The sequence below is a fragment of the Myotis yumanensis genome, unplaced genomic scaffold, assembly GCF_028538775.1.
Source record: "Myotis yumanensis isolate MYYU_CA2020_CCGP unplaced genomic scaffold, mMyoYum1.0.hap1 SCAF_7, whole genome shotgun sequence".
In the NCBI taxonomy this organism is placed as follows: domain Eukaryota; kingdom Metazoa; phylum Chordata; class Mammalia; order Chiroptera; family Vespertilionidae; genus Myotis; species Myotis yumanensis.
In genome coordinates this window covers 87867986-88156343 of record NW_027223758.1, presented here as the reverse complement: position 1 = coordinate 88156343, position 288358 = coordinate 87867986, and the positions used below count along the sequence as shown (strand labels likewise).

General features: G+C 42.0%; 2 protein-coding genes across 2 annotated transcripts in view; one reads left to right on the top strand and one right to left on the bottom strand.

Moving 5' to 3' along the window:
• CCDC178 (coiled-coil domain containing 178) overlaps positions 1 to 16051 on the bottom strand; it is a 231522-nt gene extending 215471 nt beyond the window's left edge. The window contains exons 1-5 of the mRNA XM_070419519.1: positions 15988 to 16051; positions 14944 to 15015; positions 13296 to 13385; positions 8430 to 8569; positions 248 to 270 (exon numbers count right to left, since the gene is read on the bottom strand). Coding sequence (XP_070275620.1) covers positions 248 to 270; positions 8430 to 8569; positions 13296 to 13385; positions 14944 to 15015; positions 15988 to 16051 — 389 coding nt within the window. The remainder of the gene's footprint in view (positions 1 to 247; positions 271 to 8429; positions 8570 to 13295; positions 13386 to 14943; positions 15016 to 15987) is intronic.
• A 103420-nt stretch (positions 16052 to 119471) lies between these two features.
• Positions 119472 to 287171, top strand: ASXL3 (ASXL transcriptional regulator 3). The gene is given in 13 exon segments (XM_070421632.1): positions 119472 to 119546; positions 152870 to 152952; positions 189286 to 189394; positions 190881 to 190989; positions 208289 to 208410; positions 218412 to 218529; positions 219465 to 219584; positions 231723 to 231886; positions 271155 to 271251; positions 273684 to 273789; positions 278799 to 280758; positions 283448 to 286476; positions 286478 to 287171. Coding segments are annotated over 13 exon segments (6765 nt in total). The 5' UTR covers positions 119472 to 119492.
• Positions 287172 to 288358: the final 1187 nt, after the last annotated feature.

The following is a 288358-nucleotide window of genomic DNA, read 5'->3' as shown; positions in this document are numbered from 1 at the left end:
AAGTTGATTCTGACCAATTTTTAGCAAATTTATAGTTGCTTAGTGGTGGTACGGAGCCCTGGAGATCCCTATTCTGTCATTTTCCATGATATCCTAATTCTTACTTTTTTAAAAAATTATATTTTAGTATCTAATATGAAAAAATCTGCTTTCAATTTTCTGTTCCTTTTGAAATAAAACTCCTCTAAGCAGATTAAGCATCTAAATGTGAACACGAACAAATAAAAGAAGCATGATAGGTTCTTACCATTCTTCCAAAGAAGTTTCAAACTGTCAAAATAAAAGATCTCAATAAAAATCAAATTTTAGACATCTCAGAGAACAATAGCAAACTTAACTTATACTTGAACTCACTGGTAAAATTGTAACTACTCCACTTCACATATCCCATTATATTTCTGTCAAATTATATACTCTGTTGTTTCCCAAACAGTAATAACTTCCACTGCCTACTCTGTACTTTCCTTATTACTCCCGCCTGACTGTTCTCACCTTTCATCATCTGTGTTTCTAAATCTTACACTTTTATCAGGACCAGTTCAAATGCCCCTTATTCCTAAATGACTTTCCACACAATCTGAATCCATGACATCCTTTGAACTTTAATATATCACAAAAGAGTGGAAAACACATAATTTCATGAGTTCACAAACACTCAGTTTTCCATAATATTATCCTTGTCTTTTCTCTCTCCTGGACTATACACTCTTTGGAAGGAGTCTTTTTCTATGATACACTCTAAAAGAACCATGAGCTTTAAGGGGCATAAGTTACTAAAAACACAAGGAATATATATTCTGAATGTTATGGGTTTTGTAGATAACCTCCAATTCAAGATGTTAGATTGGGCATAATCATTACTTCTCTTCAATTCCCATTTCATACCAACATTTCTGGAGAAAAATATATATATATGTCTGTCAATAAAATTATTGGGACATATAATTTAAAAGAACACCCAGAAATAGAAAGTAACCTGATGAGACTGAGAGTGAAGACAGAGCAAAGAAATGTATAGCTCAGAAGACAAGTGGAGGTCCTTTCAGGGGAGATGAGAGGTTTCTCTGGAGAACTCTTGCAGAATTCCCAGGCTGTGAGAATAAACAGGCGGTAGACAGCCAGGCTAATAATAGAAGGGTGGCCTGTGGTGAGATGAGCCGGTATGACTGCTTCCCCCTCAAGAATCCAGACTAGGTGGCTGAGAAGTTGCCTCCTACTTGTTGTTATGAGGACTCTCTCACCACACTGGAGATCTGCCTAAGATGGAAATGTTGTCGAATAAATATGAAAGTTATGGTTCTAGAGAGAAACAAAACAGAGCCCACGGAACTAGCAAATTCTCCCGGAAAACACAAACAGGTGGGAAGGAAAACAAAGGCAGATTTCACCAATAGTGAAGATATCCCAAGATGCTACAAATTCAAATGTAAGCTTATTACATTGAGGTCCTTTACTATGTTATAATCTTACTAGAGGCTCGGTGCACGAAATTCGTGCAAGAGTAGGCCTTCCTTCCTCCGGCTGCCAGCACTGGCTTCCCTCCAGCACCCGGTACCTGTCTTCCCTCTGGCCGCCGCAGGCACCCGGGGCCCAGGCTTCCCTTGCAGCCCCAGCTTTGTCCGGAAGGTTGTCCGGAAGGATGTCTGGTCTAATTAGCATATTACACTTTTATTATTATAGACTAGTGGCCCGGTGCACAAAATTCGTGCATGGGAGGGGGGGTGTGCCTCAGCCTGGCCTGCACTCTCTCCAATCTGGGACCACTTGGGGGATGTATCAGAAATTTGGTCAAGAGGGTCAGATGATTAAGTAGTAGGTTTCAAAATTAAAAACAAATATGAAATGTATAATCAAAGCAAAATTTTCCAATTAGAATTCTGAGCATTTTGACAATCATGTGTTTTGGTCCTTCTCACTGACATCTCAGGGACAGATGTCATAGCACAGTGATAAACAGGCTGGTCTTAGATCTCAGACACACCTGCCTGGAGGATGGTTTTGCCATTGACCGTGAGACCTTGGGGAAAATCAACCTCTGAGGTCATTTCCCTCTCTGCATTTCCTTACAAAGTTTCAATAAAAAGCCAACAAAAGCATGCATATTAAGCCTATGATATAGTATAGTAAGCACTTAATAAAGTTTTATTGTCATTGCTATTGATGATAAGGTTATTTTTGTAAAATATATTATTTATATTTTAAAGAATGATTTCTAAATACAGACAGTCCCCCGACTTAGGATGGTTTGACTTAGTAAATTTTGACTTTATGATGGTACAAAAGTGATACACATTCAGTAGAAACTGTACTTTGAATTTTTCATTTAAATCTTTCTTGGATTAGCCCTAGCTGGTTTGGCTCAGTAGATAGTGCATCGGCCTGCGAACTGAAGAGTCCCAAGTTCAATTCTGGTCTAGGGCACATGCCCGGGTTGCGGGCTCGATCCCCAGTTGGGGGGGATGCAGGAGGCAGCCAATTAATGATTCTCTCTCATCATGGGTGTTTCTCCCTCTCCCTCTCCCTTCCTCTCTGAAATCAATAAAAATATATTTTAAAATAAGTAAGTAAATAAATCTTTTCCTGGATTAGTGATATATGGTAAGAGACTCTCTTGTGGCACAGCGAGCCACAGCTACACAGTCAAGGGGGTAAACAACCAATACTCTACAGCACACCCAGCGTGTTAGAGGACTTTGCCCAACTGTAGTCTAGTATAAGTGTTCTGCACACGTCGAAGGCAGGCTTGGCTAAGCTATAATGTTCAGCAAGGCAGGTGTATTAAATGCATTTATCAGGACGTAACCCCATCAGAGGTCAAGGAGCATCTGTGCTTTCTCTCTATGCCATTCCTTTAAATCATGGCTGCATCTTACTGACTTGAATTGATTAAATAAAAAGTTTCAATTCAGTGGAGATCATTTCAAATTAAATAAAAGTATCTCAAGTCTAATAAAATAAGGTGGCAGAAAAATAAAAGAAAGCCTTCATTTGTATGGGAAGTTATACAGGCTATTATTTCCATCATTTTGGAGTGTTTTCTCATTCTTTGCAAAAATAAATATAGAGAAACATTGTCTGTAGTAACTACTCCGAAGAATTCTCTTTTCAAGATTCAGAACTGCAGTGAAAATGCTATGAGTGGATGCACAAGCGTATGGCAGATGCATTTCTGCTAATCAAGGGCTCTACAGCATTTATCCTGACAGAAAGGAGTCCGCTGTGGCATCAGGAGCAAACAAACTATAATGGTTGATCCAAAAAAGATGGATCTTTCACTCCTATAATGTATTTCATACCCAAAGTAGATGGCCACTTTTAATTACTTACAGCTTTATCTAATAAAAGATTAAAATTACCCTTATTAAAAATACGCAAGCATGATACCAAGAGGAGACACCATATCCATCAGCAGTCGCCCAGCCCTAGAAAACCATCCACCTGTCTTCTGTCTCTACAGACCGGCCTATTTGTGACATTTCTATTAATGGGATCATATAATGTAAGGTCTTTTGTGATTATAGCAATGGTTACACTGCTCTGAAAAATACACTAAAGGCCATTGAATTGTGCACTTTAAAAGGCAAACTTTACAGCATGTAAATTATCTCAATAAAGTAGTGTTTTAAAAATCAAGGGTCTGTAGAGAAACATAACAGACAATTTTGACAAAAGTGAAACTGTTGCAAATTAAATGAAGAGGAAAAGCTGCTTGGCCTTGGGAGGGCATTGCTTTCTCCCTGCCCTTAACCCCACCCCGTCCTATCAAAACTGCACTCATCGAGCCCCCAGGAAAAGCCTAACCTCACCACAGGAAACATCACTGTGGACTGAACAAAGTAAAAGGCGAGAACCTGGGACTTTCAGACTTGGGGGCCTTAGCAGGAGATTTAAATAAACCTGCACTTGGGCAAACACCCCCTTCCCTGTGCTGCCTGCTGGATGCTTCAGGGACCAGTCTGTCTTCCTCGCTGCACAAACTTTCCAAGAGTTGGAGTATGAAAACATGAGGTTTAAAGAATAGAAAGAGATAATTAAACCCATTGCTTGCTTTGACTCCTCACTATAAAATCCACAGTAATCAGATGATCTGCCACTCAAAATAAGGATTATTTGATGGCCCTAGCCAGTTGGGCTCAGAATGTGACCATATTTGGAGACAGAGTCTGTACAGATAATTAAGTGAGTAAGAGGTCACTAGAGTGGGCCCTAATCCAATAGGACTGGTGTCCTTATAAGAAGACATTTAGACAGACAGACAGACACACACACACACACACACACACACCCCATGTGGAGACACAGGGAGAAGGCGGCCACCCGCAAGCCCAGGAAACAGGCCTCCGGAGAAATCAACCCTGCCAACACCTTGATAGCGGGTGCATTTCTAGCCTCAGAACCATGAGAAAAATGTTTCTGTTGCATAAGCCGCCCCTCCTGTGGCCCTTGTTACTGCAGACCTCGCACACTAAGACACAGTAGGTCAGCCCTACTCGGTGTATCTCTGCGGTTAGAGCTTCAGCGGAGGATTGAAGGGTGGAGGGTTCCGTTCTGGTCAAGGACAGGCACCTAGGTTGCAGGCTCAATCCCTGGCCCCAGTCAGTGCAGGCAGCCAATTGATGTGTCTCTCTCATAGTCATGTTTCTCTCTCTGTCTCTCCTCCTCCTGTTCACTCTCTCTAAAACAGTGGTTCTCAACCTTCCTAATGCGCGACCCTTTAATACAGTTCCTCATGTTGTGGTGACCCCTAATTTCATTGGTACAAATTGAACATAATTAAAGCATAGTGATTAATCACAAAAACAGTATGTAATTATATATGTATTTTCCGATGGTCTTAGGCGACCCCAGTGAAAGAGTCGTTCGATCCCCAAAGGGGTCGCGACCCACAGGTTGAGAACCGCAGCTCTAAAAGAATCAATGGAAAATATCTTCGGATGAGGATTAACAACAACAAAAAGAATTATTTTGTGCAGCTCCTGATGGGGGGTACAATGGGAGTTGGGGCCAGGGCTCTGGCTGGACATCACCAGTTGTTTTCCTCGGCCTTGCTTTGCCTCTGCACATGCAGTCCCACTGGAACGTGGAGAAGGAGGGAGCCCCTGTCCCCCAGCACTCAGCAGGGACAAGGCAGTGCCTGGGGTTGTAGGCAATGAATGAATAAAATGAAAAAGGTTAATCTCCTCTGCAAGGTACTCTCTGTTGACAACTTTAATTGGGTAGATGTTTTCAAGTGATAAAAAATGTTGAGGAGAAATGCCTTTTCCCTGCATTTCATTCAGGCATTCTGGGATCACTAAAATGTGCCCAGACACACACAGAACTTCAGTATTTCCTGCAGGATAATTATTCATTTTAAACATTTCTTACACAAGTCATCTATTTTACTTGAAATTAGGAATAGGCTCAGGTTAGCTGATTTTGAGTCATTATCTATAGGAAAATGCACATTAGAATTCCATAAGAATTCATGTGTTTGCCTTTTTGGAAATAAAGCTTTTATTTATCAAAAATTCACAAGCTATTTTTTAAATATTTCTTTCAAGCCCGGTTTCCTTCATTTACTTTAATTTAAAATTCTCAAGAAAGGATATGAATGTAAAGTTGTCTAACTAATATTACCAAAATTTCATTTCTGCAAAAAATAATGGGAACTTCTTTTCTCATTGTAGTAGGTTAGTCAGAAAAAACATCATCTTTAAAGAAGATAGGTAGCTACCAGTTCATCCTCAAAATATAGATAACTAAACATCTAATCAATAGTTGTGGTGACCTAAACAAGAATCTATAATAATAAAAGCATAATATGCTAATTAGAACGGACAGCCAAATGACCTTCTGGACGAAGCCGGGCTGTGAGGGCCGAGGCAAGCTGCCATGGCTGCAAGGGACAAGGCCCTTTCACGAATTTCGTGCATCGGGCCATTAGTATAGCATAAGAAACTTAAGTAAACTTACTCTATTGACATCAGCAAATCTACCAAATATAGAGTCAATAATAAAACAAACTATTTTTAAATTAAAAAAATAGAAAGTCTATAATAGGTCGTAAAATTTTGAAAAGATTATGAGCATTTACTTCACAATAAGTTACATGCAGTTTAGATGTATATCATATTTTCTACTTGTAGACACATTACGTTATTATCACAGTTTTTGTCTAGAAGTGTGTTTTTCTGACATTATTATTCTGTGTATTTCATGTTGTCAAAATGCCAACTGACACTCTATGTTTATGAGAATTAAGACCTTTTTCAGCCCTTTTGGGTCATAAAACAGAGGCTGAAATGGGCTTCGGAGTCAGATGGAACTCAGTGCAAATTTCAACTCTAATGCTTACTACCTGTGACGTGACATATAAATTACTTGATTTGTCTAATTCTTAGAATTTTCACCAGTAAAGTAGGATTCCTATAAAGGATAAACACAAAAATATACATATTTACTAAGTGCCTAAAGAATAGCCGATATTTGGTAAATGGTAGCTCTTACTATAGCAGATAGATGGGTGCCTCAGGTGTGTCTAGAAAAGAAAGGCTCTGCTTCAGGTCCCCATTTATTTTTTTCATTCAAAAGACATGTACTGGGTGCCTGCTCTCTATTAGGCTCTTGGGTGGACAAATGAAGGCAGCACTAACAAAGAAGCAGCAGAAATCATGTAACACTGATGCAGGGTGATATAAATAGTACTACAGAAATAACAATAGCTAATGCATATTGGATGCATGTTGTATGCTGGCACTTTTAACACAGCCTCTCCATTTCCCTGAAGGTCACAGCATGTCCTATCCTAATAGAGGCAATATGCAAATTGACCATCACTCCAACACACAAGATGGCCACCCCCATGTGGACACAAGATGGCCGACAGGGGAGGGCAATTGTGGGCAATCAGGCCAGCAGGGGAGGGCAGTTGGGGGGGACCCAGGCTTTCAGGGTAGGGAAGTTGGGGGGGACCCAGGCCTTCAGGGTAGGGAAGTTTGGGGGGACCAGGCCTGCAGGGGAGGGCAGTTGGGGGCAACCAGGCTGGCAGGGGAGGGCAGTTAGGAGTGATCAGGCTTGCAGGGGAGGACAGCTGGGGGTGACCAGGCCTGCAGGGGAGGGAAGCTAGGGGTGACCAGGCCGGCAGGGGACGGGAGTTAGGGGCAACCAGGCCTGCAGGGGAGGGCAGTTGGGGGTGACCAGGCCTGCAGGGGAGGGCAGTTGGGGGTGACCAGGCTTGCAGGGGAGGGCAGTTAGGGGGGACCAGGCCTGCAGGGGAGAGAAGTTGGGGACAACCAGGCCTGCAGGGAACCAGGCCTGCAGGGGAGGACAGTTATGGGTGACCAGGCCAGCAGGGGAGGGCAGTTAGGGGCAATTGGGCCAGCAGGGGAGCAGTTAGGCATCAATCAGGCTGGCAGGGGAGTGGTTAGGGGGTGATCAGGCTGGCAGGCAGAAGTGGTTAGGGGCAATCAGGCAGGCATGCAGGCGAGAGGTTGGGAGCCAGCATCCCTGGATTGTGAGAGGGATGTACAACTGTCCACCAGGATCGGGCCTAAATGGGCAGTTGGAGATCACTCGGGTGGTCCCAGATTGGAGAGGGTGCAGGCTGGGCTGAGGGACACCCCCCACCCCGTGCACGAATTTTGTGCACCGGGCCTCTAGTGTAGTTATAAAGCCTGAGATTTTAACAAATGCACTATAATGCTTTTCTTGCAGGCAACCAAACCCTAGACCGAGCATCACAGGTGGCCGACCAGAACCTTCTCAGAGCGATCCTGTAACAGCGGTGAAGGAAGAGAGGAAGCACAGGTCTCTGCTCTCTGGCAAACTTACCCTCCCAGGTGAACACACTACTTATGCATTAATTGCTTAGAAATATAATCTTTAGAAGAGTGTGAGAATGTTTTTATCATTTCTAAATCACCCTTTGAAAATAATTGAATGTTCAGCAGTTTCAAGACTGAACTCCCTTCAGAATAATAAAGGCAAACTAACAGGTTAAAAAGACAAAGAAGGAATAATTATATTCTGTTTAACAGACCTATTAGGTATTTCTTTAGAACAAAATAACTCATTAAAAAGGGCACACTGTCCTTTCATACACCAGTGTCCTCGTCTAATCATCTAATCAGTTTAGTGTCCCCCAAAAAAGAATGTAAATACTATTTAATTTACTAGTCAAGTTGGCTTATGGAAATTACTACTTAGCATGATTGCCTTCGGATAAAGAAGAAACAGGTAGGGGGAGGAATCTATTTAATGAGGTTGTTTCACCCATCTGAAGTGAGACTATCAAAATCATGTCCAGATTAGAAAATTAGACCGCTAAGCGAAGGTTCTAGAAACTATTTCAACTTTCATAAAAAACAACTCCTTGGGTTCTTTAGCTAACATACCTTTGTATGCTTTACAGCACTTGCAACAGTGTTAGCACTTTAAATGTCACTTACCTGTTTCAAATGTCCCTCTATTTTAGACTCCACATCTTCAATGTGTGAAATCATTTTGTTGACACATGGTGATGGAATATTTACTAAAGAACAGCTGTGACGCCGAGATGGGTAACCAAAGTAAATGCCTTCGTACACCCCTAAAGATAAAGCAGGCAGTGGAAGTTACTCATCAGTTATACACAGTGTAGTAACCTTGATGTTGAGAACATGCAAAAATATTCAGCTTTATTAAAACTAATACTCAAAGCTTTAACAACTAGGTAGATAAATATGTCACAATTACAGAATGAACCTCCTAAAATTTTGAAATCTAAAAAAAATCATATATGACTTAAAATGTAAGAAATAAAAAGGATTCTAAGAAGCGAGAATACATTTTCAAACTTAAGTTTAAGTGTTTCATAGCATTATGAACTAACTATGGTGGGGGAGGGGGGGCGAAGTAAAGAAAAAAAGGCAGAAAACAGTAATTCATTTGTTTCTAAATAAATTCTAAATCAATTTTAAAAATGACTTTGAAATACATTTTAAATTCTCCCTTCAAAGTGATTCCACTTCTTCCAATGCAAATAATATCCATCCACTCATATATTGAAGGACTTCTTCCTTAAATCCAGCATTAGTTTTTCTTGCTGCAAAAAATAAAACAAAGTCCCCTTCATCCTCATAATAACCTCATTTTCTACCTTCCATTTCTGAAAACTGGAGTCTCTTACAGAGAGTGACTGCTGTCCTCGCCAGAGCATGCAAGTTGTGCTCATCATCAAATCCGCTCAGTCTCATATGCCTCAGTGCCTCTAATCCTGGCATGTCCGGCATCATGTGAAGGCTGCAGAAGCACAGCAAAGCTGTCCATGAAACTCCACCAAAGTGCTTACTTGCAGTCCTTTTGTGCTTAAGGACTCTACTAGGCTGGATTATAGCTGCTCATCTTAAAGGATTATAGTTACTGATCTTAAATGCAAGACACAAAATAGGGTCGGTGCCTCAATGAGAAGCGTGTGATGACCTCATTTCAATTGACCTTGAGAAACACAGAGGTAATGCTACTGCCTACTGACTGTGCCTTTTGTTTCAATGCCAGCCTACAGAGTTGTCCATAATTTAGGTATCTCCATTGCAACTGCAGTCTTTTAAACGCAGTCTCCTAATCTCCTCCTCCAAAAGGACAACTTCTATGGACATATATACATTTCCTTGATTTCATAAGCGAGGGAACTAAGGCTGAGAGAAGTTATAAAACATGTCAAATTCCACACAACTGACAGGCGGGAGAGCTGGTACCTGAACTCTATCTCCCTGGCTATGGAATATAAGCTCTACTACGAGGGCTGTTTTCTTATTTTTAAAAATGTGGCAAAGAGAAGCAGTCCTATAAACATATTTCAGGGCATCTCAAATGCTTCACATCTCACTTGTTTTTGAATGTTCCTTCAAGATACCAGTTTACTTTGGCATACTGAACACATATACTTGCTGTGACTATTTCCCACGTGTTCTATTACATATTTCCTCTTTAGTTCATACACAGAGAAATGTATACTTTCATCTCTGTAATAGTCAAAGGACCAAGTATCTGGATAAGGGCATGTTGCCCTTCCTTCTAGAAATAAGAAGATTTTAATAGACATTTAACAACTAGGCAGTTGTCCTTACACTCAAAACATTTGCTTTGCTTTATTAAATGGGGGGAAAACAAGGATGGTAATGACTCATTTAACATTTTTCTGCAGGTGCCACTTTCAACCCATTGTGTGATTACTAATTGATTTCCATAGCACCCTTATGGCTTGGTGTTAACATCGTACATGTAGTACAGTGTGGAGTGTAAGATACTATGAGTTACATTTTGCATTGAAATTCTGGGAAAGACTTGGCATCATAAGCAGCACGAGACAGAACCAGGATTCTAGAGTTCTTCTGACTGGTTTTATCCTAACGTATGCATGGCATTGGTTAAACCTCTGCTCGGCTTTGCTTTTTCATTTTTCCCACCTTAAAGAGGCGCCTCCATCACTGAACTAGGTGTCCACGTTCATTTTTTTCCACTTGACTGATAATTAACTCTGCTTCCTAAGCTAAAACTACTCAATCTCTAACCCGAGATTTCTCATTTAATAAGTGAATGGGTTGGTAGGGTGCCATATAAAATATTTTTCACCTAAAATCCCATGATGCAAAGAGAATTAATGGTCTTAGTCAAACGTTAATTGACAGAGCTGCTCCTGGTGAAGGCCGTGCACAGGTGGCCAGGGTGGTCAAAGAACTCGGCTCAAGCAGGACCCTCATCCTCTCTAACCATCTGCCCAACCCCAATGTTCGTGCTCAGCGTCAGTGTATAAGCGGACAGATCCTCCTGGATCTGGGCCAGAGCTGAGGTTTGTGGAGACTCTGCAACAAGAAACTTCCATTTGAGAGAAAATATGGACTGGCTGGTTGCGTTGTAAAAATACTATGTTCATGAACTGTCAACTCTCCTTGCTCAGTGACATGGGTGTGTACATGATTTATTCACCCAGCCATAATAACTACCATGCATCTGGAATTTTAGAATGGTAAAACTCAAACCCTATAAGTGGATATGGGGAATGGGTAGAATGAGACTCACTACAGAGGGCATGAATGAACTTTCTGGAAAAATGGAAGACTCTAGCCAGGCCCGTGTGGCTCAGGGATTGAGCGTCGACCTATAAACCAGGTGGACAGGGTTCCATTCCTGGTTAGGGCACATGCCCGGGTTGGGTTGCAGGCTCGATCCTCAGTGTGGGGTGTGCAGGAGGCAGCCAATTAATGATTCTCTCTCATCACTGATGTTTCTCTCTCTCTTCCTTTCCCTTCCTCTCTGAAATCAATAAAAATATATTTTAAAAAATGGAAGATTCCATATCCTGTTTAAGATAACGGTAAAATAAATCTGTATATTTGTCAAAAGTCACTGACTTGCAGACTTGAAATGAGTGAACTATATTGTACTTAAAATTTACCTCAATAAATTTGTTTTATAACAAAAAAAAATCACTCACCAGATCTTAGTAACACCATCCAATAACCTCCTATCATTCCCCATCTCTTTTAACTCTTTATACTCCAGAACAGAGTAGACACACTTCCCTGAAATGCTCTTCTTCGATCGCTTTCTCTCACTTCATTGCCTATTTCTCCTCGTAGGCATGAGTCTTGGTAAGAAATAACTTTCTCTCTTAGTTCTCTCCTCTAAGTGCTTAACCCCCAACTAAACATCTTTAGACTTATCTTTACCCTGAACTCCATGTCAAAATGTACATATCCTTCCTAGAGCCTGACCCTACACTGAGTGGAGAAAAGGAAAGGTGGGACCTGCGGGATCCTTTGCAGGATGGGAGGATGACGTTAGAATTAGAATGTACCCATGGAGTTGCTATACCACAAATAAGGAAATACAGAAATTCATGACAACAGTAAACTGCATGCCAAAGCCAGAAAGGCTACAGAGGAAAAGAAACACATTGATATCCTCAGACATAGAGCTGGACAAGATAAGGGATTCATGCAGAGAGCTCTGCCGGAGGGGCCTGGTACATCCCAAGCAGAGAGAATGGTACCCGACTCAGAGCAGATAATCAGGAATGATTTGGCAAGTAAAGCTATGATGAGAGACTAAAGATATACCAAGATGAAACTTTTGATGACAGGTCTACCTCCACTCTACTTGGTATTAAACATTTGGACTTTTTCAAGGCCAACAAGCCAAAGGGTGTTGTGAAGAGACAAACCCATTTGCAAAGCCGGTATTTCTGAAACTAAACTCATTTTCATGCCACTCAACCTCATTTCCTTTCTTGCATCTCTGTTCCCATTATCAAAGTGTGTAATAGTTAAATCATTGCGGAATCCTCTTTTCATTCAAGTTCCTATGTTATTATCAAATCTTGTTCCTTTATAATGTCTCTTTAATCCCCAGCTTTCATAGCCATTGATCCTTCATAAATGAAGCCTTATTACCTTAAGCCTGGACTGTAATGAAAAGGTAATCAGTCTCCTCATATCCTCCTATAACCGAATCATTCTGCAAAGCAGACTAATATTTCCAAGCATAGTTATGTAACGCCTCTACTTAAACATATCTAGGCCTAGAGACTGAGAAATAAAGTTCACGCTCTTGAGCCTGAAACTCAAATGCTTCTTGACTGTACCTCAATCATTTCTAGCTTTATTTTAAGGGATTACTTTTACACTTCTCAATCTTCCTGATGCTGTAGTCAAAGTAATATATTTGTTCCATATTTTGTAGGTAAAGAATCAAAATGGCAACTTATTCCATTTTATCCTGTCAAACTGAAGATGTCCAGAGCAGACATTTACTAATCAAGATTGAAAGTTTTTGATATCAAGTTCTCCACCAGACTGACCGAAGATATAATTATGAACCCCTGTACATCAAATGTGCACATTCATCATTACTTTCCACATATCAGCAACACTTTCAGAGATGTTTTATGGATTCCCACTGAACAATTTTTAATTCTGGATTTCACACCTTGAAAACATCAGTCCTCATTCTTCTTCTAAAAGACATATCCTCATTAAACTGGAAGTTTCTAGCACCTGCCAGTCATGGCACAAGCAATAAAGAAAATGTTTAATTTAAAAATTCATACATTTGTGAAATTATAAACAATTAATATAAATAAGTTTGCAATTAACAATATGTAATTAATAAAATAAATTATAATATTGTATTCTTAATATTGTATATAATTAATTTGTTAACTATTAATTGATACTTAGGGTTTATTGCTCAATAAAACATAATATTGATATCAAAAACTAATCAGTGACTATAAATATAGTTTACATAGATTACAATTTACATTCAGTCCTCACCTTCAGTATTTGTCCTTTTATCTTCATGACAAATCTCAACAGCTTCCTTAGGGGCACCAAATGGAACCAATGCTTGTGATGTGGCATTATCTTTTTGAAAGGAAAGAAAAAGTTCAGAGAGCAGTTAATATACATTTTTAAAATAATTAAATACTATTAAGAAAGTGAAACTACAACTGTCACTATAGGCAAAAACATTTGCACATCATATCTATATATATAAAAGCCTAAGCAACCATTCGACCAGTAGCTATGACGCTCACTGACCACCAAGGGGCAGACACTCAATGCATAGGCATGGAAACATGGAACAGACTGATGAATCTCAGAGAGGAGGGGGGACGAGGGAGGGTGGGAAGAGATTAACCAAAGATCTTATATGCATACTACAGGCCCGGTGCACAGATTCGTGCATGGGTGGGGTCTCTCTGCCTGGCCTGCGGGGACTGGGCCAGAACCGGCTCTCCAACATCCCCACGAGGGGTCCCAGATTGTGAGAGGGTGCAGGCCAGGCTGAGGGAGCCCACCAGTTCACAAATCCATGCACTGGGCCTCTAGTATTTCATAAAAGCCTGAAGTTTCTGGAACATATAAAGAATTCTTACAACTGAACAATAAAAAAGACAAATAACTCAATTTTAAGATAGGCAAAAGATGTGAATATACATTTCTCAAAAGATATACAAATGGCTAGTGAGTACATTTAAATATCCCCATCATGGACAGACCTTGAGAATATCATGTCAAGCCAAATAAGTCAGACAGAAAAAGTTAAGAACCCTTTGATCTCATCCACATGTGGGATATAAAACGGAAAGTAACAAATGAACAAACAAGAAAAACAAGAACTCACAGGCACAGACAACGGGATGGTGGTCGCCAGGCAGGAAGGGAGGGGTTGTGGAGGGTAAAATGATCAAATATGTGTCGATGGAAGATGATTTGACTTTGGGTTATGGGTGCACAATGCAATATAAAGGTCATGTATCATAGGAATGTACACTTGAAATCTATATATTTGTGTTAAGCCATGTCAGCCCAACAAATTTAATAAGAAGAAAAATAAAAGATTCTTATCATCATTAGTAATTAGGGAAATGCAAATCAAAGCCACAATGAGATGCCACCTCCCACCCACTAAGATGGCCATCATGTTATTTTCAAAAGGCGAAAACAGAATTTAACAAGTGTTGCCAAGGATGTGGAAAAACTAGAATCCTCAGATATTGCTATTTGGAATGTAAACTATTGCAGATGCTTTGAGAAAAATTTGGCAACTACAAAGTTAAACATCAAGTTACGAAACGACCCAGCAATTCCCGTCCTGAGTGTATACCTAGCAGAAATGAAAACAGATGCCCACATAAGAAGCTGTGGATTTTCATAACTTGGATTTTCATAATGTTATGCCTAACAGCCCTAAAATGGAAATGACCCAAACATCCACCTATCGATGAATGTAGACACAACACGTAGACTATTTGTGCAAAGGAATAGTATTCATCCACGTAAAGGCACCTTGACAAAATTCTAGTTTAAAAGAAGACGGGCACACAAAGCCAACCGCTTTGTGAATTCATTTATATGAAATGTCCCAACTGGTGCCCCATCCTGCCTCGCACACCTGCCGCCAGGGCACTTCTGTTACCTCTGAAATGTTGAAATAAATATGGAAAGAAGCGGCATCGGTGTCTATGCTGAGCGATGGCACAGAGAGGACCTCAGACACCTGCCAGGTGGGCATCCCTGTCTGGGCAGTGTCACGAGGTTTGAGCCGAGGGCAAGACTTTGTAGCTGTGGCTGCGGTGGGCCAAGTGGGCTGCTGCCCTGCTGCCCCACTCCTGCCCTGCTGCCCTCCTGCCCTGCTGCCCTCCTGCCCCCCTCCTGCCCTGCTGCCCTCCTGCCCCCCTCCTGCCCTGCTGCCCTCCGGCCCTGCTGCCCTCCTGCCCCCCTCCTGCCCTGCTGCCCTCCTTCCCCCTCCTGCCCTCCTGCCCTGCACCCCTCCTGCCCTGCTGCCCTCCTGCCCTGCACCCCTCCTGCCCTCCTGCTCCCCTCTTGCCCTCCTGCCTTGCCCCCCTCCTGCCCTCCTGCCCTGCCCCCCTCCTGCTCTCCTTCCCCCTCCTGCCCTCCTGCCCTGCCCCCCTCCTGCTCTCCTTCCCCCTCCTGCCCTCCTGCCCTGCCCCCCTCCTGCTCTCCTTCCCCCTCCTGCCCTGCCCCCCTCCTGCTCTCCTTCCCCCTCCTGCCCTCCTGCCCTGCTGCCCTCCTGCCCTGCTGCCCTCCTGCCCTGCCCCCCTCCTGCTCTCCTTCCCCCTCCTGCCCTCCTGCCCTGCTCCCCTCCTGCCCTCCTGCCCTGCACCCCTCCTGCCCTGCTCCCCTCCTGCCCTCCTGCCCTGCACCCCTCCTGCCCTGCTGCCCTCCTGCCCTGATGCCCTCCTGCCCTGCTGCCCTCCTGCCCTGCTCCCCTCCTGCCCTCCTGCCCTGCACCCCTCCTGCCCTGCACCCCTCCTGCCCTGCTGCCCTGCACCCCTCCTGCCCTCCTGCCCTGCTCCCCTCCTGCCCTCCTGCCCTGCACCCCTCCTGCCCTCCTGCCCTGCACCCCTCCTGCCCTCCTGCCCTGCACCCCTCCTGCCCTGATGCCCTCCTGCCCTGATGCCCTCCTGCCCTCCTGCCCCGGGCGGTGCCGCCTTCAGACCTGCAGGCTCCGCAGTCCCTGCTGCGGCCTGTCCTGGCGGCCGGTGGTCCGGTCCTCCGGGCATAGTCCGCCAGCATCAGCCCCAGGGAGGCCTGAAGGTCCCGGTGGGCCCTGGGGCCGCAGTGGCGCCCAAGGGCAGGTCCGCCCTCCCCGCACACATGGGGTGCGGGCCCTGCACCCCCGCCAGGCAGGTGGGCCCCACAGTCGGTGCGGGCGGCCGGGCTCGCGTGGCGGGGCCACGGGCAGATCGGGAGCCACTGCCACGTGCGCAGCGTCACCGCAGGGAGGTCTCCGCGCATGCGCGCTGGCAGGACAGGCTCTTCCGCACAGCGCCCCCCCCCCCAGCCCCCCCCCCCCCCGCCCCAGGCCTTCCTGCCGCTGCCCCCAAAACCAGGCCCTGTGGGCCCGGCCACGTGCACTCAGGCTTCCAGGCCAGGTTGCGGCCCGAGGCTCCTTGTGCGCATGTGCTGGTTGGTCCGCCCGCTCCCCGCTGGGGGTCCGCCCGCTCCCCGCTGGTTGGTCCGCCCGCTCCCCGCTGGGGGTCCGCCCGCTCCCCGCTGGTTGGTCCGCCCGCTCCCCGCTGGGGGTCCGCCCGCTCCCCGCTGGTTGGTCCGCCCGCTCCCCGCTGGGGGTCCGCCCGCTCCCCGCTGGTTGGTCCGCCCGCTCCCGCTGGTTGGTCCGCCCGCTCCCCGCTGGTTGGTCCGCCCGCTCCCCGCTGGGGGTCCGCCCGCTCCCCGCTGGTTGGTCCGCCCGCTCCCCGCTGGGGGTCCGCCCGCTCCCCGCTGGTTGGTCCGCCCGCTCCCCGCTGGGGGTCCGCCCGCTCCCCGCTGGTTGGTCCGCCCGCTCCCCGCTGGGGGTCCGCCCGCTCCCCGCTGGTTGGTCCGCCCCGCTCCCCGCTGGTGGGTCCGCCCGCTCCCCGCTGGTGGGGTCCGCCCGCTCCCCGCTGGTGGGTCCGCCCGCTCCCCGCTGGTGGGTCCGCCCGCTCCCCGCTGGGGGTCCGCCCGCTCCCCGCTGGGGGTCCGCCCGCTCCCCGCTGGTGGGTCCGCCCGCTCCCCGCTGGTGGGTCCGCCCGCTCCCCGCTGGTGGGTCCGCCCGCTCCCCGCTGGTGGGTCCGCCCGCTCCCCGCTGGTGGGTCCGCCCGCTCCCCGCTGGTGGGTCCGCCCGCTCCCCGCTGGTGGGTCCCGCCCGCTCCCCGCTGGTGGGTCCGCCCGCTCCCCGCTGGTGGGTCCGCCCGCTCCCCGCTGGTGGGTCCGCCCGCTCCCCGCCCGCTCCCCGCTGGTGGGTCCGCCCGCTCCCCGCCCGCTCCCCGCTGGTGGGTCCGCCCGCTCCCCCGCCCGCTCCCCGCTGGTGGGTCCGCCCGCTCCCCGCTGGTGGGTCCGCCCGCTCCCCGCTGGTGGGTCCGCCCGCTCCCCGCTGGGGGGTCCGCCCGCTCCCCGCTGGGGGGTCCGCCCGCTCCCCGCTGGTGGGTCCGCCCCGCTCCCCGCTGGTGGGTCCGCCCGCTCCCCGCTGGTGGGTCCGCCCGCTCCCCGCTGGGGGGTCCGCCCGCTCCCCGCTGGTGGGTCCGTCCGCTCCCCGCTGGGGGTCCGTAGGAGCTGCTGGTGGGGCTTCTCCATAGACATGCAGGTGAGGCCGCCAGCAGGGCTCCGGGCGCAGCTGCCCGCACCGGTGCCGAGGTGCTTGTCCTTCCCCTGGAGGAGCCCGCACCAGGGGCTCCACCCGCCCTGGCCCATGACTCAGCCCCTGCACAGCCTGGGCGGCGGCTGGGTTCTTGGCCTCCGGGCTGCTCCGAGGCCAGGGCTTACTGACTTGCACACCTGCGAGCTGGGAGCCAGCCAGAGGGCAAAAGGTTTGCGCCAGGAGCTGGTCTGTGTCCACCGGGCCCATGATCTATCCACAAACAGGTATATTTGGGGTTACCGGGGCACCGTGGTGGACGGAGAATGGAGGTGACTGCTAATGTTCTAGGGCAGCGGTTCTCAACCTGTGGGTTGCGACCACTTTGGGGGTCGAAAGACCCTTTCACGAGGGTCGCCTAAGACCTTCGGAAAACACATATATAATTACATATTGTTTTTGTGATTCATCACTATGCTTTGATTATGTTCGATTTGTAACAATGAAAATACATCCTGCATATCAGATATTTGCATGATGATTCATAACAGTAGCAAAATTATAGTGATGAAGTAGTAATGAAAATAATTTTATGGTTGGGGGTCACCACCACATGAGGAACTGTATTAAAGGGTTACGGCATTAGGCAGGTTGAGAACCACTGTTATAGGTTCTTTGGGGGGTTATGAAAGTGTTCTGGAATTAGATGGTGGTGATGGTCGCACAATACTGTGCTTATACTAAAAACGTTGGATTGTATACTCGAGAGAGGTAAGTTTTTATGGTGTGTGAATTAAAGTTAAACACAGCAGTGCTTATAAGTGCTTTATTGTAAAGCTTCATACTGAGTAAATCTCTACTTCATTTAAGTGTGATATGACAGTCCAATTCTTTATTTAATTATTATTATTTACCTGATATGTCAAGGGAAATTTGTATCTTTAAATAATTATATTTGAAAATTAAAAAACGCTAAAAAAAATTAGTGATCTGAGCATCCTAATTAAGAATACCTGTGTCTGGGGCGGGTGGGCGGGGACCAAAAGAAAGTAGAAGAGGTAATCATACCTGAAGTTAATGAAATAGAAAGTAAACCAACAAAAAAAAAACTCAAGATACTTAAAAAGGTCATAAATTATTACTTTGAAAAAGTGAACACAAATGAACACGTCTGGCAAAATTGATCAAGAGAAAAGAATAGAAATGGAAGAAACAAATCCAATGTCATGAATGTAAAGGAGGAATAGCTGCATATAGAGAGATATAACTAAGACACTATTAGTACTAATACATTTAAAATGTAACCAAGTGACCGAAGTTTTAAATTAAAAAAATGAATAACTTGCCAATAGTGAATTAAGAATAAGTGGAAAGTCTAAATAGTCCTATAACCACTGAATATTTTATATCAATAGTTTAACATGTCCCTAAAAATTAAAACATAAATTCAGCCAAACGTTCAAGAAAAATAATTAAAATATTATATTATTTTTCTCAGAGAATAGAAAATGAACAAACATTCTCTACTTCAATTGTGAACATCTGGTAAGAACAAACTAAGAAAACTTACGGGCCAATTACTTATAGTATAATAAGTATTTTGATATGACCACAATAGCTTCATGATGATTGACACAACCAAGGAAAGAATTTAATGTTGATGTTGAGAAAAATATTATGTTAAATCATATCTGGTAGAAATGAATAAATAAGACCTCACGCAGTGTGTTTGTGACATTAATGACAGAGTTAATGACAAACGTATCTGAAGGGTGGTGGGTAACTAGGTTCAGTACCTCAGCCAGCAGTGATTGCTTTGGGCACAAAAGCTTAAAATCCGCCAAGACATAGCAACAAACACTGAGGCCTGATCATAGACATCTCAGTGCTTTGCTTGATGAACTGAACGCTCTCTTTAGAGGTCGGTTGTTTTGCATGGAGGATGGGGAGCTTAATGGAGGACTGATGCCAAAGAGACAGAAATTAGTTTTAACTGATGATCACTATTTGTGCCAGCATTCCAAATATTGGATCTCATGTCATCGAAATACAAATATCCTCAACTTACTAGCTAATCCGGACAGTGGGTTTTTCTTAAACCAACGCACTCCTTCTGCTCCCCTCACCTTCCTGCCCCTGCAAGTTTGGGTTTGTGACCCCTGAGCCTGGAGAAGACGTCTTACTGCCTTTGGAGCTGCTTCCTTCTGTGACCGACTGAATTGCACTTAACAGTGATGGCGAACCTATGACACGCGTGTCAGAGGTGACACGCGAACTCATTTTTTTTGGTTGATTTTTCTTTGTTAAATGGCATTTAAATATATAAAATAAATATCAAAAATATAAGTCTTTGTTTTACTATGGTTGCAAATATCAAAAAATTTCTCTATGTGTCACGGTACCAGAGTTAAGTTAGGGTTTTTCAAAATGCTGACACGCCGAGCTCAAAAGGTTCACCATCACTGACCTATGACCTGGTTTCAAAGAAAATCGCTTACGGATAACTTTACCTTTCTTGGTTTGATCATCTCCAGGGGGAGAAGAGGAAGCTGTCTTGTTTTCAGGCATGGCTACTTGCAGTATTTCGAGACCTAATTAGGAAGAAAAATATTTACATATCATAAATCAATATTCATGTATATTTAATTTCAGTAAAAATGGTCAGTTCAAAAACTGATAGGGTAAGGCTTCTCGTATTATTGTGTGTGTGTGTGTGTATGTGTGTGTGTATATATATATATATATATATATATGTAAAAATCAATACTAAGTTACGTTTAAAATGTAAGGAAATCCAACAATATACTCTTTCTTCTACCAAGACTATTCTGATCCTACGTAGGAACACCAAATATGAAAATCCTCATTAAAGAGGGTTCTTTGGTCCCCTGGTTTGCTGTTACAATTTTATAATAGAACTAATAGTAGCTACCTTTTCAAATTTGTAGACCTAAAGCATTATAGAGCTTGGAGATTAGAAATAATTTAGTTCATTTTTTTTTTATTTTACAACTCGAAAATCCTGACTGAAATTAGTAAATTCATTCAGTGTAAAAAGACTACTTAGGGAAGAGTGCAACGAAAGAACACCATGAATCCAAGTACAGTGCTTTTTGAATAAATCAATTTACTCCATCAAGACCAACTTATTAAAGGAAAGGAAGCTGTAGGAAAGTACATAATTAAGTTCTATTTTATATAAACATTCAATTTTTTAATTTGATGAAAATTGTAGTTGAAACATATATTCCTATTTCCTCTTTTACACAAAATTACTAGAAAAAATATAATAAAAAAGAAGAAAATGAATTGTTTCAAAAATGTGGAACTGGGTAACACTTCTATGCTTTCAGATATTTTTAATAAAAAATGCTAATAAAATCTGGTGAAAACATATTTTTTAAATCTTCATAAAAGCATCTGAGAATTAACAAGGTGATAATGAATAGCTAGTTCAAGATCTGATAGAAGGCAGAATCCAGAGAGGTGAGACCAACATGTAAAGCCACTCTTACCAGGGCAACACCTGACTTGTAGGAGGCAGCTGAGAGCCTGGGCAGTACTTGTAATAGACATACAAAATTTTGGAAACAAAGGAAGGAGTCCAATCTCTGCCAAGCATAAGTGCCCTGGAAAATTAACCCAGTCCTAGGAGACCCCAGAAGTCTGTATCTTGAGGAACAGAATAAAACAGAAATTAAGTGTATGTGAAGACTGCCCCAGACAGAAGCCCAGCCTCAAATCATCTAGGCCAGTGGTCGGCAAACTGCGGCTCGCGAGCCACATGCGGCTCTTTGGCCCCTTGAGTGTGGCTCTTCTACAAAATACCGACTTCTGCGCATGGGCCAGGAAGTTTCAATCACACTGTACGTGCACGCCTGCACATGGTATTTTATGGAAGAGCCACAATCAAGGGGCCAAAGAGCCACATGTGGCTCGCGAGCCGCAGTTTTCCGACCACGGATCTAGGCAATTCAAAATCTCACCCAATGGCACTGGTCCTGTTCTTGAGTTTTCTATTAGAATTATTTTTTTACTTGTTTCCATACTTGAAAGCATCTTACACAGAGAATTCCTTTTGTTAAACCACTCTTAGGTTGGCATCTCAGCAAGTCACCATATTCCTCAAATTTTGTTTGCTTCCTCATTGCTTAAACAAAACTTCTGAGCTGTCAATGTTTCTAAAAAGAAGGAAACCCTCTTTTACCCATTTTTCTCTCATGATTTTATTTATAACTAGAGGCCCGGTTCATAAAATTCATGCAAGGGGCTCGGCCCTCCCAGCCCCTGCCTTCATCCAGATGGTCATCAGACGGTCGTTCCGCTGTCTGGTCTAATTAGCAAATTAGCTCTTTATTATATAGGATTGTTTGTTTTAGGTATTCTTATTGTGAAACATTGCATAGCAATATAAAAACATAATCTTCATTCTTACAATGCAGCCTAAGAAATCAGTGGCTAATGAAAACATTCAAATTCCAGTGTATTCCTCAGTGGTCACATTTCCCTTCCTCCCTCCCCAGAAATTACAAGCATCCAAAATATAATCCCCATGGTGTCAGTTTATTTTTATTACCTATGTACCTCAAAACAATATGCTGTATTTATTAGTTTAGAGTTGACCGCTTTATATGAATGATATCATACTCCACACATCATTCTACAACTTCTTTTTTCTCTGGTACATTTTTGAGGTTTAGCTGTGTTGTTACACACAGCTGCATTTCATTCTTTTTCATGCAGAGGTTCTCCTATCCATGAACATTTCAGTTGTTTAGAGATGTTTCCCTCTTGTAGTTAAGTTGGCTATAAAAACGTATATTCTTGTATACTTTTCTATATTATATGAGAGTATCTCCAGGGTATACATATGGGAGAAAACATGCTGGGTTATGCTTGTTGTTTTTATTCTCTAACAGTTCTAGATATAGTCTTCTGTTATTAGTATGAATTACAAAGACTTTTCTCCCAGTTTACTCCAATTTATTTTTAAACTATTTTATTTTTAATGGATATAAGCATATATATGTATACTAGAGTCCCAGTGCACAAATTCGTGCACCAGTGGAGTCCCTCGGCCTGGCCTTCGAGATCAGGCCAAAACCAACTCTCCAACATCCCCCAAGGGGTCCCGGATTTCGAGAGGGGGCAGGCCAGGCTAAGGGAGAGCTTCAGGGTATGTCTGGCCCATCTCGCTCAGTCCCAATTGACCGGACCCCAGCAGCAAGCTAACCTACCAGTTGGAGCATCTTCCCCCTGGTGGTCAGTGCACATCATAGCCAGCGGTTGAGCGGCCTTAGCATATCATTAGCATATTACGCTTTGATTGATTGAACGGCCCACTGGACACTTAGCCTATTAGGCTTTAATTATATAGAATATGTGTGTGTGTGTGTGTGTGTGTGTGTGTGTGTGTGTAAATTTGGGTCACCAATTGCACAGATCCACAAACTATCAAAAGTCTGTGGTTAGACAACTCAGAAAACTTATCCCAACACCCTCAAATGTTAAAGCCTTTCACTCAATGATAGTAAGTTCCATCTACTCTTCTAAAACTTCATAGATCTTATCTTTGTAAGATGCTACTTCTTTTTACCCATGTTACTAATGGATTTCTTAAGGCTGTGAAATCAATGCCCCCTCCCATTCTTTCATATTCTCGTGACAATATTAAGCAACTTTAGACCTAGTCTCACGTCATCTCAGCAGGCATGAGTCCCTCACACATGCTTCCTAGTAAACTTGCAAACGTCCTGATGTTCTTCCAGTAATTATGAAAAACATTTATTTGTTAACTCTTGCTGTTTTTAACAGTAGTTCAGCTGATTTACTTTATCCAAGTCTAAATGTGCCCAATAATAATTAGAAATCTGCCAAAACCGGTTTTGCTCAGTGGATAGAGCGTCGGCCTGCAGACTGAAAGGTCCCAGGTTCAATTCCAGTCAAGGGCATGTACCTTGGTTGGTTGCGGGCACATCCCCAGTAGGAGATGTGCAGGAGGCAGCTGATCGATGTTTCTCTCTCATCGATGTTTCTAACTCTCTCTCTCCCTTCCTCTCTGTAAAAAAATCAATAAAATATATTTTAAAAAAATAATTAGAAATCTACACTGTTTTCACAAAGAGGCTTTAAAAAAAAGTCTGGCATTGGGAAATACTTCATGAACTGTTAGAGTACTAAAAAAGGAATTAATTTTTCCAACTTTTCACCCCATAGCATGGCTGAGATTTTTAAACACATTTCTTTAAATTTATGGTTCAATCAAAAACTATGTCACATGTTCTATTTATATAACTCCTAAGCCCCTAAACCAGTTAAATCCAGCTGATAAACACAGAATACAAATGCAGACCATCAAGCAAGGCAGCGGACAGGAATCAGAATCAGAATCCTGGCCAAAGTCAGTGATCATAGATTTGGGTCTTGACTAAGCAGAGGAATGACCAACCACTGCTGAGACTGACGATCTAAAAGGTATAAGTCAGATTGCCAAGTATATTGGTGCTATAGTTGCAGATAACAGAAACTCAGTTTAAACAAAAACAAATGCAGAACACACACACAATAAGAATAGCTGTGACATAAAAAGGACTGTCTGTGGAAAAGATACTGGTTAATTGATGCTAAATATCAGCAGTCCGTCCATAAAAGAAGCAGGAATACGGGGACTCGCATGTCATCAGCATTCACTTCCCCTCAGCCTCAGAGACGCTTTTCATATTCATTCTAGTTTTCTTTCTACAACTTGACTTTTTATATATTTCAGAAATTGGGGCTGTTGACGCCTCCTGAGTTTCATATTGTAGAAGATCAGCCACCAGAAATGCTGGCTGTTTCTCAGATATGATTCCAATGAAATCTGAGAGGATTTTAATTAGCCTCACTTAGGACAAGTGCCTATATATTTAACCCAGTCAATTGTTGCTGGGAAGTCAGGATACTATTATTACACCAGCTTAAGTCTGCACTCTATTTCTGGGCACAAGTATAGTTAGGGGTGAGGTCGCTGTACTGGCAGAGCCTGGCATCGCTCTAATGTTGGGGATGGTGGGACTGGGGACCAGAGACTGTAGCCTAGAGGCTCTGTTCCAGAAATGGCTGGCAGACAAACAGAATATTTCGGCAATCTTTCAGGAATGTTTGTGACTACCTGGGTTTTTCTAACTGCAAACAAATCTATGTAAAAGCATTACATTACTAAAAGTTATTATGGAGAAGCTACAAAATCATTTACTAAGTGTTTATATAGGAAGGATTCAGGGGATGTCTGTGACTGGACTCCATTACTTTCTAAGATCCACTTCACTTTAATACTCAGCGTGCTTGATTCATTTCATTTTAACTATTCATTGATTCTTGTAGCAATTTATAACTTGCATCTTGTTTATGTCACTGTGCTACTTGTTTAAGGTACAGAGACAAAGAAGACATAATCTGTGCCCTTAAGGTACTCGCCAATTTATTTTTTTAAATATATTTTATTGATTTTTTTAGAGAGGAAAGGAGAGGGATAGAGAGTTAGAAACATCGATGAGAGAGAAACATCGATCAGCTGCCTCCTGCACACCCCCTACTGGGGATGTGCCCGCAACCAAGGTACATGCCCTTGACTGGAATCGAACCTGGGACCCTTCAGTCCACAGGGCGATGCTCTATCCACTGAGCCAAACCAGTTAGGGCCCAATTTATATTATATACATTTTAGTAACAACAAAGGACTTTAAGACAGGGCCTATACGTTACATGTTTGTGAGACAATGAATATATTTCTTTGTATATCCCTGCCACTCCTTGCCTCTTTACCACACGTTCACCAGCCATCCATCAAAATAAGCCATATGACTCCATTTTTCCAATCCCTTCTACACAGATCTTTTCACTCCACCTTTTCTTGGGTCTCTAATATAATGTCTCCTTTTCTGACTATAAAAATAATTTACTTACTCCTTCACCCTGTACTTTCTTATCACTTCAGTATCCTATTGCACTGATTATATATAGTTTCCTAAATAATTGTGCACATGTGTGTTTTTCCATTGAATTATGAGACCTGACAGGACAAGGATTTTGTCTTACTTATTTTTTTATTATCAAATCCCAACAGAGTGAAAACTCAAAAACAATGATTGTTCATAAAGGGAAATAGCATAACCTCTTGCCTTAAACATTAAAAAGGTTCATATTTATAATAGACTACAGGTCATAATATTGGCATAATATTATGCCAATCACAGATTCTGGGGGAAACACTTCAATTTTCAACATGTAATTGTTATGATTGATTCATGATAACCATTTTCAAAGTTATTTCAAGAAACAGTGAAGAAAAATGATTATCAAATAAATATTAAAAGCAGATGGTGCAACCAAACATGCATCTATCAAATATTGTCTTTCATTTTAACCTGAGTTCCAAACTTTTAAAAATCCTAAATTAGAAAGTTCATAATACCACAATAGTAATAGAATAAATCATAAAGCCTTCTTTGAGTGTTGTTTTCACAAAGAACATCTTTTCAACCTTTAAGGCATTGTACAATAGTAGAGAAAATTGCAAAAAGACAAGGTATTTTCCCTCATATTTCCTATAAGTATCTATAATAATTTCTTTTCTAAATCTTTAAACTCTATTCCTTTGATTCTTAACCTCTCTTCCTTTAATATTCTATTGACTTTATATTATATCTGTATTACATCCAATAGACTAGAGTTAAGATGCATTAAATTAATATTTCATGGTCTTACTAAAACCAGGCACAACTTCAGAAAGATTAAATATCATTTTCTCTGCAAATCAAATTAGAACTTAAAATTTCAATTTCTACACATATATTCAGAAAGCTATATCATTCTGTATTCTGAATTTGAGTAAAGAGATGAGCTTTTCACCTTCTGGTAATTATTTGAAACATAAAGAATGGCAAGCAATTCAAATCAGCTTTCATGATATTAAATTATTTCACAGATCAATATCTGGTATTAAGTTATTATTTTAACTCTGAGTTACATCAATGATTTTATAGTGAGCATACTGAGAAATATTTACATTTGCTGACAATATGTAAAGTACTTAAATTGTTCATGTTCAACAACTGTCTTAAATGCAAAATAACAAATTCTTATAAATTTGAAGTTTCAAATTGTTATGGAAAAAATACTTTTTTAATTAGGAAATACTATGCCATTTTCCTAAAAGATACCTTTTGCTCCTGAAGAAATATGCCTTTCGATGTTATTTTTTTAAAAGAAAATCAATAACTATTTATCGACCATTTCTGTCTATTTCTGATAGCTATTTTGTGAAATATAAGAGGATGATTAAGACACAACCCCAGCCCGCCAAAAGTTTTAATTTAGTTGGGGAAGTTGCTAACTCATGAAATAGCTAGGGGAGTCTTGACCCAAGGAAAACAAAAATGATACCTTGCACTTAAGACATGCCCCATGTTTATGCCTCTGCTCCTCAACAGCCTGTGGCGGAGCTACCATGACTCCCCTGTTTTGCAAAAGAGATCCTGCAGCACTAAGAGGCTCAGCACTCGCAGGTCACTCTCTCGTTGCTGTGCAGTGCAGACCCGGGGTTAGCCCTGGAGTCTGTGACCTTGCTATTCTGACCATGCTATCATCCTGCTAAAAGGAGACCAGTGTCCTAGGGTGAAACAAAGGTAAGAAAAGGGTTCTCAGAACCCTATTATGTGCTATATGTGCAGTAACTCTTCAAAATAGGAATTGCCCGGCCAGCGTGGCTCAGTGGTTGAGCATCGACCTATGAACCAGGAGGTCACGGTTCGATTCCTGGTCAGGGCGCAGGCCTGAGTTGTGGGCTCAGTCACTAGTGTGGGGCATGCAAGAGGCAGCTGATCAATGATTCCCTCTCATCATTGCTGTTTTTATCCCTCCCTCTCCCTTCCTGCCTGAAATCAATAAAAATGTATCTTAAAAAATAATAATGCAAAAATAAAAGAAGAATAAAATGTTCAGTATTTCCCAGTCATTTAAAAAATGTAAACCTGGTTTAAACAGAATCAGGGGAAATGATTACGAAGTGCCTGGGAACTGCAGAATTCGTCTCAAAACCAAATAGATTAAAAGCTCAGATGTAAAAGAAAAACAAACAGCTAGAGGAAACTGTTTATATAAAAATAAGATTAGAAAGGCTTCTTTGAGCATAACACCAAAACACATAAAGTTCTAGAGATATGACTCCATAAAAATGTAAAGCTTCCAGCTACACAAATATCACTCAAGTCAGGAAGAAATAGTTGAAATGTGGTAACAAAGAGTTTCTGACATATATAAATAGCTGGAAAAAATTGGCAAGAAAAAATGAAATATCCAAGCAGAAAAAAAATGAACAAAGGACCTGGAACTGGCAATCCCCAGACGTACATGCAAACACATGCACACACATGCACACACACACACACACGGGGGCTGGGGGGGGGGGTGAGGCGTGAACAAATTAATATAGGAAAAGTGTTTAATCTGCCGTAATAAAAATATTAAACTGTTTTTGCTGAAGTTATAATACAGTAAAGTAATAGAAGAATCAAGTTATCACATAACAAAAGGTAATATAGACATGCAAACTGCAAAAGAATATCACATAAAGCATTAGCATGTTTATGAATGGATATATTACCTGAATCCTATCAGGGAGAGAAAATAATATATAGTGGTACATGTTTATTTTGAGAAAGGTAACCATTAAAATCTCTAAAAAGCCTTTTAAAATTCAGGAATCATACTTAATGAAATAGAAAATATAAAGAGAAATCAGGTTCACCTAGAAATTATTTTTATCTAGGTAATCAGGTTACAAATCACTTATCTACATTAGTCAGGCAAACTAGATGATGTAGACTATTTGTCCATAGAGTCCAACAAAGAACCTACTTGTTAACAAAAGCAAGCTTAAGCCTGAGAGTACCTCACAGGTAGAGGTGGGTTATATATGCTGTGTTTCCCAGTCATTCTGTGTAGAATGCTAAGCATCTTCTTGTGGCATTATTTTCTCTCTCACCTAAAATGGGAACCTTTTCCTTTTTGACATTTTTGTATGCGTAACCAAATCATACTCTCTCCTCCCCTAATAACACCATGCTTGTTAAATATTATGCTGTCGGATAAACGTATTGAAATACTAATGTGTCTGTTCTCCCCATATGTTCCCCCAACCCACCCACTCTCATCTTAATATCATAACAAGATGTTCTAGTTCTTTGTCTCCAGGATTTGGGCTTGGAGAAGAGCAAAGGCGGCCTGAAGCACGTTTGATCTTTAGTGCATGGACTGTCCCAGAGGGGAAGGTAGGATCAGTGAATTGGGTAGAAGTATTCCCAAGACCTGGTGATGCAGGAGGTCTGGGCATCCAAGGAGGATGTGGCTGCAGCCAAGGAGGTGACCAGAACTGGGGAGGGGGGGTGGTGCACTTAGAGAGACTATTTCATATGCATTAGGGCTTCCAACTGCACCCGACTTCCATACTCCTGGGGCATCACCCCAGCAGAGCTCTGAAATCTAAGAGGCCCGTGAAAAGATGGGGACACCCTGTGGAACCGATGACACATGGAAGGAGGGTGCTGGGATAGTTACCATACTTCCGCATGCTCACGCACATCCAGAGACCCCAAATACTTAGCACAAATGGTTTGGATGGATGTAGGGAGGGGGGTAGAGGTGAAACCAAGAATGAATGATGGCACATTTTCTGCTGAACTGACGGGATGGGGCCACCAAGTTTGAATTTAGTTGATTTAAGAAAAAAAAACATTTAAGAGTGGGGTTCTTTACTGCGTTCAGTTTGTAAACTGAGACCCATGCTTTCTCCACCAATAGAAGTATATTATTGCTAGTAGGAGCTAACTCTCTTTCCGCAGTGTTTCTAATGGACCTATAACTTTCACTTAAGGATGGCAGTAATATAGTTCTCCAGCCCAAATCAAATGTTAGCAATGTTAGCATTAACCCATCATGCTCTCTCCCTATACAGCACGTGCACACACACACACACACACACACACACACACACACACACCAATACTTCTACGTGCACATGCCAATAAAGGCTCTTCTCATCTTACACACTCTGGCCCTCCAACAGTGAAGAAACAGATCTCTTTTGAAAAATGCCTCTTGTAACTTATGTAAAGAAGGACTGAACCTAGCAATGGAGAAAGCGTTATCTCCATGCTGTTTCTAGCTGCACTTCATTTATGATGCACTAGTAAATTGCATGCTTTTGACCATTGATTTAAGTACTTGCTTAAAGGTATCAACAAGCAGATTTTACAATTTTGTCAATCTCTTGTCTACTAGGGAACTAAATGTTGACAGTTACGTGGACTGGTGTGGTATTAAGGTACGTAAGATATGATCTTTCCAGAGGTGTACTTATTGCCTTTATAAGAAAGACTTGGATTGTCAACTATCTGAGGTCACATTTGAATAATGGAGAAACTAGCCACTGTTTGTTAATAGTAGTTTGGGAATTTTAACAACATTCACCAATATATGTTTGTTCTTCGAATGTAGCACTGTTCGTTCTGACTTGTTTTTTAAATAAACCTTGTAGGTCTTAAAGGTTGGATAAAGGTTGCTTTAAAGGTTGGATCTGAGTGGATTCCAGAGTTTTCCCATAAGCGATATTTCTAAAATTAAATTGAGAATTGATACCTAGTGTGATTTTTCTGCTTCTGCAAGAAGGATATCCATACATTAGCATGGAGCCCCCAGAGTGTATCCAATTTTTATTCACCCAGATTCCCTAAATGATCTTTCCCAATATGCAAGCTACTGAATTAATGCAAAGCATATGTTACTAAACAAGAAAGGATCCTAGTTCATATGAGCTACCAAATTAAAATTTAATAAAAATGGAAAGACTAACTCTCCCTTGAATATGACCTCGGCAAAGGTCATTTTTCTCCTCCGATGGTTCTTCAAACACTAATTGAAAACAGGTAACGCACTGCAGCCATTCACCCGTCACCCACTCTTCACTCAGCGTTCCTCCTCTATGTTCTTTCCCAGAGCCCAGTAAGTTATCCAAAGGGAAGGAAAATATGAGATGAAAACCAAAAAGAACATAAAGAAGTATAGAGTGAAGTTTGACAATAAAGCTCTATTTCCCTGTGACTACAGCTTTAGGCTGTTACTTGAGAAAATTTAATAAAATACTGAGGTTTCCTATTGCATGATTCATTCTGAACAGCAATGCACCTTAATAGATTCTCATTCCATGATTGGACAATAATTCAACAGGAATAAGTTCTTTGTATGGAAAGGTATACTTTAAAAAAAATCAAAATGGATGTTACTATGAGGGAATCATTATACATAAGGGAAAAAATAAGTAATGCTTTCATTAATGATTCTATTTTTGAAAGATTTTAATGCATACACGTTTGGATTTTTTAAAATTACTATGACTTAGTAAAGATCTCAATACCAGCAATAAATTAGTATATTTTCTAGGAGTTGTATCATTTTCACTACTAAATTATTTGAATTATTGATGTGCAGTAGAGAGATCAAAATTCATCCAGTGGCAAAGCTCTTGAGAAATATTAAATCACACTGGAAAATCAAGCTTTCCTCTGATTTCATCTTGTCCTTATGTTACCAGTTAAGAGAAATAATTTTTATTTACTTCAAGACAAAACAAAGATATAAATGAAAATAAATCAATAATAGCACCCAGTAAGAAATCTGTACATAGAGAAACAACACAATTAGAGTGCAAATGTGTAGCCATCTGGAGTATAAGAAAATCAAAAGTAATAATCAGCATTCGGAATTTATTATAAAGGAATTATGCCAAGAGCTTCTTATGGCAGTTTTCTGTGGAAATGCTCAAATTAGTGGGTAAAGAAATACATCATCTACTACATATATGGGCCCTACTGATATCATTTTATACATGATCTCATGGCATAATATTTGCTAACCGGTCTAAGTTAATGTGGCTATAAATACTGTCATACTGATTGAAAACTTGATATCATGCCACAAACAGCCAGTTATAGTGAATGACACAGCTTCTTGGAATTGTCTAGAGCTAGAGGGATATGATATTGGGTCGTCTTTGATGTTATATATGCCGAGAAATTTTAAAAATCTGAAAGCAATGAGATATCAAGCAGATGCAAAATAGTAGCTTGAAAAGGGATAATACATAACAAAAACTAAGTGAGTCAAATAAGCCAGCAAATTTCAGCATCACGTTACTTCAGCAGAGGTATGCAGGCATATGAAATTGTCCTCATCATCACAAGTATAATTCCGACAATTCCACTGCCTGCACTACTTCAGGAAATAGATGTGGGAGAGGAAGGGGGAAAGAGGGAAAAGTAACTTAAAATGTTCTTTCCCGTGGTCTTACCTCTTCAAAATGTCCCCCAAATTTCAATATTTCAGAGATAAATTCCATGACCAGGTAGGTAGCATTTTTCTGCTACATCTCTGAATGCACAAACTATGTGCTTAATTTTTCTTTTAATCCACAGTGCCTGGCAAATGTTGAGTGCTTAGAAATACTTCTTAACTGTAATTATATAATTTCGTGTGAGAGAACATCTCTAGAATTTTCGTCGAAAGTGGTAATAGTTTGTGGAACAGAATAGAAAACTCCTTTTAGTTCATTTCACTTAAGAGTTCATTTCACATGGTTTTTATACAGCCATTTCTGGATCTATTTTCTAGAGCTGTGTTGTCCTATACTATAGGCACTAGCCATATGGAAATTTAAAATTAAAACTTCAGTTTCTTGACCACACTAGCCCCCTTCAAAAACTCAACAGCCACAGATAACTAGTGGTCACTGCATTGAACAACTGTTCCATTATTTCAGAAAAGTCTTTTAGACAATATTGTTCTCAAGCAAGTCGATACCATGTTACCATTTTCCATACATATTTTCTAAACTCTGCATTCATTTATTCACTGAAAAATATTTATTGGATCTACATGATATGCTAGGCACTGATGATACAAAAATAAACAAGACCTCTTTTTTAACACTTAGGATCTTTTGCAGGAAGACATCAATGAAAAGGTCATCAAAATGCAGTGCCATGCGCTAGGGTGTTTACTGGAAGAGGTGAAATGATCAACAGGAAGACTACTGAAGTAATCAAGGTAAGTTTGTGTTTGTTTGTTTTTAATTAAGCTAGAGGAAGTGGAAAGGAGAGGAAAAGAAAAAACAAAAATGTATTTCAGGAGCTCAAATAGCAGGATTTTGTGAGAAATTGGATGTGTCAGGAAACAGAGAGGGATAAATCTAGAATGACTCCCATGTTTCTAGCATACCTGAGTGAGTAGATGGCCCTGCCATTGTCCTAAATTGGGTCTGTGTGTAGAGGGTGCTTCTTAATGTTTGTAACGTATGTGCGTCCAATATTCCTGAGGAAGTTTGAGACTGGAGCTAGAGGTTTGGGTATTACCCTTATGAAGCTGGTAGTTGGATAAGACCACACACACACACACAAAAGGAATGTTGACAGTGCAAAGCCAAGAAAATGAACATTAACAATCTCTAGAAAAGTTGCAGGGAAAACAGAAACTGGAATGAACGGGAGCATAGAAACCTAGAGCAGTGGTTCTCAACCTTCCTAATGCCGCAACCCTTTAATACAGTTCCTCATGTTGTGGTGACCCCCAACCATAAAATTATTTTCGTTGCTGCTTCATCACTGTAATTTTGCTACTGTTATGAATCGTCATGTAAATATCTGATATGCAAGATGTATTTTCATTGTTACAAATTGAACATAATTAAAGCATAGTGATTAATCACAAAAACAATATGTAATTATATATGTGTTTTCCGATGGTCTTAGGCGACCCCTGTGAAAGGGTCGTTCGACCCCCAGAGGGGTCACGACCCACAGGTTGAGAACCGCTGACCTAGAGAAAGGCGTTTCAGAAGGAGCCCAAAGAGCTTCAGAAAAGGTGACATAAGATAAAAGCGGTAGGTCATGGGTGACCTTAACATGAGTGTTTACCTTAGGTCATGGTAGCAGAATTTAGGTAGCAAGAAACTCAGGAGTGAAGGAATAGGGGGAAAGAAAGGCATGGCCGACCACACTTGTTGGGGTGGAAAGAGCTCCACATGAAGTGACATGTAGATGCCAAGAGGACGTGTATTTGTGTGCTAGTTCTGTGTGGAAAAGGCTGGAACATTTGGTTTGGAAGTTGCTGTGTCCACAGGCTGTGCACACACTGGGTTCATCTTAGCCGGTTTGGATTAATTGCACTTATCTCTAGAGCTGCTGACCCTGGGCTAATGCTATGGAACGCATTAACTAAAGATAAATGATGTTTTGAAATCGCGGGTCTGTAAATGATTTAAGAGCAGGATGTATCCACCGGCCAGCACTGTTTAGTAGTGCTCATAAGTGGATTTATATTTGCACCTAATTTCGGTAGAGCCTGGGGGAGGAGGGCTTTGAAAGTCTGGTAACGTAGCTAGAATATGTCTATCTGAGGAGCTCGTTGTAAGAGGTCTCAACTGTGAACAGACTTGGGTTTCGTGCTATAGAGGTGGACCAGTAGTGTTTACAGACCTGTACAGACCAAGAGCATCTGTATGACCCAAAGGTGAGGGAATAAAGAAACCTGTGCCTGAGCGCTCTGGACACTTTCCCAACCATATTTTTCTTTCGTTGTGTCTGTGCTATACCCTCTGCCTGGATGGAATAAAGTTGCTCTAGGAACACAAACTGGGTTCCATGAGCATGGGACACAGGAGGTGATTGACGCATAACTAGCCCTGGCTAACTATTTTATTAGCAAAAATACTCAGTGTTTTTAGTCTCTCAATGAATTTGTCACAAGTGTAATTTGGGGGCCCAACAATTACAATTCTTGAGGGTAGGTTTTTTCCCTCAAGGAAACATATTAGAAGTAAAGTCTCATTTTCAAAAAACATTTAAAAGAAAGAAAAACTAATTGTCCAGTTTGTCCATGAGGCATCTTACCATCAGCACAGGAGTATTGAACAACTGGTTTCCCAGGCAAACTATCTGAGCAGTTCATTGAGAGAAGCAACCCATGTTAGATCCATGTTATCAGACCCTCTTGGTTGTATTCTTTCACTGTTTTTTTTTTCAACCATGTCATTACCCCCTCCACCTTCACTATGTGACTTCCCATGCCCAGGCATCTCATCCATTTCATTGGTTTGTGGTTAATCCAAAGCTTTTTCAGCATTCTAAAGGTAGGTTGAATTCCTTCAGTTCACAGAGCAAGATCTTTTCTTTTTTTTTTAATCCTCACCTGCGGATATATTTTCTTTTTAGAGAGAGTGGCAGGGAAAGGGAGAGACGGGGAGAGAGAGAGAGAGAGAGAAAGAGAGAGAGAGAGAGAGGTGAGAGAGACGTTGATTGGTTTCCTCCAGCATGCACCCAGACGACTGGGGCTGGCGATCAAGCCTGCCACAGAGGTATGCACATGCCCTTGACCGGAATCGAACCTAGGACCCTTCGATCCACAGGCCGATCCACTTAACCAAACTGGCCAGGGCAAAGCAAGGTCTTTTTGTTACCTTTGTTCACACAAACATCCTGTAGATACCCAGGAAAGGAGGCCAGATGGTAACACTCATAGATTCGAACTAAGGTGAAATACAGTGATACAGTGATCAAAGTAGGAGATGATCAGACAGTTTAATCAAGTGCCAAAGAACAGAGCTTTAAAGTCAGAGGTGGGATTCAATTCCAGATGGCCGCCTTCCTAGCAATATGACCTGGAGAAGTGCGCTTATTGTATTTGAACACCAGTCTCCTCCTCCGAAAAAAATGGTGAAAACAGTAATGCTTCACTCTGTGACTGTGAGCATTAATATAATGACCAGCATATAATAAGTGCTTAATAAGTGCTAATGGTTTAAAGTCAATGAATGAAGGTTCATTAACAAATTAAATGTTCATGAATTCAATACTTAACCTGTCCACATAGCTCCATATCTTGGTTTTCTAAAATAACGGTAAAGTTAAATGTAACCTAACTGAATTTTTATGAGCCTTGAGAGACTGAATAAACTAGCACAAATTGACAATAGCCAGCCTATATATAAAAATATAATTCTAGCCCACAACCTCTGAGCCCACCAGTCCAGGAAGCCAAACCACAACCTCTACTTTAATCAGCCCAGAACAATCAGGACTTTGTCAATGACTGCCAGCTTGCCTAATATTCGCCTGCGCTTCTAACACAGGACTGACCAGAGGAAGCCAAATGAGCTCCCAAACCAGTCACCGAGGATGCCCCCACCGCTAGTCAGCCCCCCTCCAGCGTCCCCATGTCAACAGCCTCCAGTCAGAGCACACCTGAAGCCTTCCCTTTTCCACTGTAAAACCTTCCCACTCCCCCGCTCGCCTTCGAGTGTCTGCCAAACACCAGTGATGCCGGCTGACTCCCTTGCTTCAGCGAGCTCTGAATAAGTTGCCGCTGTTTGTCTTCATTTGGGTGGTCTTTGTTTCCACAGCATTAGAACTGAGGTTAAATGTTCAACACCAATTTTAAAATGCCTTCTATATTTATTAGTGGTATTATTGTGCAGAAAACAGACAGCATGATCATTAAGGCTCACCCATGCAACCATCTGCTTGTGGGTGTACACCTTGTCATCCAGGCACCTAATCCAAAGGCTTCTGATCAGTCCAGTTCTCTCCCTCCATCCTTACCACAGCACAGATTCCTCTACTCTGAGCATTCCAGCTTAATCTCTATGCTTGTCCTTTCTTATCATACAGCCTCTTTCCATGTTGTCTGGACACCAGTGTCCAGCATCTTCGCAATCCTGTAGCCAGCAGTCCCATGAAGCTTCAGCGTCATATGCCTGGATACACTCTAGACCAGTGATTCTTCACCTTCCTAATGCCGCGACCCTTTAATACAGTTCCTCATGTGGTGACCCCCAACCATAAAATTATTTCCGTTGCTACTTCATAACTGTAATTTTGCTACTGTTATGAATCGTCATGTAAATATCTGATATGCAGGATGTATTTTCATTGTTACAAATTGAACATAATTAAAGCATAGTGATTAATCACAAAAACAATATGTGATTATATATGTGTTTTCCGATGGTCTTAGGTGACTCCTGTGAAGGGGTCGCGACCCACAGGTTGAGAACCACTGCTCTAGACAGACAACTATTGTTGCTGACTCTCCTTCCTTTAAAAGAAAGAGGGCGCCTTTCTTTTGAGAAATGGTTTTCCCACTCTTTTCAAACAAGGTTTGATGGATTGCTGTCAATCCTCGTAGCCCTATCCCAACATGAAGATTCTAGGGACAGGCAGGTGCACTGAATGAGGTTAAGGAGTGTCGGTCCCAGGACCTTTCTGGATTTTCTTGTTGGGTGGAGGGTCGGGAATTGTGTGTCCAGAGCTCTTGGCAGTTATGGTTCTGCCTGGTGGAATAAACCAGTGGGAAAACGAAGTCCATATTCAAAAGGAAAGAGAATCATGAATGCAGATATCACTCACTGGGATAGGGAGCAGGGCAGGAAGAACAAACTGAGGATTAGTGACAGGTTCGGTGAGTCTGCGGCAAGAACAGAGAGAAGGCCGGGTGTGGAAAGAGCTCTGGCAGTTCCCAACATAATGGGGCTCCTTCACCCATGGAGAATGAGTGGGTTGACTCATATATTTTTATAGTTCTGGTAATTACCAGGATATGTTACTAATAAAGCCTATAACAATAAAATGAGAAGCATGATGTATTCAAGGTAAAAAATGCACGACCCTTCCATGTAAATGTTTAGCTAATAATTCAGTGTAAACTAACAACTTAAAATCCTTCAGACTGTTGGGTGTGTCTCACAATTAGTCAACCGTTCACCTCTGAGTTCTTCCCTTCGGTAGTTGGGGTCCTAAAACCTGTTGTCATAGTGTAACCAGGAAACAGTGATCAGGGAGGGGGTGGTCTCCAGAATGCTACATTTGGGTCAAGATATCCAGGCTGATCATGCGATCGTAACTAGGCCTGGGAAGCAACCAAGTCAATTCCCAAATTATTGAACAGCCAATGAATGCCAGGAAAGAAATAACAGCAAATGCTTTGACTTGGGAGTCAGGAGACGTTAATGTCCCGACTGAAGCTGGGTCACGTGTCAGCTCTGAGCCTCAGTTTCCCCATCTGCCGCAGGGAGGCGCTGTGGGTCAGTCCTCTCACCTGGGTGCTAGAAAGCCAACCAAGACACACAATCCCCAGCCTCTCCCGCGAGGAGGCGGGCAGTACTGATGGGCAGATACTTGAAAAAAGAAATATCAGGAAGAAGAATTAAAGTAGCAATTCAAACGAATAGCGCGCCAGTCACCACAGGAGGCCTTATGGGCAACATAAATGGTAAGACTAACTGTTTTAAAAGGCAGGACCTTCAGGTGCCATTCTAGACGGTGGAGTCCAGCTGGGCAGCCGGAGGAGGGCGGCTTCCCATCCCTGCCCCTGCCCAGGCCGGGGTTACCCCCAAACTCCCCCAGGGGCGCCCGCCCAGCCCGCCTGCAGGGACTGTGAACTGATGGCTTGATCGCAAGGGGGTGTAGACCTGGGAGGCCACCCGGGATGCTGAGGTCTGGATGCTGCCCACGGAACCCTGCTGGCGGCCAGAGGGCACCCTGACTCACCGGCTCCCCGGTCTCCCCACAGCGCCTGCCCACCCTGTGGGCTCGCCGGAGGCCCAGCGGCTGCCCTGGGGTCGGTTACCGGGTGTCCAGGCAACAGCGCTGCCCCCCAAGCCCCCGGCGCGCGCTCCCCTGGCCTCCCAGGGTCCTGCCGCCCCGCCCCGTGTTCTGCCCAGCCCAGGGCATCCCCAAGCCGCCACCTCCCTGCCCCCTTTTCTTTCTTTCTAACCAAGATGACCTGCCAAAGCGGTTCTGCTCTTTACAGGACTGGGGATCCAGTCTACATCCTTCCCACAGTTGTCAGGGTTAGAGTAGGTAGGACACAGGCTTATCTGGACGCAGGATAGGGGGACCTCATCTCTGTGTCCTGGTAGGCTTTCTGATGCCCAGCCATCATCACTCCTCTCAGGAGGGCGCCTTCATGCCTGTTTCTGCCTCTCTGAGCAGTCCGGGGACTCCAGGGGTCAGCTCCCTTGGGTTTGGTTGTGGTTCTAAGGTGCCGGATTGAGAAATCTGGGAAGCCATCCAGGAGTAAAGGAAGCCTTTTCTGTGTGTCTGGGGGTTGAGGTGGGGAAAGTGATGCATTCAGGCCTTTGGGCTGAGGGTCTAAAGAAACACATTTTGGACGCCTGATCTATCTCAGGAAATAGTAAGTGATACACAACATCTTCCCAAACTTCCCAAACTTTGCTTCCTCTTCAATGATATAAGCCATGACCTGAAACAGGCTTCAAAGAAAGACACGCCACTGTTCTCACCACCTGCCTTTTGGATGAATTCAAACCCAAGGACGGATGTGGATCAGGCTCTCACACAGACGGGCCACACTTCCAGGCAACACGGGGCCTGCCCAGGTTAAGTCAGCAGAATGGATGACCTTCACAGGCAGTGCCATTAGTCACTCTTTCTAATGGGGGGAAATCGGCAAGGCCGTACCTGGAATAGGATCCTAATTTCAGCCAAAGATGTAAAAGAGGGAGCAGTTACAAGCAAACTGGATAGAGGTCTTGATCTTAAATGAATATCTGCAGAAGCAGAACTCTCTTTGTGATTGAAAAATAGATTCCAGAATGCACTCTCCACTTTCCCTTCTCTCTCCATTAATTATTTAAATTCGACATGTGAGCAATACAGTGTTAAAATGTAAACCGAATGAAAAGTCTGCATACTGTAAATATGTAGTATATTCCTTTTATTTTTGGAACCTTCTGGTATAGCTCCCTTTCCCTATTTTTTTTTTTAATTCTGTCCTGTCTCCTTATATTGACTATTGTAATAGTTCCGTTTATCTCTACCTGTATCTCCAGGTGGCTGTTCCTGAAACACTGCGTTCAGGATTCTCACCCAGCTTTGTCACTTTTTGCTTTTGCCTCTTGCCTGTCTCTGACAATTTTTAGTGTTTCATCAGTCATCCTTCTCGATGTTTCTTTTCTTTTTACTTCTGGCATTGTCTTCTCTCATTCTTCTCTTATAATATTTCTCCTTGCTGTCCACAGTTCTGCTGGCTCTCGGTCAATTAAATTTAATGTGCAAATCTGTTCTCTATGTGGACTTTAAATCCATCGAGAATGTTATTTATGTTATGTTTGGGCACTTCAATTATTTTAGTGCTCTTCCGCTTTAACTCTAATGTTTGATACTAACAGTTCATGGCCGGTACCACAATCTGCTCCTGGTCTTGTCTTGGCAGAGAAAAAACATCTTCTCCAGCTCCTGCTTCCAATTACACAGTCTATTTAATTTCTGTATTGGCCATCTGGTGATCTCCACGTATACAGTTGTCTGCTCGGTTGTTTGAAGCGTGTATTGTGCTGAACAAGTTTTTGGCCTCACAGAGATTCCAGATCCTGCTTCATTCTTGACCCCGAGTTCAGATTTCCCGATGACACCTGCTTGTATTCCCAGTTGCTATGGATGGACAGTGAAGAAGGTTGATGGGACAAAGAAATGATTCATTTGACGGGCAGTATTGCTGGAAAGCTCTACAGATACGCTGGGCCATCAGAAAGAGGAACAAATGGGCCCTAGAGCAGAGTCAAGCTAAGACATTGCTGAAGGCAAAAATGAAAAAATGGAAGCTGTTCTACTTCAGGCGCATGATGAGAAAACACCGTCCTATGGAAAAGACAATGTTGCTAAGAAAAATAGAAGAGAGCGGGAGAAAAGGAAGACAAAATAAAGGTAGATAGACTCCCTGAGGGAAGTCATAGACAAGCGTCTACAGGAGTTGAGCAGGGCCCCTGAGGACAGGACATAGTGGCCATCACTCATTTTTAGGGTTAGCCAGAGCCAAAGCCAAGGGCATGTAACACACACACATATATACTGTTCATGGGAGTTCAAAATATCTGAGTGAAGATACTAAAACAATGGCTAGATTCTTCTCTCAAAACAAAATTTTAACTACTAAATATTTCATTATTCAACAATTTTCTCTGAATTAATTAGAACTCATTGATAATTTCTATACACCTGTTGTGGTAGGCAGAATTCTAAGATGAACCCCAAAGACTCTACTCCCCGGTAAACATGCCTAATCCTCTGGACTTGGAATATGATGGATTTTATTCTTGTGATTAACCTGTTATGTGATACAATTGACTTTCAAAAGGGATATTATCCAAGGTGAGTTGGACCTAATTGGGTGAACCATTAAAAGGGACATGCCTCGCCCTAGCAGGGTTGGCTTAGTGGCTAGAGCATCAGCCTGTGGACTGAAGGGTCCCAGGTTTGATTCTCGTCAAGGGCTCATGCCAAGGTTGTGGGCTAGATCCCCAGTGGGGGGCATGTAGGAGGCAGCCGATCAATGATTCTCTCTCATCATTGATGTCTCTATCTCTCTCTCCCTTGCACTCTAAAATCAATAAAAATATATTTTTTTAAAAGGGACATGCCTCTTCTGGGAGTTAGAGAATTGAAGCATCAGAGGAATATGACACCAGGGATATTCTCCATGGTCAGCTTTGAAGGTTGAGGGACCATGTGGCAAGCAATGTAGGCAGACTCTAGGAGATGAGAATGGCCCCACCTGACAGCCAACAAGGTGATGGGGATCTTAGCCCTACAATCTCAAGGAACTGAGTTCTACCAACAATTGGAATGATCTTGGAAGAGAACACTGTACCCCATATGAGTACACATCCTGATAGCACTTTGATTTCAGCTCTGTGAGACCCAGAACAGACAACCCAGTCAACCTGACCTGACCTGACCCACAGAACTGTGAGCTAGTGAAGGGGTGTTGTTTTAAGCTGCTACGTTTGTGGTAATTGATGTGGCAATAGAAAAATAATACACCTATTAACTTCAAATAAACAAAAGTGAGATCGTTTGGGTAAAGATACATGGGTATCTCAGGAAACCCAGGGCAGGATTGTAGCTGAAACTCAATTAGAACAGATATCAGATACTGCAAAATTAAAGCAATACTAGATCTATTGTTATAAACAAAAGCACAGTAGATAGGTCATCTTATTAGCAAATAGAAAATCTGATTTTTTATAAAAATAGAACAAATAGAAATAGGTTTTTTTCTATAGCAATAATAAAAGTCAAAGAGAATGAAATATTAATAGTAAATAAAATAATGATTAAATAAAAATACATTCACTGCGAAACTATCATTCAAAAGGAAGACCTCCAAAAACATTTTGAAAGAACAAAAAGTAAGTTAACCATTAGCAGAGCCATACTGAACTATGTATTTTTAGGAAGAAAGAAAATAGTAGATATTAGAAAGATGGGTGGTTAAATCTAAACAACCTTTCACTGTAGAAAAACGTAGCAGCCTTCTCCTGGTGTTTCAGTTGTTCTTGGCTTTCTCTTCCTAATCATCCCTATCCAATTAGTCCTCACGACCTGTGCATATGACAGTTTTAATATATTTCCTGACAGTGCTAGGCCATTTCAGGAATTAGACTTAACGATGGAATATTCTGGGCTCCTCTTTTACTTACACCAGAATTCTTTAGAGCCGCTTTAAATGAACTAAATGTATACCACACCTGCCATAGAGAATTAGCTGAATTCTCTCATTTATTGATCGTAATGTTTTATTAAGATGGACCAGAAGGGTCCTCAGTAGACAATTGGAACTGGTATCTAATTATATCTGAAAGAGTGGCATGACATCAATTTCTCTAAATTAAAAATTATTGTCTTTGGCAGGCATTCTCCTAAATTCAATTTGCTCACATCAAATTGCTTCTTACAGCAACTTAATTCATTTTTATATTGTAAGAAATTCATACCGATGTACAGTGAAAAAGTAAGAAGTTCCAGAAGAGCATTACTGTTGTTTTTCTATAATGACATATGATTTAAAATATTCCAAGATCAGAACCGTTTTGCTCTAACTTAATGGTATGGAGTTTGAAGATAATCTTCTGCCTTCTCATGTGCTAAAGTTTATTAAGGCAGCTTTCTAAAGAATATTTTAAATGATCCTCAGTAGTAAAGTTCTTACAGATATCCCTACTGCCATCTTCTGTAAGTTGTAGTCATTATACAGGCAAGTGCCGCTGAGTGTTCATCATAAGATTCCATTCATTCATCTTCTTGTCATAAAGTGTATGGATATGCTTTCAGTCCACATGCTTTAGAGAATACCCACAGCCCTGGACGGTGTTCTAAGTGGTTAGAGCATCAGCTGTGCACTGAAGGGTCGTGTGTTCGATTCCCCGTCAAGGGCATGTACCGAGGTTGCAGGTTCAAGCACTGGCCCAGGTCAGGATGCATGCAGAAGGCAACCAATCAATGTGTCTCTCTCACATTGATGTTCTCTCTTCCTCTCTGTTTTCCTCTCCCTCCCTCTCTCCCTCCCTGCCTCCCTTCCACTTTCTTTCAAAATCAATGGAAAAAAATCCTCAGGTGAGGATTAACAAAAACAGCAAAAAAGGATACCTACAATTTAATATTTCATCATAGTACAAACCTCAAACTCTCTCTCTCTGGGCTGTTTTCTCAAAAGGAAATAGATGGAACACTCAAGTGAGGACACCGAGGAAAACGTAAGGAAGGCGCTATTGACACAGCGCACTACCCAGGAAGCAGCACGGGATATGGGAAAGTAGACTTAGATTAGTCATAGCTTACACCGCAAAGTCTATGGCAACCCCTGAAAAAATTTTAATTAGTATGTTTGATATCATAAAAGAGAAGAGAAAATGAAATCATACCAAATGATCAATTAACCACCTCCCCAAAAACACCCTGGCAGAAACAAAGGGGAAGGTTAAAAAAAAGAAAGAAACAAAGAACAGATTGAAAACTGACACTATCTAACTTCAAGACTGATTATAAACTTGCAATAATCAAGACAATGTGGTATTAGTGAAAGATCAGACAAATAAATCAATGGAGCAGAACAGAGAGGCCAGACATAGACCAAAACAAAATGTAGTCAGTTAATCTTTGACACAGGAGCAAAGCAATTCAGTGGAGAAAGATAGTCTTTTCAACAAACGGTCCTGGCACTTCCAGAAATAGACATGCAAAAAAATGAAACTCTAAACCAACCTTGGGCTTTTGGCACAATAAAATGGGCTCAAAATTGATCCTAGGCCTAAATGTAAAATGCAAATCTATAAGACTTCTGGAAAGTAACAGAAAAAAAAATCTAGGTTTGGTGACAACTTTTTAAATATAACACCAAAGGCATGATCCACAAAAGAAAAAAAAATGTTGTTGGACGTCATTAAAATGAAGAGTGTCTGCTCTTTGAAAGATGCTATTAAGAGGAAGAGAAATCAAGCCACAGACTGGGAGAAATTATTTTCAAAACACAGATCTGATAAAGGACTTATATCCAAAATATACAAAGAACTTTTAAAACCCAACAATAAGAAAACAATTCAATATACATATATTTATTTTATGACCAAAAGATTTGAACAGCCCCTTATGAGAGAGGAGAGTGGTGAGATGAGCCCCCGGCTGCGGTGCAGCTCTGAGAAGGTCTCAGACAAGCCAGTGGGGCAACAGTGGTCCAGTTTAGCGGTTCCATGTGGGGCAGCAATGGCCTGGTTCTAGAATCACTGCCATGAATCCGCTGTTGTGCTCTGTCAATGGCCAGGAGGAGGCTTGGGAGAGCATGGCTGAGTGAATGCTATGAGGCATCCCTAAGCTGCCTTGACTAGGGGCTGCCAGGTAATTACACTAAGTAAGTCCCCTTACGGCTTAGAAACTTCACGGTGTGGCCAGTCCCTTTCTCTCAGGGATATCTGAGTTGGGCACATTCCATAATTGCTTGGTGTCCTGGTTCAGATGTTCAGTAATCAGGAAATGCCATTCAAATAGATAATAGTTGTCAGCAGAATTGATCCTGACATTTCACAAAATGCCATATGACTTCTCGTGCCAAGTCTCCGAGAGAAGTCTCTAAAACTAACACGGTGTGATAACAGTAGATTGGAAACTGTGACAAAGTAATTTCATGCAGAGATCATCTGAGAAAGTGCAAATAAAAATGTCCTATGCTCTCTACCCTCTTTGAAAGGGTTATGGGAAGTCTGAGGTGGCTGGGGATTGAAAGAGTCCTTCACTCAGTGACAGGAATCCGCAAGCCACCCCGTAAAGGCCACAATAGGACGAACATATCCTTAGATGGCAGTGGGACTAAATGCTGATACCGAAGACCTAATTCCAACAATATATTTTATCCCAATCCCCCACTGGGCTAATCAGCACCATTCAGTTTAAACTGTGCAAGTTTTCTCTTTGACAAACATATTTCGATAACTCAGTATCATTTTTAAAAAGTATGTTCAAAGCAGCAAGGATATTTACAGTTACTTTTATTTGAATCTGAGACTAATTCTAATTGATTGTACTTAAAGTGTATACATTTTGCAAAAGGAATAGCACACTTACCCCTAATGAAGCCCCTGTGGTGTGTAGTCCCACCAGAAACTATTTCCAATGTCTTATTTGGCCTTCAAATCCCCTCTGCCACGCCATGCTACTGCTAAGTTAATTATAACCTAGAATCCCCACTAAGTGTATGTGCATGTGTTGCCTTGCGGTCTTCAAAATTTAATCCTAACTTTTAAAACAAAAAATTTAAACTTAAAAAAATGTACTTTCCATTAGAGTTTAATGAATTATAAAAACAAAACTAATATTTTTATTGCTTTTCAAAGTATAACAATAAGCATTTCTAACTAATGGAAAGCGATTTGTGCTTCAAATGAAAACAACACACGGGCCACGCTTTAGCCCGAAGTTAATGTTTATGACCAACGCAGGAGATCCTGGAAAGAAATGTTCAGAGTAGAAATGTCACTTCTTAATATACACACAGTCGTTTCAAGGCCTTTGTTACATTAATTATTTTTGTTAATAATTTGGAGGGTCAAAAATTTTTCTTGATTCTAGACATGACTTTTATCTTTTATATCTTACTGTCTATTTTTCGTCGTAAGATTTCTGCACCTCGCTAAAAATACACACCGACAAAAGAAGCACTTCTCAGGCTACTTGGCCTAATGGCTGTCTTAGGAAACAGCTACACTGCAAAGATGCTGTTCTTCTCTATTTATTATTTAAAACATGAGTTATCTCCGTTGACTTATTTAATAACTGGTTTGTATTTAGCTGTTGCTCTTTCTGGCATTCTTAAAGTCTTTGCTCCTCACCCCCTTGATCTGTAAGATCGTTGAGGAGGAAGAATGAAATCTGGCAACCACTTTTTACATGTAATGAATACATATTAGAGATCAGACACTGTTCTAAGTGCTTTACATTTATTTAACCATCACAACAGTGCTGGCTAGTTACTCTGATAGGTGAATAACCAAAGGCTTTCTTCCCCAAGGTATCACAACCAGGAGGTGGTGAAGAAAGCAGTCCAATCCAGGGGTGGGCAAACTTTTTGACTCAAGAGCCACAATGGGTTCTTAAACTGGACCGGAGCATGGATGGAGTGTTTGTGTGAACTAATATAAATTCAAAGTAAACATCATTACATAAAAGGGTACGGTCTTTTTTTTTTTTTTTTAGTTTTATTCATTTCAAATGGGCCGGATCCGGCCCGAAGGCCGTAGTTTGCCCACGGCTGGTCCAATCCAAGCTGCTGAAATATAGTTACACCCTTAGCCTCTCTGCTGCACCACCTGCTATCTGAGAAAACATAGGAAAATACAGAATGTCTCCTCTATTATTATGGTCTTCTGATTGTTAAGTACAATTTACGTAATTAAGTCCTATGACCTCTCTCACCTATCTCTACTTTTTTTCTACTTTAAACGTCCATGCATCCCCACTCCCACCCACATTCCTTAGAGGTCCTTGAGCTCAAGGAATGTGTGAGTAGATGAGTAAATGCCAGGATAACTCCAGTTTTTCTTGGTGAGGGTCAAACCTGTTCCCCATAGAGTTTTGAACTATGGGAAATGAGAGCCCACTATTCCATTTAACACATGAAGAATAAGGAAGATGAATGATGAGTTAACTAAAATAGGTTGTGAAATCCAATCTTGAAAGAAACCAATAACCAAAGAGATTAAATGTTTGCATCATCTAGTACTGATTCTTAAAATATCTCATTGGAAAATAATGTATGTAAGTAAATAAATTTGTGAGTATTATTGCACTCAATTTTTTCTGATTTAAAAATCTGGCAGGCCTACGATGGCATAGAGCTTTAATTTACTCTCTTAAAATTATTAACGACAACATTAAGCATCCCAAGGCAAATTTTTTTAGTTAAAAGAATTTTAGTAATTATATTTAAGTTACTGGTTTATAGCTAAATGTATTGACTCATGAAATTACTTTCACTCAGGATTAAAATAATTTCTTTTATTTAACATGTAGTTGAAAATGAGAATTTTTTTTCCCAATATAGTCTGTATCAAAAACTATTTGTGGAGCCCAGCTGGCATGGATCAGTGGTTAAGCATCAACCTATGAACCATGAGGTCATGGTTCGATTCCAGGTCAGGGCACATGCCTGGGTTTCAGGCTCAGTCCCCAGTGGTGGGCATGCAGTAGGCAGCCAATCAATGATTCTCATCATTGATGTTTCTATCTCTTTCTCCCTCTCCCTTCCTCACTGAATTCAATAAAAATATATGTTAAAAAACTATTTGTAGAAAAAAAGTGTCTATATAAGAGGAAACTGTCCACACATTGTCATCATTTTATTAATTCAATAAATGTTTATTAAGCATTTAGCTACTTGACGAATGTTTTTACTGCAGTGAACAAAACATACAAAGATTCTGCCCTGATGGAGCTTGCATTCCAGTGTGGGAAACAGACTATTAATCCAAACACAAATGAATATATAATGTCAGATGCTAAGAAGGAAGTAAAGAGGGGTTAATGGGCTAGGGCAGTGGTTGGCGAACTCATTAGTCAACGGAGCCAAATATCAACAGTACTTCTTTAAAATAGACTCGCCCAGGCAGAAAACCGACTTCTGCGCATGGGCCACGAAGTTTTAATCACACTGTACCTGCGCCTGCACGTGGTATTTTGTGGAAGAGCCACACTCAAGGGGCCAAAGAGCCGCATGTGGCTCGCGAGCCACAGTTTGCCGACTGCAGGCCTAGAGTGACGAAGAGTGGGTGTTATTTTTTTAATATTTTTAAAACTGATTTCAGAGAGGAAGAGAGAGGGAGGGAGAGATAGAAATATCAAGATGAGAGAGAATAATTGATTGGCTGCCTCCTGCACACCCCGCACTGGGAATCGAGCCCGAAACCCAGGCATGTACCCTGACCTGTAATTGAACCATCACCTCCTGGTTCATAGGTCAATGCTCAACCACTGAGCCACACCGGCTGGGTGGTGGGTGTTATTTTAAATGTGTTGGGTAAGGAGGTGTCTTGGGGAAGTTGTCATTTGAAGAGAGGCTGAGTTCACTCCATTGAGTATCTATCTGGGAGTATTATTTACCGAATAAACCACAGATGCCAAGGCCCAGCAGAAGCAGGATAAGGTGTGCCTGCTACTTTTAAACATTGATACTAGTTAGAGGATAAAACTACGTTCTGCAAAATATGGCCTTAAAGGGGAATTAATAATAAGAGAATATCATGCAAAATCCGTGTAACTGTGGAACCAGAGAATGTAAACAGTCATGGATACCACAAACAGGGTCACCCACATAGGTAACTAAGCATGACTGGAGGCCACCACAGGGAATGTTCAAAGTGCCCCAAAGCAATCGATTGGAAATCAGTTGGCAATGCTTAATATCGAAATAACTGAGAGAGTTTAGAAGGGAATGAAGTTTTAAGAGCAGGGGGCAGCAGTGATGTGGGCTTCAAAGACACTCCAACCATTGATTGGCTGCCTCCTGCACGCCCCCTACTGGGGAGCTGAGAGCTGCACAAGGCTGCGGACACCTGGCTGAGGGGAGATGCTGGCACAGAAGACTTCTTTCTTACAGTGGGTTTTTATCCCAAGTGCAGCAGGTGAACGAAGTAAAACTTCCTCTCCTTCTGAAGCAGTTACACATTCTTCTTGATATTTTGGCTCTCTTAGGAAAAAATGACTGATAGACCCAGTGCAAGTTTGTATTGTGCTGTCATCATTGCTCTGTTCATGGAATAGAAGCTAATCTGTATTGTGAAAACATGGAGAGAAAGACAAAACTTGATATGCTTATGGGAGAAAAATTAGGGCAGTGTTTCTGGAAGTCAGTGAATGGACAAGAACTGGAAGAAACATATAAGTAGTTGAGTAGCCAGGACCAAATCCTTTAGAGTGTAGGTAAGGTGGCCACGGCCAGATCACACAGATGTGAGGACTCTGGATTTTTGTGTGTGATAAGAAGCGGTTGAAAGGCCAGAAGAAGAGGACTAAAGTGATCCATCTTCCATTTCAGAAGAAACATTCTGGCAGTTGTGTGGAGATAGGATCTAGGGATCAAGAAAGGAAACTAAAAATAAGTAGCTGTTCAGATACAAAATTATGGTAGATTAAACATCATTGAACCATATCATTTTAATACTAGTAAATGGCCAGATTATGAGTTTTTTAAAGAGAGAACCAACAGGATTTTCTGATGGACTAGATGTGATTTCTGAGAAATAGAAGTCAAAGATGACAACAAGGTGGTGATTGTTGTGCTCGCTCTCTCTCTCTCTCTCTCTCTCTCTCTTGATTGAGTCAACTGAATATAGATGCCATTTACTAAGATGAGAGACACTGGGGAAGGAGTAATTTTAATAGGGATTCAGAAAGGAACCAACAGCACCACGGTGAGCGTATGTATTAACATTGAAATGACAAATAGAAATTCAACAGGGGGCATGGGGTCCTGCGTGAAGAAGGGTTGGGCTGGAACTGTGCATCGCTGCACCAGGAGCATCTGGATGGCATCTGAAAATATGGGGCTGGACTAGAGAGGAAGTGTAACTACGGAAGGTGTCTGAGTCTGATTCCTGGGCAAATAGATGTTAACATGATCAATAAGTTGGACAGGGGTGCAGAAAAAGAGCTGGGAATGACTAAAAAGTGAGCCAAGGACAAGCAGGAGAGTGTGGGTGTCACTAAATTGAAGTAAAGAAAATGTTTTATGAAGGAAGAAGTGACCAGCTGTGTCAGAGGGTCTCAATATGCCATGTGAGGTGAGGACTAAGAAACAATAGGTGAACTGGGATGTGAGGTCACCGCGATCTTGACCTGCATGGTTTCACTGAGGACAGAAAGGAGGCGAAGAGATGGAGTTGGCCAGTACAGACAATCATTGTGAGCTGGGTGACGTAAAGCAGAATAAGCATGCAAGCCACTAGCTGGAGGGAGATGTGAGGTGAAGGAGGGCGTTCAGTAAGAGGGGCAATGTTACATGTGTCTGTGACAGTGGAAATAGTCCAGCATAGAGGGCACTCGATGATGCGAGAGGGAGATCAATGTGGGTGGGAAAGAAGTGAGAGTAAAGAATGAGGGTAAAATGCATGATGTATTTACTGTGAAAATACTACTAGGATATAACAAGAGAAAAGTTTAAAAACATAGCAGGCCTCACAAACAAGTAAATATTTCTAGTAGGTGAAAAAGCAAAAATGCAAAATGGTTTTAGGAACCAGTGTTATAAGGTTCCTGGGCTCCAGAAACCAACTAAAGCACCTAGAAATTAAGTATATTCAATAATAGGAAGTAAAATTGTTTTTTAAGAGTCAGTGACCAGCCCAGCTGGCATGGCTCAGTGGTTGAGTGTCACGGTTCGATTTCTAGTCAGGGCACATGCCTGGGTTGTGGGCTCAAACCCCAGTGTGGGGTGTGCAGGAGGCCGCTGATCAATGATTCTCTCTCATCATATATGCTTCTATCTCTCTCTCCCTAATCAATAAAAAAAATATTTTTAAAAATCTGAAAATCAAAAATACATAAGGAAATATAATAAACAACAAAATCAACAATTAGAATGGGCAGGGCAAAATACTTCAAGTAAGTATATTGATCTTAAATCCTAACTGAAATTGAACAAATATCTATGAAATGCCTATTTGGTGTCAAACACAATTCTAGGTACTGGGAATAGAGCCTATAAAACAAGACGCACAAAAACCATTGCCTTCGGGGAGCTTAAATTTCAGTGGGCAAGATCATTGGAGAAATTAATCCATAAAAGTTTGCAAGAAACTCTGAAACGAAACATAAAAAATGAGTCTGTATGAAATTGATCAGTTGAAATGCTTGAAATAAGGAGTCATTGAATTTTTTAAATGCAAAAAAATAACTCTAGATTGGAAATTTAAAAAGGATTGGAAAACCAAGAGCATGTACAAAAATGCAACATCATTAAAAATATGAAGAATTAGTTAATATATTTATAGTAACTGTTGTATAAACACACATCGAATACGTGTCCTAGAACAGAGGTTAGCAAACTTTTTCTGTAAAGAGACAGATGGTAAATATTTTAGGTTTTGCAGAGGCCAATCTCCACTCTGATACTGTAGTGCAAAACCAGCTTAGAGGGTTAAAAGCAAACTAGAGGCCCAATGCACGAAATTCGTGCAAGGGGCTCAGCCCTCACAGCCGCAGCAGCTTGCCTTGGCCCTCCCATCCCCGGCTTTGTCTGGAAGGTTGTCTGGAAGGATTTCCAGAAGGTCGTTCAGCTGTCTGGCCTAATTAGTGTATTACGCTTTTATTATTATAGATAGGTGGCTAGTACAAAAATAGACAATAGACTAGTTTGGCCCTTGGACTTAATTTGCCTATATCTCTTTTAGAAGAAAAAGAGAGGAACTGGTAAGGATGCAATATTTTGAGAAGTAAAAGTATATAATTTTGCAGGAATAAGGAAACTTATTAGTACTCCATTCAAAAGAATTCTCTGAGAGCTAAGCAGGTGTAATAAAAATAAATCAGCTCATGTAAACATTATAGTGTAACTGCAAAATATCAAAGATAAAGAGAAGAATCTGAAAAGCCAGCTGAGGAAAAAAACTGATGACTTACAAAGGAACAATAATTATACCAACAGCATTCTTCTTATCAGCTCAATCATGCTGGGAGAAAATAGAATAATATCTGCAAATTGTCAGTTTTTTGTTACCTTTACCCATATTATACAAGAAGGGCAAATCAAATCATTTTATGGTAAAATAGATGAAGATAACTTGCCAGTATCAGACACACACTAAAATCTAAAAAGCATGAACTTCAGCCAGGAAATCCAGTACAAAGTGAGGGAATGGGATAAAAAAGATACGTACATGTTGATTCTGATTTACAGTAGCTCTGACCTATAAAGTCAGTATAGACAGTCAAAGCCAGAATTCTGAGCCGTTCTCTTAGGAGAGATATACATATACCTCATCCTATCTAATGAAGATGGAATATGCAAATTGACCATCATTTCGAGACAAAGATGGTGGCACCCACAGCCAATAAGGAGGGAATATGCAAATTGATGCAACAAAGATGGCGGTGGCTGGGCCAGGACACTTGGTGGTCGCCATGGTGATGATGCAGGTGTTCCACCTGCCCGGCTGCTCCGGGCCTCTGGGCAGTGTGCGAAGGTGAAAAGGCGGCTCTGGCCAGAGCGAAGGCATTGCCGGCAGCCAGGGGAAGGAAGGCCTATTCTTGCATAAATCTTCATGCGTCAGGTTCTAGTATAGATTATAATCTTAAATCTTAAAAATAGCTCATTCAAGTAGATTCTGCTTGCTTTGTTTTACAAAAAAGAAAACAAGGTTCAGAAGTATTCAGTGACTTGCCTGAAGCCACCCCACTAAGAGCTGCCAAAGTTGGGACTCAAACCCCATCTGCCTTGGCCAGAACATCCTGCCTGCACTGCATTGCCCCCTACTGCCTGGTCCTCTGGTCATCTCTTCATGAGAACTGACACATATAAGGACACATATGTAATACCTTAATCAATAAAGAAACACACACACACAAAAAGAAGGCAGAGACTGGCCTTGTTTGACTTCAGCTACAAATACGTGCTGGTGGCCCTAGGTGGTTTTGCTCAGTGGATAGAGTGTCAGCCTGTGGACCAGGGGTCCTCAAACTTTTTAAACAGGGGCCCAGTTCACTGTCCCTCAGACCGTTGGAGGGCCGGACTATAGTTTAAAAAAAACCTAGTCGGCTGCTAAGCAACAGGCAGTGGCGGCCAAAAACACCCGGCGGGCCGGATAAATGTTTTCGGCGGGCCGCATGTGGCCCGTGGGCCGTAGTTTGAGGACCCCTGCAGTGTGGACTAAAGGGTCCTGCAGTCAGTTCCAGTCAAGGGCACATGCCCAGATTGCTGGCTCGATCCCCAGTAGGGGGCATGCAGGAGTCAGCCGATCAATGATTCTGTCTCATCATTGATGTTTCTATCTCTCTCTCCCTCTCCTTTCCTCTCTGAAATCAATAAAAAATATATTTTAAAAAAAAAACCCACAAATATGTGCCGGTGGACTCAAATTTCCCACCACTAAGCACATGTCCATAAATGACCATGAAGGCTGAGGGTGTGGAATGAGGGCTACAAATAAATTTTAGCACATAGGTGAATTCACAATGTGAAATCTGGAAATAATAAGGGTGGACTGTATATTTATCTATCTATGTATAGTCAATAATATCAGTATATCTTATTTGTGTTTGCAAAACAAATATGTGATTTATTTTGTTCTTTAAAAACAAACTTAAAATTTTAGGCAGAGAAACAAGATAGAGGAGCATTGTTCGTGAAATAGGTAGATTGTGTTTTGTGTCGCATTGGGGAGTAAATTAGAGCTATCCAATTATGCAGAAAAGAGCTAACATGGTAAGCCTGGGACTGCTGTTCTTCGGTACGAGCAAGGGTGACCGTTGGCTGATGTCTGGGAACTAACATTTTAGGAGGGTTCCTACCACTCCCCGCATGATCCCGTAGCTCAGGGAGCCCAGAGTGTGTGTGCAAGCAGCGAGGTGTGTGCGGAACTCCTTTTCTCCTTCTGGGACTCTGAAGCTTCGATACATGCTAGGCAGGGGGTACTGAGTCTGAAAACCCTGGGCACTGGGTTTCTAACGAGCCTCCCTGGGAGGCAACATCTCACTCATGTTGTCACAGCTCGCTGCTGCGGGGACCGACTGGTCCTGTGGGCCTGCACCGGGAGATCTGGTGAAGCCTGGGGCCTGGTCTCCTGTGGCCTGTGGCCCACCTGCCTGTTCCCTGTGCGGATTCTGCTTTGCATCCTTTTGCTGTAGTGTCAGGCAGTCGGAGCCATGACTTAGGGCGAGTCTTCCTGGTCAGCGGGCAGATCGGCAGGTGGCCTTGGGGACCACTGCGCACAGTGAATGTGTGTACTTAAGGAATGTTTATTTGTTCACGTTTTACAGCCTTAGGGGGAGTTGCTTTCAGTCATGGTGGCATAGCTACTAAAGGTTGCCTTCCCACCAGAAAGAACTATAAACTAGACAAAATATATGAGGCATCTCGCCTGGCCGGTGTGGCTCAGTGGTTGGGCATCGACTTTTAAAGCAGGAGGTCACAGTTTGATCCCCAGTCAGGGCACATGCCCGGTTTCGGGCTTGATCCTCAGTGTGGGTCGTGCAGGAGGCAGACGATCAATGATTCTCTCTCATTATTGATGTTTCACTCTCTCTCTCCCTTCTGCTCTGAAACCAATAAAACATATATTTTAAAATATATGTATATAAGGCATCTCACTCTTTGAGCATTATAAAATAGGCCAAGCAAAATCATATTCCATAAGAGAAGGAAAACATGTGAGGTGAGGTGCACATTTGCCCAGTTCTCAGCCTACGAGATCTTTCCCTCCTGTTCCACGGGGACCCAAAGCCCAAGTATGGAGGCCAGAACTTGGACGAGGCTACTGAAGTCATTAAATGTGTGGGTCAAGGTGGTAGAAAAAGCAGAGCTGCAAGGAGTGGGCAGAAGTCTGTACTTCCGCCAGGGGACCATAGGTTTTGGAGATAGTGGGAAAATCCAGAAAGGGAGGTTATTATGATGTAATGGACCATGACGACTCATTGCCAAACACAAAAGTCATTATTCAGAGTTCATAGGTTAGAGATATGCATGGTCCCAAAGCAGTAAGGAATTAGCCAGGCAGAACCAGAAAAGTATAGGGTGGAAGCAAGAGATACAGAATGAACCCTGATATGCCTGATAGAAACTCTCCAGATATTGAAAATGCCTATTTTTAATAACAAGTAATAACTGACATGAGAGAAAGGCCTGCAGTTGACCGATGGGGAAGCCAGTATATTAAAAAGCGCCATCCTTTGATTCCATTTCTATATGACTCGCGGCCTGACACTGAAATTTCTGTCTAATATTTCATGGTATTTCCTTTATTGTCTGTTTCCTTTATTATCAGCATCCATCTATCCGACATATTATATTAAAATTTGTTGAAAACATACCAGTTTATGAAGTTTAGTGAAGCCGCTCTCCTCCTACCCTGTCCCCCAGCCCCGCTCTTGAACTCAGATCCTAAGTGTCTAATACTCTGCACAAACTGTTAGGTTGAATATATTCAAAACACATTAAGTATCTTCCCGAAACCTGATATCCTCTGCTTCCCTTTGTAATTAATACAAGTTAATCTTCATAGCACCTGCAGCTCAATACCTTGGAGCCCCATTTGAAGACTCCAAAAAAGTCAAAATCCAAAAGGCTTGGAGCCACCTTTGAAGACTTCTTGCTTCACCACCTCCCATCTCACCCTGCTCAGTATCCAATCGGTTGCCAAGTAACGTAAATGCCACTCTGTACTCCACAATCCTGGCAGATTAATGCTCGTACAGCACAGCTCTAACCACATCATTTCCCTGCTCCCAACACACTGTTCACCTCGCGCACATCACTTTAATTGAAGAGGAGCCATGAAAAAAGCAGCAGCCCCGTAGAGTAAATTTATCGTCTTAAAAGATAGCCAGGGCAGTAATGTTGCAAGAACCTTGAATCATCACAGCACTTCAGGTTCAGGAAAGCAGTGTGTACTGTAAAGTCACTAATGAAGTACAGTAGACACATTCAGTTACATCCCAAAATGGCAGTAGTGTAAATAGCAGCAGCCTGTTTAAGATCTACATAGTAAATTTTGCCCCAGGCAGACTATGGTTTCTATTTGTCGATTCCGAAAGTCATCAAAGATACATTCACATTATATGTGTGTGTATGCATGTGTGTATGGAGAAAAGGCGATAATTTCATTTATTTTTAGTAATCTGTTTGTTTGTTTTTCACCACAATGCCCATTGGCAGTAATACTTTGATTTAAGAATACAAAGCATATATCACCAGGCAAATCCGTTGGCGATAAAAGGATTGCTCTATGTATAATTAAAAATTTAATTCAACAGAAATACAGTATATGTTCTTAATATTATTATTATAAAGTCGTACTGCACTAGTGTTCCATGCTAAAGAGAAGGAGAGGGAGAGGAAAATGTGATAGGAAAAAAAGGCTACATTTCTATTGAATTTTTTTAGAATAATGTAAAGAAATAGAAGTCTCTTTAAGAGCAAATAATATTAGGATTGGCGCTAATTTAGTACATCATCATGTTCATGTCAGCTGAGCACTATACACCACCCAGCAATAATTGTATTTATCCTTTCCCATGCACGTCACCACTACTCACCTAAAGCTACCTCCATAAACTATAATCCCTTAACTTCTTTTCTAATTAATTGAAAAAAGGTGAGATTTCCAGCACAAACATCTTCACCTTTCTGCCACCCTTTCTCCAGAAAATTACCCACTCCCTTCTCTTCTTCTTTCCTACATATGAGCATGAGGTAATGTTCCTGAGATCAAGCCTTCCTCTTGAGTTTTTCTTTTATTTTTATAAATAATTTCATTGTTGTGGAAAAAGAAACATATAAATGTTAAAATAAAAAAATTAAACTACACTGTAAATATAACACCCACGTACAGCACATAACCAACCATAAGATCCACTATTCAATCAATACATTTAAAAAGGGTCACACATTTTTGTGCTTTGAAAACCTGTCTTCCTGCCCATTTTCCCATTACCTCCAATCAGTCAAAACCATAGTTATTCTGTGTGCTTCTTCTGTACTTCACAATTTTTCTGCCATAAAAAAAATATTGCCATTGAAACATCTTTTAATAAAATTATATAGAATTTATGGATAAATTGTGAGTCTGTGAAAATGTCAAGAAGTGATTAGATGCAGAGATAAAGAACTCATTAAATATAGATATCCTATATAATAAAAGCCTAATATGCAAATCAACTGAATGGCAGAATGACCAGTGGAACGACCGGTAGCTATGACTCACACTGACACCCAGGGGGCAGACGCTCAATGCAGGAGCTGCCCCAGCCCGCAGGACCCAGGCCAGCCAAGGCGGGGTCCTCCAATCACCCGCTGGTCACCCCATAGATTGGCCCTGATCGCCAGCCAGGCCTAGGGACTCTACCAGTCCACAAATTTCATGCACCAGGCCTCTAGTATATCTATATTGTAAGAGAAAGAGAGAGATATTTAATGAAAAGCGTTTTTCCTGTATATATGCATACAGAGTATAGAGGTGTGTATGTGTGTGTGTGTGTATATCTATAGATATATATCTATGTATCTATGTATATATAGATATATACCCACTAGAGGCCCTATGCACGAAATTCGTGCAAGGGTAGGCCTTCGCAGTCCCAGCTGCCTCGGCCCTCAGCCCCGACTGCCTAAGAGCCCCGCCCCCCACCCACTGGTCATTCTGGAAGGTTGTTCTGGAAGGTTGTTCCACCATCCAGTCTAATTAGCATATTAGCTCTTTATTATATAGGATACAGAGTTTTTATGCATGTGTACATATATGTATTTTTAAAATATATGTTTTTATTGATTTTAGAGAGAGTGGAAGAGAGAGAGCAATAGAAACAGCAATGATGAGAGAGAACCATTGATTGGCTGCCTCCTGCATGCCCCCTACTGGGGATGGAGCCTGGGCATGTGCCCTAATGGGGAATAGAACTGTGACCTCCAGGTTCATGGGCCGGCGCTCAACCACTGAGCAACACTGGCCGAGCACATATACACATTTATACAGGGTAGCTTTACAGTTATTCATATGGAAAATAATATAATTATCCTATATAATAAAAACCTAATATGCTAAGTGTCTGATCATCTGGTTGGCCATTCAACCAATCAAAGCATAATATGCTAATGATATGCTAAGGCTGCTCAACCGTTTGCTATGATGTGCACTGATCACTAGGGGGCAGACAGTCAACTGGTTGACCAGTTGCTATGATGTACACTAACCACCAGGGGGCAGACAGTCGACCAGTCAGTATGATGTGCACTGACCACCAGGGGGAAGACGCTCCCACGGGTAAGTGAGCTTGCTGCTGGGGTCCAGCCTATTGGGACTGAGTGAAATGGGCTGGACATGCCCTGGAGCCCTCCCTTGGTCCCTCCCTGGCTTACTAACCTACTGCATCCCTCCCTGCCCTGATTGTGCCGAGGGACCCCACTGGTGCATGAAATTGTGCACCAGGCCTCTAGTTAATAAATAATAATATAAGAATAAAATCTGTATTTTGCATACTCACAACTATAAAACTATCTTCACCCCACCCTGTAGAAAGAAAAATAGTTTCTTATTAAATATACATTTAATATCTATAAAAATATATAAGTACAAATATATTTCATATATATTTCAATTTTTTGACATAATTAAAACTTTTGAAATAATTTCTTTAATTTAAGACTTTCTGTTTTGTATTAAAACCAAAATGAATTTTCACTCCCAAGATTTTATTTCCATAGTTACCAAAATTATGATCTCACAATTATTTTTATACTCACATGAAGTATCTGTGATCTTTTTTCATTCAGATCTAACACTACTATTTCTTTTTATTTTTCCTACTCCCTTGTACTTACCAGTTGAGCTTCTCTTATTAATTAGCTAATTGCATTTGGAATTAGTTCATAAGAATGTATTTTTTCTTTCACTATAGAAAAAAAGACACTGACACTTCCTATGTGAGCTAAGATTTGATGTGGGAAACAAAGAAATATACAAAAAAATTAGAATGCAGAGAAATACATATGATAGATGAGAGAGATATGTCCACTTAACTAGGGCTGGATAGACAGTAATTCCAGAAAAGAAAAGGAAGGGATACTAAGAAGGGTGATCTCTGATGTGATCTTTACAATTTTAAGCAAAATATATGCTGGGCCCATTATAATAAAGAGAACTGTCAATATCATTTTGTATTGAAAGCTGCTAATGTGTAATAGTCTAAAATTCAACTTAAAGGGAAATGTCAGTTGAATTGCACTTCTAGCTTCTCTAAACATAAGTACTAAAGTGTAGGTGCTTTGCTTAGCAAGCTATGACCAATATAAGGCGATGAAAGTTTTTCAAACTTTATGATTTGCTTGTTTTGAATATGCCAAAACACTTAAATATTTCAGTCTTAGATTCCTAGTTTATGGAATGATGACTACATTTGTAACTGCCTGTTGAAATTTACTTGGAATGTTGATACTATAATTTGGTTTCCGCTTAGAGCCCAGTTTGTTAAGATAGCATTTAAGTAGAAGGATAAGAAAGAACTGGATTTATTTCCTACATCTACAGAAAAAAAATAAAAGTTTTTTTTTACAGCCAAATCACCAAGAGACTACTTAGATTACAAAAACAATTCTTATGTTTAGGACAGAAAATATTGTTTTGTAGGTTTTTTTGTTTAACTTTCTCTTAACTTCCTCCACATATGTTGAGTAAGAAATACGGAATCTAAAATATGATCTGAGGTGAAGCATGTAGAGTGTAATTTAATTGTTGAATGCTTTCACTGGGGGAAATTAATGATTGGGATACAAGGAGGCATTTTTATTCTCGGATGTTGCTCTTTTGCCTACATTCTACAGATGATTGCAAACATATCTCAAAGGAGCTTAGATCTGTATCAACAGAACCTTTAATGGGAGGAAGAAAATCCACTTGACTGGCTCAAATGTGTCAGAACTCTGTCATTTGAACTCTGGACGATGGCATAACTTAGGAAGAACCCACAGAAAAAGCTTAGCACAAACTATAAATTGTGTTGAGATAAACCTTTAAATGTGGTTGGCACATTTGCCCATCTGTTTACCTTCCTTAAAAATGTTTTTGTAAGGTGAGTGTGACCTTGATGAATTAGATCTTAAAAATCATAAGTTGTGAAGTTTTCCTCTTACACAGCAATTTTCATATTAACACAAGTGTGACCTATTGAAAGAGGAATAAATGACTAAGGAGAAGAAGACTATAGTGCAAATAAATTACCTAAAATCTTTAGTTAAAAACAAACTTTAGGAAATACCCTCAGTAACTCTTAAAGATGAAGCAATTTCTTCTTTTTTCAACTGTGTTCCCATATCCAGGGGGTAAAACATGATGCTGAACCACAATTCATCAGATAAACAAGGACCACATTTTAAATAGAAGCTTGTCCAGTACAGTAATTTGGAGATACCTACCCCAAAATATGAATAATTGTTTATCTAAAATTCTAATTTAATGAGTGTCCTTCATTGAGCAACTCTATTTTTAGGGAATTAAAAAAAAAAAACCCATAACCTCCTTTATTTTGGTGGTATATGTACTTAAATTATTAAATTATTTCCATATTTTCTGCTAGTCACTGGCCACAGAAAGATGTTACATATTCAACTAAGTGAGCATTCTTTTGGAATAGTTGTCACAAATGACTCAAAGCCTTGGCCCAACCTTGGGGCTTTCAGGTGAAGTATGAATCCCACTCTTCTTAAAAGTGGGAGCTTGCTTGATCAACAAAGCAATACTTCCTTGAACCTCCTCACATAACCAAGTATTAGGCTCTGCATCTACACATATCATCATAAGAATCACTCTTAAATCATGCAAATGGGTAACAACAACAAAAAAGAAAACAAAGCAAAAAACAAAAATATAAAGCCCTGACAGATAGTTAAGAATGTGTACAAAAAAATGTCATTTCTTCAGTTTTGCTTTATATTTCGAACTAAATTCAACCTATGGGTTGGAGGAAGGATGTGGAGGATCTGAAATTGCTCTTTTGTTCTTTTCAACTGAGAGTCTTCATATGTGAAGGTTTTCCCTGTAGTCTCCTTGCCTGGACTGAGAGCATGTTTGTTACTACTACAGGTACTGGAACGCAGTCACTTCCTTCCTGAATTTCTTACTCTTCTCTTTGTCCTGTGGTCTCTGTCCCTTTACCGCCTTTGCTCCTATCTATTTAGAAACATAATTTTTTAAAAAAATATTTTTATTGATTTCAGAGAGGAAGGGAGAGGGAGAAAGAGATAGAAATATCAATGATGGGGGAGAATCATTGATTGGCTGCCTCCTGCACCCTCCCCCAATGAGGACGGAGCCCGAAACCTGGGCATGTGCCCAACAGGGAATCAAACCATGACCTCCTGGTTCATAGGTCGATGCCCAGCCACTGAGCCCCACCAGTCAGGCTGGAAACATGATTTTTATAGTAGACCACCAGCATGGGGGAGGCTTTGACTTCTGTGAGTAATGCTTCCATTACACATTAGAGATTCTATATTATGAAGAGGGGCAGCTCCTTGACTATCTCTTTGATTATCATGGTGCATACATTTAACTCCTTTGTTTTGGCAACAATGACATAATGTTAACATTGCCTTGGAATTTGCCTCCTTTGAGAAGGAAGAAACAAACCAAAAAAAAAAAAAGGTGTCACTCCCTAAGCACACATATTGGCTTATTATCCATTAAATAGTCTACTCTTGTCTGAAGAATGTTCCATGATTAGATAAAACATCAGGTACATCTCAAACACTTACTAGAAATTTTAATGATCACAACTGTGACTTTTTTTAGCAAATGCATGAACAATGCATTTCACAACAACAAAACAAGAAAGATAATAAATATGACGAATTCTGCTGTTTGTGACCTTGAGTTTTGGCACCAGATATAAACAGAGCCCCATGAATTTCATGTTAGAATTATAATGGGAAAGAAGCAAGACCTAACATGTTTATATTGATCTTACAGATTCATAGCAACTTATATAGATCAAGTTAGGAATGAGATGTTACATCAATTAAACGATGAGGTCATTGGTTACAGTGCCTACAGTCCCTTAGTAGCCCATGTAAGCAAACCAAAGCCTAAGCCTGTAATTCCTCAAGGTTAAGAAATGAAATACTAAGGACAGCTTATCACAAAGAGCCACGAAGGCTTTCCCACATAATGTGATTGGTTAAGCTGCAGCCAAGCAATTAATTTCCTTGCTATTCTCCCACCTCTTCCCATAAAAGTCTTTCTCCCAGCTCCTCTCCATGGAGGGCTTCCGAACACTTCCGGTCTGGTGCTGCCTGATTCCAACAGACCTTTAAACAAGTAAACCCGTAAAATGTTAATATGCCTCAGTTTATCTTTTAACAGGGAGAACTGGTTGTAATCCTTTAAGTCCCCAGAAGTGGGACTACAGCCTTCTTAATGGCAGCAGTAGTAACTGCCACAGGGCAGGCAAATTCTAAAGGTGGAGTGAGCTCCAAGGACACTCAAATTCAAAGCAGGCTCTGACCACCAGAGAGCAGGGGGGCAGCTCAGGTTTGTGCTCTGAGTTTGCATTCAGCTTGGCCAGAGGCTGCTGAATTGGCCAAATTATACAACCTCTCAGACCCTCAGGTTCCTTACCTGTAAAGTGGGGTAATTATAGTATCCCTTTGATAGGGTTGTGAGCAATAAACGATTGAATACACACAGGAAACTTAAAATAGTCTTAGCGGATAGTGTTTTACAAGGGTTAGCTCTTATATTTAGTTATCATTTTTATTCTTACTTCTCTCCCCCCCTATTTCTCCCTTTCTCTTCCAACAGAGTTACTCACATGTTATGTCTGGCTCTCCTCTTCCTAACTATTGTCTCCATAAACCCTGATCCACCGACACTAGTGCAGACCTGAGTGGGAGACAGTCCGAGTGGGGGCGTGTCACCAGGTAAACAGAGACCATCCGACTAGTCCAAGCATTCCCAGCAGGCCATCACCAACCAGCCCAGTAGCTGATGAATCTGGTCCCGCAGCCAATCACCTCCTGGGAGATGTTGCTTTCCCAGCATGGGGCAGAGAGAGTTCACGGTATTTTGCCTTTGAAATCCTACCCCAACCCCTCCTCCTCCCTCCTGAACTTCATGCCAACATCCTACCTAGACTCCCTGCCGGATCAAATTCTCTGCTTGGCAAGAACATTTTTCACTCCGTGGTCAGTGTTTGGTCTCTAATAGTTTTTATATTTTCTTTAACGGTCTGAGTAATAATACCAGATCCTTTGATTTATTGGACTTATTTTCCTTCTAGAAGGCTGTATTCGATTGGACTTGCTATCCTAAAAAATGCCCACAAGCAGAGTGGTTTCAAACAGCACACATGTATTTGCTTACGGTTCTGGAGGCTAGGCGTCTGAATCAGATTCACAGCCCAGAGTCCTCAGGCCGGTTCCTTTGGGAGGCTCTGAGGGGGAGTCTGTTCTTTGCCTGTTTCAGCTTTTCGTAACCGCCTCTATGTCTTATCTCGTGGACCCTTCCATCGTCCAAGCACATCACTCCGCCTCCATCCGTACATTATCTTCTCCAGCTCTGACTACTGCCTGCCTCTAGAACAGTGGTTCTCAACCTTGGCTGCACATTAGAATCACCCGGGAATCTTTTTAAAATCCTGATTTCTGGGCCTCACCCTCCGGAAATTCTGTTTCTTTGTTACTAATGTTGTGGCCCCACCCCATAACAAAGAAGCAGAATTTCCGGAGGATGAGGCCCAGAAATCAGGATTTTAAAAAGATTCCCGGGTGATTCTAATGTGCAGCCAAGGTTGAGAACCACTGCTCTAGAAGGACCTTTATGATTAAAGTGGGCCCAGCTGGAGAATCCAGAATCATCTCTCCATCCCATGGATCTTAATGTAATGACACCAAAAGTCCCTTTTGCCATATAAGGGGACATTCACAGGTTTCAGGGAACAGGAGGTGGACATACCAGTATTTAGGTAGTTGTTATTCAGCTTACTATAAAGGTACCTCACCAGAAAAAAATGAAAGTAAGAAAAGAAGGGAGGGAGGGAAGGAGGGAGGGAGGGAGAGAAAGAAAGAGAGGAAGGAAACAATAAGGAAGATTTTGTATCATATGGATCAAAGCACATCAGGCACAGTCCTCCTTTGATAAAGCATTAAGCAGCAGCCCATCATCATAACCAGATGGATTCCATGCTTGAAAGGATGTGACCTGCTGACATTAAAAAAAAAAGAAAGGGTAGGAAGTACCTCAATTGGAAAAGCACCACAATCAAGAAGAGTATGAATGACTTAGGGACGAATTTGGGAAGGACACCACCGCAGAGGGTCAGGGTGAAGGCGTATATAACAAATCCCCTATTGCTGCACCTCCGGTGAAATCATGAATGGGAACAGCCCTGTATGTAGTCCTTGTCTGTCCAGACTTGCGTCTGGTATGCCTCTGATGGATCTCATTGGAGAGTTTAGTGGGGGAGAGTGCCACCACCTATTTGAATTCAGCAATAACAAGTCCAACCGGAGGTGGCCGAGGAGAATCCTGTTTATTCTCTGCCAGCTCTGACCATGCTGGGTTGTTTGATAACAGCCACTTTTAAGAGCCATAAAGGGATATCAATCAGTATGTAGGTTCACAATCTGGGGGTAATTTTCTTATAAGAGACTCATTCCTTCCTACATGGTCAGGCAGAGAAAAACATAGACGTTCCACGGAAGTAATTACAGCATCTACTCTAAATCCTGGCTAGAAATTATTTTTTGTTAAGCTTGTGTTTTTAATAGAGCAACAGTGTTAATTATTTATAATACCTAGGTGTCTGACTTGCGCTATCTTGTCATGTCATTAAAGTAATCATGAATCTGTATCTGCGACACACATTTCCACCGTCTCTCGTGATTTCCAGATGCTTCTGCAAGTGCCTCTAGTACAGTCTTTCATTAACATCACCGAGCTAAATGCATGTGCAAATTAGAAGTCTTAAAAATAACATGAGATGTAAGTAAAATAACTTAATTTTAAAAGAACATTTTTTATATTTTTATTAATTGGCGAGAGAGGAAGGGAGAGGGAGAGAGAGGCAGAGACATAGAAAAGGAAGAAACATCAATCGGCTGCCTCCTGCGCGCCCCCTACTGGGGATCGAGCCCACAACCTGGACATGTGCCCTGATTGGGAATCAAACCCGTGACCTCCTTCCTGGTCATGGGCCGATGCTCAACCAACTGAGCCACACAGGCCAGGCACTAAACTAAATTTTAACATGGAAGTCTGTCTAATGAGGATTATGAGAAATATATTCATGAAGTACAAAATGAGATTATTATTCAAATAAAGCATAAAGAGCTTCTAATTCTGTTTGCAGAAATTTGCCCCCCCCCCAAGGAAATATTTGAAAGAGGAAAATAAAACTACTTCAAGTTTTTCTTCTCAACATAAGCAATAGTATAAGTTCTAGGAAATTAGACAAGTTGTTCCCATTTAGTGCAAGTAATAGTCACAATTGTTAATAAGATGAAAGTGGGAACCAAGTAGTTAGAATTCACACACACGCACACAGTGCTACAAATTTCAGTTAGTAACACTATTTGAAAAATGGACAAGAACGATTAATTGGAATGTACATTAGACTAGCTCACCCTAATGTAGAGTATTTGGTTTTGATAACATGTCATTCATGTAAATTTATTTCCAGGAGCCAAAAAGAAGGGGAGGGCACAAAATAGAGATGACATCTTTCACAATATTTTATGAATGCAAATCTGAAAGTATGAGATATCTATACCTTGGTTTTCTCCATTCCTCAGCCCAGTATTTATGGGAAACCCGTTCTATGAATAGTTACTGGATGAGCTACTCTGTGAGGTTCCGCTCAGTGCAATCGTACAGTGCACCCTGCGAAAACTGTCTCCCTTGGGTCATCTTAAGGCAAAACCACAAAACACGTGACATTAAACTGTGATAAGTGGTGTCTCTAAGGACCCAGATACCCAAATCCTGGGCTCTCCTCACCCCATCCCCCACTCAGGTCAGGCCACAGGCTCAGGAACTTCCCTGGAGGCCCTTCGCAAACCCAGAATTTCTAAATTTGTTCCATTTTCTCAGGGTCTTCCTATGTCACCGGCTAGTTAACCGGGAAGATTAATTCCAGCTGTGAGGTGGTAAGGACAGATCATACTATGCTTGTTAAATTGCAGTCTGGGTTGCGGGGGCAGGCAAAGCCACAGGACAAATATGGAGCATTCGCATTGATGTTAAGTGCTCTCAAAATACTTTCATATTCATCATCGCAATCTTTGCCCCAGGAAAATCTTCTTAAAGACTGTGATATATCTCCTTCTGGAAAACCTGAATTCAAAGTATATTACCTTTAATGCAACGCATTGATACTTGTCTTAGAAATAGTTAGGTACTATAGACTGAGATCCAAAATTATTTCAAGGAGTTATAAAATTATTATTTAGTATAAAATTCTTATTATTTAAAAAATAAGAAGTTATGTGATGAGGTACCTATGAACTGTGAAAAAAGATGTGTTTCTTCTAAGAACATCAGGAATGATTGCTGAATTTTATCCTAGAGGAAGCCATCAGTTGGATGGTGCATCAAAACCCCAGGCAGAACAAAAGCCTACTGAAAAATAAGAATGTTCAATAAAGATTGATAAATAATTGAAAAAGAGAATAATTTCTGCTTCATGAATATTTTTGGTAGACTTATGCTCTGAGAGTACAGATAGTTTAAAGTTTTTCAGGGAAAAGAATAGACAACTTTCCCCCACGTTCTAACGAGAAGAGAGCTAAGATCCAAATGTGGACAGTCCGGGGCCGTTTTAATGGTCCCTCCAATCCCGCCTGCTTCGTTAGGTAGATAGACTGTGCCATGGCAAGAAGGGCCTAGAAGCTAAGTCAACTGAAAAGCAGCTGATTGGCTGGTGCGGCCAGGCACAGCCTTAGAAGGTACAGTCATTTCCCAGATTTTTATAGGGCTGTTTCATTTAATAGAACTTCGTTAATCCAAATACATAAAAATTTTACTAAAACTTAAATTGTGCATTATTTATGAGGAAAGGGCAAGCTAGTCAAATTCACAGGTGAAGATCCTAGGAATGTTTAATCTATGTGCAACTGTAGTACTAACCCTTTGTGCAGGGCAATTCACCTGCTAATTCCAATAGAATTCTGCTCCTTGGAGTGGAGTCAGCAAGGCTCTGCCTGGCAGGGCTTTCCACTTCGTTTAAAGAATTGAATGTACTTAGAAAAAATACTGCTTTTCCTTTCTTCCTTCCTTCCTCCCTTCCTTCCTTCCTTCCTTCCTTCCTTCCTTCCTTCCTTCCTTCCTTCCTTCCTTCCTCTCTCTCTCTCTCTCTCTCTCTCTCTCTCTCTCTTTCTTTTGTCTTTTTTTAGCAAATGAGAAAAAATAGCAATTTCATATGGCTGATTATTCCCCAGGTTGGGTATCTCACTCATCAAACTCACCCGGTGAAACAGCAGCTGCCTAGCACAGAGCCTGGTGGCACTATAAGTAATTTATAAAAACCTGATGTAATTCCTACTCTCTTATTCCTCAGTCTCATTTTAAAAAAGAGTCTCATATGATTTATAATGCAAATGTATGCCAATTCCCTAATGGGCTAAAGTTTACCAAGCTTCACTATATGAAGGGAAAATTGGGTCTGTGGAATGATTGCCCACAATCACTCTGTTCACCTTGGCCTTTTTCACTTAAAATTCCTATTTTCACCCGACCAGTGTGGCTCGGTGGTTGAGCATTGACCTATGAACCAGGAGGTCATGGTTTGATTCCCTGTCTGGACGCACTCCCATGTTTCGGGCTTGAGCCCCAGCAAGGGGCGTGCAGGAGGCAGCCAATCCATGATTCTCTGTCATCATTGATGTTTCTATCTCTCCCTTCCTTTCTGAAATCAATAATTCAAATTCACCTCTTTATATTTCCTAACAGAAAACCAGCAACTTCTCTATTCCCCATTCTGTCCTAGCACTCACTACATTATATGGAGATTTGTGCCTATAATTGTGCCTGCTGCTCATCACTTGTAAAGCTCTGATTAAGTACTAGTATATCTGTATTAATTCAGCATCAGCCAAAATTTCCTTCTACCCTTTAATTGAACACCATCAAAATCCGCATATATAAAACAATAATCACCAGCCTTGTTTAATTCATCTTTAATTGTACAACTAATATATAACCCCAATTTCCCTTTAGATTTTCAAGGTTAGCCCTAAAATTTTATTTATTTAATTTTTCTTAGCCCTAAATTTTTAAAACTTTGACCATTATCCCTAATATTAGTATCCTCTCTTATTTCCCCTAAGGTAATAATATTGTCTTTGGTGCAAATTTCCAATATTTTAACCTTTTTTAGTATGTATGTGTGTTATTTTAAATTGTTTTATACATTTGTTTTTATTTTCTATGTACTGAGCAATTTGTGACTTTTAGAGTAATCTGTTTTGACACTTGTGGGTTGTATATTTTAATTCATAGGTAATATTCCATAAAATGTACATTCCATGTTTGATTTAACCTTCATTAAGTTTGTTTTCAATGTTTTGATAATTCAAATAATGCTGTAGTGAACATTATTTTGTTCTCAAGCAAAATATCTAGAAATAGAATTGCAAGGTCACAGACTCAGAGAATTTTTTTTTAATTATACTTCCAAATTTCTGCCAAAACTCAGTAAATCAATGTACTCATAACTTAAAAATAGCTTGGGAAGGGACCTGTTTTCAACGTTTTTACTGACACATTATTCTCAGCCTCTTTTTTTTTCAGAAAATAATTTTATTTTTATTTTTATATACATTTCTCTGATTAAACTAATTTAGGGAGAGCCGATATTCTACTAATATTGAATATTGCCATTTATTAAGGTAGTCCAGTTCTCTGTTTATTTTGATTATTTAAATCATGGAGTAAAGGTTTATTATTTTCTCTATGAACATCTTGCATTTTATTAGGTTTTTTTTAATTCAGGCATTGTATGTTTGTAAGCTGTTGTAAACAGGTTCTTATTATCTAAATTAATTTTTAATTTCTCACTGATGAAAAATAAAAAATATTTTTTTCCCATGGGGAATTTTATCCAACCAACTTGCTAAGTTCTTTTATTAGTTTTGTTTTTATTAGTTGATTCTCTTAAATGTTCTAGGAAGATCTCCATTTCTCCAATCTCTGAACCATTTTTTTCTTTGACTGTTTTAGCTTTAGTCTTTAGGATATTGATCAGTGATAATAGATATTTTGTTATTTTTATATTACTGAGCACGTTTCTAATATCTCATTATGAAATATGTTTGCATATTTTTATCAGATAGTTCTTAATGAATTAAGAAAGTATCTTTCTACTTCTTATTTTTTAAGTTGTTATCATGAATGCATGTTAGAATTTATACAATTCTTAGTCAGCATTCATAAAATAATCACATAATTTTCCCCTTTTCTCTGATAACAAAGAGAATTACCTTGATAGAATTTATCATATTGATCCATCTTGACAATATGTGACAAACCTTCTTTCTGGAACTTCAGTTGCTGTCTGTGGGCGCCGGGCCAGCCCTTTCCTGCCTCTGCCCCTCCTACTAGTCTCTATGTGGTCTCCACTTCCAGTCCTCGGTATCTCCAGTGAGTCTTCCATTGATTATTCAGGAAGTTTTTCTGGATTTTAGTAATTCCAGTTTGTTCCTAGGCGCGTGTCTGTGCTACATCCACTTACTCTGCCACCATTTTTAATCTTTGATAACCCTTGAAGTGCATTCAGAGAGGCCTGACAATCATGGATTAAACACAGGAGTGTTTATTGTTCTGAAATAATCAAGTGTCGAGTAGAGCAGTTACTGGCATTTGCTCAGCAATTTAAGGATGTAAGGGGAAAGTATCTGGCTTCTCTTGTTTTTTCCTCTTAGTCCCAAGACTACCACTAGCTATGCAGGCATCATCTCTTCATTAGATACTGGAAAAATGAAAAAAAAAAAAATGTAGGATGATAATGGGTTCCCAGAAGTTCTAACTCACAGTGTTTTCTTGCATTTCATTAGCCATCCAACCTCAAAAAAGATGGAAAGGAATGTAATTTTTAAGCTGCTCATATTAGCAACTAGATTAAAATTCGTTGTGTTTGTTGTTGTTGTTTTGTTTTGTTGATCTTCACACAAGGATATTTTTTTCCATTGATTTGGTTGCTTCCCGCATGTGCCCTGACTGGGGATTGAACCCACAACCTCGGTCTGTGTTTTGACCCAGAATCAAACCCGAAACCTCTTGGTGTTCCAGATAATGCTCCAACCAAATGAGGTACCTGGCCAGGGCGAAAATGAGGGGTTTGTTAGCAGGAAGTATAAAGCTGAGTATTTAGTAGGTAACTGAGTATCCTTGCCACAGCCATTCATAAAGCATTGTTCTTTCTTTGCATTGCTTGATTTGGATGGCTGGTATTTTATTTCTACTTCTGCATTGTCATCACTGATACAACCCACAGAGTTTATTCAGATTTCACCAGTTTTATGTGTACTCATGTGTGTTTGGAAGGTAGGAAGTATGGCTCTGTGCAATCCTATCACTTGCGTATCTTAACACTTGGGTTGTGGGAAACGAGTTAAGTCGGCTCGTGTGAATTGCGCGTACTCGGCGGGAGCCGTCTTAACTCGGTTCATATAGATTTGCGGTGGAGTGCGGGAAACGTGTAAATTCGGGCCGATTGTAACTGCGTATTACCAAATATTTGTTTCAAAGATACCTACCTGCGTATGCGAACCGTTTCATACCCATTTCAATCGAACCCATACTTCAAAAGATATAGGCATTTTAAACTAACTCTGATTTTGCGCGGGAAACCTAAATAATTGCCCGCGCCAGCTTATATTTTGGCGGGAAATTCACCCGACACCAGAGTGTTAAGTAACCACTACCAAAATCGAGATACTCAATTGTATCATCTCTACAAGATGCCTCCATGCTACTTCTTATGGCCATACTAACTCCAACTCCCCATCCTAACCCTGAGCAATTGCTAGTCTGTTTTCCATCTATGCAATTATGTTATTTCACAAATGTTATAGGAATGGAATCATGCCGCAAGACTAGTATATAATCCTTTTGATATTAGCTTTTCCTCTCAGTATAATTTCCTTTAGGTTCTGTAAGTTTTTGCAAGTTTCAATGGCTTGTTCCTCTTTTCGTTCCTGAGTAGTATTCTATGGCACAGATGCATCAGATGTTATTACCCATTCATCCACTGAAGGACATTTGGATAATTTCTAGTTTGGGGCCACTGTACTAATGTGGCTAAGAATATTCACATATAAGGTTCTGCATGAAAAGCAGTTTTCAATTCTTTGGCATATATACACAAGAGTAAAATTCTAGGTAGTACAGTAAGTCCAGTTTTACGTTTAAAAGGAACTATCAGACTATTTTCCAGAGAGCCTGTAACGTTTTATATTCCCACAGGCCAGGGAGAGATTGGTTTTCCACATCTTCACCAACATTTGGTATTATCACCATTTTTTATTTGGCTATTCTGATAGTTGTGTAGTGATATTCCACTGTGGTTTCAATTTGCATTTATCTAGTGGCTGGTGATGTTGAACCTATTTTATATGCTTATTTTCCATCTGTACATTCTCTTTAGTAAAATATCAGTTCAAGTCTCTTGCCAACTTTCAACTTTGATTTTTTTTAATATTGAAATTTGAGAGTTTTTTATATATTCCAGATATAAGTCCTTTGTCAGATTCATAATTTGCAAGTATTTTCTCATATCATAAATGTTTTTAATATGTTTTTGTTTTTGAGAAAGGAAGGAAGAGGGAGAGAGAGATGGAAACATCAATGATGCATGCCCCCTACTGGGCATCGAACATGCAACCCTGAATCAAACTGTGGCCTCCTGGTTCATGGGTCAATGCTCAACCACTGAGCCACACCAGCCAGGCCCATAAATGTTTTTGATGCTTGAATGTTTTTTTAAAAAATCTATAGCATTTATGTGTATGTGAATAATTTTTGTAAGTAAATACCAATGAAGTCAAACTCACTTATGATGTCTAAAACTTCCAGAGTTTTACTTCATGTCTATTAATCTGACAAAGATATTTTAAAATCTTTCAGTATGACTGGATTTGTCATTTTTTCATTGAATTTTATGAGTCTAGTTATTTTGTAAGGATCATGGCATATTATTTTGAAAAGGGTTTCTTTTATATATAAAAAAAGTGTCTTCAGCCCTTTTAATGCTTTGTGCCTTGAATTCTTAATGTTGATAGAGTTCAACTATTTTTTTTTTTTTGGTTAGGATTTGCTAGAATATTTTTTTCTGTTTCTTTATTTTCCAGCATCCTATGTCACTTTGTCTTAAATATGTGTCTAGTATATAAAATATAGCTATATTTGTAATACAAAGAGCTAACATACTTTACCCAAACTCTATTCATTGTTATTGTTAATTTATTTTAACTTATTCCTGTCATCTTATTTCATGTTTAATATTTATGATATTTTTTAAAAGCATTTCTATATTGGCTTGGTTACATTTTCATGGTTCCGTTTACTTCTCTATGCACATGGAAGTTTTGCAGTCTACTTGAAGAATAGTGATTTGCTTTAAATTTTTAATACACATTCAGGATCAGATTTTTTAATACCATGGAGATTTAATCTGTTATTAGTCTCCTCATATCCTTAGCCTGCCATCTTGAAGCCAGATGTCTTTCCCAAATATGAGGCTATACTTCACTGAACTTTCTGGGAGATACATTTTATTCATATGTCAGCAATCATTTATGCCTTTAAACTTTCTCTTCTCCAAATCTGCATTTCAGTTTCCAATGCTTTGCTGAGTTCATGTTTTGGTTCCTGACTTAGTCAGAATGGCAATGAGATAAGAGAGAAATTTCTCACTAACCTACTGAGATAGGTACTCAGAGCCAGACGTGGCAGTTCGACGGGTTGAAGAAAAAGGTAGATGTCTTATCTCTAAGGAATGGATTCCCCAGGGAGAATATGAAAGTACATCTAGTCCCACACTCCGTAACTCCCTCCCATAACAAATTTGTGCTCATCTGAGTTACTGAAGGTACTTTTTAAAAAATACATATTTTATTGATTTTTTACAGAGAGGAAGGGAAAGGGATAGAGAGTTAGAAACATCAATAAGATAGAAACATCGATCAGCTGCCTCCTGCACCCCCCCCCCCCCCCACTGGGGATGTGCCCGCAACCAAGGTACATGCCCTTGACCGGAATCAAACCTGGGACCCTTCAGTCTCCAGGCTGACGCTCTATCCACTGAGCCAAACCAGTCAGGGCCTGAAGGTACTTTTTGTTAATCCTCACCTGAGGATATTTTTTTTCTATTGATTTTGAGAGAGAGTGGGAGGAAGGGGAGAGACAGAGAGAGAGAAACATCAGTGTGATCCAGACACATCGATTAGTTGCCTCCCGCTGAGGCCTGACCAGGGCCAGGTATGGAGCCTGCAACCGAGGAACATGCCCTTGACCAGAATTGAACCCACGACCCTTCAGTCCACAGACACTCTAACCACTGAGCCAAACTGACTAGGGCCTGAAGGTACTTTTTTCACTAGTGAAGCTGCTTGCACCGGGCCAAAACTTGCTAGATGTAAGTTGTTTGGAAATGTTTAGACAGAAAAACTTTCAAATAAATGACTGAAAACAGAAATGAACATCACACTAGTTGAAAGAGTATCACTTTAGCAAATCAGTGAACATGAAATGCTGACAGGCGGGCCATGCCTTGCATTGATAAAAAAATCTGCTTCCCGAGTGGGATTATGAAAAGCAGTGGAAAGAGGAATTATATATTCGTCAACATGAGCAGTTAATTAAACTAGTGTCATTAGCAAATAATTAAACCAGGAAAACTAACGTTCATTAATCATTTTAAATTAATTATGACAATGATGTTAATAACAAATTAGCATTTACATTTTTATGAACATGTTAGAAAAGAAATATGTATTTTTCAGGAGCCCTAGCTGGTTTTGCTCATTGGATAGAGCATCTGCCTCCAGACCAAAGGGTCCCAGTTTCAATTCTGGTCAAGGGCACATGCCCCTGTTGTGGGCTCAATCACCAGTAGGGGGCCTGCAGAAGGCAGCCCTTTAATGATTCTCATTATTGATGTTTCTATCTCTCCCTCTCCCTTCCTTTCTGAAATCAATAAAAATATATATTTTTTTAAAAAGAAGTAACATGAATTAGAATCTCATCAGGAGGGGAAACTAATTAAAAATGTAAATTATTGGGTCCGCCCCCATCCCAGACATTTAAATTCATTAGATGTGAAAAGGGTCCATGACCTGCATTTAACAACCTCCCCCATCACACACACACAGAAATGGCCATGCTAATGCAGGTGATTGGGTAGATAACACTTCAAAAACATTCCTCAGGCCCAGCCACGGTTGCTCACTGGTTGAACATCAACCTATGAACCAGGAGGTCACGGTTCAATTCCTGGTCAGGGCACATGCCCAAGTTGGGGGCTCCATCCCCAGTGTGGGGTGTGTAGGAGGCAGCCGATCAATGATTCTCTCTCTCATCAGTGATGTTTCTATCTCTCTCTCCCTCTCCCTTCCTTTCTGAAATCATTAAAAAATACATATTAAAAGAAACATTGCTCAGGAAGTAAAGCATTGATAAAAATAAAAATTGTCCTGTTATCTACTTTTTTATTTAATGATTTTATTGGGGTGACATTAGTTAACAAAATTATATAGGTTTCAGGTATACAGTTCTACAGTACATTATCTGTATATTGTATTGTATACTTACCACCTGCCAAGTCTCCTTCCATCACCATTTATCTCCATTTTACCTTCTTCTACCTCCCCCACTCCCTCTTCCCTCTGGCAGTCACCACACTGTTGTCTGTCCATGAGTCCTCCTTTTTTTGTATTTGCTTAATCCCTTCACCTTCTCACCAAGCTCCCCTATGAGAACTGTCAGTCTGCTCTCTGTATCCATGAGTCTGTCTCCACTTTGTTAGTTTATTTAGTTCATTAGATCCCATATATAAGTGAAATCATATGGCACTTGTCCTTCTCTGACTGGCTTACTTCACTTAGCATAATATTCTCCAGGGCAATGCATGTTTTTGCAAAAGGTAAGATTTCCTTCTTTTTTAAGGCTGAGTAGTATTGCATTGTATAAAAGTACCACAGCTTTTTTATCCACTCATCTACTGATGGGCACTTGGGCTACTTCCAAATTTGGCTTTCATCTATTATGAGTCAATATTTAAAGTACTTATTTCATTGTTAGGTGCTGGGGCTCCTCACACAGGGCACCACCTTGCCAGGGCTGACCAGCAGCCCCTAAGCGAAGGATGAATGAATTACTCTAACACAACATTTGCTGGGAAAGAGAGGCTAAGGGACAGCCTGGCCAAAGGGACCAGGCAGCCTTGATTGCTGCCTCATTAGCCTTTTATTGTAGCAGCAGTTTGAGATAAAGTTTATCTTTTAGATACAATCAATAGGGTGAGTAACCTTGGGAAGACACATGTTTACATTGTCCTCTAGGGAAGGGCATCCAGGGATTAAGCATAAGGATTCCAGTAAATACCCGGGGGTCTGCACATGCACAGACTTACTTGGAAAGGTCAAGGAATAATTAGGGAGGACCACCTTCGACACTCCCCTAAGACTCCCCTAAGTCGGAATTCCAATAAACGGGGCAGGCGGCCTTCCACACACTTCCCTTTTCTCAGAATGTCCTCCTTACAAACTTTCCAACCAAGTCTCATGTGCTCCCCAACAGTTAGGTAATGAGGTTTAATTATCTATAGATAGTAATATGAGTAAATCTATAAACTGTTAACATTATTACAAAAATAAACTAATGTAGTTAACTTAAGAGGAGTTCTAGATCTGTTTTCTAGTTAGATGCTAAAATGGTATGATAGTTGTCTCCCTCCTCCAAGAGTAATCATGAAGAAATGATAGGGAAATACCAAGAAAACAAGAAAAATGTAATACTGCTTTGGGGCATTTTACTGATTTGGGGGAGTTGGTGCTATGGGTTGAGACGCCTGGCTTGGCCGGAGAGAGGACCTCTGCATGGAAAGCTGATCTGTCAGCCAGCACAGAGGATTGAGGATACCAAGGTGGAAAATTGTGGGGTCTCAGACACATACATCACTTCATTTTAAACATTTCCATAATTCTGAAGTGCTTCAATGCATGAAACTAAAATGTTAGGTCAAAAGTCTCTTAAAGGATCACAGCATGTATGTCATTTTGCAATGCTGAGCGGATGAAAACTCACTTAGTGGAAGGGCCCCAGTGGGCACAACCACACCATCATTGAAAAGCCCCAGAAAGCCAGACTTTAGTGATAGGACAAACCCGAGGTAGTCTGAGCCTGATTAAAATGTTGAAACCAAGCACCAGCTCCTCCTGCCCAGCATTAACAAGGGAAACACTCTTGGGCATGGTAACATCACCAGAAATAGTCCATAAAAAAGTGGTTGGCTGTGCCAAGAGACAAGACAATATGTCCAAGCTAAGGAGGAATAAATAGACAATAATAAATGAATCAAATCCAGTCCAGATATTGGAATGAGTAGCTAAAGACTTTAAAAGAATTACATTTAACCCATTCAGGAGAGTAGAGGAAAAAGTTGTAGAAAACACATAAAAATATTGAGAGTTCTGCCAGACAATTAGACTGGACTATACAAAGAAAAGATATGTAACTGAGATTCTAGAACTTAAAATATGATATTTGAAACTAGAAATTAATCTAATAGTTTTAACATCAAGTTAGAAATAGCAGAAGATAGGATAATTTAACTGAAGGATGATCAATGGAAACCAAAACTAAAGCATAAAGAGAAATGTGTCGTTAAGAATCTCAGAAAAAAATGAAGAGAGAATGGACCATAAGTAATACTTGAAAAACTCATAGATGAGCATCTTTAAAAGTTCTAGGAATCCCTAGGGATAAATAAGAAAATAACCTTTCTGAGGCATCCTATATAATAAAAGGCTAATATGCAAATTATCCCCTGGACCAGGAGTTTGACCAGGGGGTGGGGCCGCCAGGCCAACCTCCTACACCCCCTTCCCCTGGTGAGCCTGTGGGATTGGTGCGGGTGGACCAGACCCCACCTGTGCATGAATTTGTGCACTGGGCCTCTAGTGTCACAGTGAAACTGCTGGACAACAGTGATGAAGAGAGAATCCTAAAAACAACAAGAGGGGGAAACAAATACATCATCTTCAAAGGAGGAACAATAAGACTTATGGTGGAAAGTGGGATACAATGCAATGACACAATTGAGGAACCAAAAAGGAAAACAGCCAACTGAGAATTCTTTACCCAGTAAAAATATTCTTCAGGACATGCTCTATGAAGGTAAAATAAAGATGTTTTCAGATAGAGAAACGACAAGAATATGTTGCCTAGAAACTTACACTAAAAATATAAAGCAATTAAAATTCTAGAGCTCTGTTATGTAAAAAGCTTAGAAGTTATCCATTCTGTCCTTACAATAAAACACAAGCAGAACATACTAAAAACCATGACTTTCCTTAGACTCATAAAAAAAAATGGGGTCACAAGGGCACACCCCCATCATGGAATCTGGAGAGAGAAGTTAACATAGAGTTTCAGTTAAAATCTGCTTCCTTACAGTGGTTCTCAACCTTCTGGCCCTTTAAATACAGTTCCTCATGTTGTGACCCAACCATAAAATTATTTTCGTTGCTACTTCATAACTGTAATGTTGCTATTGTTATGAATCGTAATGTAAATACCGGATATGCAGGATGGTCTTAGGCGACCCCTGTGAAAGGGTCATTTGACTGCCAAAGGGGTCGCGACCCACAGGTTGAGAACCTCTGCTTTAGCAGAAGCTGCTGGAGCCATAATCTGGTGGAAATACTTAAATGGCAATTTTGATGAGGTGTTGGAGGCTGAAGGTGGACTAGTTCAGAGGGAGAAATGCTTGAGGACCCTATACTTTCATGGGCTTTTCCTCTAGGAATTTTGCCAAGTTCTAATGGTAAAGATTGAAGAAAAATCCCCTCCGGTTTCCATTTGGAAATATACCTAGATAATTCTGCATAAAAGCTTTCCAAGGGAAAATACTTTGCCAGTCTTTTCTGACCTGGGAAAATGGCAATTAGCCAACCCCAACCCTCTAGCCTTCCTGTCTCACTGGAGGGATGGAGGGAGCTAAGAAACATTTTTAAAGTTATAGCCCAGGGACTCAGTCCCACTAAAAGACTGATTTTTTTTTTTTAAATATATTTTATTGATTTTCCACAGAGAGGAAGGGAGAGAGATAGAGAGTTAGAAACATCGATGAGAGAGAAACATCGATCAGCCACCTCCAGCACATCTCCTACTGGGGATGTGCCCGCAACCCAGGTACATGCCCTTGACCGGAATCGAACCTGGGACCCCTCAGTCCGCAGGCCGACGCTCTATCCACTGAGCCAAACCGGTTTCGGCTAAAAGACTGATTTTAATCAAAAACTTATAGAGAGCTTCCCTTCCTCCTCCCCTTACCACTACATCAACAGTGCATTGCAGTTGAAATAGCTTGAAGACACAGGATCTGTTCATGAAAGAGTTCTTAAACAACAGGGCAGAGAAAAGGACACTAGAAAAAAATTGAAGCGTCTACGCCTACAGATGCAACAAACACAAAACAAGCTCAACTTGGATCAACAAAAATTCTCACACTGAAGGCCTAATTACCTCAGATCTTACTATCCAATTACCACATCCAACTTCCATCAAAAAGTATAAAATATGCCAAAAAGGAAAAAAAAAAAAAACACACGTGTGAAGATATAAAGCAAGCATCAGAACCAGACTCAGATACCAATTTTGAAAATTTTAGACAGGGAATTTAAGATGTCTATGATTAATATGCTAAGGGCTTTATGAAAAAAGTAGACAACATTTAAGAGTAGATGGATAATTTAATCAGAAAGATGGAAACTCTAAGAGTCAAAAGGTATACTACAGACATAACATGCTATAAAAGCGTGAAGAATGCCTTCGATGTGCTCATCAGTAGACTGAACAAGAAGGAAACCACCAGTGACTTTGAAGATACTTCAATAGAAACTTGCCAAAGTGAAATGCAAAGAAAAATAATAACAAAAAGAGAATTATGAGATTGTGGTTCATTTACAACAGGTATAACATACATGTAATTGGAATACCAGAGGCAGAAGAGAACAAAGCAGAATAAACATGTGGCTGTGAATTTTCCAAAATTAGTGACAGACTCCAAACTACAATTCCAGGAATCGCAGAGAACACCAGTCAGGATAACTAACAAATATAAAACCTACGCATATCATATTTAAGGTTCAGAAAGACAAAGACAAAGAAAAGCTTGAAGAAAAGCTGGGGAGTGAGGGGATACCTTACTGATAAAGGAAAAAACATAATATTTATATTATATCCCTTACCAGATGCAACGAGGGGAAGAAAAGAGTGGAGTGGCATATTTAAAGTATTGGAAGGAAACAAGAAAATACCAACCTAATATTCTATATCCAGCAAAAGTGTCCTTCAAAATTTAAGAGAAATAATGATTTTCTCAGATAAATAAAAATGAGCAAATTCATTACCAGTAGAATTTTTCTGCAAGGAAGGTTAGAGAAGTTCCTCCAAAAGAAAAGAAATGATTTGGGTCAGAAAGCCAGATTTACATTTTTTTAAAATGTCACAGGAGTAAGTGAAAGAAAAATAAAACCATTTATTTCTCCTATTCTTAATTTACCTATTAGATAACTGTTGAAAGTAATAATAGTAACAATGTCTTGAGTGATTACAGTTTATTATATTTGATATGAGGGAGAAATTGTGACTACTCATATATATATATAATGTGTATACATATACATATATGTATACAAATATATGCATTATATATACATTATACCATATATGTATTATTAGAGTATTCAAGTGTTCTGGGATCTATTATAAAGTACCTGCACTGCCCATGAACTGAAAGTTGCAAACTCTAGGGCAGCAACTAAAATTTTTTTAAGTATAAAAGAGGCTAGAAAAGGAAAAATTAAAAATACTCAATTAAGACCAATATAAATGAACAAACAGAAATAGACTCATGGATACAGAGAACAGAATGACGGTAGCCAGAGGAGAGGGGTGTTGGGAGACATGGTGAAAAAGGTTAAGGGATTGAGAAGTACCAATTGCTAATTACAAAATAGTCATGGGATGTCAAGTACAGCGTAGGGAATATAGTCAATAATATTGTAATAACTATGTATGATGGGTACTGGAAATACCAGGGGGACCACTTTGTAAAGTATATGATTGTACATCTGAAACTAATGCAAAATAGTATTAAATCTACACTGTAATTTTAAAAAATATTTTAAAAATACTCAATTTAAGCCAGAGAATGAAGAACATGAGGGGAAGATTTTATAGAAAGAAGAATGATAATGAATAAGAAATTCTTAGAAACATGGTGCATATTAGTGCAGCTATATCAAGGATAACTTTAAATGTGAGTGGACAAAATATGTCAAATAGAAGACAGAGACAGTCAGAATGGGGAAGGAAAGAAAAGGAATACCCGGCTACATGTTGTCTACATATATCTACATTAATATGAAGACACAGATGGGTTAAAAGTAAATGAATGGAGAAAGATATTCCATGCTAACAATGATAAAAAATGTGGGATCGTCGCACAAAGCAGACTTCAGAAAAAGGAAAACTACCAGAGATAATGAGAAACATGACATAACGATAAAGGGGGCATTTGACAATGATAAGGAGACGATCCATCAGAGAGACAGAGAGAGTCTAAGTCCATGTGTACACTATTACATATTTGAAAATATGTCAAGCAAAACCTGGAAAAAAAATTGGTGGCCTAAACATCAATAATTTCATCCAAAGATGTTAATGCACCTCCTTCAATAGCTAATAGAACAACCTAAAGAGTCATCTCTCTTAATTTGGTTTCTACCCAAAAGACAAAATTTGAAACTCTCATGAGAAGTGAGATGAAGGGTGATGGTGGGTGTCCGGACCTCTGTAATCACAGACCATATCTGTGCTCCTTCCTGGGAGAGCACAGTGCTTTACAACCTGAGACCTGACCTGCCATTCTTCGTACCTGGCGGGTGACTGATACCTCCCCAGGAAATATCTTCCACAGAATGACATAACAAGATATCTAAAGAAACTATATTTTTAAAAGGAATGCACTGCATAAAGTCATTCAGAAATAGAAGCATTAGAACAAACAAATCACATATTATAACTAAATCTAATAAACAAACTAAAGTATATTAAAAGATAAACACAGCATTTTAAATGTGAACCAGAATAAGAACACATTAAAAGAACAAAGAGCAACAATGATTTGAAAAGTAAGGCAGTTGATATATAGGCCACAATATTTATACTGATATACATTGATACTAGTATAACAGGGAGGAATTAGTATTTGCAAGACCCACTTGTAAAAACTAAAGAAAAAGAAAATATTTGCCCTGTTTGAGGAAAGCATCTAGGAGAATGGTTTCCAACCTTTCTTTGGCCATGCCCCCCCTAAGCATCTCTAAAATCCTGATGCCTCCCTGTGACATATAATTCTTATTATTCAAAAAGTGAACTCTTATTCACATGGAGGAAGCATAAAAGGCCATTAACTTGCTCTAAACAAGTTTCCAAAGAACATGGCACCCATGAAAGAGAAAAATAAAACAAGGAAAAGAGAATTGAAGTACTGAGGAAGAAACCACTAATACATTGTTAAAAATAATAATAATAATATGAAGTGATATGAAAAAAATAGCAAATAAAGTTTCAAAACATATAATAAAGAGCTAAAATGCATAAATATGTCACAATATATATTTATATACTGTATATGAGGTCCTTAGAACCATAAGAAATGCAAAAAATTCACTGTTAATAACTCATTCTGAATTACCCCGCCTTAAAAATTAAATTTCACACACCCCACCTTGGGAACCACTGGTCTAGGAGGTTTGGAAAATGAGAGTTTAAGGAGTGAAATAATAGCCATTATGCCACTAGAAAAAGAAAGAAAGAAAATATTTATTAAATGTTAAGATATATAGAAAGTAGATTTTTTTAAAAAATACAGATAATGGAAACCCCTAAAGGAAAGCATAATAGAAACTCAAAAGAGGGAATATTTTTAAAAATAATAGAAAAACAGCCCTGGTCAGTGTTGCTCAGTTGGTTGATCATCATCCCATGCACAGAGAAATCACTGGTTCAGTTCCCAATCAGGGCTCATGCCTGGGTTGTGGGCTTCATCCCCTGTAGGGGGTATGCAGGAGGCAGACCATTGATGTTTCTCTCTCCCTCTCCCTTCTTCTTTTCCTCCTCCTCCTCCTCCTCCTCCTTCTCCTCCTCTTCCTCCTCCTCCTCCTCCTCCTTCTCCTCCTCTTCCTCCTCCTCCTCCTTCTCCTTCTTCTCCTCTCTTTCTCTCTCTCTCACTCTCTCTCTCTCTCTCAATTAATTTAAAAAATAATAATAGAAAAACATTTCCTGGAATTAAAAAATAAATAAATAATTCATATTGTAAGAGTTCATAGATTGTTGAAGGGGATAAATTAGTATGTGTGTGGGAGGGGAAATACCTGGGAAGTAAAGAATATATCCAAGACATTAAGAAACTGCTAAAAGCTTTAGAAAGAAAGAGCAGATCAAGGAAAACTATCAGATCAACAACTCATTTTTCAACAACATCACTGGAGCAACATGAAGATGAAACAGTGTTGGGGTCCAGCCCCAGCAGGTCCAAGGGTTCCCAAAGGTGTGGACGGAGTCAGCGAAGAAGGAATGACATGGAGACAGCATTCAGTTGATCAGCATAGCCAGGTTCTCCAGCCAGGTTCTCTCTTTATTCTCCTGTTACATCTGTATTTATACCATTTGATTTTATTCCTATCCATTCTATTCCAAAGGTTAGGGCATTTGTTATCTCCATTCCAAGGTCACTACTCTACTGTTCTGTTAAGCTACAAGGAAGTAACTGAAGGAGATTATCCTAAGTAAAGATTATCCTAAGTAGCTTAAGCGTGATTGTTCATAGTTATGGTGATTAACTACCCGCCTGGCACTTAGTTAAGGGGTTTTACTGATTTATTCCCTTTCTTAGTCCTGTTAATCCCTAACTCCAGGGAAAAATCCCCACCTGGGGAAACAACCTTTCTTGGAGAGGTGACCATGGTTAAAACACATAGCGCTAAGAAGTGGAGCAAATATATTAAGAACAGTATGCCACATACGCGAGGTCCCTTGAAACATATGCTGTGCAGATGTTTCTTCTCTGCAGCGACTGTAGCAAGCAGCAAGGATGGACCGGCTTCCAGCAGAACAGTATTGCAAGAGAATGGAAAGAAAGAAATTTGATCATGGATGCTTAGACTCAACCAAACTAATTTGAACATTAAAACATGATAAAAAGAAATACTCACATGAGTGCCAAACCTTAAGCTTTTCTCAAAAAAGACTCTTTGAAAATAAGTTTGGATGTTTATAAAATAGCATTTTAAATAACATTTTTCTGTTTCGACTAGAGGCCTGGTGCACGAATTCGTGCACTGGTGGGGTCCAGCTGGCCCCCGCCTGATGGGGGCCACCAGGGGGTGGGCCAGCTGGGGTGAGGGGCTGCAAGTGGTTTGCCAGCTGGTTCCACCCCCAATTGGAGTAGGGGTGTCTGCTCGGGGGCAGGGCTGGCTGGGGAGAGGGGCCATGGTCATTCTGGTCATTTTGCCTTTCAGTCAATTTGCATATTACCCTTTTATTATATAGGATAAGTCTATGAGATGCTACAGAAATAGTAAGAAAACATTAGATATGTCAGTAAAGTTTGTTTTCTTAAAAATACAGTGAGCATCAGAGAAAAGAAATTCCCCAGAATTAAAATCTGTATAACATCAAATAAAAAGGGAGGGAGGGTGATAGAGGGATGAGCCAGGGTATCATCTTGTTAGAGATGAGAGCTATAGATAACAGTGGAAGACAAGAAGTAAAACAAGTGTTAAAGTGGACATGAAAAACATGTAGTGAGATAAAAATCCAAACCTTAGAACTAGATACAAATATATTAGGAAATAATGTAAATGTACATTTTCTAAACTCAAAATTTAAGACACATATTCTGATGGGATTTTCAAAGAACAAAAATCAAAGTATGGGCTGTTTATAAGAGAAAGATCTAAAGAATAAACACATGCAAAGATGGAAATTTTTTGAGAAGTGGAAGCATTTTATCAGACAAATAGCCAAAAGAAATCTGGTTTGGATAAACCACTCTTGGGAAACCTACTAATACGTACTAACAAAGTACAATCTATTTTGCTGTGTCCCGCTGTCTCCCCAGCTTTTTGCCTGAAGACCTTTCTGATTTGCAACACGGGGAAGGGGGCCCAAGCCCCTGGTGTCTTATAGAGAGAGACATCCGCGATCCAGGAGGCATTATAATGAAGAAGAGGAACCATGCTTGGAAAGGGCTCCAGAAATCATCAAGTCCATTCACCGAACGGCCCAGAAAGTGCAAATGGAATATTCCACAGAACTCACACAGAGCTGCACAATGTGTATTTCAATCAGCTGGAGAGAGGACCTGTGGAGAACACCTGAGAATAGAGCAGCAGAAGGCGCGTGCATTAGTAGGAAGCTCAAGAAAGAAGAAAAAGCATATAAATGCACCATAAAAGTTTTAAAAACAAGCATATAATGGAAAAAGAAAATAGAAAATCTGAATAGTTATATGTCTCTTTAAAACATAGAACTTATATGTAAAAAGCTTTCACAGAAAGACCCTGTCCCAGATGGCTTCAGTGATAAATTCTATGAACTATTTCATAAGAAATAATGCCATTCCTGCACAACATGTTTCAGAAAATAGAAGAAGGGGGAGGGAATATGTGCCAACTTAATGAGAAAAACTATGTTAGAAAACAGGAAAGGTACAAGCTAAGTGCCTTGATTGATATTTAAAGGACACTACCCCACCTGGGTGGTGTTGCTCAGTGGTTGAGCGTCGACCCATGAACCAAGAGGTCGCTGGTTCGATTCCTGGTCAGGGCACATGCCTGGGTTGAGGGTTCCATCTCCACTAGGGGGTATGCAGGAGGCAGCTGATCCATGATTCCCTCTCATCACTGATGTTTCTACCTTTCTCTCCCTTCCTATCTGAAATCAATAAAAATATATGTAAAAATAAAGGACACACTCCCCACCCCACCCTCCCAAAAACACAACAAACAAACATTATTTTGTATTGTCCCTTGTTAAATACCCAGATCTGATGACCTCGTGGCATTGCACCATAGTGAGATTCTGGACAGGTGAGAGGCAGGTGACAAAGAAGAGTCTACATGATTTTAGGAAATGGTATATGTGGAAGCTCATGGTCAGGAAGTTGATATCCTTACAATTTGTGTTGCCTGTAATGGACTAAATATGCAATCCCCAACCGGGTCGCTGGTAATATTGCACAAGTATTTTCCCTGTTGCCTGGCGGGCTTTACAGATTCTCTAGAAAGGAGATGGAGGCTGCTTGGACTCTGTTCTGCTTTGCCTTTTCCTTATTTATTCACCTTTCATTTCAACTGGATCATTTTTTCTCACCAACACAATGAGCACAGAGATCACTTCACTTCAGAAAATGTTTATGTGATAATTTTATCTTGAAATATTTATTATAGTTGTTACTGTTAGTTCATTTAGGCATGTGAATCCTGTTCCCCATCTGACGAGATGATTATCTGATCATGATGTTGGAATATTGCAGCATCTGCCTCCAATAAAAGTTTCATGCAAAGTACTTATCACAATTCCTTGAGGATCAAGAAGTGGGACTTCCCCAAGTCCAAAAGAATAGTTCGTACTCTTACCCTTTGCCGGCCAATGAATATTTAATTGTGGCAGAAGTTGTCTGAAGACGTGCATTTATTAAAACTTACAACCTGGTAGAGAGCTTGTGGGGAGGTGCCTAAAGCTCCCTCTCAGCCCTACCTTGCATTGTTGAAAAATGTCACAATTGGAGATGGACAAATGGACGTGGTTCAACTCAAGTGACAACAGTCACTCTTAAGGGAGAAGTAAGGTGTTCCTCCTTCCTCATGGCTGACCTTACTGATGGTTTCTTACTCCTCTCTGCGCCCCTGGATTCCTTCCCCTTTCTTTCCATGAAACAGATATGCCACTGTAGGCCTATAGATATTCCCATGTACTTAATACCTATTAAGTCATTTCTTAATGGTTATTTCTGGCTTTAAACAGCCTTCTAAAACATACAGCATTTAGATCATTCATAGCTATTTCATTTTAAATAATTAAGTTTAGAGATATTTAAGCAGTAATTAAAATCAATGTTAAAATGTTGATTAATGGCATTGATTTTCAGTACCTCATACCTAGTAATTCTGCTCTTTCAAGTAGAAATCTTGAACATTTCTTTACACAAAAACACATACGACATCTATTTCTTTCAAACAGCAACCTCTGCTGCCAGCAGACATTCCTTGGGGATTTTAAAAACATCAATCAATTTCACAGCTGGAGAGAAAGTATTTTCTTAGAGAACAATTTTAGCTAAAAGAAGAACAAGCTTTGTCATTTCTGAAGGCACATTAGGAGTTAAATTTAAGAAATTGCCAGAAACAGCTTTCACTCACAACTGACTTAATTGGAAGAGAATAAAAATAGAGTAAGCGAAGTGAGGAAACACTTCACATCCTAGTTATGTTGCAGACGGTGGTGATGGCCGCTGAGCAGGCTGGGCAGGAGACATGGCCACTCCAGTCCTACGGAGAGGCCTGGAGGCAGCAGAGCTAAGGCGGAAGCAGCTATGACTCCTGCTTCTCCCTGAGTGGAAGGGGATTTCAGCCTCGGGTCCGAATCTTGACCGACAAGGAAATCTAAAATCTCAAGGGACAGCACTGCCCTTTACTTAGTCCACAGCTTGTGTTTTATTTTCCCCTCACTTGATCTAGACTATTTTAATTCAGAAATAGGATACAGAGAGGTAACTTCATAAAGAGTTCTCCATTATAATGCTATCTTCAAGTATTTATTATAGTTACTGTCAGTTCATTTGGGCCGAATTCATTGTATCTTCTTGGCATTGTAAAGGAATATATTCTTTGGTAAAGGATAATTGTCTGGCATATCTAATAAATCTTGGTTCAGAGTAACTTTGTTATTACCAGTATTTTAAATAGGATAATCTCTTTCCCTATGTCATTGTCATAATATTTTGATGAATATGTTGAGGAATCAAGGGGATACTTTTAGTCAATTAAAATTAATGTAAAAAATGTACTATTGAATAAAACATTCATTTTTTATTGGCTCATACAAATGAAAGACAACTACCATGCTATTTAACAATTGAGCTAATAATGCTCTTTTAAAAGTTTATAAATCTTATGAGCCAAAGTGCATTAATCTATGTGACTAAAACATCAAATAATAATTTGGTAATTAAAATTTAATTTTACCAAGAGAATTGGTTTAAATAAACCATTGAAGTTTCCCTCAGAAAAATCTATCAAGCTTAGAGGCAAAGAATACCTAATTTCTTTTGTAACTTTAACTTGCTTATATGTCTGAAGTGGGGGAAAATATAGCCAATTGTAAGGATGGATTAATGTTAATAAAATCATTTGAAACCCTAATTTACATGTTTATTGTGCAAATATAAATTTATGACTAGCAAGGACTCAAGTGTACTGTGCAAGAACAACTTGAGACTTTCAGTTCTTTACCGCAGATGTTTGTTCACATTATTTGTCTCGTGATATTTGTTCTGACTCGCTCTAGTCTTTGAAATTATCCACTTCATCCAGAATTTATTTGCCAGAATTTCCTTTAAAATTCTGATGTGCTATTATTTTGCTATTATTTGTTTCAATGGTTTAGTTTTTTCATTAACAAAAAAGTATAGTCTGAACTGGAATAAAATAGCCTGATAATGAGCGAGGCCCCGTGGAGAGGACAGGAGGAGCAGCTAGCATTGGAAAGAGAAAGCATCAGTTGAACATCTATATGAAATGATTCTAGGCCCTTTATATTTAACTAGAGGCCCGATGCACAAAATTCATGCAAGAGTAGGCCTTCCTCCCCCTGGCTGTGGGCACCAGCTTCCCTCTGGCACCCGGGACCCGGGCTTCCCTCACAGCCCCGGCTTCGTCTGGAAGGTTGTCCAGAAGGACATCTGGACTAATTAGCATGTTATACTTTTATTATTATAGATGCTCACAAATATGTTTTCAGGTAATTATAATTTTCCAGTTTTTATAAATAAGGGAACTGGGAATCAAGAAGTTTAGGTAACTTGCCTCAGATCAATTAATAAATACAGAACTATGACATGCAAGGCCAGATCCAGTTGAACCCAAGGCCTATGAGATAACTAAATGCAATATTTTGATCCTATAAAGGTGAGCTAGGACCTTCTCCTTTAAAAACTTTGAAATGGTCCAGCTGTGGTGGCTCAGTGGTTGAGCATTAACCTGTGAACCAGGAGGTCACAGTTTGATTCCTGGTCAGGGCACATGCCGGGGTTGAGGGCTCCATCCCCAGTGGAGGGTGTGCAGGAGGCAGCCAACCAATGATTCTCCCTCATCATTGATGTTTCTGTCTCTCTCTCCCTCTCCCTTCCTCTCTGAAATTAATAAAAAAATATATTTGAATGATCAATAATAATAATAATTTAAAAAACAAAGAAACAAAAAACTGTGAAGTGGACACAACTTTGATTTAGCATCTCCAAGCTTTTCAAATGTCTCTTTTCCTATACCATGCCCCAATGTGAACACGTCCACTCTCATGAGCACCACCTGAGTTCAGTCATGCCTACCCTCTCCCACCCATTTCTTCCTGTCCTGTCCTTCACTAGTCATTCATTGTCCATTCATTCATGTATGCATTCATTCACCAAATATTGAGTGTTTACTATGCTAGACACTGTTTTGGCACTGAGGCTACAAATGTAAACTAGAAGAACCCCATCCTTGCTTTCATGGAATTGCCATCTAATAGGCTCACCCTGTTGCAAGTAATTCCTTTCCAACAGCCTTTACTTCCAAAAACTATGTTCCCCCTTCCAACAGCCTCTACTTCCATAGGGTGTGCTACCCTTTCCTACAGCCTTTATTTCCTGCACTAGACCAGTGCGCCCCTCATTTTTGGCCTTGTATTTGGTCTCTTGCATCTAGCCTCCTGCTCAAGCATTGCTCAGGACAGAATTCCGTTCTCCTCCTTGGGCCTCAGTGCTCTCTAGTCAGGGCTTGAGCTCGCCCTTTGGTTCTTCCTGCTCTTGGTTGCTTTGGAAAACCATAAAGTGTAACCCAATCCCTAACCCTAGAACTGTGTTTCAGCCCGCGTGACCTGATACTGTGCTCAGGCCTACAGTAACTCCTCAGAAAGAGTTCTACTCACATGCCTAGACCTCTTTGAATGTCCTGCCTGTGTGGGTGCACAGCTTGAATTTTGAATTTAAGTTGGATTCCACTGCTGGATTCTCTCACTGTGGATTAAGCACATCTCTGCTGTCGGACTCAGATGCTCACTTTTCCATCTTGCTCCCTTTCTCTCTTGAGGTTTGTCTTGACTGAGGTCAGCTTGAGAACAGGTGTTTGGCTTTTTCTCAGAATTTTTTACCACCATGAACCTTCTGCTTTTTAAACTCTATGCCTTAACATCCTGGAAAAATATCTGGAAAACCAATTGACTTTCTAATTAGATGGAGTGCAGTTGGCCAAAATAGGATTTCCTATACCTAAGAATTTCTAACTTTCCTCACCTACCTAGAAGTATTCAAGAAAATGTCAAATCATCTAGGACAACACCATCTCCTAGATCTTGGGAATTTAACCTGACCCTCCCAGGAAAAAATTAGCCAAAAATAAATGTAGAGTAGGTTCTACCATTTTAGAGGAATATGAAGTTTGGCCCTAGGAAAGTACCTGATCTAGAGGAATGCAAGCAGCTGGTGCGGGCTCTTCTCTCGGAAGGAAGCCTGTGATTCTCGGGTCACAAAGGACATAGCAACTTTGCTACTTAGACACTGGAAGAACATTTCAAGTCATTAAAATAAGATGCAATATAGGAAAAAAAATAATAAACATAAAAAGGACATAGCAGAAATACTAGAGATTATCTTCTGCATGACTCTTGGTGAGTTGAATATCGGCCTGAATCCTCCCGCCTCTCCCTTCTCTCCTGGAAATGGAAAAGAATCCACACAGTTCAGCTTTTATTTGTTTCAGTGAGACTAGTACAAATTTATCAAGGTGCAAATAGGTCTTCTAGTTCAAATTGGCACCAGGATTGAGGTATTTGCAGTCTTAGGTACCTGGAGGAATTTAGCAATTAAAGATATACTTGCTTAAACAAACAAACAAAAAACAGATGCAGCTAAGTTTATCCAAGAGAATCTTTTACTCTTTTATTTTAAATTCTGAAAAATCTTTGTACCAATGTACAAGTTACCATTGCTTCACTACATATCCAAATATATATAGTGCCCCCCCCCAATTCCACACACTTTGAATAATTATAAAGACAGTGTTTATTAAAATACATTTCATTTTCAACATTGAGCTACCAGCTGTTAAAGTGTGTGTACATTTGGGGGAGACACCCCATGTATTTCTTTATTGCCTAAGAGAATATTGTGCTTTTTCCCCATCGAATAAATGCATATTTAGTTGTGTTTATAGAAGAATAGAAGAACATTTGGGCAGAAAAAAAAGGAGGGTATTCAAGGGTAAGCGTGACTTTCTGACCTGAGATTTATGGTCTCTCCTTGATGTGGAGACAGTTCTGCCCGTAAATCTTTGTGCCCTAAGAAGGGAATCCGTTCCCTGTGTTCTTGTTCGGTGGGGACAACGGGGAGGGGAGCTCAGCAAGAACAGATGTGACCATTCGCTCAGTTACCCAATGAAAACAAGTAATTTCCATGGCAACTAGAGAACATCATGTGGGACACAGACTGATCTCGAAGGCTCAGCGTGCTTTATGCTATAGGAATCTCGGATAGGTACTAGCTTGTCATGTAGATTTCCTTCCATTGGGAGAACACTGTACTGTCCAGATATTTTGTTCCTTTCTCCCTCTCATACCCTCTAGTTTTATTTTGATCAAAAATAGGACAGACCAGAAAGAATGCATAGTCTTTGATGTCAGAACTACAGCATTACTATTAAAAGGAGTAAATAAAAGATGAAAACATGAAAGCACTCCTCCTTGCAAACAGCTCAGGGAATAAAAAGCTCAGTCTGTGCCTGAGAGCAACTCAGCTGCCCTTCCAAATGACTGTACACCGACCCAAAGCTGTGGTCCCCGTTCTCTTTGTTTAATCTCTGTTCACACCAGAGGCTCTTTCAGGTGGGAAAGTCGCAATGAAGCTGAATGGGTAAATTGATTCCATAACAAATGGATGTGCGTGTCTAACATAGACTAAAGGTAAGAGTGAGTTATTAAGTATTTACAATGTTTAGTGCTTTTCCACTCACAGGAATCTGTTGTAAGGATGCGACTCAAACAGGATAATGACAGTGTAAGGTCTCTGGGGTTAACATTCTCCAGGCCATGAGCAATATCCACAACTTAGCGTGGGCACTTGAAACCTGGGATTAGTTCAGCCTTTACGAGAGACCGTCTGTCAGTGTGAGAACAGTTTTCTAGGAGATGAAATAGGTGGAACTTCTGCAACTGCATTAGATTCATTTCCCTCCCTGCCACCTGCTGAGTGGAGTCACCAGCCAAGAGCAGCCCAACCCTTCTCTGCAAACAGCGGAATTAACCATTTCTGACCCTTCAGCCTCCCTCCCCCATTGGAAAGAATGTTGGTGTTGTCTAAGATCTGAGCACTGACTCTCCAGTGTCACCCATTTCCAGAAGGAAAGGAAAATGCTCGTTAAGAATACCACTGACTTTAACTCTGAAGAGGAAGATACATCTATTTGTTCTTGGAGATGCTTTGATTGTGGTTCAATGGAATCTGACCCGAACTAGGAATACATAGACATTGATTCCGGTTGTGTATTTCCCATGAATACTGGGTCATTAGCCACAGCATGCTCTGGACTTTCATTCCATCATGTGTAAAGTGAGAAAAAAAGATGATCTCTAAGGGTACTTTCGGTGCTATAACAGCAATTTTGTGAAATTAGTCTTTAATCAGTCACATATCTTGTAAGAATTTAAAGCTCACTGATGTCACTCATCAGAGAAGCATAATAATTATAATGTATTCCCAATGAGGTCCTTCTTTCAAATATATTTTTTTCTAAAAAAGTATTACTATACTTCTCAACCTGAATGTTAAGTTGTAATTATAAGTCAAGAAAAATTGAACAAGGATTATTGATATTATACTTTCATGGTCAATCGGAGGAGACATTATAATCTACACTTTAATAATTAAAAACATTTTATAAATATGAAAATACCATGATCCAAGATAAAAATAAGCAACATATTAACAGATATCTGCAACCTACTAAACAAAGGTACTATTTACATTTAGGATATATAAAGAATTCCTCTAGATAAATAAGGAAAAGATGTAATAAAACAAATAAAGGATATGAATAGGGGAATTCAAAGGACAAAGTCTGAGTATCAAAAAAAGCGCAACTAATGTTTAATGTCTGACATCATTACATATTAGCTGATAAGGAAACTGAAGCTTCATTCACAGCTGGTGGGAGTGTGTATTGATATAACCTTGTTGTTGAACACTTTAACAAAATCTAGCAACAATGAAAATATCCCAGCCCTGCAACCCAACCATTTTCAGATAGCTACCGGGACAGAAGAATACCTCCCACTTGGTCATAAAGAGATAGATACAAAATTGTTCACTGCAAAATTGTTTATAACAACAATAACATTGCTGTCTGTATAGAAATCTGTGAACAATATAGAAGATTAGCAGAATGGAATAAAGTCAGAATTTTAAAAAGTCTGTACATAGGTAAGGATAAATTCTTTTTTAAAGCCCATAGCATAATGACTAAATAATATACCACCTATATATATAAAAACCCAAGCGACCATCTGACCATCTGACCCGTAGCTATGACACACACTGACCACCAGGGGGAGACACTCAATGCAGGAGCTGCCAAGTGACAGCAACTTTGCAGAGTGCCCTCTTGCACTCCGGGACCCTTCAGAAGATGTCGGAGAGCCGGTTTCAGCCTGATCCCCGCAGGCCAGGCCGAGGGACCCCACCTGCAGGAGGGACCTCGCTCACTCTGCAGACGCTCTTCGAGCCACAGCGCCACCCCAGGTGTGGCTGGCTGGGGAAGGACCATGGGAGGTTGGCTCCAGGCGTGTCGGGCCTGTCTCACCCAGTCCCGCCCTGCCGGCCGGCCACCTTCTAATTCATTTCCTTTCAATGTGCATGAATCAGTGCACCAGGCCTCTAGTTTATATAAAAAATTTTAGCCCTAGCTGGTTTGGCTCAGTATATGGAATATCAGCCTATGGACTGCAGGGTCCCAGGTTTCATTCCTGGTCAGGACACATGCCTGGGTTGCGGGTTCAGTCCCCAGGAGGGGGTGTGCAGGAGGCAGCCAATCAATGATTCTCTCTCATCATTGATGTTTCTATCTCTCTCCATCTTCTTTGCTCTCTGAAATCAATAAATTTATATTTAAAAAAATTTTAAACACATAAAAATTATATGTTCCACATATATTTTATGTGAAAATATAAATAATTGATATATCTCAGATCAAATTCATAATAATAAAGAGTGGGAAAGATAGGAATGGTGGACAATGGAATTTGTTTTTACAATGGAAAATTTAACTGTACTTATAATTTTTCTTTTATTAAAATTTATGAACCAACTAACACAGTATGCTAATGTTTATTCATTCTAGTATGTAGCACATGTAATTGTTTATGGTATTTCTGTGTATTTTTCTCTTTTTTTACACATACACTGAAGTACTTCTACCCTTCAAAATAAGTATAAATATTTAGGAATCTAAAACATATTTAATAGAGTCATTCAGAGGAGCTGTAATTAAATTCTCATGTATTCATTGATACTATTATTTTCTGATCATACAAGTGACAGCAAAAACTAAAATGAACACACTGCCTCCTTACTTAATTTAATGTAGAATAAAATGACTTCATTCAGCAAAAGTGATGGGAATTAAGTATAATCTAAAGAATGCCAAGAAAGTGTCAGAGTTCTCAACTCCACTGACATGAGAGACGAGCCATGGGATAATCTTCCACATACCGAGTGGGACAAAAGTAGGTTTACAGTTGTTCACATGGAAAACTACTTTTGCCCCAACCTATCTGCACATTAGAAGAAATGCTTAAAATCGGAAGGACCATTCCCAGCCAGTTTGGCTCAGTGGCTAGAGGATAGGCCTTCGGACTGAAAGGCCCCAGTTTGATTCTGACAAAGGGCACATACCTCAGTTGCAGGCTCAATTCCCGGCCCTGATCGGACAAAATGATGTTTCTCTCTTTCTGTCTCTCCCCCTCCCTTCCACTCTCTCTAAAAATCAATGGGGGGATATCCTCCAGTGAGGATTAACACAACAAAGAAACAAACAAGCAGAAACACTTATGAAGGACCACAGAATTCGTGGCCTGAAAAATGAATATTTCATATTACATTATTTCAAACTCAAAGAACTGATACATTAAGACACTGGTTTGCTTAAAATAACTGTAAAGTTCTCAGTTAAGAACATTTAAAAACTTCTATGTCACCCAGTGAGTGAGATTGCAGATTGATCGGCCCACTCCTTCCTTGTAATTCCTCAGCTAAAGGAAAAGCTAAGTTCTGTGAACTTCAAGTACAGCACAAAAGAATCTCTAGGGCAGTGGTTCTCAACCTGTGGGTCGCGACCCCTTTGGTGGTCGAACGACCCTTTCACAGGGGTCGCCTAAGACCATCCTGCATATCAGATATTTACATTATGATTCATAACAGTTACAACATTACAGTTATGAAGTAACAACGAAAATAATTTTATGGTTGGGTCACAACATGAGGAACTGTATTTAAAGGGCCAGAAGGTTGAGAACCACTGCTCTAGGGGTATGTGACATTTACATTGCCTAAGGAAATACAGAGAGAAATATTGGGATTGTGTGTACAGCATTCAAATACTAAAATAGCACATGTAAAACGTTTTAATTTAGTTATTAAAACACTTCAAATTATAGCATTTGGGGGGGGATGGTATGCCCTTCAAAATAATCCAAATAGTGTGTTAAAGAAGCAAGGGGAAAAATTACCTTTACTTTGTCAAGAATGGTAAACAAAAGTGATGAGAGGTGAGTGAGAGCCCATTAGAGGATAGTGTTAAAGCTTTCTGGGTTGGAGAACTTACCCTCATAAAGTTACAAGCAAAGGGGAAAAAGGGCTAGCAGATGGAATTGTCAGTAGGGCAAAGTTTTTCTTTTCCTCATTATCTGCAACCAGGACCAAAAATCTCATTATTTTTAACGTAAGTGTCTCTCTGAGTAGGATTAGTCCATTTATAAAAATTGTACTTATTTGTGAAGAAACCTATTTTCCAATAAGGATCTTAAAAAGAGTAAATATAAGGTTTCCCTAAGTGGAACCAGCCAGTATATGACAAAGGAACCAGGAAAACACTAGGAGAGCAAAATGGAGTAGGCCAGAAAAAGAGGGAATGGGGAAATAGCAATTAAAGTGGGATAAAACGGACAGAGGTGGTTTGGGAAAGAATCTAATCAGGGAAGAAAGAAGAAACTTCCCTGGGAAAAGAGAAAGGAGGTAAGGCCTGTTCACGTACCTGGGAACTAGCAAGGTATACCACATTCTGAATAACCGGGAAGAAGGGATGTCACTGTTCATTTCAGGACTTAAATTTAGCCGTGAGGACCCCTCACAAAAACAGTGGTAGGCCAGACTCAAGCAGAAATTTCTGAAGGGATTCCCCGCACCCATTCTTAACGACAAAATAAACACCCCTCTAAGTGCTCCAGAATTCAAATCTACTTGTGCTGTGTTTGATGTAGGGTTCCATGTGGTGGAAGTGGTTTGGCAGCGTTAGAGGATTTAGGTAATTTTTGTCAGTGGGATGAGTTTATTTTGGAAGTGTTTGATTACAGAAGTGTCGATGTAAGAACGTCCAGACTTGCAAGGCATTTCCATAAGATTTGATTTGAGCCAAAACTGAGGCCAGTTGCTGGGAAACAAGGTCTCAAGTTCTCCAGAAAACGGCAGTTTGGCATCTTTTTTTTATACCTTTGGAATGAAGGCAGGAACATAAGGAAGATTATGGGAAGATGGGAGGAAACAAGGTTCAGCATAGTTAACAAGATAGTGTGCCCCCTTAAGGCGGTGACGCCGTCCAGAGGCCCAGAAAGGAGGATTTCTCCTGCTTTGTGTGTTAACCTACATGCACAAGAAGGATGGACCAGGCTTGCTGAAGGCACAGGTCAACCTTTTTCTGAAGAAGCTCTGCCTGGGGCATAACCCACCATGCCCCACCCAGTTGTCCACAGAAGTTAGCAGCTAAGCATTAAGTAATTTGTTGAAGTTTACATAGACAGTTGGTAAGTGACAGAACCAAGATTTAAATCCATGTATGTCTGACTTCATAAACCACAATCCTAACTTCTTTACTTATGCTATTAAACATTCAGTTATGACAACCCCCTAACCTCCACTCCCCCCCAAAGAAAAGCTAGCAGCTAAAAAGTGGATAGCATTTGAAGATTTTCATTAATATATAACAGGAAAAAAATATTTCCAGATTTGGTACATTACTGTCTTATTCCTAAATTTGATCCAATAGACCAATGGGGGAAAACAACCATAAGAAACAAAAGTCCTTCCACATTAAAGATTATTGTTTGAAGGCTTGAGTCTGCATCGGCATGACCTGGAGACCTTATTAAAACACTAGAGACCCGGTGCATGAAATTTGTGCACTCAGGGGGCGGTCCCTCAGCCCAGCCTGCACCCTCTCTCAGCCTGAGAGCCCTTGGGGAATGTCCGACTGATGGCTTAGGCCCGCTCTCCAGCAGTCGGACATCCTTAGAGCTGCCTCGGAGGCAGGAGAGGCTCCCACCCGTTGTGCTCGCCAGCTGTGAGCCCAGCTCTGGCTTAGTGGTGCTCCCCCTGTGGGAGTGCACTGACCACCAGGGGGCAGTTCCTGCCTTAAGCGTCTGCCCCCTGGTGGTCAGTGTGTGTCATAGCGACTGGTCATTCTAATGTTCAGTCGATTTGCATATTAAGGTTTTATTATATAGGTTAGACTCCTGGGTCCCACTTCTAGAATTGCTAGTTCAGTAGATCAGTAGATGTCGGATGGGGCTGAGAATTGTTTCCATGTGCTGCTGCTTTAGCTTCAGGGACCTTACTTTGAAAACCATTGAAGAATGAGATTCACATAATTAAACATTGCCAATTTTTTCATGGAAATGTTAAGAATTTTACCTAGAGAGTTCAAAAGCATTTTGACTTTTCTGTTTCCAGCCCTCACTTTTTGGTGGTGGTGGTACAGGGTACCAGAGGGATGCCCAGACAGAAAGGACTGTGATATCAGAAGAGAAGGGTAACTTCTCTTCTCTGATGGATATTATAATATTTCTACACAAAACAGCCCTCAAAAGTCAAGGGCAGCCTGGTTGGCATGGCTCAATGGTTGATCATTGACCTATGAACCAGGAGGTCACGGTTCGATTCCCGGTCAGGGCACATGCCCAGATTGCGGGCTCGATCCCCAATGGTGTCGTACAGGAGGCAGCTGAGCAATGATTCTCTCTCATCATTGATGTTTCTATCTTTCTCTCCCTCTCCCTTCCTCTCTGAAATCAATATATATAGATAGATAGATGATAGATAGATAGATAGATAGATAGATAGATAGAGTCAAGTGCATTTCCTCTTAGAGAAGATTTACTAATCCAGGAAGATCTTCATCAGAAAGCCATTATTAATTGCTATGGATTAGCATCACGCGTGGTCATCCAGGCCTGGCAGAGCCAGTTTACAAGGAGAATGTGTAAGCTTAAGGAGACAGTTTTAGTTCACAGAGTTGAGTCATAATACAGAAACAACATTTGAGACCTCTCTGACATTAGTTTAAATAAAACATGTTGAAAATATCAACTCAAGAGAAAAATCTTAAATTATTCTCTATTCCCACCAGCCCAAATTATTTATTGATCTGTGTCAAAAGAAAGAACAATAACATGAGACCTCAAAAATGGATGTCAAGCGAGTAAGCTGTTAGAAGTCTATTATATCAAAGCTATACTTCAAAGCCTGCTCTTAAGACATGCATTATTTGTTGCTTGTGTTTGGGTCCTTTGTCCTGTTAGATCCGTAAAGAACAAAGAGCATGCCTAATTTGTCTCATGTTTTTCCATGACCATAACTAAGTTCTGATTTTTGAAAGGGAAACCCTATTTGCAGAATAAAGGGAAGATCTCTTTTACTCATTCAATCTCAGATAGTACAGAGGACCTTGGTCCGTGTGTCATATTTTTCGTAGCACAGCGTTGACTAGATTCTCGCCTGACTGATCACTTCAGAACTCCACTTCTGCCAGTTTTCCGGTAAAATGGGGGGTAGGAAGTATTCATCTCTGCAGTTGTACACTCCTCCGGCCTTACATTGGTTATGGAGGAGGTGAAAATAGCAAGTGACCCAGGCGAGATAGACAAGCTAATGTAAATCCAAAGCTATCTCCTCCACTCCTCCTCCTCCAGATGCTTTTTCAGACCCTGGGAGACTTCCTCCCAGTGATGTGCTGGGGCCCAATCACAGGGGCCCACCAGAGCGGATTGTTTACACCTCTTCCCAACTCTGCATCAGTGACAGCCACGTGGGAAGTCTGAGATCCTCCGGGGCGGGGCTATTTACAGAACAGAGTTGGCAAGCCCTGCAGATCAGGACTTCTGGTTTTCTGGAGAGCCGATTGTTAAACATTGGCCAGCGCTCAGCTCCTTCCAACTCAGCACAAAAGTACAGCATGTGTTCATGGCAAGTCAGCAAGTTTCTGGTCTGATTATCCAGTGTATCACTGTTTCTTATCTGTGCTCAGAAGAGTTCATAATATTCAGTGAAAGTCCCTACGCACGCCAACTAACGCACGGCTGAGGCCTACCCAGGCAGAGAACTTGAAGGAACAACAGGGAAATTCTCCCTGAAAGCATCTGTTGATTCCACAAAGGGATGGTGGCCTATCTAATTTAAAGAGGCCAGTATCAGGCAGCAACAGTCTATCCCCAGACCATTTAATGAAAAAACTTTATTTTACATGTAAGCACTTTATTTTATTGGAAAAGCTCAGCGATACCAGCAATATGATCTTATGCCCTTCGGCCTACTCTTAGATTATTTGTTTTCTTATCTTTAAAACAAAAGAAAATCTTTTTTTGTTTATCCCACGATTGTTGTAAGAGTGCTATGTAAACTTTAAATCAACATGCAAATGTTTAATGTGAGAGGCATACTTAGAAGTAGGACAGGTAGCCATGCAATTCCTCTTATTTCTAAATCACTTTTTTAAAAATATATTTTTTATTGATTTTAGAGAGGAAGGGAAAGGGAGAGAGAGAGATGGAACATCAATGATGAGAGAGAATCATTCATCGGCTGTCCTACACAGCCCCCATCAGGGATTGAGCCCGCAACCCAGGCATGTGTCCTGACCAGGAATCGAACTGTGACCTCCTGGTTCCTAGGTGGACGCTCAACCGCTGAGCCATGCTGACCGGGCTCTAACCACATTTGAAGATAGCACATGTATTTCCATAAATAAGTTAAAAATGCAGCCTTTTCTACTTTAGGATACTATTTGGATACATCCATTATTAAGGTTACATAGCAATTTTGTACACTATATAAGATTTAAGAAATTAGTGAAATCATCTTGGGTCATAATAGCAATAGATAGATTTATCGGTCTAATATTCTAGGAGATAAGGCAGAGAAGGAGGTGATTAATGACAGCACTCTACATCTTCACTTGAAGGATTACAACATACTTGGTAAACAACAAAATTACACCGTACACTATTTATTGTGTTCATTCTCTTCCAACCTGCCTCACTTAATGAAATAAGCCACTTACTTAGCTTCCTAGTGCACTTCATTAAATTAACTCTAAAATGTCTTGTTAGAGGTAATTTAGCCAAGAAAAGCTCAATATTGTATTCATTAACATCCATTTAGTCAAAGAGACTGTGGTGGATTTACCCAAAGACTAGTTCAGAATGTGTTGTAGAACTTCAGACAGAACAGTAAATTGATTAGGGAATGAGGCAGAGAAATTTGGTTTTAAAAACCTGAATTACCTGGCCAAATAACATAAAGTCAGGCTGTGGATATGACTTTTGTGATCAAAGGCTTCTCTATTCAATTTGCCAAAAGACAATGTTGCCTATTATGTATTTACAGCTACACTCAGGTGTAATTCAAATAATGGAAATGCACGTTTTCTTTAAAACTCCCATATGGATGATTCTAAATGAAAGACATAATTATGACAAGGACGGTTCAGAAATAAAATGAGCCCGGCCTGCGTGACTCAGTGGTTGAGCCATGACTTATGAACCAGGAGGTCATGGTTTGATTCCTAGTTGGCACCTGCCCTCTGGTTGCGGGCTCGATCCCCAGTGAGGGGTGTGCAGGAGGCATTCTCTCTCATCATTGATATTTCTGTCTGTCTTTCCCTCTCCCTTCCTCTCTGAAATCAATAAAAATATATTTAAAAAAAAGAAAATGAATAATTGCTCTAACACTTCAGGACAGTCACTATGGAGCCATCCACAGTTTTTTATACGTTAGGGTTACTAGCCCTTCGGCTGTGCTAAAAATGGTAATTTTTCTCCAGTTTGTCATTTGCTTTTAGACCTGCTTCATTGTGTTTTGTCATACAAATGTTTTGCTTTTTTCAGATAGTAGAAGTTACCACGTTCTCAATGTTACATCTGGATTTTTTAGTCATTTTCATAAAGCTTTTTGTACACCCAGATCATTGAGGAACTTACTCATACTGACTTTTACTACTTGTGTGCGTTATTTTTTATATTTTGGCCCCTGATCCATTGGGATATTTTTTTCTTATGTACGATGTGTGACATTGATTTTCATCTTTATCTTTTTCAAAATGGCTAGCCAGCTATCTTGGCACCGTTTATTTTCGAAAAAGCCTATCTCTGCCCCGGGATAGGTGACACCATCTTTATTGTATATTTAATTTCCATATGTGCTCTGGTCTGTTTCTGAGATTCCTATTATCCACTGGTTTATCTGTTTATGAGCAAATGCTACACTGTTTTCATTATGGAGACTATCTCATATGTCTTACTATCTTGTGAGGCTAGTCCCTTATAATTCCTCTTTCTCATTGCTATTCCAATTCTTCTTACATGATTATTTTTCCACATGAAATTTAGTATCAAGTTTTCTAGTTGCATATTGAATTGCATAAAGTTTACATATTGCCTTTGGGAGAACTGACATCTTTATGAGGTTGACTTGTTCAATTGAAGAATAGGGATGTGTTTCCTTAGTACAAGCTCACATGTGTGTCTCAGAAATATTTCAAGCTTCTCTTCCTATTGCTTTTGGTCATTTTCTGTTAAACTTACTTCTAATATTTAAATTTCTTTAAAGATTGAAAATGGGGTTTCACTAACATTTAACCTTCTAGCTAATTACTTATATTAGATGAACAATATTGATTTGTGTATGTCATTTGTGTATCCTGCTACCTTACTTGGTTATTGTTTGAAAATAGAATAACTTATTATCTCCGGTTTTCTAGGCATACTGTTATATCTTCTGCTAATAGAGTATCTTTTACTTCTTATCTAACTGATAGGTCTCTACTTGGTTTATTTTATCTAATTGCATTAGACAATACCTCTGGTGCAGTGTGAAATAATGGAAGGAAAAGTAGGAATAGTTCCGTTTTCCTTATCATATGTGGTGTGTATATAAGTGCATCTATGAAATTGTGTGTGAGAGAGAGAGGAACGGATAACCAACCTTGCATTCCTGAAATACCCCTTAGTTGTCATTACACAGTGGGCTTATCTTCATGAATATTTTAGTTTTTGGTTCATAAACTTCTTTCTGTGTTATCTTTATTTGGTTTAATTGTTGATTTTAAACTAGCTTTAAAAAATTTGGGCTTTTTTCTTTATTTACTCCTCTCAAAACATTTTACATAACATTGCGAGTATCTGTTCTTTAGAGATTTGGTTGGTTTCTCCTGGGAATATAACTGGGCCTGATTCTTCATTGCAGGTGGTTTCATAATAACTTTTAAGATTTCTTCTACAAAAATTAATGTGTTTAAATGAAGTTTTCATCTTTTTTTTTTAAATGTATTTTATTGATTTTTACAGAGAGGAAGGGAGAGAGATAGAGAGTTAGAAACATCGATGAGAGAGACATCGATCAGCTGCCTCCTGCACATCTCCCACTGGGGATGCGCCCGCAACCCAGGCACATGCCCTTGACCGGAATCGAACCCGGGACCCTTCAGTCCGCAGGCCGACGCTCCATCCACTGAGCCAAACCGGTTTCGGCGAAGTTTTCATCTTGAATGGGATCAATTTTGGTAAAAGTGACTTTGCTTTATTTATTAATTTAAACCCAGTTTTCAAATTTATTTGCATATAGGTTTTCAAAGTGGCCTCTTTCAATATTTTTTTAAATAGTTCTTCTGCTTCAATGTCATGATCTTCATGCCATTTCTTACTCTGTATGTCTGTGTTTTCTCCATTTTCTTTATTAAATTAGCTAGAAGTTTGAGTATTTTGTTGTTTTACAAAGAAGCAGTATATTTATTTATGTTAGAGCGATCACTTTTATGCTTTATCTCATTAATTTCCTCTCCTGAAACCACTTTTATTGAGGGATGATTAACAAACCAAAGGCTGCACACATTTAACACATACAACTTGATGAGTTTGGGGATACATATTCACCATGAAACCATCACAGTCTACGCCATAAACACATCCATCACCAATAAAACTTTCCTCCCACCCTCTGTTTATTATTATCGTTATTATTTCCTCTGTCCTCTCCATTCTTCTGTTTAGCCCATCCACTGAATTTTTTATTTCAGTTATATATTTTAGATCCAACATCTCCATTTGGTTCTTATTTATGTTTTCTGTCCTTTGCTGAGACATTCTACTTTTTCATTTGTTCCAAGTGTTTTCATAATTGCTTGTGGGAGCATTTTTATGATGACAGCTTGAAAACCTTTGCCAGACAATGCTCACGTATGTGTTACCTCAGCGTTGACATCTACTGATTGCATTTCCTTATTCAAGCTGAGTCCTCTGACTGTCTTTTGTTCTGGCACCAGTTTCTTTAGCCTTTTAGAAAGAAAGACACAGAGGCCGAAAAAGTGAGCCAGCTGGGCTGCGTGGGCTCAGGAAATAACTTACAGAGGCAGCAGAAGAGCCCTCAGAGTGTAGGAGAAAGAAAGACAAAGCTACACCAGAGGAAAGAAGCGGGAAGGCACGAGAGTGCTCTAGAGAGAGTGGGCCCACCCTGAGTCTTTGTATGAGTGATTTTTTTTTTTATGAATACCTGAACCTTTTGGGTATTATGTTAGGAGACTCTGGATCTTATTTAAATCTATTTTGATACATCTCCTCTGAAACTGCTCTCATGGGGCAAAGGAGGACTCAGCCTCCTATTGCCGAATGGTAGTGGAAGCTCTAGGTTCTCCACTCAGCCTCTGGAACGCCTGGGTGTGTGGGAGGGGCTCTTTGTTACTGCAGGACAGGGTGGGAGTTCAGGTTCTCCATGTGCCTCCACCATGAGGGCGTGGCTGTTACCTCTGAGCCCTGGGGACAGTTTTAATTCTCGGAGACCTCTGACACCTGGCTGGAAGGGAAGGGGAGGAGAGGAGGGGATGAAAGGGGAAGGAGGGGAGGGGAGGGGAGAAAAGGAGGGATACTTTGAGGCTGAAGATCCAGGCTCCCCACTAGTCTCTGTTAACACTGCAGAAGTACCAGTAGGGAACCTCTTTAATACCTGGCATGGATGAAAGTTCCAGGTCATGACTCAACCTTTTCTGACACAAACGTGGCTTGGGGCAGTGGAGTTAGGGGATGAGGGTGCTTGGGCACCTCATTCCAATCAGGGGAGAGGGAAGTATAGGCTCTCCACACTGCCTTTGCTGGCCTGGGTGGGTGCAGCCACAGTTCTTTTCCGGGGTATTTGGCTGGAACAGCATAGTGATGGTGTAAAAGTCTTCTGTCTTAGCAGGTTGCCCGTTTCCTATGCCTGTAGCAAAGCAGCCTTTGGTTGTTTATTTTTTCCTGCACCCTTGGTGTTTCTGAGCAGTCTACTCCTCCAGTGCCCCATTTGGAATATGTGAGGCAAAAATCATCATCTGGGGACTTAAGTCCAAAGTTTCTAGCCAATATTCCTCCTCTCTCCATCTTACAGAGACTTCTTGTATTTGCTTATATACAGGGCGAGGCAAAAGTAGGTTTATGGTTGGAAGTGTGAAAAACACAGAATTTAATCTTATATTATTGCTTATTAATTAATGTATTATTTTCCACATGAACAACTGTAATCCCACTGTTGCCCATCCCTGTGGAGTACCAGGGTGTTTCCACTGTCCGTAACAAGGGGAATAGGAAGAAGTATATCAACTATATTCTATCTTCCTCAAATCTGCTGTCCAAGGAACTGCCCCCTTTGTTTTAGAAACAAGTCAGCATAAGCCTATTAGGTTCATATTTATAACATTTTCTGAAAAAAGGAAAAAAAAATACACCCTGTCTTATTTTTAATGCAGAGTGTGACTGAGATGTCTGTCATGAAGAGAATACTAGGTATGTGAAGGAAGAGAAGCAAAGAGGCCATGCGACACACAGGGCCTGAGAGTGGCTCTCGAAATCATCGATTCAGTTTTGAGTCCTTCAGTGTCTGTGAAGCCACGGCTGATGCAACATGTGGCTTCCCTAGGAGAAACTTGGGGAACCTTGTAAAGAACTCAGGCGACCATGAAACCTCTGTGCCATGCAAGACTTTGAAGACTGTTCAATTGCGAAATCCTTAAAAGTCGTTGCGCTTAAAGATGTTACAGATTTTTTTAAGCAAAATTACATTTGTTCCAATTTTGCAGAACTTTTATATCATAATACATGGCTGTCAACAGTATGCTACCTGCAGAGATTAAAGTATAAAAAATGAAATATACTTAGCTATGGCTTTAGAAGAGATACAGTTTTAACAATAAATGAGAAAACTGATCCTTTTTCAAAAGAATTTCATACAATAAAAGAGAACGTTGAGAATAGATGTTTGGCATGTTGCAGTCATTAAGTGAATTTTGTTGTTGAAATGATACTATTTCAACTCTAAAAGAAAAGATGTTCATGTTTGGGCAAATTAAAAAAAAAATAAAAACAAACAAACTTGGAAACAGAATTTTCTAACTTGTTAATCTTCCAAATGAAGAACTACAGGAATTTATGTTTAATGAGTTTTCTGCTATAATTAAAATCCAACATCTTCCAATTAGCTTGCTAAAGCAACCAATTGGCATTGGGAACATGGAAATATCTTAACCGAACTTCAACAGAAACATTTTCATTATTGGAGACTGTGGTTGAGCAATGTGCATCACCATTTAGTAAATAGAGCCAAGGAAACGTTTCTCATCAGTTTTTGTAGCTCTGTGAGGTATCTTTTTCAGTTACATGGCCATTAGAAACAGTACTTAAAGTAAACCTAATTTAGAACTAAACTAACTTTATTTCTAATTTAGTTAATCAGTCAATTTAAAATTAAGCTAGCTTTTTTAAAATAATAAGATATTTTTTTCATTATAGAGTTCTCACTGAAAACTAATATTGATTATTTGATATTTGAGAGCAAAAATATTGTTTCATTGATTAACTAAATGAAACAATAACAAATATGTCTAATTTAATATTTTAATTTTGTAGTAACATATAAATTTACTACTTTACTAATATAATATATAGTAGGATAGGAGCACAAGTAGTGGATTTTTATATTTTTTAACTCTTTGGTATGTATGCTTAGAAAAATATGTTGCAAAACCACTACACTTGACCATGTAGGTACCTTGTAGGTCTTTCCTGAGGCTAATTGTACCCTAGGATTCCATGTCCACATGAACCAGAGACAAGAAGAGAGCTCTCATCACATACTCACAAATTTATAGTTAAAGCTTTTTACACATAAAGATCTGAACACACACAGAGCAAGTGCTAAAGTAATAATAATTTTTGTCCTAATCGGTTTGGCTCAGTGGCTAGAGCGTTGGCCTGTGGATTGAAGAGTCCCAGGTTTGATTCCTGTCAAGGGCATGTACCTTGGTTGCAGGCACATCCCCAGTAGGGGGTGTGCAGGAGGCAGCTGATTGATGTTTCTCTCTCATTGATGTTTCTATCTCTCTATCCCTCTCCCTTCCTCTCTGTAAAAATCAATAAAATATATTTAAAAAATAAAAAAGTAATAATAATTTTTTAAATCTAAGTGGACAATATATGTGTTCATTCATTCAAATATTTTTTAAATATATTTTTTAAAACCTTTTAAAATTTTTTAAATTGATTTCAGAGAAGAAGGGAGAGGGAGAGAGAGAGAAAGATAGAAACATTAATGATGAGAGAGAATCACTGATTGGCTGCCTCCTGCACACCTCCTACACTGAGGACCGTGCCCACAACCCAGACCTGTGCACTGACCAGGCATCGAACCCTGACCTCCTGGTTCATAGGTCGATGCTCAACCATTGAGCCATGCTTGCGGGACTGTTTAAACATTTTTAAAGTAAAAAGTTTCAAAAATAAAGCTCTTTATACATATATCTAGTATGAAAAAAGTTAATTTTTCATTACTCATATCACTTCTATTCAACAAGTAAGTACTTTTGTTATATGAAGACACTTATTTAAAAAGAATTTTTTCTGCTATTTGCCTTAATTTCCTACTTCAATCTGTGTGTATGTGTATATATATATATATATATATATATATATATATATTTATATATATATATATATATATATATATATATATATATATATATATCTTGGTTTTAATTACAGATGGATTGGACTATTCGCTGAGTAAGAAATGTCCAGAGTATTTCTGCCCCCCATTTCCAGAAACCAGTTCTAAGACATGATGTATTCTTGGCAGAATGCACTCTGCATCTGCTATTTATAGTCATTCCATTTTAATATTTTCTTTATCAATATGTAAATGGGGGACCAGATGACAAAGATGAAAAACTGGAGAGGGTTGATGTTGCCCGATGAAAGGTGATGAATTCTCATCAGGGTGGGAGCCGTCCCGACAACAAAAATGGACACAGGTCTCCAGAGCAGCCTTCCCGATCCTCATGCAGGAATGCTGAGTAGCACAGGTTTCTCCCTCCTGCATATGTACAAACAGAATAGAAGCCATTCCCTGGAGGGAGGCTTCCAGACATGTATCAGAGGGTGCTGATGACAACAGAATGAAGCCGGGGCAGTTTCTGATTGATGGCTTTGGAATCTCAAGACGTTCACTTTCTGTTGTAAAATATGAATGAAACAGCTGACAAGCCAACAAAATGCCCAAGGAGCACATTCTGCAGGCAGCCCCTCGGTGGACATTGATTTGACTCTGAGGTGGGTTTTATGAACTCCCCTTATGAGCGGGCCTCCTATTCCATGTGGGTTGATTGTGTTTTCAAGGCAGAGACGCTGCGCTTTCAGAGACACGTCATCCTAGCACCTTTCATTGTCAGGGCCAGACAATCAAAGCTAGCGGGCCAGGCAGAGCTTGGGCTGGGGTGATTTCATTTGCTTTCAAATAGAAGTGACTTATCTTGCAAAATGAATGTAAGTACGTTTCTGTTGTTTTGCTAGCAGGCATGCGTGGTTTTAAATTTTTATTGCTGCAACGATTCCAAAGCATGGTGCTTTTTATTAGGAAGAAAGAAATACCTGACGATGATCAGAAACACTTTCCTCCATTGGGGGAAGGGATGCAGCAGTGTTAGTTGCTGTGACCACAAGATTAGGGCAAGAGGTGGAGTCATACCAGTTGGTATCGGAAAAGTGCTGGGATAAGACTTCCCAGCAGCAGAGTAGACGTATGTAGTTTTTCCCTTCAGTTCTTCACGACACCCTTCCCTCTAGCTCAGGGGCTACGCCGAGGAACGGCAGTGACAAGCCTGCAATTCTACTGCATGCGGGGACGAACCACTGGCTTCCAAAGGGTTTAATGTTGATCAGGCTACTAGTCTAGCACCTTTTAACCCATCTCCTGGCTACTTTTGTTTTGTTTTATACCAACAGGGCAATAGAGACCCATCAGTTTCACCACATACGTTGTTTTAGTGCTGGGTTTTAATTGAGTAAGCTATTTGGAATATCTTCTCTCTTTATAGGCAAGGATGTACATGTGCAAATCAGTAGGCAGCGTTAGAGTAGAAGACTGGAGAACAACCAGCACGCAAAGGCACATATGTCCACGAACATTTTGCCTGTGTGAATCCAAATTGCTTGAATAAGATTTAACTTCAATATTGACTCAATAGCACCTTCTTTAAACAACCGAGTTAACTACCTGCACATCTTACATAGTTGTGCCTGAAGACAAAATTTCAACCATTGAACTTACATGCGTATATGCAGAACCCAGAGTCACAGACAATAGGGTGGTGAAGGCTTGGGCGGGGGGAGGGCAATGGGGGACAAAGGAGAACATATGTAATACTTTCAACAATAAAGATTTATTTTAAAAAAACAAATAACATCCAAAATATTTCAAAATATTTCAATGGAGAAAGGATAGTCTTTTCAATAAATAATGCTGGAACAATTGGTCATCCATATATAAAATAATGAACCTAGATATAGACCTTATACCTTTCACAAAAACTAACACAAAGTGGATTATAGATCAAAGTGTAAAATGCAGTCGTTTAGAGAAAAAGACCCACATAATGGAAAATCTGTGTGACCTTGGATTTGTTGGTGAATTTTTAATTACAATAACCCCTCCCTCCCCCCTCTCCCCAAAAATCACAATCTGTGAAAGAAAAAAATTAGTGAATTTAATCTAAGGAAATATATTACACATGTGCTTTGAGAAAGACTCTGTGATACAGATCATGTATCAAAGAAATCTATACTTGAAACCTATAGAATCTTATTCACTAAAGTCACCCCAATAAATTTAATAAAAAGTAAAATAAAATTCTGGAAAAAATAAGAATCTGAAACTGTTCTAAAATATAATGTTCATTTAAAAGTAAAGTCTTGAAAGCCCTACGGAAGTTAAGCGCATGTTGGTTATGTCTTTCTAAAAGAACAGACACACGCACACAAACATGAAGAAAACAGGGAGGCACATGCTTCTTTACAAATACATGTGGATAAATGATGTCAATAATTTAATGGGCTCAGTATCTTTCTTTTTTTAAATATATTTTTATTGATTTCAGAGAGGAAGGGAGAGGGAGACGGAGAGAGAGATAGAAACATCAATGATGAGAATCATTGATTGGCTGCCTCCTGCACGCCCCCTACTAGGGATCGAGCCCACAACCCTGGGCAGGTGCCCTTGACCGGAATCGAACCTAGGACTCTTTGGTCTGCAGGCCGACGCTCTATCCACTGAGCCAAACCAGCTAGGGCTCAGTATCTTTCTTTGTGGCATATTTTTTCAGCAGAATCCTAGATATAATAAAATTATAAATGCAGCCTTATGTACACTTTCAACAAAAAGGGAATTTATTTTATACTAGAAAAATGTACACTATAATGCTGAGGTGTGCTAGTTGGAAGAGGTAAAAGTAAGAAATCTTGACTAGATAGCCTAAAGTTTTATCTCAGTTCTGTCATTTGTAAGTTGTGCAAACGTTTGCAGTTTACTTAATCTGTCTGCAATCTAGCTCTCTTATCTGTAAAAGAGTATAATAATCATATATAACTTACAATGCTCTTGCAAATAACAGGACAAATCCTTATAATAGCCCCTGTGGCATAATAAATACTCGATAAATGTTGGCTGCTGTTACCATTGGCTTAAACCCAAGAACCACCCATTTGCACATATGTATTATCCTTTACATGGTCTAATACTTGAAATAAATGTAAGTCAATAAAATTTCTTTAAGTGCAGCCTTGTAGGTGTGAAGATCAGGAAATTCCATACTGATCATTAAAGCATTGAAAAGGGGAGTCCATTTTTTTAACTGAATTTATTGGGGAGACCCTGGTTGATTCCCCCTTCCCCTCCTTTCTCTCTCAACTTTTTTGCTTTCTTTTTCCTACTCCTTTCAAATGCAGGAGGAGCAGTGAAAAGAAATACAAGTAAAAATGGAGAAGGCATATTAGAATATCCTGGCCTGAGATGGTTGGACTTAATTAAGCAAACCTAAGAATTATATTAATTTAAACTGGTGGTGTATAATTGCTTAATGATGTCTAGCAATGTAGACACACTGCTTAATCAAAATGAATAAGTAGGACAAATACTTTGTTGCTTGGAAATTCATGCGTTAGTTCATTCGGATATTGGCTAAATAATATGCACTAAGTCCCAGAATAATCATGGTGTACCATGCTGGCAGTAAAGATACCATTCCTTTCCTAGAAATAGCCAGTTAGTAGGGAGGGTGGTGAGGGTTAAATACTAAACAGAAAAGCCACTTGAAGATAGAATGGCTGGAATATTTACAAATTTGTTGAAAACTATACATTTGGATGCAAGAAGCTCAGTGGACCCCATAAATAAGAAACAGGAAGCAGGCTACACCAAGGAACTTAATAATAAAATCACTCAAAGCCACTAAGACATTTAAAATTTTTTTAAGTAGCCAGAGGACAAAAAACACTCCTTATGAATAGAGGAACAACGATGAGCGCTACTGCAGATTTCTCACCAAAAACAATGCGAGTGTGAACACAGTGGGTCGCTGACAGCAGCCTCTTCCTTCTGTGTCAGAAATTGATCCTCTGATTCTAACACTTATGTGAAATTTGAGGAAGCTTGAGTAGCTGAAACAACTTCAAAAAAGGAGAACAGCCCTAGTAGCTGGTTTGGCTCAGTGGATAGAGCATCAGCCCTCAGACTAAAGGGTCCCGAGTTCAAGTCCCGGCCAAGAGAACATACCTCGGTTGCAGACTCGATCCTTGGCCCTGGTCGGTATGCACGCAGGAGGCAACCAATCCGTGTGTTTCTCTCCCATTGATGTTTTTCTCTCTGTGTCTCGCCCTCCCCCTCCCTTCTGCCGTCTCTAAAAAATCAGTGGGAAAATGTCCTTAGGTATAATAATAACATTGTGATATTGGTGCGAGCACATACATACATAAGTGCAACCTATCAGACAACCAAAAAAATGCCTATATCATTATGCTCAATTGATTTTCAGATGTAACAAGACATTTCAATGAGGGAATTAATAAGTAGATTTTAATACGTTACAGAAATTGGATTTGCTGTCACAAGTGTTTACACACACACACATACACACACAATTATAGCTACATTTCCAGAGGGTTTCAGCAATAAATTGCACTAAACATTTAGGGAGGAAATAATACTAACCCAGGAACAGTTCTGTCAGTATTTTGACATACAAAGGGGAAATAAACTTTCCAAGTCATGTTATGAATTCATCAATACCATGATATTAAGATATCTCAAAAATACTAAAAGAAAATTGAAGACCAATATTCCTCATGAGCATAAAGACAAAAATCATTAACAAAATACTAGGAAAATGAATCCAGCAACATATAAAAGTATAATGAAAAAAGTCAAGTGGGATTTACTGTAGAACTGCAAGCTGAGTTTAATATTAGAAAATCAATCAATGTAACACACAATATATTAACAAAATAATAGAAAAGATCTTATCATTGCCTAAGTAGATGCAGAAAAGTTTTTGATAAAATTTAAAACTCACCCACAGAGGGGGAAGGGAGGAACTGTTAGAGCAATTCCTCAGTCAGATGAAGCACATCTACAAAAATCATACAGCTAACATGATACCTACATGAAACATGAATCTCTTCACTCAAAGTCTGGGAACAGGGTAAGTGCGTTTATTCTTACCATCTATATTCAGAATTTTTCCAGAGGTTTTAGCCAGTGCAATAAAGCAAGAAAAAAATAAAATGCATTACATCAGAAGAGAAGTAAAATCTCTATTATTTGTAAACAACATAATTATAGACACAGAAACTGTACTTGAAACTATAGTAACACCAATAAGGGAATTCCGCAAGGTCACAGTATACAAGATCAACATTCTAAAATCAATGTTATTTCTATTTTTCATCAGCAAGTAATCCAACAATAACATTTAAGTACTATTTCCAAATGCAGAAAAAATATCAAAACTTGGGAATAAAAGATAGGAGACTCTCTTCTTGAATTTGAAGTAGGCAACAATTCCTTGTTTAATTCTCAAAAGCCCTATTCCTAAGAGAAAAAAATATAAATTGGACCTCATTGGATACACCAGACACCATTACAAAAATGAATAGACAAGCCACAGGCAGGGAAAAATATATAGTCCATTAATAGGCCAAACTCATCTATCGTGATTAAGGTCTGAAAACAGCTATTTTTTGTGAGGGGTGGGGAATGACTGCAAATAGAATAAGGAAACATTCTGGGGTTGATGGAAATGTTCCCTGTTTTGTAAATGTTACTGGGGCCTGTACATAATCAAATGCCATTGAAGGTAACATGTGAGACCTGTGCATTTTATTTGTTGTTAATTATACCTTAAATTTTTAAAAGAATAGAAATTTGAAAAAGAAAAGTTAAAAAAATGTTACCAAAGCAAAACAGTTCTTGCCTGGGTAGAGAACTCTGCAATGAACCCACAAATAGAAAGAAGGAATTCGGGTTTTTTGCTTTTTAAAAAAATATATATATGTTTTTATTGATTTTTGAGAGCGGGGAAGGGAGGGGAATGGAGAGAGAGAAACATCGATAAAAGAGAAGCATTGATCAACTGCCTCCTGCACGCCTCCTATTGGGGATCCACCTGGAAACCTGACATGTGCCCTGACCGAATCAAACCAGTGACCTCCTGGCTCAACGCTCAACCACTGAACCACACCGGCCTGGCAAGAATTCGTTTTATGAAATGGAAATTAAATAAATAATTGTAGGTTAGGCAGAAGAATTGTGGTCTAGACATAATGGATCTGCTACAGATTTAATCACCTCTTGGCCTAAAAAGGGGAAAATCTCCCAAGAAAAGAATTTTCTACTAAGAAATGCACATTGATTAAAATTCTTACCAGAAACTCAATCCAGGGATTGTTAGAATGCATGATTCATTATTTTGACATCCAAATGTCATAACTATCTTGATCCTTTTCCTTGGGGATACCTTGCCTAAATGTGATGATGGAGGGGTGGGAAGTCAGGGGGAGTAGGTGAGCAAGCATCTCGTTCCCTGGATCTCTCTATTCTTGCACAAAAGGTGAATATGCTTAGCTCCACCCCCACCCCAAGCCTCACTGGGGCCCTGACAGTCCTGGGCAGAATTCAGACACTCCAGGGACATTGTTCTCCTCTCGGAAATGCAGGGCTGCTGCTTTCTTGGCTGCCAGGTGGGTCTCTGAGTAGAGGTGGCAATTCCTGCATACCCACACACCGCCACTTCTTTTCTCTCATCCCGTAAACCAGTAGACAATCGGTTGGCATTTCCTTGGCTACAGCGGGCTCCTAAGAGATCTTCCAGTTATTCAGGCATTTTAGCAGGTCAGTCGTGTTACCCCGTGGTTGCTGGAAGTGTGTTGGCTGAGAGGGTCAGCCGTGTCCGCTGCAATAAACTCAACGGGAAAGCAATGGGAATTCTTCAGTCACAAAAGGAGTCCTATCTCCCCATCCCTTCAATCCATCCTTGTAAAAGTCACAGGGTGGCCTTATGTCTTCCTTTGAGCTTTTGTTGCTATGCAAGGAATGGAGAGGACATTCCATGGCTAGATGAATGCCTACAGGGTGTACGCCATACACCTTACTGTGTAACTAAAAATAGCAGGTGGGTGAAAGGGACTGGAGTAACTTACTTATTAATGGTTCCTTGAGGCGTTTTTATTGGAGGGTGGGGGGTAGTGAGAGAAGCTCTCAATCACAAAAGTTACCCTTATGGTAAATACAGAAACTGAGGCAAGAAGAATATCAGTAGCATGGCCGGCATTCCTTTGCCTTCCAGAGCCCGCCACAGACGTCGTAATCGGAATTCTAGTCTTCTCTTTTGTGCTCGAAGAACATTCTTTCCACACAAAGATGAATTTAGCAGCGTGTAATTTTCCTTCTTAGCCACTAAATGTGAATTAGAGTTTACCTAGAGAAATCTAATTTGTGGTTTTGAAAATAAGCAAAAAGCTGTTAGACTGTTCTGTTGATATTCTGATCACATTACATATGCACAAGGAGACAGTATCAAGCAAAGCTTTATTTACATTTGCTAAGTGTTTTTTTTTTTTTTTTCATTCTGTATAAACTTAATGAGTGGTGCTGTTAGGGAATCTGTGTCTCCCTCTTTGTGTAATGGATTAAGTGCGAGTCCTGTTCAACGCGAGGCCATAAATCAGACTGTGTTCTCTATGCCCAATTAAGGGTTTAAAGGGGGAAAAGGTAAATTCTTGAATGAAGGGCTCTACTCAGAAGCAGAGTTTGTTATTTCCAAAAGGAAGTACTTAGATAAAGCAGGAAAAAAAAGAGCGGTTTAGGAAAGTGAAAAAGAGGAAAATAGTTTTGCCACCTTCTTCTATTCCTCCTCAGGGTTAAGAAAGCTTTAGATGCTACAGGGTCTGGCTGTAACAGGAAAAAACTGATTTTTTTAATTAGTGTCCTGAAATGAGATAGTCATACAAGTTGACCGGAGAATTGAAACATGAGCAGTCTTACAAGTTGACCACTTAGCTCTAATCAGCTCCAACAAGAAAGCTATATGCTTTGACAATGCCAGTAAAATCAGCTACAGGAAAAGTTTTGAAAATAATGTGTAAGATGTTTTCTTTTATTTTTTCCTATTTATCTCTACAATCATAGTACACCGAAATCTTAACATTTCAAACTCTTGTAGAATTCAAGTGAAAAACAAAGTTATCACAACTAACCCGCTCCTTCCCTAGTGGGAAGATTGTCAGGAGTTTAGGAACAATTAGTCTTGGATAATATGACTAAAGCCCTTCTGTATGCTCCTGAAGTGCAGCTAATATTTATATTCACAGTGTAAACTGACTTTAAGAGACTATATTGAGAGACGTGAAAAATGAGTAACAGTGTCTACATAGGAAGAGAATAAGAGGGACAAGGCCAACCCTATGAGCAGTTAGGAGCGTCACTCACGAATATCTGACTATAATAATTAACACCGATGCTTGGCTTCGTTTAACTTCACTAGCTATTCCTCCTGAATTGCTCAGTGAAATATAGGAGAGGATGAAAAAACAACCAAAACATTTTGCTATTAGGAGCGGGGGGGGGGGGGGGGGGGAGGAAATATATCTTGATTGAACTTTTATTGCATTTACAATAAGAGGATCATATTACTACGTTTCCAATCATTTATTTTTTATTCAGTGATTATTTACTATAGCCTAGATTATGAAAAGTCATTTGCTTAGTGCTGGGAATTCAGTGAGTTGGGTACCGGACAAAGGAGACAAGGTGACCATCTTTGTGGAATTCCCTAATTGATCTGGAGAAGTAAGATTATTAAACGTTCCTATTTGTAGAATTCATAGATCCCCAGTTTGTGCATAATAAATATATTTCAGAAATAAAACTCATGTTGCATGGTCATGAAGACCCCCTCAGACCTCTCCCATCTCCCCTGCAGCCTTGCCTTTCTTCTCCCCCTTCCACTTTTATTACTCCCTGCTCACCCCACCTTCTGCTCAGAGTTGGGCCTGCTGGTAGGCGTGTGTGGGGGAGGGGTGGAGGAAACATCCATTCATTCCAGACTTCCATGGGGTGTGTGGGATGGCAATAAAAGCAGTCCCAGGCCCTTACTCCTGCCTAAACGTTCCCATATTTGGTCAACACTTTGATTACATTTTCCAACAGACCATGACACAACAACTTCTGCCCCCTAATTCTTAAATCTCTCTTTCTCAGGGTCGGAGTCTCCTATGAATGTTAACCCGTTTCCAAAATGCACCCTCACCTCTGTTTTGTCTTATATCCATGGACATTTATCGCTGTTGGGGTTTGCTCTGTATGGAGTGTCTATCCATCGTTAAACATCTCGTAATCTAAAACTAAGTAACATTCCAGGCCATGCAAAGATCTGCTGGAATTGATGAAGGAGACCTGCACAACAGGAATTGTTGAATTCCAAACCTAGGAGCCAGCAAGGGAGAAAGGCAGCCTGGGAATTCAGAGAAGGTGCTGTTGGTTTCATGTCGGTTGAACTCTGGGGCGCCCCCAGTGCTGTGCAGTTGGGGTGGGGACCTCACCAAAGGAAGTGGAGGGCAGTTTTAGCTGAAACGTGCGCTCCTTGAGTAAGTCCTCTCTTCTCGCTTAAAGGAAGGCTTCGAGAAATGCACTTGCTCTGATGTGAACTTTAAAGGCAGGCTAGCAGCACTTGGTCGGTGTCACCGATGCATTTGAGTATTCCCCTAGCCCTCAATTGTCCTGACTTAGGCTGCACTTCTAGTGAGAATGTTTCTCTCCATTCCTACAAATTCAGATGTTCAAATCTTACCATCTTTCAGATCCTTACCATCTTTCAGATCCCACTTGAAAGGACATCCCTTTTTTAAAGCCTTTTTAAAAAATCCCCCCAGTAGAGAGTTATTCCTCTTATTAATTTTCACAGAATTTGACTTGTATATTTCTGGTGACATTTATCATTTTCTACCTCTTTTCTTTTTTTTTTAGAGAGAGATTCATGTAATTTACCAAATATAAAAGATCACACTTGAGTCATACTTCCCTCCTACCACCACAGACAATTATTGAGATTGAAGGAGCCACAAGGGAAAGTATGGCTGGATGGACAGACGTAGGCCCGTCTCTGTTCTGGTGCTCTGTGAAGTCTATGTTATTTTGGCATCTAATACTCGCCAATTCTTTAACCAAACTTACCTGCTAGGGACTATTTGTACTCAAATACCCCAAATGGAGGTACATTCTAAGAGTTGGTTCATAATATTGATTATTTACGCTTGGCTCACTGTCACAGAATGGGTCATTTCTTTTTGTTTCAGGTTTCTTTTCTTTAACAATGAATTTACATCTGCTTCAGTAGGATGATATATCTTTTTTGATAATCAATTGGTTATTAAAGAATAATAAGTTACTGTAGAGCAGTGGTTCTCAACCTTCCTAATGCCTCGACCCTTTCATACAGTTCCTCAAGTTGTGGTGACCCCCAACCATAAAATTATTTTCATTGCTACTTCATAACTGTAATTTTGCTACTGTTATGAATCATAATATAAAGATCTGATATGCAGGATGTATTTTCATTGTTACAAATTGAACATAATTAAAGCATAGTGATTAATCACAAAAACAATATGTAATTATATATGTGTTTTCCGATGGTCTTAGGCGACCCCTGTGAAAGGGTCATTCAATCCCCAAAGGGGTCACGACCCACAGGTTGAGAACTGCTGCTGTAGAGCAACTAAATATGCATGTTTTCCTTCACCTGGCTCCAAAACTTCTTATTAAGCACTGTTTCACAGAAAATAACAAATGTTATGCTATGGTCTGATTGCTTAACATAGCTATTTCTGAACAGAGGAGAAAACATTAGAATGAGAATACTTTGAAAATATATCCATTACTTTTGCCATAAAGAGGATTCTTGAAAATAAAAGCAGATGTGAATGTGATTCAAATTTAATATATTTGAAATGTAAAGTAAAAATATAATACACCTGGATAGAGTTATGCAAAGTGAATGAATAAAGTTTTCCCCTTGGGATAACTTCAGTGTGTTCTCAAATCCATTTAAAAAAAAAAGAAAAAGAAAAAAGCGAAGATAATCTTTTGATATTTTCTTAAACTGATGCACAGCTTTCCCTTATTCTAGTGAATTAATGCACATATTTTTAAATAATTAACATAATCAGCTCTTTATGATTATGAACTGCCACTGATTAAATTTTGGTAGTCAGATATTTTTATTACTTCAGTCACTGGACAGTGTTCTGGGAGGAATCACCTCACTGTAATTGTTCTCATTCTCAGCCATGTCTTTTCATCAGATGTAGATGTTCACTTCTAATTAGGGGTATTTGTTTTTAAACATTGTCTTTTAGAATAATAGAGAGAACCTGGGCTTAGGGTCAAAAGATTTGGGTTTGGTTCTTCACACTGATTTTTGCAAGAGACCTTGGATCCAATCTAATGCTTTAAGCTTCATTTCCTCATGTGTACAGTGGACTGAACAAATAGGTTTAACTGCGATGTTTTGAGGATCAATGAGATCATGTAGATGAAAAAACACGCGGTGCTATTTACATACCATTATTTTTGTATTCAGGAAATAACATTACATAAATAATCCAGCATGCGTGCCCTTTCTGTTTTTTAGATCCTCAAGGTAAATACACACATAATTACTGTGTGGGTCACAGAGCCATTTCTTTCTTTGCTTACAATAACTTGATCGACCTACACAATTCACCAGCGATCTAAGAGGCTGGGAAGGTTACAATAAACTTGCAAGTCTTCACAGCTGTTTGCGTGCGTGTGTGTGCGTGAGTGTGTGTGTGTGTGTTTGCAGTTCGCTAACAAGGTTAACAATCCAACTCTTCACGCAGCCCAGACCTGGCAATTATCATTTTACAAATACGGTCAGCTGCGGAGCTGTTTCCACATGCAGCCAGTTTTATGGTCCAGAATGATGACTGCACGCAATTTACAAATAACCAGGCTGCGGCCAGGCCTGGCCCCCAGCGCAGCCCGGCTCCTGCATTGTGTGCGATGACAGGGTGGCCCCGCGCCGCGTCCAGTTGCACGTCCAATGCGGGCTCCGGGTGGGGGGCTGCTGCACCCTCTCCCCGGCTCTGGGAGTGCTCCCGCCCCGCAGCAGAGAGTTGCGGGGCCAGCGGAGGGGGTGCCCGGCTGAGTGCGCGAGGGCGCGTGAGTGTGAGTGTGAGTGTGAGTGTGAGCGCACAGGACAGGGGCTCCGAGTTGCGAGCGGACTCGGACCCAAGTTCCCCGGGCCCCCGCGGGGCTCGGGGCTCCCTCCCTGCGCCCGGCAGGCAGCGCCCGTGCGCCGGGGGGCCCGGGGGGCCGGGGGTGGGGTCTGGCGAGGGGCGCCGGGCGTGGCTGGAGGGGGCGCGCGGCGAGTGTGCGCGCGCGAGGGCGAGTGTGAGCGGCGAGTGTGCGGCCCGTCGCCATTCCCCGTGACGTCAGAGTGTATTGTTGGGAGCCGGGCCGAGCGCCGCAGCCCCGGAGCTGTCACCGCGGCGGCCGGGCGGCGGCGGCGCCGCGCGAGCCCCGCACGAGCGAGCCCGGCCCGCGCCGCCCCCGCCCCCGCCCCCGCCCCCCGCGCGCCGCCGCCCGCGCGCCCCCCGCCCCCCCGCCCCCGCGCTCCCGCCCGCCCACCGCCGCCCGCGCGCCTCCCCCCGCGGAGCGAGTGCGGGTCACCGGGTCACTGGGTCATTGTCTCGGCGCCCGAACCCCGAGCGCCCGTGGAATCCCCCACGTCACCAGCAGCACCATCAATGAGATGCAAACATGAAAGACAAGAGGAAGAAGAAGGACCGCACCTGGGCCGAGGCTGCCCGCCTGGTACGTACCGCCCCCGCCCGCCGCCCGCCCGCGCCCCGCGCCGCCCGCGGCCACCGAGACGGCCGCCCCCAGCCCGAGCCGCCGCCCGCGCCCGGCCGGCTCTTTGTTATTCCGCGGGAGTGGGCTCGCCGGGCCCCCGTGGGTCTGCGTGCGCGCGGACGGCCGTCGCGATCGTCTCGGGGACCCCGCGCCCGCCGCGCCCGGGACACTTCCCCGCACTTCGCCGTCCGCGCCCGGCGGGGCATGTCCGAGCGCCCGGCCCGCCCGCCCGCTCGCCGCCCGGCCGCCGGAGACCTTTGTGCGGCCGTTCCCACCCCCGCCCCCGCCCGCGCCCCCGGAATTCCATCAATGACTCCGGCGCGGGCTGCGGGCGCGCGGGGTCCGTGAGTTCATGCCTTTCCACGTGCGTGCACGGTGTGTGTCCCACGCGGACTCGCGGGCCGTGTGCATGCGGGCTCGGGCGGTGCGGGTCTGTGTGCCGGGCCGTGTGCATTCTGTCCGCACCCCGAGACCTGCGTGTTGTGTGTGGATCAAGTTCGTGTGTGTGTGTGTGTGTAGGTATTGTGCTCCGCTCGATGTTTGTGTGTACATTCCGTGCACGTGTGTGCAGTCTGTGTGTGTGTGTGTGTGTGTGTGTGTGTGTGTGTGTTTGGGGAAGTTGGTCGGTGTCATTGGTGGTGGGAGGTTGTTCGGAGCTCACAGCGAGGTGTGTTTTGCCGCTGGCTTCCTGGGCGGTGTTGCTTGGCTGCTTTTCCTTGTCTTGAACCTTTCGGAGCTTACGTGTTAATCATCGAAAGAATGTCTCTATAGAAATGCCGGCTGGCAGAGGGGCGTCGGCGCCTTCGGTTCCATGCATGTGTATGTGTGGGTTTTTCTCTTTCCTTCTTCTCTTAAAGGACAGCTGTAGATGGATTTTTTAAAGGATATTTCTGTACCGTGTGCCTCACGGGAATGCAAGGCATTGCATTTGAAGCGCAGCCTTCCAGGGTTTCGCCTGCATACATTAAATATTTATTCACCAACTTACTATCTGTTATAAATTGGCCGAAAGAAAGCCGACTGCATGCAGCAGGGGGGCGAGGGGGTGGGGGAGACCCCAGGACATGTTAAGGTTGGCTTTGTAAAGGTTGTGTTACGATAGCCGTGGTCTGTTTCTTTATGGTTTGGAATAACTACATCATGCTCAAGGAGCACATTTGTCAAAAGGCATTATCTGAGTTGGGTTGAAGGGCCTTCCTGGTATGCCTGTGGATTCCAGCAAAGGGCTTCAGATCGATCCCTGGTCCTGTTGCCCTGCGAAGAAGTGACAAGAGTCCTTTTTAAAATTGTAATCCAGTTATTGGTAGCGGACGTGTCCAGGCCCCTTTCCTTCGCCTCTTGATTTGTAGTAATGTGTGTTCTGGTTTCTCCCCCTGTTTGCGATCATATTAATCGCTAAATCACTCACTCTCCGGGGATGAATGGGCAGGTCATAGCCATTCCCTAATGAACTGCCCCCGGCAGAAGAAACTTATTTGTGAGGAATCTCTGGAAAGTCAGCAGTCAGTGTTAAGTAGATGCCGGATTGATGTTATCACTGGATTTTTGCTGGAGTGCAGTACATTACTTATTGTTTGCCCAGCCATTAATTCAGAGTTGTGTGGGGGTGTGCAAAATGTATTATTCAGATTCCTTGGAGTGGCAATCAAGTATTATTATAGAGCTTCAGTGTATGCATTTTAAACAAGTGAACAATGTGTCGATTTATAAATATTTTCATGAATTAGCTATATTTGCCTGCAGAGAATGACTTGCTAACATTATTCTGATGGAATTTAAAGCTAACCATTTGTATTCAATCAGGATACGTTGCTATTCTTGAGAGTACTGTGCTTTATTTGAGCTAATCATAACATATCTGTATTGGCAAATCTTGAAATAGATTTCTGAGCCATGGGGTTTTTTGTTGTTGTTAAAAGTTGTATTTTTCTCTTGCAAAGTTCATTGATGGGAAAAGACACACTAGGAGTCATCAACACAAAAGAATTAATGACAGACCAGATGTCTCTATTTTAACCAGACATATTGAACTAGTAGTTATGGTAATTTTTCAATTTGGTTCAAGTTATTTTTCCCCTGGTAGTTGTACAAATGTGCATGTATTCAAAATGTTGCAGTTGAAATAAAATACCGAATAGAATAGCAAGTAATTGTACTTCAAAATGCCTTTTTCAGAAATTTGTGATTAGTGAAAGTGACTTTCAATTGTTCTTAACTTTGTGAATAACAGAGAAACGGACCAATTTGGGTAATGCTGTCATCTTTTCATGCTTTCTGTATGATTACATGAAAGCATAGAGACTTCAAACCTCTTCCAGACTCGCGTGAAGAATATGTTTACTCTTCAAATTGATCGTATTAATTTACACTCAGTGAGAAAGGAATGCTTTCTTCTTGGTGTTTCTGTGATACAAATACTGTCATTCCATATTTCACAGGGCCCCTTGCTGTGTGTGTTGTTGTTAAGGACTTTTTAGCCTTTTCTTCATCCACTGTTAAACCAAGTGTCTGATTTTAAAAGTAAATACTAAGGATGGCCTGAAAATATACAACTCAGTATGTGGTTCCTGCAATATATGAACTAAAGAGAGACTATCCAATTTCACATTAAGAATAACCTTCCGATTCATACATTATATACTGAGTACCCTGGAGAGAGAGAGAGAGAGAGAGAGAGAGAAAGTGATTTTCTTGAAGGAGGCGATATCAAGGGAGAAGAAATGCAAAATAGATGTTTTGATCTGTGAACCAAAAGCAGTGTTTCAGAGTAGCTTTGCATTCATTTTGAAGAAAAACATATATGCAAGAACATTCTCTCCAGAGTAACTAAGCCCTGCCAGCCGAAAACAGCATTTTTGTGTCTTTTTTTTTTTCTTTGTCAGGAAAGTAATCTGTCTCCAAGCCTATAAACTCCTGAGTGGCAACTCCAGGCGTTTGTTTTAGGTGGAGAGACAGCGCCCAAGCTCACCAGCTCCCTGGGAAGCGAGCCCTGTGCCTAGCTCCGGAGGGGAGGCGGTGCTGGAATTGCCCTGTTTTCAGGAATGCAGTGATTATTAACAGGCTGCCATTTTAAAACAGTAATACCACATCTTTTTTTTTTTCTCTCTCTCTCTGCCCTGCATCAGTTGCAGAAATTTCAGCCCTCCCCTTCCTCCCCTTCCTCCCCTCCCCCCCGCTGGCCGCCTGCAGTTGTGGTAGTTACTTTGCGCATTGCCATTTAACATGGAGTCTGCTCCCAACCCACATGCATTTCCACCCGTGTCCGTGTCCCCTGCTCCTCAAAGGTGGCGGAGTCTCGGAGGAGCCCAGAGTCCCAGGGAGGCATCTTCTGTCTTAATATTTGCAGACCTGCAATGAGGAGAACAATCAGAACCATAGCTCCTGGCGAGCGGGGGCTTCGACTTTAATCTTTCTGACTTTTATCTGAAGTCTTCACTCTGTTACTATAAATACAGTTTAAACCGCTGTGAAAGGATCTTCGTTAAAAAAAAAAAATATGGGGGTTTGACAGGACTTGGTTTTACGGCACTAAGGGGTTTCTTTGTTACTGGCTTCACACAGAACATACTGTTATTTATCTATTTATTCCAGGTTAATTCTTTTCATTGTTTTACATTTGACATGCCCAAGTGTTGTTGCTTGGAGAAGTGCTTTTTGATAGTTTCGTCACTTTGTTCTACGGGGAATGCTGCTGCTAAGATAATGGCTCAGTGTATTAATTTGTTCTCCGAGTGTCCTTCCATTTGTTTCACTCCTTACCATCTTTGTTTAGGCTCCCTGGCACCTGAAAATAAATCTTAATCTCTCGTAGCTTTGTGCTTGGGAACGTGGCTGATTTATTTGCTCACAGTTGAGATACATTCACGCAGATGATGAATATCAGTGGGGCTTTTTTTTTTTTTTTTGGTAGTTCAAGGTGACCTTTGGAAAAAGATTTTAAATGGCAAATTTGCCTCATTGTTGGGAGAAAGCAGGTACATATCCCTTTATGCCATAGCGGGGTTCCTGACGGTCCTAAAGAAATAGACATCTTGTAATTCACATTGTCTGAAAAACTAAGTAGCGAGTTTATTAATTAAAGGAAGTCTGTGTGATCTTTGGCACAGGGAAGATTTATAATGCACTACATTCTAAATAAACTGTTAGGGTTGCTAGAAAACAAAACTGAATGGTATTGGTAGCCGTTAAAATGGAAAACTGTTCATAATTGTTCATTTATTGGTTGCCTGGCCTCTTGTCTTTGTGTTTTGGAAATAAGCATGATTTCTCAGGAGCGATGGGGTGGGGATGAGGAGAGAGCGTAGGTACTGCTGTTGGCATTGCTCACTGTGCTCCTGGAGCTGAGGTTTTAGGTGATGGCCAGACCCTACCAGCTGAGAACATGGTGACTTGTGATTCGGAGCGAGGCCCAGAGGCACACAAGAGCATCATGGTGACACTGCTTAATGGCCTAGAAGCCTGGCGAGTGTATTTGGCAAAGGGAGTTTGCTTTTCATTCGCTTACATTTCCTTTGGTTTGATTCAGCTGTTTTCTGGGACCTACATATAGCTTCATCTCTGTATGTCTGTATCTCGTCATCTCTTCTTTCAGACACGGGGCCCAAATTTTCATTTTGCAACTTAAAAGATGGATAAGTTCCGCTATCTGCATATTTTAAGAAACGAGTTTCAAGTTGAAATAACATGTGTTTGAAAGGATGAGAAATGTGAACTTGGGCCTAGTGTTTAGGTGGTTAATGTTTTATGTCTTGCTAACATGAAAGGGAATTTTAAGGAATGAGTCTTACGCTTTTCTCTTCTTTGACAAACTCATTGGTAAGCAGACAATTCCTTGGATGTCAGACATGGACTGTTTTCTCAGCATGCTCTGGCTTTTAGACTTGTAGAGTTATACCTGTAAAGGAATTTCACTACAGGAAAGCTAACTTGTAAAGCAATTACATTTAATATTTAATCATGTAATAGCTTCATTAGTTCACTGGAATGCATTGGAATGGTGCGTGTGCTCCTTAAACATATTGAGGGCTCCCCCACATGCAGTTCAAATGCTGGGGAGGATCCAAAGCTGTCTCCTCCTGGAGGGGAGAGTTCAGGAGAGGAAACGCGGTGACTGAGCAGACACCATCGGAGGTGTCACGGGAACGATCAGGCAGGTGCTGGTTTATAGGTTCACAGGAGGGAGAGCTGGGTGGCAGTGAGGTGGCAGAAGGCTTGATGGGGTTGATGAAACTCGGTTTGTCCTTGAAATATGAATCAAACAGGTGACAAGAGGAGAACATTCTGAGACAGCCGCGTGGATAAAGGTGTAGAGTCAGGAAGGAGGATGGGTTCAGGGGCCAATGCGCAAGACACGCCTAGAAATACCAGAAGCCCGGAGGGGGTAGGCCCTGCAATAGACTTGGAAATTATGTGGGGGAGAGGGATTGCAGGTCATTTGTAAGGCAGTCGGTCCTTGTCCTTGTAGCATGGGACTGGTGAGGTAGGTGTTGGTAGAAAGAGAATTTAAAAAAGCCCCCACACGGCAGAATGACCGTCCCTGATAGAGAGGGAATGGATTGGCAGTGTCTCGGGTGTCTCTGAAAGCTGCCATTACTTGGTAACAAAGAGTCTGAAAACAAAATGGGTGTTAGAAATACTTTATTTTAAATAACATAACTTGATGCTATCCAATATCCTTTGCCAAATGAGGCACAATAAGCATCAGGAAGCAATCTACATTCGTAGAACACACACACACACACACACACACACACACACACACACGGCGCTGCGCTTCCAAAAAGACTCTTGAGATCACAGGGGCATCTCCCTACGTTGGTCTCCAGGTGTGGTTGAATGAGGATGAGGTGCCCAGCATCGCCCCCTGTCTCTAAGGACCAGGTCTGGCACGGGCTCCTGTTAACTTCTCTGCTGTCTTTCTGGTTTCAAAAGGAACATGGCCATTTTTACAGATGTGAATTTACCTGACTTGCTGAATGGCGGATCCCAGCCTACGTCAGTCTGTCTGTCTGTCTGTCTGTCTCTCTCTCTCTCATCAGAAGTCTGCAGGAAGTTGTTGTTAATTTATACTTCTGGGTTCCTCCCCCAGAGGTTGTCAGAGCAGACTGGCCCCTTCCTGACAGGGCGGGAGGCGGGGCCTCGGTGTGGGCCCCCTTTCAGCTGTTTGCCAGCACTGAGTGCCTTGATTGTTGTGCTTTTGTCCCTGCACAGCCGGGAGCTGGGGAAATCTAGCCTGGACTGAAACTTACCCTGAAGAGCCCTTGGGGAACAAATAGAAACATTATATGATTAGCCACATTGTTTTCATTATTATACAAGTCTACATAAAAGGGTAGCAATTAACAGCTTTATCAGCCTGAACTTCCGCACCTACCTCTCCTCATCCCTCAATTTTCCCACTTGAAGTCCTAACAATTAACTGTTGCTGGTTTTAATGTCAGCAAGTGACAACACTAAATTGGGAATAGGCCCTTCCCAGGGTTGATTGACATATAGCCCTCTGACACCTTCTTGTGTAGTTTTAAGGCAAATTCATGCCCTGGGGTTAGAGCCAAAGGGCTTGTCAGAACATTGGTTTTAATAGCTAAAATATAGAACTTAAATGACACCCAAGACCGCAGCTTTGGTGGCAACTTTTATAACCTGAGGAATTCTCCCAGGCAGCGCAATTTATACTTAGTGGACAAGCTTAGAAATGGTAAGATTATTTCAAAGTATACAGATATATAATTTCCTACATGATGCAGTTATACACCTTGGGTGTTGTTTTTTTTTGTGTGTGCATATCTTTAGCATAAATTGGTCCAGGAAAAACGAGAGAATGATTTCTAAAATAATTCCATAATTGGTATTTTTGGGCAAGTGTTCCATTTTTCTTTAGTTGTGCAATAGTTGATTTCTGAATATATTATCAGTGACTTACAGTAAAGAAGGGAATAGAATTGACCCTCTTCACCTTCTTCAGAAGACAGATGGCATTTCCAGGATTTTGTTAACTATAATGTATTTGAGCATATTTTAATAATTTTAAACGTTGGAAGTTGAGATTGGATTTTGGGGGCTTTTTCTCCAGCTCGGTCATAGAGAAGTCATGATATAGTGAGGCTGTTGTTTATTGTTCTTAGTTTGTTTCTTTAATGCACATATAATTTGTACATATAGTCAAACCTTGTTGACATGGGTATAGCACTAAGCTGTTATCTGGACCATCAGAATTCTATATCACTCTCTAGCTTCCCGGTATTCCCCTCCCCCGCCCCCCCCCCCCCCCCCCACCCACACACACACACTCCCAACATGCACACACAACAGATAATCTCTTATTTTAAAAAGTGTTTATCTCCTTCCTTTAAAATGCGTTAAAATTCTTCAACATCTTGCAATTAGAAATGGTCTTTTCTAAATCCTTTCTGTTTAGTTTATTTCTTGTTGTTTTTTTTTTTTAATATCAATCCTAGAAATTCAGTTAAAACATTTTGAATCGAACTTCTTTGATAGTCTTCGCGTTCTTTTCCATCACTCGTCTTACCCATCCCTTCTTGCTTGAGGGTCTCTTCTCGCAGCTTCCCCCTTGGTGTTGATTCATCCCAGAATTCTCCCTACCCCTCTCTTTGTTATTTTATCACCCCCCCTCTTTGGCAGTCTCACACATCCAAGGACGATCCTCCCAGGATGAGGACTCCAGCCTTGATCTTTTCCCTAAATATATTAACAATTCCTATGATTTCTTTTTTATGTACTATGGGTACTTCAAGGAAAACTTATCCACTTGTTAAGCAGCTATTGCATACCTCCCACAAATGTGTTACGCGTTGGTCACAGAAAGAGGAATGTGGTAGCATTCCTGTTTGGGAGGGACTTATCTATGTCAGTGGTCGCTAACCTTTTAGACCTCATGGACCACCAGTGGTCCAAGGATCTATTAGGCAACCGCTGATCTATGTTACCTACACACATGGGATCCATGGAGAGTGGCAAACTGTCTTCTAAATATAGCTCACATTTAGATCCTTCTGTTTTCATTCACCGTGTTTTGTGTAGTTTTGACCTTCCAACTACTTTTCTCTCTAATCTCTTTTCCAACTCTTGGTTACTAAAACTGTATTTATCTCCCCAGAACAGATCTGATTCTATTGAGTCATTCCTGCAAAAGTGGTCAAGAGCAGCCTTTAGGGAGCATTATCCCCCCACATATGTGGATTACAATTCAGAGGCTCTCTTCACAAAGCCTAGCACATCTTTCTTTAAAAAAAAAAAAAAGGTGGAGAGACTTAGTAGAAAAAAAAAAAACAGAGAGATCCCATGTTGCCCTCACCTTTGAGTGATAATTTAGCTAGTTATAAAAGTCTTAGTTGACAGTTTTTTACCCTTAGTACTTTGAAATATATCTTCAGTATGTTCTTGCATCAATGCTTATGATACCCTGTCTGTGGTGAGTTGTTGTTTTTTTTAAGTGGTGATATGCTTTTTGTATCTGAGAATTGCTACACATCACCTTTATCCTTGAAGTTCTGCACTCTTTTTAAAATATTTATGGATGGATTTATTTGTACTCAGTACGTAGAGTACACTTTTTTTCTTTTCTTTTTTTTAAAGTACACTTGTTACCCTTTTTATGCTTTAAAATTTTAATCATGTTGTGGTATAGAGCTAATTTAGTGCCTTGTATTCCCACCAGGCCATGAATTCTTTGAATTCTTCTAAGCGTTCCTTCAGCAGCTAGCAGATTTAGCATTTCTAGCTTATGATTGGAAATGATTTAAGAGCAATGCAGGAAGGAGCCCCCTAATACTTAACTGGATCTAGCAATGAATGTGTTGGTATTATCAGTCAGAAATATGGGTTACAAGCAACAGAAAACAATTCTTGCTAACCTAAGTAGAAAAGGAGTTTTTTGGAAGCTACAAAGTAGTTCATAATAATCATGAGGAAGTATCGGGGGAAAAAACAGGCTGGAAAAATAGGCAGGGATCAGTAGAGGCTAGGGAGCAGAAACACACAGAGTCATGCTACAAACATAGTATAACATGCTACAGACATAGTGCTGTGGAAACCTCTTCCACTGCTAATGGTCACCATGTGACATAGTATGACAAGGGATACTGCCTTCGTTACCAGTGTGTCATATGAACGTATCATGATCGTCTCTGTCTTTGAATATCGCATTCAAGATTCAAATACACAGGCAGATGCATCTCACCGTCAGATTCTAGTTCCTATATCTATATCTTATCGACGAGGGACTGATGAGAAGGTGTATATGGCCTCTTCATTACCGGAGTGGAAATATTTCACTTGTGTTTCATACCAATAACAAAGTCAACAAGATTAAAACCGAATACATCATTTCTTCCCTCCCTCCTGTTCCCAGCCAGTCTGCTCCCCCTTTTTCTTTTCATTTCTCAGTGAAAGTCAGCACCATCCTCACTAAACAGCTTGTGTTTTCCCCCTTTTATTCCATAATCACCAAGCTCTGCCAGTTTTATCTCCTTTTCTTTAAATCTCCAAATTCTTATCTTTTCATCCTAGACTTATATCCATTTCCACTGTAATTTACTTTGACACTGGCAGTAGATGAGAAAGAATATAGATTAATGATGGGCCTAAAAGTCAGGAAGATTTATGTTTGAGTCTCAATCCTGCCACTTACTCTGTGTTTGACCTTGGGCAAATTATTTAACATCGCTCCATTTTAGTTTCATTGTCTATTAAAGGGGAATAATAACATTAAAGAGTGGTTGGAATATTTAAGTAAGATAATGTGTATAATGTACTTAGCGGAGTGTCTGACATTAGACCAGACGATGCCAGTTAATTATAGTGTCTGGTAGTTTCCATCTTCTGCTTAAATTGCTACAGCAACTTTGTAACTGGCTTCACTGACGTTAGACTCACTCCCACTTGGAATGATTCTCCTTATTGCATACGTAACTGCTTCTTTAAAAGTAACAGCGATGTATGGGGCCCCCTGGAGTTCTGACTGAAGGGAAAACTGGTCCACGGAATCCTCTTGAGTCTGACTGGGTTCCCATGGGGAACAGATGGCGCTATCCTAAAGAGGTGATTAAAGAACGTTAGGGCCTAGTACGAGAAAGAACAAGAACAGCGGGAATAGCGGGGGTAGCACCGGCAGGAAGCTCTTAGCACCCTTAGACCTGGAGGGCCGAGAGCAGGGAGTGGTTTACCGCAGTGACACGGGCTGTGGGGGCAGGAAAAGGATGTGTGGCGGAAACTGTGACCCTTTTATTTATTTATGCTTCCCCATTTTATTTTAACAACAACCACCTTAATAATAACTGACAGCCCTCACCCCTCACCCCTGGGGGGGGGGGGGGATAGTTAATGAGGAAATGCCCCCCATTACCCTTGGAGAGGTAATGGGGAGCCCAAATCCCCTCCCCAGGGGACGGGGCTCCTGTCGTGTACGAACTGGGGAGTTAACAGGGCTCTTGAACCTCTTCTTGTCCCAACATGGGGGCCCTTGGCCATCAGGAGTAAGGAAGCACATGGGGAGGGGATGCCTACCGCTCCTCTAGGTCCCTGCCCAGCCCCAGTCTCAGGACCTGAGGGCTGAGGAGCAAGAAGGTGGAGAAAGGGTAGATGTGGGTGTCATACAAAGGAGCATTGGTTATTAATGGCTCTGGGATGCCCCCTTCTTCTCCATCGCCCCCTAGGGGTAACTGCTGGAGCTGCACCATTGGTGTTGCCTCAGGGACACCTCCCCCCCCCCCCCCCCCCATCCAGGGCCTCCGGGAACCTCCATGCCTGGGGTCATGGCCTCTTCCAACCCAACCAAGGGGGCCAGCTCTTCCTGGGTCCCTCCACTGCCCACTCTCTCTGTGTTGCCTCTCGCTGGCTGCTGTGGCTGTAGCTGCCGCCGCTTCTGGGGCCCCGCCGCCTCTTCTGCCCCAGGATGTGAGGGAGCCATGGACATCAGTACTCTGACGCCTCTCTCCTCTCATTCTCTGATCTCCAGCTGGTGCCCCCTGTTGGCTGAGCCCATCACAGGGGCGTCTTCCTTGAGGAAATTCATAGATGTCAGGCTACAGGGCTACAGAGTTGGATGGAGAAGGGTAGAGAGTGAATTTGGTGTCACTAATGGGGAAGATACAAAATATCTCCTTTCCAAAAACTTTAAAAAAAATGTTTTTATTGATTTCAGAGAGGGAGAGGGAGAGACAGATAGACACATCAGTAATGAGAGAGAATCATTGATCGGCTGCCTCCTGCACGCCCCCTACTGGGGATCGGGCCCACAACCCGAAACCATGACCTGGTTCATGGGTCAACGCTCAACCACTGAGGCAAGCAGGCCTGGTCTTTTCAAAAACTTTTAAAAAAAATTTTTGTTGAATTCAGAGAGGAAGGGAGAGGGAGAGAGAGATAGAAACATCAATGATGAGAGAGGATCCTTGATCAGCTGCCTCCTGCACACCCCACACTAGGGACTGAGCCCGCAACCCCGGGCATGTGCCTTTGACCAGAATCAAACCTGGGACCCCTCAGGCTGAGGCTCTATCCACTGAGCCAAACCAGCCAGAGCCAAAAGCTTCTTTTAGTGTCTCATTCTTCTAAGAGCGCAGGCACACGTGATCAGGATCCTTTCGGCTTGTCCTTTGTGTACTTGCCCGACCTCATTGCTTGACTCTCTTGCCGTTGCCATTCTCAACACCCGTCATAGAAAAGGACTGTTAGAGCGTTGGCTTTATCATGCTGTCCCTCTTTTTTTGCCAGACTTTGTACATGTTGTTCCTTCTTGTCACAGAGCCCTCCTTCCCTCCCACCCTCTCCTTCTTTTTATCTGCACATTCCCACCCTTTCTTCTGGGTTCGTCTTCCTTTGAGAAACGTTTATATGTCCCCAAAGCGCTTGGTTGCAGCAATATAATGAGTTGTTTACTTGTTTATAATTGTTTCCTGAGAGCCTAAGGCGCTACCTCAGGTTAAGTCAGTGCTGATCACAGTTGAGTACAGTGAATGAGTCCAAGATTTTCCAGGGAAGCTGTCAGAACCAAGTCTTTAAAAGTTTTCAACAGACCAGTGGAACTGTAAAAATTATGTCTTCATTTATTTCTGAGACATTGCTGAACTGTCACTGTACAATCTAGAGAAGGGATTAAATTTCCCAAGAATCAATTGGACAACTGATGGATTTTGTAAGTGTGTCTGCTTTCAGCTCACCAGTATCTTATTTCTTTGGGATAATAATTTAGCAGTCATCATGCTTAATAGTACTGAAAAGTAGTCAATTTCTGCCATTATGTTAGCTGACATGTGAATGAAATAAGATATGGACCTTGACCTTTGGGAAATTAATGTAAAAAAAATAAACCACTTAGGGCCCAAGAGATATTTATCTGTAAATGTAAAGTTGTGCAGTGTAGTAATTTAATAACCTAAATGTAATCTTCTATGTTTGATTTTAATAAGGTGCAATGATGATCTATAAAGGCTTGCTATCACTTCCAATCCAGGAGAAGAATTACCTAGTGCATTGATTACAACACAGATTGGAAATGTTTGCAAAGTAAATAATCTTCTTTATAAATGTAAGTAAAATATTTATATGCTCGGCTGTCAGAGCCTCCTTTTGAGAATGTAGGATTCTGATATAACGATGGTATAATCTTAGTATATCAATTATCATAAAGTGTTACTATTACTAAAGTAACACTAATTAATAGTAAGAGTTAATACTTATTAAGTGCTTATATGCTGGACACTGCACCAGCTTGTTTCTCATTATATTGAGGAGATAGAAGAGGGCTAGGTAGTTAGGCTCGGGACCACAGGAGGGAAGGAAAATAGGGGAGACGAGGAGGAGAAGGAGGAGGAGGAGGAGGAGGAGGAGGAGGAGAAAAGAGAAGAGAAGAGAAGAGAGAGAAGAGAAAGAAAAACATCAGTTTGTTGTTCCACTTATTGATATATTCATTGCTTGCTTCTTGTATGTACCCTGATCAGAGATTGAACCCATAACCTTGGCACATCAGGACAAGTCTCTAACCACCAGAGCTACCTGGCCAGGGCCAGACCAGTTTCCTTAGAGTTATATGTAAATAATGTATATATAATATTTATAACATAATTTAATGCAATTTAGGATCTGAATTCACAAAATATTTAATTCTGAATGAAGCTCCCACGTACTTTCTGGGTGCAGGTAAATATTTGTATTCACTGTCTAAATGCTACGTTTTCTACACAGAGTTTATCGTGACTCTCAGAAGGTGTTAGTTTAGCAAAAGAGAGCGAACTTTTCTTATTCATAGTGTAAATCTGCACTCATTTCTCTGAATACTCCTTATTTCGTGTAGAATTCTATGGACATTACACTGTTATGTCCAGCACTTCTTGTTCATTCATCTAATGGAATTCTTTTCTCCTAGAGCTTCACTGAAACAAAGATAGTGCTTTGGAAATTTCTACTCCTTCTCCCCCATCCCTCCTTTTTTTTTTTGGTCCCCTCTCAGTATTGTGGGAATGTAACCATACCTTTCTGTTTGGATGATGGTGGATGGTCCTTAGAATTGATGTTATTCATGGTCTGCTCTAGGCAGCAATGCTATTGTGTATAAAGAAAAAAATACATTTAATCCACCACAAGGTTTGTTTGTTTGTTTGTTGTTGTTCTTGTTGTTGTGTGTGTGTGTGTATGTGTTTTTAAATCCTCACCCGAGGATATTTTTCCATTGATTTTTAGAGAGAGGGAAAGACAGAACTATCCATGTGAGAGAAACACATCCATTGGCTGCCTCCTGCAGGAGCCCTGACAAAGGCCTGGGCCAGGGAGGAGCCTGCAACCTAGGTATGTGCCCTTGACTGGAATTGAACCTGGAGCCCTTTGGTCTGCAGGTAGACACTCTATTCACTGAGCCAAAATGGCTAGGGCCCATCAGGGTTTTCAATGAGGAAATGAGAAACAGAAATAAAGACACTAATAATGTAAAAGAAAATCTTAATTCTGTTTCCATTTTTCTCTAATTTTTATTATTATTTTTTACTTTATTTTCCCCCATCACCATTTATCCCCTCTATGCCTTTTCCACTCCACCCAACCCTCACTCCCATGGTCACTACACTTGTCCATGTCCATGAGTTCTCTCTCTTTTTTTTTCCACTCTCCAATTTTTATGTACCCAATTTTTGTATTTCACTTTTTAGCTAATATTATCTTCATAAACCAAGTTCCAGTAACTAAATAGGAATAGCTGGACTTTGAGTCGGAAATGAGCAAAGACAGATGTTGCATTTCCTTTTAATCTTCTAATGACTCTGCTTTTTATTTTTTTTATTCAGAATTCACTATTGAGTTCAGCTTCGTGGTAGGAAATGCAAGATTCATGAAAGTTAAACTGTTTTTCATGTGTAAGAATTGTAGTGGAAAATGAGGGCCTTTCTTTTTTTTTTAATCCTCGCCTGAGGATAATTTTCCATTGATTTTTAGAGAGTGTGGAAGAGAGAGGGAAAGGCAGAGAGAAATACTGATGTGAGAGAAACACATCCATTGGTTGGCTCCTGCACATGCCCTGACCAGGGTTGGGGAAGAGCCTGCAACCGAAGTACATGCACTTGACCGGAATCGAACCTGGGACCCTTCCGTCCGCAGGCCCACACTCTATCCATGGAGCCAAAGTGGCTAGGGCAGCCCTTTCTTAATTAGACCAGCTTCCCACTCCATCTTTTCATGAACTTTCCTCTCTTATTCTCTTGGTGATAGTAGTAGGCAGCCTTCGGAGGGAAAGAGGCAACTTTAAGCCCATTCAAGGGTGTCATCCAGAAAAGTGAATGAGGAAGAACCGGTGCAGCACTTCAGTAAAACTTACTGTGTTGTTATAATTTTTTTCCTCTGTGTTTGTGCATATATGATTGTGTGGGATAGCGTTTGCACAGAAAAAAAGATTGTCTTCTGCTAAGTTGTTAATTTTTCTTGTCTGTCTCTAACACGTAGTCAGTAGGTTGGTGCCAGTTCATTCAATTTCCCTCCTGAGGGCTGTGTGGGAGGGTGCACTTCTTTGACACCTTGAAGTCAGGGTGACAGTGTGAGTTGTCTTGTTCCTCCAGCCTGTGTGTGACTCACCGTATTTCTTTCCCGGCTGTGTTGATCATAGGAGCTGGTGACAAGATGGGATTTCAGTCAGCCTGGTTCTTGGTTGGACACGTAGATGTGAGTGAGAAATAAGCGTTTGTTTTAATCCGCTGAGATTTCAAGGTTGGTGTTCACTGTTTTGTGTCCCTGCCGATCCTGACAGTTGAAGTCCTTATAGTGAAACCCGAGTTTTCATCCCAGGCTACCTTTTCCGTTTGTTTATGAGACACTAAGTGCATAATTACATGCTTAAGGGGAAAGTAAAGCAAACAAGGTTCAGTCCCCCTTTTCTTCACTGTGACATAAAATTGCTTGGTAAAGTCATCCTCTTCAGTATTTATGCTTCGGTATTTTAAAACCCGTAAACAATAGAGAATTTTCATTACAAGGAAATAAGAGAATTTTCCTAGCGATGAAGATTCTCTTATATGCTATCTCAAGAGAATTCTGTTTATGTTTGGCCTTATAAAATAATTGCTTTTCTTCCCATATGTCTATTGAGGAGGAAAGATTTTTAACCAGAGAGAGTAGAACAATTATTGTTCACAGGGAATTGAGTTCCAAGATAGTCTAAGAGATAGGAAAAGGGCACCTGGACGGTTTAAATGAGTTCAGGTTCCCAAATCCAGACAAATTGTGTTTCATTGAAAAGGTATGGCCAGGTTTCCACACACCATTGAGAAGAGGAAAGCAGACACTGTAATAACACCTCTCTCCTTCCCTCTCTCCCTCCCTCCCTCCTTCCCTGTCTGTCTGTCTGTGTCTGTCTTTCTCTCTTGCCTAGAGGAGTGCTGGTAGAGAGGCACACCCCCATCAGGGATTATATTTCCCAGTCTGTCTCAGAGATTCCTGTCTACATCTCCCTTCCATTGAGAGCAAAGTCACCCTCAGGCCATTTCCCACCAGTTTCCACTCTTCTCTACATACAGCGTTCAGAAACTCCTGATAGTCCACAGACTCCCCCATTGAGCCCTGCGCTTCATGTAGAAAAAGGGGGGGCGGGGTATGAAGAAAACTTGTCTTGAAAGCCTGCAGACTTTCATTCCACAAGGAATGTGTTGACCATATGCATCCTAATCCAGATGGACAATGTGTGTCCAGTCCTTCAGCTCACCGGTATGTAGCCATGTCTGCTCCATGCCTTAAAGCAAACACTCAAAACTGTCCTTCCTAGAATGTTCTACCAATCTTTTGCTTAAATGCGGATGGAGTTGTTAATGCACCATCCCTTACATGTTAGATTATATATATTTTTATTGATTTCAGAGAGGAAGGGAGAAGGAGAGAGAGCTAGAAACGTCAGTGATGAGAGAGACTCCTTGGTCGGCTGCCTTCCGCATGCCTCACAGTGGGGACTGAGCCAGCAACCCGGGCATGTGCCGTGAATGAGAATCGAACCGTGACCTCCTGGTTCATAGGTCGAAGCTCAACCACTGAACCACGCCAGCCGGGCTATATTTTTCATTATGACATAATTTATCTGCAAGAGACATTGATTTTCAGTGAATTATGTTCAAGATTTTTTGGCCGTTATATGGAGGTGTAGGCACTTAGTTGTAATTATTATAGGTAAGGTCACCACTGAATGACTAGGGTCACAAAAGAGATCTTCCCCAGCTTAACCAAAGAACTTGTATGCATAGATGTATAACCCATGGACACAGTCAATAGTGTGGTGAAGGCCGGGGTGGGGAGAGTGGGGGTGTGTGAGCTAGAAGGTATCAATGGGTGGGGGGGAAGGGGACATCTGTAATACTTTCAACAATAAAGATTAAAGAAATGATCTTTTAATTCCTAATAATACGGAGATGATATGTTTTATATTTATATCCCCTTTGCGTGAGTATGCCTATAGAATATCCTAACGTTTATGTCTCTTATATGTTCTCTGTACCTGATGGCAGGTGTAGTTTTGCCTTAAAACCTGAATGTCAAGGTAGTTAGCAGAACTCTCAGAGCTTTTCCGACATTTTGCTTTCATGGGGAGGATTCGATTCCTTGTGGTTCTGGTGACTACTGCGTGGAGTTGAGTGACTCTACAGGGAAAACATCTGGCCCAATTTATCTTCAGGCATAATTGAATAATGCTGAATGGCAACCTCTGGGAACACTATAAGTGAGACTTTATGTAACTGCTAATTTAGAGCTGGTTAATAGGTAACTCTTACTTGTATTTCTTTCCAAAGGATAGATACTTGGATCACATCAGAGCTAATCATTTTTCTTCATCCTGACATGTAAACATAGCATTATGGTATAATGAGCTCCAAGCCTGGCTGTATGTGGAACTCTGCTGGTAAAATCAGGACTGAGGAAAGCTAGAGAGCAATAGGGACGGTCTGTTTTTATAAAGACTCTTTTGTTGGCAAAGGTAAGTTTTATTGCTCCATTGCCTCCTTAAAGAGACTCAGCCCGTATTTCATATCAACAAATATCAGCTGATTGAAGCCAGTTTTGTTTGCTTTGTGCTCTGATAAGTACGGCCTTCATTCCTCCAACACATACTTCAAGAAACAGGACCAAAAGGGGGTAGGATGGAGAGGGTTAGAAAACTTGGCTAATACTAAGGTGGGTAGTATATCAAGTTGAACATGAAAGTAATTGCCCCAAGAATGCATTTAGCATAAATCTTGAGGTAGATACTTCCATGGTATCCTAACTATTTGAGTGTAGTAAACCTGGTGGGAGATCTTTGACTTGGTTTTCAGTATAAACAGTTATGGTAGATTGTGTTTGTTTGTCTTTTCTCTTTATTTTCTTTTAGTTATGGTAGATTTTCACGCACAACTCCAATTAGAAACAAGGAAGCACATATCTTATAAGCCTCTGACCTATAGAAGATCTCCCAGTCATATTGCTAAAATATTAAGATACCTGATTCATATATATATATATATATATATATATATATATATATATTTAATGCCAGTCCTATTTCTAAAGCCTGGGATTCAGAAATTCTTAACTCATCAAGCTTCAGTTCTAGGTAAAGACCTCTGACTGCTAGAATTATTTATATAATAATTTTATATAACTGTTTAATTTTTTAACTATTATCTCTGGATGGGTCAACGTGTATATTTGACCAAAGGCTACCAATGTGCATTCCCACATTTTATTTCATTAAGAATATAGTTTGCCAATGATGAAAAAGTAAATTCTACCAACAACTACTCTTCTAGTCATCTTCTAAAGGAATCAAAATTTAACATCAGATTCGAAACATCATGTACTTTGTAATTCTTTAAAATCCTGTGAGAGGAACTAACTGAGGGCTTAATAATTAGTGTAAGGAACACATTGGTCATGAACATTCAGCCATGCACAGAGACTAAAATCCAACTCTAACCAAATTAGTGAGACAAAGAATTTGTTGGAAGACTGGTACAAACATCAACTAGAACCAGTGAATAAAAGTCCTCAGTAACCCCTGAAGGAGGAATGAATGTGTCCAGGATCCTCTCATCTCTGCTGTTCTCTGCACAGAAGCCTGGTGCCTGGTTGTCTGAACCTGGCTTCTTCCTCATGGCTAGGAACATGACATCCAGCAAGTCTCAGGGCCCCATCACATGGCGTTATTGCCAGAAAGCAATGAGATTTTTCTTTTTTAAAAAAATATGTTTTTATTGATTTCAGAGAGGAAGGGAGAGCGACAGAAAAACATCAATGATGATAGAGAATCATTGATCGGCTGCCTACTGCACACCCCGTACCAGGGATCAATCCTGGGCATATGCCCTGACCAGGAATACCAAAATCAAACCAGCAACCTCTTGGTTCCTGGGTCGATGCTCAACCTCTGAGCCTCACCCGGCCGGGTGAGAGATTTTTCTTGAGCTTTAGCCTAATGTATCCTGGGGAAGATCAGTGGTTGCCTCCTTGTGGACCCGCCCCCCTGCCATCCCACCACTGCTTTAGGATCTATAGCAGTGGTTCTCAACCTTCTAAATGCCGCGACCCTTTAATACAGTTCCTCATGTTGTGGTGACCCCCAATTTCATTGTTACAAATTGAACATAATTAAAGCATAGTGATTAATCACAAAAACAATATGTAATTATATATGTGTTTTCCGAGGGTCTTAGGGGTCGCGACCCACAGGCTGAGAACTGCTGCTCTATAGGAATATGACAGCTCCCATTCACATCAAAGTAGGAAAGGGTATTTTTTCAGAAACAGAGAATGAGGAGTTCACAAAAACCAACACATCAACCTTCCCTTGTCCTTTGTTGGTCTTGTTTTCATTTGTTAGGCAAGTTTTTATTAAATGCCTGCAGTGTGCCAGGTACTGAAAATAAAGCAGTGACCAAAAAGAAGATCAACACAAAACATGATGATCATCACTCCTGCGTGGAATCTGATTCTAATACCACCCCTGGGAATAGGGTAGGCAAAGGTCATAGTTATGTAAAAGGAATGGGCATTTTGAATGAATATGAAAGAAGGCATATGGCCTAGTCTCTTTTCTTTTATTTTAAATCTGTTTCTAAGTAAATTAGATGTTTGCTACCCTCCCCTCTGGTAGTAAACCCGAGGATCAGTGTCTCCGGAGATGGTGTGAACAGGCTTTATTGTATTTCGTTTTGGTGGATGCATGTACTTGGTAAATATTTGTGAAATCAGTGAATTATTGAGGAGGTAATGCTGTTGTTTAACTATAGTCAGGAGAAAAGGCTGTTATTAACTGTGACAAAGCAAGCATCATTGTCTTTGTCATTCTTCAACATTTAAGTGGTCAGAATCAAATAATTCCGTGTAACAAAGTCATTTTCTACAATTATCTCAAGATCTATTTTGAAACTAATTCCTTTTGGCAGCTACATCTGGCTGCGGTGTCATTTCAGGCGAGCCTGTGAAAGTAACACTGAAGAATTTTCCTGACTCAGACTGAATGATGAGTAATATTTGCCTTGGAAAAAATTCAATATACCTATATCTTATTTTCTGCACTGTGCGTTAGAGTATAAGGTGTATATCTGTTTCTTTTGTGGTTTGAGTATTCATTTTTATTTTGTTCTGAAACAGATTTTTGAATTAGTTACTAAATATTATATAATATGTGCTTAAATTATATAATATAAGCATATATTATATAACATCTATAATGAGCATATATTATAATATGTATTATATAATATAGAGATTGTATTAATGTAGTTTAAAGATGATGAAAGTAATTTATGCTTCTAAATATAAATCTATTTTTTAAAGTATGAAATTTCCTTTTTCAACTTTTGCTTTTCCACCACTCTCCAGGGTAACAGTTGTTCACTGTTTCAATATTTTTATATGGGGTGTGTGTTGGGGGAGGGGTGTGGGTATGGGTATGATACATGTACAACACATGTACTTGAATATATGCTTCCTCTAAACATGTTGTTCTTCAGCTTGCTTATCCTTACTAATTACTTTATCATGGACACCATCATATTAGTACCTATTTTCTTTGTAATGGCCCTATATTAGTTTATGGTATGTATGTGCCTTCATTTATTTAACCATCTGCCTCTTAGATCGTGTCTTACTGTTTTATTTCAAATAACGCTTCATTGACTATGTAGGCGGGGCTGTGGATTTCTGTAAGAAAAATACCTAAAGATGTTCAACAAATCGGACCGCCTGCCTTTTGTACTTTAATAGTACTGCTGATTACCCTCTACAGAAGGTAGTGTTGTTTGTTACAAGGCACCATATTGTGATGGTGAAACGCTCAGACTCCCAGGGCGTGGTTTAACCCCAGCTCTGCTTATTCTTGGTGAACATGAATTAATATACTTGTGTTTCAGCTCCCCCAACTACAAAAAAACAATACCGACTTTGATATGTGATTGGGAGAATGAAATACATTAATTAAGTCAAATTATCATAGAAGTGGCTCCCCTATTTCTATTGCAGATGCTTTCCAGAAGTCTGTACGTCCTACCTGCTGTTATTAAGGGGAGCACCTTGTGAGGATTCCCATGATACGGAAAGTTGGGGTCTCCTCTGATGGCTGCTTCAGAATGTTGTCCTGAGGGACATGCCGGCTTTCCCCATGGATTTTTCATATGGCTAGATTGTTTAATCTCCCACCTATGAACAAAATTGTACGTTAGCTCCTAAATTTTTATAATATTGTATTCTGCCCTCTGCAAGTCTGGTGTTCAGAGTTATTACATCTGTCTATAGTAGTAAAATATAAACTCCAAGTTGTTAGAGTATATCATCTAGTAATCACATTCGAAGTTGGGAAGACTGTCTACTTGGATTATTTTACCTAATTATTCTCAATTATGAGTTTATGTTATATTTAGATTTTTATGAGGGGATCTTCAACAAAATTTGCATATATCCTGTGCATGCTTGTGTGAAATTCCCATTGAAGATCTCGTTCATTATCACCGAATGCCTTTATATGCATATCTAGATAAGACCATTATCTTAGTTTAGAACTAGGAGGACCTTTATCTGCCTTGACAACCTAATGTTCTTTTATTCAGCTAATGGGTATTAACTGACTCATGTTTGCAATATTCATTTTAGCTGCCATGAAATTAGTAGTCAGCCACAGCAACTTTCTTCTCAGGCACGATTTCTCAGTTTTGAAATATTATGTTGTGTTTTTTTTTCTTTTAAACTAGTGCAGATATTGCTTTTTTAACAGGATGTGATAAGGAAAGCAAGGTAGAGGTGTTTAGATGGGCTGAGAGATGAGGAAATGTGAGTTCAATAGCAGACACTGAGAGGGTCTGCAGATCTGACCAGGAGCTCCTTAGATAATCCTGGGAAAAATCACAGACAGAGGAGAGCGGTTGTCCAAGGATGGAGCCACGTGGGTTCAAATCTGGGCTCTGTCGCTTTCTAGCTGTGACTCTTAGAGAGTTAAATTAACTTCTCTGCTCCTTCGTTACCTCGTCTGTCATCTGTAAAATGAGGGCAATGAAAGCCCCAATAAAACGATTGTTTTGGGGATTAAGTGAGAGTATATGCATGTTAGAATGATGCATGATGTAGTGTACCTGTTGTGTGTTTGCTGCTATTATTAGTATTAGTATTATTATTAAAGAGGTAGGCCTGCCTGGGTAGCTCAGTTGATTAGAGCTGGTCCCTATACACCGAGGTCGCAGGTTCACTCCCCTGTCAGGGCACATGCAAGAATCAACCAATGAATGCATCAGTAAGTGGAACACCAAATCAACGTCTCTCTCTCTTTCTCTCTCTCTCTCAAGTCAATACATTTTTTTAAAAAAAAGAGCTTAAAGAACATTTTTGAAATCACAACTAGTGATTTCACTTTATGTCAACTCTCAGTAAAATTCTAGAGTGCATTATTAAATAGATGACTGTGAGCATTTAGAAATGGAACTAGTGATCCCTGGAAGGCATATGGATTCTCCAAGTTAATTCCTGTCACACTAAATTAATTTATTTTTGATAGGATTATGAGTCTTACACATCAGGGGGAGGCTCCTGTCGGAGCTGAATTTCAGCCAGTCTGACACAGTCTATTATGAAACTCCTTTAAAAGTGATGGACACATGTGAACTGGGTGATGATACAATTAAATGAATCTGTGGCAGATTGAACATCTATAGACAAAATACATTGGTTCGCTGATCAGTGTCAGCCTGAGAGGAGACGCCAGCGGCTTGCGCGTAGGCGTGCTGCTTTGTTCTCCATCGCCCTGGTCAGCTCTGTCATGAATAACTTGGAGAAATACATCAGTCATGCTGGTCAGATATGTGGATATCAGGACATAAAAAAAAGGAAACAGAACAGTTGGGGAGGAGAAAAATGATTCCAAAAGAACTTTATAAGCTTGAACAAATCACCTGAACCTGAAAAGATGCCGTTGAACTCATATAAGTATTTTTCAAATTTGTGTGCTCCACGAAGTACAGCTATCGCCCTGGGTAATTAGATATTTGGGGACAATAAGATTTCAGAGGCTGCAAAAATCCACTGAAACAAACATTGGTGCATTAAACAAAGACTCACTGATGTCTGGCACGTTTGGAAAGTACACCACAGGGTTATCATGCATGTGATTTGGGAAGCAGATGTTAAAGATCTGGAAGTTACAGTGATTGACAGTGTGAGGACTGCTGACAAAGAGGAAGTGCCGCATTAGGCTGCCTTAATGTAGTAGGGGGGGTAGCAAAAGGGAAGGATACTGTATTCTGTTTTGATCACACCACATGTAGGATATGTTAGTGGCATTTAGCTAATTTATTTTAATTGGTATAATTCTTAAACACGTGTTTCACAAGTGACACTGGCAAACTCAAGAATATCCAAAGATGATTCCGGAGGTTGTGTCCGCAAGCTATTCTATGTGAGAAATGATGGCAGAAACTGAAGTGCCATTAACCTGGAAAAAAAGGAGAGACCTGGCCCCTGATCATGCCTGGTGACGTTTTAAAGCAGGTGACAATGTATCATGTAAATAAATTATTGGACCCCATTTTGTAAATGTATGTAACACAATTACCTGGCTTTAAGCTACATGTTAGGAAAAGGCTTGGAATTTAGTATTAAGTAATTGTCACGTTCAATTGGCAAAAACTAGGACTACATACTGTAGTAGAAATGATAGGAAGGCATAATTTTTTACCTGGTGTGCAGAACAAGCTTTTAAACAATTAGTAGGTTCTGAATAGAGTAGACTGCCTGCAAATTTCTGTGGTAGCAGGATCTCTTTTTCATTAATGAGATGCTTTACTTTTAAAAAATGGATTCATATGTATCATTATTAAATTAGTAATATTTTAAAACTTTTTTAACACTAGAAATTCTGGGTTTCTCTCACTTTCTGGGTTTTTGTTTTTTTCTGCTGTTGTTTTTTTTTTTGTCTTCCTGTTTATTGAAGGAACATCAACTGTTTCAAAAGATTGGAAACTTCCCAAAGGTAAAGTTGCCCAGGTCCCCCAGGAAATTAGGGTTCAGTTCTCAGTATTATTTGCAAATTCTGGTAACACTCATTCTCTGACCTGTTCCAGGTCTAGGAGGCAGGTCTCCACCCCCAGCTGTGCTCAGGTTTTTGTGCAGCTGGGCAACTAAAACAACACTCCCGTGAGACAGAATTTCCTTCTGACGGGCATTCTCTGAAGCTCCCCATCACCATTGCTTGGAAGCTTGTCTTCAAGTACATATCGCTGGAAGGGAGTTTTACTGTTGGTATTCTCTGCATTTTCCCTTGATTTGTGATGAGTGCAGGCGGGTAATGTGTCCCTGTGGTGCGCTGTTCCCCCAGGTGACAGGTCGTCTCACAGAGCACGTATGGTTTAGTCCCTCTCGTTAGCAGAGAAAGGCTGTTGGGTGGTGAGACTGGGCGCAGAGCGGTGCAGGGCCACCTGCGAGTCTGCAGTGGGAGAAGTTTGGCGGTGATCAGGCCATGATGGCGATGTGGGGCCAGCCTGATCGTAGAACTCTGGTGCCGTTTATGCAGGAAATCTCCAAGACCACACCCAATGTCCATCTGTGTGTGTGTGTGTGTGTGTGTGTGTGTGTGTGTGATAGCTCTCTTCTTTGTACTGAAAAGATTCATCTGCCTAGGCCAGTGATGGCGAACCTTTTGAGCTCGGCGTGTCAGCATTTTGAAAAACCCTAACTTAACTCTGGTGCCGTGTCACATATAGAAATTTTTTGATCTTTGCAACCATAGTAAAACAAAGACTTATATTTTTGATATTTATTTTATATATTTAAATGCCATTTAACAAAGAAAAATCAACCAAAAATATGAGTTCGTGTGTCACCTCTGACACACGTGTCATAGGTTCGCCATCACTGGCCTAGGCTGTGCTCAACGTGAGCTGTTTTCTACCCCCACCCAGCTAATAGTACAGTGTTAGCTAATGATTATGAACTCATATTGCTGTATAGCTATTTGTTATATGGTAATAATACATGCTTTACAGTCATTATATCATTCAGTGCTCACAACATTTTTATAAATGAGGAAATGAAGAAGCTGAAGTTCATGGAGGTTAAGTATCTAACTAAGATCAGATATCTGGTGAGCAAGGGTTTCCTGGTCCCCCTGACTCCAAAGCTCATAACCATCTTTATTATTCTATAAAAGTTTCTAATATAGAGCAACTCAAAACATCTCCAAATTTTACTTGGTCTTTCCTGAAGTCTACTGGCTTAGTGTCACAGTCTGAGTCATAGACACGGATGAGGATCAGGGTCCTTGATCTCATGAGGTTTACAGTGTAGCAGGGAAAATATCATTAAATAGATAATGGTAATTAATGGCAGTTTTGACAGCTGCTACCAAAGGAAAGTATGGTTCAAACCATTATATGAGAATTCAAGAAAAATATCTGAGATGGCCAAGAGACATATGAAAAAACGCTTCAGAGAGATGTCAATTAAAATGACAGTGAACCTGTCAGAATGGCTATCATCAGTAAATCAACAAATGACACGTGCTGGCAAGGATGTGGAGAAAAGGGAACCCTAGTACACAGCTGGTGGGAATGTGGACTGGTGCAGCCACCATGGAAAACAGTATGGAGTTTCCTCAAAAAATTAAATATGGAATTGCCATTTGACCTAGTGATCCCACTCCTAGGAATATACCCTAAGAAATCTGAAACACCAATCAGAAAGAATGTATGAACCCCTATGTTTACAGCAGCACAATTTATATAGCTAAGATCTGGAAACAGCCCAAGTGCCCATCAGTAGATGAGTGGATAAAAAACTTTTGGTACATTTACACCATGGAATACTATGCAGCAGTGAAAAAGAAGGATCTCTTACCCTTTAAGACAGCATGGAGGGACCTGGAGAGTATTATACTAAGTGAAATAAGTCAGTCAGAGAAAGACAAGTATAACATGATCTCAGTTATATGTAGAATCTAATGAACACAATAAACTGACAAACAAAATAGATCCGGAGACATAGAAGCATGGAACAGACTGTCGAATCTCGGAGGGTGGGGGTAGGTGGGTGGGTGAGAAGAGATCAACCAAAGAACTTGTATGCATATATGCTTAACCCATGGACACAGACAATAGGGAGGTAGAGGCCTGGGGTGGGCTATAAAGGTCAATGGGAGAAGAAAAGAAGACCCATGTAATACTTTCAACAATAAGGATTTATTTAAAAAAAATATCTGATTGTTCTTAAGTCTGAGATTACAGAAGTGGGGATTATGAGGTAGATATTGTGTATAATACCTTTGACTATAGGCCTTCAGGTTCCGTAAGCCCCCATGCTCATGACCAAAAACAACTTACCTTCTCAGGTAGAGCAAACTGCAGTGTCACATGGGCTAGACTGGGCACTTACTGGCTGCCAGACCTCCTAGACCAGTGGTTCTCAACCTTCCTAATGCCACGACCCTTTAATACAGTTCCTCATGTTGTGGTGACCCCCAATTTCATTGTTACAAATTGAACATAATGAAAGCATAGTGATGAATCACAAAAACAATATGTAATTATATATGTGTTTTCCGACGGTCTTAGGCGACCCCTGTGAAAGGGTAGTTCGACCCCCAAAGGGGTCGCGACCCACAGGTTGAGAACCGCTGTCCTAGGCACTTTACCTTCTTTTCACCTGCTTTCTTCTGGGTGAAGGCGGCCTTATTCTCAAGGTTCTTATAACAAAATTCCTGTATCGTTTACATCATACATTTACAAATACTACTAAGGTATATAATTTCCCCACAAAAATTCATGCAAGTAGAATAGAAAAATTGGCTAAGTATCATCTTGAAACCCTTACCTAGTAATCACATAAGTTCGGAGTCAAGAATAACCTAATTGAGTTTTAGGCGAGGTGCTGGCTGTCCCTTTTTACAGGATTTATTTCCTCCTCTGAATTCTACTGGGATCCAAATTCATGTTCCATCAAAATGACATGGGTCTTTGTGTTTTCTCAGGAAGGGTGGAAACAGGAATGTTAAATCTATGAATCCAAGAACCTGTGGTACTAGAGGCACATCCCATGGAGACTTAGCACAGAGGAGCTGTCTAATCAGCATAGCTGTGCTTATTATGTGTAAACATTATCATCATCAACATCATCATGAATGCGAGGCTCGTCCTTCCACTCACTAGTTTCTTGACCTTGGACCGATTACTTCAACTTGGCGCATCTCAGAGTTGATTCTCTCTTTTCTATGTGTCTCATCAAGTTGTTTTAAAGGTCAAGTAAAATAACATCGTTGTATGAAATTGAATGAAATAGTAATAGATGCTGTGTGAAAGCAAATGAAATAATACAAATTGTGTGAAAACACCCTGTAATTGTAGAGCTTACGCACGCACGCGCGCGCACACACACACACACACACACACACACTATAATGCTTAATTTGTAATCCCCAAATCATTTCCCTGAGACAAGACCTTACACAGTTAGATATTTTAATGAGCTGCCAGTATGAGTCCAGGGAAGGCACAATGCTGTTAAAGAAAGGGAGAGAGCCTGGTGTTTGATACTCATTTGGGATTTCACAATCTAAACATACATTATTGACACGATTTTAAATTGTGGACACCTTTTTACTTTGCAATCAAATAAGTTCAGAATATTTTATTTATGTCCCCCCCCCCAAAAAAAATGATTTTAACCATTAGATGAACAGTGGTCTCATGTATTTATCTTAGGGATACTCGAACTATCCTTTTCTGCAGTTTTTTTTCCTCCTTCTTCTCCTTCTACGGGGGCATGTAGATGTCTGGGGGAGGCGGTTCCTGAGATGAGTCTGTTTTGCCTCAGGTTGCATGAAATGAGCTGCTTTTGGGGTGGGCTCTCCTACAGTCAGTCACCTAAATGAAGGAGGTGGAATCAGTCCACTGGTGTGTTTGCCAATGCTTTACATCTTTTCCCAGCTCCTGAAAAAAAAATACAAGAGGGTCCCTTGCTAGGAAGGTAGTGGGTTGTATTTATTTGCGTCCTTAGCCATGGAAATCCCCCCTTACAGAGAGCCAGGCTGCGTGGGAGACCTCTGGGGGGTAGCAGTGAAGGAAGAAGGTGGCTGGGAATTGAAAGGACTTCAGGGCCTGAGGCGGCGGCATGAGGTGCAAGACACATTCTAGGGGTGAGAGGGAAGTGGATTCACAAGCACAGCTCTGACACCAGAAAACAGGTTTGTTTTGCAAAGAAAGAAAGGACCTTTTCTGGGAAGATTGAACTGTTTCAGACTTTGATTTGTGGAGAAGAGACAGTGATATCCATCCAGTGGTTTCCAATTACAGTCTCCTCTTGGCAGCTCCCGTGGGCTCTGCTAATTCCAGTGTGGACATTATTAAGGGAGCTCTGTGGGTTTGGGGGCCTGTTTTTGAGGAAATAAATGACAAAGCAGCTCAATTTTCAGCAAAAGTTTTTTTTTGTATTTTTTTTTTTTGACAGGGACTAGAAAAGATCTCTTTGTAATCTAAAGTAAATAATGTCAGAAAGAGAAAACAGCTACTGGGAAGGAGACAGAATTCACATGACTTGTAGAAAATCTGATTCCGGGCTCCTGTACTATTGGCACTATTAAGAATTCAATTTGCTGTTCATATAGATAATAATTATCACCACTCAATGGCTTCTGGATGGATTAGCCATAAAATGGGAGAATATTATGTGAAAAAATTGTATTCATAGTTGCAATTGAAAATATAAAACAATAAAAAGCTTATTAGAGTTTGTGGAATAAAACTTAAATACATGGAACAATGTGCGTAAATTTCTTAAAAATTTAATTAGATGTCTCATTTAATTCCAATATAAATTTCATCTGGAGATATAAAGACGTGAATAATTAAAAATTTAAGAAGGAATAATGAGAGCAGTGCCCTAGCCAGGGAGTGAAATGAATGAGACGATGACAGCGATTGAAAACAGGGTGGTGCTGGCACGCGGGGGCTGAGAGAGCAGAGGAGCGGAGCAGGAGTCCGGGGCCAGCCCAAGTGCAGTGGTTTGCAGTTCATTTCACCCTGAACATGCCCGGAAGTTCCTTCAGCTGCTGGAGAAAGCACGGGTCCTCTGAGCTCTCTCACCCCCTCACCTCCCTCTCAACAAGGACCGCTCTGCTCTGTGCCATTTCTGTAATGGGCCCCGCCCTTCTATGTGGGTTTCACATCCAAAAGTGTATTCATTGCCCTCATATTAGTAGGTGGGAGCGGATGCCTTATTCATCATGGCAGGCTTAGCCAGCACTGTGGCGGGAGGTCCTGAATTACCAGCAGGCATGGGAGGCTAGTGCTTCACCTTGGTACAGAAAGGGAAATCCCAGATGAATTAAAAAATACAAGCTTTCAAGGATACTTGAAAGAACTATTGGTGGACATTTGCATGCTCTCTGGATAAGAGGAAAATCTAAGCAGAAGAGCTGTAGCTGTCACAATGGAAAAGATCTGATGGAATTGTTAGCCTGAAAATGTAAAACGTTGCATATCCCCCTAAAATATCCAAAAGATAAGCAACAAAAGGAATAAATACTACTACTATGCAAAACAATGAATATCATTCTGACTGTTTAAACAGCTTTTCCCCCATTAATAAAAACAGAAATATCCCAAGTGGCATATCCTATACCACATGAGATTCATTTGAAAACATCTCTATCTCATTAGTATTTACAGAAGTATAATAAAAATAACAACAAATTACCACTTGTTTGACCTGGGATAATGCTTCATACTGGCCAACTTGTGGTGAAAGGGGTACATTCAGTTCTGTTTGGTGAGAGGATAAATTGTTAAAATATTTCTGCAAACATTTGGCTGTGCGTCCAGAGACATAACAGAATTCATATTCTTTGACTCAATAATAGTCTTAAAATGTTACATTCAATATATTCTTTGGGTATTTCTGTTTACTAATTGAATTTTTAAAATAGTGCCTACTCTCAGAAGTGTTAATTATGATGCTATTTTGGAGAATTCAAATTACATGGAGACAGCTAATATACATGTATTTTACTTAATTATAATTATATTAAAAATAATGTGTATGAATAGAAAAACTAGAAAGAGAACAAATATTAGGCATGGTTCATATTCTTGGTTGCAGGCTTCTGGGTGCATTTTGCTTTCAATAAAATGGGCACGAGTTTGCATTTTTCTACTTTTTACTCTCAGAAAGCAAGATTATTTTAAATAATTATCCATGGCAAACTTTAAAATTGTACTTCCTCTTTTGCCACAATTACATGATTTTTGCCTAAGCCAGTCTGAACCTGTTTGGATGATCTGAAATATTACTTAGACCTATTTCTGGAAACATCTTATTGTGATAAACAGTCTTAAAACTCCTACTCCCTTCTCTGCTGTATTGAATCCTTTGCCCCATTTTCTACAGAAGTGGGTACAAGGTGGAAAACAATTGTAAGAACATGTGAATTAATTGGCTGTGAAAACGTATGCAAATATTAGTATTTGAGAAATGTCATGAAGGAGAATCCAGAGAGTACCGTTCTGCAGGACCTGTGACACTGTACCACTTCCGCGTCGGGATACTGGGGGGATCGAAGGTCGGGGCCGGGGGTTTAGGCTTGCACTCCGCCTGTGACCTCTCCTCCCCGTGGTGTCTGAGTGTGGCTGCCGGCGAGTCTGGTCCACGTCTCCGCCATGTGTCCCGTTATTTGGATGGTATCGATGTTTTGTTCCGTGAAGGCAATTCCTCTCTACCTTGTGTCCTGTCCACGCTCACACGCCTAGCACAGTGAGCGGTGCTCACACCCAGGCGCCCCTCCTGCTCTGCCCCGTTTCTCTGTCTCACAGGCCCCGAGGGTGGCTTCTGGCATGTCGCGTGGCTCCGTCGTTGCCTGCCCGCCTCTCGCCCACTGCGCGATGTCATTGTTGGCGCTTTCACGTCCTTTGTGGAGTAGGATGTGATGGCATGGAGCAGGGGACAGGGCTTCCCGATTCTCTCAGTTGCTGGGAGGCGCTGCCAGGTGTGCTGAGGGGCCTGTATTCGGGAAGAGAAACAGGGAGTCCTCCACCGTGAGTAACCCCACTTTCGAGTGCACCCCAATGTCCCTTACAACGTTGCCCAGTAACCTGGAGTTTCTGTCCTCTTCAGCCCTTCCTTTCTAGTTTTAACCGGTTTGCCTTTTGGACATCCCAGTTCAGCTCAATTTTCCTCCTTCCTCTCCTTCCTCTTCTTACCCCTTCCTTCTTCCATCCTGTGCCCTCCCCGCGCCCCCACCCCCCCCGCCCCTCTCCCTCGTTTGCTTACTTGTGTGTGTCTGTACAGGTCTGTTGACCTTCGGCCCATATCTTTTATGAGAGCCCATTGGTGTCCTCAGCATCGCCCATCATGTGGGGGATGCCCATCACGTGACCACAGCGTCTCCTTTCATAATCCATAGTGTGCACTTCTCTGCTTACAGTTCTCATGTTAACAAGTCTGCCAGCTTGTTTGTTTTCATGTCGCTTTCCTCCCCTCCCTCCTTGTGATCTAACCTTCCCCTTTCGGCTCTACCACGCAGTGTCCTTCTCGCCTTTTTCAAGCAAGGTGTTTACACAACGCATGAGTCCTCCTCCCTCTACAGCTCTGCCTGAGCTCCCCCCCCCCCCCCCCCCCCCCCCCCCCCCCCCCGCCTTCCCAGTCTTCAGTTCAGCTCGGAGTCCTCCTCCGGGAGGACAGTTTTTCTTCTTTCCCAATGGAATGCTTGTTGCCATGCCTTCTCCCGGCTGTCGCTCAGATGTCTATATTCTTTAAAGCACTTGCCAACTATGACGAAGGGACGGATCCAGACTGGGGAAAGGGGGGAAATGTCCTGGGACATAGAAAGGTGCAGGAAAGTGGCCCTCATGGGGGTGGGGTGGGGCTGCCTGTCCGTGTGTAACTCATTGGAAGACCCGACGGACAGAATGTTTGCTTGTGACTTTAGTGGAACTTCGCCCATTGGTTGTCGGGGAGGCCACAGAGCTGTTGTGGACAGCTGTGGGAGCCTTTGCAGTTTTGGGTTTTGAGTGCCCTGGTAACTCTTGAGCATTCTGATCCTTCTGGTGAATCCTCACCAATAGAAAGCTAGTCTTTCAGTGGCCTGGGGTCATGATGTGCAGAAGCTTCTGTCCAGGGTCTGCCATTAGGGGCCGTCTTCCCGTGGAGGAAGGCATTGTGGAGGGTGCGCATTCTTGCTTCTTGTCCCTACAGGCGGCCCTGTAGTCCCTGTTGGTGAGCAGTGAGGTCACTGCTGTGGGCTGCTTTCGACACCTGTAGCTAAGACCCAGGCTGAATCAAAGAACTTGATTTTCAGGACGAAGATCTAGCCGCAGCCGTGGGCAAACTACGGCCCGCGGGCCAGGGCCCGTTTGAAATGAATAAAACTAAAAAAAAAAGACCGTACCCTTTTATGTAATGATGTTTACTTTGAATTTATATTAGTTCACACAAACACTCCATCCATGCTTTTGTTCCGGCCCTCCGGTCCAGTTTAAGAACCCATTGTGGCCCTCGAGTCAAAAAGTTTGCCCACCCCTAGCGCCTGTAGAAATAACCGTGCCCCATGTGTTCCCCGCACGTTGCTTAAAGAACTCCCTTCTACTGAAACATAAGTAGGACAGAGAAGAAGAGGGGGAAGTGGGATCCGTTTATAAAACGGAGAAGGGCTGAATGGGAAGAGGCATGAAATTGATCGGAAAAGGCATGAAATTGATCGGAAAAGGCAAAAGAAAGGAAACTGAGCTGAACTGGAAAACACTCTGCGACCAGGCACTTGGGTTTCTGTTTGCTTCCTGCCATTTGGGTCACAAAGGACTTTTCCCCTCATTTTCTCTTTAGTATAAAAGGAGTTGATCAAAATGGGAATCCATTGAGGTTCCTTCTGACCAGCACTTTGTTCTGGGCTGTTGGTAGTGTTCAGGCTCCATGGTTCCAAGGCCTGGAAATTTAGGAAACACTTTAACGGCCTGAAAGCATGTCTTTAACCATAAAATAATAGCGATTTTTAATAAAGGAAATTATACATTTATTAACTTTTTTTTAAGTTTCACTTTTTGGTTGGTGTGTATGCCTTTGTGACTTTTTTTTTTTTTTTTAAATGGTCCCTATTTGTTGCAGAAATTACCATACTGGTAAATGTCCAGGAAAAATTACTTTCTTACTTTGGACACTTGAATTGTGTGATGGAACCTTATTTTGATATAATAACTCCTTCCCCTTTAAAATCTTAAGGACCCACTGCGTGATTCACACACACTTTCATTTTTGACGCTTCCATGCAGTCATCTGTTAATCTTATGTTTATTTTTATATTTCAGGCACTAGAAAAACACCCCAACTCACCAATGACAGCGAAGCAGATATTGGAAGTCATTCAGAAAGAAGGGTTAAAGGAAACAAGGTCAGTATTTATATGGACAACATTTCCCGTTTTTATTGACTAACAATGGCCACTAGTTGCAAAGCAATAGATGTTTCTGCATTTAGATATTATAATTGATTGCGAATTAGGTGACTACCTGCGGATGTTTTTGTGTCTGCCAAGTATTTGGACGACCAAACATTTCCTTGGAACTGCCTGTCGGCTTAATAAATTACACCGGACGGATTAATATTGAACATACTTTGTTAGCAAAGCGCAGCGCTGTGTGAATTAACCACTTCCTGGAATCACTCCTCGTCCTCTTTCTTCTAAGAGGAGATCGATGTGTTTCCGAAAGCGGATAGGGAAAGAGAAGCACTTCTCCAGGCTTGACAGACAGGTCGGGGGCACACCGATGAGCTCACTCGGATAAAGTTCCGAGTGCCAGTGATCGTGGTTGGAACTTCAGTCCTCTTGTACTTAGAACTCCTACCCGGGGAGCATCATTAATAGGATAAGGAGCTTTTTTTTTTTAAAAAAAAAAAAATAGCACTGAGATATAATTCACACAGCATGAAACTCACCATTTTAAATGTCCAATTCAGTGGTTTTTAGTGTATTCACAAATTTTGTGCAATTATTACAACTTTTTAATTTTAGAACCTATTCATCACCCCAAAATGAAACCCCAACACCCATCAGCAGTCATTCACCATTCCCTCTCCCCCAGCCCCTCGTGGCCACTAATGTACTTGTTATGCCTACAGATTTGCCTATTGTGCACATTTAACGTAAGGAATTATACAATATGCAGCCTTCTGTGATGGGTTTCTTTCACTCAGCCTAAATTTTGTTTTTCCAAAACCCATCTATATTGTGGCACAAATCAGTACTTTATTCCTTTTGGTTGCCAAATAATATTTCATTGTATGGATATACCACATTTTGTTGCTCTGTGATGATCCTTTATTTTTATTTACCATTCATTTTACAGTCTTGGCTTTAGCCAGCCTATAGGACCACATAGATTATATGACTCAAGGAGAAAAGAAGAAGTTTGTTAGAGGCTAAAATAGCCATTGGATGTCATGTATGTGCAGGCGCTAATCTGTGTGGCACAGGGTGCATGTTTTGTACGAAGCTCGTCTGTCTGCAAGCCACTGAGCACCCAGTGGTTGTAACTGGGGTGAAAATCAAACCTGCTGAGCTGCCTTCGGAATGTTTTGGCTGATGCTGAGGTAGAACCGCTGGGAGAAGTGAATACCCATTCTCCCACGGCCGACTGTTCCTAAATCACCGGTGTTGCCTACAGCCGTGAGGTGTGGGCACGCCCGCCTCTCCCTGTTTAAATGCATCCTGTGGAAGTGGGATCCCGACACAGCACAGGGCACAGGGCTCCCTCTCCCCGCTCTGGTGGAGGCTCCTCCCGTCTGAGGACGGAGCCGAAGTGTTGTAGCCGCTGTGTCTGCAGTCACTCTTCGCCCACGAAGTGGAGGCAGCCAGGGAGGGAGGCTGCCCACGGCCTCCCAGCTCCCCCAGAGGAGGCCTGGTCTTCCAAGCAAGATGTCAGCGTGAGGAGGCAGCCAAGAGAATAGGGCGCCGGGAAATTAATCTCTTCCTTGCTGCCTGTCAGAAACCTTAAGATATTTATGCCGTTTAGGAAACACGGAACATGTTTGTGCTGCAGCTTTGGGAAAACGGGGTAAAAAATCTAAGGATTTGACTGCTGTCGAAGGTGGGCCGTGTGCAGGTGTGGGAGCACATCCTGTAAGCAGCGTTTGACATTTATTCATTGAGTTATTCTTCCCCACGGGGGTGACCGTGCCGCTGTCAGCTGTCAGGTGCCCTGAGATACAGAATCCTCGTACCCTGGCTCCGAACAGCATTTTAATTACATTTTTTATTATAACAGCATCATCTCATATTTTTGAAATGCCGGTCTGCCCACAGTGGTATATTAAAGGGCTGTAAGCATTTGTAGTTGTAGTTGAAACACAAGACAAAACAGCTGCTTTAGAGTAGAGAACAACGGAGTTGCACACACCACCTCCCCTCTGAACACAGCTGACCTCCGCCCAGCACCACCGCCGGGTCCTTCGATAAAGAAAACGGTGTTTCACATCCTGACCCACCAGGAAAGCAACAGGGAAAGTTCCGCAAGGAACCCGCAAGCCCATCCGGCGGAGACAGAGGGGACAGGCCCATTTCAGTCTCTTCTGGAAGGTCAGTTTCACAGGCAGGGGCTCAGAGTATGCATTTCAGGTGCTCACTGATTTCTAACCCTCCTGCCCGGCTGGCTGGCTCAGTGGTTGAGCCTCGGCATATGACCCAGGAGGTCACAGTTCGGTTCCCGGTCAGGGCACATGCCCAGGCTTCAGGCTCGATCCCCAGTGTGGGGCCTGCAGGAGGCAGCCATCAACTATTCTCTCTCATATTGATGTATCTGTTTCTCTTTCTCTCTCCCTTCCTCTCTGAAATCAATAAAATAATATTTAAACTATAAATCAATCAATCTCCTCCGTCCCGTCTCGGGGCCTGTTCCTGAGGACTGGTGTCTCTGTGACTACCTCCCCAGGTATTCTAGTTCTAGTGTACTTACTAGAATCATCTCTGAAACAAAGCTGTCTAAATTTTGAGTGAGTTTGGGGGCTTTTCTACATATTACATATGTTTTAGGGAGCAGATTCTAACATTTGTTTTTCCTACTTAATGGACAATTTTGTTACCTTCCATGTCCTTAAATGTTTTCCAAATATGTAAGGTAGCCAAGTAAATGAAGTATGACTGTATCTATTTTCCTTAAGCAGAGTACATTTGGAAGTCCCATCACCATAGGTCATAGCTGTTTAACTCCGAGGTATTTATTAATGGTGTAATGCAGGGGAGTGACTGAGAGAGTTACTAATGTGACCGCACGTAACCCTCTGGTCTCCCCTGCAGCTGAGAGGTCATGTTAACAGTCCTCCCCACAGTAGTCCAGCTCTGACCCAGCTTCTAGAAAAGAGGAGATGGGGATTGTAATTCCTCATCATTACACATGGCTTTAAAGTAATGCCATTGGCCTCAGGTACCCTGGGGGTCTTGGGTTCCTGTGCCAGGGGGAGCTCCTGTGGCATTTACTTCACTGCACCAGGTAGAGCTGTGGCATTAACCTCACTGCACCAGGTAGAGCTCCTGTGGCATTTACCTCACTGCACCAGGTAGAGCTCCTGTGGTATATACCCCACCTCACCAGGTAGAGCTCCTGTGGCATTTGCCTCACTGCACCAGGTAGAGCTCCTGTGGCATTTGCCTCACTGCACCAGGTAGAGCTCCTGTGGCATTTGCCTCACTGCACCAGGTAGAGCTCCTGTGGCATTTGCCTCACTGCACCAGGTAGAGCTCCTGTGGTATATACCTCACTGCACCAGGTAGAGCTCCTGTGGCATTTACCTCACTGCACCAGGTAGAGCTCCTATGGTATATACCTCACTGCACCAGGTAGAGCTCCTGTGGTATATACCTCACTGCACCAGGTAGAGCTGTGGCATTTACCTCACTGCACTGCAGTTTTGTCTGCTATGTCTTCCCATCGGTCTGTGAGCTCTACTGGTATAAAGACCGGTACCTACCACTCCTGGCTCTCAAGAGGTACTCAATCATTATTTGTTGATAAATAATCTTCCTAAATGTTAATTTGTGGTGTCTTGTGATGATTTTGGCTTGCATTTAGATTTAGAAGCTTCTTGTGTTTTTTGTCCTCTTCAGTCGTTTGTTTTAATCAAAAGGAATCTCCCAGTTTTGTGGGAATCCCATTAAATATATGCATGCTGATAATCTCCAGCAGATCATCTATGAGCAAGCAGGGTTATTATACTGTTGCTTGTTTTCAAACACTGTAAGTGCTGCTGGTTTAAACTTGTAACATCTAATAAAAAAATACACCAGTAATTTTGGCAAAGCTGATGTATTTGAATGTGTTCAGTGTATGTGATATTGTTAATTTATTTGACTGAGATGAAATTCTTGACAGCTTATGCGATCCTTTTTCTTTCCAAGTGACACTTTAAATTACATACTTTTCATGTAGATATGATAAAAAGAGGACATCTTTTCTATATCATGTTCTGTGTATCTTCTTCATGTTATTGATGGAATGTGTAGTGTATGATTAAGTACTCTTTGGAAAAGCCAGACTGCAGTAAGTACTTTCCATGTGGTTTTAAAAGGTACACGAATGTAATAAATGGTCAGAAGAACAAATGGTTTTTATTGAAAAAAAATTAATAATATCCTCACCCGATTTCCTAGAATTGCTTTTGTGATGAAAGTATATTCTGGTAAATGTTAATTTCCTCCTGTGTAACAGCAGAGAAGATTGTATCAATACAGTTTACTCCGGTCCATCTCCCACCAGCTCTCACTGACTCTGAGTGATTATTCTCAGGCTTCTGTTACCTGGTGTTTATAAGTTGCTAACAATTGATAAAATACAGCAGTATGAGTGCTTTTCAGATTATCAGAATCTCATAATCAGTCAGCTAGCAAGATTGCTTCTGGAGAGGAGTAAACTGCATACCCCAGTCTGCCGCTCTCGGACGGGTGTCCCATATGCCTTTTCAGACTCTCGGCCGAACATCCCCGGTCCTCAGGGAGGTGTGTGCTGTGCAGAATGTGGTCTGGTCTGCAGCGATTAAAATAGCGGTAGAAACAGGAGGAACTCCAGTTCCCTTGTGGTTTGGCGAATCCTGCTTTTCTCTTTTAGGTTTGCTTGTTCAGAAGCGTTCCTTTCTTTGCAGAGAGGACCGAGGGATGTTTGATGCCCGCAACTGTTTTTCTCCGCTTGTGTAATTGTTAGTGATGCTTCCAGAGAGATGTGAGCTCGGTCACAGTGACACACCTGGGTCGGAAGGTCAAGGCGCGAGTCTGGTAGCACTTACTAGCGAGGCCAGAAGAGCGGTTCATTGGCCAGGCATCATCGCTTGAGTGTTGGGCAGTATCATTACAAGATACCTGTCGTTAATGTAGCATGAACTGTGACATGGTTTTCATGTTTTTTGATAATAAGTAAATAGTTCGTTAATAGAGTGAGGCATTCATAAAACAAAGGCAAAGAAAAGCTATAAAAAACACATTTGGATTGGGGCAGGGCAATATTTATGAGGTACATTTTTATAATGTTATAGTTGCCTTACTTTAAAAAAATCTAGATTAGGTTTTATCAGTCACTTACAGAGCAGCAGCCTATAATTACATATCACAGTAGGGACATTTGAAAAGGTGTATAAACAATCTCTGTTGTGTTTAGTGCTACACAGAATATGGGCATTTTTTTTCTATTTTGCAATGTGGAGCATGCAATTGGCAATCTAGTATTTTGTAATTATTTTGGTATCAATGAAAACTTTTTATGCCCACTGGTAATTCTGAGAATAAATTTGTTTTTAGCTACTTGTCTTAAGGCTTTGCGTGTTTTCTGTCTTGTAATTTCTGTTGTGATATGCTGAAATGAGGCTCTCTGCTGGGCAGTGGTTTATTAAAGATGTTGCATTTTTTCAGGGGAATAAAATGTCAGGAGATTCTATTATCACATATAGCGACAAACAATAAGCTGTCTTGGCATTGGTCTCGGGGAGATTTACGTTTCTAATTAGTGCTATAGGAGACGATTCCTTCTCGCAGCTGAAATGTTTTGTCTGGAGATAAGACAGAAACACAAATAATTTCTACCGCAAAATCAATTCTTATCTCCAGACTCCATGTTGGCATTCATCCTTTTGTACTGACATGGCTGTTGAGTTTGTTGTTGTTGGGACATTTCGGAATTACAATGTCAACTCTCATGGCCATCCCTGCTGTTTGCTAACATGTGATCCTCTCAGTGCATAAAGGGTGTGCACATCAGCTACCTAGGGAGGGAGGGATGAGACAGTGGTGTTACTAAACAGAAACAGGGCCATCTGCATATATTTATATGTGTGTGTAGGTGTGTATGCGAGTGTGTAAACACACCTTTAGAATAACCTGTCTCTTAGTTGACAAAAACTTGATTTGTCGTCATTACTCAGGTTAGAAATCGAAATCAGAGTAATTCCGAAATCTCTTCTCCTCTACCACCATGGCTGGTGTTAGTTCTATTTCCTAAATACATCCTTCTTTCTTTGTATGCCCACTCTTTTCCATTCATTCTTTCCTCTTATAATTTCTTCTTGTCAATTAAATTTATTGGGGTTTCATTGGTTAATAAGATCTTGTAGGTTTCAGGTATACAGTCTTATAATACATCATCTGTATATTGCCTTGTGTGTTCACAATCCAAAGTTAAGTCACCTAACCTTCCTTCACCGTATATTTAATTTTTTTACCCTTACCTCCCTCCCTCTACACCCCTTCTCTTTGGTTACCACCATACTGTTGTGCCTATGAGTTTTTGTTTGTTTGTCTTGTTTGCCCATAAATCCCACATATGAATGAAATTATATGGTTCTTGACTTTTTCTTCCTGACTTGTTTTGATACGATATTCTCAAGATCCATCCATGTTGTTGCAAATGGCAGTATTTCATCTTTTTTATGGCTGAGTAATATTCCATTGTGTGTATGTACCATATCTTCTTTATCCAATCGTCTGGTGAAGGACACTTTGGTTGTTTCCATGCCTTGGTCACTGTGGATAACGCTGCAGTGGACATAGGGGTACATATATCTTTACAAATAAATTTTTTTTGCAGTTTTTTGGGTAGATACTAGGCTGCTCTTTGTCACTATATACTTATAATTTCTAAAACTAGATTAACATACTAGCTTTTTATTTGATCTCTTTAAACATGGTCTCCCCTTTTTAAATCCATTTTTTTCTTAAAAACTACCACTGATAGTAGCATTTCTTAACCAATAGCCAGCAATATTCCAGAGAATAGATTGCAACTAGTAAACTATGAATTGAAAGATATTGTCAGTTGTATGTTTGGTGATAATTAGATCAAACCGGTTTGATACTTTTTTCCTAATCAAATGAGACTGGAATAAATGCGTGATATCCTGATAATGCAGAGCTTATGATATGAATAACAAAACCATCCATTAATTATACCTTACAATTAGATGAGGTTTTTAAACTTCCAATCTGGTCATTTGTACCAGGGGACAGACCTGGGGCTAATCTGGTCATTTTTATATACATTCGGTTCCTCCCCAAATATGTCAGTATGTCGTTGGTTGGCATTGTATGCTTTTGTACATAATTAATTAGCTTTTTTGTACATAATTAACTAGTTTTAAATTAATTGCTATAAAACTTGTATGTAACACTCATAATTTATACATGAGTATCACTACTTGTTGAAAAATAATTATGTAATTTGTCATAAATCAAACTTTTTTACTTGAAGCTACTTTTTTACATTGACTGTGCGATTGAAATAATTCTTCAGGGGGGTGATAAGATTATATATTATGGTGGAAGCATTTCCTGAGTTAAGAAATAGTTATATGAAACATTATGCTAGGAGATCAGCTTTGAGCTCCTTAGCAAACCCCTAATCAGTCTGGACTTTGGCCACTTAGAAGCCTTTATGTTCAGGCATCTGGTATTGCAGCCACAGTAGACAACTTGCTTTCATGGTGAAATTTCTCCCCTTATCTTTTCGTGATTTGGAAAGCAGAAGTAGAGGCCCACGAGGCATTCATGGACGGTGTCATGTGTGTGTATGGGGTGTTGTGTATTCACACATGCTCACATGCACTTCTGGTAGTTAGCACACTGGTCCATAGAGGCTATAAGATTGGGTGCTGAATGGGGAGGAAGCACTTTGCACGTAGAATGCTTCACACTCATTATTTTGGAACGGGACTTTTCCTGGTTCTCAGATGGAAGTCATATGCAATTAGCTTAGCCTGCTCAGGCTGCCGTAACAAAACACCATCAACGGGATAGCTTAAGGACAGAGATCTATTTCTCTCAGTACTGGAGGTCGGAAGTCCCATGTCAGGGTCCAGCAGGACAGATTTCCGATGAGGCCTCTCTTCCTGGCTTGCAGATGGCCACCTTCTCGCTATGTCCTCATGTGGCCTTTTTTGGGTGCTTGAGTGCAGAGAGATTGGACTCTTTGATGACTCTTCTCATAATCAGGCGACTCCTGTCAGATCAAGGCCCCATCCTTCTGACTTAATACCACCCTAATCACTTCCATAGACGCCCCATCTCCCAGTACAGCCACACTAAGGCTTCAGCATATGAATTGGGGTGGGAGGGCGATACCGAAATTCAGTTCATAACAATGATTCAGAATTTGGAACTTTACATTTCCAGAATTCATGGCATACCATGAGGATATTTCTAGAACATCGAGTATCTGATTTATCTTGGAAGGTGCTCTTCTAAGAATATGTTTAATACTGTACTGAGCTTCCATTTTTACATGCTCCTGGTATGTGTTTTCACAAGCTATTTCTAACATAAGCCAATAGAATAGTTGGGTTGCTTTGTGTTCAAATATACTGTGTATAGTCACATAACATAAATTGATTTGGATTTTATTTGAAGCCTTTGGTAAAAACAGCTGTGGTGAGTGCATGTAATCCTCAAAGCATCAATATTCACTAAGGTGTACAATTATAGCTATGCAGTGGCCATTTTTAAATACGTATTTTAATTTTGTCAAGCTTTCTTTCTCCATTCTTCCAAGTAATTGAACGTAAAGGTGTAATTTAGGTGATTTCAGCTTTATCAAGATCTAGGTATAATTTACTCCAGAAATACTGAGCTTGCTCTAAATATTTCAGTGCAGAAATAGAAGCAGAAATGGATATAAAATTACATTGTGTGTGAGCCTTTCTGAGGAAGCTATGCAGATAGAAATCTTTGTGGAGGAATAGGCACTTAACTGGGGTGCTTTTATTTGATTTTTTTTCTAAGTGGTGTTTTTATCTTTATCTCTTGTTCTCTTAATTGCCACATGCCTAAATGATTTTAGTTTTGCTTCATTGTTTTGAACTTGACAAGATAATTCAAATGCAAAACAGTTGATATGCTGACATGGGGACTTCTTTTTATAGTTGATTTGTTTTTAGAGGAGTAAAAATTATGACATTTTGTTAAGCCAGGTTTTCTAAAAGCTACAGTGCACAATTCCTAAGAACAAGTGTTAGTGCTGTCAGGACAATTAAGGACTATTTACCCTACACCCCTTGAGAGGCCTACACAAAATCAAATTGATAATTATTGACTGGCAGTCCGTTTGAAATTTAGGTGATTTCTGTTAACATTATTTGATTTAACTTTTTAAAATATGTTTTTATTGATTTCAGAGAGGAAGAGAGAGGGAGAGAGTGAGAGATAGAAATATCAATGATGAGAGAGAATCATTGATCGCCTGCCTCCTTCATGGCCCCTACTGGGCATCAAGCCTGCAACCCAACCATGTGCCCTGATCGGGAATGAAACCATCACCTCCTGGTTGATAGGTCAGTGCTCGACCACTGAGCCACACCAGCAGGATTATTAACATTTTTCTTAAGTGAAGGCTGCTCTGGTGCTGTGCATGCTTCTGTCCTGGGTCTCCTCTCCTCCGTCCGTGGGCTGTCATCTGACCAGGCTCACGATACTCACGTGTGTGGGTGCAGAGCTGTGCCAGGTGCTTAGTAGTCCAATTCAAGGACATCAGAGCAAAGAAAATAAAGTTGTGGAGATACAGATGTTATCACAAGAAGTTAGTCTATTACATACGGTGTCTTCTCTGCCCAGTGTGTACGACCTGGGGGTGTGTGGAAGCTTTCATTCCATGGACATTTATTAAGCACATGCTTTGTCCTCAAGGCTGTAACGGTTGCTGGATTAATAAAATGTGGCCCCTGCGTTTGAGGGTTGAATAGCGGGGTGACAGACCATTCTTCCCCATGTCATTTCATGAGGTCTTTTCCCCGCTCTCTGGGAAGCATGTGTTCTGCCCACCGAATCATGTTTTCATTTTCAGTTTTAAAATGTTTAAATCTAGGAATTTCTAAATTCTCTCTTGAATTCTGAATACAATTTATTATTTTCCAACATGCCAAGTAGTGATGTCTTTCCACCCTAAATGTAAGCTCCTTAAGCCACGGAACCCACATCTTGGCCTCCATTCAATTGTTTGGCTTAATGCTGAGGTGCCATGCTCTGGGCAGTGCGTCAGCCACATTCATGAGTGCACGCTGATCATTGAAGGAATACCTAACATTTTTTATAATAACATATTATTATAAAAATTATTATTATACAGTGATGGCAAACCTTTTGAGCTCGGCGTGTCAGCATTTTGAAAAACCCTAACTTAACTCTGGTGCCGTGTCACATAGAGAAATTTTTTGATACTTGCAACCATAGTAAAACAAAGACATATTTTTGATATTTATTTTATATATTTAAATGCCATTTAACAAAGAAAAATCAACCAAATATATGAGTTCGTGTGTCACCTCTAACACGCGTGTCATAGGTTCGCCATCACTGTATTAGACCCAATGTTAAGGACTGTCCGTGAATTATCTTGTAAGCATCTTTGAAGTGGGATGATGATATTATAGTTCCCATTTTATGGATAGGGAAGCTTAGGCAGTTTATCCAGCTGGCAAGTGACAAGTCTCGGGTTTGATGTCTCATTCAGAACCAATTGCGCTTGACCTTTTTAAATGCTTGTAGTGTGAGCTAAGAAAATGCGTGCTCTTGATTGCCACATGCCTACGTGATTTTAGTTTTGCTTCGATCCAGCCCCTTCAGCAGTTTTCCTGGCTGACCTGCAGATGCAGGTGTGCTGAGACTCTCAGTGTATAGCCTCCTTGTAAGTAGGGTTGAGGGGTGAAAATGGTTTTCCAAAACCCGTGTAGATTTGCAGGATGCAAAGCCTCCGATGAACGCTGTTATTATGCCTGTCCAGCGTGAGGACGGCTGCGAGTGACACTGTGGGCAACAGCAAGACACACTTGACTTCTCACCGTGTGTTTTGGAAGGACAAGGGTGGGGGGAAACATACCTCGGGTAGTAGAAGAACCAAGGGCTTCATAGGACGCTTACCATTTTGTTGTTGATATTGAACTTAGAGATTGGAAATTGTTTCAGGGGAACTTGCTAACTGTGACGAGTCAAAGCGGAGTTGCTAGATCAGTGGTTCCCAACCTTTTTTGGCCATGCCCCCCCCAAGCATCTCCAAAATCCTGGTCCCCCCCCCCCCCCCCCGTGACATATAATTCTTATTTTTCAAAAAGTGAACTCCTAGTCACGCGGAGGAAGCCTAAAAGGCCATTAACTTGGTCTAAACAAGCTTCCAAAGAGCATGGCATCCATGAAAGAGAGAAATAAAAGAACCAAAGGACAGTTGAAGTCCTGAGGAGGAAATCACTAAGAAATTGTTAAAGTAATAATAATAATATGAAGTGATATAAAAAATAGCAAGTAAAGTCTCAGAACATATAATAGAGAACGGAAATGCATAAATATGTTACAATATATATTTATATACTGTATAGGAGGCCCCTAGAAGCTCATGCAAAAAATTCACTGTTAATAACTCATTATTGAATTGCCCCCCTTAAAAATCATATTGCCCCCCTGTGGGGCGTGTGCTCCAGGTTGGGAACCACTGATGTAGACAGTCCAAAAGGCAATTTTAGAGGGTGTCGGTGAAACAGCTAAAAGAAAATAGATGGGACCGACTAAATCGTGCTTAGGAGGGGCCTGGGGAGACTAACTTAGCAACCTCGTTTTCCTTTCAAGAGATCCGTCTAGGGAAAGGAGAGGGGGGCCAAATGAATAAGTGAGTGTAATTTCAGAAGCATATCACTGCATTTCTAAGGGCATGTTTTTAAGCAGAGCATAATCAGATATACTTTACTGTCGGTAATCTGCATCATAACCACTAACCCTTCTTCCTCGTCTCATCCACCCACTGTATTTCCAACCAGGAGGTATAAAAACTCCCTCTCTGTTTATTTTTGCAGAAGGCAGGTGTAAAGTTTCCAGGCAGAGCCCGTTCCCCTAGGCCACTGTGGCTGGCCTGAATTCATGACAGTTCTGTGGCATGTCTGCATGAAATACAATTTGCACAATCATTTTTTTTTAAATATACATTTTTTAATTGATTTCAAAGAAGAAGGGAGAGAGGGCGAGAGATAGAAACATCAATGATGAGAATCATGGATCAGTTGCTTCCTGCATGTTCCCACTGGGGACCAAGCCTGCAACCCGGGCATGTACCCTCACAGGGAATCGAACCATAGGTCTATGTCCAACCACTGAGCCACTCTGGCTGGGCGCACAATGTTTATTATTCAATTTGTTGCTTAATGTGCGTTTATTGAAGGTGACCTGCTGGTTGCTATATATAAAATATATGTATGTATGTATATATATATAAACATTCATGAAGATTTATTGGAACAAGTTGTTGCTACTGGGGTCATTTCAATAATGGCTCAAATTTTACATTCTAAAGTTTTAGGATTAGCAAAGAGCACTTTGAAATCCCCCAGTGAGGAAAGTGCCGAATCTATTTGGAATTACGTAGAATGGGCTTCACTGCTTACCTCTTTTATCCATCCTTAATATTGGAAATGTTAACCTGATTTTTAAATTTTAGAATTTACTTAATTTGCTTTTTTTAAAGACACCATTCTTTTGAGCCAGCCACTTATAAATTTTAATTTTCAAAGGTTTATGAACTAGCATGTATATTAGATATAGTGATGCATTCTTATCCTTTCTCGTAAGGAATTGTGAAGCAGTGTCTGTAGAATTTTGAGTAGGAGCAGATTGTTATCTCAGTGTTAAGTCCAGTCTTTCCCAATTTTCAACCACCTGGTCCCTGAAGCAATTCCTAACCTTTATTAGAAGTGTTTCTCATGATGAGAGAGTGGTGGGCTGAATAATTCCTCATGGCAGAGGAATCACACCTCTGGTAAGGTCAGGAGGAGATTATACAAGGGGCCATTTGCTGGTGTCAAGACTGTCCCAACTTCAAGCCATGCTTTTGAGAATTATTTGAAAAAGCAAGCTTCTTTAAAAACAGAAGACATTCAGGGCAGCCTCTACTACTTCAGGATGCAACCTAAGATGTGAATGAAGTTTAAGTCAGAACTATCACATTTTGTTTCTGGTAAGGACTTTGATAACCATATAGTCTTAAACTTTTATTTTACACTAGAGGCCCGGTGCACGAATTCGTGCACAGGTGGGGTCCGGCCCATCTGCCCTGGATGGGGGGAGGGGGGGAATCAGGGGTGGGGCCAGCTGTGGGGAGGGGCCCCAGGTGGTTGGCAGGCCGGCCCCTCCCCCTGGTCAAACTCTGGTCAAACTCCCGGTTGAGGGGACAATTTGCATATTACCCTTTTATTATATAGGATATCACTGAGCTAAGACTTAGAGATGAGTTGCCCACCATAATAGAACTAGTAAACATTTGACTCATCTTTAAACTTAGAAGAGACTGATCATTTTACAATTAGAAAAGAAAGTACAAAAGCCCAGTAGTAAGTAAAGGCCAGGCCATATAAAAAAAGATAAATCTTCAATTCTAAGGTACCCTTAGAAGGGGCATTGTCTCTCATTTGATTTTCCTGAAGAGATGAGTTTTCATTGATCTAGCCCAGCCGTGGGCAAACTACAGCCCGCAGGCCAGATCCAGCCCGTTTGAAATGAATAAAACTAAAAAAAAAAAAAGACCGTACCCTTTTATGTAATGATGTTTACTTTGAATTTATATTAGTTCACACAAACACTCCATCCATGCTCTTGTTCCAGCCCTCCGGTCCAGTTTAAGAACCCATTGTGGCCCTCGAGTCAAAAAGTTTGCCCACCCCTGATCTAGTCACTCTTTTACCTGATTTTATTTGCCTTCCTAGAACATATTTGTTGTACTGTTGGCAGGAATTAGGGGTGCAACAGAGATTATACTGTAATGTACATGTCAAATGCTGATATTCTTGATTCTGACCCCATTAGCTTCTCGTTGCCATCAAGACCTTGCCCAAACGAGGGCAGTGAGAATAGAGGAAGCGTTGTGACCACCTTACGTTCCTGCCTCTATGGGCTGATGGAGAGAGCCAGTGAGCTCGGTGAGGTACAATGCCTTAGGTCATTTGATTAAATATGCTTATTCCATTTATCCTTTGGAATTCCTGTAATATGAGGTAATACATGAAGCACAGGCAAATCGATTTGCCTGCAGACAATTTGATACAAACAGGTCACTCAGCACCCATGGCTCTCTTTTCAGAAGTTCCCCCGTTGGTCTCCTGCAGCCCGTTCTGTTTCTTCCCTCACACTATGAGAATATGGTTATGTTTACTTGTTAAACTTCCCCGTTCTCCATAAAGCATAAAATGGATAACAATGAAATATTTAGCTGTAATCACAGTAAAATTGAGTGGTCTGAGATGTCCAATGGGTAAATGAAAACATTGTCAACTAATGTGGACTTACAGCAAAAATCTAGATTTCATTTATTGATTCTTCTGGCATTAATAACTTATTTGGCTTTTCTTTATAAGTGGATCTTTAATATATTAATCTAGAATGAAACCTATGTAATGATAATTTTATGGACTAAATGAGGTTAAACCCAATAAAATATGGAGTTATCCAATACTTTTGTAATGAATTCATGATATCTTGTTTTACTGTTCACTTAAAATATAATATTGATCTCTGATCATTCTACCTAGGGGGGTTATATAGATTAAAATTTAAAAATAAATTTGAAAGTCTATTACAATTCTATATTACTGATTATATTAAACGCTCTGCAATTAATTTACATATTTTCCGATTATTTTCTCAGGTTTTGAGAATTGAGAACCAAGAAACTACTTTTAATTTGCATTTACTTTATAACATAGTCTATTTATATAAACTAGTGTTTATGTTTGCGTGGCTATAACTGAGTCCCAAAATAAGTGATTAAATTCAATAAAAGTTCCTATCTCATAGCACAGTCTCAAGGAAGATAGTCCGAGAAATGATGAGATAGCTTTGCTATATCAAGACATCCAGGGAGCCAGAGTCGTTGTCCTGTCTGGTTGCTCTGTTATTCTTAGGATTTTCCCCCTCATTCCCATGGTCAAATATGGCTTGCCACTGAATCCGTGCCCTGAGCAGCAGCTGGAAGAAGGGGCATAGCCGTCCCTTCGATAGGTTCTGAAAGTTGAGTGCGTCAGCCTTCTTCACACCGCATTGGTCAGACGCATAGCTGCACTTAGCTGGATGGAAAGCTGGAGAATAGTCTATGACAGGAGCCATGTTCCCAGCTAACACGTGGGAGTCTTAACTGTAGGGAAAGGCAGTTATTGGGGAACAACTTGCAGCCTTTTCTGTAAATATTTGTAAATTAAATTCATGTTTGGGCTTGAGTTAGGTTAAATATGTATTATCATTTTTGACATTTGAAAAAAACACACCTGTCTACTTGATTTTATGCAAGTATTCCACATATTTCTCACTCTGCTCAGCCTGTAATGACCTTCACCGTTTCTTATCTCACACTCCGTACCTCCAAAACCCAATTCAGATGTCATATAACACCTCCTCAGTAGAGAATCCTTGAATGCTAGCTTTTTTTATATATATATATATATTTTATTGATTTTTTACAGAGAGGAAGGGAGAGAGATAGAGAGTTAGAAACATCGATGAGAGAGAAACATCGATCAGCTGCCTCCTGCACATCTCCTACTGGGGATGTGCCCGCAAATCAGGTACATGCCCTTGACCGGAATCGAACCTGGGACCCTTCAGTCCACAGGCCGACGCTCTATCCACTGAGCCAAACCGGCTTTGGCTGAATGCTAGCTTTAACTCATCCTTCTATCCTTGCTATTCCATTATAACACAATATATGTGTCCCTTTATTGTAGTAGCTAGTAAACTCTCTCAACTTTTCTCTTATAATAAAACAGCAGTTTCCTTAATAGTAGAGTTTAGTCTCATTGATCCTTCTCTTCTCTATGTGCCCTCCATTTAATAGGTTGATGGTATTATCTGATTGAGTGGATGAAAATTTGAATTCTAGCTCTGCTCTGTTTGTAACATAGTGTATAATCCTGGATAAGTCCCTCAGTCTTTTTTTTGGTCTTCCCAGTAAAATGGGGAAAACTATAACTGTTTATCCACATTATAAGGCTCTTATGAAGATAAAATAATTTGAAAAATCTGCTGCCAACTTTAAGAAATTTGATTTATGAGATTTTACTGTTTGCTGTATTATTAGGAATATGAGGAAATTAATCAAGATTGAATGGGTTGTTGAGTCAAATTTGTATTTGAAGATATTCCACAGTAATATTTTGGCACAATGGTGCCAAAAGGTTCATATTTCTATTAGAAGTAATCCTTCCTGGCAAGCATGGCTCAATGGTTGAGCATCGACCTATGAACCAGGAGATCATGGTTCCATTCCTGGTCAGGGCACATGCTTGGATTGTGGGCTCGATCCCCAGTGTGGGATGTGTAGGAGGCAGCCGATCAATGATTCTCTCTCATCATTGATGTTTCTATTACTCTCTCCCTCTCCCTTCCTCTCTGAAATCAATAAAAATATATATCTTTTTTAAAAAGAAGTATATATTATTGTTTAATAATTATTTTTTATCTTAAATTTTCTGAGAAGTTGGGAAAGGGATTCTAGTTAGTTTGTATTCTTGGCTCAGATTCAGGGATAAAATTTAAAACCATGGTTATTTGATGAATCAGAGCCCAGGTTGTTTTTAATATGATATCTGATAAGGATTAATGTTGGGACTCTAGTATCAGTTATTTTCCTGATTTACAATATACCCATGAATAAGTTATTTTTCATTAAGTGCGATGCTTTGGGGAGGGAGGACCTTAATTGAAACTCAGAAGGTGTATTTCCCTAGCTAGCTCTCATGCTTGAGCCACTTTAGCCTTTTGAATGTCCTCTATTGATGCAGTATTTCCTCTGCTTTCTCGTCTTCCAGACTTGGATGTGTTAACTTGTAGTATCCTGACAATACCTCCTGCTAATTACCTAATTGGCGTGTCTTTTGGGAAAAAAGATGTGTTTCAGAGTCCTGCATAGTTTTACTATCATCCAAATTTTGTCTGAAATTTGATTGTGAATCTTCACATACATGGAATGAATTTTTGGAGAATAGACTGTAGTGAACAAAACCACTTTGCTGTCTCCAAGGAGGACTATATTTAAATGTGTAGATAACAATTATATGGAAAATTTATGTCACTATTTGTATGCGCTGTCATTAAGGTTCTCACATTTTTGGCTTGTGTGATATTTATTGTGTGTTCACAGTATACTAGGAATTTTCCATCATACTGAACTAGTTTTGTTGTCTATTAAACTAAATATAGGTTAGAATATATTTTACTTTTGAGTAGTGATATGATTTCCAAGATTCTTATAAATTACATTTATGCAACTGTCTTGGTGTCTGTGGGTTGTTACCATCACTGCCCCCCTTAAAATCTCTATCATGCAGATTGTCATGTCCCCTGGGAAGTTTTCCCCACAATTTCCAGGTGTAAATCTGTTCCTTCTTTCATATTCCAAGGGAGGTTTTTACCGTATCTTTTTCATAGTTCTTTTGGCATATATGTCTTTCTCCTGACTCAACTCTGAATTCCAAAATAGTGAGTGACATATCATACTCATGTTTGTATACACCGTATAGTTCCTAGATCATAGCAGACTCTCGGTAAATGTTTATTCAATCGAACATATATTAATTACAAACATCGTTAGCCAACATCTGGATTAGGGATGTTTGAGGAGACAATATTACTATCCTTGGTCAGACCCTTAGGTTATGCAATAGAGGGTCAATATGTCAAACATGAGGACTTAAAACTTAAGAAGAAAGCACCTTGTATATCACTAAGCATCCAGTGGACTGTAAGTTTGAGCTAAGCTACTGAGGGACCTATTCCTTTAAGTATAATATTTTTGGAGTCCTTAGCCTAGGTCAGTGGTCGGCAAACTCATTAGTCAACAGAGCCAAATATCAACAGTACAATGATTGAAATTTCTTTTGAGAGCCAAATTTTTTAAACTTAAACTATATAGGTAGGTACATTGTTATTAACTTAATTAGGGTATTCCTAAGGCTTAGGAAGAGCCACACTCAAGGGGCCAAAGAGCCGCCTGTGGCTCACGAGCCGCAGTTTGCCGACCACGGGCCTAGGTTATCTATTAATTCTTTGCATTTTCCCTATGGGAGATGGGTCATATTTTATGAGATGCAATGAAATTAGTGGAGAATGTTCAGAAAAACACAGTGAGTATTATATTTTTTAGGAATCTCAGGTCCAAATATGTCTAAAAGGCTTTTGGATATTTGGCATCTGGGGAGTAATTGACCTGGAAACCATAGCATACACGGGGCGTGTAGAGGAGGCCGTGGACCGGGCGGCATTACCAGGCTTTTCATTTTATTACAGACTGAGTATAACTGACAAGAATCGGAGGAGTCTGGCCAGTAGAGCAAGAGAAATGGAGACTAGACGACAGAATTATGTTAACCTTAAGTGGAATTACAGATGACAAGCAGTCTTAGAGATAGCCATTTACTTGAAGCAAATAAGCATTTGGGCTAAGTACATAGAAAATAATGCTGTAGTGATGTAACCCATTTCATTTTATTTTAGCCACATTCTGGAAATATCGAACCTTAGTAAAATTTCTGTGCCCGGGTTGAAAGTTTCCTCTTTTTTTTGTAGTATTGTATTAGTTTAGGGGAAAAGGGACATCAAAAAGGAAATGTATCGTCTTTTGGAATAAAGGCCTCAAGAAGGTAAAAAGGGTGAATTCTCTAGTTAAACTCTGGAAACTCTATATAATGTCTATCACTTTGTCTCTAAAAAGCCTGCTTGTTAAGTAGTGAGAAGGAAAATGGATATATTTTAGTTCATTTGTTCTTGCCCTTTAACATATCATACTTCTTGGGGCTCCATTGATCATTTTTTTTTATTATTATCCTACCACTTGCAGTTGTTATTCGTTCAAAGGTCCCCGGCCCTGTCTGCGTGCTGAGCAAGGGCTGTCGGCCTGGAGCTCCGTGGACACAGAGAGTCTGACACGCAGTCGTGGTTGGTAGGAGTATGAACGTGGTGTGGCACAGGGGGCTCCCGGAAAAGGCACGTTGGGTAATCCAGCAGAGCTTCAAGGGTTCACCTGGCATTGCCTTCCCGTAAAGCCAAGGGTTTTCCTTTTCTTTTTAAATGATATCAGGATAGTTCAGTGGTCGGCAAACTCATTAGTCAACAGAGCCAAATATCAACAGTACAACGACTGAAATTTCTTTTGAGAGCCAAATTTTTTAAACTTAAACTATATAGGTAGGTACATTGTTATTAACTTAATTAGGCTACTCCTAAGGCTTAGCAAGAGCTACACTCAAGGGGCCAAAGAGCCGCATGTGGCTCTCGAGCCGCAGTTTGCCGACCACGGGGATAGTTTGATCCTGCATACCACGTGCAGAAGATGAGCCTTGGAAACCAACACTGTGTTTTCTCTCTTCCCTTCAGGACAGAGTATGTTCCATTTGGGACCGCCTCAACTACCTTCCCAGGCAGCTCCAGGCCCTCCTGTGCCTACAGTGTGCCTCCTCCTGTGGAAAGGATCTTTCCTTGAATGTTCATATTTTCACCCCGAGAAGGCACTGTGTTTCTATGTCCATAGGACGGGTTACGCAGCCGTCAATAAGTATGCCGTAGCAGAAGAGTGGTTTGTGGAGTGTTACTATATATACACATATGTAATATTTTCCAGTCTGGTTTCAGACCCCGGCATGGCTTGGAGACAGCGTTGGTGTGTATGAAGGATCTTCCTCGAATGAAGGATGTGGGACACCTTTCCATGATGATTATAGTAGAGCCTCAGCTGCTTTCGTGTTGGTCAGGAGGTGATGCTGAACCGAATGCTTGAACTAGCAGGCGTGGCTGGGATTGCATTGGCGTGGTTCCATTCCTTCCTTCCGGGTAGGTACCAGCTAGGGACGTCGGGTGCACACGGACATGCAGGGTCTCCCTGTATGGAACCCCACACAGTGGTCACTCATCCCCCTGTTCCTGCTCAGTGGGTTTGAGAACGCAGCCGGACACTGAAGGCCAGGCAGTGTGATCTGAACGATGGGTAGAAGGTGATCGGGGCGGTTCCCAGACTGATGTCGCTCACAGACGTTCTCTCTGTTTCATCCGTGTGACTGGGCAGACTGGAATCAAAACAGAGAGAGTGTGATTTGTTGGAAAGGGAACATTCGGGAGGCCTTGGTGCGCTTGCTCATTTCTCTGTCCGAATTACAGTCTGTGTAAACTGTGGCCATATTTTGACTACACATTTATTTACACGTGCAAGTCCTGTCCCAGTGTGAGGTAGAAACGTTTTGTTTTCCTTTCTAGCCTTCTTCTCTGTGGACGCCGACTGCATCTCCATGGTCTTTCTTGCTCAAGTCGTGTCTGCTCCCCACCCTTTTTGCTTGGGGCTCCTTTAAGCAAAGCAGCCTGCCTACATGAATAAATATTCTTGAGGGTGAAGAGCGATTTTTCCCAGAGAATGTTTTGCTTTATGGTCACAGAGAGAACTTCATTATTCTAGCCCCTTTTTACTAAGAATCACCTTGGGTTGCACTGTTAAGGCCTTTTACTGCCTCTCCTCTTTAAACTGGTCAGGCAATTTAAGATTTTACAGAGAATATGCTAGAGTGCCTTCAATTCTGAACCTGTCCTTTAGCAATTTGATCCCTCTTTTGGCTTGTTATTTATTTATTTATGGAATATTATTCTTGTTATTTTCCTGGAGGGTAATGAAAAGCTTGATGCGTGTTGAACACGAAGGAAGTTTATTAGGGCCAGGGGTAGAAGGCAGGTAAATAACGGAAACAAAGAAACATAGACGTATGTGTCTGTACATATCATTAGACCTGTCTGTTGAATGTCATTTGGCAAAAGGTCCGGAAATGAACATTTCTGCAGTAACTGATCAGCGTCAGGCACTGAGCCAAGCAGTTTCTATTTTTTAGAAAATTTAATCCACGCAGTAACATGAAGAAGTGGGTATTGTTCCTTCATTCTACAGATGAGGAAATGGAAGCTGAGAGATGCGAGGTATCTTGTTAATATCACACAGCTATAAGGAGAGGATCTGACATTTGAGCCGGGGTCTGGCTGATTCCAAAGCTCAGTCTTTCTATCGGGTCAAATGTTAGGCGACAGGAAAATGTTAGAGTTGAAGTGTGGGGTTCCCCAAAGGGGGAAAAAGGAAAGAAGAAAATGCAGAACGCCCATTAGAAGGCATGAGCAAACCAAGGCGGAAATGAGAGACACAGGGAGAGGCTACACTAGCATATATTTGTTTTGAAAATTTCCCGAGTTTTCTTAAAACTCAGTTTACCAAGCCAAGTGACAAAAGGAACAATTTTAGGGTTATCAGATATTTACCATGTAAAGGATTGAAGAGGTTTAAAATTTCGGATCGTATCTCTCTGTTCATTCTGTGTTGAAAATAAAGTCATGATACCCCATATTTGAATCCTAAGAAACTATAAGGATCGGTATATGGAAGTCAATCAGGTAGTTAGTAATTACTGGGGGAGAGGTGGCATTTGAAGACCAGTACCGGGGGTCTTCTGTTTAGGAAAGCTTTTAAAAATATATGTGTATGTCTGTGAAACCTTTCTCTGTGAAACCTCAGCTTACCTCTGCCTTTCCGGTATAACAGGGGTGGGGATCTGTTTCCTGCCAAGGCCCACTGGGTATTTCTAACATCATTTGCTTCATACAGTTCACCTCATATACATGTATGCTGTTTACAAAAACTCCTCGACGCGTTGAATTTCGAGTCCCGCCTGCAGGTGCCTTGGCAGGGCCAGACCAAATGATTTCTCGGACCTTATGCGGCCCGCAGGCCGGATGTTCCCCACCCCTGCTATATCACATGGTGCCCGTGACTGAAAATAGGGTGACTTTTTGTGTTCTGCTTACAGAGTAGCATATCTGGATTTCAGCAAATACTTGTTTTCTTTTACCTTTAAATGAACTTTGAATCGATCTTATCAGCTTTCCTTTTTGTATTGATGGACAGCTGTGTCCCACAATCACAGTGGGTTCATTGCAGGCACAGCCAGAAAGAATGTTGTTTCATGGCGGATACACTGACACTCAGGAATAGAAAGGTCCTAGATCACATGTTAAAGTGGTTATTGTTACCCTAACATGATATGCTGCTATTCATTGTGCTAACGGTACCTGAGAAAACACCCCTCCCCAAAGAGGTAAACCTATTTAACTGTAATGATTTTCAGCTTCACTGCTATCTTTTATCTGCTAGCAGCTCATGAAGCCACAGTCCTAGTTTAATGCATCACCTAAGATTTCCTGACTTAGCTTCAGGGAGATATCGATTTCATGGAATTAGGTGGCAGGTGCATCGAGGAACGATTTCCTGAAAGCTTTAAGTGGCTATTTAAAACCTCAAGAATATTCATTCAGGTCAAATGAGTGGATTGGAATTGTTCTCATTTAAATAAGATGTTCGCCAAATGGCCAGAAGCCATGATATTCCACGTTTTTTAAACATGAGAAAAGGAAAAACAGTTCTCTTATTGTTACATAAACATAGACAGTTCTCTATAATTTTAGCAACTGTTTAATCAGTTACCATTTAATTAGTTGATTAAATAGGGCTTCAGTTTTAAAAATTTTTTTCTTGACTTATTACCTTAGCTCACAAATTCTTTTCCTTTCCACCCCGATTACATTTACATATTGTCCTCCACCTTTTTAAAATTTTTTTATTGGAGCTGTTTTCTGAAGGGTCTCTGTGTGCCTGGTTGGACCATTGGTCTTGCTATAAAATAATGTACAGAAAATCTTGTTTTGTCTAAAGATACATTTCTCCCCATGGGCCTTCAAATGTGCAGTTTTTCCTAAGGAAGATGTTTATTTCTGTAAATCAAAGGCAATACATATATAACGTACTAGTGGCATTACTTTTGGAATTTATTAATATGTATGTGTGTCTAATTTTATAGATTTCCAAAACCGTTAGCCTGAAGCCATATTATTTATTCTCTCTTTACATTTGCATTGATCCTAGCCATTCTTACCTGTATTTCACTGTTTTATTCTGTATGGAAGAGTGTTAATAAGACTTGTAGCAAACATCAGCATTTCTGCAGTTCCCGCTCCCAACTTATGTCTCTTCTGAATCCTGGGCCCCTGAGAGTGAAATGAAAACAAGAACTAGGTGTATAAGTCAGTTTGGGGAAGGGGAAGATGCTTACATTCACCTGTCCTCGTATTTGTTTTTCCTTCCTCAAAGTATATTGTTTTCACGAAGGTTCATACCTATAAAGTAGGCCTTTTGCAAAGTTTTTTTTTTTCCTTTGTAATTCTATCTGACTGTTGTGGCTGCGTTCCGTGCCATCTCAAGTAACTATGATACTTGAATTTCACGAAACTCATGTTTTATGGTGAGGAGGGATGTTCATTAAATATCTTTATATGGTAACACTTCTAATCAAAAGGGACGCCTACCACTGAGCAAAGAAAGAGGAGAAAGAGCGAGGAGAGACGAAAGCTAAATTAAATTGACATTTGTCCCGTGGTATGAATGCCAATCTTAACAGTTTTAGTTGGTGAAGTTAATTTTAGACATTTCCTTTATCAAACATTTAAAGGTAAAAATTTTCCCAGAGCCAGCAGAATGCTGAGCTGACTTCTGTTGACATTCTGCTGATCGAGGAATTTCCAATGAGCAGGGCCAGAGTCTTTTGCAGAAAGGGGGGTAGGAGGATGAATCAGAAAAGCAGTAATGGACAAGGAAGCTCCGCTGTTCTCTGTGGGCCAGAGGAAGCCATTAAACATGATAAATGTTTATTGGACATGTGATGTGCTAGTCATGTTTATATTAAGGAAGATACAGATATGGTGGAAAATTTTAAGGAAGACACAGACATGATGGAACACTTTAACATGAAAAGTCATACCATTGGGGAACAATTATAAAAATTCAAATCTAACATTTCAGTCCACCTTAGAGACATGACTCTTCAGAGTTAGAAGCTGTAAAATAAATTACAAAGGAAAGATGGACATAATTGACTACATGAAGTTTTATGTGTCTGCATATGAAACCCAAAACCTAAGTGACATTGGGGGAAATCTTTCGTTAACATTCTAGAGGGATTATATGCAGAGATTATTAAAACAATCAGAAAAAAAATGAGCTTAGAGCATTGTGGTCAAAGGATATGAGCAGAGGAGCTCCAATCCATAAAACGAAGGACCCGACGAATATGTGAATAAGCATTTGACCTTAGTAACAGTCACAGAACTGCAAGGTAAAGCAACCATCGGAGGGTGTTTTTTTAATGTATCTAACACATTAATCAGTCCTTGCACTTCACCCTGGCTCTAAACGGTGCTTCTTGCATGTATACTGCTGATGAGAATGTAAACCGAAACAAGTCATTTGAAAAGCCACTTGGCACTGTTTGCAAAAGGTCATTACATAACTTACGATGCCTGAATTGATAATGCCAATTCTGAAAGCCAATCTTAAAGTATTCTGGAATATAAGGAAAAAGTATTATGTGCACTTTGATAGTCATATCAATGCTATTTCACATATAAATAAAGGACATAATTTAAATGTTCACCGGTGATATCAGTGGTTCTCAGATGTGGCTGCATATTAGAACCACTTGGGACTATGTGAGAAAATGCTGACACCGATTCCACAGCCAAAGATTTGTATTTAATAAGTTTGGATTGCCTCAAACTTGCATTTAAAAGAATTTCCCTAAAAGTTCTAATATACAGCCAAATTGAACACCACTCACTTGAAACAAGTTGATAAATATTTTTAACCATTTGAAATATTTTTAAAAATATATTTTATTGATTTTTTTACAGAGAGGAAGGAAGAGGGATAGGGAGTTAGAAACATCGATGAGAGAGAAACATCGATCAGCTGCCTCCTGCACACTCCCCACTGGGGATGTGCCTGCAACCAAGATACATGCCCTTGACTGGAATCAAACCCGGGACCCTTGAGTCCACAGGCCGATGCTCTATCCACTGAGCAAAACCGGTCAGGGTGATTTGAAATATTTTTAATGGTTTCATAGTAGTATGGAAAGGGTAAAATATAAACTAGACTATTGTAATTCAATGTGTAGATAAAGGATAGATTTAAAATAGAAACATCAGAAAAATAGGCTCGGAGGAACTTTATAAAATGCTCAGGGGTACTTTAAGGAGTGGGATTTTGAGCGATTTTTCTCATCTGTTCTTCAATTGACAGATATTTCATAATGTTCTTACATTAAAAGAAAAACCATATTTACAAGAAGGGTTCTTGCCAGCAAGATATAGGTAATTTTCTACTTAGCGGTTATTACTACCTATGAATACAGAGATTTATTCTGACTTCTAAAATAATCATAGCCATTGTTATAATGAAATCCTTCATAGGGTTCTTTTTTTCCCCCTTTTTTAAATTTCAGAAACATTTTCCCATGCAGTTTTCTAACTTTTGGAATTTAATAAGCTCAAATCAGTCATTTTTCTGAGAATAAATGTAAAATACCAAATCATAGAGTTGAATACATGCATATACAAATGCAAACTAGGAACAGCTCTAGAAGCAAACGTGACACATCTTCAATGGCCATTACTTCTGACGCAGTGGGCGCGGTTGGGGAAAGTTGAGAGGGACTTTGAACTCCGTATGATGTACCTGTGCACTTTGTATATAATTTCCATAAATTTTATTTGCTTCCATAAAAATGTCTACACATGAACGTAACTTGAAACAAGGGATGAATCTCATAGATTAAAGAGCAGCGATTTTAACCTTTTCCATCTCATGGCACACATAAACTAATTACTAGACTTCTGTGGCACACCAAAATATACATTGTTTGCCAATCTGACAAACAACAGGTATAATTTTGATTCATTCACACTGATGGCTGTTGATGTGTTGGCTGGTGTCATTTTGTTATTTGACAACATAAGGGAGAAGGGGTCCGTGCCCCTGCCTACATAGGCAGGTATTACATGCTTTACATTTTCTTGCGGCACATTGGTTGAAAATCGCTGGAGTAGAGAGAAGCCAAATTGTGGATAAAAGAAGAAAAGCATCAACAGTTTTAGTCTAGGTTTGGAAAATTTTCTGAATACAGTAAAATAGCATAGACCCGTGGTCGGCAAACTGCAGCTCGCGAGCCACACGCGGCTCTTTGGCCCCTTGAGTGTGGCTCTTCCTAAGCCTTAGGAGTACCCTAATTACGTTAATAGCAATGTACCTACCTATATAGTTTAAGTTGAAAAAATTTGGCTCTCAAAAGAAATTTCAGTCGTTGTACTGTTGATAATTGGCTCTGTTGACTAATGAGTTTGCCGACCACTGGCATAGACCACCAACCACCAGCTGAAATCAGTAGTTGTGGACATGTTGTCGTAGTTGCTTTGAATTTCTTTTAAATAACGTGTAGCAGGAAAAGCTGAAGTTTCTTCGATTTACTTCTTTTCTCAGCGGCAACCAGTGTCATAGATGTGCAGTATACTAGCAGAGTTCAGAACTCTAGAGTTTCGCTATGCATATACAGGGGAAAGTATATTATGTAGCTGTAACTATTGGTGAACATTTAGTTTGTTGACAGTTCTTTCTTTCCTAAAACATAGTGTCTCTGTGGATGTTAGTTTTTCTAGAGTCCATAGCAGAAAGTGGAATTGCTGATCCACAGAACATGCACACTCCCCCCCCCCCCCATAGATAAAGCCAGATGTCTTTCCAAATTGGTTGTGTCAATTTACATTCTCACTGGAGTATTTCTTGGTTCTATGTCTGGACATTCTCAACCAATAGTTGGTATTGCCAAGCTTCAAGTGTTGTCCTGTTCTGTAAATTGTGAAACGTTAGCTTATCGACAGTCCTGCATGTTTTCGGAGAGTCCCAGGCTGGCAGGGCCTCTGAGGGGGACACAGAGAATCTTACAGCATTAGCCGGCACAGGACTAAATTCTACCATCGTAGGGCAGGCTGTGATGTTGCAGAGGTTCGGAGACGATCCTTGTGTACTAGAGGGGTTATTAGAAGGCACGGGGACCTTGACCAATGAGTAGGAAGAGAGAACAGAGAAGTATTAAGGCAGGCAGCGTGGCTGGAATGAGCAAGCCAATAGTCAAACCATTATTAATTGCCCTTCAACTCTTAGCCAGAAAAAGGGTCAGTAGAGCTGTCAAGCACACCTCTTTTAAACTCACTGGACAGGTGAGAACATGGAGGCCTAGAAAAACGAGGTCAGTGTGCATAAATCGCGTAGTCAAGCGTCAGAACTCAAGTAAGCGAAGGACTTCGTGGTTTAGTTACCTCGGGCAGCCAATAGGTTGGTCTCCAATGTGACCAGATAATGCAGAGTTCAAGAAATGACCGTTTTCCCCGCTTTGCACGTGTGTCGCTCTGCTTCCCTTTGGTGAGCTTTGTTCTCAGCAGTCAGTCCTCCTGCAGGCAGAGGTCAGCACCAGCTCATTGTTTTGGTTTTTTTTTGGACTTTTCCAGCTTACGTTTCTACTGGAAATAATGTGCGCCCCTTCCCTTTATTTCTGTATCCGTTCCCCAGAGATACGCCCACTCCCACTGCTGGGGATAGCTCAAGCTTGCCAGCCTTCCTGCTGGGAAATGAGGACCAGTTCGTGGCTGGCTGCTCTGGAATCCTCGCTGAGGAAGGGAAAGTCCCTCATGGGATGGGATGCAGGGCATGCGAACATCAGACGGTCTCGTAGCCTGTGTCGTGTGCAGGGCGAGTGGCACACATGATTGTAGTCATGAGTTCAAACAGGATATAGATGATATTCATTGCGGGCGCTCGATGCCCACACATCCATGATTGTAGCAATTTTCATAGCAGTGTTTAAATTGACTTCAACCGACACCTTTTGAGCAGATTGAGATTGCTTGTCAGATGCTACAAAGATAAATCAATGTGTGTCTCACCCCTGTGGAGTTCCCAGACTTGTTGGAAGTCGCCAGGGCAGGAAGGTTAGGAGTGTAAACAACGTGGATGAAAAGCAGCCAGGAGAGAGAGGCACCGCGTTCAGATTGCAATACAGGGCTGTGACTGAAGGGGTCACCATCCAGGGGGCAGTTACCATGTTTACTCTGAGTGGCATGCATCTCCTGGCGGCCGGTTTCATGGGGCCACAGCAGAGATGGAAACAATGGAGGCGCGAGGCTGGCTGCGTTGGTTCGGGTCGTGGGAGCGCAGCCTGAGAGCGGGGGAGGGAGGAAGAGGAGCGAGGTGCCAGGTGCACTGTAAGGCCAGGACCCCAGTGCCGGCTGAGGAGTTCATGAGTTCATGCTTCCTTTGTTTCATGGGCAGAGAAAACCACCGATTAAATAGTCATTTTTATAAAAACCCAGCGTATGGCATGGCCTGAAGAGCCTGAGCAGTATTCTTTTTTTTTTTTTTGGGGGGGGGGGGTGTAGTTTTATTTTTGCTTTTGTTTATTAGTTGTTTTTATTTTTATTTTTTTTAATAAATATATTTTATTGATTTTTTTTACAGAGAGGAAGGGAGAGGGATAGAGAGTTAGAAACATCGATGAGAGAGAAACATCCATCAGCTGCCTCCTGCACATCTCCCACTGGGGATGTGCCCGCAACCCAGGTACATGCCCTTGACTGGAATCGAAGCTGGGACCCCTCAGTCCACAGGCCGACGCTCCATCCACCGAGCCAAACCGGTCCTGGCTATTAGTTGTTTTTAATAAGAATATTGCTCTGGTACCAATGGATGGGCTACATTGGGGCAGGGAGGGATGAAGGCAGGGTTAGCGTGAGGGAGCTCCTAGAACTGTCTTTGTGATGTGAAGGTTTTTGGAGGAAGAGAATGTGTACATTGAAGATGAACTTGGTTGAGGCAGAATAATTGGCCGAGTGGGAAATGCTTCAGCCCAGGATGCGGAGGATGGCGGCCGTCCCTGATGAGAGGAATAGGGCCTCAGGCGGCAGGTGTCTCCTGGGGGGAGGGCTCGGGTGGTTTTTATTTGGCAATATAATACTGCAAATGCACAGTGCTTCAATTACATGTGGAGACTGTTTATAACATTTTCAGTGCTCTTTGAAGTTCCTGGACACGTTTTTCAGTTTTATGAATTTACACGGGGAAAAGTAATCACCACACGGCATTATTTTTTTTTTTTCACAGAGAAAAACAGATATTTTAGATATTTAAGTTTGAAAAACATGTGGCTGATGAAATTAAACACTCCTGGGAGTGTAACTGTTCAGCACTTTTTCCTAATGATCCTAATCATAAATATAGCATAGCGTTTCCCCAGGTATGTTTCTAGGCATACTGTAATAGGGAATGTTGTCAAATATTATGATGGGGGATTTTTTTATTAAATATGCTTGGGAAACACTGAGTTATGTATGTTTCTTGAGTTAAGTAGGGTTTTTCAGTGACGTTGGTCTATATTTTTAGTGTTTTGGTGAGTTTGCAAGGAAAGGATGCAGCATGCTGCTTCTCCGAAACTCATTTGATAATTTTTGGGGGGCATCATTTGGGACTAACATCCCATAGAACACATTTGGAAATGCTACGGGATTACCCAAGGCTCACAAGATGGGAGAGTCCTGGTCGCTACAAGTAGGACATAGAAATTTACATTTTTATATGAAACTAATTGATCATACCAAATATAATTACAAGGCCTCTTCTTTAATATATGAAATTCAATATTGTGTTTTGGAAGATAAATGCTTTGTCCTAATTGAAAGTATTCTCTTTGCGACTGCAGTGGGGAGAACATAGCCTAGAGCAGTGGTCGGCAAACTCATTAGTCAACAGAGCCAAATATCAACAGTACAACGATTGAAATTTCTTTTGACAGCCAAATTTCTTAAACTTAAACTATATAGGTAGGTACATTGTTATTAACTTAATTATGGTACTCCTAAGGCTTAGGAAGAGCCACACTCAAGAGGCCAAAGAGCCGCATGTGGCTTGTGAGCCGCAGTTTGCCGACCACGGGCCTAGAGTCCCAAGGAGCCAGCGATGGCCGTGGGCTGGCTGCCTCTGCACTGGAGTAGACATTAGAAATGTGCGCACGGTCCCACCTCAGTCATCTCCTCCGAATAAACCAAGGCTGACATTTAAATTCCAAATGGCTTCTTCTTGTTGTGTCACCTGCCTCAAGGCTCCCTTCCCTGCATCCCTTGTCACTCCGTATGTATTCAGAGAGTTCAGCTCAGCCCAGCCTGCGTTCCTTTTATGTGCCAAGCACTTGTCAGAGGGCCAATTTGTGTCAACACGAGCTTGACATGTGTAATGTGCTTAATAAATGATTACTCATTTAGTGAATTGTGTTCTTTTCTAACGACTCAATTCTACAAAGAGGCATCTCCTGCGATTAGGGATCTCAATTCTGTACATCAATCTCTCAGAATTCTTTCTTCCTTAGCTTACGTAGGGAGCATCACCTGAAGGAGATAGCCCACAGGGATGACTTCTGCAGCCTCCTGCTTTCTTTACGATGCTTGACATTTATCCTGGGGGGAGGCATTGCTGTAGGCATCATTGAGTGAGGATGGAGCCAGCCACCTTACCTTTTGCCAGCATCTGGCTTTTCTTTGCATCTTTCCTTCAAGTACTGTATATTAGTATTCAAGGCCTCTTAGGTGGAGAAGGCAACTCTGGAGAGAGAACGTGGGGTAGTGGGAAGAGCATTTGCTTGGGAATCAGAGTAGAATCTGAATTTCAGCTGTTTCAGTAAGATTCCCCACCTCAGCCTCTGTTACACCTGCAAACTGGGTGGGAATCATGCTTGTGTTTTTTGGTGGCTGTAAGGAATATTGATGATAGTTGTAAAAGCTCAGTCACATTAGAGATACTGAATAAACAGTAGCGATAATAATATACATTATTTTTATTCTTTTCTCTCTGCCTTTACTGAATGAGTTATTTTCAATTTTATTCACATGTGAAAAGTTATATTTTTAAAGACCACATATTTTAGTTGGAGGTCTTTAAAATTATAATTTAGATTATATGTTTTAGCTTATACTTTTTATAGTACTATTTGTTAATTTCCTTATAGATGCTATTCTAAATTAATACTAATCAAACTTTTGTCCTTGTATTAATGTTTAGGAATTGTTGTTTCCTAAAACAAAAGGTCAATTTAGTGACTAAGGCTGTACTAATCACTGTAATTGATCTAGTGGTAGCCTTATAATGTCAGTAAAGTGGATAAAAGATCTAATTCAAATGTCTTTATATTCAAGAAAAATACCTTTTTAGATTGTTCAAGCCAATCAGAGATATATTGCTTAGGTTTTGAGTCTGAAATTGTTTCACTAAATTTAAGACTTGCACAACTTATGTCATTTGGTAATTATTTCTTGCCTTAATATATCCAACTCATAAAAAATACTGGGACTACGTTTATAACTTTACATTAGAGACGTGTAGAATATTGAAAATCATGTCTATATTAACATAGAAATGGGCAAAATATCATCCTTTAAAATATGTCCTATCTCTTGAATTAATTGGTTATTCCTATCTACTTTTATGTTTTTAAACTCTAATTTTTGTTAATCCTTACATGTCAATGCTTATTAAAAATTTTATTAGTGACCTTTTTAGAGGTCATTTTTGGGCTAACATTTTATGTGCTGACATGTTTCATGTAGCATATATAAAGGATTGTAGCCTTTAAGTTTTTATTTTCAGTCATTTTAGGGAGTTCCAGACTAGCAGTAATTTCTATCAAGAGGAAGAGGGTAGTTTGGCCTTGATTTTCTAGGGTTGTTTTCAATCGTCTAAGATGGCTAGGTGATTGATTTATCAAGTGATGTACACTGTGCTTATATGTGTTTAGGAGTCTTCCACATTCATTGGTAGAAATAGTTTAATTTCCTCCACTAGTAATGACATGCCTATTAAATATGTAAATGAAGAGATCATCCAAGTTGATTATTCCTTTTATACCATTAAAATTTGTGTGTGTGAAGTCTAACATAAAGTTAAATGCACAAATCGTAAGTAATTTAATTTCATGTAGTGAACACATCTGTAGTAAGAACTAAATAAAACATTACTTGCACCCCAGAGCCCCACATAATTTCCTCTTAAAATATAATTAAGGTATTTTCTCTGAGCTATCAACACTGAAAATACTTAAAATGCTCTTTTATTAATTTTTTGAAAGGAGAGTGACCATATACTTGTATCTACTAATTTATATTAGTAGCACTTAGTACAGTAACTGTCTAATAATGCTTCTTAATAAGTTTCTTGAACGTGTTGAATTTTTTGACTTGACTTGTTCAGGATTAGATTTTAAAATGTTTTCAGGAAATAGTTTTCATCTTAAATCTTTATTGAGATACTTAATAAAATAAAGTAGCTTAAGGTTTGTATGACTTAAATACTGCTTGGAAAGCATTATTATTTCACAGACAAAGGGAAGGAAGGCCACAATCATGATGTTTTTCTGTCATGTCTGCAAATATTCCTCCAATTTCATTTCCCAGGTGTTCTTCCTAGTTCTTAAAATTAGTAAAATAGATAGGCCATTCATTCCCTTGACTAAGTGTGCACTGTTAGTAAAATTTTATGTGCTCCGTCATCAATCCGATGTAATAAAGGGATGGTTTTTCAGTATTTCACACGGCACGGGTCTCTGCCAAGCATCTCTGGGGGTTCTTTGATGTCTAGACAGTTTAAATTATGCCTGCTCCCCTGCCTCCAAATTCCACCCCTGTTCTGCTTCAGGGGCTGCGGGAAACGAAAACAAACCAGAAGGCTCCATACGCCACAGTCGATGGAGAAAAACAAATAAGTAGAGTGAGCTGTATGTCCACCCTGGCAGGTGGACAGGGAAGGGCCCAAGGATGGGCAATGGCAGGAAGAAAAGAATTAGGGACACATGTTCTCTTACTTATTTATTTCTAATTATATTCCTGTATGGAAACGCCTGTGCATTGTGGGCAGAATGAACACGTTGTAGAAGTGTTAGGGGAGAAAGTACAGCCACCTTGACCCAGCCCCTCGGTATTCGCCTCCCTACAGCAGCCAGATCTGAGTCGGTGTATTTCTCGTACATTGTTCCATTATTGAAATGATAAGATGCAAAGTGGCATTTTAAGTTGGAAAACTAACGTTTTTTCTTCTTTTTTTCCCTTTGTTTTCCTTTCATAAATCGGGATGATTCTTCCAATTCACCCTTTTAGAAAGTAAGTAACTTTTGAAATATCAGAGATTTTTTTTTTGGTTAAATTATTGGTTTTATTATTTCATACGCACATGTACATATATGTTACAGCATCTTTCACTTTTAAATTCTGACTGAGATTATTAACCCTTACATTTAGTGTGAATAAAAAGTTTTAATTAAAAATAGGAAACGTTACATAGCTGTTCATGCTAAGACTTTTAACACATATAACACATCTTTTATACCCACAGCAAATCATTGTGATATATATGTATATATGTCTGTTATGTATATGTATATGTATATTTTTTTCTTAAAGTAGGCCAAGGCATGCTTCTTAGCTCTGTTTTTTTGTGAATATAAAAATATATAAATAATACTTTTACTTATTCCTGTTCAGAATAAGTAAAATAAGTTGGAGTTAAGATTCATTTCCAGGAAAAGCAATCCAGATTTCCTAGACTTTATGGAATTGTTGAGAAGAACAGCTATAAGTAAATGGTCTGAAAGACTTTTAAAATGCACTCTTTTATGTATATTCTGCACATATATGCTAATGTTTTATTGTTTTAAATAAAACAGATCATATAAGGTTTACTTTTCTGTAAAGAATTGCAACTGACATGCATAAGCATAATTGACCAATCAGCCAGTGATTTGAGTTGCAAAATTTGCCTTTGTAAAGTATTTTCTAATTCTTCTAAAAGGCAAATGCTGTAGGGTGTGGAAATAAAACAAATTTCATGTTTGTTTTGGGAAAGATTTGGGAAAAACCTGTATTTTTGCCTGAAGGGAATAATGATAAAAAATATATGTACTAGTATTTTGAAGTATTCAGTATAACATACATAACATCACTTATCTGGAATTTATTCATGAACAGATATTTCTGGGGAGATGAATATATTTTACTTTATAAAGTATGTCTGGCCTACTTTAAATACAAGCAAAAAAGTCATGGAGACTTTTGGAGATTGTGAATTACATATTTTAAAATATTTCTATAGTGAATCTTGAGTTAATAAACAGTATAATTAAATAATATATTTATGCTCAACAGAGCTTATTATTTATCTGAAACTGGGTGCTTATCACTTATGTTTGCAACAAGCTTAGCATTAAACTGCTATTTAGTAGTCAATTTATCTTCAATTATCTTTTGTTTACTGTACCTTAGAAAAAAATTTAAATTATAGTGATGGTAAATTATATTTGTTCTGTGCTTTTTAGCTATCTCCAAAGCTATGTTATTCTTTAATATTCTAAATCGGAGCTCTTGGAATTGTGTGTGCTAGGACCTTGGGAATAAAGATCAGCAAGAATGTGCGTGAGGGTGGATGTTAAGAGGACAATTTTATTAAGTTATATTTTTAAAGTCTACATTGTATCATTTTTATGTATTGGATTCTATTTTACTTGTAGTGTTAACATCCTCCTGCCAAGGCTCTACAGGAAATCTGTGTTTCTGACAGTTTCACTAAATTAAAACTCCACAAATCTGGCATAATAATTCCCGGCTTCCAATGGTCGGTGCTTTTGCCTGAAGAGAATAATGATAAAAAATATATATTTTGTAGCGTTCAGTATAACATGTATAGCAGCATCATTTATCTGGAATTTATTCATGAGCAGACATTTCTGGGGAGATGAATGTATTTTACTTTATGAAGTAGGCCTGGCCTACTTTAAATACGAGCACAAAATCTTTTGTAAGGAAAATAATGAGGCTGGGAGCTTGCAGACGCTCACAAGGGAAGACATTACACAAACACGCAGCATTCTCACCATGTGGACTCCAGCGGTACAGCGGCATTGTTCTGCGGCCACGTCTATGTGCGGGCTCTGCTCCCTGTCAAGCCCAGTGGCATCGTATTGACGTGTTGGCACAGAGCGCTGCTGTGTAAAGTGATAAAGATGCTCCTGTTATTATAATACTTAGAAACCGTGAGGACCAGGATGTGTGTATATGCTGACTCGCTATTAAGTATGTTGTGGCAACTCAGCAAATATGGCTCTTTCATTTTATCGGTGACTTTCCATGCTAAGGAAGAGATTTGATGATGGTGGCTTTTAGGAAACATTTAATTCGGTAATGCAAAATTATGTTTCTATCATAGAAAATAAAAAAATGTAAACCTTATTATCTTAAAGGTCCTCTTGTCCCCAAATATTTCACCTGAGAGGTGAATAGGATCGGGTAAGGATTCTAATCAATATTGGCTCAACCAATTATTGGTCTTCTAGCATATGTGTATGGAAACATAAGTAAATGAAAGTAATAATTCTGGCTCTAAATTCTAGTTTGCAAAGATAACGGTTTGCAAACAAAACACAAAATAAAGCTCTAAAGTCTAACCCAGGAAATACATATGTGTCGTACATTTCGTAAACATCTCTCTATGTAGATGAGTACATTTCAGTAATGTTTGCACATATGGGCTTCGGTATTTTTAATCACTAGTTTAATACTGTTAGAGTTATTTTTTTTAAAAAACTGTTGATTTCATAATTCAGTCACTTGCATCTTTCCTGCAGAACATAATTATTAGCTGGGCAGAATTCCCAAGCGCACATTTCTTGATTTGACAAATCTAACTGAGAAAAGGATGTTAGTGTTGAAGATGTGTCAGAGATAAAAACACAGATATAAATTTTTATTTAGCCTTGTGAGAAATGCAATCCCACGAGTAACTTAAATGCTTATAATTTCAAATCAGTCCTTCCCGGGTTTCTTATTATTCTTTTGTTGCTTTTCAACCTATAGGACGGAACTGTCCTTGAACTTGGGTTTATTTGATCATTCAAGTGCAACCATCAAGTTGTCTGTCATATTTAAATACCGAGGCTTCCTGGTATTATTTGCAAAATAGCACCACATAAACGTGTGGGCTTTGGTTTCTTTGAAATATAGTGTTGGTTGCTTTATGAATAAAAGCATAATTTCAATTCAGGAGGCTTGCCTGGAGCCTATAAGACAGATGCATCTGATTAACTTTGGCAAACTGGACTGGCCTGTTATTGTAATGTAGATGTTTTCAGGGTTGGGAGGATATTTTTAAAAGGCATGCAAGAGGATTTTTTTTTTTTTAAGAGGCGAGAGAACAGTTCTGCCACAGGAGCTGCGTCTCAGACTGCTTCATTTTTGCGCACTTTTGTTTTCTAGTGGGACTTCTCCATTAGCCTGTCTGAATGCAATGCTACACACGAACACTCGAATAGGGGATGGAACCTTCTTCAAGATCCCTGGAAAGTCAGGCCTCTATGCTCTCAAAGTAAGTCGCATTGTTCTGCATAGTATGTCTGTTATTTCTGTGTATCATGCATCACCCCCCCTCCCCCCCGCTGCCCAGGACATGGGCAGGTAAACAAAATTAGATTTGGGTAAAGGTTTAGAAGAATGACCTCGATGCCTCTTAAATGTTTTCAGATGTCTTAAAAATGATTTCATATTAAGAATAAACAATGACATTTTTCTTTAAGGAAAACATATCTGTGGTTGCAGCCTAACATATGGTAATGGAAAATAGCTGTGGCTTTCTTAGCATTCTTGATTCCTAAAAATCCACATGGACGGGTGCCATGGACCATCAGCCAAGAGCTTAGCTTCAGATCACAGTTGCCACAGACGATCTGGCTTAATGGCCGACGGTGGATACATACCTTCACACCTGATGCCTTTCTGTGTTTCATAAAAAGAAGCAATCTCTCCATTCTCCTTGAAAACTTGCTGATTTAAATGTTGTTAGGTTTTTAAAGCAAACAGTGATCTCAACACAGGTTTACTAACAGTGCATATTGGTTATGTGAGAAGAATAGAGAAAGCTGCAGATAACGGAGTCTTCATTGCTTGAGTGCAATTCCCATTTTCCACTGGAATGGGAAACGCCATCTAAGATGCAGAATTCCCGAGGACAAAGCCGATGGTCTCCCAACGCTCATGTGCCTTGGATGGAGTAAAAGCAGTGTATTATTCCTTATGAATTAAAAAGAAGTCACTGCTTTCATGAATGATGGATTACGTTGAAAGTTCATTAATTTCCTGTGAGAAGGTTTTGTTTTGAATGTTAAAAGTTATACCTGGCAAAGAAACAAAGATTCTTTCTCAGCTCCTAAGCATTAAGAATTTATCTTGTTACTGTGTGTGTCTCAGAAAATTACTACAGGTTAACCTTGTATTATTTTAGTTGCTTTTTGTAGCTACTTGGGTGTTTCATTTAGTGATTAAAATTCTGAGTTGTGAAGTCATTTCCTAACATAAGAGAGAATGTAGAATTGAAAAACATAATGAAAACAATGTATGTCAAAGGGGAATGGATTTTGTATGGATTTTAAAAGGTTATCCAAAAACTCAGCTGTGGCAATGGGCCTTGCCCAGTTTTTTTTGTTTGTTTTATAAATACATTTTCTTTTTAAAAAAATTATTGATTTCAGAGGAGAAGGGAGAGGGAGAGAGAGAGAAACATCAATAATGAGAGAGAATCATTTGATTGGCTGCCTCCTGCATGCCCCCCACTGGGGATCAAGCCCGCAACCTGGGCATGTGCCCTTGACCAGAATTGAACCTGGGACCCTTCACTGAGCCAAACCAGCCAGGGCCAGTTTTGTTTTTTTTAAAGGTGTGCTTTTGCATTAAACAGTAAGTCAGTATTAAAATTTCAAATGACAAGTAAATGTGGTGATGCTTCAGGATGCTGGAAGTGTGCTAAATGTTTTCAGTTGCTAACACATCTCTGTAAATCATTTTTTAAAACGATGTAGAAAGAGGAGTCGTCCTGCCCAGCTGAGGGGACGCTGGATTTAGGCTGCGAGTCCGAAGTGGATGGCACAGAAATGGCGGAGGCCAACGCCCGGGGGGAAGGAAACGGAGGTCAGTGAGATGGATTTCAGGATGGAATCCCTGTTCCCTTGGAAGTTATATCGAATTTCAACAATTCACTAACTGAATTCCCTACCACTATCGATAGCCTTTTCTTCTAAGGGTTTATTACCCACTTAGATTTATCATCAAACAACTGTGATTCAAAAGATTCGTACCTAAGAAAAGTAGACAGTTTTTGGCTTTTATTTTATTTTCATTTTGGATGGATTCCCCTGGGTAATCTTGAGTGTTATCAGCATATTTCTCATGCCAAGTGAGAGGGTCACCTGAGGGTACCTGGTGGTTTTAGTCGTATGTGAGGCTTGAGCATGCTGGGGGTTTACGTCTGATGGTGCTTGACATTACAATCTAATATAATAATAGAGGAATATGCAAATTAGCCGGGACGCCGTAATGTCAGGACTGATCTACAAGTGGTGGAGAGCTACAGGAGGGCGGGGCAGTGAGCTACGAGCCGCCAAGAGCTACCAGCAGCGGTGGGCCGAGGCAGGCAGCAGCGAGCTACTCGCACACAGATTCGTGCACAGGGCTACTAGTAGTTTTATAGTAGCTTCATTTCTAGGTTTGTCCATAATAAGGTAAGCTTAGTGTTTGCATTCCTCCTAGTGAAACAAGGGCCACATAAGTCCTATTCTTGTGAACACTTTTGAAAAGTAAGCAGCCCTTCCAGTTCTAAGGGGGCATTTCCACCCCTGAGTTCTCTCCAGGTGAATTCATTTTATCTTTCTCTAGACATTTGCTTATGAATCTGCTGTGTATGTAGTGTCTGTGTTGCAGTTTTGGCAAAGTTTTGTTCCGCAAAAGCCGCCGTAATTATTGTCCACTTGCTGCCCACTGGTCCCGCTAGTGGACCCTGGTGGTGGTTTGAGGAGGAAGGTTGTGTCATTAAAGTCCCTGTCAGTGGAGTCATAGAAATCGGTCTCTTTTCCTTAAACAGACAGACCTTAACGGATCCTTGTGGAAACAATGCATTTCACTGATAGCCAAAGCCACGCGTTTTATTATTGTCACATGAGTCCCTTGGTGTTGTACCGGGCACCCTGCCTTTAAGCTGGTGTGCTCGCTGATGTCCCCCGAGATGGAGTCCACCTCAGCGCCTACCTGATCTGCAGTAGAGATTGCGAATCAGTGTAGGAAACACAGGGTCTTGTCTTAGTCAAATGGCTGAAATAAGCCTTGTAGAGTGCTTTTTTTAATCAACTTTCATTGAATTTGATGTCCCTAATCCTATACCTTTTGAAAACTCAACCCACCACCATTGTAGTTGTACTGTGAGCTTGGGCAGGTGGTTAGAGGGAGGACACACCAGCGTGCGCAGCGACGTCTGGCTTCCGGGATGGGCTGGTGAGTGGGGCAGAGGCTCCTCCTTCAGCGGGACAAAGGGAATCTTGGTGGGCCGCCCCTCTAGTTGTACTGCCCATTTGCATCAGCACTTGTGTGCTGTCTCTCAACGTGTATACTGAGCTTGGACTGAGCGCAAGGGCTGCTCTTGACATGGCAGTCCCAACAGTGAAAATCCAGAGTGAAAAGAGACCGCTCATGGATGTCAACGTTGGTAAAGAGACAGATAATAATCATACAGACATGAAGCCCAGCCAGTGTGGCTCAGTGGTCGAGCATTGACCTCTGAACCAGGAGATCACTGGATTGATTTCCTGGTCAGGGCACATGCCTGGGTTGTCGGCTCAATCCCCAGTAGGGGGCATGCAGGAGACAGCCGATTGATGTTTCTCTCTCGTCATTGATGTTTCTATTTCTCTCTCTCTCTCTTCCTCTCTCCGAAATCAATAAAAAACATATATATTTTAAAAAACAGATATGTAAAATTTATAGCTTCTTCAGTGCTGACAAGTGATATGGAGCAACATAAATAAGGAAATAAAAGTGGGAGAGAGGGGTACGTTTGAGAAAAGACCCAATGGGAGTGAGGGAGAAGATATTTAATGGGAGAGAGTTTTAGGTAGAAGCAGCAGAAATTATATAAGTCTTGGGGCAGGAGAGTTCATAGAATGTTCCAGAAACATCAAGAGGCCAGTGTGGTTGGGAGCCAGAAAGAGCTAAAGGGGGAGGGGGGAGGGGGGCAAAATATGGTAAATTAAGAAGTAAGAGAAGTTATAGGCCAGACTATATAGTGCCTTGATGTTGGCTTCTGTTTTGAATGAGATGTTAAACCATTGTAGGGTTTTGAGTTAAAGAGACGATGATCTCACTTAGGATCACTCAGTACAATAGATAGATAGATAGATAGATAGATAGATAGATAGATAGATAGATACAGGCATATAGACATCAGTCTGTTTTCACCTCTATCTATTTATATATGTATGTAGATAGATATAGATTGTATGTTAACCAGGTAAAAACAGCGAGACTGGTTAAAAAGCTATTGTCATAATCTAGAGAAGAGGTGATGGTGGTGTGAATAAGAGGAAGAGCAGAGCATGTGGTGATAAGTGATTGGATTCTGGATACACATGAAGGTAGATCCAATAGAAGATGCTGAATTTAATGCAGTTACGAAAGAAAGAAGAGTTAGAGATGACTCCAAGGGTTGAGAGTGAGCAAAGAGAGGAATAGCATTGTCTTTAACGTAGATGGCAACTCTGCCAGAGAATCGGTTTGGGGCCGGGGTTATTGATCAGGAACTCAGTTTGGGACATATTGAGTATGAGATTATTTTTCAACAACCAGATTGATATGTTAAATAATTGGACTTACCTGTCTTAAACTCATGGGAAAAACCTTGCTGGAGATGTACATGTGAAAGTGGTCAGTTGATAGATGAGATTCAAAGGCAAGAAACTGGATGAGCTCACCAAGAATCTGAAGGCAAATAGGAAAGAGAAGAGGTCCAAAGACTAAGCTCTGGGGCACTTGAATGTTAAAAGTGAGCAGGATGGTAGGAACCAGCAAATGAGGCTGAGGGTGAATGGGCAGGAGAACACGTGGTCTGTTCTGGAAAACAAGTGAAGAAAGTGTTTGTGGGAAGAGGCACTGACTCAACTGTAGCAAATGTTTTTGGTATGTCGACGTATAATGAAGGCTTAGAAATAGCTGTCGGGTCTAGCTTTGCAAGGCTATTGTCGAACTTGACAAGGACAGTTTTGTTGACCGGTGAGACCACAAGCCTGAATGGAGTGGGCTCAAGAGAATGGGAGAACAGAAACTGGTGACCCCAAGTGTGGACAACTCTTTCAGGGATTTTTGAGGTAAAGGGAAGGAGTGAAATGGGAAAGTGGAGCCAAGGGAAACTTTTTTTAAAAGGGGAGGTAAATATTAAAATAATTGTATACCGATGGAAAAATCCAGTCGAAGAGGAGAATTTGATAACAAGGAGGGTATCCTATTGCCATGTGCTTATGACATGATGAGAGGGAATAGGGTCTTTTAGATAAGTTTTTATTGATTTTGGAGAGAGAGGAAGGGAGAGGGATAGAGAGATAGGAACGTCTATCAGCTGCCTCCTGCACACCCCTACCGAGGATGGAGCCTGCAACCCTGGCACGTGCCCTGACCAGGAATCACACGGGACCTGTTGGTTCATGGGTCAGTGCTCACCCACTGAGCCACACCAGCTGGAAGGAAATGGGACCTTTTGAACAGAGGAGGAGCTAGGCCTTATTTAGTTCTAGGGAGAGGTTCTCTAAGGAAGCCGTCGGAAATGTCCGGGTGCTTGGCTAGAAATAAAGGTAGGTGAGTACATGTAGGAGAGGACTTGTCGAAGTTTGCTGCTTTTTCTCAGTGAAATAGGAAACATACTCATCGGCTGAGGGTGAGGATAGGGAAGATAGTTTTGTAGAGATTTCAGGAGAAGGTATGAAATGTTTGTCTGAGTCTGACATCATTAAGATACTCCTAAAGTTGCTAATCCTGAATTGAGTGAGACCAGTCAGCATAGCTGTGCATTTTTCTCAGTCAAGTTCATGACTGATGGCTGAACAAGTCCAGAGTAGGCGCAGAGTTGGATTTGACTAGAGTTGGGATTTTGCCAGGCGTCAATGATTAAAAGAGTGAGGGGCGAGGGAGGTGAGGGTGCATGAAATAGAGTAGTTAAGATCAGTCTCCGTGGAATTGAAGCTGGTTGAGGCGGTGGGTGAAGACCCTGTGTGGGAGGGATGGTGTGAAAGGGAGAGGCGTCTTTGGGGGAAGGGTTCTGTGATTTGTTGTTACAGAGAAAATGAGTTAAAAGAATGGGTGATGTGAGAGTGGAGTGCATTCAGGTTTATTCAGTTGAGTTCGGGGTCACGTTGTGGAATACATGTCTGAAGTGAGAGGAAAGGTGGAGGCTCGGTGTCAGGCTGTCCTGAGGGGGGTCAGGCAGTGTGTGCACTTGTTTTTCAGAGTGGCCTGGGTGAGGGGGCATCCGTAGCTGAAAGTCAGCAGCCCGCCGTGGCCCCACCTTAGTGTCCTGGAGCAGGGTCTAGTGGGAGGAAACGTCGCTTTCTTTTTTGCATGAAGATGTTGTAAAGCAGGGGTGAGGAACCTTTTTTCTACCAAGGGCCATTTGGATATTTATAACATCATTCAGGGGCCACACAAATGTATCAGCATAGACATTAGCCTGCTCTATATGGTCAAACATTTACTTAACTCGTCACTAATGCCTTGGCAGGGCCAGACCAAATGATTTCTTGTGTTTCCCACTCCCATTGCAAAGGCTGGTCCTGCCGTACAATATTACAGGATCATCTGTGTGGCTATTGAAACAGACGATTGTGGTAGAACTAGCATTGAAAGGGTATGACATTTAGGAGCTAAAACCTTCATAAAGTGAAGGGGAGTCATTCAGGAGTTCGTTGGTGGTAAGTACAGTGCGGAGGAGTAATTGGCACATAGTCTGAGGACATGAGATACAATGCTAGAGGCATTGAAGGAGCAGGAAGCGGAATGGATGCCGCCTGCCCCATTTCTAATCCAGTGGTACAAGCCCTGGGGCAGAGAGGGGGTCTGCTGCCTGAGAGGGTGGGTGGAAGAGGAAGAAGTGTCCGTAGGAGCGAGCCGGGTTCTGTAGATTAAGATGCAAAGGGAGTGTGCAAAGAAGGGGATTCTAAGAGATTTTGCTAATGACTAATCCTGAATGTCAGAGGAGGGAGCGGGAGGATGTTAGTGGCTGGGATGGGGTCGGGGAGAGGGTGAGAGCACTCAGCCAATAATTAAACCAAAGTGTGATAAGCAAACTCCCCTAATTGGAAATGTGAATAGGTCCTCAGCCAAAGAACACATCCCTACACATCTCCAGCTAACGTGACCCAAACTAGAATGTTCTGGCCCCTCCTTGGAAATGGCATTAGGGAAATTGCTGTGGGGAATCATTGGAAGAACAGTCAATAGCTTATTTCCTTGAGTATCCCTTGATTTGCCCACTTTGCATCTTATTGCAAACCACCGCTGCTTCTCGTAGGACAAGTATATTGTTCATCCCTGCAAATATAATATACTTATATGTATAGTCCATTAACCTAGCCTTAGGATTTGTTTTCAAAACCTAGACACTGAAAATAGATTGAGTGCTCATAGTGCCCAGCCTTTGTAAGCTCCGTGCATGCACGTTGTTGAATCCTCACAGCAGTCCTGTGAGGCAGTCACTCCTAGGCTCTGTTGTGTTATTTTTTTAGTAGTGAGCAAACAAACTTAGAGCTAAGTTCAGTGTCTCGTCCAAGTGGCAAGCCCAGGTAGACGTGTGGAACCCCGAGAGCCTGCTGGAACCCCAGGGGTCACTGTGGGCCAGGAGCCATGGATGCAGTTTGCCTTCACAACATTTGTCCAGATCTGCTCCGCTTATAAACTTGAGAACTCGACAAAGAGGAGCCCTTGGCTCATCCAGATGAAGAGGAGGGATGCCTCGTGATTTCTTACAAATCCAGAATAAATTCCCGGAAACTGAACTGGTGTAGGTGATTTTCTTGCTTACTCTGTGTCGAATACATATTTGAACCAGAAGTGAGAATGGATAGAATACCCATACTCCTCACAGCTGTACAAATACACTTTGAAAATATAATCAGAGGGAGAAGGTGGGGCCTGTGGGGGGATGTGTGGACATGGGAGGAGGGGCAGGGCAAGAGGAGTGGGGGGGGGGGGGGGGAGAAGGCTGCCAGCATCTGTTTCTTTCTTTTTATTTTTATCTCATCCCCCTCCTCCCTTTTCATCTCTCCTCTGGAATGAAATATTGGGAGGTATTGAGGTGAATACTAATCACTATCAATCTGTAATATACCCTTGTGGCACTCCAAAAAATAAACCTCTGCTACCATAAGAGTTATTTCAGATTAACAAAGATTAATTGACTTTGGCTGCACCCTTAATTAAAGAGGGTCGGCAGAGAAGCATTTGAAAAGAAAGCACTTGACAAAAACTGGGAAGGGAAAAAAAAAATCTTAGCAGCTTAATTCCAGTCAGTAGCACTGGAGCCCTTGAGTAGAATGAAGATAAAAATAGTCATGCCTTGGCCCTCTTCTCGCAATCAGCTGCTGGATTTTAAGTGGGAGTCGCTTTGCCAAGATATTGTGTTTTATAGTTTTGTATAAAATTTTTACAGTGTGGGAAAAGGGGTATATTATTGATTATAGAATTTACAAGACACAGAACTATAGTGATGTGTTATGTTTCTTTGACTCCTAAACAGTTTCTCAAGTTAATAAGAATGAGGCTTACAGACTCGAGAAAGTAAACTCTCCACATTTTACAAGCTTAGCTCTAGAGATCGAAGAGTGATTTAGGTGAATCACTTGATATATCTTTGTTGACAACCCATGACCATTTATGCCAATATAAGTATAGATCTGTGTCACCCAAAGAAAATATTTTGAATTTTATGGGCTATTTTAGTCAGAGATTTATGGTTGTGTGTGTGTGTGTGTGAGTTATTTTCTGAGCATAATACATTGGTGCATCAGAAGTTTGCTCACACACATTAAATTGACTTACAGCACGTTGCTGGCTGTGTAACCTGTTTATATTTCATATAAAATGATACCATCAGTAGAGAGTCTTCACCTTCTCTTTATAAATTATTATTAGCAGGAAAATGAGCTTCTCCTCTTGTGGCCCTCATCTATTTCATGTTTAAACTCAAAAGCCACCATTCGGTTTAATTTTTTTTTTAATGAGGAAATTGGAGATTGTACCATTTTCATCCACAGAGATCAAATGGGCTCCTGTATGTTATTAACCCTAATGGCTTTCAGGGAGGAAGCACAGTCCGGCGGGGGAATTAGTGTTTTAAGCCTCTATTTAGGGGGGAAATTATAGAGAACGTACATTCTCCGTTTCAGCCCTCAGGTCCCAGGGTAAGTAACGACTCCCGCAGTTGAAGAATTTTCTCTGGTCCTTTTTTTCATGATTCTTTGGGGCCCGTTCTGTACGGGGGTTTCTGGTTGTGTGATTCTTGGCAGAGACGTGTTCACTGACGGAAACCTTACTCGGCCCGCTCTTTGTTTTCCTCCGAGGCCACACTTTGAGGGGTAGCTTTTCAAAAGGGAAAAGCGCTTTAAGAGGGCCCGGGGCGTGTGCAGGGGCTCTCTGTGGAGACATCAATTGCACACAGATGAGGCGCTTCCTGGAGGAAGTGCCATGTGGACTAATGAGGCTCAGACGTCCTGGGTGGGGGGGAGAGGGGTGGGGAGGGCAGCTTCATACACAGCGAGGGCGGGGGGGGACTGTGCGGGGCTGTGCATTGTGCATGGAGTGTGCTGAGTACCTTTCTTTATACATTTTTATTGATTTCAGAAAAGAAGGAAGAGAGAGATAGAATCATGGATTGGCTGCCTCCTGCACGCCCCCTATTGGAGATCAAGCCCGCCACCCAGGCATGTGCCCTGACCCAGAATGGAACCGTGACCTCCTGGCTCATAGGCTGACGCTCCACTCCCAGTCACTCCGACTGGGCTGTTCTGAGTAACTTTAAAAGATGCCGCCGACCCAGCTGAGGCCTCACTCCTCGCGGCCTCCGGGCCTTGTTTTGCCGGAGGCGTTTCAGGAGCTTGTCTGGGCTCCAGGTGGTTTTGTGCAGGTTGGCCTGGGCCGTCGTGATCAATTTCTACCTGGCGGCCACTCCAGACAGGGCTGTAGATGAGGGCGGGGCGTCCTGCCAGGTCCCCCATTTTCTCGGGTGAAGGGTGAAGCTCATTTGTCTCTTATCCGCCACCTGCATTTTCCTGGACAGCGCTGTTGGCTCATGGAGACACCTGTTCCACGTTGGTGGCCTCGAGACACCGGAGCCTGTGACAGTGGTGTTTCAGTTACACACGAAAGCCAGGGCGGAGGAGAGGGAGTACTGCTCAGTCAGCAGTGGCCACGGGCAGGATGTAAACTTCCGCGGCCCACTCGTTCTCGCTCTCCCGGCTTTCATCCCAGCCCACGGTTGGTTCTCACAGCTCCCGAGCAGCAGTCCGGCCTCGGAGGCTTATGGAGGCCTGTCCTCTCCTGCCAGCATTTTCCTTAACCCAGTCGATTCCTTAGACATCATCCTCACAGCCAATGTCCCGAGGGCTGGGACTCTCGCAGTCCCTCCTACCTGCCTTTCTGCATTTTTGATAGCCTTGATAGGCAAGCATTTTTTCCTTAGGCTAAAACCTTTTGTGCTTTTAGTTAAATGAGTTTTCTTCCCCCACCCTCCCTCATGGTGGAGAGCAGCCGGACATCATCTAGACCCCAATCCCTTCATCCCAACTTCCCCAGTGACTTAGCCCGCCTCTGTCAAACATCACTTCTAGGTCCCTATTCTGTACTTATGTTACCCACCAGGGACCCCTTTTTCTTACATATTTCCCCTGGAACTGCGGGCCTCTGTTCTTGTATAATAAGATTTATACAAAAGTCAGGGGAGAAAAGAGAGTTTTCTTGTTAAGTGCAGATAAATTAGCCCATTTAAGTGGACTTTCCCCCTCATTTTCTGTGCTGTGAGGGAAATAGTTCATCATGTGGAGATAAGGATTGGAAAGAGACTATGATCTCATAATAAAAACAAACCTCCTCTCAAATAAAATCAAAATTAAAGGTATTCTCCAAATTACTCAGCTTAGCTGGCCCAACTTCATTTTGATGTATGTAGTGTGTGATTAATAAAGTACTTTTAAAGTTGATACCAGATCATCCATTCTCTCCTTTTTGTCTAAAGTGACAGTAGAGAGCCATTTCTCCAGCAGCTGGCTGCCTGAACCCCTCCTCTCGCTTCCTTGGTTGTACCTGGAGTTCCCTTTCCCGTGTTGGGTATAAAGTGATGAGCAGCAGTGCCCGTGAGGGGAGCACTTACCCTTGACCTCTACCAACCTTTTGGCGATACTCTTCCTCCCGCCTTTTTTCTATTTCCCACTTTCTAGGCGGGTTGCTGTACTTCTGTGTAGATGTTTTGGGAACCTGACGCACTGTAGACCACCACAGGCGTTGTGCTGTGTAGGAGAAATAGCTGCTAATGTCTTCCGCACATCGACAGCTTATGGTGACACCTTGTCCGTGGCCATGAGAGGAATCCGTACTGCTTCTGTGGTAGGAGGGGTTAGGTGGCACGAGGCTGGAACCTAAAACATAGGTTTTCCCATGAAATCTGATCTCTGATTCAGGTGTCTCTTTTCTTGTCTGAGTTTACAGGGATATTTTTATGGTATCCATGGGACAGATTGAGTGCATTCATTAGGTTGGGCCAATGAAGCAGGCCATAGATACAGTACAAGCTTCAGTTATGTAAGGTCTGTTTTATTCATAGGTGATATGGTATGAAATATTGCCAAGTATCAATACATACCATGTTCAGATGCTTTCTCCCTTGAAAATTTAAGAGGGAATTATTATTTCCGTTAATTGATTGCTATTATGGCTCTATTTAATTGGCCTGTCTTGATATCTCATACCCTTTGAATGTTTTCTTTAATGCAACAGGGAAATTATCTAAATCCAGACACTTATATCTACCTTAGAATAGGGATGCTTTGGGACCGGGCACTTTTCCTTAGTCTAGATTAAAAAGGATTAAGGAATTACTATTTTTTTTCTATAAGACATAGAGGTCAGAAAAGATTTAGTTTCGGTCAGATGGGTTTTTCCTGGTCTTCACCATCATTTTAAATAGTTTTTTTGGCACGTATTTTGTTGCTGTGTATTTCCAGAAGATGTGATGCACACAATTTCAAGTGTAACTATGATGTGATATATATATATATATATATACATATATATATATATATATCATATATACATATACATATACATATACGTGTGTGTGTGTGTGTGTGTGTGTATATATATATATATATATATATATATATATATATATTCTCCAAACAGAAGCTTTTTTTTTTTTTATTAGGGATACTTTCAAATTATCTGCTTGTTAATCTTTCAAAACAAATTGTAGTTATCATGACTAGGTTTTTATAGACCTGGTTTTTCTCAGGTAAAATTACTAGTTCTATGCTATTGTTCTTTGAAAGTTACCTTTCAAAAAGTTGTGGTCTCAACATTAGTACTTAGGTCTTACTCACTGTTTTTCTCCCTGCACTTATTTTCTACGGGACTTGGCATGAAAGGGCTCAATAAAAGTTTTACAACTGAATGAATAATTAATAAAAAAATAAATACGCTCCTTCTAAGACCCAGCCCTCTTTTAAGATGTGATTGGATCCTAACCCGTGGCACACGTGTTCGAGTTCATGTGTGGTCTCGGATTTAAGGTTTTCTTTATGAGAACAGTATTAAAACTATTGTGTGTGTCAGGATTATTTCTACAGATCACTGTGTTGATGTGAGAGCATCTAGTATGAGTTTTCAGAAACGTAGAAAGGGGGTCGTTGGAGGGGGAACTGGTAGAAATGAGATTGACCCCAAGAGGCCCCTCTCCCTGCCTCGGTTGCACCTTTGAACACCAGTGGCCTCAGGTAGCCTGTTACTTACTGTGCAGCCTAGTGAGATGCACGGATCCCTTTGTGGGAGTGACTATGTTATGCAACATCCGGTCTGTTTGGTGGTTCTGTCCCCACACAGCTCCTGCTATTCCAAGTAAGCATTGCGATGTCTAAATTTGACTCTAAATTTATTTTTATTTTGGTCTGCAAAGCCTCTAAATTGCGACTGTCCTCTTAAATAAGGCGGTGAGTCAGCACAGCAGATCGGCAGTTAGTGGCAGGCCCTGCGTCTTCCACTGACTCGCATAGGACGTTCTGTGCTTCAGTTTCCATATTTGCCCGAATGGACTCCAGGACCGTTTAAACATTTTCAAAATAGGGCTTCCGTTTTCGAAGTGAGCTAGAAAAGGGGTACATGGGGCTGGGGGAAAGGGGACATATGTAATACTTTCAACAATGAAGATTTTAAAAAGTCAATAAATAAATTCACCTTTTATGTGTGCGTTTCCATAATGAAAAACTGTTTCGCTGACCTTCCCTTCCGTGAATTCTTATTAAAAACAGTGATTGAAAGTTAACTTTAAAAAGTGTTTAGGTAAATTTAATGGAAATAAAATGGGACACTTTAGTTTAACCAGCGTTTATAGATCAACACGTATAGATCTGTACATACATCCGTCCCTGAGTTGCGGAGCCTGTGGGTGGTGAGGCAGACACTTCCCCACCTGGGACTGTGGTGAATTCGGACACTAAGTTCCTTGGGACCATGATTCGGGGAGGAGTAAGCCCACCTCAGAGACCGGGGTGGTCAGGAAAGTTTTGGGGGAGGCTGTGTGAGTTGGGTCCATCAAGATGAGTTTGTCCAGTCATCTGTTGAAGGACACTTGGGTTGATTCCATGTGTTGGCTCTTGTCAGTAATGCTCAGTGGTACATGTAGACAGCGCAATACTACTCGGCCATAACAAAGATGAAACATTGTCATCTGCAACGACATGGATCGATCTTGAGGGTATTATACTAAGGGAAATACGTCAGATAGAAAAGGGACAAGAACCATATGATTTCACTCATATGTGAGATATAAAACAAAAAGCAACAAGTGAACCAAAAAGAAAGCACCAAACATACCTCATAGCCACAGACAGCAGAATGGTGGTTACCAGCGGAGAAGGAGGAGAGGGAGAGGGGGTCAAGTATATGGAGGCAGAGGAAACCAGGCTGCTTGGTGAGGACACAGTAGAGAATACAGATGTTTATTATAAAGTCGTACACTTGAAATTTATATAATGTTATTAACCAATGTTACCTCAACAATTTTAAAAATATATTTTATTGATTTTATAGAGGAAGGGAGAGAGAGAGAGAGAGATAGAAACATCAATGATGAGAGAGAATTATTGATCAGCTCCCTCCTGCACCCGAGGCATGTGCCCTGACCCCAAGGCATGTGACCTCCTGGTTCAGAGGTCGATGCTCAACCACTGAGCCACACCAGCCAAGGTTACCTCAATAAACGTAATTTTAAAAACGAGTTTGCCAGGCAGAGAGATGAAGAAAGGGTACATGGAAGAGGGACAGTCAGAACAATTGCAGCAAATGCAGCAAGTGTATGTGTTCAGGGAATCTGGCCGGGTCTCTGGTGGCTGGATCAGAGAGGGTGGGAGTGTGGGGGAGGAGGGGGGCGACCAAGATGTGAGTCTGGAAGGAGAGACAGAGTAAAGATTGCCCGCTGAGCCCGCCCTTCTTTGTGTCTCAAGTTCAAGGTCCAAGGCCTCTTGCACACCTGCCCAATGGGTAGTAATGAGATGGGAAGGAACGGCACCATCCCCTCTCCTAGCACCCAACTTTAAACGTATGAGCTCTAACCCCTATTTTCCAGCTCAGCCACGTTTTCAAGATGAACGGGGAGTGAACAAGAGGAGAGAGAGGGGCAAGCTGGACACCCTGAGGACAGAGGCTGATTTCCAGGCCTGCGGGAACCCAGGCGCCAGCCTCTCCGCCTTCACGCCTGCCCCAGGATCCCCTGTCACCCTCCACCTCACTTTGCTCCCAGACAGAATACACTGGAGGAGGGCTTTGGGAGTCTGAGAGTGAAAGAACGGAGAAGCAGATGAGCAGCAAATACCAAGGATCCCACCAACGGCTTGAATTTAAAAGGAGCAAATTAGCGTTGCGCTACGCTTGTGGCTTGCCGAGTTCGGGCAGTCAAGCCACATGTGCTCAGAAACAGGGTTCCTGTCGCTTTAGAATTGTGTCCCTCATCCGTGTGTCCACCACAGAGGAGCAGGCAGTCCTGCGGGGCGTGGAGGGATAAGACCCCGGCATTCGTGTTGTGCTGGCGCCAGTGCTCGGTCAGGAGAAAGCGCCCCTTCTGTTCGGAATGCCGAGGACGTGTCCCTCTCTAAGCTGCCCGTGCGTGTGGGATGCTCACTGGAGAAGACATCTGTCCGAACCCTTCAGTTCCCTGGCTCCCGGGGCAACTCCGTGTACAGGGATTTCCCCAGGTCCTTGCTTTAGCATTCATTTTCTTTGGCTTGGATTTCAGAGGCCAAACTCAGTCCCTTAGATAAATATTCAGGCCACTGTTTAAAATAAACCCTCTGCTATTTATTTATCATGCCTGTCATTGAGAAAGCGACAAGAATAAGTCCAAGTGGAAGCCATGTGTTCTGGCAGAAGGTAAATCTGCGAGAACCTGCACAGTCCAACGACACAGTGTTTTTAGAGTGAACCACCCTCAGCACATCCATGGCAGAGGAGTGGTTCGTGCCAGACATGCCCAGGTCAACAGCCATGTTGTCAAGGCGTGCACACAGGCGTACCCTTGGAGATCTAGGGACTCATTACAGTGTGTTACAGTGTGCCTCACCCATGTTTCTCTTTCTTTTTTCCCCTTAGACGTGTTTTTTAAAAATTATTATTTATTTCAGAGAGGAAGAAAGAGGAAGAGAGAGATAGAAACATCAATGATGAGAGGGAATCATTGATTGGCTGCCTCCTGCACACCCCCCACTGGGGACCAAGCCCGCAATCTAGGCATGTGCCCTTGACCAGAATCGAACCCAGGACCCTTCAGTCCGAAGGCTGCCGCTCTAACCACTGAGCAAACCCGCTAGGGCAAAAGTGTTTTTAACCCAAAGGAACACTCCCTTATAGATTTTATGCCCTATTACATTTACGTTCTTTAAGATTCTACAATGATTTTTTTGTTTTGTTTTTGTTTAAAAAATATATTTTATTGATTTTTTTTACAGAGAGGAAGGGAGAGGGAGAGGGATAGCGAGTTAGAAACATCGATGAGAGGGAAACATCCATTCAGCTGCCTCTTGCACGCCCCCTACTGGGGATGTGCCCGCAACCCAGGTACATGCCCTTGACCGGTATCAAACCTGGGACCCTTGAGTCCGCAGGCTGATGCTCTGTCCGCTGAGCCAAACCAGCTAGGGCTCTACAATGATTTTTTACTAATTAGAGAAAATAGTTTGACTCAGAAAAATAGGACTAAATTCCAGAAAGAACGGTTGGAGAAAGAAGTACCTAGGTAGTAAAGGAATTCTTGTAATCCTTCCCCAGGGTCTTAGAAGGTCAGATAAAGCAGACTAGAGCTGGTTTAGAGGAAAATGAATCACCTTGGGGGGGAAACTTCATAGTATTTCTTGACACTGTTTCAGTTTTACGGTCCTGCCTTCCATCTGAAGTTCTAGACCCGAAGTTGAACAAAATCTTTCTTTGGAAGTACTGTGTGCATACATGCGAGTCACCATTAGCACCGTGAATTTAATACTGAATTTAAACCAGACTCTGCAGCACATGTGGTGATTCTGAAACGGGTATCATGATGCAATGGCCTCCTGAGTCGGAGAGAAATAGAGCGAGTTGAGTTGTGAGTTAGGTGTCTGTCGCCCTCAGGAAGGCAACCGCTGATGGTCCGCTGCTTATGGGAGCATCAGAAAACATAGCAGGCACGAGGTTTTAACTCAGCCGTGGGCAAACTACGGCCCGCGGGCCGGATCCGGCCCGTTTGAAATGAATAAAACTAAAAAAAAAAAAAGACCGTACCCTTTTATGTAATGATGTTTACTTTGAATTTATATTAGTTCACACAAACACTCCATCCATGCTTTTGTTCCTGCCCTCCGGTCCAGTTTAAGAACCCATTGTGGCCCTCGAGTCAAAAAGTTTGCCCACCCCTGTTTTAACTACACGCACACGATGAAGCGGCTGGTGGTGTTTGATCCTGCTGCGATGATGTTTACCTCTGAAATACTTATGAAGAATATCATTTCCCAAGAAAACTGGTAAATTTGTTTAGATGTCCAGAAGTCAGAAGCACTCTCATATTTTAGACTTTACTCTAAAATCCACTTGGTTATCCTTTTCAATTGACCAGTACATTTCCTTTTTTTTTTGTGGTAATACTACTCTAAGAATGCAAAAGTAATAAAACGTATTTGCTAATGCCCACTTTACTTCTGACTAGGCTTCTATCACACTCGTTTAGGTCTGGCCAACTGGTGGTTATTTCTCATATTTTTGAACAAGTAAGCTTTGTGAGAGTGTTACCAAGTCCTCCTCCAGCTGTCATTTTGAGGAGAGAAGCGAGGAGCCTGTGGTTTATGCCAGCGGTGTTTTAATATGTTTCTTAACTGGAACAGTTAGACTGTTTTGAGGAAACATTTCATTGGTATCAAACAGAAAAGGTCGCCTGATCTTTAGTTCAAGGACTTCTCGCACTATCTCCATGGGCAAGTCCTTTTGCTACTTCAACCGCACCATCTCCTGGGCCAATCATGCTTACCGACGGCTGTCGATTTTCTCTTGACGGGGCTGAGTGCGTTGTTCCCTGGGCCCCAGTCGCCTCCTGTGTCAGGACTGCCAGCGTGGTGCAGGGAAAGCAGGCTGCTCTAGACGTTGCGTTGTCGGCATCAGCTCTTGGCATTGACGCCAGGTATTTTCAGTGGAAAAGGATGGGCCTGGCCTGGGGACCCAGCTCCTCTCTTCCCGTGGCTGTGTGACCAGGGGCAGGTGATCGAGCCTTTTCGATCCCTAGTTTTCTCTCTCCAGTTTGGAGGTAGTGCCTGTTCGTCGGGCACGGAAACTGTGAGGAAGACATGAGATCACACGGGTTAAGCGCCTGGTGTTAATAACCAACCATTATTTTATCGTCCGAAACATGTTCCGTTTGGCTTGCTGATTGCTTTCTGTACTGAAACGAAACTTGATGAACGCTTCTTTCCAAACATTATCTGTGATGACCCACATTCCATTTCTGGGCAACATGCTCCTGAGTCCGTCCAAAGCTGCTGGGTGTTCGCAGCGCTGGGCCCCCGAGCGCTCCCGGGTCCGACCAGCATCGCTCCCGCTCTCCCTTGTTTTGTGTGTTTTTGACGCGAGGGTCAGCGTCCTCCTGCGCTGCTTGTTCCTTGGAAAATTCTCTTGGATTAGTGTCAACCCCGTTGTCCTTAGCAAGTCACATGTTGAGCTTTTACCGCATGTCCTTAGGTTATTTTCTTCCATCTCACTCCCTCTTGCCTCCTGCCTCTGACCCGAGCCTGCCTTCTGCCAGTCGCCATAGTGCTTCCTCACTGTGATTTTCCCAGTAACTCCTTCCCCCTCGTGTGTACAGGGCAGGGTCCACACTGCGCCCCTGCAGAGCCCCCCTCCCCCCAGTGTTAACCCTCGTCCCTTCGGTGGGAGGGGTGAGGACGGAAAGACGTGCTCTAGCTCTCCCAGGTGGCAGAGGGCAGGCGGGGAGTGTGGGCCGTGGGTCAGCCGTGCCAGCCAGGCAGTGGTTTTCCTGAAAAGCAGCCTTTTCTAAGGAGCGGTCTGTAGTGAGCATCAGGGAAGCTTGACTCGGGGACAAATGGCCAATCCTGTTGTCCTCTGCCCAGGGTTCCATGTTCTTGGAAATCATCATCTTCGCTTGACAGCTGGCACTTTGGATTTCATTTTTTACCTCACGCCACGTAGCTTGGCCCCTAGGAGGGATGCACATGCCGTAGGAGGCCAGGGACTCTGTCGAAGGAGGGATGGAGGAACTATACTGCCTCCGAGGTTGAGGGATTTAACGCACTTCCATGAATTTGGATTGTTTCTTCACAATACTGTGCGTGGCCTCGTCTCCATGCTCAGAGCTGCAGAGTCTCTACTGACCCCCGACTCTTGAGGGAGACGTTGGGTTCCTTTCTGTGTCCATACAAGGGCCCTGTGACATGGGGATCATCATCAGTCAGGGGGTCAGAAAACGGAGGCCTGGCGAAATGGGACTGTGGCCTCACAGCTATTAAATGATCCCTTGTTTCCAAGGTAGTGGCTCTCCTTTGCACTCGCTCTTTTGCGTTATTTTAGGAATCCGTGTTCAGCTGGAGAAAAGCTCCCGGTTAATGACAGTGGACATAAGAGAAAAGGAATTCAAATTAGTAATACCCTTCTCTCTGTGTGTTTCCAGTTTGTGCCAAGCAGGTGCCCGACGAAGCCTCTTGCACTCGGGATCCCAGCCTTCCTAACACGGCCGCGCCAAGCAAGCTGGTGTCTTCCTTCCAGCAACACACCAAGAAGGCTCTGAAGCAGGTGAGCCGGCGGCCTCGGGCCTCTGTCCCGTGCTTCTGCCCACGGAAGGCCACAGTCTTGTGTGGAGAAAGTAGAATAAATAAGAATATAGCAGCCAGAAGGCAATACACATGCCCCGAATCCAACCCCTTCCGTAGTATTTAGTGCAGTCATTTCAATCTTGGCCCAAAGCTGCGAGAAAGCTTGTTTGAGCACTTTGATGTAAAAGAGAAGAGGGAAAATGTGCCTGGAAACATATAAAAACTTGTATGAAGGCTTTTGTGTGTGTGATCCAGAGTAAGCATGTTGGGTTCATCAACGCATTGCATATTTTGAAAATAGCGTCTCTGTGTATTGTCTCATGTTTATCTGAAAGTTGACATCAACAATAAACAGAGGCCGGCCGGGCGTGGCTCAGTGGTTGAGCATCGACCTGTGAACCAGAAGGTCATGGTTCGATTTCCTGGTCAGGGCACATGCCCACGTGGTGGGCTCGATCCCCAGTGGGGGCCATGCAGGAGGCAGCAGATCAATGATTCTCTCTCATCACTGATGTTTCTCTCTCTCCTCTCTCCCTTCCTCTCTAAAATCAATGCAAATATATATTTAAAAAATCACAGATAGTTTCCTTCTCATTATTGAGATGCATTAAGTTACAAATGAGGAAAACAGAAATTGTGGCTTGCTCGCATGTAGAATATGCGTCTTCAGTGAGCGTGGTTTGGTGCTGAAAGGAGCTACCTTGGCATATCGTCCTGGTGTCACATCAGCAGTCTTGACCTGTGTATCCTCGTCCAGAGATAGTGGTGAGAGGTGATGGCTACAAGGTTGAACTCTGGCCTCTGACATACCCTGGTTTCAATTTTTGCTACTCTGTGTGACTCTGGGCAAGCCACTTGTATTCTCCGCCTCTCAAATTCTATTTCTAGAAAATGCGGGGATGATCTGAGGACTGAGCGAGGTGGTTCACTGGCAGCACGTGGTCAAGTGAGTGTCCGGCCCACAGTAATCGCTCAGTAAGTGTCAGCCAGGGGGGTCACACTGCCCCTGCTCCACTGTGCAGGGAAGGGAAGGAAGGATGCTGTGGTTAGATGGGGACCTTGTGCGATGCTTATCCTAACGATGTTACTGAGTGGAAGGCTCACATGTTTAACCCTGAATTCCTGGTTTTCCCTGGGTGACGGCTTTACTCTGGCATTTTTATTTGGATCCTTGAATGACGCCCTCTTCCATCTCACCTCTTGCTGACCCTTACCAAGTCTGGTGTCATTCTAGGGATACAGTATTTATGACAAGGAAAGAGACACCATTGTTTGTAAATAAAGTTCAGCATTTCTTTAAAAGCTCCATCAATCATTTCTTTAAAAGTTCAGTCAATCTCTGGAGCTTCTTATATTCACATCCAATCTCCTATGTTTAGACTGTCTCCACCTACTTTTCCTCTACTTCAAACAAAGCAACTTAATGCTGTTGTACTGAATTATATTACCTTTTATTCTATATGAATTATTGAAATTTGAAGTATTTCCATTCATTGGGATTATATTGATGGTAGTAACATAGGTCAAATAATCTTGCCATTTATATCCTTGCTCTTGGGAAATGGTTTAGACGCCAAAGAACAAAGTTGAATTTAGTGTTGAGGTTCCTTGTGATAAGGCTGAAATAAAGGGTGGGTGATGGTAGGGAAACCTAGGAAGGGCTTATTCAGGTAATAAAATGCTGACCAGGACAGAGCAAAAGACACAAAACTGGGTGCTGGTAGTCGTAGCATTTAAGAAATATAGATGCAATCGTAAATGAAACTCATGCTTCCGAGGAGCGGTGATTTAGAAAATGTGCACCCCGTGAAGCCTTCCCGTGTGTGAATGGAGACATGAAAACTCACATCTCTGCATTGTCAGGTCTCATTGCTTTTCACTCCCTTCATATCATCTGAACATTTTTTATAATGACTCAACTATCGCACAGCTCTGAGTTAGTGGTTTTTTGTGTTATTTTATTGCAGAGCACGTGTTCATGGGAAGTGACACTTGCTTGCTCAGGCTCTAAGCCTTGTCTTAAGAAGATCTATTGTGAAAACTTCTGAATGTCCAGAAAGAGCTATTTATCCATGCCTTAAAATGTCCTATTGTATAACCAAGTAACAAATGAGTCACCAGGGAATATGGCCCGCTGTATAGCAGCTATGCTAATGTTTGATTAATAAATTCCTATCAGAAATACATTTAGAAGAAAAGCTGTTCTTGCAGAATGTTGCTCAGATTCCCTGTAATTGCTGACTTTCTTCGGGCAGCATTTCACAAGTTGCCTGAACACGAGGCTTTGTAAATTGTAGCAGCTCAGTGTGTACGCAGCTCACCTTTCTTTTGGAGAGTTGACTGGCCCTAGAGAAGTGGTGTAAGTGTACATGTTATACGTCCATAGATGTCCAATATTTGTGTCCCGTGTTTGCGAATGTATGTTTTGTGTACATATTTACATGCACAAGTCATCATTTCGTGAATGTAGGGCCAGCTGAATGACCCTCATTATCGCATCAGCCGACATTTACTTTTCTGAATCCTAGACATTGTGCTTTGCATTCCACATGCACTGTGCCGTTTAATCCACATGCAAGTCCTTAAAAGCAGGCACTAGCATCCCCATTTTTCAAATGAGGAAACTAAGGTCCAGAGACGTTAGGTAACTTGCCTAAGATCGTCCAGTGAGTAAATCTTGGCGATGACATTTCAGCCCAGAATCGTTTCAGATACTGCCCCCTTAATGCATACTGCCTTTTGGCATCTATATATATAAAATAGAGAAATATGCTCATTAACCGGGACCCCGTAACGGGTCAGCCGGACAGGAGGAGGTTCCTTGCGCAGAGTCGGGGGCAGGGCGGCAGGGCGGCAGGGGCCTCCACACGCCTGGGCTGCGGGAGGGCCTGATCAGCAGCAGCCTCGGCTGCTTCAAGGGCGGGAAAAAACACCACCACCAAAATCCAGGAGCTTTATATTCATAAATGTAAGTGAATCATAATAATGTAAAGCAAATATACCCACAAAATAAGCCAGATAGAGTTCCTAGTCCTGAGCCCACGCCGCCACCCCAGTCTGAAGTTGTAGCTGTGGAGGGTGGGTTTTTACTGGGCAGTACTGTGGACGGCAGTGTATCTATAGGCCGGTACTTATGGAGCCATATACCTCTTGGCTACTGACATCGATCATTCTCCCTGTTCCTAAATACTTGGGACCCTGCTACTTCCTAATCATGGAGATGTCAGTTAGCATCGCATGTTGGGTGTAATCGCATGAATAATGAAGAAAGGGTAATGAAGAGAGATTAAGCTTTGGAAGTTTATAAACAGAATCAAAGGAAAGCTTGAAGTAGGATGAGGTCTGCTATGGGAGGTAACCTGGTGGCTCCCCCAGGTTTGGCTTCCGGCATTACTTATTTAGGGTGTAGGATTTATTCATAAAGTTGCACACCCGGTTTCCCTCTCCACACCCCAAAGCAGATAATATTCTTGGCATTTTGCTTTAGCTTTGTATATTTGACCAATACTGCGAAATTCCGAAGGTTATGTTGCCTGATAGCAGTTTCTGACATTTAGCACAGTAGCAACAATGCAAGTTGTTGGTGCCTGACACAGCCAGCTGTTGTGTGTGTGTGTGTGTGTGTGTGCACACACACGCACACACACGCACGCGCAGTTTTTTTAGCATTCCCAGCACGTGGTACTTTGAATTTCAGGGAAGGGCTTATTACATTCAGTGCATTCTTAAGTTACATTGTCGGTGTTGTTTTTCAAGTAAAATAAAGCAGGCGTTACTTGTTTATGCAAATCCAAGCTAATACAAGAGCCTCTGGCTTTAGGTTTTATTTTTCATTCGAGGGGAAATGAGAACTGTGTCGTGTTTGCATAGTTATCTGACAGGCTTTCTGTTTACCAATTTAAATGTTTATCCAAAGCAAGCATGTCAAACTCGCAGCCCACAGGCCGCATGCCTCATTTATTTGGTTTGTGTTAGCCTTTGAGTTTGACATGCTTGATCTAAAGGGTTTCATGTCTCTTTTTTAATTAAACTTATTGGAGGTGACATTGATTAATAAAACTATGCAGGTTCAGGTATACAGTTCTACATCCTCTGTATTGTCTCTTGTTATAAGAGAATATTGGGGTGCACCTCTAGAGAAAAGCATGCCGAGTCAACACCTTCTGGTTTCTTTCTTTCCACATCGATCTAAAACTGTAACTAATGTCTGGTGGGATCTTTCCTTTTCCTAGACTTGTTGAGCTCTGTTATGTGTCCTTGAAATAGTACATTTATTTTCAAGGTGTGGCCTATAAAAGTCTCTCATATGGACTGGTACCTGAAAGCATTTGACTTGGCAAGTCCAATAGACTCGTTTGGGCATGAGAACATTTACATGTGGGCAGCATGGTAGACGGCATTTACGCTGGCCATCTGCTTGTTTATTTAGGTTTTGATGCTGCTTCTTTCTGGGTTTGAAATTACAGGATTTAAAGTTGTTAAATAAGCTCTCCATTAGCATGTCAGTGGAGAGCTCAGGCTTGGGTAGTTAGGGGTGCCTTGGGGACATCATCCCCTAAAATGCATCTAGACTAATATAATAAGTAGCATGCGTGTCAAATAGAAGGGTATGCAGGTGGACCAGCAAGCCCCCGGGGCTAATTGAGACCCTTGGTGTGGAATAGAAAAAGCCTGCATCGCAGCCCCAAGTTGTCGCCACCGCAAAAATATTTCCCCTTCATGGCACCCCGTGCAGAGCTAACCTTCCAGGACCCGCTGAAGTGGCCTTCCTCATCCTACTTTCTTAATCTATTACATGGATTTCCAAGCTGTGGGATACCTAAACTTAGATGGTTACAAGTTAAATTGCATTTAACTTCTATTATATTTGTAGTAATATAAAATAGAAACTTTTGTTCTGGGAATTGTAGCTAAAGCTCAAAGTTGAGGACAGTGGGATACAAGGGTACCTTGCTGTGAAGAGAGGTGCAGAGGCCTTACTGAGAGAAGGCAGTGGCTGCTCACCGCCCCTGCAGCCTATATGCAAACAGCCTGAATGCAAACAGCCTGAATACAATAGCCTGTATGCAAACAGCCTGAATGCAGCAGCCTGAATACTAACAGCCTGAATGCAAACAGCCTGAATACAAACAGCCTGAATACAGCCTTTATACAAACAGCCTTTATACAAACAGCCTGAATACAAACAGCCTGAATACAACAGCCTAAATGCAAACAACGTGAATGCAAACAGCCTGAAAACAAACAGCCTGAATAAAACAGCCTGAATGCAAACACCTCTGTGCATTTCCTATTTATACATCTTAGCAGCACTGTGTCTGTTTCACAGGGACATGTACCAGGTAATTTTCTCAGCATTGCACTGCTCGCGCACCCTTTCTCTGACTCTACACCTCGCCATTAACCATGGCACCCCACAGTCTTTTTTAAAAATATATTTTTATTGATGTCAGAGAGGAAGGGAGAGATAGAAATATCACTGATGAGAGAGAATCACTGATTGGCTGCATCCTGCATGTGCCATAATGGGGATTGAACCTGCAAACCCAGCATGTGCCCTGGCCAGGAGTTGAACCATGATCTCCTGGTGCATAGGCCAACGCCCAACCCCCGAACCACACCAGCCAGGCATGGCACCCCTCAGTCTTAACCAGGGCTCTGCACCCACAGTCTTAACCACCACACCGCACAGTCATCGCCAGGACTCTGCAGCAGCCCGGCCTCGACCAGGAGGGGGGTTACTACCTCCCTTGGGCATGGTCAGACTCATTTATTGGATGAGGTGAGGAGCATTGTTAATGGTGTCAAAGATCGGTGCCCTCAGGCTCACTGAGCCTCAGAACCATCTCTGTTTTGTCTGGCACATTGTTCAAAACAGGAAAACTCACCTAAACATCCTGAAAGTCCAGTTGTGTTGGTTCTCCTGAGCCGGTGCTGCCCCCTCCAGTGGGGTGTGTATCCCCACTCACTTCAGCCTCCCCTCTGTCACTGTCTGACCCCAGGCGGTGTGGTCCAAACAGCACTGCACATTTTTTTCAAGGAATTGTGAGGACACACGCAGCCTCTACGTGTGAGTTGCAGAAACATGGTTATAAAACTTCCCACCCCCCAAAACACACACACACAGAAAACCAAAACCATGACTAGCTAGCTTCTTCACTTGCAGGATCTGTCCAAGAGACCGGCAATGTAAGACACATATTAATATGTATAATAATGCGAGGCCGGATTCACTACACGGCCTGCCTTGTGGACATGACAAACGCCAGAGTTCTCTGGTCGGAGCCCGCCCAGACTATCCTGAACATCTCGTTGGGGTCCGCATTGCTTCCCCCATCCTTCCACACTGACCTGCGTGGAGGAGTCCTCCATGTCCTGGTCCAATAAACCCCACTTGCTGGGAAGGGAACTGGACTCTTCCACGAGCCCAGCACCGCTCAGCCTACGATGAGGCAGATCTCATGAATGTGGCCAGGATGCCCCTTCCTGTAGCTGAGCCCAGGTGCCCCCCAGTTCACCTGGGAGCCTGCTGTCCACTGTGACACTCCCCAATTGTTGCTTATTTGCCCCTAGAAAAGTTAATCGGGGTCCAACATAATGCTCGTGTTTTAGAGGTAAAACTAAAAAGTATGCATACTTTCCATACACTTTAAACAGTCCTTTTTCTGTTGGGCATTTAGTCACCTACAGGCACAAAGTGTTGCATATCAGTATTTTAAAAAAATGTTATATTAAGGCCCGGCCAGCGTGGCTCTGCGATTGAACGTCGACCTATGGATGAGGAGGTCATGGTTCGATTCCCAGTCAGGGCACATGCCCAGGTTGCAGGCTTGATAGCCAGTGGGGGTTGTGCAGGAGGCAGCCGATCAATGATTCTCTCTCATCATTGATGTTTCTAGCTTTCTCTCACTCCCCTTCCCCTCTGAAATAAATAAAAATATATTTTTTCTAAAATGTTATATTAAGAAATATTGTTTAAATTTCTGAGTAGGAAATACATGTTCAGAAAGAAAATCATTGAAATAAGCACAATATTGATTAGCATTATTTTATCCCTACCTGGTTCCACCATGACTCTTTAAAATTAAAAATAGCTATAGGTTTGGTTTAAAAAAATGTTTTGTTTTTGGTCAATTTTTACCCAAGCATATTTTTTCCACTTATTTTTTTATGAGAGAGGGGAAGGGATGGAAGGAGAGAAACATCAATGTGAGAGAGACTCTGACTGGGACTGGATAGCAAACCTGCAACCCAGGTATGTGCCGTGCCCTTGACCAGGAATCGAACCAAAACCCAAGACCCTTCAGTGCACACGCCAACGCTGTAGCCACTGAGCTTACTGGCCAGGACAGCTAAGGGTTTTCATTGTTTTTATACTATTATTGCTGTCATGCTTTCTTCTGATCGAACTACTAATTTTCCTATAATAGAGTCTTCTCAGCTCTAAAAATTGAGAGTGGAATTTTTATTACTTTAATTATTACCACCAGATGCTGTGAAAAGGCAGGCCATCTTTGACTTTATGATTCAGGCTGATGGGCCTCTTTGTATTTTATCTCTTTCTCTCTTTTTTTTCCAACCGATATTTTCCAAAATACACCTGACATCAAATGAATATTTTTTAAATGCCTATTTGAACTGTTAAAGGAGATAGTTTAAATCTATGATGTAGAGCCTCCTAAAAACCTGTCACTCTTTGTAGATTTTATTGTTTTGTGGGTGTCTTACATAGTGGGCAAAGATGGACTTAATTGTAATGGAAAGCACTGTGTTGCCTCATTCTGATTTTTTATTGGATTGATGGTTAATGTCAATAAATTGCTTTGTGTTCGTACATAAGGCTAGAGAGAGTTATGTATACACCTTGATGAATAAAAGTGAATGTCTTAAATATTTTATAGCACATGTGCTCTCATCAAATATATTATTGAGACGCCTGGCCGCCATGGCTCAGTGGTTGAGCATCAACCTATGAACCATGTGGTCATGATTTGATTCCCAGTCAGGGTACATGCCCAAGTTGTGGGCTCAATTCTCAGGGTGGGGGCGGGTGCAGGAGGAAGCCAATCAGTGATTCTTTCATCATTGATGTTTCTATCTCTCTCTCCGCCTTTCCTCTCCAAAATCAATAAAAAAAATTTTAAGTAAGAAATATATATGTGTATTATTGAGAGCTAGAAAATGATGAGGAGGATGGCATCTTATTCATTTTTGTGTCTCTTGTCCCCCCCCCACAGTACCTAGTTCTTTATAAAAGCTTAGTACATCTAAGAAGGGAAGATGACTTATGTTATCATTAGCAACAGAATCATCTCTATATATATAAAAGCCTAAGCGACCGGATGACCAGCTGGTAGCTATGATGCGCACTGACCACCAGGGGGCAGACTCTCAATGCAGGAGCTTCCCCCTGGTGGTCAGTGGGCTCCCACAACAGGAGCACTGCTCAGCTGACAGACACCGGGCTCACAGCTGGTAAGCGCAGCTGCAGTGGTGTGAATCTCCCCGATGGACCCTCCCCCTGTGCCACCTCTGTGGCAGCGACAGTAGTTGCAGCCGGGCCGGGATGAGCTAGAGCGGCACGGTGCCTAACCTAGGCTCGGGCTCCTCCCTGGCCGCCTGCACTACTTCGTGCTGTGTGGGATCAGCACAGACAGCAGGCTGGAGCCCAACGAGCTGGCAGGTAAGGCCAGGCTGCTGCGGTGCAGAGGTCCACTGATCCCCGCTGGCCAGGTCAAGGGACCCCACCCGTGCATGAGTCCGTGCACCAGGCCTCTAGTTTGTAATAGATTTCTCAACCCATTCACTTTCCCAGTTGGTTATAAATATAATCTGACTATGCCTCCTCTCATTTACATGGCATTTACTTTTTCACATCTGTAATTATTGGATTGCTAAATCTTGCGATCAACAAGTTGGACATTCAGCTGCGACTCTGCAAATAGAATGGCATCGTTTCTGACAGCGAGGGAATATATAGTCAGTGCAATGTTTCAGCAGCCCGTGACAGCTGTTGGTCGAAGAACATTAATCAAGTAACTGAGATGTTAGAAAATTGGAAGAAATTACACAGGAACCAGGAATAAAAAGGTCTGAGACTGTCTGGGGCCAGCCTTTGAACCTTGCTGAGGAGTCTTAGCCTTCCCGTAAGTGTGAATTCAATGTGTCTGCCTGAGACCCTTTTTATTACAGGTAATTTTCGGCGTAAATCCATCAGCTAGATAAGCTGTTTCTCAGAACTTTCAAATGTCTTTTATTCCATCATCGGCACCGTGGCTGATTCATTTATGAATCACGCAACACTCCCATTTGCAGAGATTGATTCTCGTCTCGGTTTATTTTTCTCCGGGATCTGCCAGAGGCCATCAGGCTCGTGTCCTGAAGGTTAATGCCCAAAGTCAAGCCAACAACAGAGCCACGCGCTGCCAGGTTTCCAAGATGAGGACTGATTCCCTTCGCAGAAATAAACGATTCCTGCCATGTCCCGCGGTTCTGTGCAGCGCTGCCCACGGCTGAGCGAGCGCATCAATGCTGTGTCCCTACCCGCCGTACATACTGATGACACTCTGTTACCCTGACTGACTGAGCAGCGCGGAGGGCGCACCTGCCAGGGACGCGAAGACACGTCGCTTCCCATCCCGGTCTGGACACATTCCTTCGACGTGTATGTTACTTGGGCATCATGGCTTCACCTGCCATGGGCTTTCCGGCCCCACAGCGAAGGTGGAGCAGGCCTTTGTGGGCTTTGTTTTCTGAATGATACCCGAGAGGGTCTCGGGGTGACACCCTTGGCCAAAGCCCGATTGTAGGTGTGGAGGGAAAATGACCTGAAGGTGGCTATTGCGAATCCTGACAAATGAGTAGCTCTGTGCGATTCAGTCTCATAAAAGGCTCTATCTAATGGGCAAATGGATCATTTAATTCAATCATGGGAAACCGTTGGGGCTATATTTTTATGTCCTTTATTGTCATGTTTCGTAGGCTCTGAGGCAGCAGCAGAAAAGAAGAAATGGGGTCTCAGTGATGGTCAACAAGACTGTCCCCCGCGTGGTGCTGACACCCCTGAAGGTGTCTGACGAGCAGTCGGATTCGCCGTCAGGTAAAGAGCCGAAAGGGTCCGCGGGCCAGGCTCCCCCTGAGGAGACTTCCTCGCTGAAAGGAGATGCCAGGAATTCTCTCTGCAACTGAGCAATGGTTCCACTCGAGGTTTTGTTTAATGTTTCTGTACCTTTTGACTCTTTCAGTGATTAAAAAACACAGAGTGTTTTGCTCCTTAAACAAAGGTACCAGCTCTCTCATCAGCAAAGGACTTCCTTTGCTCACGTCAGTAGGGATAGGAAATGGCACTTCTAGGCGGGGTGTTTGCTCTGGCTTTGCTTCTGTGTGGATGTGGGACTTTAATGGCGGACCACATGCTGATGGGCACTGCCCGCAGCAGCAGTTCGGTGGGTGTGCCTTGTTTTGCGGTCCTCGGCTGCAACGCCGGGCATCCTCGATTAGGTTTTGTGTTCTGGCCACATCCTTCCCACCTCAGGGCAGCCCTGACCTTTTCTAATTTACCTCCTGTCACTTCATCAGCGATGTGCCGTTCCGTTTATGATAGACCGATGGCTGCATTTTCTGTGCCTACTGCAATGTAAAGTTATTTATAAAGGTACGATCTCTCTCTCTCTCTCTGAGCTTCTCTTCTTGCTTCAGCTTCCTGTCTTGCATCGTCTCTAAGTGAGATAATATTGTTGGAGCTTACTGGAGTATTTTTACAAAAGATCTCAGTGTTTCTTTTATAAGCTGTCAGATCAGCGAACGTGTTTTTGACTCCACTATTAGGCCATCTGTTCTTGCTTTTTGTTCTGTGTGATTGATTTATTGGGCTTTCTCTTTGTAGCCAGTAAAGGAATCAGATTGTGGCCCAAGGTAGTGAATTAACTCCTAGAAAAGGAGATTATATCTACAGCTTTTTAAAACAACTTGAGATGTTTCTTTCCAAGGACAGCAAGGGGAAGATAATGACCTAATAACCATTTCCTTTTTTAGGATCCGAATCTAAAAATGGTGAAGCAGACAGCTCAGATAAAGAAATGAAACATGGGCAAAAATCTCCCGCTGGAAAACAAACAAGTCAGCACTTAAAACGGTTAAAAAAGTCTGGTTTAGGTGAGTGTTCAATGGACTATGACATTTCACAGTCTAGAGATTTATATCTTTTTGAATGAAATTGTGGAAAGTCTCAGAACATTTTTTTAAGGGTAAAACAAACATTTCTTAAATCATTCCAATTAATCTAAACCAAAAGGGTACTAAATAAGGAAATGTAGTTATAATGGAATGACCTTAAGCATTCAGATGATTAAATATTGCTAAAATGTGTGAATGACATTATTGTATGAAACAAAGGCTAAAGATAAGATACTTAAAATTACATCCATCTTCAAGTATTTATCTGCCAAGTATGATTCTATTTGATGAGCAATATTTTGTTCCCGCCACCGGATTTCACTTTTTAAGAATATACCATATGGGGGGGGATGCAACTTATAAAGACTTCACTGAGCTGAGAGTACATGTCCTGGGGGTCGGCTGCAGTAAGCTGCCCAGCCTTGCTTTCCATCGGTGCTGCTTGAAATAGTCAGTCGTGCTTGTCTGAAAACTAGTGTGAAGCTGCTAATCAGTGTGGGAGACCCCATCCATGGGTCTTCCAAGTCAGCGCCAGAGTTTCTTCTGAAGATCTCCTTCCTGATAGCATCTCATCAGGAACTCCACAGCAGCAGCCGGGGGAAAGGAAGATGAGAAGGAACAAGATGAAAACAAACTGCTCCTGGGTGGCGCACTGCCGTTCTCTGCCGATTCGGCCTTGCTGGAAGTCTGGGCCGAATGGCTTCATTTCTCTTAGTTACTTCACCCCTCAGTAAGGGCAGTGATAATGACCTGGGTCGTCGTAACGTTTCGTAAAATGATAGAAACTTCACATTTATTGACCTGAACTTTATTCCTGGTTCTGCACTGATTTTCTTGGAAATTTAGGGTAGTTCTTCTTTGCAGAGTTTTTCTGTTTACAAAATTCAAGCAAGATTGTGACGCATTTATTTTTAGTTTTTTAGTAAAGGTTTATTGATTGCCTACTATATACCAGGAATTTTGCTAACTCCTAGGCACATTTAATAAGTCTTGCTATATTTTTCAGCTATCTTCCGGGAAGCAGAATTTATTTTTAATTTTTTCAATGTAGCATAATGATCTCTTTTGCATTTTTTCCAAAGCTAAATAATTTTATAGTTTTTGTGTAGCCTCAAACGTAGGTGTGTGTTTGTGTATAACCACACTTACACATATACTGATGTAGTTTTTATTTTTCCACTAGCCTTTTGGGGAGTTGTGAAATCAATTCTTTAACATGAGTAGCTTCTGAAGTAGAAAACTGTAATGGGAGAATGATATGTAAAGAATGTCCTAAAAAAAATACCATATTATGATACCCAAAGTAGCTGAAAAGTCATTGACCGTCAATTAGAAATAGTCTGCTGACAAACTCAGTAAATTCAGCCATATCAGAAAATTCACCCGGCCGGCGTGGCTCAGTGGTTGAGTATCAACCAACCTATGAACCAGGAGGTCACGGTTTGACTCCCGGTCAAGTTGCAGGCTCGATCCCCAGTGTGGAGTGTGCAGGAGTCAGCTGATCAATGATCCTCTCTCATCATTGATGTTTCTATCTCTCTCTCCCTTTCCCTTCCTCTCTGAAATCAATAAAAATATATGTTAAAAAATGTCAAGGCACAGGCGTTGCTGTTTAATTGCTTAGCTAACTTCAGGCCTGGAAGTCAAGGCCATTGTGTACTGGCCATCAGCATCCTCGCAGGCGCTCAGGTCTGCAGCCAGGATCTCATTATCTAATTGTTGCCTAGGAGTCCTGCATGCCAGGAAGAAGCTCACTTGTTAAAAATTGTATTGTGAGAGTATTTTAGCTGACTTGTTAGCAAATTAAAAAGGCAATAAAGGAGATTGCTGTGTTCTTTTTAACCTGCTTTCTTTTAGACCTCAAAGTGCTAGAAATAATGAAGCCCCTAATGAAAGAATGGAGCAGTAAACTCATACTCATGCCCATATCGAATGCAATGGTCTAGGTGTTTTGACAGAAGATTCCTCATTTAGTCCTTACTTCAATTATCTACAGTAGAATTATTTCCACTTTCTTCAGCTGAAGAAACAGGCCCAGAGGATTAAGGAGGTTTGCCCAGACCCATAAATGACACAGCTAAGATACAAGCAAAGGCACAGCTAGCTCCGGTCTAAACAGTTAATCTTGGATATGGTCTGACTGTCAAATCCTTTAGCTCAGTGGCCGGCAAACTCATTAGTCAACAGAGCCAAATATCAACAGTACAACAATTGAAATTTCTTTTGACAGCCAAATTTTTTAAACTTAAACTATATAGGTAAGTACATTGTTATTAACTTAATTAGGGTACTCCCTAAGGCTTAGGAAGAGCCACACTCAAGGGGCCAAAGAGCCACATGTGGTGCGTGAGCCACAGTTTGCCGACCACTGCTTTAGCTGATATGGTAGACCTATGGAGACCACTGAGGAGCAGCATGGCCCTCTGTCACGTGAGTCTGCCAGAGGTGTTAAAATGCAAGTACTCTAGCCTTGGCTGGTATGAAGTGTCAGCTCCTGCAGGGTCTCCAGTTCGATTCACAGTCAAGGGCACGTACCTAGGATGCAGCTTCCATCCCTGCCCCAGTAGGGGCACGTGGGGTGTGTGCGGGAGGCAACCAATCTATGTGTTTCTCTCACATCAATATTTCTCTATCTGCCTCTCTCTCTCTTTTCCTCCCTTCCCTCTCTTCCCACCTTCCTCTCCTTCCCTCCCTCCCACTCTTATCCTCGGGTGGGGATTAAACAAACAAAAAAATGCAGGCACCCTAGTTACTCTAACAAGGAGAATGAGCAACTCCAAGATTTTTTGGCTGATCCTGTAAAATGAAAGAGATGAGGAAAAAGGTGGGATTTAAATTAAGTCAATTAAGGTAAACATTTGTCAAGATAAATTGCAGGTAATTACTGGGAAGGAAGTGTGACTGACTCTCTAACCTAGCAAGCAGCTTAGGGGAAATGGCTTATTTTGTGCGAATGACGTCAGTAGTGCTTATGAAGCCCAATACTCTAGAGTGAAAAGTGAAAAAATGCAAAATGACAGGAAGCGCCTTAAATGTGACCATCTCCAGACAGTGGCCGTGTCTCTTTCAGGAAGGATTGTTCCGATGCTCTGTGGCCTGAGGGAGCTGGCAGAGTGGAAGATTCTCTGTGCTGTGAAGCATTGTAGAGTCTGGATGGTATTTAGCACTCCATAAGGCACATTGATGGATATTTTGCTCTCCCCTCTTTGCCATTAACCTTGCTCATTTTTTTTGGAATAATGACCTTCAGTCCATCTTCGAGGCTCTCACCACACCCCTTATATCCCTCTTATTAGAAGGTGCTAAATACACGTTTTAAATTTATATTTATTGATGAGAGAGAGGGGGAGGGAGAGAAAGAGGAAGGGAGGGAGGGAGGGAGAGAGAGAGAGAGACATACATCAATTTTGCTGTTCCACTTATTGATGCATTCATTGGTTGATTCTTGTATGTGCCCTGACTGGGGATTGAACCCATAACCTTGACCCTTGACGTACCGGAACAACACTCTAACCAACTGAGCTACTCAGCCAGAGCTGAATAAGTTTTGAATGCATTATTTATAGGCAACCAGATGGGCTAGTAGGTTTGTCTATGGATGAGGCATCCTATAGGTTTCTGCATAATAGGCAAGTTACTTAGATACCCTGGAATAAAAATGACCTCTCCCAGGAGACCCTGTGCTCTTGGGATAGGTCATTCTTTAAGGACCAATGTTAGCTCCAGAACCAATGTGAAGAAAGATGAACAACCAGCACTCCCAGCCAGCTAGACAGGGAGAACTGGTTCTTAATTATCTGTTTTTCCCAGCAGAGTTAGACATCCAATTCTATAGTTTCAGAAATGTGGTTTTCACCTTCTTTGCCATCTCCAGGTAGAGGTAACTGTATAAAAGCCCTAATCTACTGAAGCCATCTATAATAATAAAAGCGTAATATGCTAATTAGACCTGACAGCCGAACAACCTTCCGGACGTCCTTCCGGATGACCTTCTGGGGCTGCAAGGGCTGAGGCAGCCGCGGTGGCTGTGAGGGCTGAGCCTCTTGCATGAATTTTGTGCATCGGGCCTCTAGTTCTAAACGAAAACAAATACTACAAGTCTTTTCTAACTTCAAGGAATTCTGAAATTAAACTCAGTAAATACCAGCCTTTAGGGTGTTAATCTAAATTTTCATCCTTATTGTGAGATTTCCCAAACAGGATATGGAATACTTTTCATCGTCCCTTATGTTAATTTGTCAAATTGCAGGATAGTCACTGTTTTCAAGGTGGAGGTTTTACCTGAGTCTCGGAGCCTCGTGAGTGTAGCCCAGCACACAGTGGACCCCGGTGTGTTTCCCTGAGGACCCTGCAGTGGAGGATGCCCCCAGGGCCCCTCAGGTCCCTGCGGAGGCCAGCTCCCGGGAGAGGGCTAGAGCACACAATAAAAATAGACACAATGAGCGCCGACACCCCAGTCATTCTAGTTCTGATCGTGCTCTTGAGATCCTGTGGGAAATATATCACAGCCTAGGGACCCACTACTTTTGACATTGGTGTTTTGTTTTATCTTTGTTCTGTTTGTTTTGTTCTTAACCAGGATTATTTATGGAAAGTAAAAGGATATTTCTCTGAGTAGCTCTCAGATGGAATAGACATGAGACATGGGTCAATTGAGTGCAGTTGAAAAAAACAAACAGATCTATAGAATATTTTTCTGATGATGTTATAGCAAAAAAAAAACCTTTTGTTAGCCCTCCCCCATTTCTTAATCATGTATGGTAGGAAACGTTATTCTGTTATGCGTAAAACAAATGCTAACAGTATCTCCAAGAGCTCTTTTATATCATACGTCTTGCAGGTTATTATAACAGTAAATATTAGACTACCACATAATCAGGCAGTCGAAACCACATCCAGTGAGCTGAGAGCTAGGTGACAGCTGAAAATGGGGTTTAAAGTACATGTGTTTCTTGCCTAATCAGTTGGTTTAATATCCCGTCTGCTTATCTTAGCAAAGGATGAAACTCATTTAAAAGCTCCCCTGTGGAGTCTTCAGAGAGAACCCTGGTACATTATCATCTCGTGGCCTCCAGGACACTCGGAGGGTGGATTGTACACATCTAAAAAATTGTTTAATGCTATTCTCTCCTACCACTCTCTTACAAATTAATTTTTCACATCTTCCCTTAGCTAAAATCAGGGGTCATTTACCTAAACCGGTTTTTAATGATAGGTCTTCCTACCCACTCAGAAGGAGTTTACAGAGTGCCTGCCTAACTCGCCTAAGATTGTAATGGATGTCTCTGAGGGGTTTGGAATAAATGTGCTTGCTGAGCCCAACTTCTGGGATTCGTTCCAATATATTTTATTTGGTTTAATCTTTTTTGTAGTGAAGAATGATAACATTACTGGTTTCATAAAATGTTATATGCTTTAAGAATAAATCAATGCGGAAAAATAAGACTTGAAAAATAAGCCTCAATCTATCATCCAAAATAATCTCTCTCAGTGTTTTATAAACAGATTTGACATCTCTTCATGTGTAAGTCTAGCCAGAGGTCATCACTGAGAAACTGTATTATGCCATTTAAATTAAAAGTATAAAATTTAAGTAAGCCCAGGCTGCCTACTAAAAAAGAACAGAAGTAAAATTTAAAAAGAGCATTGCTAAACATTGCCACAAGATCTATTTATTGCTAAAAGGTCTCTCCAAAGGTATTAAATAAATGAAAAACTGGAAGAGGAGTAATTATCTCTTTTAAGTATTCATTTAACGTTGGGCAGTATATTGTAAAGGACAGGGAAATAATTACACGCGTAGCCCCTCCTACCTCCATGTCTTGGTTAGTTTTATTATTTTTTTATACATCGTTGTTAACATTTATATATCTGTTCTGCAGTCAGCATTCCCATAGTTCATGACCCCGGTACTATATTTCAATGGATTCAGTGCTCCCTGGTAGACTCTCTACACGGTTTTTCATGTGTGAAGGCTATGCGGATCCTCGTCATAGAAGGTGTGATTTTGACCTCAGATACATGTGTACCCCTTAGACTTCGCTCTTGGAAAGCTTCTGTGTTTCTTCTCCGAGCTCTTTCAGAACCTTCCTCTCGGTTCCTTTGAGGCAATGAAGCGCTCTTTTCATTCGGAACTCCTTCTGTATTTTCCTCTGGTCCCAGGTGCTCTGGTCTGCCCTGGTGTGTGCTCCTGTCCCCGTGTGACTGGTGTGTCTCGGGGTTTGTGTGTTGTGTGTAAATCCTGTGTGGGTCCCTTCTGGGAGTCTGAGTGTTTCCGCCAGCGTTCTATCCACTGGTCCACGAGAGCACCGACGTCTGCAGCCTCTCCTGAGATTGGTGCTCTTCCAAATCCCTTTGGTCAACATAACAGAGACTTGCCCTGGCCCTGTTTGGACACAGGCCCATGGTTTTTATCTTGGAATCATCCTGGTGCTCCTATAGCAGAGATTCTCACTGTGGCTTCTCTTCCTCCTCCCATGGCCCTCAAATACTTGACACTTTCTAGTGTCGGGAATTAGACACTAAAATAACTGCATCTTTCCTTCCTGTGGATACTGTAGGGAGACGAGGTACCAGCTTTAACAAGCTAGGGCAATCAGATATAATTGGATTGTCCTTAAGCCAGCTAGGAGTAAGTGCATGAGGAGAATTAAAAAGGAATTAAACATTCTCTGTGGCAGCAAATTTAGCAAGAGTTTCATCTGTTCTGTTTTTATTCCAAAATTATGAAACATGCTTTTGCTTAAATGGACATCTTTGAAACAGGTCTTTTGGTGTTGCCATAAAAGACCATGTACAGTGGGGCCTTGACTTATGAGTGTCCCGACTAACAAGTTTTTCGAGATACGAGCCGTCTCTCGGCCGATTTTTTGCTTTGAGTTGAGAGCTAAAATTCGGGTTACGAGCCAGCTTCAGATACCCCACCGCTAGTTGGCGCAGCGAACGTCACAGTGAACGCCACAACATCAGCCCAGCATCACGTGTCTCACTCATTCACTTTAAGATTTGACATACGAGTAATTTGAGTTACAAGCTCCATCACGGAATGAATTAAACTAGTAAGTCAAGGCCCCACTGTACCTCTCTGGATCTTTTTTCCCCTCTGATATTCTTAATGATTTTGAAGCAAACTAAACAGTAACCAGCAGCGTAATCCATATTTCTCACATGGCTCATAACATGTATTTCAAAAGTGTTTCAGATTTCTGTTTTCTCCAATGCCCCCTCCCAATCAGAATTACTGTTGGTAAGCGACCTCAGTTCCTTCATATTGAGAATCTCTAGGCCATAAAAAACAACTAAGCAAATGCCTTCCCTGTATTTTCAACATTTCTGTCTCTAGGTTTTACATTTGCCTCTGATAAAGGTAAGCAGCTTCTTCCCTATTCTCTCCCCGTGGCCTTTCTGTTTTAATTGTCAAGTACTTCAAACATAGAGAAAAGTACAGAGCTAATGAAGCAGACATGTACACATCCACACCGTGACTCAACAAACATTAGGAGTTTGTGAGATTTGCTTTAGATTTTTAAAAGATAGATACAACTTTTGTACTTTTGTGTTTATAAGTGAGATTGGCCAAGAAATTTTCTCTTTCTGTCTTTATCCTTACTTTGGAATAAAGATTATATGAACTTCATAAAGTGAACTAAAGCACTTCCTTGCATTGCCTAGTCACTGGGATCTGTATAATATGAAATAATGGGAAAGTTTGTTGGTGTCCTGGTAAAATTCATCTTCAGAGCTATTTCTGATAAGTGCTTTGTGTGTATGTAGGGTTTCCTATTTATCCATTTTTTAAAAGCTTTTATAAATTCATTCAGGTTTTCTATTTTTAAGTTAAATTTGAAAGTTTATAAACATAACAGTTTGTCTTCAAAGATACTGGCTAAAGTCGTAGTATTACTTGTGCTTTTAAAAATCTATATATAGCTACTTTTGCCTTGTAAACCTATAATATATCTCAAACTATATGCCTACCTTTCTTTCCTATTCATGTTCATTGATGCCATCTCTCTCTAGAGGTATGCCAGTTTTATTAGTCTAATAAAAGAAAAATTATTTTGTCCTTTCTTAAATTTCATGAATGCCTATCTTAATTTTTAAATTTTTCGTATTTTTCTTTCTCAAGTTTTTATTCTTGGGTTCATGTATTAACTTCTTGATTTGTACCTTTAACAAGTGAATTTTCAATATTTTTCCACTCTCTAATATATACAATTTGCCTTTAAAACCTATTGAGCTTCAATTTACAAATTTTAACATTATCATTCAGAATCAAAATGTTTTATAATTTTTGTTGCAATTTTTTCCCTCTAACTTATGAAATATTTACAAATGTGTTTTTGAATGTGCAAATATATAATGGGTATGTGAGGACTGAACAGTTGCTGTGTTCATGTTATTGATACCTACTCATATTTCTTTGTGAAAAGAAAGATGAGGTTTTATATTATTCTCTAGTATTTGTTGAGACTCACTGGTCAGTTTTTTGGTTTTGTTTATGTTTGTTTTCTTACTGTCCCTTGAGTGCTGACAAAAACATTGCTTTCTCTGAAGGGCTCCGTGCAGTGCCCTAGGTTAAATTCATCGGTACAAGATGGATTATTGAGTTGCTGATGTCCTCTGTATTCTTAAGATAAGTTTTTTGTCTGATATTGCAATTTCCGATCAAATATCTTAAGACTTCCCACTAGCATTGTGTAATTCCAGTTTCTCTTTTCAAGTCTCTCAATTTTAGATTTTGAATGCTATCCTATTTAAATAGATGCAGGCTTAAGGTCAATATATTTCCCAGTGAATTATTTATTCTACACTTAAGAAATGATCTTTTTCATGCCCAATACATTTTGTTTTGTTTTTTACCTTTGACTGTCTTGTCTGATGTTAATATTGTAGTATTGCTTTTTTTGTTGTTTTGAATGTCTGCCTAGTATTTCTTAGTTTATCTCCTCATTTTTATCCATTCTATGTGATTTTTAGTTTAAATATGTCTCTTGTAAGCATCATATAATTGGGTTGTATTTTTAAATCTAAGGCAGATATTCATTTATATTTGTTTTGATTGTGTTGGGCTTAATTTTAAAAAAGTTCTCCTCCTTTTATACCTTCCATTTGATTGATTGAGTTTTCCTCCCATGCATTTATTTTGAAGTTATGAGTCTTTCCCCTGACCCCCAGTGGCTACCTATAGAGTTTTAACAAAGTCAAGAACTAGCCTGTTTCTCTCCTGTTCCCAAAACATGCCAGGGTTTTACAGTATTCTCAGTCCAATCACACCTTCCCATCTCCTTGCGATGATTCTCCACTATTGTATTTCCAGTTGTTTTAACACTCATTAGTTATTAGTATTTTTTTCACCATTAAATACATTTGGACTTGTTTCTGTTAGTCTTTTAGTTGACACATTGCTTTTGCTACTTGCTCATTCTTTCTTCGATTTAATTTATTTGTTAAGAACATTTACTGGTTATTTTAGCAAAATTCTCTAAGGGTTAGTTTCCATTTTGGATACTGAAAATGTTCTTGTGTCATTGCCATTTTGAGAGACTGTTTTCAATGAAATTCTAGATTGACACTTACTTTCTCTTGGCCCTTTGAAGATATTTCACTGTCATCTGTTATCTTTGAGGATAAGGTTTCGGTCTTATTGTCATCCCTTTTGAGGTAGTCTATTTTTGTTCAAAACTGTTTAAGATATTCTTTTTTTTGATGTTTTGTGATTTCAGCATATCACATGGATATTTGTCCTTCAGAGTTGGAGTCTTGCTTTATCTGAGGACTCATCATTTTTTTCAATTCTAAAGATTTCAGCCATTAGCCCTTCAACTATTGCTTCTCTGCCACCTGCTGTGTGTTTTTATTCTGAAACTCATACAGATATGGACGCAGACTACTTATTCCATTCCCTGTATTTCGTTCTCTATAGTGGTTTTTTACTCATCATCTTATGTGCTGTATTCTAGATATTTCACCAACTCTATATTTTATTTAATAACTAGAGGCCCAGTGCACGGATCCATGCACATTGAAAGGAAATTAATTAGAAGAAATATTTTAACATCACTACTCACCCTTTCTCTATAATAGAAGTAACAACCAAATTCACGATCGACAATGACAGATCGAAACACGCGTGTGATTGGCGCCAGTGAGAGCTTTATATATGTGTGTGTGTGTGTGTATAAATTTGCTTAATTAGACCTGCTTTCTGATTTAGCTAAACTTTTTCCAGCCCAGTAAAGCACCCCAACTTCTCTTTCAAGGAATTGTCAGCAACACAGCAGTAAATATCAACACGAAGCAGATTATTATTGTAGATCATGCAGGGAGAACAAAGGGTAAAATATTTAACTGCAGCAGTGTTTGACTATATTCAGTGAGAAAACCTGAAGTCATTTTTAAGGTCTACTATTTCTTACTTCTTTTCAGTCAGGTCAAGTTTCTAAGCTTTCTAAATCTCCATTTTCCGGCTAATGAAAAGAAAATAGGATCCTACCCAGTCTCCTACTACTTCAGGACTTCAGTGAGGATCAAATGAAATGAGGCACGGGAAAACACTTCACAGACATTTGGTTAAAGTGTAAAATGTTTGCACCTGGCTACGGAGCAAGTCATGTTCCTGGGCTGAAGAAACTCCAAGGAGGCTAGTCACTAGGGAGAGGAAGCCACGTTGCTACGTGACGTCATTAACCGGCACCCCCAGCGACCGTTTCGGGGCTGGGCTGGGCTGGGGGCCACATTTTGCGTCATGGGGTCTTGGCAGCATTAGCTGCGATTTGGTGGGCTGTCGCTCCAGGGTGGTTGCAGGGCCTGTGTTCCACTTGGGGGAAGCCGAAAGTTGCTTTGTGGGCACCAGCTCCGCGGTGCCGTTTCTTTTTAAATGGCTAGTGTGCATCATGGCAGCTCCTGTGTTGAGTGTCTGCCCCCTGGTGGTCAGTGCACATCATAGCTACCGGTTGGATGGACATTTAGGTGCGTGTCTGTGTGTGTGTGTGTTCGTGTGTATTTATATATTCTTTCTTCTGCTGTGTTCATTGAATTTTTTTTAATTTTTAAAGAACTAATTTTCTTAGATATTTTATATGGTCATATTTCAAATGTGTCTATTTTTTTTATCATAGTGTCCTGTTTTTATATAATGGTTTTTATTCCTTTTTTTGTCTCCAATTGTTTAAAACAAAAGCCAGCAATTTTTCTATCAGAGGACAGAGAGGCAATGCAGTAGGCTTTGTAGGTCATGTGATTTCCATCACAAGTATTCAACTCTGAATTGTAATGCAGAGGTAGACCTAGGGAATCTAAACAGTTGGACTGGATATAGCTCATAAGCTGTAATTTATCAACAAATGATTGAAAATACACTCTATTAATATCACATTCAAATGGTTCTCTTAACTCAAGTAGCTAAGAGTGGAAATTCTTCTGTTTGATGCATCAGCTGACTGCCCCTCATGGTAGGTTACTTTCTTGTGTCAGTATTTCCAGTTGTGACCTCTATATATGGCCTCCTGTTGGAGGCCAGTGCGCCTTGCGTTGTAGAATTATCGTTCAAAGCATACTGGCTTTGCAGACCATGCAGCTGATATTTCTATAAAGGATTGCTTTATACATTATTGCTCTCAGAATACCCTGGATAAGAGTCTTCTGAAATAATCTAGTGCTTGGTGCTCTACCTGACACATGGGGACCACCGAGCTATTGGTGCTACCTGTATCTCTATTAAATTCCCAGCACTATTATTATTCATTCTGTGTATTATAGAATGTACAAATATTGTACTTGCTACCACTTATGCTCCCCAAATTTTTTTAAAATTCTGGGGAATTGGAAGAACATAAAGTACTTCTTTATCTAGAACTGGTGCTCCTTTGAGACAAAAATATGGACGCATTGAGTGAAGTATGCGTGATGAAAATTAAAGACAGCTTAGGCAAATAGGAACACAAAGAAGCTTTGAGATTTCCTTCTGAAATACCATTTTTAAAAGGGGTAGAATTAAATATATTCATGAACCTATATGTGTACATATATGTGCTCGATGTATACGTATATCTGTGTGTACACGTGCATGATGTTTCCAGTCCGTAGTAAACGCATGCCTCTTGCTCTTTATCACAGGACACTTGAAATGGACCAAAGCTGAGGACATTGACATAGAAACGCCAGGATCTATTCTTGTCAACACTAACTTGAGGGCATTAATCAATAAACATACGTTTGCTTCCTTACCTCAGCATTTTCAACAATACCTCCTGCTTTTGCTCCCAGAAGTGGACCGTCAGGTAAGTAGAAGTTTAGACACTTGATACGAGTCACTAGTTGTATTTATAAAGTGGCAAGTCTTTTCTCAAAGATGACTGATAAGTGGATGGACCGTTTTTGTAATGTTCCAGTGTATTTATGTAATTTACATGCTTACCGCTAGCATTGGTGTATTTGTTTCATCTGCCAAAACAAAGCCATTTTTTATTATCAGGCGTGAGCCAATCCCAATTGTAAGATACAGCACATTGCAATAAAGTGAAAACAATAGACCTCCCCACCATGGGAAGGGAAAGCAAAGAAATCAAACATTCCACCATCAAATACATCGTTGAAGTAGCTGCTCCCTCCCCGGAGGGAATAGTGAAGTGCAGCAATAAAAAGCCAGGGCTTCTAAGAAATTATGTAAATGTTTTTATTCTCAACTCTTTCCAAAAAGCATTTAAAATTTATGTTTGCAGTTGCCTTCTGAGAGTCTATCATCATAAATACGATTGCCTATAAATAATCACCTTTTATCTTTCTTTTAGTACAACTGAAAATGCTTTAAGTGTAGTGTAGTATTTTTGAAAGGCCTCTAAAATAAGGAAATGCAAAGATAGACCCACAATAGCAGGCATCAGTCATCTTCTAAAGCTGTTTCCTTAGAAAAGGCAAACAAATTCATCACATAAGCTTTTATTAAATCTCACAAAAATTATTAAATGGTAAATAGGAAACATTTCCTTGTGATTCTTATTTCAATAAATTTTGACACTGTATATTGTTTCCAGTTGATGGACATAGTGTGTGCATATTTATGAATTTGTATCTCAAAATGAATTCGTATCTCAAAATGATAGGTACCTCCATAGATTGAAATGGGCGAGATGGATTCAGTATTTTCACATTACTGTGAATATTTTTTTTAGCTTTTTATTTGATTCTGTTTCTACTAACTTATCTCCTTTCATACATATTTAAAATTTGTTGAGCCATCTAGTTTTCTGTCATTCTTATAGATCTCTTTGGTAGAGATTATTGTTCCTATCTGGAAAAATATTATTTTCATTTTGGGAAGATTTGTGTTTGGAAGTTTGCCTTCATTCTATAAAAATTGTTTAATATTTATGAAATCAATGATTACATACACTCAAGTTAGATACATCAGTTATATTTCTAAATAATCAAAATATGAGATAGAAACAGATAAGCATTAGGGGAAGGCAGAAAGTATATTGAGCTTTCATATGCAGAAGGAAAGAATCAGAGACAGATTTAAGATTGGGCCGAGAAATATGGGCAGAATTTGGAAATAAATGACAGAAGGTGAAAGGTTGAGATACAAAATCAAGAGCTAACTTTGTGGGAGACTGGATTTTAGGTGGAACTGTGCCAGTGAATCTGGGGAGACAAAGCAGAGGTTGATTTCGGGAGATTCTTGCGTATAAAGGCTAAGAGGTCTTGGAAAGTGTTCTCCCTGTGTTTGCAGTGCAAAGCCATAGAGGGCTTTTGAGCAGAGCTAAAATGTACAATATTGTTGCTCTTTAAGAAACTTACTCAGGCAGTACTAAAAAGGAATGTTAGAGATGGGAGGCATGAGGGTGGAAAAAGTGGTTAGAAAGCAATTTTAGTTGTTTCAAAAAGGCAAAATGAGGGCTTGAATTTGGAAAATAACATTGAAATCGAGGAGGAGGATAATGTCATCATTATCTTCATCATCACCCAGGGGGAGCAATTTTACATTTTGTCAAGTAGCAGTTGCCGTAAGATATAGGGAGAAGCTACTGATGACTCTTAGATTTCAAGCTTGTGTGATTGAGAATTGAATGCAGGAATTAAGAAAAAAAATTACTTTTTTTGTGGTGGTGGGGACTGATTTTTTTAGTTACACACTATTTCCTCCACTTCAACATCTGTGTAGTTTATCTTGTTGGCAATTTGGCCTCCAACTCCTAGAATAAGATTTGGCATATAAAGGATAGTCAGTACATCTTTTCAGAATAGAGAAATGACAAGTTGTCCTAGGTTTAGCCAAATAGCTCAGTGAGCCAGGAGGCCAGCCTCAGCAGTTTCTGTTACTCAGCTTTTTCTAGTCGTTGCGAGAAATATAGACGAGCAAGGCACAATACCTGTCCACAAATAACAGTTAGTTTGCCAGGAAATTATTTATTCAAGAAACATCTATTGAGCATGTATTATGTGCTTTGTATACGTTGTGAAATACAGAGGATACAAGATTGAATCTTCTAGAGCGGCGGTTCTCAGCCTGTGGGTCGCAACCCCTTTGGGGGTCGAACGACCCTTCCACAGGGGTCCCATAAGACCATTGGAAAATACATATATAATCACATATTGTTTTTGTGATTAATCACTATGCTTTAATTATGTTCCATTTGTAACAATGAAAATACATCCTGCATATCAGATATTTACATGACGATTCATAACAGTAGCAAAATTACAGTTATGAAGTAGCAATGAAAATAATTTTATGGTTGGGGGTCACCACAACATGAGGAACTGTATTAAAGGGTCACGGCATTAGGAAGGTTGAGAACCACTGTTCTAGAGGAATAACAGAGAAGAAAGACAACCTTATGTTAAAATGCTGTACAATATACACTTTGCTCATTACTAGGAACTAAGTCTTAAAACTGGGTGGATCTACACCAAATTTAGCATAAGACAAGGGAAAGTAATATAAATGCCAAAAGGGCACAATAAAGAACATCCTCTGAGTGTCCAGAGGATAAAGAACTTCAGTCTGAAAGTAGTACTGGAGATGATCTCATGGTGGAAAGGATAATGGAACCTTGAAGCACTAATAGATGTTTCATCAGTAGGATCAAGGGACAGTGACTCTTACAGAGGAGGAGCGTGCCACTTACTACGACCTGAGTACCAGGAGATCCAGCAGTTCATTGTGCCTGGATGAGGGGGGAAGAGGTGGGATGCTGTGCTGACGGGTTGTTGGTTGACCATCTTGATGACCTGGTTGCAGACTACGCTCTTGGAACTCTTTCTCCAAGGAATGGGTACCATCAGAGATTTTGCAAATGAGAAATGGCATGCATGGAATAATGTATACAAATAGTTTAGTGCCTGGACAGAAAGGAGGGGAAGAAGATCCTAAAAGATGAATAAAATGCATTCTTCATTTTCCCTTAAGAGCCAGTCGTCCTGTGAATGATGGATGGGACAGGCAGAAAGTTAAGGCTCAGGGATACTGGTTCAGAGACCATTGTAGTAGTTGAAAACAGAGATAAGGGTCTGACCTTGGGCTTTTGGCCTTGAAAGTGAACAGAAAGGACTGAATTCCAGGCATATTTTCAACCCAGACAAGTAGGAAGACATGAGAGATTGCCTGGGAGATGGGGTTGTGAAAGGTCTAGAAGGCAGTGGAGATTTTATCTCGGGTGACTTGGGAGGACAGAACGGCTCTGTGATCCTATCAGCATTTGGTACCAAGGAATTTAGAGCTCTTCTGTCTCTGTCTCAAGATGAGCAAAATCCTCTCTCCTGCTACCAAACTGCTGATGTTTCAGTTTCGCTTATAGATTTCCCAATGGGAATGGGCACCACTATTTTCTGGAACAGAATCTGATCCCTAGAAAAGGCACGGGAATGGGAATCTGATTACATAGATTTATTTGAGCCAGTGGGAAGCGCTCTAATTATGTGAAATACCTGAGAATTTCACTGGTGTGAAAGCTGTCTTCGCATATTTTTTACAGCATCTGAGATTCCCAGCTATCCTGTTTCCTGCCTTTGATTTTCCCAGGTTTCTGCCTGATTTCTCCCCTAGCGCCATCCTCCCCGGCCTCCTCCTCTGGACCACGTAAAGCCAGGTTCATTGCCTTATGGCATCTTCAAAATACAAGCCAGGTTTCTCATTTCTCCTGTCAATGCCAACTGTCATTAAGCTAGCGGGTCTGGTATTTTGTTTTCCTATATTTGTACTTTCCTTTCTTTTTAAGAAGGCATTTTTATCTTAGTTTACCTTTTTTATTTACTCCTGGTTGTTTTATAACTTTGTCACACTTCATTTTACTCTCCACACCTTATGCTGCAAGGAACAGAAAATCAAACTCCAACTGATTGAAATATAAAGGGGATTTATTGGCTCAGGTAATTAGAAAAGAGAGGTTCGAGTGGGCTTCTGGTTGTTGGTCCTGGCTTCAGTATTTATTAAGGACCCTTTTAATTATTATTAGTGAATTAATTTTAAAATCGTCTCCCTTCTTGTTGGCACTATTCTAAACCTGAATCAAAAAATCAAAAACTTGCCTCTCAGTTCATATTCATGAAGAAAGTACTTCTATTTCAGTATTTCAAAGAAGACCTGGGATTCACACTAAAGGTACTACTTAGGCCACATGATCACTTCTAAAACAATGATGCTAGCCAAGGCAGTGGACTATGCACAGTGGTTTAAAGCATCCAGGCCCACTCTTGAACCTTAGAGGTAAGATGGTGCACTGTGGTAGAGGTCAGATATACTTCAGAAATCTGGCTTTTAGGAGGTTCTATTAGAAGGATATGTCATGGGGGTGGGGTGGGGAGAAGTTTGCTAGTCAGTTAACAGTGCCTACTGTAGGTGCGGGAATAGGTGTTGAGTTGAGTTTTAACATGTTGGGTTGAAATGCTTCTACTATATCAGTGGTTCTCAACCTTCTGGCCCTTTAAATACAGTTCCTCATGTTGTGACCCAACCATAAAATTATTTTCGTTGCTCCTTCATAACTGTAATGTTGCTACTGTTATGAATCATAATGTAAATATCTGATATGCAGGATGGTCTTAGGCGACCCCTGTGGAAGGGTCGTTCGATCGCCAAAGGGTTCACAACCCACAGGTTGAGAACCGCTGTACTATATGAAATGTCCAGAAACGATTATATGTTCAGGTTTGGGGACTGAATAAAATTCAGTGAGTGATAAAATCTACATGGATACCATTGTCAGCTGTGGGATTTGAGGAGGCTGAGAGACATCATAGTCATCCCAGAGGAATACATATATTTGTGAGAGAGAGTAAGAAAGGGTATGGGAAGGAGCCAGGGAATAGATAGAAAATACAAATCCGTGAGAAATCGTCAGTGTGGAGCCACATACAAGCCACAGTGGCAAATGGACTTTAGGAGGTCATTGAGGGATAAGATGATGTCTTTCCTTTGTTCCTTTAGCTCCGTCCTCAGCCTTCTTCACTCTGCTTGGCTCTGGGAGGCTAACTCACGCATGGACTACTGCACCAGGAGGACCTATGCCTCCTGGGTTTTTTTGTTTTTTGTAATTTTTGAACTAATCATAAACTTTCAGAAAATTTAAAGATACATAGAGAATAAATTTCCATCCTGATGACCCATCCTGTCCCCCCTCCCAGAATATTGTGACCCGAAGGTTGTATTTTCCACAAACAAGGATATTCTCTTACATATGCACAATCTAAGCAATCACGATCAGAAATTTAACAGTGATCCTTATTACCATGGGATTCTTCGACTCCATTTCAGTTTAGCCAGTTGTCCCAGTAATGTCATTTTTTAGCAACAAGATCCAGTTCAGAATCTGTCATTGCATTTAGTTGTCATGTCTCCTTATCGCCTTCATTCTGGAACACTTCCTCAGTCGTTCCCTAGACTTTCATGATTTTGACACTTCAGAAGTGTGTGTCATGTTTCCCTGTGATTAGATTCACATGAAGTATTTTGGGGAGGAACGTGATAAATGATGCTGTGTTCTTCTCCTTGTAGTTCTTAAGTGGCACACAATTTTGATTTGTCTCCATACCGATGATGTTCACTTGATCATTTGATGAAAGTGGATCTGCCACGCTCCTCCAGTGTAAAGTTACTGCTTCCCTGTGGTAATTAAATCATATTTTACGAGAAGGTTCTTTTAAACTGTGTGAATATACTGCTCTTCTTTAGACTCTTCGTATTCACTTATTTATACCTGTACGGTTTCACTGTTTCCTGTTTTCTCAGTAGGTTATTGTGCTTGACTGTCCCACATTTGGTCACTGGGAGCCTGTTCAAGGGGCTCCTATGTCTCTAACATTGTTCTTTGAGCACTTTATCACTTTGAAAGTCATCAGACAGTTCTAGTCTCATCTGCATTTTATGTGCCCCAGCCCTGGAATGTACCACTTGTCTGAGGGGCCATGTTCCCTTTAGCAGAGGATGGTATTTAAAAGTCAAGAGTTCTCAAAACATGTGCTCTTCACTGTTAGGGTGTTGCTGTTCCCAGATCTAAGACAGAGTGATGAAATATCTGGATGTATTTCTAAGACAGAGCTAGGACATCTGGGTAGAATATCTATACTAGTATATATAAAAGCCTAAGTGACTGAATGACCATTTGACCAGTAGCTATGATGCGCACTGACCACCAGGGGCAGATGCTCAATGCACAGATATGGAAACATGGAATAGACTAATGAATCTCTGAGGGAAGAGGGGAGGGGAAAGGGCTGGAAGAGATTAACCAAAGATCTTATATGCATACTAGAGGCCTGGTGCATGGATTCGTCAGCCTGGCCTGCAGGGATCAGGCCGAAACCGGCCCGGTGCATGAATCAAGATGGGCCAGACACACCCTGGAGCCCTCCCCGGGTCCCTCCCGGGCCCCGATCGGCCCTGATAGGGACTGGGCAAGACAGGCCGGCCCCTGTGGGGATCGGGCCGAAACCAGCAGTCCAACATCCCCCCCAGGGGTCCCAGATTGTAAGAGGGCACAGGCCAGGCTGAGGCACAACACTGGTGCACCGGGCCTCTAGTGAATACATAAAACATGTGTGTGCTCATGTATGGTGCATGAACACCTTCTTACATCTGTGTCTTGAAAACAAAGAATATCTTATAGAAAAAAAAGGGTGTGAGCCTAGTCACAATAGAAATACAACACAGTTCATCTCCATGTTTATTGATTCTCTCTGTATCTCATGGTTCAGCCCAGTGTCCTCCCTTTTCAAAGCTGCCTTAGACTGACAGTGAGGAACCTTAATATACTAAACATTTGGTGAGTCCCCTTGTAGGTAACCAGTCTTCCCCGCTGGTCACCGCACCTCCCCTGGTAGATGGTCTCTTTCCTGCACACGGGCTGTCACCCCCCGGCCGCAGTGGGCAGCCTCCCCTTCCCACTTGACTTCTGACACTCACATCGGCCACTCCTCACGCAGGCGCCGTCCTCACCATGCAGTTTCTACAGCCACTCCACGTGGACACCTGCCTCCCCCACGGGTCCTGGGATTGTTCTCTGGGTCATCGTGGGCCCCCTCCACCTCCTCTGTGGCTCAGAGGCCTGCATTACTTAAAACCTAAGGCCTGAATTGTTCAGGAGGGGGAAAAGAGAAGGCCCCTGGATTCTAACTGGGTTCAGCTTCAGGGGAGGCCAACAGAAGTTTGGGTGAAGGAGGAGGAGTGGGACTGAGCCCCTCATCTGCCCTGTGTGGCCCACACCGCTGCATCCGCTGACCAGCTCCTATCAGAGGGTCCTGCCCACACAGCCCTCGCTACGTTCAGTGAAGCCCTTTGTCCCTTGCCTTTCAGGTCACATACCAGCCCATTATCAGCTCTAGTTCACAGCACTGTCCTCTGTGGCCACGCAGACCACACCTTTATGAATAGTCTCATACATGTACTCTCCTCAAATCATCCTAACTTGAGGATGCCTGCTAGGCCCCCACCTCACTGACAGCCCTTTAGAGGAAGTCACAGTTCCTCCTCTGAGAGGCATTGATTCCAGAGGAGGTGGAGATGTAAATCCTGTAGTTACAGAACACGCCATGTGGTGGTATATGCAGTTTTATGCAACATCCAGGGGATGATGATATTGTCTGTGGGTGGTAGGAAGGCTGCAGAGAAAAGATGTCTCATGAATTGGGGTCTCAGAAGATGAAGGAAGTTGACCAGGTTGAGAAGTGTAGTGGACATCCTAGCACAGGAAACAATATGTGCCCGTGACAACATTGATTACTTGCAATTACTTCTACATGGGTTTTCACTCATCCTTACAATGCCTCTCCAAAGGGTCTGTATATTAACCCCACGTTCTCTACGTGGAAGCGGAGGGTCAGGGAGAAACTAGGGATTACCCAGCTTCTCCCAAGTAACGACGTGGGAGCCAGAATCTGAACACAGATTTGTCTGATCCAGGTCATGTTCTTTCCCCTGATGATGCTCCCTGCCCCAGGCCACAAGCAGAGACACATATGATGTCTATCAACACATAGTTGAGACGGCTGGGATGTAGGGTAAGTCGAGGTAGAAAGGTGGTTTGGAGCAAGCCTTTAGAAAAGGCCTCGTAGGTCGGCAAGCAGTGTGGAATGTACTGAACATTTACATGTGACCATGACGTTCTCAGAGTTGCAGCTTAGAAAAGGGGCTCTGTTGGAGGAATGAAGTGCGATGCCGAGGAGGGAGAGTCCCTGAGCTCTACCTGCCTGTGGTTCGGCCCCACTATTGCCGGGGCTGACCAGCAGCCCTTGAACGACGGATGAATGGATTACTCAGACAGTTTCATTGTGGGGGAGAGGGCTAAGGGACAGCGTGGCTGAAGAAGCCAGGCAGCCTCGATTGCCTGCCTCGTTAGGCCTTTACTGGAATGTTTATCTTTAGATACAATCAATAGGGTGAGTAACCTTGGGAGGACACGTGTTTACATTGTCCTCTAGGGAAGGGCATCCAGGGATTAAGCATAAGGATTCCAGTAAATACCCGGGGGTCTGCACATTCACAGACATCTCTGGAAAGGTCAAGGAATAATTAGGGGTGCCGCCTTCGACACTCCCCTAAGTCTCCCCTAAGTCGGAATTCCGATAAACAGGGCAGGCGGCCTTCCACACACTTCCCTTTTCTCAGAATGTCCTCCTGACAAACTTTCTAACCAAGTCTCCTGTGCTCCCCAACACACTATCTGCCTTCCTGTCCCTCAAACCTAATTCTCTCAGAGCCTCCGTGCTTGCTATCAGCTCTTCCAGAAACGCTCTTCCGGTATCTTCTGACAAGGCCAGCTCGCTCTCGCCCCCCAAATTAGTGTCCATGGCATCGCCTCCCAAGGGCTCTCCTCGCCTCCCCTCCCATGGAGCACACCCTCTTTAGTTGTTTTCTGCCTTATTTTTCTGTGTATTTCCTTCCCTGTGCTTTCCTCATGAGAATAGAAGCCCCTGGACAGTAGCTCTGTCTCTTCTGTTCGCTGTGCCTGGCATGTAGTAGGTGCTCAGTAAATGCTGAATGAATGAATGAATGAATGGGTATAGGCTGGGAAACCACATATTAGGCTAGTTTAGTATGTCCTGTATACAGAAGAACTTTAACCAAAGCCATTATAGAATGAAAAGAAAAGGCCTGATGTATGAGGCATTGCATTAGTTCATTGGGGGTGCCGGAACAAAATGCAGATTGGGTGGCCCCAAACCAGAAGTTTATTTTCTCACAGTTCTGAAGGCTGCAAGTCCTAGATCAGGGTGAGGTAGATGTGTGTTTAAAGGAAGAAGTGCATGTAGTTGAACAGTGCTCTATAGAGTCTCAAAATCTGGTCAGGCTCAGGTAAACGTGGATCAAAAGTCCTCTCCTTGGCTGCAGCCCTAACTTAGGTTCAGAATCAAAACCAAAGACACAAGGGACCGAGCAGCATTGGGCCCTGCCAGTGAGCAGGTAGACTTGTAGCTAGTTCTTCATTCAGTCCCCACGCGGGAATGCTGGTTTAACAAATTTAGTGCTTGGGTTTGAAGCCAGACACACCTTTGTGCTCAGCTCTCTGCAAGATCTGCTTGGAGGATTTCTAGAACCTCCTGGATTATACAGAGCACACCCTGCCTGCTCTAAGGATGTGTACTTTATACACTGTGTCTACACAGAACAATTGTGTGACCTTTTAAAAATCTATGACAGCTGGTGGAATACATTTCAAGTAAAGTGGAGTCATATTTAGGTTTTTATTACACTTTCAAATGGAACATCACTGATGAATAGGTTGTTGTCATTTCTGTCATCGGTATCGTTTCTAAGTGAGGCTCATTTCTGCCTCCATTTGCTGGTATCGGGGCCATCAGGGCTGTTTCTCCAAATACATACCAGACCATCCCCAACTGCCTCTAAGTAAATGACACCTATTTTTTATTTTTATTTTTTGTCCAAATGGCAATTGCAGCATTTCAATGCATTCTTCCTGATCTCCCAATTTTGTCCTGCATTTATATCTGTGTTGCTGTGGTCTGTTCAGTGATTAGCCATGGACAGACATGCACTGTGTAGGAGCTTTGAAATCCTGTCTCGCTCTGTGCTCTTCAGGTTTCCGCACTCACTGGCAATAATGCACATAATTTGAACGGTGAATGTCATTAAACCGAAATGGAACATTTATACAGTCCCCTTTGCAGAGAGTTTTGGACGAGGAAAATGAATGCGTGTGTCAGACATTTTAAAGCACGCGGGGGTGTGATTTATTGATATCTGTTGGCACCAGTGTGTATATTTAAAGAAGTCACGCAGCCTTTATAAATGCAAATGGGAAATGACTTCCCATCTTTTTCCTCGACGGAAATAGCTCAGACATTTGCAATAATTCAGACGCTTCTTAGAAATTGCTCTATGTACCGTATATATTGATTTAAAAATTATACAGTTATTTCATTCTACAAATAGCGTATATAATGAAATGTCAATTTGCCTAACAGATTATAAAAATTCAAAGGTATTAAGGATATGAAAAAATACTAGGATCTTAAGCCTTTAGGTAAAAGTAAGTGTGTGCTTGAGATGTAATTATTTTAATGGGACTGACACTCGGGCTTTTGCCTGCGTCTGAAAGCATATCTGAAGGTACTTAGGAAAGCCAGCGTTCCCTCCAGCCCCAGCGGCTTCCCGGGGATGGTCAATCATTCAGGGCCAGAGATGTCCTTTTAGACCCTGCCTGGAGATCTCCATTCCTGGCATTTGGGCTTTAAGCTTATGAAGGGAAGCGATTTCATTTGAATAGTATTCATTTCTTAACTAACTGGATCGTGAACCTCGAATCCTGTTTGTCGGTATCTACTTCAACGAATGTCAAATGATGAATCAACTGGATTGGATTACAGATGAACAAGTCATTGCATGTAATAGGCAATCGGACAAACAGAGCTCATTCCAGCCCTGTACACGGAGGAGCACACGCTCACTTAAGCCAGGGAGCACCCCATGCTGTGCATTATACTACTTCTTCCTCTTTTATATTGGGCTTCTGAGAGGGAGTGTTTGATCAACTGCCACCCCTCCCATATTGGATTGTTACATATGTAATATTGGCATTTCATATTTACACTAGAGGCCCGGTGCACGACATTTATGCACAGGGAAGGGGGCGGGGAGTCCCTCAGCCCGGCCTGCACCCTCTCGCAGTCTGGGAGCCCTCGGGGGATGTCTGACTGATGGCTTAGGGCCGCTGCTGAGGCGGGAGAGGTTCCTGCACCAGCCATGAGCCCCCTAGTGGTCAGTGTGCGTCATAGCGACTGGTTGTTCCACCGTTCAGTTGATTTGCATATTAGCCTTTTATTATATTGGATAATTACCTCTGCTATCTTATATAGGTAACTTAATAATCTATGTACATGTAACACTCAACTGTCAGTTTATGTGAGCATGGAGAATAAGGAACTTTAACCTCGTTTTATCAAACAAATGACAAATGATTAGAATAGGAGGAAGGGAGTGGTGCATGGGGCAGATTATATGTAAGTGTCTGTCACTGTAATAAAGGACATTCTTGAAGTGTGTCCAGCACGGCCAGGGGTGAACCTGAGGAGAGGCGGTGAAGGATTAAAGAAAACAGACAAGAGAATACAGTTGGGGCCAGGTGGATCACCGCGCCTGGATGAGGGAACAGTGACACAGTCTGTAAGCCGGAGCTTTATTTTATAGTCAGAGCACACAGAGCAAAACAAGGGCAAGATGTTCACAATGTTCTTGCGAGTTTCAAATCTGCTTCTTTCCTGTTGTTGCCATTCTCTTAACTCTGTCAAGCTTTGTTTAAGGCAGCACTTGCTGCATCCCCCCACCCCCCCATCCCTCCCCCCCCCACCCCCCACATCCTTTAGCTACCTAGGACCGCACAGGGTCAGACTATAAGGTCAAGCTTACAGCCATAGCCTTTTGGCTATAATTGTGCTGGGAGGGCTTTGCCCTCCAAGCTGGGGCTTGTATGTGGCTTTGCCACAAGTCAGTCCGAGGCTTGAACCTGTCCAAACGCTGTAGCTGCCCTCCACAATTCTAATGCCAAGGTCACCAGGGGCCTATAGGAACAGGTGTCATGCAGTGACTCACCCCTAAGTCAGGCTCAAGGGTAAGAAGGAAGAAAACGGATTTCCTTATTAAATCACCTTTAGAACTCCTAGTAGGTGTGACACACTCTTCAAAAATAGTTGCCTGAGAAAATTTTTGGGTTCCCTTTGCACCATTTATTAAAGATCATTGTCAAGGAATAAAGAGTCAGCTGTAAGCTTGAAGTGAATGCTGAAATAATGTCTGAATGTTTGGACTAAGGTGCTTAAGTATGCATAGTCAAGTCTCATTATTCTATTTCTTTATTAGTCCTGGAATCCAGGGGAAGAAGCCAAACACTGTGAGGAATTTCTGCAGGAGATAATGGCTGCGGGGGGCAGGGGGGGTAGGACGGATTGAGCTAAGAGGTTACTAAAATGAAAGTGGGTGCCTGGAAAAATTGGGATCTGACTGAAAGGACTGTAGGTTCCCCCCTCCCCCACACACAAAACCAGCTCTGAGAGGGCAGGGCCAGAGGCAGGGTGAGCCACAGTGGAGCGCATCTCTGCCAGGCTCCTACCCTGGAAATGTTGCTTAGGATTTAGCCTCTAAGCAGAGGGTACACTGCAGAAAATGCTCCCGCCTTTACTGGCTAATGGGCTGCTTGTGTTCCGGGTCCAAAGGCTGGCTGAATGGTTAGCTAAAGGGAGGCCTAACCTCACTGATGGATCCTTAAATATATGGTTAAGACAGTCTTTGTTAAAGAATCCATTCCTACTCCTCACAAGTGCCAGACCTTACTTGGGCAGAGAGCATCCATGGAGCAAACATACACCGATTCCTGATCCCTTATGTGAGCCTGAAAAACATACAGGGTCCAAGAGTTTCTGGTGGAAACCATCTCGATACCTAATACAGACGCAACACCAGCTGCTCCAAGGACAGCGGCATGGCCGCCATTACAGTCTTGCTGGAGGTCTCTTCGTTCCTTTTCCTCATCTCTCATTAAACCATGATATGTTCCGTGTCGTGAGTGTGTACAGTATTCTTCCTGACAGGAGAGCACTTTTCATGGTAACTTTATCACTATTTGGTGTAGTTTTGTTTATATTTGCTTTGGGGAATGGGGTAGTCAATTTGCACTAGGTTTTCAAATTACATTTGTCATTTGTAAACACTGTGAGCCTACTTCTAAGAGTTTCCTTTCCTTGCTAATCAGTGGAATAAGATGAATGGGCAGTTAGAGGGACTACACTCAAGGACTTTACAATCTCATTTGGATCACACCCAGCCCTTTGTCTCCCTCCATTGCTGCCTGATCACTGTATGTTTCAACAGTGCCCCAGGGCATAAATGTCTCCATGGTGGGACTCAGTTAAGTCAGAGCTCCTCTGCAGGGCCCTAGGAGAGCATTGCTCCCGCCTCTTTCCCTCTTTTCTCGCTGGTAAATGAGGTGGCCTGAGGGTCAGCTGGCTGCTCTCAGCTACCAGCTTCCTCTTAATTGCTCACCAGCAGAAATTCCATTCCTTCGAAGAGCACCCTTGGCTTGAATTTTTCTGTGCTCCATTTTAAAAAGTAGTTACTTCGGGGAGGCCATAGAAGCTCTCTGTTCTCCGGGCTCCCTTTCCACCTGAGACAAACCTGGAGCCAAGTTCCAGAGCTGGTGACAGGAGTCATCCTCCGACTTTAGAAGCAGAGCACGGGGTGCAGGTGGCAGCCTCTGTCTGGCCTGCTCATGTTGCCTCTGCTGGGGTGGAACCTTCACCCTACGAGTGAGCTGGAGCAAGGGCACCCGGGGCCCAGGATCCTCGGCCGGCCGCCCCCGGGCAGAGCCACCACCCTCGGGAGACATGGGGATCGCTGGGTAGAGAAAAGGCGCCCTGGCCTCTTGGCTGTGCTTGCCAGGAGTTCAGCCTCTGCAATCAGGGCTGGAGGGGATGGAAATGCCGCTGGCCTGCCTCTCCCAGGAGTCACTGCCTTCCTTACTGGGGGCGGAGGGAGTGGGAGCCCTGCTTTCTGGGCACAACCATCAGGAGAAGTTTCCCTCGGAGGAAACGGTGGGTGGAGGGGGTGGGTTTGGGCTTAAGTTGCACAGACTCTTGTTGTGGTTACAGAGATTTAGAGGGTTTTTTGAACAACTGTTTGCTCATTGGCTATATTCCAGACACTTTAAATGGTGTGTGTGTGTGTGTGTGTGTGTGTGTTTTAATGATTTTCACTATTGTGGTTTTTTCACCGAGTTCCTCACATCCCCATTCTGAAAGTGGAGCTCTACTACCTTTAGAATTTTAATGAAATTTTATATATGGTAATAAATAATTTATTTATCATAAATAGTCTATAAAAATAAGATACTTTTTCTGCTGGATTACTAAAGCATTTATTAAGTAAACCATCTTTTTCACAGAAGTGATATATTAGTAATGCATGGATGTTTTGATATGAGCCATATGTTCATATCAGATAATTTTTTTCAATAAAATTCAGATTAAAATCTTATCTCTACGAACAAAACACCTCAAGAAAACTGCTTTATATTCTCCCTATCATCTTAGATTACATTTTACATTCAGACTTCAAAGAGAAGAGTTGCAGTATTGCTAAGCTTTTTTATATCACAGAAGGTTGTAAAGAGAGAGTTGTATTAGAATATAGATAATTTAAAAAACAATACATAGAGTTTGACAGATTTCATTAGTAACACCTTTAGCAATTGTTTAAGTACTTTTTCTTCAAAGCAAGATATTTCTTTTGACTGTACATTTAACTTATAGTTACTTTTCATAATTTTGAGGAGTTTATATTTGCTTTGGAGAAAGGGATAATGAATTTATATTAGATTTTCAATGGTGACAGTAAAATTGCACTTTGCAACTCATAACTATTGAGCCTGTTTTTAAGTACCCTTTTTCGTTGGTAGCCACTAGGAATAAAATTAATGAGTGGAAGCGTGTACTCAAGGACTTTACAATCTAGAAGAGTCTGATATACAACCTTCAAAAATAGTGTGAGAAGTTCTAAAACAGAAGAATGCCTTTGAAATGGGGGAGTTCAGAGGTTGTAATGGTACTTAGAATATGTTTCATTTATTTTTCCTGCCTAGAGTAAGTTTGTATCAAAACTTTAGAGATTTGTTTTTATTAATTGATGTTTTAGTGCCAAATTTTGGTTAAGTCTGGTGTTTTGTACATAGAGATAACATTAAATAATTGATAAGTGAAAGAAAAAATTCATTAATGGATAGTTGATGAAATAAACCATCTATTATTTCAAGTGGTTCAATTTCTCTGTTTTCTTTCATCTCCTCTTGGGATTGTTTCCAGAAAGTTACTTTTGTACTCTGTGTTTTCATTTAAATTATTCATCTGTTTTATCTATTCAGAGATCCCATTGAAAGGAAAAGAAGGAAGCTAGAAAAAAATCTGTTAAACAGGATTGAATAAGCTCTTATTGATACTCAGATATTATTTGATATGTTTTCAAGAGCTTAGATATATTTATTATATTAATATAATTCAATATATTAATATACATTGGGTTCTTAATAAATACGGTATATTTTTTGCTTTTTGGGGTATCTTAAATACACATGCATATATTTCATACTACAAAAGGCAAAACAACTTTATTGTGTTTTTAATTATCTACTAAATATGTTTCATTGGGGAAGGAAAAAAAGGGAATACCATCCCACCACTTTTATACAGATGCATATCCAAATCCTGAAGATATGCTACATTTTAAAAAATATAGGTTTTTGTTGATTTTAGAGAGAGGAAGAGAAAGGGGTAGAGAGAGAGAAATATTGATGAGAAGCATCGCTCGGCTGCCTCCTGCACGCCCCCCACTGGGGATCGAGCCCTCAACCTGGGCATGTGTCCTGACCAGGAATCAAACCATGACCTACTGGTTCATGGCCTGATGCTCAACCAGCCGGGTGATATGCTGCATTTTAAAAAATTTAACTGAAAATATTTTCCTTATACCAAATGTGTTTGACAACTTTATTTAAATTTAATGATGTGGCCAATTTAATTACGATAAGCTTTTACTTTATGTAAAAGGAGCCATATTCAGCAGCAAAGCCATGTTTTTACTCTAGATTTCTAAAAACATACGCCACACAACAGATACTTGTAGAAAATGTATTATTTAAGCAAGCTCCCAATTTACCTTGGCCATTTCTGAGTTAATCAACCCTGGGTCTTTACTGGTTGTCACGTTCATTTTTCTTGCTGGTCTATAGGTCAGCTCTTTCTTACCAGGAGGGAGTAATGGAAGGAAAACAGAATTATTTCTTGTGTTATATGTGTTTTTTAAAGTATAACATGCATACAGATAAGTGCCCATCCGATAGTTCTGTAGTTTTATGAATTTCTAAAAAGGGGGTACACCCTTGTAACTGGCATACAGATTTTTTTTTAAGAGGGACCCTATCTTATTGGGCACTCTTTGTGACTCACTCGAGTAGCAGTCACTCCAAGGGACCCACTATCCCGACTTGTGTTACTGTCAACTAGTGTTACCTGTTTTTGAAGTTTATGTAAATGAAGACATTGTGTGTACCCTATTTGTTTCATTAAACTTAATATTGTTAGTGAGATTCACATATTTTGTTGTATGTGGCAGTGGTTAATGTAGTATTCTCATTGCTGTGTAGTAGTCCGTTGAGGAATTATACCATAATTTCTCTATTGATTCTTTTGGTGGATTTTTAGGTTGATTTTATTTTGGAGCTATTTTGAGTAGTATTGCTCTGAACACTTTGTTCTCTATGTTTTTTTTGTTGGCCTAAGAACAAAGTATTTGGGTTGATGCCTACAGGTCTAATTGCTGGGTCATAGAATTTGCATATGGTCAGCTTTTGAAAGAAGTATTCAACAGCTTCCCAAAGTGGTTACCCCCATTTCACCAGGAATATATGAAGATGTAGGCTATTCCATATTCTTACCAGGACTGGATATTGTCAGTGTTTATAATTTTTATATTTTGGGTTTAATTTGCGTTTCTCTGATGACTGATGCATTGAGCAACATTTTATATGTTTGTTATCAAAACATATCGGTGACTGCATCTAATATATAGATCAGTTTAGGAAAAAATTAAAACTTTTACCACATTGAATATTGTAATCCATTAATATAGTTTGTTCTTCTATTTAAGTCTTCTCTAATTTCTCTCAATAATGTTTGATAGTTTCCTTAGGTAAGGTCTTATACATCTTTTAATAGATTTGTTCTTACATATCTGCTCATTTTGGCTGCTATTCTAAATTATTTCTATTTTTTGTTGATGACATAGAAATACATTTTTGTATATTGATTTTTCCCAGTGAACGTGCTAATTCACCTGTTAATTATAAAGTGTATAGTTTCTTTTGGATTCTCTGCATATGCAATTATATTGTTTATAACAATTACAGCTTTGTTTATTCTTTTAAAATGTTGATATCTTTATTACATGATTTCACTGCATAATATCTTCAGTACAGTTTTGAATAGAAGTGGTAATAGCTTCCATCTGTATCTTGTTTTCAATCTCAGGGATAAAGATTGTATTGTTTCATTTACTAGTATATGCAGGAAGCTTAAATGTAGATTTTTTAAAATAGAAGCTTTTTATCATATTAAGGATGTTTTATATGTTTTCTAGTTTTCTGAGTTTTAATTGCAAATTATATATTCTGCATCTATTAAGATGATTGTTTTCTCCTTTATTATATTAAAATGGTTAATGACCAATTTCTTTTCAGATATTAAAGAAGATGTATATTTCTGGAATAAACAAAACACATACATAGAAAAGGCAATTTGCTAATATTTTGTTAGGATTTTTACATTTATGATAGAGGGAGAACTTGGCCTATCATATTCCTTTCTGATAATGTTTTGTCAGGTTTTGCTTAGTAACAGTAATGCTGGCCTCTTAAAATCACTCAGTGAATGTTCTGTTTGGTGGGGAGATTTGTATAAGATTCTTGCTTTTTCAAAATGGAAAGATTCACTTGTAATGTTTTCTAGGCCTGGAGATCTCTATGTGGAAAGCTTTTAATTGCAGATTCAATATCCTTAGTAGATGTAGAACTTCTTTTAATTTCAGTCATTTTTATTAATTTTGGTTTTTGAGAGTTAAAAAAAATTAACAGTTCCATGCAAGTATAGTTGACATAAAATATACTGCACACATTGAAAGTGTGCAAGTTGATACATTTTGACATACGAATACATACGTGCACCAAACCAGTCTTACAGTCCAGATAATGAACAGACGTCTCACCCCAAAGAATGCCCTCATTTCCTGCTCACGTCTAAACCATAGTACGCCTTCCGATCCGTAAGCATGGTCTGCCCCATCCCTTCTTTTCCTGAGGTCTTTAATTTTTCAGGGGTTTTGTAGTTTTCGGTGTTTGGCAGGGTCCCTGTGCTGAGTCATCCTCTGTGGGTGGGAAGTGGGCTGGGGAGGCCTGTCCCGTGCGTGGCAGGACATTTGCCAGCACATCTGGCCTCTGCCCACAAGACATCAGTAAGACCCCATTCCTCCCTCCTAACAATTGAGAACACTCTCTAGATATTGTTAACTGTGCCCTGCGGAGGCTGAGATCACTGGTGTGGAGGGTCTCACGCATCTTTCATTTGGATTTACTTCTTCCAGAGTATTACCGTATCATTCACACTGATGTATATAGTACCTTTCTAAAATTTATTTTCTATTTGGCACTGATATTTAGTGATAACATTGGTTTTCCTGGATTGCGACCCAACAGCTTTGCTAAATTTATTCATGCTAATAATTATTATCAATTTAGGGGGAAAAAAACTTGAGTTGGTGCTTCAAAATATATGATATGGAAATGGCCAATAAACATATGAAAAGGTGCTCAGCCTTGTTGGTCATCAAGTAAACACAAATGCAACCAGAATGAAATCCAACCACACACCCAGGAAGACGGCTAGTATTGCAAGCAAACATAAAAAAAATTAAAAACGTATATATGCGTGTGTGTGTGTATACATATACACACACAGACAAATACACACACACACACACACACACACATATATATATACACGCACAGACAAATATACACACACACACACACACATATATACACGCACACATACATATGCACATACTTTTACAGTATATGCACAATGACAAATGTTGGTGAGGAAGGGAAGCATCTAGAACTCTTGCTTTGGTGGGAGTGTGCAACCACTCTGAAAAATGATTTGACAATATTTATTAAAGTTGACCCAGCATTTAAATTTCTACGTTTATACTCAATGGCATACCAAAAAACATAAGCAACATTGTTTAGAGCCATACTGTTCATACAGCCATAAGATTCAAACTTTGGAAACTACGACAATGCCCATGAACAGCAGAACAGATAAATAAATTGTTGTGTAGTATTCCAGTGTTTGAATTTACCACAATGAGACTGAACAAAGCACCTCCATAAACAACAGTGTCGATGAATCTTACAAACAAGTTGAGCCGATGTGCCCAATATGAAAGTATATGTACTGTGTAATTTTATCTCTATAAAGGTCAAAGACAAGCAGGACTAATCTGTGGCATTACATTATCCTTGGGAATTAGCGCCTGGCACTTCTGAGTGATGTCACTGCTCTATTTCCTTCTTGATAGGTAGGTAGGTAGGTAGGTAGGTAGGTAGATAGATAGATAGATAATGATTTCAGAGAAGAAGGGAGAGGGATAGAGAGATAGAAACATCAATGATGAGAGAGAATCATTGATCGGCTGCCTCCTGCACATCCCCTACTGGGGATGGAGCTCACAATCCAAGCATATGCCCTGACTGGGAATCAAGCAGTGATTTCCTGATTCATAGGTTGTTGCTGAACCACTGAGCCACACTAGCCAGGCAGTGTTCCGCTTCTTAATCTGGATGCTGATAACATGAGAGTGTTCAGTTTGTGAAAATTAATCAAGCTCTGTACTTGTAATTTATTCACTTTCTATATATGTTCAATAAAATGTTATAAACATTGTTTAAAAAAACAGTACTCTTCCCATAATTTGCCTCTGCAATGGCCAGTCTCTTCTGCAACTAGAGTTATCTTTCTCTTCCTTCTCATCACTGCTTCCTGATCACCTCTGCTCCCACAGCTACCCCTAGCCCACGTGTCCTGACTTAAAAATGGAATCGTGGACAAAGTGTTATTTTTTTTTTCTGCTACTTGTACCTTATTTCATTGGTCACTCATTAAAAGTCAGTTAGGAAACTCTATCAGCATTAGTTTCAGTTTCAAAAATTGCAACCATAATTAGAAAAAATTATTGTCTAAACAGAGTTGTTCATAACTTAATTTTTTTAGTTTTCTCTTTCACTTGATTGTGGTTAGAGGAAGGGATGCCTGGGAGACTCTGAATATATATGTTCAGCCACCCCGTTAGTCTAATTGTTAAAGACATATGTTGCTGTATTCTTTCTAAATAGTATTGATCCAACCACTATTTTCCTTGAATCTTTGTCCTTGATTCGATTATCTAATTTTGAATCCCCTAATTATTTAGACATTAACCAATTGGTGAATATTTTTTAAAAAATTTACTTTCTCTTTTGTTTCTTTCAAACATGAAAAGTGTGTGCATTAAATTATTGCCTTTAACCATATGATGAGATATATGGATTTGCAGTTTACCTGACCGTAGTAAACTCTTGATAATATTTCTTTATTGAATGTTTAGGAAATTTTGTTTGATTGTTTTTGGAAAAGAAATATTTTACCTAGCTTTGATTTTATAAAATATGTTTTTAAATTGATGATAAAATAAATGTATATATAAATCATTGTTGTTTAGGCATATAAGTATTATTTTCACTAATGTTTTAAGATATCCTTACTTTTTTCACTTTTTCAGCTTTATTATTTTATTTAGATTTTCTGTTTAGTTTTTTGTATTTTAGCCCAAAAGAGCAGTTTTGTCATTTTAGAATGACTGTAACTATCATGGTTTTTCTTGGATTGATTTCTAAATTAACTAAATTACATCTTATTTTGTAAACAGATGTTTGAATTTATTTTATTGCCATAATTTCTCTATTCTTTTTGGTAAAATAGATCTCTTTTTATTTATTTCTAATGTCGATGGCTTTCACATTTGCTCTTTATATGCAAATTTGATGAATATTCTTCCCATTTAATTTTTTATTTGATCTTGTGCCATATGCTTCCACTGGCTTTGAAAATATACATGGTTTTCTTCCAGAATTGTGTTTGGCTCCCCTTCCCTAATTTTATTCAGTATTGATGTAATTGCTGTTTATGAGGTAAGAACCTATTATGGACTCTCTGAACTCCCCAATGAACTAATTGTTAACTTGTCAGGATATGGTTATTATTTAATTGGATGGACACATTTTTCAGTGATTATGATAATGAATTGTGTCATTGGTAACTGATCTTTAAACAGCTTGGAATCTTCAAAGCCATTCATTCCCTTTGTCACATGAATAAAATGCGGTTGTTGAAGTGATTGTTTGCACTCGGGTCAGAGGGATCCTGCGGCTGAGAGCATATGGTGGGATTGGATCAGCCTGTGCTGTGGGGGCCTGGGGTGTCCCCTTAGAGGCAGGGCCACGCTTTACAGGGTGGCTTCCCTGAGAGTTCCTTTCGGGGTCCCACATTCACAGATTGTTGGTGTAGCCACTTGTATATCATTGAGCAGTACAAAACTTATGTCAGAAAGATTAAAATTCTACCCACTCGTGCAGCTGCTGGAGAAACAGCAGTGCAGTCATGAAGTATGCAATCCTCATTTTCCTGCATCTTTATACTATCTGACGCTAATTAGCTTCACACACTCCTGCACTTTCTAGTGTACGGACAGTAGTTTATTCTTTGGACATTATTTGCTTGCTAAGATGAGAATAGAATTAAAGGGAAAATAGATCATGTTGTTTTGGCAAAAATTTGGGATTTATTATTGATTCTGCAGTTGCTATTTGTGTAAAATTCTTATATTTTTAAAGTGTATTTGTTCATAGTGGTTAATCATAGAGTATGACTTCAGCTCTGTGTTTTCCACTTTATTGCAAGATATTTGCTTTAGATATTTACCCTCTATTAATGACAGAAAGCGAATGTATTTAAAATTAGGGTTTGTCCGGCTGTTGTGACTCAGTGGTTGAGTGTAGACTCATTAATCAGGGGTTACCCGTTCAATTCCCAGTCAGGGCACATGCCCAAGTTGTAGGCTCACACACGTACATTTAAAAATATATATATTCTTATTGATTTCAGAGAAGAAGGGGGGGGGGGGCGGGGAGAGAATCACTGCCCGGCTGCCTCCTGCACGCCCCCTGCTGGGGATTGAGTCCACAACCTGTGAAAAGGTTTCCCCTGCAAGTCCTCCCCCGACTCCCTTGCTGCTTCGGGTCTTCATGGGACCCACGCTCTCACACGCACACGCACGCCAGCCCTTTGCATCTCTGCAGCGTCAGTCCCCGTGTTTAGAGCAGCCACCTTCAGGGACAGATTGCCTTCGGTGCAGGTGGCCACCAGCTCAGGGACTCACCCAGCTCATCGCTCCTGTCAACGCCCACTTTCATCCTAACTCTGCTTCCCCCTGTTGTCATTAGGTGGCGCTCTTTGGGGCTTGATCTTTCAGCTTTTTCATGGGATCACTGCCATCTCCCTCCCCTTTGCTCCTACCTATGTCGGAGGCCCTTGGATCTGGAAGAAGCATTAGAGATCTTCTATTTTAATCACTTGGTTTTACGGGCCTTTTAAATGAGTTTCAGCTGGCTGCCGTCACTTGCCCAGCGACATATGGTTTCTTCTAACTCCAGCTCGGGCCAAGGGTCTCTCTTATTGCTCCCATATTTCCCCCGGGAAGCAAGCGTCCTTTTTATTCCGTCCAAGTTTCCTCCAACTCAGCTTTTGACCACAGCTCATTTCCTGAGTTGGTGGTGTTTTCTAGACCCTGGTGTATACGTCTCCGTTCCGCCCACCGCCCCCCATCCCCACCCGGGTCCCCCAGCTCCTCATCCTGGTCCTTCTCTCCGTGTGGCTCCTGGTGAATTCCTACTAGAAGGGCCAACGCCAGCTCCGCTGTATTTCTGTTCACTTACATTTGCCTATTAGTGCTCACTCCATGTCTTGGTAGGGACCTTTCAAGGCCCTCGTCCATTTTTGATGATTAGCTTAGTTAAAGTCTATCACTGGTCAAGTTACCTCACTGAGGACTAGTTGAGTGTGATGCTTTCAAACAGAGTGAACGAAGGTGGAGGTGCTTCCCTCGCTGCCTCCCCAGCAGTAAGCGGCTCAGGGCAATGGGCATGAAGGTCAAGTGAGGTTCGGTGTCTCATTTTATTTCAGCGATTTTCAGCGGGTGTGCCGCGGCACACTGGTGAGCCACAAGAATTTTAAAACATGCAGTACCTGACTGTGGAGTCAGGGGCACCGACCTCTTTTCCCTTCGACTGTCCAATAACAAAATGACAACAGCCACCACAATTGCTGTTCGGTGTGAGTGAATCAAAATTATGCTTTTTTTTTTTTTTTTTGGTCAGATTGGTGTGCCGCCGAACTTTAGCAGTTAGTTTATGTGCCATGAGCAGAAAAAGGTTGAATGTCGCTGCTCTATTTCATTTCTGCTTCCCAGCGGAGCACTGCCTGGTGCCCACTCTGGGCGGAGTGCCGTGTTGGAGACCTTGCTACCTGAAGCATGTATGTTTTTAGTTGAAATTCCGAGTCTACATGACTTTCCTGGGACTTCCCACGCTCACTGTGTTCTCCGGGGTTTTCTTTCTTTTTTCTGCTCCTGAGCCAGCAAGTTCTCTTTAAAACTCAGCAAACCCATTCCTCCCGCTCTGAAGCCAACCTGCCACCTCCCGGTCTGCCATGCGCGCTGGCATCTTAGAGACATGGCCTCACGTTCCGTCCCCGCGTCATCTCTGCTTCCACGTCAGCTTTGCTAAATGTCATTTGGACATTTCATCACATTCAGGTTAGCCTCCTGCTACCCCTCAGGCAGTCACTGGAGGAAGAGTGAGCTTGCTGTAGGGAGTGGGCCATTGTGGACTTGTAATTATCAAAAATACATTGATTAATGCCTCAGACATCCTCTTTGCATGCGTAATATTTTTTCATTAGCAATGATGTGTCTATTTTTATCTTTAGCTTCGGCAAGAACAATATTTTTTTCCTATTTATCAAATATTTACAGGAAAACCAAGGATCTTAAAGCTGATTTTATTTTTTATGATCTCTTTATATTTAAAAAGCAGCAGGCCAATACATATGATTAAAAAAATTAAGATTTTGAGATATAGGTAAGAGATACGTAGCAGCCAATAGAGAGAAAGGAATGTGGTCATTATATCAAAACCCACCCCGAGTAAAGGGCCTGCAGTTGAGGACACAACTTATTTCAAAGATTCCTGAGATCAAAGGCAACTGTCAAACACAAGAAGCCACACAGGCCTCATTTTTGGTTTTGTTTTATTTAAGGAATCATGAATTCATATGTGGGAAGAACCAGACAGTATCTGAATGACGTTCCAATGGCAGTTTTTTAAGAATGGCCAGGACATGGATCAAAAAGGCCATTTTGTATTTTAGCCTCTGACAGCAGGTGGAGAGTTTATCAAATTAAAATTTACAGCCCGGATGGTGTGGCTCAGTGACTGAGCTTGAACCTGTGAACCAGGAGGTCACATTTCAATTCCCGATCAGGGCACTTGCCAGGGTTTCGGGCTCGATCCTCAGTAGTGGGTGTGTAGGAGGCAGCTGATCAGTGATTCTCTCTCATCATTGATGTTTCTATCTCTCTCTCCCTCTCCCTTCCTCTCTGAAATCAATAAGAATATATATTTTTTAAATTGGAATTTACAAAGGCCTTCATTCAGGGACAGAGCGGTAGAGTTTCGCCCTGTGCTTCTGGGGTGCGCCCATGTGGTCCCGACCCTGTGAGGAGGCATTTCCCATAGGACACGAAGCACAGAACACACTTCCCACGGGACATGCTATGGAGAGCCGTGTTCAGTGCTCCTGGGAGCCGGAGGGATGTTGCTCTCATTTGCATGATAAAGGCCCCAAAGCTCCGTAGGGAGGAAAATTGTTGAACTTGCTGTAAACAATGTTTCTCAAACTGAAGCGATCATAAAAGATTTATTTCCCGGGAACACCTCCTGGATTACTGTGGGACCGTGTGCTGGGGGAGAGGGGGAAGCAGAGCAGCGAAGGCTGGCTGGCGGGTGCTCATCTGTGACATCCTCGTATTTCCCAGGTCGGGAGAGGACGGCGTTCTCATCACTAAGGACTGAGAGCTGTGGTCTCGGGACTGTGTCCGAGATGCTGGGTGTCCGTGGGATTTGGGGGGCTCCCCTGGTGTGGAGTCTGCCCCCTGTGAACCTCCGCCCATGTGGGTGCTGCTGTCGTCTGACCTTCAACCTTCCCGTGGCCTTTGGCTTTTCTTTGGCAACTGGAATTTCTTTCTCCTGCAAACTGTGCTCTCTCTTCACAGTGGACCGTGTTTGAAGATTACTCAGTGTAATACTTCCTAGTCGCTTTCGCTTGGCCCTGGTCAGGTTGCACAAACTAGAGATCTGAGGGGGAAAACAAGCCTTTAGTAGTTACAGGAGGGGAGGGGGGGGTTTGCCAGGCGCCGCCTCCCTCTTCCTTTGCTGTGTGGTCCTGGGGCATCGCTCTCTGACGGTGGGTAGTTCAGACCTTACCGCTCCCTGAGACCGCGAGGGGGTGAGTCACTGATCATTTTGTCCCAGGATGTTGCTCTGCTCTGCGGCAGCTTCGTCTCCGGCCCTGATCCCGGACAGGCAGCCAGGGCCTGGGAGCAGGGCTGGTTCGGCTCAGGTGGCTAAGGGGCTGCTCTCAGACAGGGCGGGTCAGGTGACCAGCCAGCACAAGGTCAGCAAAGCCTGCCCCCACTGCCCCTCCAGCTCCGATCCCTGTCCCAAAGCAGGCAGCCCCTTCCCAGGTGGGTAAACTGAGGAGGACATGGCGGAGAATCCCGGGATTTAAGAGCTCACCAGCTCCGCAGCCGTGGTGGTCAGGGCCACTGTGTATTCATCTTCTAAAATCCCACTCCTCGCTGGGGAGTGTATGAGAGCCTTCACATTCAGTATTTCTAATGTTGTTTGTTTGGTTTGGTTTTAATCCTCACCCGAGGATATTTTTTCCCATTAATTTTAAGGGAGAGTGAGAGGGATTGACGCACCTGTCAACCGAGAATGTTCCCTCTCCACTGATACAGAAGCAGCAGTCAAATGGGCTTCCCACCGCCCTGTGTTCGTTCTCTGTGCTGTGTGACACGCCCCCACACAGTAGAGGCTCAGGGAGCACGTATGTGTTAGCGCACAGCTCCGCGGTGCGGAGGCTGGCACTGCGGAGCCAGTACTCTGTTCAGATCTCCTCAGGTTGAGTCTGACCTTCAGACTCACAGGCAGCTGGGGACCTCCTCCAAGTTCATGCAGATCACTGGCCAGTTTTACTAGTTCTTCCTGCCCGCTGTGGGGCGGATGCCCTCAGCTCTCGGGGGCCACAGACAAAGGCACAGCATGGTTCGGCGTGTCCTCAAGGCCAGCGAGAGGATGCTTCCGCCTCCTTGGGTTACTATGGAGTCTTTCATCACATGATCGAGAGTGACAGTGTCACCCTTCCAGGTCCTGTGGGTCAGAAACAAGTCCCGGGCTCTCCACGCTCCAGGGAAGGGGGGCTGTGCGAAAGTGGGACTCACTGGGGGCACTCTAGGGTGAGTCTGTCACCCGTGCTACCAAATACAACTGATTATTGCTATAGCTGGACTTCTTGAGATCTTTCCCCAAATCAGCATTATTCAAAGCACGTTACATCTATTTACTGATTTAATTCTCACGAAAAGTCTATGACAGTGGTTCTCAACCTTGGCTGCACATTAGAATCACCTGGGAATCTTTTGAAAATCCTGATTTCTGGGCCCCATCCTCTGGAAATTCTGTTTCTTTGTTACTAATGTTGTGGCCCCACCCCATAACAAAGAAACAGAATTTCTGGAGGATGAGGCCCAGAAATCAGGATTTCAAAAAGACTCCCGGGTGATTCTAATGTGCAGCCAAGGTTGAGAACCACTGGTCTATGAAGTACGCAGTTTGCTATTCTTAGTTTACAAATGATGAACCTGAAGCATGGAGAGGAGGGTCCTTCTCAGGTAAGAATATTCATTTAACAAAAGTAAAAAGGCACTTGCGCAGCCGGTGTGGCTCAGTGGTTGAGCGTCAACCTATGAACCAGGAGGTCACGGTTCGATTCCCAGTCAGGACACGTGCCTGGATTGTGAGCTTGATCCCCAGGTCGGGGCAGCAGGAGGCAGCCGATCAGTGATTCTCTCCCATCATTGATGTTTCTATCTCTCCCTCCCTCTTCCTCTCTGAAATCAATAAAAATATACTTTTAAGGCACAAACAACAACAAATCTTGGTGCCACATATTCCTCCAGCTCCCACACTCTCCCCCCGTTTCCCTGGCAACAAGCGTTTTCTCTTCCCTTTTCAGTTTTGGTGGTTTCCCTTCTTTGCTCACCAGGGCTCACTCCTCCCCTCCTTCCCGGGCATCTCTGCCTGGAGTGACCGCCTCAGACCACCCCTCCTGCGCACACGGAGCGTTCTCACCGGGGGCTGGTTCCTGCTCCTCCAGGGTCCTTACACGTTTGTCAGGACGGCCTCAGAGGACAGACGCCGTTTCTTTCCTGTTCGTTGTTGTTGTGTTCCCAGCACCGAGCACATGAAGGTTTTGAGCGGAAGAGTAAACGCCTTAATAAAGGAAGCCTGTGGAATGGAAAAGCTACAATCTGGGGGGCCAAATCCTGTGAAAACACTGCCCTACCTTCATGGCTGTAGGTACTAAATTGATTTTAGTTATTATTACAGTTATGCATTAGAGCTATTACTGAACAATTAAATGGATGGGGGCCACTGGGTGACTGGGGAGAGGAGAAAAGACATTGATATTAACGGACTATAAAGGGGAATTGAAGGCCTGCTAGGCACTCCACCTGGAGGGTCTTCACCGCTTCTATTCCTTCTCCGGGTACTTACCAACCTATCCTCTATAATAAAAGGCTAATACGCAAATCAACCAAATAGCAGAACGACCAGTCCCTGTGACATGCACTGACCACCAGGGGGCAGACGCTCAATGCAGGAACTGCCCCCTGGTGGTCAGTGCGCTCCCACAGGGTGAGTGCCGCTCAGCCAGAAGCCTGGCTCACGGCTGGTGAGCTTAATGGTGGTGGCAGGAGCCTCTCCGCAGCAGCGCTAAGGATGTCCGACCGCCAGCTTAGGCCCATTCCCCATTGTGAGCGGGCCTAAGCTGTCAGTCGGACATCCCCCAAGGGCTCCCAGACTGCGAGAGGGTGCAGGCCGGGCTGAGGGGACCCCCACCCCCCCGAGTGCACGAATTTTGTGCACTGGGCCTCTAGTACTATTATAATAGACAGTATCCCTTTCGCTCATTTGCTAGGTGCTACACTCTTGTGGCAGCAGAAACTGTTCACTTCACAGTTCTTGGCACGTAGTAGATGCTTATGAAATATTTGTTAAAGACACAAGTGACTAATAGTCACTTAAACACAGCTGTTCAGTGTATTTCAAGTGGAAACAGTGATTCATTGATTCCCACTACATTGTAACATGCCCTTATTTCATCTGTACAAGAACATGAGCTTGATTTGCACTAAATAGAGCATTTGTTTTCTGTTTCATGGTTGGGTACAAAGAAAGTTTGCTTTTTTTATATTCCTCCCCCAGAGAAAACATTGATAAAAATGCAAATTATAAGAGAGATTCTCTTTTAAGACATACACATATTGTCAGCATGTTCAAATTTTATTTATATGCATTTGGATTAAAAAAAAAAGCATTTCTCATCAAGGCCGATCAGATTGTCCCAATATGTGGCCAGGGCTTGTCCACAACATTTAATGAAAAAGATGAACCATAAATATCAAAGCATTCTTCTTTAATTTTGAGCAGTTGACTAACTCTTGATCTGTCGATGCCTTTACTTTTGCCTTCAGATGCCTTTATTTTGTTGTTATTACCTATTTCACCACGGGCTACACGACTGCTGAGCAGGACTGCTGTAGCATCGGGGCCACTGTGAGACTTTGAATAGAGCTTTGAAATTTGAAAGCAGGATGATTCTTAGGAAAGGAGGCAGAATGTAAAAGTGTAGACTTAAAGTCACTCGGGAATGATTGTGGTTTTTAACGTCGTAGAGCAGTGAAGGGAAATCCCATGTAAGTATAGTAAATGGAGCTCAATAATTGAAACCTTTTCAGAACCAATATCAAGATTATCTTTTTAAATAAAATATGTTTCTAATATTATATACATTCTTCAAGTATGATTTCCCATAGAGTAGATGCTGAAATTATTTTCAGCAATTGAGAGAAAATATTTTCCTCATATTCCTAGCGAATTCTTTTCACCCATTCACTGAGGTTGGAGAAATCGCTCGCCAAGAGATCTTGCGTGAGGGCATGCCTTCCCCCCTCGAATGGAACGTCTCCTCTGAGATTTGTGGGCCTGAGCAGGTCACTTGGTGGAAGGAAGAAGGCTTCTCCTGGAGGTGCCAGAGATTCATTCCAAAGGAGACCATCATCTGTCTTAGCCAAGAGGTTAGCTGGCTTACAAATGGTCTTTCCAGAGGAAGGAGAAAATGTGTATGTGTGTGTGTGTGTTGTGTATGTGTATGCATGCACAGACATACTAGTATAGGTACATGTATGTATAGATAGAAATAGATAAGAATATATGGCTATAGACATAGATGTTTATATGTATCTTTTTAATGAGAAGGTTGTATTCAGTTCCCACAAGACTAGTTATTATTTTAAAATATGTTTTTATTGATTTTTGTGTGTTTGTTTTAGAGAGAAAGGAAGGGAGAGGGAGAGAAATATCCACGTGAAAGAGAAACATCTATCCACTGCTTCCTGCACGCCCCCTACTGGGGATCAAGCCCACAACCCGGGCATGTGCTCTGACCAGGAATAGAACCGTGACCTTGCGGTGCATGGGATGATGCTCAATCCACTGAGCTACACTGGCCAGGGCAAGATTAGTTGTTATTATGCTATCATAGAATCTTTGGTTTTCAAACCCTCTGCAATGTACATACTCACAAATCTCATTTAATAATCCAGTGTTGCTCTGTACTCCTCCTGCCCACTCCTCTGGCTGTAGACCTTTATCCGAGGGAAGGAGTACAGCTGACATCATTCTGAGTATGGGAGCTCCCCGATCCGTCAGGCCGGACTTCATTCCTGGTGATGCTGCACCGGTGTGGTCCCCCGAAGCAACAAGGAGAGGAAAAGAAGAAATCAGCTTGGCTCGGAAGGGAGGTCTTTTATTATAAAAGCAGCTTTGAAGCCCAATAATAACAGCGAGGACACAAAAAGCCTTCCACTTGTATATCAAAATGTTGACTTTTTTGGGTGATATTTTCTCTCTGAATTTCCCTTTTTAAAAAAATATTTTTTGATTGATTTCAGAGAGGAAAGGAGAGGGAGAGAGAGAGAGAGAAACATCAATGATGAGATTTCCCTTTTGTTCATATTAGCTTAATGTCATGCGTAATATTTTAATTAGACGGACAGAATTTGGAAATAGTGTAGCTTTCTTTCCTCGTGAACATCCTTATGATTCCAGTTGGTCTTTATTACCACTCCATAGTGACAGTCTCTGATCGTACGCGCACTTAGGTTTTGATACAGTTTTTAAAAGGGAAAGTCAAGCAGTTGCTTCAGGGAGTGGGCTTCGAGACCACAGTCATTTACGTCTGTAGACCAAAGCTATTACATCACCCTTTACAAGTTTCTACTGTTTTATTTATTTTGAACATTTGGTTTTTGCAATGGCTTGAACATTATTCTATATCCAGATCTTAGAGATTGTCATTCACTTATTCAGCAGGGATTTAGTATCTAGTGTGTGCAGACCATTGTGCTGAGTTCTTCTCATTGGACTGCTTCTGACAATAATGCTTTCACAACACTGAATGCATCATTTCCCGGACGGTCTCTTGTTCTATGACATGGTGATAATTTTCCTGTCAGAGGGTTACAAGGTTAAAACATTTGGGGAATACTGAATGATAAATATATTCTTCGGGGCTTAAAACAAATTCTAGCATATCTAGCATTACATGTAGCAAAAAAAAAACCCCATTTGTCCATATTTAGTAAGTACAGGTTATATTTATTGGGTTTTCGGACAGTTTTCCTTTTGGGTAGGTTACCCATTAAAATTAAAATCACCTATTAAGATTCCTATTTTGCAAAGCCCAGTTTGAGAAATAGTGTCTTACTAGAGGCCCGATGCACAAAATTCGTGCAAGAGTAGGCCTTCCTTCCCCTGGCTGCCCGCCCTGGCTTCCCTCTGGCACCCAGGACCCGGGCTTCCCTCTGGCCCAGCTTCATCCAGAAGGATGTCCAGAATGATGTCCAGAAGGACATCTAATCTAATTAGCATATTACGCTTTTATTATCATAGATTGCAACATTGGAAACAGCATTGAAAAAGTATTGGCCAGATTGTCTTTAGGATATTGTTGGTCCTATCTCCCTTCCTGGTACTCTCAACCATCCTCTATTATTTTTATGCCTCACTTTATGCTTATGGGATTACATTTTTTTCTTATGGATAAAATGGCTCAGACCCTCAGATTAGAATATAAGAGGGTCCGTGATAACAGGTACGTAGTTCATCTGCTCCTTACTCTTTTGCTATTGCGTTCGGCTCCTGGTTGGACTCTTACTGCCTAGGTTGGCTTTGCTCGAAAGACCCTTTTGATTGCTTTTGTTGGACACAGCAGCTAACATGGTGTACTGCGCAGACTGTTGGCCTAAGTAATTCTACCCGGCTGGAGATATTAGCACGTACGCAATACAGATCATCTTCTTGAAACACATTCTTTCCTTGCATCTATCATGCTTTTTGCTCTGATTTTCTTCCTACCTCTGATGGCTTTGGCTCAGTCTTCCTAACAGCATGGATTTTTCTGCCCATCCCTTCTATGTTGGCGTTCCTCAAGGCTCTGCTTCAAGTCATCCTCTCTTTTGGTCATTCTTCCTGTGTGTGATCACCCACACCCACGTTGTTAATTATACTTTCTTCGCTAATAATTCCTACTGTTCCGTGTGCAGTCCCACCGTCACTGTGGAGCTGCTTGCCCTCCTCTGGGTTATTGATTAGACCATCTTCACGTGATTGCCTTCCAGAGATCCCTAATCAGCATATGCAAAGAAACAAACTACTATTTCTTTGTCTAAAACATGGTTCCTCCTTGTGTCTTTTCCTGTCCTGGTGCCTGCTACCAGCGTCTACCCAGCTATACAAGCCTTATTCCTAGGAATCGTCTTTCATGCCTTTATCATATTCACCACTCACACACATGCTCATTCAGCCCCATCGATGCTGGTTCCTCTCTTGACTGATATATATCTTTACTCCCACTTCCTGAACAAACTTTGCATCATTTGTTCCTTGGCCTTTCTTTGATGCTTTTTTTTAAAAAAAAATATTTTTATTGATTTTTGAGAGAGGGTAAGGGAGAGAGATAGAGAGATAAAAACATAGATGAGAAAGAAATATCATTGATACACAGCCTTCTGCACCCCTGCCCCTGCACTGGGGATCGAACCAGTGACCTCTTGGTTCATGGGTCAACACTCAACCACTGAGCCACACCAGCCAGGCTTCTTGATGCTTTTTGACAGGAGTCCCTGTCTCTCATTTTGCCTATGTCCAGGGCATCCTCTATGCTACATGCAGAATGATTTATCTAAGATATCTACTTGGAATTATAATAACATTTCAACCTTAATTGGTTCAAAACCAAACCTCCTCCTCCCCTTTAAGAAATAGCCATTTCATAATTTTTATTGACTTTATTGACATTGGTTCACAAAACCATACAGGTTTCAAGTGTACACCTCAACAAAACATCACCTCACACTGCACCGCGCACCCCTCACCCAAAGCACAGTCTCTTTCCATCCCCAGTTATCCCCTTTTGCTTCAATTGCCAAAAGTCTTTGGCGCCATCTTGCCAGCTCTCTTTCTCTCATATCAGACATCCCACCCGTCATCAAGTCCTATTGGCTCAACTTTCAGAATATAATCAGAACCCAAGTATTTCTCACCCCCTATACTGCTGTCACCCTAGTCCAGTGATGGCGAACCTTCTGAGCTCGGTGTGCCAGCATTTTGAAAAACCCTAACTTAACTCTGGTGCCGTGTCACATACAGAAATTTTTTGATATTTGCAACCATAGTAAAACAAAGACTTATATTTTTGATATTTATTTTATATATTTAAATGCCATTTAACAAAGAAAAACCAACCAAAAACATGAGTTCGCGTGTCACCTCAGACACGCATGTCACAGGTTCGCCATCACTGCCCTAGTCCATAGTGCTATCATCATTTTCCTGGAGTTTTACAATGACGACTTATTCATGTCCCTGGGAAGTCTTTATCTCCTAAAACTATGTTGTCCAATTTAGTAGCTACTAGCCACCAGTGGCTGTTGATCTGAATTGAGATGTGTTGTAAAAACACACACTGGATATTGGAGAATTAGTGTACAAAGAGAATGAAGACTATCTCAACAATATTTCATACTGATTATATGCTGAAACAACATTTTGGATCAGTTGACTTAGAAATAAATTAGTGTCCCATGTTTCTTTTACTGTTTCAGTGTGATTATGGAAAAATTAAAATCACATGTGTGGCTCCCTCAGCTATGCTTTCAGACAGCTGCTCCAGAGTCGTCTTTACACACAGCAGGCAGAGCCAGGCCTCGGAAATGTCAGATCTTTGCAGTTTCCAGGCCCAAGTCCTCCACAAGCGTCCCAGCGAACCCGGAGAAAAGCCAGTCTTTCCGTTGGGCCCCAAGGCCTGGCATGATCTGTCCCCTCCGCTCCTTTCCTCCCACTCTCCGAGGTCTTCTCAGCTCTTAGGGGCTCCATGCAGGCCGCCTGAGGGCCTCTGCATTTATATCCCTTCCTTCTCGTCGCCCACTCCTCCCCAGATGGCTGATGCCTCCCTTCTTTTTCTTTTAGTCCTCACCCGAGGGTATGCTTTTTAAAAAAAATTTATTTTAGAGCGAGAGGAAGGGGGTGAGAGAGAGAGAAACATTGATGTGGGAGAGAAACATCAATCAATTGCCTCCCAAAAGTTCCCCAACTGGGGATGGAACCCGCAATCTAGGCATGTGCCCTGACCAGGAATCGAACCTGCAACCTTTGGTGTATGGGACAATGCCCCAGCCAACTGGGCCAGGGCTGTGTGTGTCACTTCCTCACTTCATTCAGGTGTCTGCTCCAGTGTCCCTTACCAATGGCCAGCGTTAGAGAGGCCCATTCTGAACCCTGTATCTAAAGCCACAGTCCGCTCACCTGCACACGCTCAGCGGGAACCTTTCAGCATGGCTTGGCTTCACTGTGGATGGCTCCTCACCGTCTGCAGAATGAAGCCCCAATTGCTTAGGACATCTAGGCGTCCCGTTACCATTTAGCCACTTTCTCGCTCTCCAGCATATCGCTCACTATCCCTCTTAGCCAGCGGTTCTCAACCTGTGGGTCACGACCCCTTTCACAGGGTCGCCTAAGACCATCCTGCCTATCAGATATTTACATTACGATTCATAACAGTAGCAACATTACAGTTATGAAGTAGCCACGAAAATAATTTTATGGTTGGGTCACAACATGAGGAACTGTATTTAAAGGGCCAGAAGGTTGAGAACCACTGCTCTAAGCAGCTTGCCTGCCTCGCACTCTGAGTCACTCACAAGAAACCCAGGATAGGGAACAAAGTGATAAAGAATATGGTAGAGAGTTAAAGAACTTTATCAAATGTAGTTATATTCTTTTTTTTTTAATATATTTTATTGATTTTTTACAGAGAGGAAGGGAGAGGAATAGAGAGTCAGAAACATCGATGAGAGAGAAACATCGATCAGCCGCCTCCTGCACACCCGCTACTGGGGATGTGCCCACAACCAAGGTACATACCCTTGACCGGAATCGAACCTGGGACCTTTCAGTCCGCAGGCTGACGCTCTATCCACTGAGCCAAACTGGTTAGGGCAAATGTAGTTATATTCTTATACAGAATTCACATTCATTGAACGTTAAACATTGGGTGATATGTAAATAGCCACTTTTCAACCCTTAAATTCCACTGACATTCATCCCATAAAATGTATATTCATATAATCAATACTAAAGGCAAATGATATACTCACCCACAGTTTAAATTTTTGTAAAAGGATCTCTACTTGAATAAGTTTCCCTGTGCTGATATTTATTCTCCTCTGTAGCCATTGGTATGATCAGAGATTTTCTCCTAATTTAAAAGGGGGCATACTTATCAATAGCTTAGACATTTTATTAGAAGAGAGAGAGGCGGGGGGATGTGTGTGAGTTTTAGAATGAACATTTCTATTAAGGGTAATTCAGGAAAACAAGAATTTATAGCTCAGCAATAAATAAATAAATAAATAAATAATCCTTTCAGAAATGTTTATTGTTCCAGCTCATTAAAATGTTATGTCTCTCGGACAATATTTCTTAAAGGCCATAAAATTAATAGTGTATTTTAAAAGCTTTATTGGCATTTACTTCCTAAGTCTAATTTAGCCCCCGTGTTTAATTGTGCTGTCTCCTACAGGCTGGGAATCTGGCGGTTAATATGACTTCTCTGTTTTAAAGGACACACATTGCCTCCAGGGCTAGCTTCCGTATTCTCGAATGTGTTTATTTCACACTGCCTTGCCTTTTCATGTGCTCAAATCCTGAGACTCTGTCAGAGCTAATCTGGAACTGTATTTCTTTGTGTCTTAAAATAATGCGGAAATTTCAATTAACAGCTAATCATGTCCCTGGCCTGGCAGAAGGCACAAATCTAAAACCCTGATTCTCAGTTCCTGGGGTTAAGTTTTAAAACTTTCACTACAGAGAGCAAGGGCAGTGCGATAAATGTTTACTGAGTGCCTGTGATACGCTGGGCCTTGCATGGCCCACGGAGGGGTAGACGGCACATGCGTTACCTCAGGGGTAGCACAGTCTACCTTTTCCACCTCCTTGTACACACGCACTTCCCAGCAACAAACTCCTTGACCTTTTGAGGGAACGTGCCTTCCACCTTCTAGTCTATTTAGAATCCGTGCGATAAGAATACCTCTTCCTCGTTAATCTTCCTAAGTGGAGTTGCTTTTACTCGTCATTCCCAAACCACTAGGACAAATATTCGGAGTTAATATTCACAGGAGAAGTCAGACTCCCTGGAGGCATATCTTCTCTCTCATCCTTACTGTTTGCTAGCCACCCTTGATCACAGCCCCTGCACACCTCTGACCAAGCCCAGCTGCCTTTTTCGTTCACCCCATCTCCCAGCATCGGCCTGAGCATGGGTAGTGTCTCCTGCAATAGTCTTTTTAAAAATATATTGTTACTGATTTCAGAGAAGAAGAGAGAGATAGAAACTTCAATGATGAGAATCATTGATCAGCTGCCTCCTAAGCCTCATACTGGGGACTGAACCTGCAACCCGGGCATGTGCCCTGACCGGGAATCGAACCGTGACCTCCTGGTTCATCGGTTGACACTCAACCACTGAGCCATGGCAGCCGGGCCTGAACTACTCTTCCAGTGTCTTTACCTCCTCACCCCTTCACCCCTTCACCCCCTTCACCCCATCCATTGGTTCAGTGCATATTCTGCACTCCAGAGAACAGTATCCTAGAATTGTCCAATCAGAAGATTGGAAGGCTGGGACATTTATGTACTCACATCTTGGGGCTGTGGTGAGACCAAGAGGTGGGATGCTGGCCGGTAATACAACCGTACAGTGCAGCTGTGCTGGACTCTGGTGGCTGGAAGGATGTACAGAGACCAGAAGCATCTGCTGTATGTAGAACGTATTCAAAATACAAGGGCAGGGGCTTTTTCCTTATTGTCCCTGCATTGCCAGCACCCATACAGGCTCCAGTACATGGGTTCCCATGAGTGGCGTAGTGTCTGCTGAATACAGATGAAATAATTGAGTAAACAGCGAATGAATGAATGAAAGTGTGCTGAAATTTTTCAGGGGTATTCAATATTGTAGTGTTTCTTAGATGAAGAAACTTTAGAGCGAAACTTAGATGAATGTTTTGTAGATGAAGAATCATAGGATCTCAAATCTGTACCTTGCTATAGTTGTGATTGGCAGCCTTCAGTAGATCTCCCATTTGTTCACGGTATCACTGTTTCTGGATTTGACTGGCCATGATCCAGTTTAGAGTAGTGAGTATAGCATTTCCTTTTAGATTGAGTGCTCTCCTCTGCTCCTGCTTGGTGGTTTAGCTGACACATTCCTGAAGGCATTACTTGAGATAAATTTTAAAGTAGGGATCATGTGTCTGTGGGCAAAGATGGAGCATAGAGAAGACCACAGACAAACAGAAACGTGGGGATAAGAAACCTTTTGAGTGTATTTCCAGGTAACAGTGACAAATTCGAGTTTAGGATGTATGATGTGTGCACGTGGGAGAAAGAGGAAATCTGTGCAAATAGGGTTGGAGCTACTGTGTGCAGGGCCTTGGAGTAGCAGGCTTACATACGCATCCTCACCTTCATACAGTCCAGTTACTGACTGGCCACGATGCCCGGCATCTACAGTACGGCTCACACTCTCTGACAGTCCATCTACTATATGCTGTACCCCTAAACCCACCCCGTCTCAGTCTGTCCTCTCCCCAGGCCCTGTACTAGGGTCACCTCTGGCGTGAAGTTCTTCCCACCTGTCTCATGCTGGCATTGCCGACCTATTTATGTGTTTTATCTTCACTCTTCATAAGAAGCCAGCCAGGGACAAGCCAGCCTCAATCCCCTGTGTCAGCCAGCAGACTCCATGCCCAGAGAAGACGCAGTAACTAGTTGGAAAGTTAAAAGCATCCAGTTTGGTGATGCTTACCTGAATCTCTTGTATACATGAGTTTTTAAAAAGTTAGTGTGTTTTCAAAAATGTTAGTGTATTTGAGGAAAAGGCTAGTAGTGTGTAGTCGCACATATTTTAACCTTTGTTGTCTATCCGATTTCGTGTGCATCTGAAGAGGTGATAACAGTAGAAGGCAGGGTGCAGGGATACGTATGACAGTGTGGGTGTACTTGTTTTAACATATTTCATAACTTTTTGTTGTCTACACCGCTGACAGCAAAAGAATCCAAGTGATCGGACCGGATTTCTTTATTTTTCACACACTGTAGAAAATTTCATTTAAAAAACCTAATCTAAAGGTAGAAACGTGTTGACGTTTAATTTGGTACAATCTGAGGCATATTAGAATAAACATAGAAAACTTATTTTATTATTTATTTACTGTACTCCTCACCCAAAGATATATTTCCATTGATTTTTAGAGAGAGTGAAAGTGAGGCGGGGGGGGCAGAGAGAGAGTGAAAGTGAGAGGGGCGGTCAGAGAGAGAGAGTGAAAGTGAGGGGGGGCGGTCAGAGAGAGAGTGAAAGTGAGGGGGGAGGGGGGTAGAGAGAGAGAGAGAGGGAGAGAGGGAGGGAGATCAACTGGTTGCCTCCTGCACACGCCCCAACTGGGCTGGGGATAGAACCTGCAAGCAGGATACATGCCCTTGACCGGGAATTGAACCTGCGACCCTCTGGTCCCCAGGCCGACACTACTTAACCCAACGGGCCAGGGCGTAAAACTTGTTTTGATTAAACTGCACCCGTTCACTTTACTCACCACCCATAACGGAAACGCCTCGTAGGGTCTCCTTGGGGTGGATGGTTTGGTCCTGGTACCAGTTGCTGTGAACAGTGCGCCTCTCACACTGGGAGGGTCCCTTTCCTTGGGCTCCTTTCCTCCCTTCCTCCCACCTGTGCTCTCCCTCTCTCAATCTCTCTCTCTCTCTCTCTTTATCACACACACACACACACACACACACACACCCTCAGTTTTTGCTTCTTTCCTGCATACTTTGCCTTGGAATTAGTCTTCATGGAATCTTGTTTTTTCGGCTTATTTCCTAGATGGGAAGTGATGGAGTTTTACGCCTCAGCACATCAGCTCTAAATAATGAGTTCTTTGCATATGCAGCACAAGGATGGAAGCAGCGGCTGGCGGAAGGTAAATGCCTATTTCCCGCTCCTACTTGACCTATCTGAGTGCACACGCTGTACTGAGCTTTCACCTTTCTCTGCTTTCCAGTCTTTTTACCCCCCCTGGAGTCTACTTTAATGTAATAAAAATTCACATTCTATTCCAAGGGACTTCACCAATGCTTTTGTTACACTTGGCATCTTTGATATCAGACATTTTTGAAGAAAGCATGTTGTTATCTGGAACGTAATAAAAATGTTGCTACAGCAAGATATTGGGGAGAAGTGTTAAATTTAATCACTTGTTTGATGCATTTTATATTTTACTAGAGGCTGGTGCACGACATTCATGCACTCGGGGGGAGGGAGAGTGATCCCTCAGCCTGGCCTGCGCCCTTTCACAGTCCGGGAACCCTCGGGGGATGTCAGACAGATGGCTTAGGCTCGCTCCCTGCGGGGAGCGGATCTAAGCCACAGTTGGACATCCTTAGTACTGCAGCGGAGGTGGACCACTGTGCTTTCCAGCCGTCAGCCCGGCTTCTGGCTGAGTGGCACTCCCCCTGTGGAGCACACTGACCATCAGGGGGCAGCTCCTGCATTGAGCATCTGCCCCCTGATGGTCAGTGTGCATCATAGCGACAAGTCATTCTGCTGTTTGGTTGATTTGCATATCACTCTTTTATTATATAGGATTCATGTCCTGGGGCGTAAGGAATCTTCTTTTAATACTTTCTTCTCTTGAAGCCACCACTTTACCTTATCCTTCCTTTTGTCACCAGTCTTCTTGAAAGACTAACAATATCAATGCTACCTACCACACTTTATTCCCTCACCCACTCAGCTTGTCATGGTTGGGTGTGGCCCCACTGTACACAATGAAAGAGTCTCTCCTAGAAAATGCTGACGGCTTCCTAACAGCCAAGTCCAGTTTCCTCTCCTCAGTCCTTACAGTTCATGTTCCTTCTCCAGTTTCTCCTTTGCTTTTTATCCCATCCAACTGGAAACCAACTGCTGTGGGCATTCATAATATAAGTAAAATCTCTTCCTAAAGCTGCCTTTCTGACCGCTGTTCCTCAGCTTCTTTCCGGATCCCCTCTTCTCTCATTGGAAGGTAAATGTTAATGCCTCCATCATTCTCTTCCCTGACATTTTCTTTGGTAACTTACACATAGTCTCTACCCAGCCTCCTTCCCCTCGCTATGGCCCACACCTGGCTCTCACTCCTCTTCCTTGTTCCTTGGTGTTCCATTCCCAGTGCCTACTGGATCCCCTAGCTGATAGCAGGCCACCTTCAAACCAACAGTCCAATGCTAAACTCCTCCTCTTCCCTGTAATATCTCCGATTCCTTTTGCCTTCTCAAGGTTAATGTCGCCACCCTCCTCACAGCTCCTCACTTTAAACCTTGACAGCATCTTTGATCCTCTTCTATCTCCCCAGGTCCATCTGGCCAGGAAGTGTTAACTGTGCTGTGAGTCAGCATCCTCTTCCTGGTCCCATAGCTACTGTCTGACTGCGCTGTCCATCTCTCCTCTATGGTAGTCAGTGGGCTCCTAGGTGGAGTCCTTCGATGTCTTCGCCCTGTTTTTAACTGCTTCTTTGGCCAGATTTCTCCCTCATGGACCATCACCAGGACCTCCCTCTGTGCCTGACAGGAAACATTCAGAGCTCTTGTTAGAATACACGTTGGGTAATTGGCGGCAGCCTGCCTTTCCTATTTCATTTCATCCTATGCTCTATTCACAATTGTCCACTCAAAAGAACATAAATATACATGTTCATATCTCTGTGCCTTCTGCATTAATTACTTTATGAAAGCTTGATCATCTTTGAGAAGCTAACTCAAAATCAGTTCCGACAGACTGTGGAATCTCAGAGGGAAGGCAGGAGTGGGTGGGAAGAGATCAACCAAAGAAGTTGTGTGCATATCTGCATAACCCATGGACGCAGACAATAGGGAGGTGAAGGCCTGGGGTGCGTAGGGGCAGGCTAGAAGGGGTCAATGGGGAGAGAAAGGGGACATATGTAATACTTCCAACAATAAAGGTATTTTTTAAAAAGCATCAGTTCCAATACGTGGTCTTCTCTAATAGATTTAGGCAGAATTAAATGCTTTCCCTTCTATACTTTTAGTACATTTGTCCTATCAAGGGCTTTTGACATCATATTATAGCTAAAGGCATGCCTACTCTCTCACCAGACAGACTTCATTAAGGACAGTGGGTCCACTCTCGTTCCCAGCCCTGAGCATGCAGGGCATTTACTAAATGCTTTAGGTTCATCTGTGCCTCAATGACTGTTGAAGTGATGTTCATAAAAAGAGAAGCTGTAGAAATATTACCGGCACTCAGCTTTTAGTCTTCAACACCCATAAAAGTCTACTCAAATTAATGACATGTTTTCTTTATTATTGGCAAGAGATGCGGCCCCTTTGACTCAATATATAAGCCTTTTCTTTCTAGGAGAGTTTACGCCAGAAATGCAATTGCGGATAAGGCAAGAAATTGAGAAGGAAAAGAAAACAGAACCTTGGAAAGAAAAATTCTTTGAAAGGTTTTATGGAGAAAAGTAAGTGCTAGAGCATTTTTTCTCATTTCTCTTAGAAGGAAATGAAAATGTAATTCTCTGCTTCGCATAGCATACTCATATGCTGTAAAACTTAATAAACCTGTGATAAAAGGCAATAGTCCCTCAGTGTAAGAAACTGCAGGGAAAATTATAGTGGCATATCAGCACTTAAATGATTAAAAATGCATTTTCAAGGGTTTATAACTTGTCCATGAAAATTCATTTTGGACTGAAAACAGCATGAAATCCCATGGAAGTCAATTTTGGCTTTCTTAACTGGATTTTAGTAAAAATCTCCGTTTTTATTAATCCAAGTTATTTTTATTAATGAATACTTTAGACTTAAGTAGTTTTAGACATATTTAATCCCCACATTTTCCCCAAAATACTGACCATGTATATATATATATATATATCTGTCTGTTTAGTCTTTATTTCAGGGAGAGCTTGAGGTGTTACCCTTCACTCTACCCATCTTTCTCTTGGGGTGCAACCTGTTTTTATTTTTATCGTGTGTGTTTCTTTTCAAAATAATACTGGCCACACATAGCGTGGTAGTGACGGAACTAAATTGAAAGTATTTCTCCATTGCTTCATGGTTAGAGGGACGTACCTATTCTACATGAGCAGAATCAGCATCTCAGAGACCATCCCATCCCTAGGAGGAGGAGGGATTAAGAAGCTGACACTGACAGTAACTTGAGACCCTCCTAAGTAGAGGAATTTGAGCTTTAACTTCCACGTACATGAGTAATGCTTAGATTAATGTCTGAGAGTTATTTTGTGTAAAAGATACTGAGGTCGTGTAGGTAACAAAACCTGTACCTTTGGACTCATTTCACAACCCACCTTGCCTCCCACCCTGCTGCCCTCGTAAATGAGGAAAAAGTATCAGAAGGAATGTCACATGGGCGGGTGTTCTTCACAGAAAGGAATCGCATGCCAGACGCCTCCTTACCCTTTGGTGACTTGCCCCAAGGCAGTGCTCTGGAGTAGGAAGGCTTGTTTTCAGGGGCTGTCCTAGGACCTTGGATACGTAAACGTATTTAAGCAAAAGTAAAAGAAGATCATTACCATCTTTTTTTCAAAAACAAAAATATGGCAGGCTAGGTCTGTGCCTTCCTAGATAGTCACTGGCAGTGTTACTCAAGGCTGGCCATATCCGATCCTCATCAGAGCTTTGAAAAATAGGTATAGGTTTCCAGAACCCACCCCAGACATATGGATTGGGCATGTCCAGGAGTGGAGCCCGCCCTCAGCACCCTCGTCTGACAAAGGGAACGTTGGGGGCACGCTTTTCTGTGACGGCAGAAGCATAACTGAGGCACTTACCTCCAACACACTAGTCCTGAATTATTATTGGTGTTGGGCCTACTCTTTCATGAACCCAACATTTATCCAACATCTCCTCAGTGTCACACACCGTCCGAGATGCCGGAGGTACAGTCATCTGGGAGCGTCCTGGCTCTGCCCTCAGAAGGCCTACATTCCAGAGTCCATGTAGCTTTCCTTCCTCCAACAAATAATCGTTGTGCATACTCTGGCCTGACATGTTTCTAAGAGTTTTGCTAATGTTACTTGACGTAATTCTCCCAACAAATCCTGTAAGGTGGATATCATTATTATCCTTATATTTTAAAAACGGTGTCCAAAATGGAGGGACAGTGAAACTTAATTTTACCTGATTTATAAGGCCTGGCGAAGTCGTTTGCTCAGGGTCTTAATGCTACAAGTTCTTCTCAGAAAAATTCATACACATACATTTTTTAAAAATATACTTTTATTGATTTCAGAGAGGAAGGGAGAGGGAGAGAGAGGTAGAAACATCAATGATGAGAGAGAATCATGGATCAGCTGCCTCCTGTAAGACCCCCATTGGGGATAGAGCCCACAACCGGGGCATGTGCCCTGACCAGGAATCGAACCGTGACCTCCTGGTTCATGGGTTGACGCTGAAGCACTGAGCCACACCAGCTGAGCCACATACATTTTTTTACATGGCATTGGGTGTTTCACAGACTCCCATAGGTTGATCCGGCTAAAGGTCCCTGCCCCAGAGGGCGACAGCTACAATCTGTAAGTAAGGCTCCCATCTCCACTCCTGAGCTCCAAATACAAACAGTTCTTTTTCACTTAACCGCTTTCTTGCTATAGTTTTCCATAGAGTTTCTGTCTCTTAAAGGTACTGGACTTCTTGCTTGCTTTTTCCTGTCTTTGATTTCATATCGGATGACAGATATATTCTGGACATTTCATTGACTGCCCTTCTAGTTTTGTTACTTTTAGATTGCCCACATTTTCCCAATATGTGAGGGATTTTCCCTAGTATCACACACTTTCCCTTGACTGACACCATGTGCCTTTTCATTGCTCAGAGTTTCTCCCACAGTGTTGCTATCCAATTTCACTTCTAGTTAAATCTGTCTGATTTCATTTTTTTCTCTTTGTTTGAGGTCTTTATGATGGTTCTTATTGGCTTACTCTGCTTGTGATATAGTACTGTGGCATATTTTAGTTACTTAGAAATCACCCACATGTATGCTAACTCAGAATTGTAAGAGTTGGTCTGATTTGCAGTTTAGATTTCTGAGGGCGGGGTTTCCTTTGTGTGGTTATGTGCTGTGCTCTAAGCCTCTTCTTTCTATGCCTTATGCCATCTTAAATCTATTTTCCCAGGAAAATTAAATGTTGATATGGGCATATTTCACACAGTGCTGTTTTCTATATGATTTATATGATTTCTATATGACCTATATGATTTCTATATGATTTGTAAGTGTATACACACTTTTTTTCTGATAACTCAGTTAATATTTTTTTTCTTTCCAGATTTAACCCATTGGAATTCATAATTATTCAAAATGTGTATACATTTTTGGGACACCCTATATATCATATGCATACATCCTATCTAATAAAGAGGGAATATGCTAATTGACCCTCACTCCATCGCAAAGATGGTGTGCCCACAGCCAATAAGGAGGGGATATGCTAATTAACTGCCATGCCCTCACAAAAGATGGCTGCCCCCATGTGGTCAAAGATGGCCACCTTCGAGTGGTCAAAAGATGGCCACCACAAGATGGCTGGCAGGGGAGGGCAGTTGTGAGCGATCAGGCCAGCATGGGAAGGCAGTTAGGGGTGACCAGGCCAGCAGGGGAGGGCAGTTGGGGGTGAACAGGCCTACAGGGGAGGGAAGGCAGTTGGGGGGGGACCACGCCTGTAGGGGAGGGCAGTTGGGGGTGACCAGGCCGGCAATGGAGGGCAGTTGGGGGCAACCAGAATGGCAGGGGAGGGCAGTTAGGGGCAACTAGGCCGGCAGGGGAGGGCAGTTGGGAGTGATCTGTCTGGCAGGGGAGCAGTTAGGCGTCGAACAGGCTGGCAGAGGAATGGTTAGGGAGTGATCAGGCTGGCAGGCAGAAGCACTTAGGGGCAATCAGGCAGGTAGGCAGGCAGGCGAGCAGTTGGGAGCCAGCAGTCCCGGATTGTGAGCGGGATGTTCGACTGCCAGTTTAAACCGGCAGTTGGACATCCCCCAAGGGGTCCCAGATTGGAAGGGTGCAGGCTGGGCTGAGGAACACCCCCCCCCGCCCCCAGTACACAAATTTCACGCACTGGGCCTCTAGTATATATGTGTGTGTGTGTGTGTGTGTGTGTGTGTGTGTGTGTGTGTGTATTAACATTAAATATATTTAATAACATTGTCAGTAACCAACTAGCAGAAATTTGGCTGCTAGTGGATAGATTCTGTATGTTCTACACTTAATTTCGTATCTAGCCTGGTATCCCTGCTTGACCTAGCCCCCAAAGACCTTATTTCTAGCTGATAATTCTGCTTTAAAATTTGTCTGTAATGTAGCTATTCTGTTCCTCTCAGTATAGTATAGTTATAAATGATAGCTTGGTTTGAACCCATCTTAGGGAAAGTTGAAAGAAAAGAGACTAATTATGAAAGCAGCATCTTCTTTCTTCTTTTCAGAATGTTTTAGTGAAGAAGTCAGTGATCAAACACCCACAAAGTGTATTCAGCTTTTTTCCCTTTCATTTTGAGGATGTAATTTAAGTAAAAGGTTGAAGATTTCTCGGAGGTATTTTCCCGCATTGATATTATTAGAGCTCTATTTCAGCCATGTTTCTTGCTCTGGAGGTGTTCTCTCTCCCGCTTATCTCTGTAATTGCCCCTAGTGCTCTAATGTAATGCACTTAGATCATCCTGTTCCCTTGCCCCTGATGCTGATCTGGTAGCTCCGTCTGACAGGAAACAGTGATTCTCAGTATCTTTGATTGTAATCCTGATTAACTTTGCCTTATGATCTGAACATTAGGCTGGATTATTTCTAATCTTTTTTATGGAATATTTTTACACAAAAGAATTCGTCTTGCCTCACACAAATGTAACCTAGCAGAATCTACTCTGATGATCCCAAATATGTTTGTTATTCTTTAGTGAAATTTCCATGTTGTCTTAGGTTAGATGCTTAGATTCTAAAATAAGGTGATTGAACAACAGCTCTTTAATTGGTTTAAGAGAACTTAATCTTTGGAAGTCATTTCAGTGTCAAGATTTTACAACATACCCATCTTCCATGGATCTTAATTATTTGGTTATGGTGCATCCTTTGAAGGCTGTTATTTTTCTACTATAGTGACAGATTTCTACTTTATGACTTAAAAAATCTTAGAACTTATACATTTTTTGCTTTTCTGACCATATTTCCTAATCTTTTGTAGTCTGTAATTTTCTTATTCCTTTTACAAACAGTTGGTAAGATTCATATCTCTTTGCTTACAGAATAAAAATCTATATCTTTCTTAACCAGAAATAGTTATGATTATAAAGTAGAAAAACCAAGACATTATGAACTAATTTATATAAATTGAGCATATTACTTAGTGATTATAAAGTTCATTTGATGCATTTGCTTTTATTAAATACTACATTTGTGAGAGATCGAACTGTACCTTTTGCATTTTGTGGTTGAACAACAATGTTTCTAATTTCTGTGCAGGTTGGGCATGTCAAGAGAGGAATCTACAAAGCTCACGGCTGGACCAAACAGTGACGGAGCTGAAAGTAGTTCTTCATGTGGGAGCTCGAGTCTTCCAGGTCTTTCTTCACAGGCTCCCTCGGAAGAACAACAGCCAAAAATCATGAAAAGTCCAACTTCTGCAGAGCCTGAGTTCTGTGCTGGGCTCTGCCCTATGGCAGATGTAGGAAAAGAGGGGATGGCAGAGTCGGAACCAGAGGATATCTTGATCCCTGAAGAATCTGTGATTCAGGAGGAAATTGCAGAAGAGGTAGAAACAAGTATCTGTGAGTGCCAGGATGAAAATCTTAAGGCAATACCTGAATTTTTGGAGGAGTCTGAAATTCCAGGCAGTGCTCATGAAGAGCCCCAGATAGCAATTCCTGAAGAAAACTTGGAATCGTGTGTTATAATGAACGATGTTTTAGAGACTGTGCCTCATGTTGAACTGAGGGTGGAAGAGAAATCCGAATCTCCCCAGGAAGAAATGTCCGTGGTTATCGAGCAGCTGGAAGTCTGTGACTCTCTCATTCCTTCCACTTCTTCTGTGACTCACCTCAACGACACAGAACATAAGGAGCCAGAAACTGACACAGAGACCAATACTCCAAAAATGAAAACAGGGTCATCTCCTTTAGAAGGCCAGTTTCCGAAGGGAGGGATCGCTGTGGATATGGAGCTACAGAGCGATCCTGAGGAACAGCTTTCTGAAAACGCTTGCATCTCTGAGACCTCCTTCTCCTCTGAGAGCCCAGAGGGGGCCTGTACCAGCACGCCATCCCCCGGAGGGGAAACCCAGTCTACTTCAGAAGAATCATGCACTCCAGCCTCTCTGGAGACGACGTTTTGTTCTGAGGTATCCAGCACTGAACATGCAGACAAATACAACCAGAGGAAGCCCTCCGATGGAAACCTTCACGCATCTCTGATATCAGAAATATCGCCCGTGTCCACTTCACCTGAAATATCGGAAGCGTCCCTCATGTCCAATTTACCTTTAACCTCAGAAGCATCCCCCGTGTCCAATTTACCTTTAACGTCGGAAGCATCGCCCATGTCCGACTTACCGCTGACATCAGAAACGTCTTCCGTGTCTTCCATGCTTCTCACAGCCGAGACCGCTTTCGCATCCAGTTTGCCACTTCCTCCAGAAACATCTCCAGTTTCCAACTCTTCCCTGAATGAAAGAGCGGTGCATCAACAAAGAAAGTCCCCTTCTGTATCTGAAGAACCACTCTCTCCGCAGAACGATGAAGGCCCCGCCCCTGCCAAGCCCCTGGGAGAGAGCCTTCTCTCTCAGCAGAAGACTCTGTCCAGTACTCCGGAGCCCCTCCACCTGGGCCCTCCTCCCATCGCTCCCGAAGCATTTCCGTCCAAAGAACTCCACAGCCAGCCCCCGACTCAGCAGCCTTGTCAATCACATGTTGACACAGAGAAGCCCTATCCTGCTCCGATTCCAGAACTTCCTTCTGCAGAAATCATCAAAGGGAAAAATCCTAATGTGCTGCCGAGAACAGAAAAGAAAGGGGTGTCCTCACCATTGGAACTGCCTGTCTTTTCTGAGGAGACAGAGAGTAAAGGAAGTGAGCTTCCAGCAGCTCAGTCACAGGACCAGCAGTATGTCTCCCCGGGGGAGAAAGCTTCATTTCCAGAAGCCTCCAGAAGTAAAACACATAAGCAAGGAAGTTCGCAGAACCGGTTGGAGACCCCGTATCCTTCCAAGCTGTCAGAGCCCTCCAAGTCACCTGACGGCGGAAGGAACGAAAGCAGAGAATCCGAGATAGCGAAGAGGAAGACCGCAGAGCAGCACAGCTTTGGCATCTGCAAGGAGAAGAGAGCGAGGATCGAAGATGATCCATCCACCCGGAACGCGTCATCTGGCAGCCCCGCTGAGAAGGAGCAGCAGCCTCCCCGAGAGGAACCCAGAGTCCCTCCTCTCAAGGTAGGGCGTTTTATAAGAATGAAGAAAAGGGAAAAGCCACGTCCATGCATAGGCCTTTCCGACTTAGATACTGAATTTTCCAGAAATTAATGAGATCTTGCTCCCTCTGGGTTTTATGTAGCAGTTGATAATCGAACACTCCCGGCGCCAGTCTAATATTAAGGGATCCTTTTTAAGACTGTGCGTTGAGCTAATAGAAGTTTAGATGCATGTATGTATTTAGACCTCAGCATTTAAGGGAAACGAAGTGGGGAGGCAGAACGGGGCCTGGACTTGACCACAGGCCACTGAGATGCAGGGTCTTTTGGGGACTCCAGGGTGTAGGACAGAGCATTGCACTAAATAAACTTGGGAAAACTTGAAAGCTAATTCCTTGGCCTTTAAAAGTTCAGAAGAACTAGAGAAAGAAGTCAGGAATTCGAGGCATGCACTAAAGAGATGAAGGTACTTGTTATCCCTTCATTCATTTTCCAACAAACATTGAACACCACCATTGCCTAGCAGAGAGGGACCTGGCTTTTGGAAGAGCCTCATTAAATTTCCTTCAACAAATCAATGAAATTGCTTTGCGAACCCTGAAGGGAAATGCTGTGGATATATAGGCATCCAAATCCTTTTTTTTTTCTCCTTCTGAGCTAGTGAACGAGGTATTTAACTTCACACAAAACATAAAGCCTGTGGACAAACATTTCTATGTAAATATTTTCTTTTGATCCCAGTAGATTTTAACTCTTGGAAAACAAACCTTTTATATAAATTGGCTCTTCCTGATAAACTGAAAATTAAGTGTAATTCATAGAAAGTCTGTTTAATAAAAAAAAAAAAATTCTACCCACTATAATTTAAACTTATGCCGTGCTTTTATTTGAGTCCATTTATATTGCTCCACAATAAAATGGATTATTCCACATAGGATTGGTCTAGAATCATAAACACACTCAAGCTTTGCTTTTCTTAATTTCTTTTATTTGCTGTGCTCTGCCACCTTTTTATATGATCTCCATCAAGTTGGCTTTTAAGAGTGTGGCTGTAGTTATTGTTTAATAAAGCAGTCCCTAGTAAATGAGATTCTGGAGATGTAAAAGATGAATATAAAACACTGCTATGTGTTTTAATTTATGAAGCAGTGGAAAGAAAAATACTAGCATGCTTTTCATTAGAAATCTTCTTAAACGTATTCTTTTTTTTTTTTTTTGCCAAAAACTTATTTTCAAAGTGATACACACTTTATGTAAAGATAGATAAATAGGTAGATACTACAAGTGTACTTGGTGTTTGTTTGGTCTTGAGGTCTTAAGACTTAATTAGGCTTAATTTTTTTAATGTTCTAAATTTCTTAAACTAAGGGAAATCTTGAAAAGGAAACACTGAATCCCCTCTCTGAATTGACCTTCACTTTGGAGCGTTTGAATCAGAAGAGAGACATCACAGGTTTGAAAATGAGAAATGAGGTAGCTCAGGAAGATAATTCCATCTGCCAGCCTCCCACAGCCTAATTCCAAAGTGACATGATCCTGTAGTACTAGTATGTGTCAGGTGTTTATAATGTGAATATACAGTTGTTAAGAAGAGAGATGTTTTCTATGAAAGCTTTTTCCGGGGGGGGCGGGGGGTGAGAAGTGGGAAGAGGACACATAGGGCATGTCAACAGCTCTGAATGGGGAGCCCAAAGGCTCTCCCTGAGGCTCAGTGCTAGATGGCCCAATGGCATGGCGATCTACATTACCTCCAGATTTTTCCAGAGTAAAATGAGACCTTAGCTAGGTCCCTTCTAGCTATACCAGTCTATGATCTAAGGATGTTCTTCGTGACTAGAGAATCACAGGCATTGCTATGGAGTGTGGGTTGTTAGGTCTTGTGCCTCCTGATTGGCCATGACTGTGTCTCTTCATTAGCATGAGTAGGTGAACAGTGTGGGTTGGGACATTGACAAAATTCAGCAAACTGTAGATTACCAGGATCAGAAGAAACTGCCTGACTCATACTTCCTTTTAGAGGCGGAAAACCAGAGTTCCATCTTTCTAACAGTCCTCTGAAGGAACTGGACCGGAAGTAACTAGTCTCACTTTACACCTGAGTTCACAGACTTTTTGTGTGTGCTTATTACCTATGTATAAAGCTGCAGGCGCTGCGATACAAGGTTGCATAAAAACAAGGATACACAACTAGGGTCTCTGGCTCAGGGAGGGTATTGGAGACACTGAAGGACACAGTGATTTGCGTAGCATCACAACGTCCCTCTGAATAAAGTCAGGATGAGAATTCGTCTGCTGACCCCTAACTAGAGGTGTGTGTATGTAATTAAGACAGATAAACTCAAGTAGAGTTAGGGTCCCAGATTTTCATGCCAGCAAGGAAGATCATTTAAAAGCTAAATATCTCTCTTAGCTAACCTCACTGTCTTTCAGCTAACCTCATTTTAACAGGCCTGGACTTGGTTTCCATCTATATGAGGCATTAGGAAGATGCTTCATTTCCATTGCACATGAAGTCACCAGGTTGATGTTTTCATAGCGTAAAAACAGAAATTAAAATGTTTAATTCTCACATCCAGGCTGCATGTCATGTCCCTTGGTACCCTAAAGGCCCATCGGTGCCACATTATGAGAAAATGCAGCTCCTGTTATGTGCCATGCGTCTCCTCTGTGACCACGGACCAACCTTATCTTTCCACTCTCCCTCCTTGTAGATCCAGCTTTCCAAGATCGGGCCGCCGTTCATCATCAAGAGCCAGCCAGTCTCCAAGCCAGAGTCTCGAGCCTCCCCCAGCACATCCGTGGGTGGAGGCAGGAACACGGGGGCCAGGACCCTGGCGGATATCAAGGCTCGGGCCCAGCAGGCAAGGGCTCAGCGAGAGGCAGCAGCGGCCGCAGCGGTAGCCGCCGCGGCGAGCATCGTCTCGGGGGCCATGGGCGGCCCGGGAGAGGGTGGCAAGGCCAGAACCCTGGCGCACATCAAGGAGCAGACGAAGGCGAAGCTCTTCGCAAAGCACCAAGCCCGAGCGCACCTCTTCCAGAGCGCGAAGGAGGCCCGGCTGCCTCCGCTTGGCTGCAAGGAAGGCCCTCCCAGCTTAGAGGTCCCTCCCGCCCCCGAGGCCAAACTCGAAGGTTCAACCGGTGTCATCATTGCCAATCCCAACTGCAGGTCACCCAGCAGCAAGCCCACGCCCCTCCGGGAGGCCACCCCTGCCCTCCAGCCGCCTCTCCCACCCACCAAACCCCCAGACGCGGCCACGGACGTAGCCGTGCATGGTCCTGAGGAACGTGTACCCGCGTCCCATGTGTCTGAGAAGACGGTTTCCTCTACCTCTTCGGAAAACAGCGATGTACCCATGCTGTTCGGTACAAGTGCGGTCCCCGTGTCAGTCTGCAGCGCGGCTGTGTCGGGAGCAATTAAAGAGCATCCCTTTGTGAGTCCCGTCGATCAGCCCTCCGTCCTCGTGTCTGTCGATAGTGCAAACACTACCATTGCTGCCTGCAGTCTAAGCGTGCTCACCACCATCCAGGGCGCGGATGTCCCGTGCATAGCCGTTGTACCAAAATGCGCCGAGAGCTCGCCCCTCCCTGCCGCCCCCAAGGGCCCCAGCACAGCGGGCTCCGTGGATGACACGCAGGCGCTCACGTCCAGCAGCGGCGCGGGCGGCGTGGTCTCCGGGCAGTACCCCTCTGTGCCAACCCTCTCCATTGCAAAGAACTTGCCAAACCACCTCGCCACGACTTCTGTCCTGGTTGCCTCACCGGGAATGAGCGCCAGGTTCCCTCCCGAGAAGAGAGCCGGGCCGGGGGGTGACGAGCAGGCCGTGCCCACGGGGACCCCGGGGCGAGCGGCCCTCGGCTGCAGGGACGCGGGAGCCGTCACGGACCCTCTGGTGGCCCGCCCGCCCATCGCCGTGTTTACTGGAGGCATGTTGACCATCAGCTCTTACGACTGTGCCCCCAAGTTCAGTGCCGAGAGCGTGGACAAAACTTCAGGGCCTCGGAACAGGGCAGAGAACTGTGGGAAAGGCCAGCACCCGGCGGCCTTCGCCCCGGCAGCCATCAACAGGTCGATCCCCTGCAAGGTCATCGTGGATCACAGCGCCACCCTGGCCTCCGCAGTGTCCCTGGCCGTGGCCGTGGCCAGCGCAGAGGCGGGCGCGGACGCCCAGGGCAGGTCGGGGAGGACAGAGGTGGCCCTGCAGCCCGTGGCCTGCCCCCAGGTGTCCGTGATCAGCAGGCCAGAGCCGGCCGCCACCGAAAGCATCGATCCCGGGCCCAGTGTCATCGCCGGGTCTGCAGCCAAACCAGACAGCAAACCGACGCAGGCCCCCTGCCCAGGCCTCCGGGAGGCGCCCCTGGTCCTTCCCGAGACACTACACGAGGCGACGGCTCCTGGCAACAGCTTTGCTGAGCAGGCCCGTGGCCCGGCCACTTTCAAAAGTGAAGCTGACACAACCGGTGGCGGCCCGTACGCCGCAGGCGGCCGGCTGAGCTGGAAGGAGGAGGCCGTGAGGAGCACGGGGCCGCCGGGCAGCCACTCAGGGCCGGGCAGACAGAAGGAGCGTCCAGAGCTGGGCTGTGCCAAGGCCGTCAAAGCCGAGCGCGCCGGCTACTCGCACGTGGCGGAGCTCCACCCCAGGAGCCTCCTGCCGGGGGTCCCTCTCCCCCCGAAGCCCGAGCCCCAGGCAGTGGACAGAGCGGACAGGGGCTTCCGAGTGGACACTGGGGACCTCCCCTGCCCCGAGCGCCCCCCTCCGGCCACGGAGGCAGCCCCGGGGGTGCAGCAGACGCAGAACAGGAAGGTCCCCACCTCGGGCCCCGGGGAGGAGGCGGCGTCCTTGGCTGCGGACAACCTGAAAAGAGCGCCCAACGCAGGCAGCTCGAGCTGCCGTCTGTCGTCCGTGGAGGCGAACAACCCACTGGTGACCCAGCTCCTGCAGGGCAACCTGCCTCTGGAGAAAGTGTTGCCGCAGCCCCGGCTGGGAGCCAAGCTGGAAATCAACAGGCTCCCGGCGCCCCTTCAACCTACCTCAGCGGGGAAAGCCGCCGCGGAGAGGAGCGTCGTGGAAATGCCCTCCAGCTCCCCGAACCCCGACGGGAAGGGCTACCTGGCGGGGACCCTCGCGCCGCTCCACATGCGAAAGCGGGAGAACCACCCCAAAAAGAGAGCGGCCAGGACGGCGGGGGAGCACGCTCAAGTCAAATGCGAGCCAGGGAGGTTGCTGGTGGAGCCAGAGGTCAAGGCCCTGCCCTGCGTCCTGGGCCCCGGCCTGGCCCCGCTGGGCCCCAGGCAGCCCTTCCCGCAGGAGTGGCTGGGCAAGCAGGCCCCGCCGGCCAGGGCGGCCCCCGGCCCCGACGTCAAGCAGCAGAAGCGGCTGCTGCCCGCCTGCAGCTTCCAGCAGAGCCTGTTCCACGCCGACAAGAACGGCGGCTTCCATCCCCATCCTGACCCGGGCGCCTCGCACCGACAGCAGTTCTACCAAATGCCCGTGGTGGCCAGGGGCCCTATGCCCCCTGCGGGCCTGCTGCCGGCCGCCACCAAGGCCCCCGCGGGCTGCAGCGCCTTCGCCTTCAATCAGCATCTGGAACAAAAGGGACTGGGGGAGGCGGGCCTTGCCCCGGCACCCCACCAGCTGAGGTTGGCCAACATGCTGTCCCCCAGCGTGCCCATTAAAGAGGGCGATGACGTGGGGGCGGCCGCGCACGCCATGCCCAGCAAAGCACTGGTGCTCCCGCCGCCGCCCCCCGCCGCCCTTGGCCCTGCCCCCGCCGCCGCCCCCACCACCTCCACTACCTCCACCTGTTCCTCACGCGGAAGCCCCAGCCGAGCAGAAACAGCCTCCCGTGGCCGCGGAGACCACCAAGCGCCTGGGCTGGCCGCCGGCCACGGGCCTCTGTAGCAATATCAAATCCGAGCCGGTCTCCTTCGAGGAAGGCCTAGGCAGCAGCTGTGAACTGGGCCTGAAGCAGGTTCCCTACGACCAGAACGAGATGAAAGAACAGCTGAAAGCGTTCGCGCTGAAAAACGCAGACTTCTCTCCCTATTTGCTTTCTGAGCCACAAAAGCCTTTCCCCCCATTAGCTGCGCAGAAGATGCCGGCGCCGCCGCCGCCGCCGCCGCCGCTCTGCGGAAACTACCCAGCCATACACTTCGGCAGCACGAGCTTCAAGCGGGCGGCCTCTGCCATCGAGAAGTCCATCGGGATGTTGGGCAGCGGCCCTGGTGCCGCCGCCGCCGCCGCCGCGGGCCTGCCCGGCCAGGGCGCCCCGATGCCCGCGCAGAACTTCGCCGACAGCAGCAGCGCCGAGGAGCTGGAGCTCAAGTGCTCCTGCCGCCTGAAAGCCATGATCGTGTGCAAGGGCTGCGGGGCCTTCTGCCACGACGACTGCATAGGGCCCTCCAAGCTCTGCGTGGCGTGCCTGGTGGTGCGGTGAGCATGTGTGTGCATGGTGGCAGGGTGAGCATGCATGTGTATGTGTGTGTGCATGGCGTGCCTGGGGGTGCGGTGAGTGCGTGTGTGTGTGTGTGTGGCATGCCTGGGGGTGCAGTGAGAGCCTGTGGGTAGCATGTCTGGTGGTGCGATGAGCACGAGTGCGGTGTGCCTGGTGGTGCGGTGAGCACGAGTGTGGCGTGCCTGCTGGTGCGGTGAGCACGAGTGCAGTGTGCATGGTGGCGCAGTGAGCGTGCATGTGTATGTGTGTGTGTGTGTGTGGCGTGCCTGGGGGTGCAGTGAGCGTGAGTGCATGGCATGTCTGGGGGTGCGGTGAGTGTGCATGTGTGTGTGCATGGCATGCCTGGGGGTGCAGTGAGCGTGAGTGCGTGTCATGCCTGGTGGTTCGGTGAGAGCCTGTGTGTGGCGTGCCTGGGGGTGCAGTGAGCGTGAGAGCGTGGCATGCCTGGGGGTGCAGTGAGTGTGCATGTGCGTGGCATGCCTGGGGGTGCAGCAAGTGTGCATGTGCGTGGCATGCCTGGGGGTGCGGTGAGTGTGCATGTGCGTGGCGTGCCTGGGGGTGCGGTGAGTGTGCGTGTGCGTGGCGTGCCTGGGGGTGCAGTGAGCGTGAGAGCGTGGCATGCCTGGGGGTGCGGTGAGTGTGCATGTGCGTGGCATGCCTGGGGGTGCGGTGAGTGTGCGTGTGCGTGGCATGCCTGGGGGTGCGGTGAGTGTGCATGTGCGTGGCGTGCCTGGGGGTGCGGTGAGTGTGCGTGTGCGTGGCGTGCCTGGGGGTGCAGTGAGTGTGCGTGTGCGTGGCGTGCCTGGGGGTGCAGTGAGTGTGCGTGTGTGTGTGCGTGGCGTGCCTGGGGGTGCAGTGAGTGTGCGTGTGTGTGTGCGTGGCGTGCCTGGGGGTGCAGTGAGTGTGCGTGTGCGTGGCGTGCCTGGGGGTGCGGTGAGTGTGCGTGTGCGTGGCGTGCCTGGGGGTGCGGTGAGTGTGCGTGTGCGTGGCGTGCCTGGGGGTGCGGTGAGTGTGCGTGTGCGTGGCGTGCCTGGGGGTGCGGTGAGTGTGAGAGCGTGGCGTGCCTGGGGGTGCGGTGAGTGTGCGTGTGCGTGGCATGCCTGGGGGTGCGGTGAGTGTGCATGTGTGTGGCATGCCTGGGGGTGCGGTGAGTGCGTGTGCGTGGCGTG